Below are 236826 nucleotides of genomic sequence, written 5' to 3'. Positions count from 1 at the left end.
CAGCAAGCCACTCCTGGAGCCCTTTCGGGCTGGCTCCCTTCCAGCCCTGCCTTCCTGCTTCTGCTCTGAAACTCCGTGGTCTCTCTTGGGCTTCAGGCCCTGGGACCTCCTGGCAGCAGTGGGCTACCCCACCCCCCAACCCCACACACACATGGGAAACCACCCTGATGACCAGATATACATATACATATATATATATGTGTGTGTGTATGTATTTACACACACCTGGGAAATACATATATATATATATATATATATATCTGGTGTATATATATTTACACACACCTGGGAAACCACCCTGATGACCAGAGCACACTGTCTTTCTCCTTTGCCTCTGAGCACCTCAGGCTGCTGTGCCTGGCGCTCTTCTTCTGTTCTCCCCTCACAGAACTCACATTCCTCCACAGTCGCAGAGAACATCTTTGAGGAAATAGTCTCCCTGTATGGGACTCTTTTGCTTCTGTCAGTCCTGAACATCAGTGGGTGAGGACAGGGCTGGGCTTGGCCCTCAGAGAGGAGAGGAGCACCTGCCTCCAGGGAGGGTCCCTATCCCAAGAGGCTCTGTCCCTAAGCCTGGATGGGGCTTCTTGGTCTCCACAGGTTCACTCTCCACCAGCTAGCTCTTCTTCCTGACTCCCCTGTATCTGTGCTGGGCACCTCCTCCTGCTGCTCACCAGGCTTGGAGTTTGGGAATCATCTCCAATACTTTTCTCTCCCTGTCCTGCACCTACCTGTTTGTTTGGTCTTAAGGGGTCTCCCTTCCCTTTCCTCCCTACCCCAGTGCCCACAGAGAATATCTAATAGCAAAACATACTTTTCCTCCACTGGACTTCACCTGGCTTGAAGCAGATATGGAATTCCCAGTTCTGCCCACAGCCTCCTCCCTTAGCTCCCATCCCCAGCTGCTCACCCCCAAACACCCCCATCCTCCTGCCACAGTTTTAAAAAGTGTTGCTTGGTTTGGGCCATCGCCTGCTTAGAAACTTAAATGTATTTTTGTGGCTTCTCAAATAGACATTTAGGCCCTTAGTTTGGGAACATTCTAGGCCCTTTGATGCTCTATCCAATTTCTCTTGCTGGCCAGCCTTACCTCCACTCCCTTGCTGTGTGAGTTTCTTGCTTATCCAGCATGGGAGATCACACCGTTTCCCAAACCCAGCTCCCTCTCTCCCAGCTCCAGCCTTCATGCTGGCTGGTCCTTCCCGCCAGAATGCCCTCACTTTGCAGCATTCATTTTTGTGATGGTTGAAGTGCTTTGGTTGGAATGCTTTTCATTCTGGAAGGTTGTCCCCAACGTAGATTGGGGGATAGGTGCTCAGAATTAACCTGCGGCAGAAGGTGGAATCAGTCAGCCCAGGAAAGTGGCACTGAGTTAAGGCTCAGTCATAAGCTGGGGCAGACTCCCAACTTGTGTGGGTTTCTGTTCTATCCTAACCACATGGAACAGAAAACTAGCCAGGATGGTGTTTGAGGCTTCCTAGAGCCTGCAGCCCCAGAGAAGGGCTCCTGGGTTAGAGCTGCTGAACCAAGGGGTGATGAAGGGAGGAAAGTCAATGAGCAGTTCTGGGGCAGCACTTAGGGGTCGGAGGTGAGTGTCTCTGCTTTAGACATGGCTTTAGATCCAGGTGAAAGTCTGTTGTTTCTTGGAACTCTCTGTGTGCTTTTATTTTGCATTAGTTATCTTATTTTTTAGCCTTTTATTTATTTATTGTTTTAGAGTCAGGGTCTCACTCTGTCACCCAGGCTGGAGTGCAGTCGCGCGATCATAACTCATTGTATCTTCAAACTCCTGGGCTCAAGTCCTCCCTCCTTAGCCTCTCAAGTAGCTGGGATTGCAGGTGTGCACCACCATGCCTGGCTAATATAATTTTTTTTTTGAGACAGAGGTCTTGCTATGTTGCCCAGGCTGGTCTCAAACTCTTGGCCTCAAGTGATCCTCATGCCTTGGCCTCCCAAAGTGCTGGGATTATAGGTGTGAGCCTCTGTGCTGGCCACGCATTATTTATCCAAGTTCCTTTGTATATTTTCCCGTTCCAACTGCTGCATCTTCTCCATGAGAAAGGAATTTGGTGGGTGGGGTGGGGCGAAGTGCTGCAACTGTGGCCACAGAGAGCTACAGGGGTGGTAATGACAGAGGAAGCTTGGTGCATGCCCGCAGAGAATGCCACTCTCTTCTGGCAGGGGCTCACCACAAACCCTCAGGCTAGAGCCTCGGGTCTCATTCTGCCCTTTCATTGTGCTCATGTCCACGAGAAGGGCTTTTTTGTGAGTGGCCAGTGCTAGAGAGTGAGCAGATAATGAAACCCAGGTGGTGCCCTTATGAGCTCACAGTCAGGTGGCAGGAGACTCATGAATGCTCAATGTCACTCTGGAGTGACCTGGGCTGTTACAGAAGCGGAGCAAGTCCTGGGACAAGCACAGAAAAAGGGCCTGAGCCTGAAGATGAGGAGGGGCCCAGGAGCAGCTTGTGTAAAGACTAGCAGAGCGGAATGAGTGGGTTTGCTGCACTTGCTTCAAGGTGGAGGTTTTAGCACCTAGCACCGGGAGGGTCATGCTGGTGCCTAACGTGCCATGCTAAGGAGTTTGGACATTTTTTCTGTAGGTCTAGTCATAAAACAATGTTTTTTTTTTCACATCAGCAGAACTCCCCCCCGCCTCCGCCGCCTTAAGCGGGTGCAAACCATATAAAACAGATAGGAAGTGGTGAGTTATGCTGAGGCGCGCTTGGCCACGCTGTGTGTTGGGCCATAGCGCCCCCTGGAGGCTCCAGAGTGTGATGCCGGCACTTGGATCCACTTCCTGTCAAGTACCCTGATGGTAATTAAAATTAAAGGAGGAATACAAAAACTAAAGCGCGCATTAATTATGGCAATTCTCATAGTTCCATGGAGAAATCCAGAATGACAAGGGCCATCCAAGAAGGTGGTCTGGTAGGTATGCGCCAGCTCTGGGCCTTCCTCGCTGTTGATTCCTGAGGCCTCTTCAATTGCTTCAAGAAAACCCCACACCACAAGTATTAGTCTTGCCTTAGGATCCATCCCATCCCACATCTAGGCTGAGTTATTCAATCTTGAATAATAAAACAATAGGAGCCATCGTGGTGGACCCTTTGGCAGGAGAGTCGAGCTCCTATCCCCAGGCTCTGGGATCATTGGTCCTGGTTGTTCACACACCTGCCAATCACAAACAACTTAAAAGACACCCGGTCTCAATGCCCACTGACGAAGAGGAAGGGAACCATTTTCCTAGTGCAGCAAGCGATGCCCACTCCCTGCTATTTTGCAGAGCACGGCTGTCCCCTGCAGTCTCGAACCTAAAACTGCAGCAGCACCCAACACTGTCCCTGATGGCTGCCCCTTAGCTACTCATAGGCAATAGCAACAATTTTGAAAATTTATATATATATATATATATTTACCGGTGGGGCAAGATCAAATTCATTTTCAAATTGCTGGGGAGGGCCAGGCGCGGTGGCTCACGCCTGTAACCCCAGCACTTTGGGAGGCCAAGGCGGGCAGATCATTTGAGGCCAGGAGCTTGAGATCAGGCCGGCCAACATGGCAAAAACCCACCTCTACTGAAAAAAACAAAACGAAACAAAAACAATACAAAGAAAACAAAAATTACCCGGGTGCAGTGGCATGTGCCTCTGGTTCCAGCAACACGGGAGGCAGGGGCTCAGAACTACTATAGAGTACTTGAAATAAATAAGTAAAAGCTCAGCGCAGTTAAATTCCAAGTACATTGGGCGCAAACCTGAGTTCAGGTTACTTGGTTTAAATCAATGTCTCGCCACTGGCATAAATTGAACTTCAGTACTATGGCTACACTGTCTTCATTCTTACTTGACCCAACATCCCGTTGGCAGTAGGCACATTTATTCTAAATCACATTTGAGTTTCTTTTGTTTTTTTTTTTAGATGGAGTCTCACTCCCGTCGCGCAGGCTGGAGTGCAGTGGTGCGATCTAGGCTCACTGCAACCTCTGCCTCCCGGGTTCAAGCAATTCTCCTTCCTCAGCCTCCCAAGTAGCTGGGATTATAGGAGTGTGCCACCACGCCCAGCTAATTTTTGTATTTTTGGTAGAGACGGGGTTTCGCCATGTTGGCCAGGCTGGTCCCGACCTTCTGACCTCAGGCGGTCCACCCACCTTGGCCTCCCAAAGTGCTGGGATTACAGGCATGAGCCACCACGCCTGCCTTGAGTTTCCTAAAATGCTGAACTTAAGTCAGAATCCCATCTCTGCCACTCACCAGATGTGTAAACTTATACTGAGCCTCAGTTTCCCATCAAATGAGAATGATAGCACACAGTTGTGAAGGTGAAATAAAATTAAACACGAGGAAAACAATTTTACAAACTTTTGAACACTATACCTGTGTAAGGTTGCTATTCTGGGCGTTCAGCACCTTGGGTTTTCTTGTGGAAGTAGGAAAGATATATAACTGTCTTTGTTGGAGACATTAAGCAGCTTATTTCATTTTCCAAATGGATACTAGGGACAAATCTTTATACTTAAACTATTACATTAAAAACAAAAAGACAAGAGCATAATATTAAAAAAAAAAAGCATGAGAAGTGCTTGAACCCAGGAGGAAGAGGCTGTTGCAGTGAGCCGATTGTGCCACTGCACTCCAGCCTGGGCAACAGAATGAGACTGTCTCAAAAAACAAAAAAACCCAAATTGCTGGGGAGGTAGGAGGAGGGTGGGGGAGTGGGGGGTCAAGAAGAAAGGAAACTATTATCCTTGAGGTAGAGCAGGGTGGGGTAGGGGTAGGGGGTGAGGGGAATATAGGGGGTAGGCAGGAGGGAGCTATTTTTCCCCTTGTCCCGGGTGAAGTGGGGAGAGGATTTGGCAGAGGCTGATTCTCCATGAGGCTTAATCTTCAGGCTGTCATCTACACCGGCCCCTTCCCAGGACCCCCGAATGTTCCTTGTGACAGGTTCACATGGTTACATATAATTGTGTATTCATAATTTTGTATTCTTCTTAAGGAGTTACTCCTCCAATTGTATAAGCTTCAGGTCTCCCAAAATCTAGATCTTCTGGTGGGACCTGGAGTTGGGTAGGAACGGTTCAGGTAAGAGATAATAAAGATCTAAACTAAAACAAGGTCAGTGGGGAGGGATGCGTTTCTTAATAGAAAAGTGCTATCATTTACTGGCCTGTAGCTCTTGCAGATGAGGATGTTTGATTCTTTTCTTCTTTTCTGTATCCATAGTGCTGTGAATAGTCCTTGGAGGATAAATATTTATGGATGAATACTTGTCTGGGACGTAGAGGTCAGAAACTCATGATTGATTGGCTATGTGGGGTCCCACAGGGTGCCCCAAAGAGATGAGCTCCCAGCTGGGTGCGGTAGCTCATGCCTGTAATCCCAGCACTTTGAGAGGCCAGGGCAGGTGGATCACCTGAGGTCAGCCTGGCCAACATGGTGAAACCCCGTTTCTACTAAAAATACAAAAAATTAGCTGGGCGTGGTGGTACACGCCTGTAGTTCCAGCTACTCAGGAGGCTGAGGCAGGAGAATTGCTTGAACCTGGGAGGTGAAAGTTGCAGTGAGCCCATATTGTGCCACTGCACTACAGCTTGGGCGACAGAGTGAGACTCTGTCTTAAAAAAATAAAAATAAAAAGAGTCCCCCACACCTGTCCCTTGTCACCTATCCCTACTCTGCTGTGTCACCCAGGCCTATTCCTGGTGTTGGGGAGAGAGGTCTTAAGCTCTCTCTTTCCTTAGCCTTCAATGGCTGCTTGGCCTGGGGGAGCGAGGTCCTTGGAATGTGCCATGTGGTGGAAAGAACACCGGACTTGGGGTCTGGAGACCTGAACTCGGTAGGCAAGTTACTGACTTATTCTCAGCTGCAGTTACTTCGTGGATAAGCCTGAGGTGCTGGTGGCCAAGTGGTGCAACCATAAGTGGTTAACAGCTTTCTTTTTTTAAAAAAATTATACTTTAAGTTTTAGGGTACATGTGCACAACGTGCAGGTTTGTTACATATGTATATGTGTGCCATGTTGGTGTGCTGCACCCATTAACTCGTCATTTACATTAGGTATATCTCCTAATGCTATCCCTCCCTCCTCCTTCCACCCCACAACAGGCCCCGGGGTGTGATGTTCCCCTTCCTGTGTCCAAGTGTTCTCATTGTTCAATTCCCACCTGTGAGTGAGAACATGCGGTGTTTGGTTTTTTGTCCTTGTGATAGTTTGCTGAGAATGATGATTTCCAGCTTCATCCATGTCCCTACAAAGGTCATGAAGTCATCATTTTTTATGGCTGCATAGTATTCCATGGTATATTTGTGCCACATTTTCTTAATCCAGTCTATCATTGTTGGACATTTGGGTTGGTTCCAAGTCTTTGCTATTGTGAATAGTGCCGCAATAAACATACGTGTGCATGTGTCTTTATAGCAGCGCGATTTATACCCCTTTGGGTATATACCCAGTAATGGGATGGCTGGGTCAAATGGTATTTCTAGTTCTAGATCCCTGAGGAATCACCACACCGACTTCCACAATGGTTGAACTAGTTTACAGTCCCACCAACAGTGTAAAAGTGTTCCTATTTCTCCACATCCTCTCCAGCACCTGTTGTTTCCTGAATTTTTAATGATGGCCATTCTAACTGGTGTGAGATGGTATCTCACTGCGGTTTTGATTTGCATTTCTCTGATGGCCAGTGATGATGAGCATTTCTTCATGTGTCTTTTGGCTGCATAAATGTCTTCTTTTGAGAAGTATCTATTCATATCCTTTGCCCACTTTTTGATGGGGTTGTTTTTTTCTTGTAAATTTGTTTGAGTTCTTTGTAGATTCTGGATATTAGCCCTTTGTCAGATGAGTAGATTGCAAAAATTTTCTCCCATTCTGTAGGTTGCCTGTTCACTCTGATGGTAGTTTCTTTTGCTGTGCAGAAGCTCTTTAGTTTGATTAGATCCCATTTGTCAATTTTGGCTTTTGTTGCCATTGCTTTTGGTGTTTTAGACATGAAGTCCTTGCCCATGCCTATGTCCTGAATGGTATTGCCTAGGTTTTCTCCTAGGGTTTTTATGGTTTCAGGTCTAACATTTAAGTCTTTAATCCACCTTGAATTAATTTTTGTATAAGGGGTAAGGAAGGGGTCCAGTTTCAGCTTTCTACATATGGCTAGCCAGTTTTCCCAGCACCATTTATTAAATAGGGAATCCTTTCCCCATTTCTTGTTTTTGTCAGGTTTGTCAAAGATCAGATAGTTGTAGATGTGTGGCATTACTTCTGAGGGCTCTGTTCTGTTCCATTGGTACCAATGTTTTGGTACCAAATCAATAAACGTAATCCAGCATATAAACAGAACCAATGACAAAAACCACATGATTATCTCAATAGATGCAGAAAAGGCCTTTGACAAAATTCAACAACTCTTCATGCTAAAAACTCTCAATGAATTAGGTATTGTTGGGACATATCTCAAAATAATAAGAGCTATTTATGACAAACCCACAGCCAATATCATACTGAATGGGCAAAAACTGGAAGCATTCCCTTTGAAAACTGGCACAAGACAGGGATGCCCTCTCTCACCACTCCTATTCAACTTAGTATTGGAAGTTCTGGCCAGGGCAATCAGGCAGGAGAAGGAAATAAAGGGTATTCAACTAGGAAAAGAAGAAGTCAGATTGTCCCTGTTTGCAGATGACATGATTATATATCTAGAAAACCCCATCATCTCAGCCCAAAATCTCCTTAAGCTGATAATCAACTTTAGCAAAGTCTCAGGATACAAAATCAATGTGCAAAAATCACAAGCATTTTTATACACCAATAACAGACAAACAGAGAGCCAAATCATGAGTGAATACCCATTCACAATTGCTTCAAAGAGAATAAAATACCTAGGAATCCAACTTACAAGGGACGTGAAGGACCTCTTCAAGGAGAACTACAAACCACTGCTCAACGAAATAAAAGAGGATACAAACAAATGGAAGAACATTCCATGCTCATGGATAGGAAGAATCAATATCGTGAAAATGGCCATACTGCCCAAGGTAATTTATAGATTCAATGCCATCCCCATCAAGCTACCAATGACTTTCTTCACAGAATTGGAAAAAACTACTTTAAAGTTCATATAGAACCAAAAAAGAGCCCGCATTGCCAAGTCAATCCTAAGCCAAAAGAACAAAGCTGGAGGCATCATGCTACCTGACTTCAAACTATACTACAAGGCTACAGTAACCAAAACAGCATGGTACTGGTAACAGCTTCCTCTTAAAAAATAAACTTGCTTTGTAGCATTTGCTGAATTTGTGGTGACTACACATTCCTACCATGGCTGATTTCAAACTACTAATGTGATATCACTGAACATGTTAGGAGAGACACACAATAGCCTTTTCAGAGCCTGTGCAATCCAACTCCAGCACACTCCTGTGTGGGTCTCAAGGACTAGGGTCTTACTTTATTTGAACAAAATGTTGAATGATGGACTCCCATATTCTGTGCCAAGCTGTATATGGGAAATTCCTCTTCTTCTTCTTTTTTTTTTTCAAATACAGAGTCTCACTCTGTTTGCCAAGACTGGAGTGCAGTGGCTTGATTTTGGCTCACTGCAGCCTGGACCTCTGGGCTCATGCGATCCTCCTGCCCCAGCCTCCTGAGTAGCTTGGACTACAGGGGTGTACCGTCACACCTGGCTAATTTTCTAAAAAATTTTTTTGTAGGCCAGGAGCAGTGGCTCATGCCTGTAATTCCAGCCCTTTGGGAAGCCGAGGCAGGTGGATCACCTGAGGTGAGGAGTTGAAGACCAGCTTGGCCAATATGGTGAAACTCCATCTTTAAAAATACAAAAAATTACCTGGGGTGGTGGTGGGCGCCTGTAATCCCTGCTACTTGGGAGGCTGAGGCAGGAGAATCACTTGAACCCGGGAGGCAGAGGTTGCAGTGAACCAAGATCGCCTAATTGCCCTCCAGCCTAGACAACAAGAGTGAAACTCCATCTCGAAAAAAAAAAAAAGGTTTTTTTGTAGTGACAGGGTCTTGCCAAGTTGCCCAGGTTGGTTTCGAGCTCGTGGGCTCAAATGATCTCCCTGCCCTGGACCCCCAAAGTGCTGAGATTACAGGCATGAGCCACTGCAGCCAGCCCCCCTGTTCTTTTTGCTGGTAGGATCATTTTATGTGGGCAAGATGTATGTGGATGATCACTTTGGCCCAATGTCCATCTTTGTTTTTAGTTAAAAAATTATTTGGCTTTTTAAAATTATGACATAATTGACAGCAAAGTACCCAGATATTACGTGCGCACATTGGTAAATTTTTACACACATATACACCCATATAACCAACCATTCAGATTAAGATACAGGGCATTTTCAACATCCCCCAGTCCTCTCTGGTGCCCACTCCCAGTGAACACTTGCCCCTCAAGAGGTAACCCCCTCCTGATTCCTTGCATCATAAACTAGTTTTTCTCATTCTTGAAGTTCATGTAAATGACATCATGCATTATGTAGTTTTTAAATATCTGGCTTTCACTCATCATTACCTGTCAGATTTATCCATGTTGTTGTGTATAAGGGTATAATTCATTTGTTTTCATTCCTAGGTAGTATTCCTAGCACAGACTTTCAATAGTTTTAACTTTTTTGTTGTTTTTTTTTTGAGACGGAGTCTCTCTCTGTCCCCCAGGCTGGAGTGCAGTGGTGCGAACTCGGCTCACTGCAAGCTCCGCCTTCCGGGTTCACGCCAGTCTCCTGTCTCAGCCTCCTGAGTAACTGGGACTACAGGCACCCGCCACAACGTCCAGCTAATTTTTGTATTTTTAGGAGAGATGGGGTTTCACCATGTTAGCCAGGATGGTCTCGATCTCCTGACCTCGTGATCCACCCGCCTCAGCCTCCCAAAGTGCTGGGATTACAGGCATGAGCCACCGCACCTGGCCAGTTTTAACTTATTAAAACTTTTTTATGCTTCTCATGCCTGCTTTTGTCTCTCAACTCTGAAACTGTGGATCCCACTGGCCACATACTCAGTCCCGTAATGCCCTGTTTTTCCTTGGCCCTGACCTATCCTCCACCACTTTACCTCCAACATCTGCCATGCTCTTCAGAATCCCATCTATAAGGCAGTGGCTTACAGATGCAAGCACTTCTAGAGGCCAAGGCAGGCAAATCGCTTGAGCTCAGGAGTTTTAGACCAGCTTGGCCAACGTGGTGAAACTCTGTTGCTCCAACAAATTAGCTAGGCCTGGTGATACATGCCTACAGTCCCAGCTACTCAGGAGGTTGAGGTCAAAAAAAAAAAAAAAAAAGAATCCCCTCTGCAAAATTAACCAACTTCCTCATATTTTCAACATTTCTTTTAAAGCTTTCTCTCACCACCAGCCTTAACTGAAACCTCAATGACACCTGTTATGGAATGAATGTTTGTCTCCCTTAAATGCATATGTTGAAATCCTAACCCTCTAATTAACTAAATTTGAAGATAAAGATATGAGGAGGCTGGTCGTGGTGGCTCACGCCTATAATCCTAACACTTTGGGAGGCTGAGGCAGGCAGATCACAAGGTCAGGAGATTGAGACCATCCTGGCTAACACAGTGAAACCCTGTCTCTACTATAAATACAAAAAATTAGCTGGGCCTTGTGGCGGGCGCCTGTAGTCCCAGCTACTCAGGAGGCTGAGGCAGGAGAATTGCTTGAACCTGGGAGGCGGAGGTTGCAGTGAGCCAAGATCATGCCACTGCACTCCAGCCTGGTGACAGCGAGACTGTCTCAAAAAAAAAAAAAAAAGGCTGAAATGATAAAGGTCATAAAGGTGGATCCCTATCCAATAGGGCTAGTGCCCTTATGTGAAGAGGAAGGGACACTAAAACTCTCAATCTCCACTATGTGAGGACACAACGAGAAAGTGACCATGTGCAAGCCAGGAAGACAGCCCTCTCCAGGACCCAAATAAACTGGTACCTTGATCTTGGACTTCCCAGCCTCCAGAACTCTGAGAAAATAAATTTCTGTTGTTGAAGCCACTCAGTCTATGGCGTTTTGTTATGGTAACCTGAGCCAACTAAGATAACATCCAAGGATGCCTTTTTGCCTAAGGCATTCTCTAGCAGTTACTGTTTATTCTCTTTCACTTTGCTACATATAAATATCTGGGATTTTATTTTGCCCTCCTTTCAAGTTAAGTTAATTTGTTACTGTTTCATGAATGCTGGCAGAAGACAGGAGATCCCTAGATTAGAGACAAAGCAAAACATATTAACACAGCATAGCAAGTAACAAAAGCATCCTGTTTGCATCAGCTCCCCTTGTTCCCTAAGTTCCACAAGGAAAATGGGAAGGAGCCTTATGGATTCTGTGCATGCAATGGGTTTGTGTCCCACTTGAGGAACATTGAGCCTGGGGAACCCCCTCTTTCATAGACAGCAGTAAGCAAGTCTGCTCTTTGTCCTGGAGAAAGATATTACCTCATTCCTCAAGGTGGCTTACTGCAATGCACGACCCTGAGAAACAGCCCGGGGAAAGGGGGCTCAGGGCCTTATAGTCTTGGCATACTCAGTAAAAATGTGCTGGGACGTTCATGGCCTCTGACAGCTTTCCTCTCCCAATAATTGACCTTACACATTCTTGGCCAAAGTGGAATATTCCCATGAGTATACCATTCCATCTGCCACTCCAATCAATCTGATCACCCTAGACTGGGACCAAATTTGCTCAATTTGTCTCTTACAGAATTTACTACCAATAGAACCTCAAGCAAGATGAGGCCAACCTACAGTACTGGCTTCAACAATGCCACCCGGGGTCTCAGACTCAGTCACCTGTGAATAAGTCTCAAGGGGATCAGTAGGCCTTAGTAGGCCAGGATACAGTCTAAGGCCAAGTCATTACAACCTGCATAAGTGAGTTGTAGACTAATCTACTGGTTCTCAGTGTCATCACCAGTAATTATATGAAGTGATAGATGGGCCAAAAGCAACCCTCATCCCTAATGGAGAGACATCATATGGCCCACATACAAACATACACCGAAAAGATTACATGTTACTTGAATTCAGAATTTGTTGTTGATTCTGATTTGGATTATCATTACACTGGTTTGGTTTAGCCACATGGATGGTGTCACCTAACGGCTGCATCCTCAGACACCATACATGAACCAAAGCCACTTGGGTGACAGGAAAAGTGCCTGTGTTTGTACCAATCAGACTGCAACAAGGTTGTGCTGGACGGTGTGTTTGTGCATGTGTGGGGTAAGGGGAGGTTCCATATTTGGGAGCTGCCATTGATGGCTGGCAAAGGCCACAACTGAATAGTCAGGACTGGCCACCTCCTTATGAATTCCCCTGTTTTCATAGCATGCGGGCAGCATGATAAATCCAGAAAGGGTAAGACCGTCAGCTGCAGCTGCTGCTCAACTCAGATGAATGAGATGATGGTTTTTCTAGGTTTCAATGCTGGATCTAGGGGACAAAGAGCACACTGATCATTCTCCACTCTTTGCACCTGCTGGCATCTAAGGTGTCTTCTCACAGGCTTCCTGGCCATGAAGGCAGCATATCTCATTCCGGTAGCCACAACTTCATCATTTCTCCGATCTTTCCCTACTCATACCCACACCTTTTGTCTGCAAGGGTGAGCGGTAAGTGAGACAAGGACATTTTTACAAAATTTACAGACATCCATTGTATCTCGCACATTGGCCTGTGTGAGCCAGTGTGAGAGAACTTGGCAAGGAATGTACTCAACTAATGTACTCAATTTGGCAAGCAATTGTATTCAATGAGTAGTACACTGATCTGGGATCAGATTAATCTGTCAAGAGAATCCAAGTGGCTAAACCAGAATTAGAAATAAGTTTGAATCCCCTAAGTCCCCTTTTGCCGGGCTGACACCTGGAGGGTGCACCAAGCAGGCTGGTGTGGGGTTGCTGTTGGGTTGGGGGTGGGGGAGGAAAGAAAAAAGAAGCACCATGCTCCCAACTTTTCAGAATAGATCTATATAGCCCTCCACCTGTTTTCATCCTGGTCAGTACCCAGGAAGTGGCTGAAAGATGATCTTTGGAGACAGCTGCATTCAGTGATCACACTGCCTCGCTGAAGTATGTGGCCCAGAAGGAGTTGATGGAGGTAGTCGGAAGCTTTGGAGGAGGCCATTCCAGTACTCAATAATACCAGATACTAGCAGATGGTAGGGAGCCTGGCATGTCCATTGAATACTTTGACTACTGGCCCATTGTTGGGCGGCTTTTGCAATAAAAGGTGCATCACTGTCAGACTGTAGGTGGTCTGAGAATCCAAAAACTTGACATGACTTAGTTTCAGGGGCCAAAATAGCGTGACTGGGGCCACAGACTCTATTCAGACTAGAACGGACAAGAACAGCAACACTGTAACCTGAAAACGTTCTGACAGAGGTGAGGCACCAATGACACAGCCTGGAGAGGGGGTCAGCTATCTGATATATGGACAATCATCCAGGAGCAACTGGGGGCAACACTCTGTGTGCAATGCGGACTCCTTCCCTGCAAGACAAATGGCTCAAATTTTGGGAGGCATCACAGCTCTGGTATGTAGTGTTGTCTTCTGCATCAGAAACACGTAGTTGTTTTGTTGTTGTTGTTGTTTTTTGAGACAGAGTCTCACTGTGCAGTGATGTGATCTCGGCTCATTGCAACTTCTGCCCCCCAGGTTCAAGCAAATCTCCTGCCTCAGCCTCCCAAGTAGGTGGGATTACAGGCGCCTGCCACCACACCTGGCTACTTTTTGTATTTTTAGTAGAGACGGAGTTTCACCATGTTGGCCAGGCTGGTCTCGAACTCCTGACCTCAAGTGATCTGCCCATCTTTGCCTCCCAAAGTACTAGGATTACAGGTGTGAATCACTGCACCTGGCCTGAAACATAGTTTTTGACTTTGTGCTCAGTCCACGATGGTGAATGTGTTGCTATGTCTTGTTCAATGACGGATCTAGGTGGTGATGGTGGTGGTATGGGCAGTGAAGTCTGGATCAGCAGCTTGACTACAGTTTGTCTCATTAGAGAAGGGCCCTTACCATGGGCATCTCTGTGAGTAACTTGGGCGTCTGATTGGCAGCTGAAATTATTTCCACAATATGCAGCTGCAATAGGGAATGTCTTTAATCTTCCAGTCTTGTGGGTAAGATAGCTAGGCCATTGGCAACTACACAAAAGGCAGTAAAAATGTAGAAGGGCTCATCACGGGGAGTATTGGCCGGAACTATCAGCACTCCCTTGAGCTCTATGCATTGAGTGGAGCGGTCATGCTTGCTTTATTATTATTATTATTTATTATTATTTTTTAAAATTTGAGATGGAGTCTCGCTCTGTTACCTAGACTGGAGTGCAATGGCGCGATCTCAGCTCACTGCAAACTCCGCCTCCTGAGTTCAAGCAATTCTCTTGCCCCAGCCTCCCAAGTAGCTGGGATTACAGATGCATGCCACCACGCCCGGCTAATTTTTGTATTTTTAGTAGAGACCAGGTTTCACCATGTTGGCCAGGCTGGTCTCAAACACCTGACATCGTGATCCGCCAGCCTCAGCCTCCCAGAGTGCTGGGATTACAGGCGTGAGCCACTGCACCTGGCCTCCCTCTTGAAAGTCTAAACTGTTTCTCCTGGACCATCTAAGAGGGCTCAGGAACCGCCTTTCCACATGTGGCAGTCTCTGAAAGGGCAAACCTATCTGACACTTATGGGCATTGGCAGTACAAGCCGTTATGAGCATCAATACCAGTAATACATTTGCAGTGAAAGCCACTGAATTGGCCCAAGGGCCCCACATGGAGGGTTAATTAATTTGCCTTCTCCACTGCAAACTTTGCTCAAAGCCTATCAGTTGAACTTGGGGGATTTTTTACCTTATGGGAAAACAAACCAAGGTGTTTAGTGTGTGCACATCAGGAGCTAAAGTGACAACTGCCAGGAGCTCAGGCTAGCTCACAGGGTGCAGCTAGGAGGCTTTTATTTCTCCTTGGCCCCTGGCTTCAGGGTTGGCATTGCTGCTGCTTCCTCTATGTAGCTCCAGTGTCCATCCAGAGAGTTCCCAAGCCCCGAGGCCCCTTTCATTTTGTCCCCAGTCCACACTGCAGTCCTGGGGTAGTGCCTTCAGCCATCTCTGCACCCATCCACGGGACTAGGTAAGATGGTGAATTGGGCACTTGGGCCCAATAGAGATATACAAGTTTTGAGGACTTTGCCTCCGTGAAGTTCCCCAGCATACTCAGCTTTTTCATTAAAACAGCTGAGCCAGACACGGTTGCTCACGCCTGTAATCCCAGCAATTTGGGAGGCCAAGGCAGGTGGATTGCTTGAGCCCAGGAGTTCAAGACCAGCCTGAGCAACATGGCAAAACCCCGGCTCTACAAAAAATACAAAAAATAAGCCAGGTGTGGTGGTGTGCACCTGTGGTTCCAGCTATTAGCGAGGCTGAAGTGGAAGGATCACCCAAGCTCAAGAGGTTGAGGCTGCAATGAGTCATGATCATGCCACTGCACTCCAGCCTGGGTGACAGAGCAAGACCCTATCTCAATAAATAAATTAATAAATTAAATAAAAGCAGCCGAAGGTGGAGTAGAGTGGGAATAGAGGGATTGGGGAACACAAGGGAGACAGCAAGCCTGTGCCAGTGAGCAAGGCTTCCAGTGGCCACCTGTGGGGCTTAGCCAAATACCTCGTAGTGTTTTGGGGTCACCATGAAGCTCTGTTTCAAACATGATGGCTGATACCATGTATTTCAGCTTTGGGGATTCTTTGACTCAGCAGCCACATCCATGTTGCCTTTTGGGTGCGGCTGTGGGGCTTGTTGCCCCCTTGTCATAACATCCCTTCCTCCTCCTGAGCAAGAAACAAAGCACCGTTTGAGTGGCTTGTTTCAACCCTACCTCTCGCTGCTTAACCTCATTAAGGTAGGACAGTGTGAGCTCCTTATCCTATCCACCCTCCCCCTGCCACCCACCATTTGGATGAGAGGATCCACTAACATATGCCAAGGAGTCTTTTCATATCCCCTAATCTGGTCCATAAGGTTCTTATCCTTCCTCTTCCAGAAAGTCATGTTTATCAGCATCCTGTCCTCATTGCCAAAACTGTCAGGGCCTGGCATTAGAATTTTCCCTGCTGATGTGTCAATAATTCACCTCTTACTGTTTCATGCATGCTGGCAAAGATGAGACTCCTGGGTCAGAGACAAAGGACTTTATTATGGCACAGCAAGCAGCCTAGGCAGCATGTTTATATTGACTCCCTTGTCCGCCTGTCCCCTTGTCCTCCAGGAGGGCAATGTGGAGGGCCCTGGTAGATGCTATGGGTTTGTGTGGCATCTAGGGGAACACTGAGCTTGGGTAACCCAACCCTTTCACGGCAGGGAATAAGCAAGCCTGCTCTTTAGGGAGATAGTTCTTCATTCCTCAAGGTTGCTCCCTGCAAACACAAGCAATAATATACTTTAAGAATAAATACAGACTGGACGTGATGGCTCATGCCTGTAATCCTAGCACTTTGGGAGGCTGAGGTGGGTGGATCACTTGAGGTCAGGATTTCAAGACCAGCCTGGCCAACATGGCAAAACCTCGTCTCTACTAAAAATACAAAAATTAGCCAGGTGTGGTGGCGCATGCCTGTAATCCCAGCTACTTGGGAGGCTGAGGCAGGAGAATTGCTTGAATCCGGGAGGCAGAGGTTGCAGTGAGCTGAGATTGTGCCACTGCACTCCAGCCTGGGCGACAGAGTGAGACTCTGTCTCAAAAGAAAAAAAAAAAGCAGAAATGCATAATATGATGTCTCGTAGTAACTGGTATAATTGAGAAAATAAAGCTGGGTCAAGGTGATAGGTATCAGCAGTTTCACTTGGCTTGACCTAATATATATGTGGGAATTTGGTATTTGACAAAGGTAGAATTACTTATTTGGAGGAAAAAATAATGAATGATACTGGGCAATTAGCTTTGGAAAAATCATAAAGTTAGGCCTTTATCATTTATCTTTTGTAAAACTAAACTTCAGATAAACTAATCACTGAAACCACATAAATACACCACACTAGGAGAGCATTAGAAAAAATATTGGAGGATATGCTTATCATCTTGAGGTAGACGAGGTCTTGTGAAACAATTTAGAGCCTAGAAGGAAAGGACCAGCACACTTCTGTTTCACATGGGAGGTAAGCAGAAATGGTGTGTGCAACTTCTGGGAAGTGCCAGTAAAGGTCTGTGGGCCTCTGCTCTTCTATTTCTGTGTCCTTCTTCCTGCCATTGGAATGCTGGAACTGAAATAACCATCTTGGATCTTGAATGATCTTGGGAATGAAGGCCATGGGAGGTGGGCCAGCAAGATCATGAGTCTGTGCCTTGACACCATGCAGGGCCTTCCAGCCCTGGACCATTGATCACTGCATTTTTTTTTTAATTTTTGTAGAGGTAGAGGGTTCATTATGTTGCCCAGATTGGTCTCGACCTCCTGGCTTCCTCTTGCCTCAGCCTCCCAAAGTTCTGAGATTACAAAAATGAGCCACTGCACTCAACCTGCTGAACTTTTATGTGAGCAATAAATAAACTCTCTCGTTTAGGCTTGGTATGTTGTATGTTGTCACTTGCAACTGAATATAATCCTAACTTATACACCTGCCCAGCCCTAGATGAAGGATCATGATTGGTGGAACCCAGTGGTTCTCAACTCTGGTCAGTTTTTAGAGTCATCCACGGAGCTTTTCAAAACAGCAGTGAATAGGCCCCATCCCAGACCGATTATATCAAAACCTCTGGAGGTGAAGCCCAGATAGGTATTTTTTAGAGCTCCCAGATGATTGTAATGTGCAGCTAGGATGTGAAGTATTCGTTTAAGCCAATCAGGGAAATCTATTCCTGTCTTTCCTAGACTTCCTTGCAGTAGGAGCGGTCATGGATTTGGTTCTGGCCTGTGAGTCCTAAGAAATCTTCTGGGAATGTTTTTACATTTCTGATAAGAAGAAGTGGTTGTGGCTGGGACTGTTATTTCTTCTTTTCCATCTCTGAATGCAGAAGTGATGTCCAGAGCAACAGCAGTCATATTGTGACTATGAAGCACCAAGGATGAGGACATCAGACAACACACTAAGGCTGGCAGAGCAGAAGGGAAGACAGCCTGGATCCCTAGGGCATCACCAAGCAGCTAAACCAATCTCAGTAACTCCTTACCTTCAGAGGTGAAGGGGGAAAAAACAACCCATATTTGTTTAATGAGTTTTCTGTTTATTGCAGCAGAACATATTCATAACTGAAACATGCACATGGTACAGGTGCTTTGTGGGCTCTTTGTGACATTCATCATGTGTACAAAGAAAGATGTACAGTAAACTAGTCCAACCCACAGCCCAGGACGGCTTTGAATGCAGCCCAACGCGAATTCGTAAAACTTTTGTAAAATACACCAGCTTTTTTTCCTTTTTTTTTTTTTTTTTTTTTTTTAGCTCATTGACTACCATTAGTGTTAGTGTATTTTATGTGTGGCCCAAGACAATTCTTCTTCCAATGTGGGCCCAGGGAAGCTGAAAGATTGGACACCCTGATATAAAGATATGTACACAGCAATGTTGCTGATAATGGCCCAAACTAGAAACCACGCTATCATCAATTTAAGAAAGGCTCAGGCCAGGCTCGGTGGCTCATGCCTGTAATTCCAGCACTTTGGGAGGCCGAGGCGGGTGGCTCACCTGAGGTCGGGAGTTTGAGACCAGCCTGGCCAACATGGTGAAACCCTGTCTCTACTAAAAATACAAAAAATTATCTGGGCGTGGTGGCGGGCGCCTGTAATCCCAGCTACTCCGGAGGCTGAGGCAAAAGAATCGCTTGAACCCGGGAGGCGGAGCTTGCAGTGAGCTGATTTCGCGCCATTGCACTCCAGCCTGAGTGACAGAGTAAGACTCTGTCTCAAAAAAAAGGCTCAATAAATTTAGTAAATTCATATTACAGAACAAAACAATGAGGCTGCTCATTTTCTAAGACATGGTGTCTTAGATCTCTAAGACATCTGAGATACAGTGTTGAGTGAAGAAAATAAATTATAAAACAGTAAGTATATAGAGTATGAAACCATTTATTCCAATGCACACACTCATACACCAAAAACAATACTATATATTCCGTGTGTGTGTGTGTGTGTGTGTGTGTGTAAGAAAAGGGTTTTAAAGGGGACAACTAGCTGATTCTGAGGTTAGGGCAAAAAGATTGGGGCTGTGGTTGGTATGGTAAGAACCTTCCTATATATATATATAAAATATATATATTATATACATAAAATATATATATCATATATGATATATATGATATATTATATTTTTATTATATATATTTATATAGTATATATATAAAATATAATATATAAAATATATATAGTATATTATATATTATATATTTATAAATAAAATATATATTATATATTATATATAATACGTAATATAAAATATATATTATGTATTACATATAATATAAAATATATATTATATATTATATATAATACGTAATATAAAATATATATTATGTATTATATATAATATAAAATATATATTATGTATCATATATAATACGTAATATAAAATATATATTACGTATTATATATGATACATAATATATAATAGATATTTAAAATATCTATTATATATTAATATATTTAAATATATAATATATTATATATTATTATATATAATATATTATATTAATATATAAAATATATATAAAATATAATCTATTATATAAAATATATATTAATATATAATACATTATATATAAAATATATATTTTAAATATATGTATATTTAAAAGAGGGTTATCTAATTAAAAGTACTAAAGCAAAATTTTATATTAAAACTAACAGAAAAAAAGAAGTGTACCCTTTTAGGAGCTCTTTCTGGTAACTGATATCACCTCTCTCATTCTCTGCCATCTCTCATCCCCTGGTCTCTTGCTTATCAAGAGAAGCCTATGTCACTTGGATCCCAGCTTTCCTGTGCCTCAGCTGAGGCCACTATCCTCGTTGACTCCCATGGTGACATGGATGCCTCATCAATATTGTGGGTTTGAGTCCTCATCTGCAGGGTCCTTGAGATCTCCTTGGCATCCACTCCCATTTCCTATCTGGGACTTCATTATCACCAGCATCTACTCCACCTCCAAAACCACTGGTGGAAGCAGCATCCTCTCTTCCCATCTTACTTGCTCAACGACTCCCACAAGTACTACTTTTTGAGTATTTTGGGGGTCTTTGATTCTTTCCTTACCTGCCTATTGATTAGATCTCTTCTGTCTTCACTTGCCGCCTGATCCCTGTTTGCCAACACTCTCAACTCCCTTGTACCACTCTCTAGCAAAATATCACTTTTGGATGAACTCACTTTTGGTTTGCTCTCGCCGTGAAATCACACAAAATTGCACCACAATAAATTTCACGGTCACCAACCTCAACAGGGTGCTTAGTATTGCTCACAAAACTCTCTGTTTCTCTTGGACCTTGAACTTGCACCAGTCCTACTTACTCACCAGTCCTTACTATAACTCATCTCCTCAAATATGTCTGCCCACCTCACTGTTCGTCAGCACACTATGTTCACTGTCACCTCCACAAGGTAGTGTCTGCCTTGGCCAGATCCTCTTGGCAAGCTGGTGTATCCATTCCCCCAGTTGCTTCAGGTATTTGCCACTAATGGCTCACAGCTTCCTCCTTCTCTGAAGGTTTGGCCCTGGCCTATGCCATGCAGGGGCAAAGCAGGGTTGTTAAGCCTTGTCTCAAATCATGACAACCGTGAATTGTCACTCATGCTCCAGAGCTCCCCAGGAGATGGGGCTGAGGTGGACTCTGGCTGAGGCCACATTTTGCTGAGCTCATTCCCCTCCATCTTCTGCTCATTCACCTTCTGATGTGTTTCTCCTGAGAGCACTCCTTCAACAGGTCAATTGCATAGAATCCCTGTCTTGGGCTCTGCTTCTAGGGCAGTTGATCTGAGACAGTACCTTTGCTTACATTTCCATTTTCCCTGAGTGTAATCACTTCTCCTCTGTAATTCTGTTTATGCTTTCAATCACAGATCAAATTCTTTCTCCCAAGAAGCTTTTTCAGACTTTAATTTTCAAGGAATTGTCATTTGTTATATTACTCTTTTGATTGTTCATGGTTTCAGAAAAAGATCCAGTAGGCCCAATACACCAGAAATTCTGAAACTTTTGTGTGTAGTGGACCTCTTTGGAAGGCTGGTGAAGCCTGTGGAACCTTTCTTAGAAGAGGCTTTTAAGCTGGGTGCAGTGGCTCACACCTGTAATCCCAGCACTTTGGGAGGCCGAGGCGGGCGGATCACGAGGTCAGGAGATCAAGACTATCCTGGCTAACACGGAGAAACCCTGTCTCTACTAAAAATACAAAAAAATTAGCTGGGCGTGGTGGCAGGCGCCTAGTCCCAGCTACTCCGGAGGCTGAGGCAGGAGAATGGTGTGAACCCAGGAGGTGGAGCTTGCACTCAGCCGAGATCACCCACTGCTCTTCAGCCTGGGCAACAGAGCGATTCCGTCTCAAAAACAAAAAGAGACTTTTAAGTATATAAAATAAATAGAATTACAAGGCAAATATGATTAAGACAAGCCTGGGCAACATAGCAAGACCTCATGTCTACAAAATATTTAAAAATTAGCTAGGCATGGTGGCACATGCCTGTAGTCCCAGCTACTTGGGAGGCTGAGGTGGGAGGATCACCTGAGCCCAGGAGTTTGAGGTTACAGTGAGCCGTGATCACACCCTAGCCTGGGGAACAGTCTGAAACCATCTCTCTAAAAAGAGAAAAGGAATAAAAGCTACCTTGTAAAATACTACTGTTTGCTGCTCTATTCATAAATAACACAATCTAGCATTGGGTCAAATAATGTAAAAATAGGGATTAAAGTAAGTGATATTTTAAGATATCTACCACAACTAAAATGTGGCATGAAAATATCTGTACTTTTTATGATTGACAAAGTCAAGAGTACTACAGGTAGCACTGTAATCTGTGACCTGCATTTATAATGAAAGGAAATGCTAAACTTCAGTTAGAGGTTAGTGAGAATAAAGATGTGATTTTTCGTTTTTCCCCATCCAGGTTCACAGTACTGATTCCTATTCATGGACACCTAGGGGGTTCTGTAGACCCCAAGTTAGGACTCCTGTGCTGGAGGATTTGCAGGCCTGGGAAGCAGACATTCAAGTCACTCAGCTTCACACTGAACACTCAAGTATAGGCAGCTTATCCATCATTATGGCCTCTTGTGCTAAGCAGAGGAGACTACAACAGTTAGAAGAGAACAAGATGGTATAACCTCCCTCCCAACCCCCACGAGATTGGTTAAGAAACTTTTCAAAGGTCCTGACAGGATTTCTCCATTATCAGGCAGTATTGGTCAAAGATGCCCTCGTGGGGACTTGAAGGCCAGGAGAGCTTGCTGAGTTCATGGGGAGAACACAGTGGCCTTCAGACAATAATGTTCTCATCTCCTTGGCCTGTGTCCACTGGTAACCTCCATCAGTTCCTTTCACCCTGGTGATGGCCACTTAGTGTTTTATCAGTTAGCAGATATTTTTTGAGTGTTAGGTGGGGAACAAGTCTGTGCAGAATTTAGGGATGGAAATGATGTAGTCACCCTCAAGAAAATTAGATTATTATCAGAGATTGGATTAAGATGGTACATCTCTCTTCTTTCTTATCCTAAATTTCCTAACATAACAGAAAATGCATTTTTTTTTTTTTTTTTTTTTTTTGAGATGGAGTCTTGCTCTTTCGCCCAGGCTGGAGTGCAGTGACGCTATCTCAGCTTACTGCAAGCTCCGCCTCCCGGGTTCACAGCATTCTCCTGCCTCAGCCTCCCGAGTAGCTGGGACTACAGGTGCCCGCCACCATGCCCAGCTAATTTTTTGTATTTTTAGTAGAGACAGCGTTTCACCATGTTAGCCAGGATGGTCTCAACCTCCTGACCTCGTGATCCGCCCACCTTGGCCTCCCAAAGTGCTGGGATTACAGGCGTGAGCTACCGCGCCCGGCCGAAAATGTAGTTTTTAAAAAAGAGTAAATCAATCTGGGTGCAGTGGCTCATGCCTGTAATCCCAGCACTTTGGGAGGCTGAGGTGGACAGATCACCTGAGGTCTGGAGTTCAAGACCAGCCTGGCCAACATGGTGAAACCCTGTCTCTAATAAAAATACAAAAACTAGCCGGGTGTGGTGGCACGTGCCTGTAATCCCAGCTACCAGGGAGGCGGAGGCAGGAAAATCGCTTGAACCCTGGAGGCAGAGGTTGTAAATCTTCCATTTTTTTTCTTAGAAGGAGGAATATTTGGAGAAGAAAAATGATGACGAATATTAATCGTGATGTGGAAGCTGGGACTAGGGAGTCTATGGGAGCAAGATGGTGGTGCTCTCTGGTTTTGGTTGGTTTCATGGGATATATGAATGGAAATAGAGGAGTTGTTGTACTAATATTATATTAGCTATAATAACAGCTCTATATTTACCCAGTACTTTTCATTTGTTCAAAACTCTTACACATTATCTAGTTTAATCTTCTCATCCTACTACTATATAGGAGAATGTCTCACCTAAAGGATTGCAGAGGAGGCACAAAACCTATGCTTGTTCCCCAAGATTAGAACCACTGGGAATGCCTTTGCCTTGCCACCTTTTTGGCTGGTTGAGGTATATACAAAGGAGGGACTTATCACAGAGAACTTAGCTAGTGGTTCTTAAATTTCAGTGTGTATTAACGGGCAGCCTGTTACAGATATATTTTCTGGGCCCCCATCACTGAGATTTGGATTCAGCAAATGAGGTATGACTCACAAGCCTGCATTTTTAACAAGAGCTCTGGTCCATCTGGATAGGTGATCCAAAACCATACTTTCAGAAGAGTGGGTGAGGCAAATCTTCCTGTACCAGTTTGTCTTTAGGTGTGTCAATTGTACACACCTAAAATCGTGACTGGAGGCCGGGCTTGGTGGCTCACGCCTGTAATCCCAGCACTTTGGGAGGCCAAGGCGGGCGGATCACGACGTCAGGAGATTGAGACCACGGTGAAACCCCGTCTCTACTAAAAATACAAAAAAAAAAAAAAAAAAAAAAAATTAGCCGGGGTGTGGTGGCGGGCGCCTGTAGTCCAGCTACTCGGGTGCCAGCTACTCGGGAGGCTGAGGCAGGAGAATTGCTTGAACCCAGGAGGTGGAGGTTGCAGTGAGCCGAGATCGCGCCATTGTACTCCAGCCTGGGTGACACAGCGAGACTCTGTCTCAAAAAAAAAAAAAAAAAAAAAAATCGTGACTGGAATTGTTTTGAGACGGGTCTCGCCCTGTCTCCCAGGGTGGAGTGCAGTGGTGCCATCACGGCTCACTACAGCTTCCACCTCCTGGGCTTAAGTGATCCTCCCACCTCAGCCTCCTAAGTAGCTGGGACTACAGGTGTGTCACCATGCCTGACTAATTTTTAAATTTTTTGTAGAGTCGAGGTCTCCCTATGATGTCCAGGCTCTTTTTATTTTTTATGATTGTTACTTTAAGGATCAGTCTGAAATTCCCTTTAGTCACACTTACACGCTTGAACTCATTTCTGGCACTAGTTATGGGTCTGTCCTGGGGAGCTGAAGTCCGGGACACACTGTTAGGGAAATAACTTGTCAGAGCAAAGAACAAGACCCCGTAAGAAAAAAACTACGAGGCAACGGGTAATACAGAGGTACTGGGCACTCTGGGAGACTGGCGGAGAAACCCGACACACACCTCCCATGGTCCGTACTATGTCACTCGAGAGCCTGACATACAGGTATTCAGTGAGTACTGGTTAAAAGAACAACAAACGCATTGACACAAAAATTTTAACAGCTTCCCAAGGATTTTCTCTCAATCTCTTTTTAAGCTCAGGTCCTCGTCTGATAAACATGACGCTACATTTTTCCCCCTAATGTTATTTTGAAGTTTCGACGCAGATTAAATATGGCGACTGAAAACAAAGCAAGAGACAAAGTGCTTGCGCATCCCATGACCTCCCCACCGGCAAGAAAGAGGAGAAACAGATGTGAGCAAGCAGTTCTGGTTGGCGCAGAGGGAAGTGCCAGGAATTCAATACAGGCCGGAAGTCGGGGTACGGGGCCGCGCCAGCTTCAGGCGTCACTTCCCATGCGACTTCCTTCGGGAAACATGGCGGCACTGAGCGGTGTCCGCTGGCTGACCCGAGTGAGGCCCCGGGACCTGTCGGGCAGGGGCGGGCGAGAGAGCGGAGAGTTTGTCCTAGGGTTTCCTAAACAGGGCGAAGTCACATGTAGTGTTCGGGGTCTGGATGTCTCAAATCTGACCTTATATGCTTGTGTGTCCCTGTTGCAGGCGCTGGTCTCCGCCGGGAACCCTGGGGCATGGAGAGGTCTGAGTACCTCGGCCGCGGCGCACGCTGCATCGCGGAGCCAGGTATGCACGAATCTGGCTGGGGTCTCGCTCACGACCCTGTCCCTTCCTCGCTGCTCCCTCCCCTGGCTTTTCCCCACCCCTCCCGGGTCTCCCCACTTCCCTACTCCCAGGATCCGTGCTCCCGCCCCAGCTCTATCTTTACTTCTGCCCTCTTCCCCCAATTCAGGCCGAGGACGTGAGGGTGGAGGGCTCCTTTCCCGTGACCATGCTTCCGGGAGACGGTGTGGGGCCTGAGCTGATGCACGCCGTCAAGGAGGTGTTCAAGGTGAGTGGCCTCGGGGATCAGACAGTAGAGGACAGTAGTGTGTTGGAAAGGACTTGGCCTTGACTGTGATGTTTTGGGAACCTGTCTCTGAAGGCTGCCGCTGTCCCAGTGGAGTTCCAGGAGCACCACCTGAGTGAGGTGCAGAATATGGCATCTGAGGAGAAGCTGGAGCAGGTGCTGAGTTCCATGAAGGAGAACAAAGTGGCCATCATTGGTATGTGTGCCCTCTTGCCACTTGTCCATGTGCCATTTAAAATCAAATGACCAAATGTTTATTAAGCCCTTCTCCCCACATGGCGTGTAATTATATTAACTCTCCAGGGCAACCACCACTGGTATTTGGACATTTGTTCCCTTCCATTGGGAACCCAGGAGTTGAGAGATCATGTCAGCTTTCTATGCAGAAAAGTTCCAGGGGTTCTGAGTCTGTCCTGAGACTACATCAACTGTCATCAAATCTTATTCATTGCATTTCTGGAATACCACTTTTAGCTGCCCCTTTTCTTTTCTTTTTTTCTTTTGCCTCCCTTCCTTCCTCTTTCTTTCGTCTCGCTCTGTCGCCCAGGCTGGAGTGCAGTGGTGTGATCTCGGCTCACTGCAACCTCCCCCTCCCCGGTTCAAGCAATTCTCCTGCCTCAGCCTCCTGAGTAGCTGGGACTACAGATGTGCACCACCACACCCAGCTAATTTTTGTATTTGTTTTGTTTAAGACAGAGTCTTGCTCTGTCGCCCAGGCTGGAGTGCAATGTTGCCATCTCAGCTCACTGCAACCTCCGCCTCCCGGGTTCAAGCGATTCTCCTGCCTCAGCCTCCTGAGTAGCTGGCTGGTATTACAGGAGTATGCCACCACGCCTGGCTAATTTTTGTATTTTTAGTAGAGATGGGGTTTCACCATGTTGGTCAGGCTGGTCTTGAACTCCTGTCCTTGTGATCTGCCTGCCTTGGCCTCCCGCAGTGCTGGGATTACAAGTGTGAGCCACCATGTCCAGGCTAATTTTTGTATTTTTAGTAGAGACAGGGTTTTACCATGTTGGCCAGGCTGGTCTCGAACTCTTGACCTCAAGTGATCCACCCACCTCTGCCTCCCAAAGTGCTGCAATTATAGGCATGAGCCACCGTGTCTAGCTGCCCCTTTTGTCTTCTGCGCTTTAATCTCCTCATTTGATATTTTTGGCCTCTGGTTCTGCCCCCATAGTTCATCTTCCATATCTCTTTTCTTGGAAAGAACAGCCTGATTTTCCAGGCCCAGCCTTACCATAGGAAAGTCAGTACTTTATAAGTTGGCCCTTAACTTTTCTGCCTTGGTTCCACAACTCTTGTTCTGTGCTTCAATCACACTAGATTGTGTGTTAGATTCCAAATATGTACTACCTGACTTATACTGTTCCCTCTACCCAGAACGTTCTTTCTTTGATGCTACCTGTTAGAGTCCTTCTCACTCATTCACTGTATTAGTTTCCCATAGCTGCCATAACACACTACCATGAACCTGGTGGCTTATCATAACAGAAATGTATTCTCTCACAGTGCTGGAGGCCATAAGTCTGAAATTAAGGTGTCGGCAGGGCCCTGCTCCCTCTGAGGTTTAGGGGAGAATCCTTTCTTGCCTCTTCTGGTGGCTCCTGCTGTTTTTTGACTTGTAGATGCATCACTCCAATATCTGATTGTGGTTTTCTTCCCTCTCTGTCTCGGTATCATTTTTCTCCTGAAATGTTTAGCCCTGGATGGGACGATTTTTTCTCAAGATCCTTAACTTAATTACATCTGCAAAGCCTCTTTTCCCAAATAAGGTCACATATATAGGTTCTGGGGCTCAGGGCATGGACAGTCATCTCGGAGATCATTGTTCAGCCCATTGTGCTCACATAACTTAAGGCGTGGCTGAAGTGCCAGCTCCTCTGTGCTATATCTTGATATTACTGGAGAGGATTTCCTCTTTGTGTTGCTATGCAAGTTTGCCCTGGTATTTATCATGTCTTTGATATTTTCTGTCTTTCCCAGTGTTCTGTTTGCTTCTCAAGGGCAGGAGTTGTATGGTTTTAGTTGTTATCCTTATTGCCTGACATATAATTGATACTCATCAGTAGATGTTGGGTTAAAAAATGTCAAATAAGGGGAAGGCACAGAAACATCTTAAAAAGATCACAGATCTGCTAGCATTGTTTTTCAACTTGTTGTTAAACCCAGGCTCTTTTTTGATAAATAGAAAAAATCTGTTCTCCGTTTTGAAGTTTCAACATAAATATGTTGACTAAAAATAAAGCATTAAGGCTGGGGCGGGCGGGTCACTTGAGGTCAGGAGTTCGAGACCAGCCTGGCCAACATGGTGAGACCCCACCTCTACTAAAAGTACAAAAAATTAGCCAGGTATGGTGTCACATGCCTGTAATCCCAGCTACTGAGGAGGCTGAGGCAGGAGAATTGCTTGAACCTGGGAGGCGGAGGTTGCAGTGAGCCCAGATCGTGCCACTGCACTCCAGCCTGGGTGACAGAGTGAGACCCTGTCTCACACACACACACGCACACACACACAAAATGCAATAGATGAAATGTTTCTGGCTTTAACTACATTATTATCATTTGTCCCTTGCCCCCAGAGACAATTTAAAAGTTACTGATTTGGGAGTGGGAGATGGGAGTCTGGGTTACATTATGTTCCTAACGGGGTTAGACACTGGTCTGGGTTCCCTTGGGCTTGGCCTGTGCCTGACACTCCTTTTCCATTTTGTTTTCACAGGAAAGATTCATACCCCGATGGAGTATAAGGGGGAGCTAGCCTCCTATGATATGCGGCTGAGGTAGGTGGTCTGGGTGGGGCGAATGGTTGAGAGGTGCCAGGGCACCAGGAGCAGAGCTGATGGCCTTGCCCATCCTCAGGCGTAAGTTGGACTTATTTGCCAACGTAGTCCATGTGAAGTCACTTCCTGGGTATATGACTCGGCACAACAATCTAGACCTGGTGATCATTCGAGAGCAGACGGAAGGGGAGTACAGCTCTCTGGAACATGAGGTGAGGCCCCAGAAACTGGGGGAGGGCAAGGATGAAGATGGGAGAGAGGTGGAGCTCCTTGTTTCCCTTCCCAGTGTCACCTAGCTGCTGCTGTCTTCTTACCCAGAGTGCAAGGGGTGTGATTGAATGTTTGAAGATTGTCACACGAGCCAAGTCTCAGCGGATTGCAAAGTTTGCCTTTGACTATGCCACCAAGAAGGGGCGGAGCAAGGTCACTGCTGTCCACAAGGCCAACATCATGTGAGGGACATAGCTTTGTGTAGGATGGGTTCCTGGGAAGGTAGCCCCTGTATTTTGTTGGCTGATTCTGTCCCCTTTGGCCCATGGACAGGAAACTTGGGGATGGGTTGTTCCTGCAGTGCTGTGAGGAAGTTGCTGAACTGTACCCCAAAATCAAATTTGAGACAATGATCATAGACAACTGCTGCATGCAGGTGAGGCCTCCCCACATCTCCACTCATGGGGCGGAGGCGGAGGGTGGGGAGTGGAATTTACCTCATGCCTACATCTCACCCTCTAGCTGGTGCAGAATCCTTACCAGTTTGATGTGCTTGTGATGCCCAATCTCTATGGGAACATTATTGACAATCTGGCTGCTGGCCTGGTTGGGGGAGCTGGTGTGGTCCCTGGTGAGAGCTATAGTGCAGAATACGCAGTCTTTGAGACGGTGAGTGAGGCTGCTTTCTCCCTCGGCCCTTCCTACGTGCCCTTCCTCTGACCTCAAGTCCGCCATTCCTCTCCCATCCCAATATCTCCACTTCCTAAGTGATCTTGGCCTGTTCTTCCCCCACACTGCCCACCATGCCTCTTTTCAGTGACCCTGGCCTGAGCTCCCCCTCCCATAATGTCCTTTTCCAACCTAAGCCTCTGCGTACCCCTCCTGCCTCCTCCCAGTGTCTAGCCTGCCCCTCTCTCCACAGGGTGCCCGGCATCCATTTGCCCAGGCAGTGGGCAGGAATATAGCCAATCCCACGGCCATGCTGCTGTCGGCTTCCAACATGCTGCGGCATCTTAAGTAGGTCATGGGAGGCTGTGGGCAGAGGTTGGGTGTTGTGAGGAGGAGCCAGGTGGGGAAATTAGCGGGAGGTGTCTTGGGGGAATCACAGTTTCTTCCTGTCCATATCCACAGTCTTGAGTATCACTCCAGCATGATTGCAGATGCAGTGAAGAAGGTGATCAAAGTTGGCAAGGTGAGTTGAGAAGAGTAGTGCTGGCTGCAGGATTTAGAGTAGTTCTGGTGTCAGCACTTAGCACTACTCTCTGGGGAACCTGAATGGGGGTCTCCTTTCCCCCCAGGTCCCCAGAACATCTGTTCCCTGACATCCCTGCATCCCTCAGGGCTGTTCTTCACCTCCCTTTTCTTGGCTGTTTCATCCTTTTGATCTCTTTTGCCTCTTAGATCCCATCTGCTGTTCCCTCTTTCCTGCTCCATCCACTGCCCTTTTCATGGGCCATCTGAATGCAGAACTTGCAGCTCTCCTTGGGGGTGGAACAGCAAGGGATACAGGCAGGCTGAAGCATCAGCTTCACCTCCACACCCCATCTCCTTTCCGCTGTGATTCTTTCCTTCCACCTGGTCTTGTCTCTATTTCTTCCAAGGAAGGTAGCCACATCCTGCCTCTGATCTGCATTTCCCATCATCTTTGCCTGCTCAGTAGCCACCTCCTGCCTCTGATCTGCATTTCCCATCTTTGCCTGCTCAGCCTCCTGTCCTGCCCTGGCTGCAGCACAGCTAATAGTGGCTTAAGAGGAGTGGCAGGTCCATGTGCTTCCCATCCTGGCTCCTTCCATTCCTGTGCATTGCCTCTTTTTTCTGGCTGTCACGCATTCTTGGATTCCATTTCCTCAATCACATTGCCCTACCTCCCTTCATGGGCTCTCTTTTCTCCCTCCCCACGGCTGTTGCCGGTGGTGGCTGTAGGTGCGGACTCGAGACATGGGCGGCTACAGCACCACAACCGACTTCATCAAGTCTGTCATCGGTCACCTGCACCCCCATGGGAGCTAGAGCCCTTTATTTCTTCCAACCTTGCAAGGACCACACTCCCCATACCCTTCAGTGCAGTGCACCAGGGAAGAGACCTTGTGCCTTTAGGCAGTGGACCATGGCCACCTTGCTGGGTAGAGCCTAGGTTGTCCTTGGGCCGGCTTCCTTAGGGGACAGACTGTTGGGTGGTGATGGGGATTGTTAGGATGGAGCCCAGGCCACATAGATGATGATGATTCTCCCCCACAGGTTCGAACCTCTGACATGGGTGGCTATGCTACTTGCCATGACTTCACTGAGGCTGTCATTGCTGCCTTGCCCCACCCATAAGCCCTGTCCATACCCATGTAAGGTGTTCAATAAAGAACATGAACCAACTTTTGTGAATTTGTTTTTATTGGGGAACACGGCACAGGGTGGGAAGTGTCACCTTGGGCTATGGTATGCCCCACCTCCCAGAGAATGTCCATTTGCATTCTAATCTTCCTGGGATGCTTTATGGAACTTTTTCTTCTTCTTGGAGCTGCTCTTGCCAGCCGCCTCTTCAGGCCCACTGCTGACCGGCTCCTCTTTGGAGAATTTCCTCTTTTTCTTGGAGCCACTTCTGTGGCCTGCCTCTTCGGGGTCATTAACTGTTTCTTCCTTGGGTGAAGACTTCTTCCTCTTGGGAAGACTGGTGCTGCCAGCGGTCTCTTCAAGATCACTACTCATCAACTCCTCCTTGGAAAAAGACTTCTTTTTCTTGGGTTTGGAGAAAGAGATAGATGGATCTTCCATTCCATTCTCCTGAGGAACCTCCTGGGGCTTTTGCTTTTTCTTCTTTTTGGGTTTTTCACTCATCTCCTAAAGGGAAGGACGGGAACAGGCTGTGAGAACAGTGCTCATTACATCTTCAGCAATTAAGTAGCTAAGGCAGGGGAACCTGTGTGGTTAACATTGCCCAGTTTCTGGGATCGTTTAATTGTGTGGGTATAACTTTAGAAATCCATCCCAAAGGCTGTCCCAAATTAGAAGGAAAACATGTAATGAGAAATTACCTCAGCCCATTAAAAAAAAAAAGCTAAAGAAACACCCACCATGCTGGTCGCAACAGAACCATCATGCCAAGTTCCAGACAGGGCCCTGAAACACTGTTTAAGAAACTGGGTGCTAAATGAAAATCTCAGGGAGAATGATTGTAGCTTAGCACATTGGGGACCTCCCTGCCCCCATCCCCACTGTGAAACACTACCACCTCCGGACACATGTCTGATAATAAGCAGAGCAGGAATTTACACTACCCCAGGTTGAGGACTCCTGGGAGGCAGCCGAGGACAGAACACACATGCCCAGGGAACGGGTGTGAGCTACAATCAGCTCTCTGGGCTCTTGAGCAAGTTCAGCACCTATCTCCTTCCTATAGAATCAAGAGGTAGTTTTAGATGTTTCAGGTCCTTGTTTCAGTCCAAAAGCCTGGACTCAAGACCATAGCTTGATGCAGCACATCCTTTGTTCTGCTGTTGAAAATCCTACAACCTAGGATCTGCCAGGGCCGTGCTGCCTACTGACCTCACACTCCTCTGGAGTACTACTGCTGTTTTCTGAAGATGCGAGGGCAAGTGCAGCCAGCCGTTTCTTTTCCTTCTTTAAGCGTTTCTTCTCCTGTTTCTCCAGCTTCCTAGTAATCTCTGCAGCCGCTTCCTCTGCCTGGTCAAAGAAAAGTGCTAAAGGCCTGAAGACCTCTGGTGCTCTGAGGACTCCTTTCTGGCTTTATTGGATCAGGCTCATTAAATCAGTTTTTTTGCCTCCATTCTACAAGGTCAGGCTCAGACAGTTCATCACCTCCAACAGCTAGCTATGCCACTCCACACCCAGCAAGGCCCAACTGACCTGAACCATTGCTTCCTTCATGACATCCAGATTCTTTCGTGGTATCTCTCCAGTCTCATAGAAGGACAGTCGCTCTTCAACTTGTTCTCGAAGCTTCTCCCCGAATACACTCGTGGGCACCTCTGGATGTGTGTGGGTGACAAAGCCTGTCAGCCCAAAGAGACAAACTACCCCAACCCTGTGTTCCCTCTACCCTCAGCTTCACTCAGACCCAGAGTCTCAACACTCACTAGGTGAACTGCTGTTGACGAAAAATATTGCCATCATTGTGGAAGCTATGGTTGCAAGTCTCCCCACCCATCCACCCAGCCCCTTCTCACACCTGCCAACCCCCTCCCCCATACCAGAGAAGCAATCGATTCGTGAGGCAATACTGCATTTGTTTGCCAGGTATCGGGAGATGCGGCCTTTGTTCTTGGCAGCTGCTCGACCAATGAAGGTGGAGTGGAAAATGAGTCCATATTTTGGAGTGTTACCCCTTGTCTTCAGGGCTCTGAGAGAACATTCAGTGGAGAGTTTAAGATCAGAAATTTCAACCCCATTAGCCAAGGCAGCCCAGCTCCTCCTCTCCTCTCACCCCAAAGTCCTGAGTCAGCCTCAGGCCAGATTGGATTTCTACCTCAGTGCATGCCAACCCATAGCTCCCAGAGGCAGAGGGAAGGCATCCAATGTCGCTGACCTGGAGACTTGGTCCCTTTGCTGGGCCCTGGGAATCACTCAGACACCAGGACTGGCCATCACCCCTATAGCAGAGGCCTGTATAGGTCAGGGAGCCCTGGTCAGCCATCACCGTGATCCCCCAACAAGCTGTGGGCACCAGAAGTGGCACCTGATTGTGGGCAGGTGCCCTCACTGGTACCTGAACAGGGCCTTTTCAGCCCCAAGGATCTGCACTGTGGATGCTGGATACTTGGCCAGGTTGGTGAGGCTGCCAGCATGTGCGATGAGACGTGCACCTACCTGGAGAGAGAGTCAAGGAATCAGTCAGAGAAACGAACTGCTGACCTGCCAGTTGCATGACAGCCCTGCTCCCCACCTCCCCATCAAGCACAACTAGGGAAGACATGGTGGGTCAGGAAATACAGCAGTGCAGGTGCACATGGCAACAGTCCTTATTCTCCCATTTTTGTGTCCCCTGTGACGCACCGCTTCCCCAATTAGGGCTGACAGGCTGGGGGCTACTTGGCTCATCTTGGAGCGCAGGTAAGTGTGTAGGCTCTGGCGGTATTCAGATAAAGACACCACACGACTGGAGAAGCTCTCGATGTTTATCAAGTCAATGGCAGATATGTCCATGCCTAGGAAAAACCAAGTGTGAATGCAAGAGGCCAGATATTTAGAGCCCCATACCTTATGCAGGCTGCCAGGCTCTGCACTGACCCATGGAGGACCGTGAGGCATCCAGAATAGCCTTAGCCTTGGCCCCATCCATTGTCAGCTCCTCCAGCTTCTCCAGCTTTTCCTCATTCAGTTCCCTTCGGTTTCCAATAAACTGGGCAAGACGGCAGTATGTGGCATTGTCGTTGATGATCTTCACCAGCTCCGGAAAGTGATACCCGTACCACTCCCTGCAAAGAGCCACAGTCACTCCCTAGCCCAGCTGCTTCATCAAAAACCATAGAGCTACAGCCTTGCCCTCTCCACACCTACTCTGCCTGGAGGAAATGGGACAAAGATCCAAATCTTCCTCAATTCTATGTTCCCCCATTCACAATACAGACCAGGCACAGGGCCTGAGCTGAGGTGTATATGGGGTAGGTTTACTCTACCTCCTCTTTCTATACAGTCAGTGTAAGAACACAGCCTGTGGTAAGCACCAGGAGGCCTAGACCCAGCCCCAGCCCACATGGTTCTACCAACAGGATGGTCAGTCCTCATCAAGACTCAAAACTAAACTATAGACCAAAGGCTCCAGTATTATGGGGGGCCCCTGCACTTTACCTGACACGCATAGAGAAGGTATTGATGTCCTTATCCAGCTGGTCCAGGAGGCTAATGGACTGGATGATCATATTGTCCACCCGGTTCACATTAAACTTAACTTTGGCACGGGAATAGCTGTGTCCCAGCCCCAGCTGTGCTTTACAAGCTGACAGATCGGTCAGACCCTTCACCAGATTGTGGAAGTGCAGACGAACTCCTAAGAAGAGGGCAGGACAGTTAACAACAAGGGGCTCTGAGCTAGCTCCCGCACCCATGGACACCAGCCAAGCCCGAGGCCTTCCCAGAAGTCACAACAAGCACCCAAGTTTCCAGAACCACCTCCCCCAAAATGTCCAGGATAACAAGAATATAACAGATGATGGTCTCACCTCGCAGGATCTCAGCTATGACGCCTCCAGTCTGGCAGTTGTACCCTAACTCCTCCTGTATTGCAGCACCAATCTTGGGATCCCCAACTCCCAAGAGTACTTTCTTCTTTTTGGACGGCAGGTGGGTCTCCAAGAGCAGGCGGAGGTCCTCATGAACAACCCCTCAGGGGAAAGAACACAGTTCCCACTAACAGGCTGAAGGATGATCAACTCTAACATCCCCTCAGCTGACTACCCTGGCCCCACCGAGCATGCTGGGATGGCATGCCCAGATCCCTCCCCATCAGGCATTGCTCAGAGACATGGAGACATCAGTGACTGCACTCAGGGGATTGACAGATTTGATTCGCAAGTCATCATTGCAAAGCCTGGCCCAGCCATGGGAACAATTGCATTCAGGTCTGATAGCACAAGTGTGCAATAAGTAATAGCTTGTAACACACCCTGGAGTATTTAGAATTTGCCTTCTGGAACCAAACCTTTTTTTCTCAGCCTGTGTTTATCCAACTGCCCTTTCCAATCAAACAGAAAGGAGAGAACCAGACACTTAATTGTGTTTAGGCAAAAACTCAGGCACAAGTAGGTGTTAAGCCAACCCCCTTTAAGAAACCCCCGCTTTGTCGAGCCGGGCACGGTTGCTAGCGCCTGTAATCTCAGCACCTTGGGAGGCTGAGGTGGGCGGATCACGAGGTCAGGAGATCGAGACTAGCCTGGCCAACATGGTGAAACCCCGTCTCTACCAAAAATACAAAATTAGCCGGGCGTGGTGGCTGGCACAGGCCTGTAATCCAAGTTACTCGGGAGGCTGAGGCAGGAGAATCGCCTGAACCAGGGAGGCAGAGGTTGCACTGAGCCCAGATCTTACCACTGCACTCCAGCCTGGGGGACAGACTCCATCTCAAAAAAAAATAAATAAATAAAAATAAAAATAAATAAATAAATAAAAAATAATTTGTCACTACACTGCCCACAAGGAAACGTAACACACATCCCACATCGTCTGCTTTAAACAGTTTGGTCTAGCACAGTTCCCAGACCTTGAGCTCTGTGAAGACAATTATTTCAAATTACACATTGTATGTCTCAAATACTGCCTCACACCTAACAGAATCAGAGCCAGCCAAGGACGGCAAATACTATCACAAGTTGCCCGAGAGGATACCGAAAGGAACCACATCTCTCTGTGATACTTGGCGGTGGCTTGACTTACCTTCAGACACGGCGTTGGCATTTTCCAAGGCAACCTGGGATGAGGCAAAGGGACAAAAGGCCACTAGACGAACGATGTTGTGGAATTTGCCCAGGTTGAGCACGGACTCCTCCACCTGGGGGAGAAAGAGGCTGAATAGTTTCCTTCCCTCCCTCCTGCCTCTACGGCGCAGTAAAGCAGCGGTTCTCAGCCTTAGAAGCTCTTAAAATATGCTGATACCTGGGCCCCACATCCCAGCTTCTGCTTTAATCGTTCGGGGGCGGAGTCACGGAGGCTTATTTCTAATTGCTAGAGCGATTCTACCCATGAGTCAAGGTAAAGACCCCCGGATCTAGAGCTTTCCAGGCCCGCCCCGAACCGCTCGGCCGGCCACGTGGGAGCGCGCGGTGCATGCTGGGACCTGCGCGATGAGGGTCCGCGAGGCCGCCAAAGGAGCCCACGGATCTCACCCACCTGCGGCTGCAGCAGACTGATCTCCTCCACTTCCTTCAGCGCCAGCAGCGCGTAGCCTACCGCGTGCTCAAACAGCACGTGCAACAGCACCTGGAACGGGAGCCGGGGCGCGAGCGTCAACGCAACCTCAGCGTCTGCTGGAACCCGCTCCCAGGGCAGGCGCAGGCCCAGGCCCAGGTTCAGGTTCTGTCTGCGGCCCGAACCCAGGCCGAAACCCCCAACGTCGCGTCGCCCGCGCCCCGCAACCACTCCTCACCATGGCGCCCGCTCCCTGGTTCGGCTCGCAATGCGGCTAGCGCGCTCCGGCGCGCGGAACCAGGCTCCAGAGGCCACGCCCTCGCCCCGCCGACCAATCGGAGACCGGGGACGACACCATCTCCGGCCTTTGGAGGGGCCGCCCGAGGTGGTATCGCCCGGAGCGCGGGCTGGGTGGCGCCGAGCGCGGGCGAGCAGGCCTTTTCTGGCCTCTGCAGCTGCGCGGGCAGGCGGGCGGGCGCGGTTGCCGGGGACGCGCGGCCCCGGTTCGGGCATTGCAGGCGGCGAAACGACTCGGGAAGGCCCTTTCGGGATAATAGTCCGGTTCCTGATGTACTTGTCATATAAGTTGCGGGCAGCAGAGCTAGGTAAAGTCGGGGCGGGAGGTCCGCGTGGGGCGCGGCGTCCATTCGGAGACCGCTGTCTAGCCGGCTTCCCGCTTCGCCCGTGGCCTCGGGCCCCAGACCCTGCGCCCCACGTCCCCGGGACCCATCCGTTCCCGTCCCCTACTCCGGGACGAGCCTCCCCGGCGCCGGGTGGGCCGCGCATCCTTTCCTCCCGCCCGTAACGGGAGCGGTGCCTGGCGCGCGCTGGCGCAGACCCTGCTGGGAACGTGGCTCGCGCAGTTTTCTTCGTACTACTAATTTTATTTATTTATTTTTTTTAAATGACGGTGGCAGGCAGTAACGTGCGAAAGAAAGACGCTCCCACGTCTTCCTAGGCCAGTTTCTTGTTGCTGTGCTGCACGGGACCCAGCTCCTTTTGCTGGGCCACGTGTTGCTCCTCCGCTTGAGCGGCTCTGAATTCTGGGCGCTGGTGATCGCTGAGTGAATCGGAGCTGCTTCCCTGTCCTTGAGGGCGTTTTTTGGGCACTCAGGCGACTCTTTAGAAATGAGTTTTGCTTTAATAATTAATATTAACGTTATAAATCCAAAACCTAGTTATACTTAAGTGGCGTATCCCCTGGTATATTTTAAAGAGTCATTCGAAGGGGATTTTTAAAAATGCTGTATAGCTATAAACTGCATTTATACATTTAATTGTTATTTTGTTAAGCGATTGAGTTACTTGACAAAATCCAAGTACATAGTTAACTCACAAATCTAATATGTCAAACCTAAAAAATATGGTTGGTAAATCTTACTCTTATGATTTCAATATGGCTTACAGATGTGGTTGAATTCTGTTACACATGTCGACTTACGAGTCAGAATCGTTATTCCGTTTAATATTTTAAAATGGAATTGCCAAATTAATCCATACATTAGCATGTTAAATTATTTTAACCGTCATGAATACATCAAATTAGACGGTTCCACAGTGTAATGGAAAATACTAATGCTAAGACTTCAATTTACTTGATTATTTCTGTCCTTAATCCTGAATCTTCCTGGAGTTACAGGTGCTTATCCACTAAACCAGGCGTTTTCAAGCAAGAAGTCAGAATGCATTAATGGACAGCATTTAAAAAAAAATAGGATTGAGTGGGCTATAATCCAGCACTTTAGGAGGCCGAGGCAGGCAGATCACTTAAGATCAGGAGTTCGAGGCCAGCCTGACCAACATGGTGAAACCCCTTCTCTACCAAAAAATAAAAAAATTAGCCGAACGTGGTGGCGCATGCCTGTAATCCCAGCTACTCGGGAGGCTGACGAAGGAGAATCGCTTGAACCCGGGAGGCAGAGGCTGCAGTTAGCCCAGATCGCGCGGCTGCACTCCAGCCTGGGCAACAGAGCAAGGCTCTGTCTCAAAAAAGAAAAAGGATTAAAGCGAATAGAAATAAGAGTGTGTTGCATAGAGTAAGGTGCTGTTCGTTGTAAAACTTCTGTCTCAACTCTACATACATATATAGAAATATATACACAAATATTTTTCATATATACACATATATTTAACTATATAAACACATTTTTTGTGTTAAGTCAGAATATAAAAAACCTGAGGGTCAATCAATGAGCCAAAAGGTAACCAGTCATACTCTGGAAAAATTTGGGTCCTCTGGTTACAAAGGAGCTGTCATGAAGTAGTTTGCTGACTTAAAGAGATGGCTGAAGAAAATTGCTTCTGCTGGTGAGATAACCAATGCTTGTGATCAGTTATGGATGTGGTATGAACACTAAAAGGATTCCTTCAGTTTTCTCATCTCCATCCCTTCAATAAAATATCTCACCCTGATACTTGTAATCTGACTCCAGTGGGATAACACAGGATTCCTGTTATCCTTGACACTTATCGAGTTATCCAGTGGGCATCACTGCAACCTGTGGTGGAGTAGACCATCTTTGCCTTCCGCTTGGACTGTCTGCTGGGTGCACTGCTCCTGTCTAGGCTCAGGTCTTCACCACCAAAGTAGACTTTTTACAAAACCTTTGGTTTCCCCTTCAAGGCCCTTTCTACTGCCAGAATGATCTTTCTAAGGCAGAATATCCAATCAGGTGCTATTTGTGGGTGCTCACAGTGTCGTGAAATATCACCTATGGTAGTTAGTTTCCAAAAATGGCCAAGATAGACGTGTGGGTGAAGCCATCCTGTGTGTCCCAGCCCCTGTCACCATCTGAGTGCAGCCGTGTAAGGCCCCAAACAAGACCAGCAGAACCACCCTCTGCATCTTGTCTACCCTGATTGTGACAAATAGTACATTGTGGTTTTAAGCCACTAAATGTAAGGGTGATTTGTTAAGCAGCAGTAAATTTGAATCAGTCAGCTCACCTGGGTTCAAGCCCCAGCTCTGCCAGTACTTACAATGTGATCTTAATCACTGAATCTTCCTGAGCTTTCATTTCCTTTGCAGAATGAAGGTTGGGGTTTCGTTCATCCCTTTAACAAACATTTATTGAAGATCTCCTGTGGGCCAGCTGTGACAATGGTGTGATACCTGGCATGCAGTGGGAGCTCAAAAAATATTAGTGGTCTTTCATCTTGCTCTTTTGTCCTTTAATCAATAAATAGCACAACAAAATGTTATATCACCTGTTTTCAGTTGAGTCTCAGTTCTCTGCAGTTATCACCTTGCATAGAAGCTACCGAAACCTCATTTTTTCTTTTTTTTGGGACAGGGTCTCCTGTAGCCCAGGCTGGAATGCAGTGGCATGATCTTTGCTCGTTGCAGCCTTGAGTTCCTGGGCTCCAGTGATCATTTTTGCCTCAGCCTCCCAAGTAGCTGGGACTACAGGTGTACACCCCCATGCCCGAACTAATTGTTTTGTAGAGATAGGGTTTCGCCATGTTGCCCAGGCTGATCTCAAACTCCTGGGCTTGAGCTATCTGCCCTCCTCGGCCTCCCCAAATGCTGGGATTATAGGTGTGAGCCACCACGCCTGGCCTGTACGTCTCTTTTTTTTTTTTTTGAAGTGGAGTCTCGCTGTGTCCCCCAGGCTGGAGTGCAGTGGCGCGATCTCAGCTCACTGCAAGCTCTGCCTCCTGGGTTCACATCATTCTGCCTTATCCTCCCAAGTAGCTGGGACTACAGGCACCTGCCACCATGCCCAGCTAATTTTTTTTTTTTTTTTGTATTTTTAGTAGCAGGGTTTCACCATGTTAGCCAGGATTTTCACGATTTCCTGACCTTGTGATCCACCTGCCTTGGCCTCCCAAAGTGCTGGGATTACAGGTATGAGCCACCGCACCCGGCCACATCTCATTTTTTAACACACCCACTTACCCTGATTCATTTCTAATACTTCATCCGTTAACTGACAGAGGTAGACACATAAAACACAGTTTAGCTTCACACAGTAAAACAGTTACATAATTCCGTTTTGCAACTTCCAGTGGCAGTAGATGGACCCTACTGTCACTCTGATTAAATGTTCTTAGAAGCTGGAAAATTCACTCAGTGTGTAAATTTGCCAATTTTTGGTATCTCAGTCTTTTCTGCGATCGTCAGTACAACAGTCTTGTTAAGATAAAGAGTTGTCTTTCTTCTTTGGCTCTTTTCAAAATGGCAAAAGTGGTCCCGATCCATACCCCAAGAGAGTATTCTTGGATCTCGGGCAAGAAAGAATTCAGGGTGAGTCCATAGAGTAAAGAGAAAGCAAGTTTATTAAGAAAGTAAAGGAATAAAAGAATGGCTACTCCATAGACAGAGAGCAGCCCCGAGGGCTGCTGGTTGCCCATATTTATGGTTATTTCTTGATGATATGCTAAACAAGGGGTGGATTATTCATGCCTCCCCTTTTTAGACCACATAGGGTAACTTCCTGATGTTGCCATGGCATTTGTAAACTTTTACGGGGCTGACAGGAACATATCAGTAAGGATGACCAGAGGATTCTCTCATTGCCATCTTGGTGGGTTTGGCCGGTTTTCCTTTACTGCAACCTGTTTTAACAGCAAGGTCTTTATGACCTGTATCTTGTGCTGACCTCCTGTCTCTTCCTGTGACTTAGAATGCCTTAACTGTCTGGGAATGCAGCCCAGTAGGTCTCAGCCTCATTTTACCCAGCCCCTGTTCAACATGGAGTTGCTCTGGTTCAAACGCCTGTGATAATGGGCACATTCTCATAGCCTAGATGCAGGGAAAAGGGGGCGATGTCTCAGGTCTTTGTGATCAGGCTCTAGTGCTGTGTCCTGGGAGCCATTAATCTCTGCTGTAACGTGGCTGCTTTTGGGCTGGCCCCTTAGGCCTGTGACTCTGTCCTCTAAGATATGCTGCTCAGCCAGTTGCTCAAAATATCTGCAGGTCTCTAGTGGTTCCATGCTGTTTGGCATCCGTGGATTCTCTCACTGAGGCATGCATGACCTTTGGGATTACCTGCCTGCCACATAATGGGGACTAGACTCATTACCAGCACGGACTTGATCATAGCTCTTGCCTCACCAATGCTGTGCTGGCCACACTCGACCCAATGTGCTGTACTGACCATCACATTGGGTCGAGTGTGGGACCTCTATTTTTTTTTCTTTTTTCTTTTTTTTTGAGACAGAGTCTCACTCTGTTGCCCAGGCTGGAGTGCGATGGCGCCATCCTGGCTCACTACAACCTCCGCCTCCTGGGTTCAAGTGACTCTCCTGCCTCAGCCCCCTGAGTAGTTGGGATTACAGGCCTCTACCACGGCGACCGACTAATGTTTGTATTTTTAGTAGAGATAGGGTTTTGCTGTATTGGCCAGGTGGGTTTGGCCATATTGGCCGGGCTGGTTTCAAACTCCTGACCTCAGGTGATCCGCCTGCCTTGGCCTCCCACGGTGCTGGGATTACAGGTGTGAGCCACTGTGCCTGGCCGGACCTCTATTTTTTAAATTTTTATGTTATGTTATGTTATGTTATGTTATGTTATGTTATGTTATTTTAGAGTCGCCCAGGCTGGAGTGCAGTGGTGTGATACCGGTTCACTGCAACTTCTGCCTTCTGAGTTCAAGTGATTCTCCTGCCTTAGCCTCCCAAGTAGTTGGAATTATAGGTGTGTGCTACCACCCCCAGCTAATTTTTTTTTTTTTTTTGAGATGAGTTTTCCTCTTGTTGCCCAGGCTGGGGTGCAATGGTGCAATCTTGGCTCACTGCAACCACCGCCTCCCAGGTTCAAGTGATTCTTCTGCCGCAGCCTCCCGAGTAGCTGGGATTACAGGCATACGCCACCACGCCCGGCTAATTTTGTATTTTTAGTAGAGGCGGGATTTCTCCATGTTGGTCAGGCTGGTCTCGAACTGCCAACCTCAAGTGATCCACCTGCCTCGGCCTCCCAAAGTGCTACGATTACAGGTGTGAGCCACTGTGCCCAGGCTAATTTTTGTATTTTTAGTAGAGATGGGGTTTCACCATGTTGACCAGGCTGGTCTTGAACTCCTGACCTCAAGTGATCTACCTGCCGTGGCCTCCCAAAGTGTTGGGATTACAGGCGTGAGCCACTGTGCCCAGTCAAGTGTGGGACCTCTATAGCAGGGGCCAGCAAACTATCAGCCATGGGCTGTGGCTTGTTTGGTAGGGCCAATAGCAAAGACCGATTTTTACATTTTTAAAGGGTTGTTTAAAAAAAAAAAAAAAAAAAGCCAGGCACACTGGCTTACGCCTGTAATCCCAACACTTTGGGAGGGTGAAGTGGGCAGATCACGAGCTCAGGAGCTCGAGACCAGCCTGACCAACATGGTGAAACCCCGTCTCTACTAAAAATACAAAAATCAGCCAGGCGTGGTGGTGCATGCCTGTAATCCCAGCTACTCAGGAGGCTGAGGCAGGAGAATCACTTGAACCCGGGAGGCGGAGGTTGCAGTGAGCTGAGATCACGCCACTGCACTCCAGCCTGGTGACAGAGCGAGACTCTATCTTAAAAAAAAAAAAAAAAAAAAAAAAGACACAGAGACTAACAAAATCCAAAATACTATTGGGTACAAATACAAAGAATTTGACCCTTTACAGAAAAAGATGGCTGGTCTGGGTTCTTGAGGCATGGGGCTTCATCTGTGCCATGGTCAGGGGAGCAGGAAGACAGGAAGAAACAGACATGGTACTTGTAGAAGTGAGAAACCCACTGAAATTAAAAAGAAATGCAAATAACTGATTAGCAAATTAGGCACAGCCGAAGAGAGTTCAGTGAACTGGAAGAGAGAGCCAAATAATTTATCTAGAATGCAACACGGAGAGATTAAGGTCTCACTCTGTCACCCAGGTTGGAGTGCAGTGGAGGCAGGATAGCTCACTACAGCCTCTAACTCCTGGGCTTGGGCAATCCTCCCATGTCAGACTCCCCAAAGTGCTGGGACTGCAGGCGTGAGCCAGGTATCTTTTTAAATGCTGGGGATACAGTAGTAAAAGTTCTGCCAAGTTCCTGCCATTATGGAGTTTATGTTCTGGTGGCTTCAGAAAGTCAAATCAGTATGTAGTGCATCAGGAGTCTATAGTGTAGGGAAGGTTGTACTGTCTCAAAGAAGCCCTCAGTGAAGAGGGGACATTTGAGCAGAGATCTTAAGGGAGCAAGGGAGGAGCTTAAGGCACAAGGGTGGAGAGCTGGGAGAGTGAAGAGAACAATGGTAAAATGGTTGAGTATCTCTAGTCTGAAAATCTGACGTTCGAAATGCTCTAAAATCTGAAACTTTTTTTTTTACACGGAGGCTCACTCTGTTGCCCAGGCTGGAGAGCAGTGGTACCATTTCGGCTCACTGCAACCTCCACCTCCCGGGTTCAAGTGATTCGCCTGTCTCAGCCTCCCGAGTAGCTGGGATTACAGGCTCCCGACACCATGCCTGGCTAATTTTTTTTATTTTTAGTAGAGATGGAGTTTCACCATATTGGTCAGGCTGGTCTCGAACTCCTGACCTCAGGTGATCCACTCGCTTTGGCTTCCCAAAGTGCTGGGATTACAGGTGTGAGCCACCGCACCTGACCCTAAAATCTGAAACTTTTTGAGGGCTGATATGATCCTCAAAGGAAATGTTTATTGGAACTTCTCAGATTTTGGATTTTCTTTATTTTTTTTAATTAATTTCTTTGAAACAGGGTTTCACTCTGTCACCCAGGCTGGAGTGCAGTGGTGCGGTCACAGCTCACTGCAGCCTCGACCTCCTGGGCTCAAGAGATCCTCTCACTTCAGCCTCCTGAGTAGCTGGAACTACAGACGTGCACCACCATGCCTGGCTAATTTTTTCTGTAGAGACAGGGTTTTGCCATGTTGTCCCGGCTGGTCTTGAACTATTGAGCTCAAGTGATTTGCCTGCCTTGGTCTCCCAAAGTGCTGGGATTACAGATGTGAGCCACTGCTCCTGGTTTATGTTTTAAAAATTTCTTATTTTTAATTTTTGTGGGTACATAGTACATGTATATATTTATGGAGTACGTGAGATATTTTGATACCAGCATGCAATTTGTAATAATCATGTCAGGGTAAATGAGGTATCTGTCACCTCAAGCATCTATCCTTTGTGTTACAGACATTCCAGTTATACTCTATTAGTTATTTTAAATTGTTCAATTAAATTATTGTTGACTGTAGTGACCCTGTTGTGCTATCTAGATCTTATTCATCTAACTATATTTTTGGACCAATTAACTATCCCCACTTTCCCCACTGCACTACCCTTCCTAGCCTCTGATAACCATCATTCTACTCTCCATCAGTTCAATTGTTTTAATTTTAGCTCCCACAAATAAGTAAGAACATGTGAAGTTAGTCTTTCTGTGCCTGGCTTATTTCACTTAATGACCTCCAGTTCCATCCTTGTCTTTGCAAACAACAGGATCTTATTTCTTTATTTTTATTTTTTTGAGATAGAGTCTCACTCTGTTGCCCAGGCTGGAGTGCAGTGGTGTGATCTCGGCTTCTTGAAGCCTCCTGGGTTCAAGTGATTCTTCTGCCTCATTCGCCTGGGTAGCTGGGACTACACCACACCTGGCTAATTTTTGTATTTTCAGTAGAGACAGAATTTCACCATATTGGCCAGGCTGGTCTCAAACTCCTGACCTCATGATCCCCCCGCCTTGGCCTCCCAAAGTGCTGGGATTACAGGCGTGAGCCACCACGCCCAGCTAATTTTTGTATTTTTAGTAGAGACAGGGTTTCACCATGTTGGCCAGGCTGGTCTCAAACTCCTGACCTTGTGATCTGCCCGCCTCAGCCTCCCAAAGTGCTGGGATTACAGGTGTGAGCCACTGCTCCCAGCTGATTTTTGTATTTTTAGTAGAGACAGGGTTCACCATGTTGGCCAACCTGGTCTCAAACTCCTGATCTCAGGTGATCTGCCCGCCTCGGCCTCCTAAAGTGATGGGATTACAGGCATGAGCCACCACGCCCGGCCTGTATATCTTATTTTGAGAAATGTCTATTCAGATCTTTTGCCTATTTTTAAATTGGATTATTATGTTTTTTCCTTAAACAGTTGTTTGAGCTCCTTATATGTTCTAGATTTTGGATTTTTGAATTAGGGATGCTCAACCTGGTAAGTATTATGCAAATATTCTAAAATCTGAAAAAGAATTTGAAATCCAAAACACTTCTGTTTGCAAGCATTTTAGATAAGGGATACTCAACCTGTACTAACCCATGACCTCTGACTTCAGAGACTTTGCAATCCTGGGAGACTGAATATAATCAGGTGCTAAGATGCAGTTGTATGCAAGCTGATCGGAAGACAATCTGGCTCAGTGTTGCTGAGGTAGACTTCATGGCAAGAAGGGATTTAGGTATTCATAGAAGGGTGTGTAGGTCATTTAGAGATGGAGGATGGAAAGAGAGTGGAAGAAAAAGCCAGAAACAAGAACCTGCTAGAGGTGTAAAATGCAACCTGGTCAGTAGTTGGACAAAAGACTGAAGGATCTAGAATGTAAGAAATCATGAATGAAAGTCAGGATGAGTGGTTTGGGTCTGATGAGACTCTTGCTTTCCCATTAAGCAGTGTTTGGAGATTAATTTGGAGGTGATGTGCAGGACAAATTGCCCAAAGGACTCCCACTGAGCAAATGTCCTGTGGGGACAGCAGGTCTGAGTGGGAGCTGTGGGTTTCACAGATGTGCTCCAGGTTCCACCTTAAAGCCAGGTGGCAGGTGGGGCCTATTTCTTTTTCTCTGTCCATAAGACTGTTTGCCCATTGGGAAGAACAATATACTATATCATCTGACCTTTTTCATTTAGCCCAGCCTATGGCTAACTATGTCATTTTGGTGTACATTAGCCCAAGGTTTTTACTCTGGCAACATTAATGGGGACCTATGGAAGTGGAATGTGCTATTTAAATTTCAGTGCCAGGCCATGCACAGTGGCTCACGCCTGTAATCCCAACACTTTGGAAGGCCGAGGTGGGTGGATCACTTGAGGTCAGGAGTTCGAGATCAGCCTAGCCAACATGGTGAAACCCCATCTGTACTAAAAATACTAAAATTAGCTGGGCGTGGTGGTGGGCGCCTGTAATCCCAGCTACTCGGGAGGCTGAGGCAGGAGAATCACTTGAACCTGGGAGTCGGAGGCTGCAGTGAGCCGAGATCGCTCCACTGCACTCCAGCCTAGGCGACAGCGAGATTTCATCTCAAAAATAAATAAATAAATAAACAAATAAACAAATTCAGTGCCTTGGGAGAGCTTCGGGAAAGGAAATTGCATGAAACTACCACAAGAGGGCGGCACTTTATACTCCTTTTGTGAGTGAGAAAATTCTCATAAAATTTAAAAGGCTTTCTAGCAATTCCTGGGCTCTTTTCTCAAAAGTGGAAAGAAACCCTACAATATTCTTTGGCAGTGAGTTCATGTATATGCAGCATTTCTTTATAAAGACACAGGAGAATGAAAAGTACCTTGGGAAGGTGGTTTAGCCCAGCATTCCTTGTCTTTTTTGGCAGTGATGACCTGGCAGCTTCTGAAGCTTGGCCGTTGATTAGGATTAAAGAGCACAAGATGCTGTTGTGTTTATCCCCTGAGCCCAAGGATGTTAGATCTTATCCATGCCTGTGATGATATCTGTTATTTATTGAGTACTTAGCATAATGCTTGGCACGTTACAGTTTTACTTCCATCAACTTGTTGAATCTTCACAGACAAATCTGGAGGTTGGTTTTATATGGCCCATTTTCCAGACACGGTTCAGTGAAAGAGTTATCTGTATGCTCTATATACCTCATCTACCCCAACTATGACCTTGGGCCTTCCTTCATGTTTTTCAAACTAATACTATATTGAAAGATAAAGTATCTGGCACAACACTGCAGACAGTTGTCTTTAATAGCAATCCTCACACTCTATAAACAAACCTGCTTAGAATATTTGATGGTACTCACACACCTGGTGATTTTGCCATTGAAAATTATACTTCAGTTTTTATTCCCTAGGAATCAAAAGGGATAAAGTTCCTATTTTAGTTTTGTTTATTTTTGTTTTTGAGACAGGGTCCCTCACTCTGTTACCCAGGCTGTAGTGCAGTGGTGTGGTCTCGCCTCACTGCAACCTCTGCCTCCTGGGCTCAAGTGATCCTTAACACCTCAGCCTTCCGAGTAGTTGGAACTACAGGCATGCACTGGCTACTTTTTGTATTTTTTGTAGAAATGGGGTATCACCATTTTGCCCAGGCTGGTCTCGAACTCCTGGGCTGAAGCGATCCACCTGCCTCAGCTTCCAAAATGCTAGGATTACAGGCATGAGCCACCATGCCTGGCCCCATCCTTAGTTTTAAAGGCACATCTTGGAAACAGCTTATAGGATTTTAAAATCTCCATCAGATAGTCTTTGCCTTCTGTCTAGAAGTTTAGTCCATTTGCATTTATTTGATTCCTGATATATTTTGGTTTATTTCTTTCATCTTATGTGCTTTATATTTTATTTGTTGTGCTATTTTTGTTTATTTGCCTTTTCCTGTTTTGGAGGCACTATCAACCTAATGCCACTTTTTTTGTTTTTTTTTTTTTCTGAGACGGGGTTTTGCTCTTGTTGCCCAGGCTGGAGTGCAATGGCACGATCTTGGCTCACCACAACCTCTGCCTCCTGGGTTCAAGCGATTCTCCTGCCTCAGCCTCTCGAGTAGCTGGGATTACAGGCATGAGCCACCACGCCCAGCTGATTTTTGAATTTTTGGTAGAGACGGGGTTTCGCCATGTTGGACAGGATGGTCTCGACCTCTTGACCTTGTGATCCACCCGTCTTGGCCTTCCAAAGTGCTGGGATTACAGGTGTGAGCCATCGCGCCTGGCCTGAAAGTCTTGAAAAAAAATAAATTAAAATTTTCATTTGAGTTTTTTGGAACATACAGATACAGTTGACCCTTGAACAACATGGGTTTGAACTTCACAGATCCACTTATATGTGATTTTCTTCCATCTCTGCCACCCCTAAGACAGCAAGACCAACCCCTTTTCTTCCTCCTTCTCCTCCTCAGCCTACTCAGCATGAAGATGACAAGGATGAAGACTTAAGATGAGCCACTTTTGCTTAATGAATATTAAATATATTTTCTCCTCTTCATGATCTTCTCAATAACATTTTTTCCTAGCTAGCTTATTCTATTGCAAGAATACAGTATTAATACATGTAACATATAAAATATGTGTTAACTGACTTTATGTTATCAGTAAAACTTCCATTCAACAGCAGGCTATCATTAGTTAATTTCTGGGGAAGTCAAAAGCTATACATGGGTTTTTGACTGCACCGGGGTCAGCACTCTTAGCCCCAGTGTTGTTCAAGGGTCAACTGTAGCATATGAATTTAGAGCCTCTGTGTAAGGGCTGCCTTGTGGCTAGAACTTCTCAATGGAGACTTTTTCTCCTCTACTTTCTGCCAAGGTCAAGAGAGATACATGTCTCTTTCTGCATGGCAGGTTTATTTTTTATTGCCCATTACTGAGCATGAGGAACTTGGTGCTCTAGCTTTGGGTGGGTCTCTGCCCACCCACTCAGAGCACATCTGAGGTGACTTTATGATCTGAGGGTTACCAGCATAGTGAGTGCTATTGGTAACCTGCCCAGATCACCTTACTGGCTGGTTCATCAGCCCCTCCCCCTAGTTTCTGTGAGTGTGCAAATCAGTGGGAGACCAGGTATCCCCTTTGATCTTCTTCACCTAAAGTGTCTTTCTACTTATGTGATTCTGTGTACTATGGAGCTCTTAGGAAATAGAAATGGAAGTTGAGGTTATTAGAAGTGAAAGGATCAGCCTACAAAAATAGCTTCCAACAGATAAAATCCAGCATCTGCTCCATTTCTCTCCAGTTAGGAACGCGCAGCCAAACTAGGGTAATATCAGCAGGACACCAGTTATATTTCTCTGGATAAATGGTTAATTTCCTTCTTTCTTTTTTTCTTTCCTTTTCAGACGGAGTCTCGCTCTGTCACCCAAGCTGGAGTACAGTGGTACAATCTCGGCTCACTGCAACTTCTGCCTCCCGGGTTCAAGCGATTCTCCTGCCTCAACCTCCCAAGTAGCTGGGATTACAGAAGTGCACCACCACACCTGGTTAATTTTTGTATTTTTAGTAGAGATGTGGTTTCACCATGTTGGCCAGGCTGGTCTCAAACTTCTGACCTCAAGTGATCCACCCACCTCAGCCTCCCAAAGTGCTGGGATTACAGGCATGAGCCACCATGCCTGGCCAGAGTTTTCTTGATAGAGGTCTTGTAATTAATTGAATTAGAAAATTTTCTGTTAAAATATGTCCACAAATTCTTTGGTAACCCTCCCTTCAAGAAGCGAAGCCTAATTCCCTTCCCTTCCTGTGTGAGCTAGACTTAGTGACTCAGTTCTAATGAGTAAACGTGGTGGAATTGATAGTGTGACTTCTGAGACTAGGTCATAATAGGCATTGTGGCTTCCTCCTTGCTCTCCCTCTCAGATCACTTGCTCTGGGGGAAACCAGCAGCCATGTTGTGAGGACACTCAAGCAGCTCTATGGAGAGGCCTACATGGAGAGTAACCAAGGTCCCCTATCAATAGCCAGCAAGGAACAAAAGCCTCCTGCCAATAGTCATGTGTGAGCCATGTTGAGAGCAGATCTTTCAGTCCCAGTCAGACCTTCCAATAATTGTAGCCCTAGCTGAGAATTTGACTGAAATATCCGGAACCACATCTGCCTAGTTAAGCCACTCCCAAATTTGTAACCCACAGAACAGAAACTACATACATACAATAATAACTACATACAATAATACATACATACATACATAATAATACATACATACATACAATAATACATACATACAATAATACATACAATACAATAATACATACAATACAATAATACATACAATAATACATACATACAATAATACATAATTGTTTATTGTCTTAGGCTGTTATGTTTTGGGAATAATTTGTTATGCAGCATTAGATGACACATACATTCCGTCACATGAAATTACACTTCATCAGATCAGGATGGTTTGTTTGTGTTTGTGGTGGGTATTTATGTGCATTAGTAACCAGTGGAGGCCTGACAGTAATCACTAGGGGACCAATGGCTCAGGCAGGCAGAGTGTTCCCTGCCTCAGGGCCTGGCATTCTGATGCAGAAGGCCAGGTGTTGGTGTGGTGGCCATCTTTGGGCCTTCTGGTCCTGACTGGTTGGGTTACAGTGCCAGGATCACTGTATTGAGGTTTCAGGTAGGTTAGCTTGGGGAAAGGCATATGACACACAGGCAGTTTTGGATTTGGGGCTTGGACCTGGGTTCCATGGAAATCAGGCATTGCAACATCTTCATTAGCCTTGCCAGGAGAGATTGGTGTGAAATAATTTATCCTGTTTCTCCTGGTCACATGTCCCTATTATTCCATTGCAGTTTGTATATGTGAAGTTTTGGTGCTGGATTGAGAAGGGAAAGGATTTGGGAGGGAAGTTAGAAATTATTTTAATTGTACAGCTTATGAAATTGCTGTAAAAATCTTCATTTCTCTACCAGGGCTTTGCCTGACTTTCTGGGTCTGGGGGATTCTCCTGAGAACCCCTGGGGACTTGGTTGGGTGGTGGCTGTAACAGTTGATGAGGTTAAGGTGGCTGACTCTCTTTAGAACACTCAGAGACATGGGTGAGAGGGTCCCTTCATCCTGAGGCCACACTGCTTACCTGGGTCTGGGAGCACAGAGTGGAGGAAAGGAAGGAGCTGTCTGCAAGATAGCTGGGCTGTTGCAGAGTCCTGGACTGTGACTCCCACCGTACCTAGGCTCTGCCCTTGCCATCAAGGCCTTCTTAATGGTCTGGCCCCCGGCTTCTTCCCCCTAAGAAATATTCTGCATAGAACCATGATATGACACTAAGTGAACATAGAATCCCTAGAGACAATGCTCTGCATTGTACCTTTTGCAAAACTCTTCAAAGAAACCATCTTCAAGGTCTCTTGTACAATAATCATGTTATCAAATTCCTTTTAGAATTTGGTGCATGAAAAAGATTTTTCTGTCCTGGGTAAGGCAGGTTTCCTTCCAAGATAAGAGGCACTGGGCAACTCACTTGCTCCTGTGATTCACTGTTTTCACTCCCTGTTTTGTGCTCCATGGTGTAAGCTTCCCTTGGGCTGGGTACTGGGGTATCACCAGTCTTCCCACCAATCCCCACTCTCCATGACTGGTCTTTGGTCCATTTACCTTTATTTTTATTCACTTTCATTTACTTTCATTCATTTATTTGTAGAGACAAGGGTCTTGCTATGTTGCTCAGGCTCATCTTAAACCCCTGGCCTCCCACTTCAGCCTCTTAAAGTGTTGGGATTACAGGTGTGAGCCACCACTCCTGGCCAGACTTGTTGTTAAGACAGTGTCTCACTCTGTTGCCCAGACTGGAGTGCAGTGACATGATCTTAGCTAACTGCAACCTCTGCCTCCTGGGCTCAAGTGATCCTTCTGCCTCAGCCTCCCAAGTAGCTGGGATTATAGGTGCATACCACCATGCCTGGCCAATTTTTTTGTAGAGGTGGGGTTTCGCCACGTTGCCTAGGCTGGTCTCGAACTCCTGGGCTCAAGCGATCTACCCACCTTGGTCTCCCAAAGTGCTGGGACTACAGGTGTGAGCCACTGTGCCTGGCCTGGACCTTTCATTTAAACCAGCTCACTTCCTCTGGATTGAGAAATGTAGGCCCTTCTGCATCCCCCTCCTGGTTAGGGAAGCTGGCAGAAACCCGTGTCCTAAACTGTGTCCCATGGAAAAAGTCTACAAGGGTGGTCATGGCCCTTCCCCAAACTCCCAAAATCCAGAGGCAAGGTCGGCCACTGTGAGTGTGGGGTTCAGAGCTGTCTGAACCAAGATATTTGGGAGGGCAGTTAGTGCAGAGATGGCTCCAGCTTCCCTAAAGGACAGGTGAAGCCACTGTCTTCCTCCTTTGGTAGCTGACAAGGGCCTGAAGGAATCAAAGTTCACGCATTCCAAGGGAGGAGAGAGAGCATGTATGTAAGAGGAAAGAGGGGAGAGAACCTTGGTTTGGTATGTGTGAAACTGCGGTACTTGAGGATCAGCCCTAGGGTCGAGGCTCCCTGGAGTCCTAGCCGTCAGTGGGGAGGTCTCTGAGCACTCTTCCCAGTGGCTGACCTCCACGGATGAGTCTGAGATGGGGCGTGGCCAGAATCTGGTCTGATTCCAGGGGGCCGAGATATTGGAAGGTGTCCAGAGGCAGGCAGTGTGGTCCTGCTGGCAGAATTGGAGGTCCCAGGGCCCTGCGCCTTCTTTTCCATGGCCTGGCTTTGGCTGGCAGAGGGAGGAGTGGTCTCTGGAAAACGAACCAAGACAAGAAAGAGGAAGTGGGAGATTTTGTACAGGTGGAATTGGAGCTCTCTGGAGCCGCCCTGTGGTGTGTGTAGGTTTTAGTCCTATTTGGTGATGTGAGAGCTGTAGGATTGCACTCAGCTGTCTTGGGGTCACCTTGGCCTGGCTTTTGCATAAACACATCTGTTGGAGAGTATGGTCTTCTGGCTAGAGAACTTGATTTTGAACCTGGCCTTAGGCTAGACTCTCTGATCCCGGGTTTTCTAGAGTACAAAATTGGGACAAGAATAACAGCAGCCTTGCAGGGTGACTGCCGGGGTCAAATGTGATGATGGAAGGGAAGGGGCTCTGGGAATTGTTTGGAATCAGATCTACTTTCCAATCCTTCATTAACTTGTTTCCTTCCCCTCCTCTAACTCCAAGTTAGGGACAATGACTGCTCTTTACTAAACCCAGTCCCTCTTGTTCTGGGACACAGAAATGGGCTCTGGTTCCCTTGTGGATGAGTGTGGCCTGTGCTGGAGTTCCAGGCTTTGATGGGACCACATCCAGGTGTGTCCCCTAAGCTCTTCCCCTTGCACTAGCTTGATGCAGGCAGAGTCCCAAGATGGAAGGAGCCAGGGTCCCCATATCAGCACGTGTGGCTGTCAGGTGAAAACACCCAGTTTGGACTTTGTGTTGAGTGAGAAGTGAACTTTTATGGTGTCTGAGCCACTAGCCATTTTGGGCCTCTTTGTTGCAGCAGCTAGTATCATTTTATTATAGCTAATACTTAATAATAAAAAATGAATAAAATTCCAGTTACTGAGAAATTGGAATGCTTGTACATAAAAAAAGTTCAGGCTGGGTGCAGTGGCTCATGCCTGTAAACCCAGCACTTTGGGAGGCCGTTTGAGGCGGATCACTTGAGGCTGATCATTTGAGGTCAGGAGTTTGAGACCAGCCTGGCCAACATGGTGAAATCCTGTCTCTACTAAAAATACAAAAATTAGCCAGGCATGGTGGCAGGTGCTTGTAATCCCAGCCACTCGGAAGGCTGAGCAGGAGAATCGCTTGAACCTGGGAGGCAGAGGTTGCAGTGATCAGAGATCGCGCCACTGTACTCCAGCCTGGGCGACAGAGTGAGACTCCGTCTCAAAAAAATAAAGTTCAAATTCCTAAACTGTCAGTCATTCCTTATGCATCTCATTCACTTCTTACATCCAAAGCTAAAGTGTCTGCGTGTAGACACTGTTTAATTTTAAAACAGAGACAATCTTTGGAAAATGGGATCATCTCAGAGATGGTCTCTTTCAACTTGACCTTTCCTCACTCCTAATTTGAGGTGGTCTATGATCACTCCCCTTTGAAGCCCCAGGATATTTTCACTTGATCTTAGCCAAAAGGCCAAGGAGCAATAGCCCCAAGATACTTTCTTGGGAACTTTTTATGTGGACTTTTCTCACTCTATTATTCTAGATATTCCAGTGCTTCTCTTTTCAGAGAATATAAACTATAGCATACGTTGCTTAAGGATGCGGATACATTCTGAGAAATGCATCATTAGGTGATTTTGTTGTTGTGTGACCATCATAGAATGTACTTACCCAAACCTAGTGGCATGGCCTCTTATACACATAGGCTATATGGTTTAGCCTATTGCTCCTAGACTATAAACCTGCACAACACTTACTGTACTGAATACTTTCGGCAGTTGGAACATAATGGTAAATATTTGTGTATCTAAACATAGAAAAGGTAGAGTATATGAAAGATGACAAATGGTAAACCTGTCTAGGGCACTGACCATGAATGGAGCTTGCAGGACCGGAAGTTGCTCTGGGTGAGTCAGTGAGTGGGTGATGAGTGAATGTGAAAGCCTAGGACACCACTGCCACTACTGTAGACTTTATAAACACTGTGCACTTAGGTTACACTCAATTTACAAATATTTTTTCTAGGCCAGGCGCGGTGGCTCAGGCCTGTAATCCCAGCACTTTGGGAGGCTGAGGCGGGCGGATCATGAGGTCAGGAGTTCAAGAACAGCCTGGCCAACATAGTGAAACCCTGTCTCTACTAAAAATACAAAAAATTAGCCAGGCATGGTGGTGGGCACCTGTAATCCCAGCTACTTGGGAGGCTGAGGCAGGAGAATCACTTGAACCCTGGAGGTGGAGGCTGCAGTGAGCCGAGATCACGCCACTGCATTCCAGCCTGGGTGACAGAGCGAGACTGTCTCAAAAAAATTTTTTTTTTCTTTCTTCAATAACAAACCTTAGCTTATTGTAACTTTTCTACTTTATCTCTTTTATAATAACAGTTGGCTTAAAACACAAATACACTGACCACCTGTACAAAAATATTTTTTCTTTATATCCTTATTTGATAAGCTTTTTCTGTTTTTAAATTAAGAATTTTTTTCTTTTTACTTTTAAAATTTTTCTTGTTAAAAACTAAGATGCAACACACACATTAGCCTAGGTCTACAAAGGGTTGGGATTATCAATATCACTGTCTTCCACCTCCACATCTTGTCCCACTGGAAGGTCTTCGGGGGCAGTAACACACATGGAGCTGTCATCCCCTATGATAACAACACCTTCTTCTGGGATAGCTCCTGAAGGACCTGCCTGAGGCTGTTTTACAGTTAACTATTTTTTATATAAGTAGAAGGAATCTACTCTAAAATAATAGTAAAAAGTATAGTATAGTAAACATGTAAGCCAGTAACATAATTATTATCATTATCAAGTATTCTGTGCCATATATAATTGTATGTGCTAGCCATTTTTTTTTTTTTTTGAGACGGAGTCTTGCTCTGTTGCCCAGGCTGGAGTGCAGTGGCATGATCTCGGCTCACTGCAAGCTCCGCCTCCCGGGTTCACACCATTCTCCTACCTCAGCCTCCCAAGCAGCTGGGACTACAGGTGCCCGCCACCACACCCAGCTAATTTTTTGTATTTTTAGTAGAGATGGAGTTTCACCATGTCAGCCAGGATGGTCTCGATCTCCTGACCTCGTGATCTGCCCGCCTTGGCCTCCCAAAGTGCTGGGATTGCAGGCATGAGCCACCGCACCCGGCCTAGACTTTTATATAACTGGCAGCTCAGCAGGCTTGTTTACACCAGCTCACAACAAAGACATGAGTAATGTGTTTTGCTACAATGTTGACAGTTATGTCACTTGGCAACAGGAATTTTTCAGCTCCATTATAATCTTATTGGGCCACCGTTGTAGATGCGATCCATGGTTGATCCAAATGTTATTAAGGGGTGCATGACGGCACTACTGCCAGCTGGTATTCATTGGCTCCTTCTCTGTGCCAGGAATTCTGGTAGGCACTTTACATGCATGATTTCATCTCATCTTCACCATCCCATGAGGCAGGTGCTATGATTGACCCCTATATTCACCTGCCCAACTTCATAAGCTAATAATTGTTAGGATCTGATTTCAATCCCAGAACAGTCTGATTTCACGTTGTTTCATAGGCTCTTTACACCTTTCCATGTGGCCTTGTAAAACATAATCATTATGACAAAGAGCTTACCTTCCCTGGTGAGTTGGAGCTGGGTGGCATTTTTGGAGCTGCTTTTAGGTGTCTCCTCTGAATCTCTGGCTATGGCTTTGCCTTTTACAGATTTGTGGCTCTTCTCAACTTCACGGAGCTGCAGGAAATAATGAACTGTTGGTGCTGGCCCAGGAAATGGATGTTTGAGGCTCAGAGGTGTTGACAGTGATTTTTTTTTTTTGAGATGGAGTCTCACTGTGTTGCCCAGGCTGGAGTGCAGTGGTGTGAACTTGGCTCACTGCAATCTCTGCCTCCTGGGTTCAAGTGATTCTCCTGCCCTCAGCCTCTCTAGTAGCTGGGATTACAGGTGTGCACCACCACACCTGGCTAATTTTTGTATTTTTAGTAGAGACAGGGGTTCACCATGTTAGCCCAGCTGGTCTTCAACTCCTGACTTGAGGTGATCCACCGGCCTCGGCCTCACAAAGTGCTGGGATTACAGGTGTGAGCCACCATGCCCGGCCTGTTTTCAGTACTTGGTGACTACCTTAAACTGCCTGTTACTGGTCCTCACAACTGATTGGAGAGGGCAGCCTGAGGCTCTCAGATTCACACAGCAATTGAAGGAACATGTGGCCAGAGGACAGCGATCTTTCCAATCCTCTATTTCAGTGATTTTCTGTACCTGAGCAGAAGCCCAGTGAGATTAACAGAAAAAGGGGCTGGGCACGGTGGCTCATGACTATAATCCCAGCACTTTGGGAGGCCGAGGCAGGCAGATCACGAGGTCAAGATATGGTGACCATCCTGGCTCACATGTACTAAAAATACAAAAATTAGCTGGGTGTGGTGGTGCATGCCTGTAGTCCCAGCTACTTGGGAGGCTGAGGCAGGAGAATCACTTGAACCTGGCAGGTGCAGGTTGCAGTGAGCTGAGATCGTGCCACTGCACTCCAGCCTGGCGACAGAGCGAGACTCCATCTTAAAACAAACAAACAAACAAACAAAAAACCAGAAGAAGGTGTGGATGGGGGGACCAGTAGCAAGACAGATGAGATTCATTCCAGAAGAGGGACAGAGAAAGCAAGGACAGGGCTTAGGGAGGGTTAGGGTCTGAATTTTAGGGTGTGTATGTGTGTGTGTGTGTGTCAGGAGACAGCAGTCAGAAATAGGGTGTCAGCTGGGATGTTGAGAGAGGCTTCCCATGTGTGAAGGGGACTCAGGAGATCTTTTAGACTAAAGAGCACAAGAAATATGTGATTTTGACAACATTTCTTTTAGTATTTAAATATTCACTTTAACCTGTAGGAATTATTTTATTGTGGATACTGGCTTTTTCTGTATGAGCATTGGTTGAACTCACTGAATTTCTCCTGTTCTTTAGCAACCCCTCGAAATTTAAGTCATTATTGTCACAAATCACCAAATAGCCTCAATAATATAAATGCATGCTGTTGAATCTCACAAGGCTACTTCCTATAATACAGATATTTTGGGATTTGGTTTAGAAGAAAGCCATTTAGATAACACAGCTGGGCTCACACAGCAAATTAGCAAAAACCAAAAACATGATCTCTTTTTACCTCCAGGATGAAAAACTCCCAACAGACTCACCGCTTGGATTTTCTTCCTCAGCTGGGCATTAGCTTGGGAAAGGCTTTTGGAAACTGAGTTCAGGTAGTAAATGGCCAAGCTGCAAGAGAAAAGCATGTCTCCTGTGGTCCCATGATCTTGGCAGATGATAGGAGCTGGGCGCCTTTCTTGGGGAATCAAGGCAGGATTCCTGGAATAGTTACTGAGGCTTTGGGTGGGTGACCTATCATCTTCTTTTCTCAATGTGGAGAAGGTCCTGGATGCCCCTGCATCCCCTCTGTTTTATTATGCGTGGGCATAACTACATAGCTCTAGCTCTGAGAGTGCTCAGTAAAGGTTGGCTGGAGGAATCATCCCTCTTCTGGGAAATCTGAGGTGGTCAGAGGGTGGCAGGGTTTACTGACTGCAGAAGAAGCTGGTCATGTTTCCTGGGCACTTGCCCTGTGCCAAGCTCTGTGCCATGTGCACAATCCACCCCCACCCCACCCTATCTCATTGGCTTTGATGAAAATACCATGAAGCAGAGAGTAGACTTTATTTGACCTGGCTCAGAGCCCAATCAGTGTGAACCTTTTCTCTGAGATTGGCAAAAGCAATCAGAGGCAATTGTTGAACATCACGGCTGTGTGAAGTGTTGCGTAACAGTTGGGGCAAACAATAGGCTAACCAAAAAGCTTAAAAGGAGAACTGGAGAATGAAATGTCCAATGGGGGCTTTAAAACACTTTGAAATATTCCTGGGAATCTAGAGAACTGTGTGCATGATGTGTAAGGCTCTGTGCCTGTCCAGGGCTCTTTATATGTCCCAGAAAGACTTGAGAAGGCCTTGAGCTCTCACCTCTGGTAACCTTGAGTCTCTGAACAAGCAGTCAGTGAGAGCTAAGGTAGAGTTGTAAACTGCCTGGTTGAATGTTGAAGGCATACCCCAAAACATACACAGAACCTCTTGGGAAATACTGGGAGTCTTACTGGTTCCAGATATGTAAGAAAAATCTCTGTCCAGTCAGTAGGTGACTACTAAGCTAACTGAGCACAGACTTTAGTGGCCACACACAACAAAGAAAACAGACTTTACATAATTAGTTCAGAAAAGTTATTAAACAAGGATAACAGCAACAATCATAACAACAAACAGCAACAACAACAAAACCATGGAAGGGAGGCGAACTTGATTTCCGTGGCTGCCATATAATACTATTTAAGATACCCAGTTTTCGACAAAAACTAGTAAGACATGGCTGGGTGCAGTGGCTCACACCTGTAATCCCAGCACTTTGGGAGGCTGAGGCGGGTGAATCACAAAGTCAGGAGTTTGTGATCAGCCTGGCCAACATGGTGAAACCCCATCTCTACTAAAAATACAAAAAATTAGCTGGGCGTAGTGACGGGCGCCTGTAATCCCAGCTACTCGGGAGGCTGGGGCAGGAGAATTGCTTGAGCCTGGGAGGCGGACGATGCAGTGAGCCGAGATCTCGTCACTGCATTCCAGCCTGGGCAACAGAGTGAGACTCTGTTAAAAAAAAAAAAAAAAAAAAAAAAAAAAAAAAAAAAAAAAAAAAAAAACCTAGTAAGACATACGAAGAAAGAAGAAAGTCTGGCCCATACACAGGGGGAAAAGTAGTCAATAGAAACCATTTCTGAGGAAACCTTCATGCTGTATGTAAGAGACAAAGACTTTAAATCAGTTATGTTAAATATGATCAAAGAATATGATCAAAGAACTATAGAAAACCATTTCTAAAGGACTGAAAGTATCAAAATGATGTCTCATCAAATAAAGAATATTAGCAAAAAGAAATAAATAAAATAACCAAATAGAAATTCTGGAGTTGAAATCTACAATAACTGAAACAATAAATTTCCTGGAGGTGCTCAACATATCTGAGTTGACAGAAGAAAGAACCAGCCTGGCCAACATAGTGAAACCCATCTCTAAAAATCTCTAAACATAGTGAAACCCATCTCTAAAAATACAAAAATTAGCCAGGTGTGGTGGTGCATGCCTGTAATCCCAGCTACTTGACAGGCTGAGGAAGGAGAATCGCTGGAACCTGGGAAGTGGAGGCTGCAATGAGCCGAGATCACACCACTGCACTCTAGCCTGGGTGACAGAGTGAGACACCATCTTGAAAAAAAAAAAAAAAAAAAAAGGAATCAATGAACTTGAAAATAGGTCAATTGAGATTATCCAGTCTGAGGAACAGAAAGAAAAAAGAATGAGGTAAAATAACACAGCCTATGGGATAACATCAAATGTATCAACACATGCCTAATGGGAATCTGAGGAGGAGAGGAAAGACAGAAAGGGTCAGAAAGAATATTTGAATAAATAATGGCTATTTTTAATCAGATTTCATCCCCAAATATGATGAAAAAATATTAATTTACACAGGAAACTCAACAAATTCCATGCAGGATAAACTCAAAGAGATCTATTCCTAGACATATAGCAAATTGAAAAAAACAGCCATAGTCAAAGAGAGAATCCGGAAAGAGAGAAACAAATAATCATATACAAGAAAGCCTCAGAAAGATTAACAGTCAATTGTTTTTTCATGTAAACCATGGAGGCCAAATGGCAGTGGGATGACATATTTGAAAGATTGAAAGAGAAAGACTATCAACCAAAAATTCTAAATCCAGCAAAACTGTTCTTCAAGAATGAAGGAGAAATTAAGTCATTCCCAGATAAAAACCAAGACAAGTAATCACTAGCAGACCTACTCTGTAAGAAATGCTAGACGGAGCTCATTAGGTTAAAATGAAAGGACACTACACAATAACTTGAAACTACATGAAGAAATAAAAAGGCACTGGTAAAGGTAACTACATGGGTTAATATAAAAGCTAGTATCAACATAGTCTTTGTAGCTCTTTTTTCTCCTGTCTTACTTAGTTGGCATAAAATGTATAAAGATATAATTTGTATGGCAGAAACAACCTGAAGGAGAGAGGAGGGAATGGAGTTGTATAGGGACAAGGTTTTTGTATGCTATTATAATTAAGTTGGTATTAATCCAAAGTAGTTTGTTGTAAGATATTAATTGTAATCTCCAGGGCAATCACTAAGAAAATAACTAAAACAAAATATAGTAAAAGAAATGACAAGGGAACTAAAATGATATACTAAAATATTTAACCCAAAAGAAGGCAGTAATAGAGGAATAAAATAACAAAAATACATAAGACATATAGAAAACAGCAGACATAAATGCTAACTTATTGGTAATTAAATGTAAATGAATCAAACACTCCATATAAAAAGCACAGATTGACAGAATGGATAAACACTATGCTTCCGCTATATGCTGTTCCAAAGAAGCACACTATATTTTATTTCATTTATTTATTTACAGAGAAGTTCTCACTCTGTCACCCAGGCTGGAATGCAGTGGCACAAACATGGTTCACTGCAGCCTCAACCTTTTCGGTTCAAGCAATCCTCCACCTTGGTCACCTCCCAAGTAGCTGGAACTACAGGCACGTGCCACCACACTCAGTTAATTTTTAAAGTTTTTGTAGAGATGGGTCTTGCCATGTTGTCCAGGCTGGTATCAAACTCCTGGGCTCAAGCAATCTTCCTGCCTCAGCCTCCCAAAGTGCTGGTATTACAGGCATGAACCACCACACCCAGCCTAAAAAGGCACACTTCAGATTTTTAAGGTAAAAGTAGATTGAATGTAAAAGGATGGGAAACATATTAAGACAGAAATTGTTAGAGACAAATAGGATTATTTTGTAATTGTAAAAGGGTCATTTCATCAAGAAAATGTAATAAGTAAAAACATATATGCACCTAACAACACAGCCTTAAAACATATGAAGCAAAAACAGAATTTAAGGGAGAGATAATGGACAATCCAATAATAATAGTTGGAAATTCAGTGCTTTACTTTCAGTAATAGAAACAATTAGAAGGTCAACAAGAAAATAGTAGACTTGAACAACTCTAAAAGTTCTATCCAATGCAATCAACTCCTTTTCCTGAGCCTTGAATTTATCAAGGCTCAAGTTCAAGATTTATTGTCTTCTACAATCCTAATCCCTTCTTCTTCTAAATACTTTTTGGACTTGTTATTTGTCATTGTTTTTAAGTCTTACTGATTACGTGTTTTAAATTCAGTCTCAAAGCATATTTGAAAGTGGTACCTTATTGTCTGCATTAGGGATCAGCAAACTTTTTCTGCAGAGGGCCAGGCAATAAATATTTTAGTCTTTCTAGGCAATACATTCCTTATCACAACAAATAAATTCTGTCTTTTTCTGTGAAAGACAGTCATAGATAATAAATAAATGAATGAGCATGAACGTGTTCCACTAAAACTTTAACAAAATCAAGTGTGGTCTGGATTTAGCTTGTGGACTACAGTTTGATGACCCCTGGTCTACACCAAAGGAAAAAGATTCTGGCTTAGATAGCCATTATACAGGCTGTTTACTGCACAAAAGGCACCTGACTAAGGGGGTGACTGTTGGCTGAAATCTATCCGTATTCTGTTTGTCAAATGTGCCCCTTGGCATGGGCCTACCTCTGTCTGAAGGACTGGACACCTTTAAAAAATTTGCACAAGGTACTATATGGGCTAGTGGTGGCCCTAAATTCACCACCACCTTTTGAGGTCACTTTTTTTTTTTTTTTTTTACTTCTGTAAGAAATCAATAATTAGGAAAGTTACTCCACTTTCCTAATTATTGATTTCTTATACCTATGTTACAATGACTTACATTCCCTGGTTGTTTTCATCCTTATTTCATGAATATACTTATCTCAACCCTCCAAAAAAGCAGCACTGTGCTTAACTGAAAACATTAAAAGCACTCCCCAACCTGTAAATGCAGGAAAAATACAAAAATATATTTTAGCACCAAATATTAATTAACTTGTTTTTCCCATGGAAGGTACTAATTAATCCTACAGAGAAAAAAAGAGATCTAAGAATTAAATAAAATATAACATTTTCATTGTTTACAAATGAGAAAATGACCTGGAAGATTCAAGAACTTTGGTTGAGTAAATATGATAAACAATACACTCGTAGGGTGACTGTATTAGCCTGTTTTCTTTTTTTAGAGACGGAGTCTCACTCTGTTGCCCAGGCTGGAGTACAGTGGCCCAATCTCGGCTCACTGCAAGCTCCGCCTCCCAGGTTCACACCATTCTCCTGCCTCAGCCTCCCGAGTAGCTGGGACTACAGGTGCCCACCACCATACCCAGCTAATTTTTTGTATTTTTATTAAAGACGGGGTTTCACCTTGTTAGCCAGGATGGTCTCGATCTCCTGACCTCATGATCTGCCCGCCTCGGCCTCCCAAAGTGCTGGGATTACAGGCGTGAGCCACCGCGCCCTGCCTTATTAGCCTGTTTTCATATTGCTATAAGGAACTACCCAAGACTTGGTAATTTATAAAGGAAAGAGATTTAATTGACTCACAGTTCAGCATGGCTGGGGAGGCCTCAGGAAACTTACAGGTGGAAGGTAAAGGGGAAGCAAGGCAACTTCACAAAGTGGCGGGAAAGGAGAAGTGCCGAGCAAAGTGGGAACAGCCCCTTATAAAACCATCAGATCTTGTGAGAACTCACTCACTATCACAAGAATAGCATGGGGGAAACTGCCTCCATGAACCAAATACCTCCACCTGGTCCCTCCCTTGAAATGTGGGGATTATGGGGATTACAATTCAGGATGAAATGTGGATGGGGACACAAAGTATCAGTAACTGAATATAAAATTTATATATAGAAAATAAATAACATTTACATAGAAAAACAAAACCTAGTTAGAAAGTATGATGAAAGAGCTATCCTAATTTAGTATAAAACAACAAGATGAGGCCGGACACGGTGGCTCACGCCTGTAATCCCAGCACTTTGGGAGGCCAAGGCAGGCAGATCACGAGGTCAGGAGATCGAGACCATCCTGGCTAACATGGTAAAACCCCGTCTCTACTAAAAAATACAAAAACAATTAGCTGGGTGTGGTGGCGGGCACCTGTAGTCCCAGCTACTTGGGAGGCTGAGGCGGGAGAATGGCGTGAACCCAAGAGGCAGAGCTTGCAGTGAGCCGAGATTGCGCCACTCCAGCCTGGGCGACAGAGTGAGACTCCATCTCAAAAAAAAAAAAAAAACAACAAGATGAAATGCAGAGGAATATATTTAATAAGAAATGTGCATGAAATTTATGAAGAAAACTTAAAAATATTGAGAGACATATGAACAAATGATAAGGAATACAGTATTCTTGGATTGGAAAACTTAACAACATAGGCGTGCCAATTCTTTCTGATTTTTTTTTTTTGAGACAGAGTCTCGCTTGCTTGTCCAGGCTGGAGTGCAGTGGCGTGGTCTTGGCTCACTGCATCCTCTTCCTCCTGGGTTCAAGTGATTCTCCTGCCTCAGCCTCTCAAGTAGCTGGGATTACAGGCACACACCACCACAGCTGGCTTATTTTTGTATTTTTAGTAGAGACGGGGTTTCACCATGCTGGCCAGGCTGGTCTCAAACTCAGGTGATCTGCCCGCCTCGGCCTCCAAAAGTGCTGGGATTACAGGTGTGAGCCACCATGCCCGGCCTTCTTTCTGAATTCTAACAAAAATGATCACAGATTTTTTTGTTGTTGTTTTGGTGCTAGGCAACCTGACCCTGTGGAAAATCAAATAAACAAAGAAAGCAAAGACTTCTTTTTCTGGTCTTGACTGAGGGACTTGTATTGGGTCTTGTATCTGGTCTTGACTGACAGACTTATATTTTCAGAGAAAAACAACTGTAAATGCTGAGCAAAATTTACAAAACTGTAGTTTAAGACATGGGAGAGTGACAAAACAGGCAGACTAAAGGGGCTTGATGCTTGAGAGAAGGGAAGCATGTGAGGTGAGCTCCACATTCCTCCAGGGTTTCTCCCTGAGAGTATTTTCCAATTTGTGACCCAGAAGCAGAGTCCAAGCAGAAAGTGGAAATCTTACAATGTGGAGAAGACGCAGGTCAGAGTTAATTACTGCCAGAGTCTTTGGGACTTCAGGGGCAGAATCCCAGAGAAGAACAAATTGCAGATAAATAAGCCAAACTCTGTACAAATTACCCTCAAATGATTGACCAATTCTTCAACTGCTTCAGGAAGCCCGGAAGAAAATGACACCAGGGAGGCTGAAGAGCAGAGCAGAGATTTCACAGTGGCTGTAGCAGTACTACTGGAGAAAGAGAATAAGCAAAGACTGCAGAATTGGGAAAAGAGAGAATGGGTTTCAAGCCCTGCCAAGGTGGATGGTGGTGGAGGCCGAAAGAGTGAGGGTCGTGATCAACTCAGTATACCACTGGAGGCTATATGAGTAAACAGCAAACTGTTCTCATGAATACAGGATGTTGGCAAGCTGACAACTATGTCGGCACCCAGAAGGAATGCTGAGGGCAGTCACGCCCCAGGCACAATGTTTCTTGTGATTAGGCACATCTGAGGCCTGTTAGCAATGATGTGAACCCGTGATCAATCAAGCAGCTGACCAATCGTTACCTCCTACTCCCTGCTCTTTCTACCCAATAAATACGAAGGGCTGTAGAAGCTCAGAGCTGCAGAAGCTCAGGGCTGCCTTTGCTCACTAGAAGTGAGGAGTTTCCTGACCCGTTCTTTAAAACAAATCCTTTTTTCTTTGTCTTCATTTCTGTGTTGGTCCTCGTTCGTTAAGTCTCGTAGTAACTGTCACAGGAGGCAGCTGGTAAACACTGTAGGCTTTCAGTTGAGACCCCTAAAAGACTGATCAGTAGTAAGGATCACATTGTAGGAGAAAGGTCAGTGTCTTGGAAATAGGGCAAAACTGAAATAAATCAGCCCTGAGAAAGCCCAAAGCTAGCAATGGCAAACTATTTTCCAAAGATGGGCACAATACTATGACTCCCATCTTACATGTGCTTCTAGAATCTTGTCATTGCCTTATCAAGAGATGAGTCTATATTTCTTTCTCTTGAACCTGGGTATCCCTTTGTGATTGCTTCAATGGAGTGTGGCAGGAGTAAGTAAAGATGCCATGTATATCCACTGCATTCTCTTGGGATGCTTGCTCCTGAAACTCAGCCACCATACTATGAGGAAGCCCAAGCAGCTTGTGGGAAGGAAGTGAGGCCTCTAGTCCAGTTGAGTTCCCAGCTGACAGCCAGTGCTAGCTGGCCAGTTATGTGAGTGACCATCTTGAAAGTGGACCCTCCAGCCTCCAGCTGAGCTGACCCAGATGTTGTTGAGTAGAGAGGAAAAGAATGATTCCTGCTGAGTCGTACCCAAATTGCAGATTCATTAATAAAATAGTATTTTTCAGTTTTGGGGGTTGTTTCTTATGTAATAATAGATAGCTAAAACATCAAGCCTTGACAGGATTAAGTGATCTCCTAGTATTCCATTTACCTTTCAGGAAAAAAACCCATCCCTTTGGGGAAAGATAACATTATTCATACCCTCTATAATTTTTCATCCACATGTCTGAAATCTAGTAAAAATTACATGCCATGATAAAAGTAGGGCTGATGATAAACGAGGAAAACAAATGACAACAAAAATACACCCAGGTGGTTCAGATATTGGAATATCAGACTGAGATTTTAAAAATAATTATAACCACTATGTTCAAGAACATAGAAAGCTGGAGAATTTCATCAGAGAGTTGGAATTTATAAATAACAGTCGAAAGGAAATACAACCACTTTGGAGAGCAATTCTGTAAGATCTAAAAAGATTGAAGAAACACATGCTGATGACCCACAATTCTGCTTCTAGATGTCTACCTTAGAGCAACTCTCAGAATTGTGCAAGGAGATATATACAAAATGTTGGTTGGAGTGCAGTTTGCAATAGCCAAAAAGTGGAAACAGTCTAACTATTCCTATGCAGAGGAATGGATAAACTGTGGCTTATTCATGAGATGGAACATGGTAGAGCCTTCAAATGTGTGCTCATGTGTCCACATGGATAAATCCAACAAAATGTTGATTGAGGAAAAGCATGTAGTGTGAGTCATTCATGAAAAGGTTTAAAACTCCGGAAACGGTAGCATATACACATGTGATTAAAAAATACAAAATATGCACGGAAATAATTAAATCTAGTCTGAATAATAGTTACCTTTGGGGAGGGAGGAAGAAAGAAGGATTGGGTGGGGCTCGAAGTGCATCTGTAATGTTTTATTTCTATTACGAAGAAAGATAAACCTGAAGTAAATATTGCAAAATGTTAACATCTGTTGAATCTTGTGATAGTGTACATGGTTGTCTGTGCTTATTTGTATGCTGGGAATATTTCATAATTTTTTAAAAAGCATGCCAAAATATGGTTTTTTTAAACAAAGAAAAAATGCTAACATTTTTACTAGCACATTTTTTTAATGGTAGCAATTCCAATCCAAGACTCTGGCTTCCTGCTTTCCTTCCCTAGTTCCTTCCCTGAGCATTTACTGTTTGTCTGTTATGCTCTAGGCATTAGGCTGGCACTGGGGATACAGAGATTTTCAGACTTATTCTCTAGTGGTTGTTGGGGGGGGACAGTGATGAAGGAACCAGCCTGTTCCAGTGCATAAGCTGCTCAATTGGGTAGTGCCGTGGGCCCAGCCAGGATCAGGCTGAATCACCGTTCAGCTTCCTGAGAAGCTCAGAGCCCACAGGTCTTTGATATTTCTAGTGAGCATTTTAGTGGGAGTTGTTGCAGATACTGTCAGGGCTCACCCAAATTTTCAGTGTGCTCCAAAAGACTTGCACTTGCTGGTGCCCTCATCTCTGTTACCAGAAGCTTCCCTTCCATCTTGGACCCCTCACTCACACCCCTTAAAGCCATTTTCCCCATGAATGATGCTGGGAGCTGATCTATAAATGCCTCGGATCCTTTGCCTTAGGGAGGGATGAGTCTGAGGCACACTGCCTCCCAGAATTCTCACAGTGGTAACCATGCATTTTCCTTTCCCTTCCTTGTCTCAAGTCCTCGCCCCCTCCCCAATAAAATACTTGCACTTGAATCCTCATCATGGAGTCTGCTTCTGGGGAGTGCAGACTAAGAAGGCAAGATGAAAAGGACCTGCCAAGGAAATCTCAAATTCAAGGAGAGGTTTCCATGGGGTGGAGCCATGGGTCCTGGCTAACTTACAACATCAGCAGGATGGCTGGGATGATCAGGCCTGGATTGGCGAGGAAAGCAAAGATCTTGCCCAGGAAGGTTGGGAAATCATTTTCAATGGTCTCTTGGAGGACATCGTACATTCTGTTTTTCCCACTGGAAAAAGGAGAGGACACATTATAACATGCTGCCAAGTGCCTGTGGCATTCACAACTGTGTCCATGCCCCCCAACCCAGGTCCAGGGCTGCTGCTTGCCACTGCTTTCCTGGAAGAACCAGAGCTCTGCTGCAAATGAACTGCAAGTAAAAAATTCCCCTTGAGGGGCTGCCATTCTGGCTAGGGTGACAGCTGGGTCGGCACACGGCTCACCAGCTTTCTATCCTAAGTAACTTACAACCTCTTAGCCTTCACTGGTCTTTTGTGTCTGACACCTTCCTCAGCCAGAAAAAAATGGTTTTTCTCATATATTCTAACTGGAGAAATTGTCTGTGTTTGTAGATACCAGACCAATATGGAGCTTCCTTTGGGCCTGGAAACAGTTCTGCTGATGTGCTGGACAACCTGAGTGTCTCTCAGAAATACCTAGAATTAACCTTCAGATTTTAAGTCTAGGAGATATTGGATCACCTAGGACAGGCTCCTGGACAGTTCACAACTGTAATTTTTATTTTCTTCAAATACCTAAGAACCACTATGCAAATTTACTTCTACAAATGCTGGCCCAGAGACTCCTGGATGCTGCTGGCTCTTGGTTGGTAATTTTGGTGTCAAGAAGTGGAATATGGGGTTTGAAACTCCTGGTTTAAATCCTTGCCACCCCATTTATCACTTGTGAGACACGTGGACAATTATTCTCTCTCTTTTTTTTTTTTTTTTTTTTTTTTAAATGGTCTCACTCTGTCACCCAGGCTGGAGTGCAGTGGCTCAATTTCAGCTCACTGCAACCTCCACCCCCGGGTTCAAGCAGTTCTCCAGCCTCAGCCTCTCAAGTAACTGGGATTACAGGTGAACGCCACCACGCCCACCTAATTTTTTGTATTTTTAGTGGAGATGGTGTTTCACCATGTTGGCCAGGCTGCTCTTGAACTTCTGACCTCAAATGATGCGCCCACCTCGGCCTCCCAAAATGCTGGGATTACAGGTGTGAACCACTGTGCCCGGCCTGACAATTATTCTCTTTCTGCTTGTATTCATGTCATGCCCTGGTTCTCCCCACGAAAGCTGTGCTGTCTGATGTGGCTATTAAAAATAAAAATTAAGATGAAGTAAAACTTAAAATTGAGTTTCTTAGTTACACATTTCAAGTGCTCAATAGTCATATGATTAGTAGCTGCTATGTTAGAAATGCAGATGTGTAATGTTTTCATCATTATAGTAAGTTCTATTGGATGTTCAATATCTGCAGAAGTTCAATACTTTTGGGCAAGATATTGAAAATTTCTCTGCCCCAGTTTCCTCATCTGTATGATGTAGTACAATAATACTATAGTATAATATGGTATTTTAAGTATAATAATTGTATTTATCTCAGAAGATTGTTTAGAGGATATAGATGAGAATTGATATAAAACATTGAGTATGGTGCTGTCAAGTTATAAGTGCCCTTCAAAATTTTGCAGCTAAACATTTTCTGTGTAGAGTATAGATGAGGAGTTGACCGACAATGGCTCATGGACAAATTCAGCTTGTTATCTGTTTTCTTTTTCTTTCTTTTCTTTTCTTTTCTCTTTTTTTTTTTGAGACAGAGTCTCTCTCTGTCGCCCAGGCTGGAGTGCAGTGGTGCAATCTCGGCTCACTGCAACTTCTGCCTCTGGGTTTCAAGCAATTCTCCTGTCTCAGCCTCCAGAGTTTACACACAATGCCTGGTGGATTACAGGCAGGCACCACTACGCCCAGCTAATTTTTGTATTTTTAGTAGAGACAGGATTTCGCCATGTTGGCCAGGCTGGTCTCAAACTCCTGACCTCAGGTGATCCACCTGCTGTGGCCTCCCAAAGTACTGGGATTACAGGTGTGAGCCACTGTGCCTAGCCTGTCACCTGTTTTCATATGGTCTGTGAGCTAAGAATCATTTTTACATTTTTAAGTAGTTGAAAGCTAATCAAAACAGGAATACTATTTTGTGACATGTAAAAATTGAAGTATAAAATTAAAATTTTGGTGTCTGTAAATAAAGTTTTATTGGAACACAGCCACGCTCATTCATCTTTTGTGCTGTAATGACAGGGAAGAGCATTTGTGTCAGAGACCATTTGTGGCCATCTCATTGCTTACGACTGTTGCCCAGCACACCACAAATTGCAATGATGCAGTTATAACATGATGGCATTTCAAGTGCCAGGCACATCACTGTATCACAATGTTTAATTTATTATTATTATTATTTTTTATTTCCAGTGCATACCCACCATGTACAAATGAGAAAAGTTAAGTTTACATGTTAAGCTTTTATGTGACAGTTGAATTTAGATTATTTTGTCGTTGAATTAGATGGTGTATCAGATTCCAGTGCCTGCTGTTTGTCATGCTGGTGGCTTAACACAATAAGAATTTAATATCTTACAGTTCTGGAGGTCAGAAGTCTGAAAGGGTTTCACTGGGTTGAAACTAACCTGGGGCAGGCATAGGATAACAGTTATAAACATTCCAATACCAAAAAGGAGAAAATGGAAGGAAGAAAGAATCACCAACCTCAAGCAATTTTGAAATCCAATCAGCCAAGCTCCATTAGGGGTTTTATTTTTTTATTTTTTATTTTTTGAGACAGAGTCTTGCTCTGTTGCCCAGTCTGGAGTGCAGTGGCATGATTTTGGCTCACTGCAACCTCTGCCTCCTGGGTTCAAGTGATTCTCCTGCCTCAGCCTTGCGAGTAGCTGGAATTATAGGCACTTGCCACCACGCCAGGCTAGTTTTTGTATTTTTAGTAGAGATGGGGTTTCTCCATGTTCAAAACCAACAGCATAGAATCTTTAAATTTCTGCCTGCTTCTATGGTCATATCACCTATTTTTCTGTAGTCAAATCTCCTCTGCTTCCTTTTCTTTTTTGTTGTTGTTGTTGAGATGGAGTCTCACCCTTTTGCCCAGTCTGGAGTGTAGTGGCATGATCTTGGCTCACTACAACCTCCACCTCCTGGGTTCAAGCGATTCTCCTGCCTCAGCCTCCCAAGTAGCTGGGATTACAGGCATGCACCACCACACCTGGCTAATTTTTTGTATCTTTAGTAGAGACGGGGTTTCACCATGTTGGCCAGGCTGGTCTCGAACTCCTGACCTCGTGATCTGCCCGCCTCGGCCTCCCAAAATGATGGGATTACAGGCATGAGCCACTGTGCCCAGCCTCCCTCCTTCTTGTAAGAACACTTGTGACTTAGGGCCCACCTGGCTAATCCATGATGATATCCCCATCTCAAGATTCTAGAAACTAGAAAATTAGTTATTTACTCTCAAAAATAAAATGGTGGGACAGGCGTAGGATAAAAGTTGTAAACACTCCATTACCAAAAGGGAGAAAACGGAAGGAAGAAAGGAATTACCAGTTCCAAGCAATTTTGAAATCCAATCAGCCAAGCTCCATTAAATTTTAAAGTCCTGAGAATAATCCTCTGGGCTCCAGACTCTGCCCTACTGTGCCCATAGCTTTGCCCTCTGGGTTCACAGTTCTGCCCATGGAAGAATCCTTCCTTCTTCTTGAAGGATAGCACGTTTCAGCTGAGTAAATTTTATCAGTCTGTTTCCTGCCACAGAATTCTGAGAGGCCAATAGTCTGCCTTTATTTTGTCTTCCTTCTGTTTCTTTCAGTCCAAGTTGGTAATGTTTCTGCTGATATAATACTCTCAAAAACCTTGTGAGTTTTTCATGTATGTCATGAGAATTTACTCTGTTAAACAAGAGAGTCCCACATGATCTTTTCTGGATAATCCTGTTTCTATTCCTGACTTCTGATGTGATGGCTGAGGGGATGCATTAGTCACATGATTAGTCAGAGTCTTCTGTGTGAATGATATTCAGATCTTTTGATCCTTCAGAAACACTAGTAAAAAGTTATCCAGACTCACTCTTGGCTTTCTTTTTACAGCACAGTCTCATGACAGTGAATCTAGTTTTAGCATATTTTGCAATCTAGATAAGGCTGAGAATTTCCAGAATCATCGAATCCTGGTACTTTCTTGTTTATCAGTTACTTACTCAACGTACCTCTTTCCTTGCACATTTTCTGTAAGCAGCATGAAGAAACCAGGCTGTACCTTCAATACTTTGCTTCGGAATCTCTTCAGCTAAATACCCAAGTTCTGTTCTGTTCTTCTCTTCTCTTTTCTTTTCTTTTTCCTTTTTTGAAGCAGAGCCTTGCTATGTTACCCAGGCTGGAGTGCAGTGGTGCAATCATGGCTTATTGCAACTTCCACCTCCTGGGATCAAGCAATCCTCCCACCTCAGCCTCCCAAGTAGCTGGGACTACAGGCACGTACCACCATGCCTGGCTAGCCAAGTTCCTTTCTTATAAGTTCAGCTTTCCATACAACTGTAGGAGATGGTTCTTATCATAGTATAATTGTCCCTGCTGACCTTCTACCTAGTGACAGATGGGAAGCTGAGAAAAGGGATGCTGGCATTTGCACCCAGGGCCCAGCCCTCCAAACCTTGCTTAGGAAGAAGCCAACAGAGGCTTCTTTCATTCGGTTCTCCTTTCAGCCCGGCATCTCAGGCCATCTGCACTTTAGCACATTCCTTCTGTTCTAGACTGATCCCCTTCTTCTGTGTAAACACTGTTTTCCAGATCACACCCTGCTGGAACACTCCTGCTAACATCCCTGGGCTCCAACCATCACAGGCTTTTATCTAGTTAAGTCCTTTATGAACTGAGAAGGACCAGATCAGCATTTCTCAAAGCGTGTTTGTGCAGGACATGAGTAACTTTATTTTACGTGCTAATCTGCCTTGTAACTTCTAACTAACCCTGAGTCTGAGAGTGCCTCCCACATGTCTAGCAGATGTATTACTCTTTATGTAGGAACCCTTGTTCACTATAAGTTTCCTCCAAAACAACCCTTGATGCTGCTGCAGAAATCACAGGCTGTGATGTTCAAAGCCACCTACACATTCCTTCCAGAGCACGCATACTTTCCCCAAGATATAAGCCCTGGGCCTGGGGGATTGAGGTGTGGAGATCTACCTGTCTCACGGCTGCTTGCGACCATGCCTCTGTCTGTAAGTTACCCCTAATAAATCACCCAAAGCTGACAAACTGCATTTGTCTCCTTCCTCCTTTGGATTCTAGGCTCTTTGGGCATTTAGGGGCTGTTTTGCATATACGACCCTTTTATGGAACAGTGTTTCTCGTCATTGGTAGGCAGGGTTGGGACTAGAGTGAGGCGGGTAAGGCCCTGAGTGCACAATTTAAGGAAGTAATGCCCTCAGGGTTGCTCATGTGCAGTGTAGGGCGTCACTGACCTGCCTCACCCTATTTCCAGCCCTGGATGAGTGATCCATGCAGAAAGGGTTCTGTGGTCAATAAAGATGGAGACACTAGCTTACAAGTGTTACCTTATTGCATGATTCTTCAGAGCCTTTAACAAAGGAGTGTGCATTGAGCATTTCTCAGTGAGATAATGGCAGACAGAAGGGGCAGTATGTCCCAAACTGCTTTAACCACAGAACCTCTCTTTATGGAGCTGGCAGAGGGCTTTGTTTTCAGAAGGTCATGCATTTGGAAAGAGAACAGTAGATGCACATTATCTCTTGATCTACCTCCTTACATAACTATTTGTCCTTTTATACAATATCCAGTCTCCTAACCAGCTTGACTTATATCTTGAACCCCCAGGCCAATGCACTAGAGAGTAGAGAGCTCAGTTGAGGTCTGTCAAGAGTCCACTGCAGCTGCTTCACATTTAAATGGCACGTGTAAGTGTATGGTAATTCATCCTCAGAATATCCACCATTACTTATCCTATGGTAAAGTAATCCCAGGTAGTAAGTTATCCATGTGTTAAAAGGGTAGAACTGTGCTGTCGAATATGGTAGCCATTAGCCATGTGTGGTTATTTTAATTGAAATTAAGAACGAAATCCTGTCATTTGCAGCAACATGGATGGAACAGGAAGTCATTATATTAAGTGAAATAAGCCAAGCACAGAAAGACAAATATTGCATTTCCTTACTCACATGTGGGAGCTAAAAAAGTGGATCTCATGGAGGTACAGAGTAGAATGACGTGACCAGAGGTTGGGAAGTATAGAGAGGAGCAGGGATGAAGTATGGTTGTTTAACTGATACAAATATACAGTTAGATAGAGGGAAGAAGTCCCAGTGTTCCATAGCACAGCAGGGAGATGACAGTTAACGATAATTTATTGTATAATTTCAAAGTTCCCAACACAAAGAAAAGATAAATGTTTAGGCCAGGCACGGTGGCTCACGCCTGTAATCCTAACACTTTGGGAGGCAGAGGCAAGTGGATTGTTTGAGGCCAGGAGTTCAAGACCAGCTGGGCAACATGGCAAAACCCCGTCTCTACTAAAAATACAATAATTAATTGGGCATTGTGGTGTGTGCCTGCAGTCCCAGCTACTCGGGAGGCGGAGGCACGAGAATCGCTTGAACCCGGGAGGCAGAGGTTGCAGTAAGCTGAGATGGCACCACTGCACTCCAGCCTGGGTGACAGAGTGAGACTCTGTCTAAAAAAAAATAAAAAATAAATGTTTGATGTGATGGATATCCCAGTTACCCTGATTTGATCATTATACCTTGTATACATGTATCCAAATATCACAGGTACCCCCAAATATGTACAAGTGTCAGTTAAAAATTAATAAATAAATGAGAAAAATACATGAGAAATTAATTTTCTCAGTTCCTCATTTCAAGCACTCAACGGCCACAGGTGGCTGGTGGCTACTGAAACGAACAGCGCAGACACAGAACAACAGAACATTTCCATCCTGGCAGAAAACCCTCTTAAATGGCATCAGTGATTCACCCAAAGTTCCATGGCCTTTTACAGGCTGGCATGAAACCAGAACTGGAATTCTGGGCCAAGGCCCTCTGAGCAGACTGCCTCGGGAGGGGAGGTGCTCCCGTGCAACTGAGACTCTGCACCTGAACGGCCCGCAGTCAAAGGAGGGTGGGAGGCACATGATGGTGTAGGCCACCGGCAGGAGGCTGAGGAAGAGCACCAGCAGCAGGAGGCCCATGTAGAAGTTGTTGGATCGGGAGGCTTTGAACACGCGTTCATGGGGTACGTTGCTGCTCATCACCGCCCAGCACTGGAAGTACATGGAGGTCAGCAGGCGCAGCACATTAATGCCCACCAGGCCTGGAGCATAGAAGGAGCCCATCCTGGAACGGCAGAAACCAAACACCTGGTTGGCTGGACAGCAGGGAAGATGAGGGAAGGGTGATAGAAGGAAATGGGACGGATGGGTTAGGGGCATGAGGCTGAGCTGCTTTCCAGGCAAGTTCCCAGGTAAGGGGCCTCCCATTTAACCAGAATATTGATCATCAAGCCAGAACCATGTAGTCCTCAGGAGAGGGAGGCACTCCAAGCATTCCTGGCTTAAGCTCTGGCCAAGATTTTACCACTGACTCGCTCCCAGGCATCTAGCAAATTTTACGGTCTCCTGCCTGTTTCTCCTCGGTTTCCATAAAACAGCATTGCTGCTCAGAAGAGTATTTGAAGTCCTTCAATTAAGAGAATTGGACAGTCGCTTGCAGTGAGCCCTTGGCACCTTGAAAGTCTTTGGCTGAAGTTATGTACCTCCTTGAACTCCCTTTTCAGAAGAGGGTGTTCCATAGTTCATTTACCTTCCACCTTTTCTTCCTTCTTTTCTCCCTTCTTCCTTCTTTATTTTCCTTTCCTCCTCTTTTCCTCTTCTCTTCTTTACTCCTTCCTTTTCCCTTTTGTTTGTCTTTCTTCCTTCTTCCCTTTTTCTTCCCTTTTCTCCTTCTCTCCTGCCTTCCTTCCTTTTCCTTTTCTCCCCCACCACCCCCTCTCCCTTTCTCTCTACTTCTATGGTAGCACATGAGTGGGCCAGAAACTGTCTTGCTTCTCATCTAGTCCTGCTCTTGATTTTTCATGTGAAAGAGGGGAGTTCAGAGAGGCAAGATGACTTATCCAGCCTCTTCCAACTAGTTAAGTTGCAAAGTCTGGGATTCCAGTTTTTTGACTCCTTGGATGAGGCGATCACCAGATGAAATGGATAACTCACCAGATCATTCCTTGGTTGAAGATCAAACCCAGCACATTTCCACTAATATCAAACTCAGCATATGAAGGCTAGAGAGGGAGGGAGGGAGAGAGAGAAAAACAAAAACAAAAACAAAAACAAGCACGTTTGGTGAATTCAGCCAAACCCTACTACCAACCAACTGGCCAAGCCAAGGCCGTTCCATCCCAAAGAGCCTGCTCTGGTAACTAGAGAAGAACCTTAGATTTAGCGTTCTATTTCTTTAATATGTTTTCAACTTTTAAACAAAAAATTTGACATTCTCAAAGCTGAAACTTTAAAAATGCCTGTTTCAGTAAACAAAAAAGTGAGAGTTTCTATCTTTCAGGACTTGCAGGCTGACAGTGTGTTCTTGGGAAGACCCTTGCCTCTAAGAGAACATTTTATCAACGTTTTAATCAGAAACATACCTTGAAATTATAATCAAGGAGAAATCTAATAAATAATGAAATGCAAATAATTAAATGAGGAGTCAAAAGAAAAGAAAGCTTAAAAACAAACAAAAACCAAATCATCCTTCTAACTCTTCTTTCTCCTTCTCTTCTTCCTCCAATCTGAGAGCACTTCATGGAAAGGAAAGCACCCAGCTTGGTTCATATTTTCAGCCTAACTGATTTTTAGTTTTCGTGACTTGTCCAATATTTGAAAGAACATAAAATCTGTGAGCACTGAGGATATGGAGGTCCTAATGAAGCATGCTAAAGCCCATATCCCAATTTGTTTTCCAGAAATGGAGATAAAGGGAAGGGAAATGAGAACACAAGAAGGAGAGATGAGAAGTTAGGAAACAGACAAAGGAAGGGCCAGCACGCATGGATGGAAGGAGGAAACATGCATACATTAAATCCATGGGGTGAAGTCTTGGATACTTATTTATTGAGACGGAGTCTTGCTCTGTCACCCAGGCTGGAGTGCAGTGGCACAATCTCGGCTCACTGCAATTTCTGCCTCCTGGTTCAAGTGATTCTCCCGCCTCAGCCTCCCAAGTAGCTGGGATTACAGGTGTGCAACACCATGCCCAGCTAATTCTTGTATTTTTAGTAGAGATGGGGTTTCACCATGCTGGCCAGGATGGTCTTGAATTCCTGACCTCAGGTGATCCGCCCACCTCAGCCTCCCAAAGTGCCGGGACTACAATGTGAGCCACCGCACCCGCACCCAAAATTTAAATTTTAATATTTTAAAATGTTAAAAAAAACACATATCTACTGGGTTTCATGTCCTACTTAGACAAATCTTCCTCACTCCAAGATTCAAAGTTTGTGCATGCTTTCCTTTAGAAATTTATATTTTTATTTTTTTGATGTTTAAGACTTGGATGCACCTAAAATTAATCTAGACGAAATGAATGAGGGATATAGTCTCCCACATTTTTATATAATTTATATATATTTTAATGTAATCCTTTCCCCCCAGTGTGTTTGAAAGTCTCCCTTTATCATAAACTAAAGGCCCATATAGATAGTATCTATTTCTGGACTTTCTATTCTGTTCCATTTATATGTTGGTCCATTTTCTAGTACCAGTTTTAGTTATTATAGCTTTATCATATGTTTTAGTATTATGGTAAGTCTAGTTCCTTTTATTCTTCTTTTTATTTTTTGAGACAGGGCCTCACTCTGTTGCCCAGGCTGGAATGCAGTGGTGTGATCAAGGGATCAAGGGATCCTCCTGCCTTAGCCTCCTGAATAGCTGGGATTACAGGCATGCACCACCACACCCAGCTAATTTTTTATTTTTTGTAGAGATGGGGTCTTGCTAAATTGCCCAGGCTGATCTTGAACTCCTGGACTCAAGCAATTCTCCTAATTTGGCCTCCCAAAGTGCTAGGATTACAGGTGTGAGCCACCATACCTGGCCTTCTTCTTTTTAAATATTTTTTCTGGATATTCTCACATGCTTATTTTTCAAATGAACTTTAGTATTATTTGGAAATCGTGGTGATCTTACAAACAAATTTAAGAACAATGACCTCTTAGTAATATTGTGTCTTTCTGTCAAAGATGTCATCCTCTTTGAGCACAAAGTTCTTTCATCTTTGTTCTCAGACAAGATTATGAAGCTTTCCTGGCTGCCGAGGAGCTCAGTAGACTTGTTTAAAACTGAGACTGGTGACTGAAAGAAAAAAAAAATGTGACAGAAACCTCTACTGGGGCCCTTACCTGGGCCAGGCCAGGATGAGGGATACATAGGTCCACATCCTAAGGAGCTTCTCACCAGGAGCTCAGGTAAGAGGTAGGTACCTTACATGCACACCAGTGACTGCAGGCTGGGCCAGTGAGGTGTTGTGGAAGAGACATGTACAGCACAGGTGCCTGAGCCAGAGGTTCTGCCAGAGCAAAGAAGGCCACTACAGAGAGGAAATGACACACATTTACCAGGTAGGTGGGGAAGAGGGCTATAAGGGAATACAAGTCAAAGGAGGTTCCTCAAAGCATCATCCAGAAGACAGGACCAATGGTTATTGTGTTCTTGGTGTGTTCCAGGACTTCCTGAAATATTCGCCTCCACTGTCAGATTTTAGCCCCTATAGTGAGAGTTGAGGCTGCTCAGGTGCAGTTCCCTATCAACCATCAGCTCAGTACTGGAGTGTGTGGTCCACTTTCCCCTAGGCCAAATGTCTCCATTTCCTAGAATAGAAGGTCACATTTTTCATTACATTGGGAAAAAGCAGTTTCCCCTATGAAAGCAAATAGGACCCTTAAAGGAAATACAAATTAAACACTTTACTACTCCACAGAGCAGAGACCATCATTAAGCCTCCAAAGAAATGAAATGCCCAAGAATGCATCTGGCTATAAGTATCAAAGAGGATAGTTGAAATTCCTTTGTGCAGAATATCCATGAAGTGGTGACCTACAAATCCAGCCTCCAAGTCCCAGCACCAGCAGTAGTTCATGAACCGCACAAAACAAGCCCGTAGGAAGTCCCCCAGCAGGATGGTGATGTACGTTACCAGCATGTCGGACACCGTCAGCCTCATGAATTCCTGCAGAGGAACACAGGAAGAGGGGGTGGTTGGAGACCTTGCCCACTTCTCCCACCCTCCCTGAGAGTTTGTTGAGAGTCTAATAAACTCTCTCCCACCCACCTGACTTTGTCTCTGTGACCCTCTGATTCTTTGTGTGTGAAGAGAGGCGACCCCTGGCTCTGGAAAATGCTTAATTTAGGTTCCAGCTCCACATTACCAATTGTATGGCTTTGGAATAATCTCTGAACCTCTTGAAGCTATCAATCTCAAAAGGCTATTGTGAAACTTAGTAATTATGTATGCAAATGCAAATTGCCTGTTAAATTGGCTATGCCCAAGGCATCGTAGTCATCATCACTCGGACCCAAAGGCCTTGCTTCCCCACTTATTCTGAAGTGCCAGCTGCCCCCACTAAGACTAAATGTGACCATCAGTCACTGGAGACAATGCCTAGCTTTTTTCACCTCCTGCTAGTCAGATTTTTCTTTTTCTTTTTCTTTTCTTTTTTTCATATATAGAGAAAATAAAACAGGTTTTGCACAGAGGCACATAGAAGAAGGACGAAAAACTGAAGGACAAAGCTTTCTCTGCATTTGTAGAATAGACATAATTTACTGTTTTTTTGGAAAAATTGAAAATATCTACCAGACACCAATCACAACCTTTGAGACACAAAAGAGATTTGGAGTTCCCAGGGGGCACAGGATCTGCTTTGGTCATTTTATTTCCTCCAAGATGATTATGAAATGTTTGCTGGATGAACAGCTGGTAAGTTTTCAGGGTAATTCCTCAAATGGAAACATCAAGGAGGGAATAACAAAGAACTGAGAACAGGGGTCACCTTTCCAGAGAGCGTAACTACTCACAATGCCCACAGCTGTCTCCCAGCAAGAACCCCGGGGCACATCTGCAGGGTGCAGGGGTGGTCGGGGGACACTCTCATTCCAACCAGAAGAGTTGTAGTAGTTAAACAGAGTCCAGTGAGTGATGTTCTTTATTGTCTCTTCATTAGCAAGCTAGAACAGAAGATGGAGGTGTGGGGTAGGAAGGAGCCAGGGATGGTCCAACTGTTTCCGTAAGAACAATGAAAGCTAGCAATGCCACAACCGTACCATCTAGCTTCTGCTCTCCCCTGGACAGAGTCCTTCTGAAACTCCCTTCTCAGGCTTTCAATATGTACAGGAGAGGCTGTAGTCCTTGGGTCTTTCCCATGAAGTTATCTTCTACGCTAAGTCAGCATTCATCTGTCTGTCTCCATTCATCCACTTGTCTGTTCATCCATCCATCCATCCATCCATCCATCCATCCATCCATCCATCCATCCAAGCATTGAGTCATCCATTCATGCATCTATCCAGTCATTCATTATTCTCTTGAAAATAATTTATTCAGTGCTTCTTCTGTGCATATAAAGTAGTGGCAATACAGGAGTGACCAAGAGAGATGGAGCTTCGCTCAGAAAGATTAGAGTCTAGTAAATGACAGAGATGAACAGGCAATTACAGAACAGACCGATACGAGCTGTGGGACATTCTCTCTGGGAGAAGGAGCATCCACATCACACAATGGGGGCCACAAAAGACTTCCTGGAGGCAGTGACAGCTGGGCCAAAACCTCAAGGAGGATTAGTCAACTAATCAAACATGAGGAGAGGGGGGAAAGAGGGGCAAGAGAGAATTTTGCCCTGTGGCAGAAATGTGAGGCTCAGGAGGGTATAGCAGTCTCCTGGGTAGGAGGGAAGCCACAGATAGGGGGGAGGAGAGGTTAGGGCCAGATTCAGTCACTTCCTTGCTTAGAACAGTTTTCTGTTAGCATCAGGAAAAAGTTCCTACAGCTCAATAACAAGGAGGGAAGGGGTGGAGAAGAGGGGCATCAGCATCATCGGGCCCTCCCTTGCTCTAATTTTTTCACTCTTCTGATCCACTCCACTGTTCAGCCATCATCCAGTTCCCTGTTGACCCAGCTGTTCCCTCTGCCTTTTCCAATGTCTGCTAAGGTCCCCAGGGTGGGATGTGGAGCTCCTCCTGTGCGCTGCCATGCTGCCCTGGGCTTGCTCTTACTGAAGCACATCCCACAGCATGCTGTAATGAAGTCTGTCTCCCGGCCCAGAGTGTGAACACACTTGGGACAGGACTGTGTCTTCCTGTTTGCTCTACCCCAGGGCCTGCCATTGTGGGTGCTCCATAATTGTGTGGTGAGCATTGATGAATGGTTAAGTCATGACATAGCATCTTAGAGGACAATTACTTGGCTGTTAATCATTTATGGCAGCTCTGAAACAGTGTGGAAAAGGCTGAAGATAAAATATTAAGGTATCAAATGACATGTATGTGATGTGAAAAAAGACAAACAGAGAAAAACACAGTAAAAAACTATAGGAAAAGGTTAACAATGGTCATCTTTGGGTCATAGATTCTGAGGAGTTTTTTTTTAAATTTTATTTTTCTGAATTTACATTTATTTAATTAATACGAATTATATATAATGAAATTATTATATTAAAAAAAATACTATGGGCACCAGAAATTGCGGTGGGGTGGAGGGTGTTGTGGTTTTTACCTTGAGGTGGACATCATCCATCAGGGCCAAGAGAAACGTGTAGAGGTTTCCCAGGAAGAGTGCAAAGATGCGTCCCAGCTGCCACTTCAGTCCAGTGCGTGGGTGGTAATTCTCCAGGGCAGCGATGGTTTCAAACAGAGGGGGACAAAACATTCCAAGCAGGGACATCACAATCTCTACCTGAGGAATCAGGAAAGCCTAGGTCGTGTCATCAACATTATACTTGTTTGGCCGCCATCCCTGCACTCCCATGGCCATCCATCTCCACTTCTCTGCTGCCCCCTCCGCTGCCCCTGGAGATGCCCTGGGGTCTATACAGCTTGCTGCATGACCCTGGCAAAGGCATCAACATGCCCCGAGCACTTGGCCTGTGCTTGCATATCATAATTGCTGCGTGACCAGATGCTATAATGGTTGTTGTTACTAGTATTGATGAAAATAGCACTTTCTGGCCAGGTGCAGTGGCTCATGCCTGTAATCCCAGCACTTTGGCAGGCCGAGGCAGGCAGATCATGAGGTCAGGAGATAGCCAGGAGATCCTGGCTAACATGGTGAAACCCTGTCTCTACAAAAAATACAAAAAATTAGCTGGATGTGGTGGCACACACCTGTAATCCCAGCTACTTGGGAGGCTGAGGCAGGAGAATTGCTTGAACCCGGGAGGTGGAGGTTACAGTGAGGCGAGATCGCACCACTGCACTCCAGCCTGGGTGACAGAGCAAGACTCCATCTCAAAAAAACAAAAACAAAAAACAAAAACGAACAAAATCAACTGCTCACCCAGTGGAAAGTAAATCCCTAAACTGTTGACCAAACTGCAAGTTGGTCAACTCTTCTCGGCTGGTCCTGACTCTCCCACTCTCTCTCACACTGACCCTTGGCTTGGTTTCTCATCATCTCCATACCTGTCCATGTAGTTCTTACCTGGAGAGCCATCACTGCCCCATATCTACCACTGCCCTTCATTATATGTGTGTGTAATGTTCAGCCTAATTCGTGCCTTTGCCACAAAATTCCACTGCCTCTTCAGCTCTCGTGGACAATTCCATTTGTAACCTAAAACATCTTATTTGATCACAGTATTCCTGCTTACTGTTGTTTGTGCTTTGGTTTATTCTTGTCGAGCCTGCATCCTAAGGAAACTGCAATCCCCTTAAGGGTAGAATTCATCTTGGGCATCTTTTGAGTCCTTCTCACAGCTTAGTGACCCAGTGAAGGCTTTGTGGAAGCGATGTTTTTCCCTTCTTACTCTATTCCTCAGTTCTCCCATCCTACAGAGGGGCCCCCAAAGTCCCTGTCTTTCCCATATCTTAAACCCATTCGGACCAGGTCAGGAGCTACACTGGGGCCTCTAATCCACTGTTGGGAGTGTCTGAGTTGATGTCCAGCTGCACTGATCCAGAGTGGGTTAGAGGTAAGCTTAGGCAATCAGGAATGAGGCCCCAAAGACAGACTCAGAGCCAGACAGGCACTGCATCCTAATCCTGACTCCATTGCTAATAAGCTGTGTGTCTTAAACTTTCTGGTCCTCAGATATTTATGCGAAAACTAGGACTAAGGATGCCTACACTGCCATAGTGCTATGAGGCATAAATAATGGGCACAGAGGTCTATTGTAGGTCTTCAGTTAATAGTTTTCTCCTTTGTCTTTCCTCCATCTCTCATTTATGAAGCACTTACTATGTGTGAGTCTCTGTGCCAAATTCTAAAGATGCAACAAAGAATAAAAAGTCACACATGCTCTGCCCACAAGAACTTAAAGTAGATATAAATAATTCCGTAATAAGTTAATCATTACAAAGGTAAAAATGCTGCAAAGGGTAAATACTTTAAGTATATAATAGAAATAAGGATATAACATTTAAACTCATACCTGAAATTATTCAAGAGAGAGGAGAGTGTGTGAGAGAAGGCATCTCAGTAGAACAGAGGCCAATGTTGCTGCAGTTTAGTGAAGATGGGAAGAGTAAGAGTGACTAAAGGTACAATTGGGGGCTGGGTGCAGTGGGTCATGCCTGTAATCCCAGCACTTTGGGAGGCTGAGGCAGGTGGATCATCTGGGTTCAGGAGTTTGAGACCAGCCTGGCCAACATGGCAAAGCGTCGTCTCTACTAAAAATACAAAAATTAGCCAGGTGTGGTGGTGCGTGCCTGCAATCCCAGTTACTTGGGAGGCTGAGGTAAGAGAATCACTTGAACCCAGGAGGTGGAGGTTGTAGTGAACTGAAATCGGGCCACAGCACTCCAGCCTGGATGACAGAGCAAGACTTCATCTCTAATAATAATAATAAGTAAAAATAAAGGTACAACTGGGAAGGTAAGTCAGGGAAAGCCATTTAGGACTTTATCCTAAGAGAAAATGATGGTTTTCATGGTGAATGCATCTTCATACTAAAAATAATAACTTGGAGTTCTGGGAAGGTAATGATAGCCACAACACGATTTTTGAATCTCTCTGAATCCCCACGGAAAACTGGACAAAGCAATTAAATAATAAAATAAACATATAGACAACAAAGCTAGGTGTCCTAATGAATCCTTAAATACAAGTGGCTACAATACAATACAAATTACCAACAGCCACAAGTTCTTACCGAGTTCATGTCTGGATGAGAGAAGGTCAAGAGAAACAGTGGGGTATCCAATGAATCTGAGAACAGGAGATGTCAAAATGGCTAATAGGTACTCAATGAAAAGTATAGTGGAACACTCTGAGAACAGCAGCTGACACTGTGAGGAACTCTGCTCAGTCCGATAATAGGTGAGTGCAAGGCCATTCTTGGTTAATCTGGAGATGAGCTAAAACAGCCTGGGCCTCTTGAACTTTTGAAATTGATCAGTCAAGCTCCCTAACAGGACAGGGCACAACATAAAGGAGACTATTCTGAGAACAGAATTTAAATTGAGCAGACAGGGGGAATATAGAGAAAGGAATGGGAAGGTCTAGATAAAAAGTAGAAAAGGGATGAGAGGCAGGAGCTGTCATCCAGCAAGCCACCATATATTTTGAAGACTTCATAAAAACACTGGAAGAGAGAGCTCCGTTAAATTAGGAAAGTTACCCTGAAACATGCCTCACTAAAACTTCAGCAAAACTAACTTTATATAAAAATGAACAGTGGAACAGTTTTTTCTAGGTCAAATCTCATACAAAGTTATTTCAAGGAAAAGAGAACAAGAAGTAGGTTAAACTTTCAGATAATGAAAACGCACCAAAAAGTAAGTTGTATAAAACAGTTAAAAAATTATAATGAGTATTCAAAAACAGAAAACTGAAAGATGTTAAGAAAATACAAGTCACAAAACAATATAAATAACAATTAGAAAAACCCAGAAAAAGGGTGACAGAATATTGCAAAAAAAAAAAAAAAAAGAAATTAAGGGAAAACTATATTAAAATTGAAGAATACCTAAGAGAATCACAATTGAAAAACATAATGATAATGACAAGAAAAAGATAAAAAGGGGGAGAATTTTAAAAATAAAAAATATATGAAGAAAGAAGTTAATAGGATTCAGGAGAAAACAAGATGTATTGAAGAGAGACAAAGAAGATTCAACACAGGTATGATAAGAGGTCCTGAAGAAAACCCAAACAAGGGAATAGAACAAATTTTAAAAAACTATAATTCAATAAATCTTCCCTTAAATGAGAAACAAGATCTGAATCTGCCTAACATTTTAAAAAACTTTGTGGTCTGGTATGGTGGCTCACACTTGTAATCCCAGCACTTTGGGAGGCTGAGGCAGGCAGATCACTTGAGGTCAGGAGTTCGAGACCAGCCTGGCCAACAGGGTGAAACCCTGTCTCTACTAAAAATACAAAAATTAGCCAGGCATGGCGATCCGTGCCTGTAATCCCAGCTACTCAGGAGGGTGAGGCAGGAGAATTGTTTAAACCCAGGAGGTGGAGGTTGCAGTGAGCCAAGATCGTGCCAATGCACTACAGCCTGGGTGACAGAGCGAGACTTCATCTCAAAATAAATAAATAAATAAATACACTGTGTATCTGAGAATATCAAGAATGACCAATACCAAGATGTATTCTTAAGTAAAGTTAATGGACTTTAAAGAAAAAGGAAAATAAATATTGGCATGTAGGTAAAAAGAGCAAGTGTATCATTTTGACTTATTTTCTTGTATACCAGGTAACCTTTGACTTCTTTCTGGTCATTGACCTTTAATAATTATTTATGGAGTTCTTTGAGGCCTAGATATGTACATGCTGAATTAGAGAGGCTCTAAGCTTGGTTCTGCCAGGTACCTGGTACACTACCATCTACAAGGCTTCAAACCAAAGTCAAGGTCTGAGAGCCCCAGGTACAAGTCTGCTCAGTGGAAGGTCTGAGGCCACAGGCTCTGCGGACAGCACCTTTTCCTTCTCTTTTCCACTTCTAGCCTAAACAGCAAGCTGCCTTCTTAGTAGTTACTGGAGGTGGGAGGAGGGTTAGATCAGGTTCACCCATACCTTGAATGCCTTAACTCCTGGGAGAGGGGTGGTGAGATCTATTTAGGGAGATTTTCCCCTCCTCCTAATATGGAAAAGTCCAGGTTTGGAAACTTTGTCTCTTTGGACTTTATGGACTGAATCGTGTCTCCTCCTCCCCCTCCCACAAATTTGTATCTTGAAGCCCTAACTCTCAATGTGATTATTTGGAGACGGGGCCTTTAAGGAGGTAATTAAGGTTAAGTGAGGTCACAAGGGTGGGACCTAATCCAATAAGACTGGTGATCTTATAAGAAGAGGAAAAGATACCAGAGATCTCTCTCTCTCTGTCTCCATGCGCATGCACAGAAGGAAGGTCACAGAAGGACACAGGGAGAAGACAGACACCTGCAATCCTCAGGGGAAAGCAAACCTGCCAACTCCTTGATCTTGGACTTCCAGCCTCCAGAATGGTGAGCAAATACATTTCTGTTGTTGAAGCTACTCAGTCTGTGTTACTTTGTTGTGGCAGCCTATATGTTTTTCCTTCTATACTCTCAACACTTTACTTCCAGGACACTTCTGACACCAAATGTGTCAGACATATTTGACACTTCTGACACCAAATTTTTTCCCATACCAACCAATTTTCTGATACCAGCCAGGTAGCGTACAATTCAATTCAATTAAGACACTAACCAGAGTGAGCACAGACTCCACAGGTGAAGGGCTCAGTCCCACAAGGCTGCCCCCACTTTGGATGCCAATCACAAGTATTAGATCGCCAGGTTACTGGCAACTTCTGTTCGATTTGGCTATAAAGCAGAGATTCTCACAACCCCCTTCTTGGGTTTGGTCATTTGCTACAGTGAGGAAATCATTCAGGAAAACAATTTAATTACTAGATTATCTGTTTATTTCAAAGGATATAACTCAGGAATGGCCAGGTGAAAGAGATGCATAGGGTAAGGTATGGGCAAGGAGCTTGGAGCTTCCAGGCCTGCTGGGCTTGCCACACTCCACGTATTCAGCAACCCATAAGCTCTTCAAACACTGCCCTTCGGGTTTTTATGGAGGCGTCATTATGTAGTCATGATTGATTAAATCACTGGCCATTGGTGATCAGCTCAACTTCAGCCCCTCTCCCCTCCCTGGAGGTGATGGGATACGCTGAAAGTTCCAATTTTCTAATCACTGGCTGGTTCCCCTGGCAGCCAGCCCACATGCAGAGGTTATCCAGGAGCTTCCAGCCACGAGTCATCCTACTGGCTTACGAAAAACACTGATCACTTTAGAGATTCCAAGGGTTTTAGGGGCTGTGTGCCAGAAACTGGGAGCAGACCAATATATAATAAGAAATATATAATAATATCACAGCCCTAGCAAACTCATATATCATAATTTGTGATCCTAATGTCTCAAAATAGAGTCACTCATGTCAAAAAGCATTAAGTCCATAGTGAAGTTGTTCTGCCCTCTCTCAAAGTGATAAGCATGTATATAATGGACTGAGGTGATAAGCGAACACCTGCTGCTGCCTGGTATTTCCTGAAATGAACTGATAGAGAATGAAATGTTGGCTGAGATAAAGAGAACAGACCCATCTGGGAGGATCATAAAAGCAGCCAGGACCTGGCCTTGTTCAAAAAGCCTTCGGAGGCTCTGCCCATGGGAACTCTGGAACCTTCTCCAGATTTTGGCAGCAGCTGCTGGAAGCTCTGCAAGAGAGAAACAGCAATGCCCACATCTGCTGGCCAGTGCCTGAATGACTTCTGGACCCACTCCGCTCATCTGTTGATGTGTTGGTCTCCGGAGCCATCGCTGTGGTTTACCTCCCTTTTATTACTGCCTGTGTGTTGAATATTAGTGGAGTGACTGATGGGGTATGAAGGCCTCAAAATAAATTGGGAATTCAAGAACTGCTAATTGGCTATTGTGAAACTTCCCACCTTAGGACAGAGTTAGCACATCAAGGCTGCAGGAACCTAATTAACACAACACAGGCTAAGACACTGGCGCTAATGGGATGGAACTAGAGCAGAGGAAGAAGTGTTTGAAAAGTCAGCATTTGCCTTCAGAGCATAAGAGACTTGACACTAATACTCCCCTTATATTTCTGGTCACAGGCTTTCACTTAAAATTGGTCTTGGGGGGTCTCTCACTGTGTTTTCAGATTCTCAGTGTTTTCAAGGTATGCTTCTTCTTTAAACGAGCATTTTTAGTGCTTTTAATTAGTTACTTGATCCAAATAACCTAGGCCACCATTAGCAGAAACAACTGGCCCCATTCTTTTATTTTAAACCTTTCTGTGTCCCGATATTTTAGATGAGTTAATTATAAACAGCACATAGCTTTAACAGTTTTTGATCTAATCATTATTGTCTTCAAACTGTAGCATCAAATCCATTTACATCTATTAGAATCACTGATATATGTAGATTTAAATCTGATTTTGTGCTTTATATTTGTCCTTCTTTCAATTCCATATTTCCTTTTTTATATCCTTTCTTGCTTTGTTGGGGGAAGACAGGCTGTCTTCTTTTTTTAAATTGCAGTTTGAATGCAAGATAAACTCTTTCTTATTATTAATTTATTTAGCTCATGATTCTGTGGGGCAGCATTTTTTTTTTAAACTGGGGTTAACTGGGTGGTTCTTTTGTTGGCCTTACCTGCTGATAGCTGATGGCTCCATTCAAATATCTGGTGGTTTACTGGCTATTGGCCAGGGTGGGGAGATAACTGGACCATGTGTCTCATCATTCAGGAGGCTAGCCAGAGATTATTCACATGATGAAGGTCTCAGGGTTCCCAAAAGCAGTGAAAGAGCAAGTCGCAATACACAAACACTTTTTAAATCTCTGCATGTTTCATGGTTGCTATTGTTCCATTGGCTAAACCAAGTCACGTGACCAAGTTAAGGTGGATTCAAAAGATGGGGGACACAGATTCCACCTCTTCATGAATGTTCAAAGGAAAGCAAAGGGATGTGCATACAAGGATAGGAAGAATTTGTAGCCATTTTCACAAACGACCACAGATGTCAAATTCCCAAAAGAGGTTTATGGATTTTGTGTTATCACAATAAAATCTTAATGTGTTTTATTGTGGAGCTTGATGAGAAAACTCACTCTATCAGGTATTAAGACATAGTGTAAATGCGTAGTATATCAGTTTGTTATTTGTGTTGGAATAGACAAATAGGAATAGAAAAGAGAGCCCAGAATCATACCCATGCCTTAATAAACACTTGATTTACGATATATGGCACTGCAGAGCTGTCAGGAAAGGATCACCTCGTTCGTAATTGGTGTTGCACAGGTGGCTATCCAGTTGCTAATCCAGTTTTTCTAGTTGTAAAAGCCAGTTCCCAAAACCTAATAACAGGTGACTTTTTATTCAGGATATTCATGCTATTTGACTGGAAAGGGATGTAATTTCACTTATTAAAACAAGTCTATAATCCAGACTTTCAATAAATCAAATGAATGGCATAGGAACCAGAGATTTCAGTATTTGCCATCAACCTTCACTTCATCAGAGATATTTTTCTTACCTCATTCCTTTCATACCAGCTAACATTCTGCATTTTGGAGAATTGCTGGGATCGCTTAACCACAAAGTAAATGAGGTACCCACTTCCACACAAACAGCAGATGATGAGAAAGTTGGCCAGGACACGAAGAAATCTTGTCAGATGGATATTTTCTTCTTTGTTACTCTCTTGTTCATCCACTATTGATTCCTTAATGTGTGAAAATGAGATGTGCATAAATGTCAGGCCAGAAATGCCAGAACCATGGCTGTTGGGTCCCTGAAAATAGTACTTTCTGTATTTCCAGAAATGAAATAATACAGAGGAGATGATGTAATGCCCTGTGCTCCATGGAGAATTATTTTCTTTAGAAAAATATGTTTGTTGTTATTGCTATTCCAGTACATATAAGAAAAACTTAGATTTCTTGAATAGTCACCACGTGTCAGATGTGGTACTTTCCATGCATTGTCCCTCTTTTTTTCTTTTTTGAGACGGAGTTTTGCTCTTGTTGCTCAGGCTGGGGTGCAATGGCGCAATCTCGGCTCACCACCTCCCGGGTTCAAGTGATTCTCCTGCCTCAGCCTCCTGAGTAGCTGGGATTACAGGCATGCGCCACCATGCCTGGCTAATTTTATATCTTTAGTAGAGATGGGGTTTCTCCATGTTGGTCAGGCTGGTCTCGATCTCCTGACCTCAGGTGATCCGCCTGCCTGAGCCTCCCAAACTGCTGGGATTACAGGCATGAGCCACTGTGCCTGGCTGCATTGTCCCTCTAAATTCTAGCAACAAACCAGTAGAGTAGTTACTGTTATTACCCACATTACAGACCCTAAGGCCCGGAGAGATTTCAGTAACTGACTAGGATTGTGTTAAGTCTATAGGTCAAATAGACTCCAGCTGAATCTTAAAATATTGAGTCTTCTAATCGAGGGTTGGCAAACTCATTAAAGCTAGATAGTATTTTTGGTTTGCTGGTCATATGGTCTCTCTCACAACCACTCAACTATGCCATTGTGGCATGAAAGCAACTATAGACAAGATGTAAATAAGTTGGAATGCCTTTGTTTCGATAAAACTTTATTTGTAAAAGTAGGCAGCAGGCTGGATTTGGCCTGTGGGCCATAGTTTGCCAGCCTCTGTTCTAATCCATCAGCATAACATATCTCTCCATTTACTTAGGGTTTCTTAATTTCTTTCAGCAATATTTTATACTTTTGGTGTAATGGTCTTGTACATTATTTTGGTTAAATTTATATCTAGGAATTTTATGGGTTTTTTGGATACTATTAATAGAATTTAAACTTTTTTTTTCTTTTTTTTTTGAGACAGAGTCTCTCTGCGTCGCCTAGGTTGGAGTGCAATGGCATGATCTCGGCTCACTGCAACCTCCACCTCCTAGGTTCAAGTGATTCTCCTGCCTCAGCCTCCTGAGTAGCTGGGATTACAGGTGCACACCACCACACCCTGATAATTATTTTTTTTTTTTGAGACCGAGTCTTGCTCTATCACCTAGGCTGGAGTGCAGTGGCACAATCTCAGTTCACCGCAAGCTCCGCCTCCCAGGTTCACGCCATTCTCCTGCCTCAGCCTCCCAAGTAGCTGGAACTACAGGCACCCGCCACCATGCCTGGCTAATTTTTTTTGCATTTTTAGTAGAGACAGGGTTTCACCGTGTTAGCCAGGATGGTCTCGATCTCCTGACCTTGTGATCTGCCCACCTCGGCGTCCCAAAGTTCTGGGATTACAGGCGTGAGCCACCGCGCCCAGCCACACCCGGCTAATTTTTGTATCTGTAGTAGAGGCAGGGTTTCCCCATGTTGTCCAGGCTGGTCTCAAACTCCTGACCTCAGGTGACCCACCTGTCTCAGCCTCCCAAAGTGCTGGGATTACAGGCATGAGCCACTGTGCCGGGACTTAAACTTATTTTCTAATTGTTTTTTGTTAGTATATAAAAATTGATTTTTGATTATTAAACTTGTGCCCTAGACACAGAGAGTAATTGGTAGAACCAGGATGAAAAATGAGCTCTCCCAGACCCCAAAGTCTTAATTCACAGAATTTTCACATCTATTCTGTTATACAAGTATATTATGTCCTTTTAATAAAGTCACAAAAGAAGTCATTTTACTTCTCACATGTTCAAAGTGTTTCAAAGACATTGATCTTCTTTGTCCCTCTCTCACAGCCCTGGAGGAAAAGTCAAAGCCCCCAATCACCCCTACCCTGGCTTTGGATGGAAGTGGCCATAAGCCCCCCATTGCTGTAAGAAGGAGAAGGAAAGGAGACAGAGTCAGCTCCCTGCTCCATGCACTGCAAAGCCCACCGGGTTCTAGGGCTGGGAAACCCATGCTGTGAGTTGCTGAGCTCAAGCCCTTTTCCTAGTGAGTGTCCCTGCCATCTGCAGGCATCAGTCAGTGGACAGCAGGAAGGAATTCAAGAGAGGAGAAGGACAAAGAAAAGAGAACCAAGCACAGTTGCAGTGTAAATGTGAGCTTTGCTAGGTCCTGGGGGAAAGAAAGCTTGACTGATCAGACAGGAGAAATATTGAGCCATAAAGAACTTGGAATGGGAGCTGGGTGCAGTGGCTGACACCTGTAATCCCAGTGCTTTGGGAGGCCAAGGAGGGAGGATTGCTTGAGGCCAGGAATTTGAGACCAGCCTGGGCAACATAGTGAGAGACTTCATCTCTACAAAAAGTAGAAAAATTTAACTGGGCATGGCAGTCTAGCCAGAGTGAGACCTTGTCTCCAAAAAAAAAAAAAAAAAAAAAAATTTTAATTAAAGAAAAAACAAAACGAAGAACTTGGAATGGTTTTTACAATCACGGGGGCAAAGTACAATGTACAGTGCTTCAGCATTACAGCTTTGGCCTTCATTCATTTGCTTCCCAGCTGGATGGTTATTTTATATGAGCTATAGTTCTGTAGACCTCCTCAAACCTCTCTTGTAGAGAAATTATTTGTGTGTGGATTGAAAGAAACATAGGGTTGATTTCATTTTTTTTTTTTTTTTTAACATTATCCCATTCATTCATTCATTTTGAGCCAGAGTCTCACTCTGTCACTCAGGCTGGAATGCAGTGGTGCGATCTTGGCTCACTGCAACTTCTGTCTTTTGGATTCAAGAGATTCTCCTGCCTCAGCCTCCCGAGTAGCTGGCATTGGCAGGTGGATCGTTTGAGGTCAGAAGTTCAAGACCAGCCTGGCCAAAATGGTGAAACCCCATCTCTACTAAAAATACTTTTTATTTTTTAAATATGCAAACCCAACCACTCAATTGTACATATGCTTCAGCTGCAACTTAGAACCCTAAAATAGTCCTTTGTTTATTATGTACCCTCAAAAGGGTTTTTCTGCTTTGTTGTACCTTTTTTTTGGACATGTACACACAGGAAATTTTCTGGCTCTTTTATTATCTCATGGAACTGTGTTTTGTTTTGTTTTGTTTTCAGAACGCCCCATGACTGGTTTTATACCAGTCACATAAATAAACAACACCCAGTCTCACTGGAAAATGATGGAAACTTTGTCAGCAGCACTTCACATAAAAAAAATCTCTTGTTTAGAAAATAAATCGTGATTTTAAAGCAGAGACATGGGCTGGGCACGGTGGCTCATGCCTGTAATCCCAGCACTCTGGGAGGCCGAGGCGGGCAGATCACTTGAGGTCAGGAGTTTGAGACCGGCCTGGCCGATGTGGTGAAACCATGTCTCTAGTAAAAATACAAAAAAATTAGCCAGGCATTGTGGTGTGCACCTGTAATCCCAGCTACTCAAGAGGCTGAAGCAGGAGAATCACCTGAACCCAGGAGCCGGAGGTTGCAGTGAGTCGAGATTTTGCCACTACACTCCAGCCTGGGTGACAGAGCGACACTCTGTCTCAATAAATAAATAAATAAATAAATAAATAAATAAATAAATAAAGTAGAGGCAAGGTCTGTGAAGGAACCCTCTCAGTCAGAATCCTACACACGTGCAAAGGTTTGCCCACCTCAGCCCCTATGGGACTGATCTGCACAGACCATATTGCTAGCTTTCTGTCACCAAGCTTTCACTCTGTCTCCCTTTCTCTCTCTTTGTTATTTTCCAACTACCAAGTTCAAATTATTCTTATTATTTTTTTTCATTTCACTAGCTTTCTGGGGAACAGGTGGTGTTTGGTTACATGAATAAGTTCTTCAGTGGTGATTTCTGAGATTTTGGCACAGCCATCAGGGTTGATTTCTTTATTCCCACACCCCCAAATCAGGGTTCTCAACTCTTTCTGAGTATTCTAATCACTTGGGGAGCTTTTGAAAAATCAATGTCAGGACCCTACTCCAGGCCAGTTATATCACAGTCTCTGTTAGTGGATCCCAGGAGATCTTTTAAGCTCCTCGGGTGATTCTAGTATGCAGAAAAGGTTGAGAAATGCTTTCCCCAAATGAATCCTTCCACTTATTCCAGCAGAAAGGTGTTTCATGTAGAAACAGGCAGCACCAGGTCTCAGCATCCAGGATACTTTGTCATATTAAGAAACAGACAGGCTGGGCGTGGTGGCTCATGTCTGTAATCCCAGCACTTTGGGAGGTGCAGGAGGGCAGATCACTTGAGGTCAGAAGTTTAAGACCAGCCTGGCCAACATGGTAAAACCCCATCTCTACTAAAAATAAATAAATAAAAAATTAGCTGGGCATAGTGGCAGGCACCTGTAGTCCCAGCTACTTGGGAGGCTGAGGCAGGAGGATCGCTTGGGCCCAGGAGGCAGAGGTTGTAGCATGCTGAGAGCACACCACTGCACTCTAGCCTGGGCAATGGGAGAGAGACGCTGTCTAAAAAAAAAAAAAAAGAAAGAAAAGAAAAGAAAAGAAACAGACAGTGGGTACCAGCCATGAACATTCTTACTTAAGGGCTTGAAAACTGGGCTCACATTTCTGGGAAGGCTCTTGCCACAAATTATTTGAGGACCTGGGAACTGCCCTGGGGTGACTACCTTGAAGCTGGTGGTGATGGAAGCATATTTGTTGTCAGCTGTCTCTGAATTCCCGATCAGGTAGTCCCAGCTGGTGAACATCTTGAAGCTGAATGTGAAGTTGTCACTCTCCCCTTCACCTGTGCTTCCCTGGGTATTGCTGGCCATCCTGTAGGGTACACAGCACTGTTGTGACGTCTGCCCTCTTTCTGCTGTGTCACCCGCAGGGAACACTGGCCTAGCCAGTCTTGGACACAGGTAACAGATAAACAGGTAGCTGACATTCAGTGACAGAACAAGCCAGGCAGGGACTTGAGCCAAGACAGCTTTGAGGATAGCCAGGGCACCTTTCCCTCCAAATTCAGAGTCCCCTGCAAGCACACGTGGTGTCAATTAGGTAATAAAAAGCCTGCAGGAGACAGGACATGTGACCATGTTTTCTTCCCTACACTCGATTTCCTGTGGCTTGACTCATCTGCAAATGCAGTTTGAGAACTCTATACAGGGAGTCTGTTCTCAAACAGGGACATCCCCTTCCAAGTCATCTATTTTCTTGGATAGAACACACACACACACACATATATGTGTGTGTGTGTGTGTTCTATATATATATATATGTGTATATATATATATAAAATATACAGAAAAAAGATGTATTTTCTGATATAAAACGCAAAACACACTGAGGTGGCTGGTGCTACTTTGTTGTGCTACATTTTTTTTTTTTTGGTAACAGAGTCTCGCTCTGTCGTTCAGGCTGGAGTGCAGTGGCCTGATTTTGGCTCACTGCAGCCTCCACCTCCCGGGTTCAAGCAATTCTCCTATCTCAGCCGCCTCAGTAGCTGGGATTACAAACACCTGCCATGATGCCCGGCTAATTTTTTGTATTTTTGGTAGAGATGGGGTTTTGCCATGTTGGCCAGGCTGGTCGTGAACTTCTGACCTCAGGTGATCTGCCTGCCTCGGCCTCCCAAAGTGCTGGGATTATAGGTGTGAGCCACCACACCCAGCCCGGTACTACTTTTAATTGCAAAACCATCAATTACTTTTGCACCGTCCTAATACAATCAGGTCATATATCCTTTTCTTAAGCAAGTTTGGCTGAAAGCACCTTGGACCTTCCTATTTCATCCTACCTGTCTTCAACCTATGCTCCCTAGGGTTTGACCCTGTGGGAATCACAGAATTCCAAGCAGGGGTGCTATAAGATACTATGAGGGGTTCGTCATCTTCCCTAACATGTTGGCTTTCTGGATTTGCTGTTCCACCGGGCTTAGTTAGCTTTTTTGGTTTGTCACGAAAACTTTCCATATTTCTATGCTTATCTGGGGTGAGAGCAGGGAAAAAGTAACAACATAAGGGCTAAGAATAAAAGCAAGCCTGTCTCCTTGTTCTTTTCCTTTTGCCTGATAGTGCTGTGCAGTCAGAGATCACCCAGTGGTCACTGTCGAGTGCAGGGCAGGGTCTTGGGAACAGCAGCATTTCTGCCTGAGACCATGTGATAGAAAACCAAGCCCTGCGTCCCCATTGCCCTTTCAGGGGCTGTACCCAGACTTCACTCTACCCACTGCTCCACTCCTTTCCTGGAGACACAGCCACCCACACTCTTCTGGGAGAAGTGACCCCTCATGTCTGTGCTGAAGGGAGAGTGGGCCCCGGGGGGATAGGTTTGTGTAGGAGACAGTGCCTTCCACCCGGCAACCCCCAGCCACAGCTGATGGGGTCCCCTGATTCTGAAGAAGGCAATCAATCCATGGGCTGGGCCAAGTTTTCAGAGAATATGAATTAAGAGTTACAGACATATTAAAAGGCCACTTCTGACCACAGAGACAAGTAGAGTTGGGGCCAGAGAGGCCACCAAGGTTAATCGCTGCCACATACATTTATTTAGTACAAGTTTATTTGGTTGTATCTTTCTATATGCCAGCCTTGGTTCTAACACACAAGCTAGAGTTTGGGGGAGCAGAAGAGTTTTTTGGAGGAAACTGAGCTCTGGAGAAAAGCAAAAACAGGCCTGACAAACCTCCAGGCCTACCTTACCAGGTACTATGCTCCCTCTCAAGCCACACTGGCCTTTTGGCAGTTTGGGGAAAACACTAGGCTATTTGCTGCCTCACGGCCTTTGCACGTGCTCTTCTTTTGTCTAAAATGCTGCTCCCCAGAATTTCAGCATGGCTGGCGTTCTCAGCCTCATCCAAAGGGGTTTCAATCCTATTTCCCAGCACATCCCACATGGCCTGGTTCATGTCTTTCATACCACAAATTATAATGTGCATATGCTTTCTGTATTCATTTCCTGTTTTCTCTCTGAATGCCCCACCAGAAGGGAGGTAGGCATAGAGTGGCCAGGGGAGTGAGCTGTGGCTGTGAAGTCAAAGCCTGCGGATGAGATGGTCATACTTACGATCGAATGACAATCATCAGGCTGTAGCCGAACACGCTGACCCCCACCATAAAGTAAGCCATAGGCAGCCGGTACCTCAGCCACCCGATGGTCCTCTGGTTGTTGTAGTAGCCATAGAAGAGTGCAGAGTACTTGATATAGCCCTGGGGGACAGCAAAGCCAAATGCTCTGGGTTGGTAAGCTCGGAGCTGGTGGTCACCAGACATGTCTATTCTACCAGGGATTTCTTTCTCAGAGTCTTAACCGAATCTAAGGGGCCGAAGGAAGAGTTCCAGATGTTCTTGTTCTTCCCTTCACCTCCTCCAGTGGCTCCAAAGCCCCTCCATGTCTCCCCTTCTTTCTCTTCTTCATTCCCTCTATTTCCTCATTACATAGAGTGCATGGAGACATGGGAGGGAGAAGAGAGTGTTGTTAACATTTGGGATAAAATTAGGGATAGGGGGTTGGGCACTGTGGCTCACGCCTGTAATCCCAGCACTTTGGGAGGCTGAAGTGGGCAGATCACTTGAGGCCAGGAGTTCAAGACCAACCTGGCTAATGTAGTGAAACCTCGTCTCTACTAAAAATACGAAAATTTGCCAGGTGTAATAGCAGATGCCTGTAATCTCAGCTACTTGGGAGGCTGAGGCAGGAGAATTGCTTGAACCTGGGAGGTGGAGGTTGCAGTGAGCAGAGATCATGCCCCCACACTCCAGCCTGGGCAACAGAGGGAGACCCTGTCTCAAAAAAAAAAAAAAAAAAAAAAAAGAATCCTTAGTAACAGTATAGTTGGGAACTCCTGTTCCAAATGACTTTCTGAAGGGTCTCCAATCTGACTTTGAGAGTGAAGGATGGCAGTAGCAATGACTTGCTGTGGGCAGCACTACAGCCATGCCTCCCAGCCTTAGCAAGCCCTTGGAGCTGCAGACTAAGCCTCCAGAGGCATGGGGGTATGAAGCTCACAAAGGAGGGAAGAGTGCTGCAGGCAGAGGGCCATAAGCAAAGGCAGAGAGGCAATGACAGTGTGTGATGCACACAGGGACTTCCCCAAAGCTCGGTGGCATTGGGGCACTAAAGCGTGAGGTATTACATGGACATGGGACTGGAGAGGTAGGGAGCAGCCAGGTCATGAACAGTTCCTTTGTAAACACAATTAAGAACACTGGCTTTTATTCCACTGGGAATGAGAATCAATGAAAATTTGAGGTAGGGGAGTGACAGGGTCAGATCTGCATTTTATAAAGATCACTCCAGCAACAAAGGGAATGGAAATTTTAGGAGCCAAGCCAAGGCAGGGAGGAGAGGTAAATGATTCTGACAGTAGTCCCGGTAAAGGGAGGACATTATTCCAAGTGAAGGTAAAAGAGATGGAAAAAAGCATTTTGCCTAATGGTGGGATCCTATTTGATTAAACCACTGGTTTTTCAATAATTAAGTACATTGTTTCACAGTTACACACACAATCTTTAGGCCTTACAGTCACAAGTGGAAGTTCATTGGTACATTGGCAATAGCACCTTGAAATCTCGAAGGATGAAAAACTCCATGGCTTTTTCTTAGTCAGTCCAGATATTCACTGATTTTCTTCCTCCTCAGATATTCATTGATTTCCATTCCCAAATGGAATAAAAGCCAAGGTTCTTAATTGGTGATATGGTTTGGCTCTATGTCCCCAGCCAAATCTCATCTTGAATTGTAATCCCCAGGTGTTGAGGGAGGGACCTGGTGGGAGGTGAATGGATCATGGGGGTGGTTTCCCCCATGCTGTTCTCACGATAGGGAGGGAGTTCTGGTGAGATCTGGTTGTTCTGATAAGTTTCTGGCATTTCCCCTGTGCTCTCTCTCTTCTGCTGCCGTGTAAGAAGTGCCTTGCTTCCCCTTTGCCTTTCATCGTAATTGCAAATTTCTTGAGGCCTCCCCAGCTATGTGGAACTGTAACCAATTAAACCCCTTTATTTATAAATTACATAGTCTCAGGTAGTAGTGTGAACATGAACTAATACCATTGGGTTTACAAAAGATTTAAGAAATATTTAGTAGGTAGGCTCAGATTTAGTGGTTGGTTGGATGGCAGTGGGGGGTGGTTGGTGAGGAAGAGGGAGAAGAGTGGGATGATTTTCAGGCTTCAGACATGGATGATTGGATCAATGGTGATTCCAATAAAGGAGTTGGGAAAAAGAGATGTGGGTTTTGGCTGGATAGGTGTTGCATTTGAAGAGCAAGTAGGATATTCAGTTGAAGATGCCATGTGAAACTTGGGGGAAGCCTGGAGTGGAGATAGATCTGAGGTCTTAATGTGGGAATGAGGAAAAAAACCATACTGTGAGATCACCTTACAGAGACCTGGCAGACAGAGAGGCGCAGTGGCTGCATGGGGGGCCCACATCTGTCAGAGTGTGGCTGGAGAGAGCAGTGCATGAAGGAGACCCGGGAGGACTGGGCAGAGACATGGTTTGCAAGCTCATTTAGCTTAGTGCTGGGATCCTATTTTATTAAAGCAATGGTTTTTCAATAATTAAATGCACTATTTCATACTTATCCATGCAATCTTTAGGCTTTATAATCACAAATGGAAGTTCATTGGCATGTTGACAATAGTACCTCAAAATCCCAAAGGACAGAAAAATCCATGGCCTTTTCTTCCTCAGCCCGAGGCACTGTCTTTCTGGGAATACTCCCATAGGGCATGCCCATCAGTACCTTGTGCAGAAACACAATGACACAAGTATGAGTGGAGGAAATACGAACCCACAGAGACATTCATATACTGGGGTAAATGCTTTCCTTCTCAGAGCGGAATACACCTATTTTCTTCTTTCTTTATGTATTTATTAATTTAATTCATTTTTTATTTTTTGAGATGGAGTTTCACTCTTGTCACCCAGGCTGGAGTGCAATGGCATAGTCTCGGCTCACTGCAACCTCCGCCTCCCAGGTTCAAGTGATTCTCCTGCCTCAGTCTCCCGAGTAGCTGGGATTACAGGAGCGTGCCAACATGCCCGGCTAATTTTTGTATTTTTAGTAGAGACAGGGTTTCACCATGTTGGCCAGGCTGGTCTTGAACCCCTGACCTCAGTTGATCCAACCACTTTGGCCTCCCAAAGTGCCGGGATTACAGGCGTGAACCACTGAGCCCGGCCCTATTTTCTTCTTTAAATAACATTGATCGCTTTCCTGATTTTAAGAGTAACACACACTCATTGTAAAAAATGTGAAAAAGTACAGAAGAGCGTTTCTTTCTTGTCTTTTCTCTCTTTTCTTTCTTTTTTGAGACAGGTTCTCACTTCATCACCTAGGCTGGAGTGCAGTGGCTCCATCTCGGCTCATTGCAACAACCTCTGCCTCCCTGGCTCAAGTGATCCTCCCACCTCAGCCTCCTGAGTAGCGGGAACTACAGGTGTGTACCCCCACGCCCAGCTAATTTTTTGTATTTTTAGTAGAGACAAGGTTTTGCCATGTTGCCATGGCTGGTCTCAAACTCGTGGGCTCAAGTGATCCTACCACCCTGGCCTCCCAAAGTGCTGGGATTACAGGCATGAGCCACCATGCCCAGCCAGAAGAGCATTTTAAAAATTACCTATCAGCGCCAAAACCCAAAGATAATGACTGTTATTTATATATTTTCTTTCAGTTATTTCTGAGTTCTATATATATTTAGTCTAATATTATTTTGTGACCAATTTCCTACATCGTAAGGTATTTCCCCAAATAAAATGACTTCAAAAATATCTAATAAAAATATGTACAAGAAACTTACTTAACAAATCCACTATTGTTGGACATTAAAGTATTTCTAATTCTACACATGTATATAATTCTGTTATTAATACCCTTATACATATGCCCTTATTCATATCCTTAATTGTAAAAAAAATCAGAAATGGATTAGATTTATATATTGATTTAGGAAGGATTGACTTTTTAATGAGATTAAATTTTTCCTTCCAAGAATATATCCTTCCATTTATTGTCTTCTTTTTGTCCAGTAATTCTTTATAGTGTTCCTCATAGAAATATTCTGATTTATTAAATGTATTACTATTTATTTTATAAATTTATTGCATTGTGTCAAAATTTTAAATTCTATTTTTAAGTGGACATTAAATATACAGAAAATCACTGCCATTTGTCTTTAAAATGACTCCAGTCATCTCAATATACTTGTTTATTAGGTTCTAGTAGTTTTTCATACAATCATTGGAGTTTTTGGGGGGTTTACAATCATATCACCTGCAAACCAAAATAACTTTGTATTTTTTTGTACAAAGTGTATAAGATGTTAATTTTCCTGACATTGCATTAGGTGGTAGAAATTAATATTGAAAAGTAGTAGGGATAGGGATATATCATGTTTTTTTTTGATTTTTATAATACAGGCTTTAGTATTTTTCACCATTTAGTATAAAATTACTTTGTTTCTTAATTTATAGGTTCTTCATTTTTAGGTAATTTCCTTTTATTTCTTTTTGTTTCTTTGTTTTAAATTTATTTTCTTATTGGGGAATATGTTATACACAAAATAGTATATGTATAACATATATGTATAGTTGATCATAATAAAAAGGAAACTAACTACTATATATCCACTAGCTAGCTTAAGAAACAGAAAATCTCCAGGCCTTTATAGTACCCTGGATAAGCCCCTCCTGAATTATATCCCTCTTGCATCCCAAGGTGCAACCAAGATATAGTACAATTCCCTTGTTTTTCCTTATATTTTACTCATTTATTGTTTAGTTTTGCCTGTTTAGTTTTGCTTTAGTTTTGCCTGTTAAATGGAATCATGCGTAAGTATTCTCCTATGAATTTTTTTCATACAACATTACACTTTTGAGATTCATTGATATTGACATGTGTAGCTTAGTTCTCTAATTTTCACTGTTACATAATATTGCACTGTATGGACATACTATAATGTATTTACACAGTCTACTCTTCATAGACATTTGGATTGTTTCCAGATTTTACTATTAAAAACAATACTGCCAGCCATGTGCGGTGGCTCACGCCTGTAATCCCAGCACTTTGGGAAGCCAAGATGGGCAGATCACATCAGAAGATCGAGACCATCCTGGCTAACACGGTGAAATCCTGTGTCTACTAAAAATACAAAAAATTAGCCAGGCATGGTGGCGGGCACCTGTAGTCCCAGCTACTTGGGAGGCTGAGGCAGGAGAATGGCGTGAACCTGGGAGGCGGAGCTTGCAGTGAGCCGAGATTGAGCCACTGCACTCCAGTCTGGGACACAGAGGGAAACTCTGTCTCAAAAACAAATTAACAAACAAACAAACATACTGCCAGCAAAAGCAGGGGAAGTTGCTTTGGACAAGCTCTTTCACTGAGAACAACTAGACAAGTGGACAATCATGACTTGTGCTGCCAAGATCCAGGAGATAAAGAAATTCTGAAGAAGTGATTGTGCATTGCTGTTCCCCATGAGTTATTTGCTGATTTCAATCACAGCAGCTAAAGAATAAAGAAAGTATGCAGCAACTTTGGAATAGTCAAAGGGCTGAAGCATGAAATGAAAGTGAAATTTAAGGACAAATAGGTTTGGGAGGTTGAGGTAGGTGGATCACTTGAGCTCAGGAGATCAAGACCAGCCTGGGCAACATGGCAAAACCCCATCTACACACACACACACACACACACACACACACAAGGCAAATAGGAAGATATCTGGAAAAAGCCCAAGCTTTTAGTTGAGGCCTGGGAAGATTTTACTCAGAAAGTAAAATTAAACAAAAATATAGACCGTCTTGCTTAGTTCTCCCACCAGAGGAATAAGTAAATCTCAATAATTGCTCACAAACAATTCCTAGCACTCAGTAAAAAATAACTAGTTATAAGAGAAGACAAGACTTGACTAAAAACTAAAAGAAAAATTAAACAATAAAAACAGATTCACAGGAAGTCTAGATAAGGGAGTTGTCAGTCATGAGCTTTAAAATAAGTTTGATTAATATGCTTAAGGAATTAAGGGACAAGAATCATTTTGGTAGAGAACTGGAAACTATAAAAACAATCAAGTGGAAGTTATAGAACTGAAACATGTGATCATTGAAATTAAAAGCCCAATGGACAGATTTAAGAACATATAGATCAGAAAAGAGAATGGCTAAATTTTAATGCGGGGTTAAAAAAGTCCAGACTTAAATAGATAGAGAAAAAGATGGAAAATACTGAAAAGAGCATAAGGCATACATGGAAATACAAAGACAAGGCTCACTGAGACAAGACACACACACGCGCACACACACACACACACACACAAATGCACATGCAAAGGCACACACATATATGTAGTCCCAGAAGGAGAGAGAAGATGGAATGGCATAGAAACAGTATTTAAAGGGATTATGGCAGAGAATTTTCCCAATGTGACAAAAGACAATTTAAGATTTAGTAAGTGCTACAGATCCAAAGCTGGATATCTACTGCTTTGGATTTCTATTGCTGTGTAACAAATTGCCACAAAGATGGCCTAAAGCAACACCCATTTATTAGCTCACAGTTCTATAGGTCAACAGTCTAGCATGGTGTGGCTGGATTCTCTGCTCAGGGTCTCACCAGACTGAAATCAAAGAGTCAGCAGGGGCTAAGGGTCTCATCTGGGGTCTGGAGTCCTCTTCCAAGCTCACTTATTGTTGGCAGAATTCATTTCCTTGTGCTTGTAGGACTGAGGTCCCTGTTTCCTTGCTGGGTGGCAGATGGTGGCCATGCTCAGCCTCTTGAGGGCTCCCACATTCCCCATTACATGGTTCCCTCCATCTTTAAGCCAGCAGTGGTGTGTTCAATCCTTCTCATGTTTTGAATATCTGTGACTTCTTCTGCAACCAGCCAGAGAAAACTCTTGGCTTTTAAAGAGCTCATGTGATTAAATTAGGCTCAGTCAAATAACTTTGGAGTGATAGTTCATTCCTAGGTTCTGTCCATACTCAAAGGGGAGGGGATTATATAAGACTGAGGGTCATTTAGGGTCATTCTTAGAATTCTGCCTACCCCATATACAAAAAGCAGCAAATCAACAATGACAACAAAAACTTCACTTAGGGAATTGGGGAGATCGGCAAATGTTGGTCAAAGGATACAAAATTTCAGTTAGATAGGAAGTATAAATTCAAGAGATCTATTGTACAACATGGTGACTATAGTTAATAATAATGTATTGTATACTGGAAAATTGCTATGAGAGTAGATTTTAAGTGTTCTCACCAAAAATAAATAATAAGTATAGGTATATGAGGTGATGCATATGTTAATTATCTTGGTTTAACCATTCCACAATATATACACATTCCAAGACAGCATTTTGTACAACATAAATATATGCAATTTATATTTGTCGATTAAAAGAAGTAAATTTTAAAAAATTCACCTAAACCTACCATAGGAAAATTTACACAAATTCTTCAAGAGAATAATAAAAAAAGAAACATTCCCGAATCACTTTATGAGGTCTAATATTGATCCCCAAATATAAGAACATTATAAGAAGGATATTTACAGTCCAGTATCTCAAAAATAGATGCAAAAATTCTAGATAAAATATTCACAAATCAAAATCAGATGATATATGTAAAAAAATACATAATAACCTAGTTGGGTTTATTCCAAGAATGCAATCTGGTTTAACATTTGAAAATAAATCAGTATAATTCACCACATAACAATCTTAAATTTGTATGGACCCAATAACATGTCATTAACATATATAAAACAAAAATAATAATTACAATGAGAAGAAGACAAAGGCAGGAGATTTAATTGATCTCAGCAATTGATCATGCTACTCTAAAATTAGTAAGATTATAGATAACTTGTAGAATACAAGTAATATTTTGAACCATGCAAAAAATATAAAAATTTAGGAAAATTAACCATATTCTAAGCAAATAAAGCAAGTCCCAAGTGATGAAAAAGTATCAGTTTCATACAAAGTATACACTATGATCACTATAAAATTATACTAAAAACCAGTAAAAAATGCCATCAATCTTTCTATATATTAAAGTCTTGAAAATATATTCATAAATAACTTATGGATTACAAGAAAATTAGAAAATACCTAAAAATAAATAATGGCAATGTATATCAAAGTATATGGAATGCAACTAAAATGGTATTGAGAGGAAAATTTATAAATGGGTGTTGTGTTATTGATGTCATTTGAATGTTTGTCCCTTCCAAATCTCATGTTGAAATGTGATTCCCCGTGTTGGAGGTGGGGCCTGGTGGGACATATTAGATCACGAGGGCAGATTCTTCATAAATGGCTTAGCACCATCCCCTTGGTGATAAGTGAGTTCTCACTCAGTTCACGTGAGATATGGTTGTTTAAAAGTCTAGGACCTCTCCCAATCACTCTCTTGCTCCTGCTCTCGCCAAGTGATGTGCTGGTTCCCCTTCACCTTCCATCATGATGTACGTTTCCTGAGGCCCTTAACAGAAGCAGATGCTGGTACTTTGCTTTCTGTACGGCCTGCAGAACCATGAGCCAATTAAACCTCTTTTCTTTATAAATTACCCAGCCTCAGGTATTTCTTCATAGCAACACAAGAACAGCCTACTACAGTTGTAGACTTGCTATGGGCCAATAACTCCCTTGTGCCTCCCATTTTTCTCCTGTTTGAACACAGGCATGTCTATAGCATTTATCTTATGCCTGTCCCACCATTTTATGTTTGTTGTGTTGGTGCCGATAACATCTCTTTAGTCTTACGGTAAAGAGAACTGCACTCAAGGAGTTGTATTTAAAGAGCTACTCCCATGGAGCCTCATCTGCACCTGAACTACTGATTTAGAGAGTGAGAGTTTGGAATCTGAGCTGATGCTGTGCCAGAATGAGATTTTTAGAGGCCTTGAGGAGCGACGAGTGTATTTTGCATGTGGAAGAGATATGAATCACTGAGGACCAGAGGATTCAATGTGGTAGGCAGCCTGTGAGGTTCACATGATCCCTGTTTCTGGTATTTATTATTGTGTACCATAATACCCTCCCACTAAGTGTGGGCTTGATTTAGTGACTCACTACTAAGGAATAAAATATGGCAGAAGTGATGGAATGTCATTTCTGAGATTAGGTTACAAAAAACGGTGGCTTCTATGTGGGAAGCTTCTTTTTGCTCTATTTCCTTCTTGGATTCTCTCATTCTGGCAGAAGAAAGCTGCCACCTTATGAGCATGCCTATGGAAAAACTCATGTAGTAAGAAACTGATGTCTCTGGCCAATAGCCACCGAGTACCTGAACCCTGGGAACAGCCACATAAGTAAGGTTGGAAGCAGATTTTCTGAGGCCTGCCAGAAGCCACGTGAGTAAGCTTGAAATCGTATCTTCTGCGATCTGCCAATAGCCATGTGAGTGAGCTTGGAAGCGCATCTTCTTCAGTTCAGCCTCAAGATAATTGCAGCCTTGGTCAAAACCTAGATTGTAGCCTGTGGGAGACCACAAGCCAGAACCAATTCTGGATTCCTGACCCACGCAAATAATAATAAATAGTTGTTGTGTTCAGCAAAAAAATAGGGAATAACTTGTTATACCCAGCAATAGATAATGAATACAAACCCCAAGAAATTAGAAGGAAAGAAATGAAACATATAAGAGTAGAAATTAGTAATATAAAAATAAAGATATATAAGAAAAAGACCTGAATGTGAATGTTTTATAGTAGAGTTACTCATAATAGTTTCCAAATAGAAACAACTGAAATGTCCATGAGCTGGTGAATGGATAACAAACTATGATATACTCATATGGTGGAATATTACAATCCCATTGTAATTTTCAATTCCATTTCAGCACTAAAGGGACAAATGACTGATAAAACTACATGAATGAATTTCAAAGACATTGTACCAACTGAAAGAGGTTAGACACAAAAAAACTGCATACTACATATTTCTATTTATATGATATTCTGAAAAGGGCAAAACTTTGGGAACAGAAATCAGAAATCAATCATTGGTTGTCAAGGGCTGGGAGCTGGGAGAGGAGATTGCTTGCAATGTAGGTACTAGAGAAATTTAGGGGGTGATGAAAAAGTTCTATATTTCAGTTGTGTGGTGGTTACCTGATCATACATTTGTCAAAAGTCATTGAATTGTATACCTAAAAGGAGTAAATTTTACTTTATGCAAATTGTGCCCCCAAAAGACTGAATTAAAAAAAAAGACATTTCAGAGAGAATCAGCAAAGCCAAAAGTTTTTTCTTGAACAAAATAACTAAAAAAGACAAACCTTTGCTGTAAATGGGACAAAAAAATTATACTGTATTGCAAAAGGGGATACACCTTCAGATACACTGTGATTTTAGAAAATAAGAAATGACTGTATTTAAGTCAATAAATTTTAAAATGTAAGTTGAAATGGAAAGTTCAGGATAGTGAGGGTTATGTAGGTAATAAAATTGGGGAAAATTAATTAGAGGACTTCAGTGTATGTGTAATATTTTATTTTTTAGGCATGGTGATGAGCAAGTAGGCTTATTCATTATATCTTTTCATATGTCTGAAATAATTTAGTAGTTATTTTTAAGGGGAAGTATCATATGAGGTTTACAGACTGAATGCTTGCTATGTAAACCTAGAGCACAGCTTCCTTAAAGACCTTATAATGTACACTAGCAGTTTTCAACCCTAGCTGCATATTAGAATCACCTGGGGAGCTGCATTAGTCATCTACTGCTATATAACAAATTACCCTAAAATGTAGAGGCTTAAAAAAACACACAACTATTATCTCACTGTTTCTGTGACTAGCATTTTGGGTATGGCTTAGCTGGGTCCTTCACTTCTGGGATCTTCCACAAGGCTGCAACCAAAATTTCTGCTTTGGTCTCATTTGAAGATTTGACTGGGGAAGAATCTGCCTTAAAATGTGCTTATGTGAGGCCGGGCATGGTGGCTCATGCCTGTAATCCCGGCTACTCAGGAGGCTGAGGCAGGAGAATTGCTTGAATCTGGGTGGCAGAGGTTGCAGTGAGCTGAGATCATGCCACTGCACTTCAGCCTGGGTGACAGAGAAAGACTCCGTCTCAAAAAAAAAAAAAAAAAAAAAGTGCTTGCGTGGTTGTTGCTGGGTTGCTGGACTAAGGCCTCAGTTCCTTGCTGGCCATTGTCCAAAGGCCACACTCAGTTCCTTGCCAGGTAGGTGTCTCCAATCTGTCAGAGTGCTTCATTAAAGCACCCAAAGCAAGAGGGGAATCAACAGAGAGTTCTGCCAGCAAGATGGAAATCACAATCTTTCACAACCTAACCATTCTATATTCTATTTGTTAAAAGCAAGTCTCTAGGTCTAGCCTATACTCAAAGGGAGGGGTTACATAAGGGCATGAATACCAGCAGAGAAGGATCATTGGAGGTTATCATAGAAGTCTGCTTTCCACAGAAGCTTTTAAAACAGAGATAACAAGACCACACCCTCAGAGAGCCAAATTTATTTGATTGGGGGTGAGCTTAAGATCTGGTGTTTCTTAGAGTCCCCCAGGTGATTTTCACATATAGCCAGAGTTGGAAGAGAAGTATATAAACTTGTCATCCAGTGGGGCCTTGCCAGCCAGCTCCTGCAGCATAACTGAGGGTTCCTCAGGGATCACATCGACATCCTGGGTTGTGCAGGCAATGGCAATTCAAGATAAACAAGGCTCATTCTTACATTCAGAGCTGTTTAATTTCATAAAGTAGTATTGAGAGTTTGTGGCAAAAGGAAAATGAATATAAGGAGAAGTTTCGTTAAAGTTGCGTTCAACGCCAGGCATGGTGGCTCATGCCTGTAATCCCAACACTTTGGGAGGCTGAGGCGAGCAGATGGCTTAAGGTTGGGAGTTTGAGACCAGCCTGGCCAACATGGCGAAACCCCATCTCTACTAAAAATACAAAAAATAGCCGGGCCTGGTGGTGCGTGCCTGTAATCCCAGCTACTTAGGAGGCTGAGGCACGAGAATTGCTTGAACCCGGGAGGTGGAGGCTGCAGTGAGCCAAGACTGTGCCACTGCACTCCTGCCCAGGAGACAGAATGAGGCTCTGTCTCAAAATATATATATATAAAATAATAATTTTTTTAAAAGTCATGTTTGAGCACTTCTACTATTCTTATCCCTGGACCCTCTGGTTCACGATGCTTCATTTTAAAACATCCATGAGTCATGGGGATATCTCTGAACCTTAGCTTATGCTGAAAACCCTTGAGCCCTGAAGTTCTCTGTGTCTTTGACCAACAGGACACTTCCTTCAAATGTGCAATGAATCTGGATGTGTCTGATTCCCATATGGCCAACTTCCCATCATCCTAAATAAGAAAGCATCTTGAGACACCCCACACCCTAATTGCTGTTATCCAACCTGTCATCAAGACTTGTCCGTGCACTTCACTCTGATTCCTCTCTTTTAATCCATTCCCACTGATATTACCCGGATCTAGCACTGACCTACTGCAACAGGCTCCTACCTGGTCTAAGCCTCTTCCCTCTCCCCTATTTCCCTTCTTCCCTTCTTCTTCCCAAGCCAAGGCTCCTCTTTCCAGCAAGGCATCTCTCTCTCTCTCTCTCTCTCTTACTCTCAACCCACTCCAATATGTTTTTCCCAATCACCTGCCAATCAAATCAAAGTGCTCTAGCACGAATGGTTCAGATCTTGGCTGCTTCATTGGAATGCACCAATCACTAAGTTTTTATTGTTTAAAATAAATGTTCCCTCATAAAAATATTTATAAACTTATATAAATTATACCAAATTTAGTGTTGTCTTTAAAAAAGCAACCGAGTGTCCTTAAAATTGCTCAACTTCCCCCAAAACTGCCTTTTATGGACCACTGCATAGCAAAATTTCAGAGATGTCTCGTAGGCTTATGGCATTTAAATGTGCTCTCTTCTCATGGAATAAAAAGCTTCCAAGAAGAAAGCCAAGAGCTTTGTGAAGGTAAATTTCCCCATTGACTACTGAGGAAAACATTTCATATTTACCTGACTATGGAGGAGAGAAATGAGACTTCCTATTAGCTTTTGACAATATTTTCCCCTGGGGAGAACCAGACTTGGTGTAAGAGTGTTTGTGTACGCTTGACAGTGAAGTTTTAAAATGCTAACTTCTGGGTCAGAGAGTGATTTTGGCATAAGAATATATGTAGGGCTCAGTGGACTCAGAACCCTTGATTTCTAGGTGTGTATATGAAAGAGTACAAAGGCTAGTTAATGACATATTTGTAAGCACATGTTTTGGGTAATATAGAAAAGAATTCAACAATTTTATAAATAATGTAACACTCCTTTGCTACCAAAGGCTATTATAATGCATGGTCAACCTCCTCCAATAAATCTGATTTAATTCACATTATGTGAAAGGTTTTTAATGTCCTGAAAGTGGCTGTGCAGAAAAGTTAAAGCATGTAACTGCAGATAGAATTGACTCCAATATGCTCACAGAACCATTTATAACAAAATAGGAGTCAGTAAATCATCAAAGAACCAATTAATACACCTGTGAGGAAGAAAATACTAAATGCAGACATATTGTTCCTCTGAAAGCTGTTGAAGTAGACCCACTTGTGTACCCAGCACCGGCACCAAGTATTTCAGTCAGGACTGTAGCAATTGTAGCAATTGCTGTGCTCAGTGCTTAGTGAGCCACAGGCTCCTTGGAAAAGACCCTAGGCCGTCACCCTGGGGACCTGGGATCCAATTCACAATGAACTTATTCTGTGGCTTTGCACGAACTGCTTATTACCCTTTTTTTGTTTCTCAATTAATCATCTGTAGATAAGAATCTATTTATGTCCATAATAAGATTATATCTGGGGCCAGGTGTGGTAGGTTATGCCTGTAATCCCAACACTTTGGGAGGCTGAGGTGGGAGGGCTACTTGAGCCCAGGAGTTCAAGGCTGCACTGAACCATGATCACATCACTGCCCTCCAACCTGGGCAACAGAGTGAGACCCTGTTTCTAAGAAAAACCTCCTTAAAAGATTATATATGGGAGAATAGTGAGGAGTGATAGTCAAATCCAAGTTTTTTTGGTGATAAATAATGATATAATGTATTCTATCCCTCTCTTTTGTTTGGGGGTAAAAGGAAAAATCTCATTGAAACACTAATTCTCCAATGATCTTAAGGTAAAATGAGAATTAGAAAAACGTAAGATTCACTTATTAATTAAGGAACAAAGTATTTTGGTTCCATTCTTTGTACTTAACTATCTGGGTAATTGATGTGAGTACATTAGGCCGTAGGTTGGTGCAAAAGTAATTGTAGTTTTTGCCATTACTTTTAATTTTATAAATTTACTTTTCATGGCAGTAATTTATAGATTACTTTTAATGGCAAAATCCACAATTGCTTTTGCACCAGCCTAATAGCATTTTAAATAAATGACTGATTCTTTGTAAAACAAGAAGTTTTGGTTGATAATTGACGACAGTGGTCATAAGCCTTAACTCTATCCAAAGATTTAGGAATTTCTTTTCTTACCTCTGGGATTATGACTAGACCAAATATTAAGCCAAAAAGGACGAGGTTAACTCCATACATCCATCGGAGAAAGATGAAATACGATGCCACTGAAGAACCAAAGTGACCTAGAGAGAGAAAAGACGGTGGGTATGAGTGCTGCGGAAGGAAAAAATGGGCACTATTGTGCACTTTATGTGTGTGGTGGATTCAATTTTCACATCAGTCTGTTGAATGACACCTGGATCTCCCTTTCTTTTCCTGGATAAATAACCTGAGGCTCTTTGGGGTTAACTAACTTGCCTAAGTGCCCACAGTCAGAAAGTGAAGAAGCAGAATTTAAATCTTGGTCTGGGATGGGTGCAGTGGCTCACGTCTGTAATCCCGGCACTTTGGGAGGCCAAGGTGGGTGGATCACTTGAGGTCAGGAGTTCGAGACCAGCCTGGCCAACATGGTGAAACCCTGTCTCTACTAAATATACAAAAAAATTAGCCAGGTGTGGTGGCCCAGACCTGTAATCCCAGCTACTCAGGAGCTTGAGGCAGGAGAATCGCTTGAACCTGGGAGGTTAAGGTTGCAGTGAGCTGAGATCACACCACTGCACTCCAGCCTGGGCAACAGAGTGAGACTCTGTCTCAAAAATAAATAAATAAATAAAAACAAATAAATAAATAAATAGAAAATAAATCTTGGCCTGACAAGTTCAAAACCCATTCTTTTTTCCTCATACAACAGAACCAATGAAATAATCTATTCAGAGGGCCAAGGAAACAACCCGAGCTCTTGGGAAGCGCTTTAGGAAACCAATTAAAAAAACAGTGACACCAGCATACTCACTTTCAATGTCCTTGATCTTCATTTCCCAGGGGATACATTGAGTCTTGAAATTATCAAAATCTCTCTTAAATTTGACCCATTTCTGAAATAAAAGAGGTAAAACTCTCAGTTCCTTAACTTGTCAACCTGGAGCACAAAGGGGCATGATGAGGGGCACGAGGAGGCCGACAGGTCAGCATGAGTCAGCATGGGTGAGGCTGCTGTCTTGTAGTCCCCAGCTCCTGCTGTCCTTGAGCCCAGGCTGCCAGAGGCAGGTGTTCAAACCTTTACTTCCCCAACATTAGGCATGGAGTGAGAGGCAAGCGAGGGCCACCCCTTACTGTGCTGATAAAATTTCTGGTTTGGACAGTTTATAGATAAAGTGAGAAATTATCTGTACGATTTCTGGTTTGGAGGGTCCGACTGAGTTAGCAACCTCTGATATGACTTTCTTCAACTTAAAACAAAAATTCAAAGATAAAAGGAACTCTGGCTACTCTCAGACCCACGTCTGGCAGACAGCCAAGTGCCTCTCTCTGATAGGAACTGTCGCAAAATTGCAAGGGTGGTGCAAATGATAAGGAGATCTCAACCCATAGCTGAGCATTCTTCTCCTGGGGAAACAACAGCCTCGTTTTTCTGAAAAGAGTCAGAAAGGCATGTTGCCCCCTCCTGTGGTCTGTTCCCAGCTCAACACCCAGACTATGTACGAAACAGAAACCTGATCAGCCGTCTTTCTATGGCTGGGTGTCGTTTTGTCAACTCTCCAAGGGGCTGCTCTCCACCAACCCCACACTCTGGAAACAAATCCATTTGGAATAAAACAAATACTCATAGAAAGCTGAGGTAGAAATACTCATAGAAAGCGTAAGAGGTGGTAGAGAGAAGATTCTACGATCAGTTCCCATTATTATTATTATTGTTATTTTGAGATGGAGTCTCACTCTGTTGCCCAGGCTGGAGTGCAGTAGCACAATCTCGGTTCACTGCAACCTCCACCTCCTGAGTTCAAGCTATTCTCCTGCCTCAGCCTCCTGAGTAGCTGGGATTACAAGCATGCGCCACCACGCCTGGCTAATTTTTATATGTTTAGTAGAGATGGGGTTTCACCATGTTGGCCAGGCAGGTCTTGAACTCCTGATCTCAAGTGATCTGCCCGCCTCGACCTCCCAAAGTGTTGGGATTACAGGCGTGAGCCACTGCGCGTGGCCCAGTTCCTATTGTTAAAAGGTCTCCTTAGAACTTGTTCATGGAGGACATGAGATTTTCCCCTGTAAAGTCACTAAAGTCTGCACCTGTGAAAAGAAGGGGCAGAAAATAAAGTCAGCAGAAGATGAAAGGGAAAGGTTTCTCTTTTCAGACATGGTCTCACTCTGCTGCCCAGGCCGAGTGCAGGTGGCGCAAACATGGCTCAATGCAGCCTTGACATCCTGAAGTGATCTTCCTGCCTCAGCCTCCTGAGTAGCCACCACATTCGGCTAATTTTTTTATTTTTTGTAGAGACAGGGTCTCACCATGCGGCCCAGGCTGGTCTCAAACTCCTGGGCTCAAGTGATCCTCCTGCCTTCAGCCTCCCAAAGTGTTAGGATTTCAGGTGTGAGCCACCACATCCATCAAAACAGGAAAAATTTTGTGAAGGAATCAGACAGGCTTCCAGACCTGGTTTTCCAGATATACTTTTGACCATCTCCTGATTGAATGATTGTATAAAGAAAGGAACTAGCTGTCAGAAGAGGGAGATGGTCCCAGATGCAAAAGAGAGGAGAAGCCCATCAGCAGACTGGTTGATAACAGTGGCAAAGCTATGGGGGATATGGTGATTGGCAGAACACAGACACTGAGCAGCCCAGTCTCATTGCTTCATCCACCCTCCCTAGCTCTGAGTCTGTGTTCAAAAATGCTCTTTGGGCTGGGCGTGGTGGCTCATGCCTGTAATCCCAGCTTTTTGGGAGGCCGAGGTGGGTGGATCACTTGAGGTCATGAGTTCAAAACCAGCTTGGCTAACATAGTGAAACCCTGTCTCTACTAAAAATAAATACAGGCTAGGGGCAGTGGCCACCATGGTCAAACCCTGTCTCTACTAAAAATACAATACTTAGCTAGGCATGGTGGCAGGCACCTGTAATCCCAGCTATTCAGGAGGCTGAGGCAGGGGAGTCACTTGACCCAGGAGGCGGAGGTTGCAGTGAGCCAAGATTGCGCCACTACACTCCAGCCTGGGCGACAGAGAGAGACTCCATCTCAAAAAAAAACAAGAAAACCCCCCAAACCCAAAAATACTCTTTGACTATTTGGCTTCCTATGTAGGTCTGCCTATAAAGAGAGCATTTGCCTTGAGTATTTTGGATTCTATGGCAGTGACTTTCATTGCAAATTCACAGATAGGAATTGGGATGATGGTTTAGCTTCTCGTATAACTAACTCAGCTATGGAAAATAAAAGGCATGGCTGCTGTGGACTTCAAATTTTCCATCTTGTATCACTTATGTCTTCTTGTAAGTTAATAATCCAGCATCTGGTTTCATGTAGCAGTCTCATAAGCTTTATTAATGTGAGTCCTCTCTTGAGAGATGGATCCCCTGTCAGGGTGCTGATAAGATCAGTATAAAATATATGCTCGCAAGGCTGAGGACAGGCAGGGGTAATGAACATTGCCAAGTGAGGTCCCTGGAGGCACAGCCTGCCAGTTGGTTCCTTGGCAACCACCTGACAGCCCCTCAAGGCTGTGGGTGTCTCGGACTGAAAAGTGAGGCCCCAGAACTGGAGCAGAGGCAGAGAGAGGCCTGGGAGATGCTCTGGCACGGATTCTCTTATCCTTCATTGGTTGACAGATACAGAAAACTGGACTGGGGCATGGGCAGAAGATTCCAAGCCCCATTCTCAGGGCTGCGTGAGGTGGTTGCTGCTGGTCCTAGGATGGGTTGTTAGTTGTCACTCTGTCTTGCCCTCCAGCTATATATAGGAAAAAAGTTTCAAGTCATGGTGGAGCAAGACACAGGCAAGCTACAAGTCCTGTCAATAAAATCAGGATCTGGGTGACTAAAATGAAAACAACCAGTGAGGCCTGGGAAATATTATTGCAGAACAGAGAAAAAGGAACACCATTCTTTGATATTTGTGGAAAACATTTCCTCCAAGATACATATATAAATTCTAGAAAGCAGTTCAGCATTCCTAATGGGATGCAAGAAATATGGCTTCTAAAGTAAAGGATGTCAATTTGAAAAGAATATAGATGAGATATGGAAGGATTACAAGGAAGCTAAGAGCTTACTAATTGAATGAAAAAAACATTAGACAAAATAAAGACTATAATTGACACAGAAGAAAATGGATTCAATGATATTGAGAATAAACCTGATAAATTTCTGAGATTGCAGAGAGCTAAAAAATGTGGAAAAGTAAATATGGAGGATGGGGGTGGGGGGAGGCAATCCTTTTCCTAAGGGGGAAGCTAGAACTATGTGAACAGAAACATGGTTGAATAGAATCATTTATCAAAGATGTATTTGTCTAGAGACCTGCTGTACAACACGATGTTTATACTTAACAACACGGTATCGTGTACTTAATTAGTTAAAAAGGTAAATCTCAATTGTTCTTACTGCAATAAAAAAGCAGTGAATACAAATTAAAGAAAGAATAATAACCTATTTTTTTTACCCAATAGATTAGCACAAAGTTAAAAAGACGGTAACACTCATAACTAGTGAAGATAAGCCATTCTCCGACTTTGTTCCTTTGAGTATGATTTGCTACAGATTGGGGAAAATAGTTTGAAAAATGTGTAGTAAAAGTTAAAATATACACACTTTTGAACGAGCAGTACTGTTTGAGGGATGGTCTTGTTGTGATTTTAAAAATCACATGGATCCAAGATAAATGTATAAAGGTGTTTGTTGAAGCATTGTTTGTCACAGTAAAAATCTAGAAAAAAATATACTTGAACAGCACATTCTTCATTGGAAAAAATAAGATGCGAGTGTGCAGTTGGTAAATGGTAAATAGTCTCTAGACAAAATTAATAAAATGACCCATAGAGAGTTGTCTGGCAAGTATAACTAGAAAAGGAGAAAAAATAATATTAGGAATAAGAAAGATTCAGGCCGGGCATGGTGGCTCACTCCTGTAATCCCAGCACTTTGGGACGCTGAGGCGGGAAGATCACCTGAGGTTAGGAGTTCGAGACCAGCCTGGCCAACCTGGTAAAACACCGTATCTACTTAAAATACAAAAATTAGCTGGGTGTGGTGGCACATGCCCATAATCCCAGCTACTTGGGAGGCTGAGACAGGAAAATCGCTTGAACCTGGGAGGCAGAGGTTGTAGTGAGCCGAGATCATGCCACTGCACTCTAGCCTGGGCGACAGAGAAAAAAAGAAAAAAAAAAAGGAATAAGAAAGATTCAAACCCAACAGATATAAAAAGTAATTACAAAAATTATGGGGCTACCATATGCGACTTTCTGTTAACACATATGAAAATTTTAATTAAATGATCAAGTTTCAGGAAGAATGTGAATTATTGAAATGGTCCCAAGAAAAAGTTAAAACTTGAGTATATCAATAAACTGAATACTTGAAAAAAAATTTCAAGGTATTCTATAAAAATGGCTCTTGATCTCTACTGTTGTAAGGGTATCATCTTTAAAATTAACAAAAAGTGTATTATCATGCTCCCAAAACTGATTTACAGCATAAAGAGGAGGTAATGCTATTCATTTACAATTATAAAGCAAGTGCAGTCCTAATGTTAAAATCTGCCAAGATACTGCACATGCATACACTTGTGTACAAACACACACAAATTCAGATCAATCTTATGAAAATGTATGTAAAAATCATAAATAAAATACTGGAAAATCAAACGCATCTGTGGAGTTAAAAGTAATGTACCATGACTGAGGTTATCCCAGAAATTAAAAAAAAAATAACATAAAGGAAAAGGTGTTTAATAAAACCTAATTATCTATTTCCAATGAAATGGAAGTCTTACTAAACAATAACTAGACAATAATTTTTTATGGTGACAAAGAAAATCTATTTCAAGCCAACAACTCCCATCAGCTTAGTGTGAAAGTCATTAGAGTCATTCTCATTAAAGTGATGTAAAGACAAGGAGAGCTGTGATCACCATTATCAATTGATACTGTTCTAGGATTGCTAGCCCACATTTTAGGATAGGAATGAGATGTCACATTTAGGAGAACCCAACAAAAACATCTTTATGAACATAATCAGATGAAAAAGATTAGAATTAATTAGAGAGAGGCTGGGCACAGTGGCTCACGCCTGTAATCCCAGCACTTTGGGAGGCTGAGGCGGGCGGATCATGAGGTCAGGAGATCAAGACCACCCTGGCTAACACGGTGAAACCCCATCTCTACTAAAACTACAAAAAAATTAGCCGGGCGTGGTGGTGGGCGCCTTAGTCCCAGCTACTCAGGAGGCTGAGGCAGGAGAATGGTGTGAACCCGGGAGGTGGAGCTTGCAGTGAGCTGAGATCCTGCCACTGCACTCCAGCCTGGGTGACAGCGAGACTCCGTCTCAAAAAAAAAAAAAAAAAAAGAAATTAATAAGAGAGTACCATAAGAGAAACAGATATAAAATTAGGACACAAATTTGTAGCTTTCTTACATACTACCAATAGCTAGTTATTAAATAATTGAAAAATGATCGCATTTGCAAAAGCAACTAGGCTACTAAATATGCAGAAATAAAACATGGAAAAGATCTATAGGGAGAAAATGACAAACTTTGCTTAAGGATATAATATAGGCTTGAGAAATGTATGGTATCCTAGATGTGAAGACTAAATATTGTATAGATAAGGAAGTCCCAAATTAAATACAGGATTAAAATAAATTCCAACCAAAATCTCAATATACTATGGTGGAACATGGCAAAGGGATTTTTTTAAATGCATGTAGAAACATAGGCAAGACAGCCAAGACATTATTTTTAAAAAAAACAAAGTTTTATCAGGGTGTGGTGGGGTGCACCTGTAGTCCTAGCTACTCAGGAGGCTGAGGCTGAGGCTGGAGGATCTCTTGAGCCCGGGAGTTCAAGGCTGCAGTGAGCTCTTGAGCCAAAGAGTTCAAGGCTGCCACTAAGGCTGGAGTGGTAACGCTGCACTCCAGCCTTAGTGGCAGAGTGAGATAATGACATCAAATGATTGTTCAGAATAAAAGCCCTGAAACAGGCTCTGTACTAGAATTGAGTGAATGAGAATGGTAGTTTTTCAAATCAGTGGGTAAAGGAAGGATACTTCAGTAAGTCTCACATTGAATATCCAGCATGAAACATTACCCTAACTTAAATCAGATGCCCAGGTTATGATACAACTCAACAAAACAGAGCTGCCCCCATCCCTGTGGGGACATCGTTGTTTATCATCCATGTGACCCTGATCACACCACAGCCCTTCTGGGTCTCCACCAACTCAACCTGTCCTGATTTGGGGTTTGGAAAATAAAATCCCAGTGGTTTTAACATCGTTAGTTCTCTAAGTGTATTCACTGGAGAGAAAACAAGTCTCAAATGTATTGAAGCCCTCATAGTAAGTATGGAGAAACCGGCAGGATGCAATTGGTTTCCATGCCTAGATGGATCAGAATGGTCAGGTGGCCCTCACACCCAGGATTCTGGGGGCAGCTGGACACAAATGGCGAGGTTGGGCAGGTGCCTAAGTTGGTCCCCAGATTCCAAAGCTGAGCAAGCCCTCCCCACAGATTTACCGCCTCCACCTCACACACCTTGGCCATCAGCATCTTGTAGGCATACAGTCGCTTGCCTTTCCCCTTTCCCAAGGCACCTTCATACTTCTCCACAAATTCCTGGGCCTCCCTGCTTAGAAAAAGAAAAAAAAAAATAGCAGGAATTCAGTTAGCACCTAACCAAAGGAAATCTGAACTATGAAGGCTCAAACATACGTGTGAAGGCTTATGTCTTTGTATACCCCTGGTGAAAATATAAATTCCGTGAAGGCAGGACATTCTGTCTGTTTTGTCCACTGAAGTTTCCCAAATGCTGAGAAGAGTGCATCATACATAACAGGCATGGTAGGCAGAACTGTGGCCCCTGTGACCTTCATCTGCTGGTGTTCCACCCATGAATATAATATGTTACATGGCAAAAAGGACTTTGAAGATGTAATTAAGATTACTGATTTTATTTTATTTATTTATTTATTTTTAGAGATAGGGTCTCGCTGTGTTGCTCAGGCTGCTCTTGAACTCCTGAGCTCAAGCAGTCACCTGCCTCGGCCTCCCAAAGTGCTGGGATTACAGGTGTGAACCACCATGCCCGGCCAAGATTATTGATTTTAAAATAAGGAGATTATTCTGGGTCATCTGCATGGCCCCAGTGTAATAAAATCATATGAGCCCTTAAAAACAGAAGAGAAGTTTCTTAAGAAATCTCCAAATTGCTTTCCATGATGGCTGAAATAATTTACATTCCCACCAACAATGTATAAGTGTGTTTTGTTTGTTTGTTTGTTTTTCCGCACCCTCACCAGCATCTGTTATGTTTTGACTTTTTAATAATAGCCATTCTGACTGGTGGAAGATGGTGTGTCATTGTGGTTTTGATTTGCATTTTTCTGATAATTAGTGATGATGAGAATTTTCTCATATGTTTGTTGGAGGCTTGTATGTCTTCTTTTGAGATGAGTTTGTTCTTATTCTTTGTCCACTTTTTAATGGAGTTATTTGTTTTTTGCTTGTTGAATTGTGTAAGTTCTTTACAGATTTTGGATATTAGACTTTTGTCAGATGCATAGTTTGAGAATATTTTCTCCATTCTGTAGGTTGTCTGTTTACTCTGTTGATAGTTTCTTTTGTTGTGCAGCAGCTTTTTAGTTTAATTAGGTCCCATGTGTCAATTTTTGTTTTTGTTGCAGTTGCTTTTGAGGACTTAGTCGTAAATTCTTTCCCAAGGCCAATATCCAGAATGATATTTCCTAGGTTTTCTTCTAGGATTTTAATAATTTTAGGTCTTACATTTAAGTATTTAATCCATCTAGTGCTGATTTTTGTGTATGGTGAGAGGTGGGGGTCCAGTTTCACTGTTCTGCATATGTCTAGCCAGTTACCCCAGCACCATTTATTGAATAGGGAGTCCTTCCCCATTGCTTGTTTTTGTTGATTTTATTGAAGATCAGATGGTTGTACGTGTGCAGCTTTATTTCTGCATTCTCTATTCAGTTCCATTGGTCTATGTGTCTGTTTTTGTACCAGTACTGTGCTGTTTTCATTACTGTAGCCTCATAGTATAGTTTGAAGTTGAGTAATGTGATGCCTCTGGGTTTGTTCTTTTTGTTTAGGATTGCTTTGGCTGTTTGGGCTCATTTTTGGTTCCTATGAATTTTAGAATCTTTTTTTCTATTTCTATGAAAATGACATTGGTAGTTTGGTAGAAATAGCATTGAATCTGTAGATTGCTTTCAGTAGTATGGGCATTTTAATGATATTGATTCTTCCAATCCATGAGCATGGAATTTTTTTTTGGTATTACCTATGATTTCTTTAGTCATTGTATTGTAGTTCTCCTTGTAGAGATCTTTCACCTCTTTGGTTAGATGAATTCCAAGGTATTTTATTTTATTTTATTTTATTTTTGTGGCTATTGTAAATGGGATTGTATTATTGATTTGGTTCTCTGCTTGAATGTTACTAGATCAAGAAATGCTCTTGATTTTTGTATATTGTACATTGATTTTTGTACATTTGTACATTGATTTTGTGTCTTGAAACTTTGCTGAAGTCGTTTATCAATTCCAGGAGCCTTTTGGCAGAGTCTTCAGGGTTTTCTAGGTAGAGAATCATATAATCAGCAAAAAGAGATACTTTGACTTCTTTTCCTACTTTTATTTCCTTATTTCCTGCCTTTCATTTTTTTCCTCTTGCCTGATTGCTCTGATTAAGACTTCTAGTACTATGTTGAATAGGAGAAGTGAGAATGGGCATTCTTGTCTTGTTCCAGTTCTTAAGGGAAATTCTTCCAGTTTTTGCCCATTCAGTATGGATTTCACTATGAGTTTCTCATAGATAACTTTTATTATTTTGAGGTATGTTCCTTCAATGCCTGGTTTGTTGGAGGCTTTTATCATGAAGGGATATTAGATTTTATCAAATGTGAAGCAGGAAAGTTCTTGACCCTCTGTGTCTGGGGCCCCTCTGGAGGGGCTACATAAAAAGCATAAGAAGGAAATGAATTCAGCCAACAATCAGTGAGCTCAGAAGAGAACCTTAGCCCTGGATGAGAACTGCAGCCCTACTGACACTATAATTCTGGTGTGATGAGACCTTGAACAGAGAATCCAGCCATGCCATGCTGGACTTCTGACCTACAGAACTGTGAGCTAATTAACGAGTGGTATTTTAAATTCTTAACCTGTGGTAACTTGTTGCAATAGCAATATAAAATTAATACAGATGTTCCTTGATGTACAACGGGTTATGTTCCAATAAACTTATTGTAAGTTGAAAACATCATAAGTTGAAAATGTACTTAATACCCCAAAAAGGCCATTAAGTAAAAAATTGTAAGTTGAACCATCATAAGCCCATATGCTCCTCAACCTATGATGCAGTATATCCAATAAACCCACTGTAAAGTTGAAAAATTATAAGTTGAACCATTGTAAGTCAGGCATCATTAGATAGGTATTTGTGGAACGCATGGATGTTGAATGAGTGAGTGAATGAACTCCTGTTAAAGTTGGATGAGAAACAAATGAATCAATTTGTCTATTAAATATTCTGCAGTGGTTGCTGGACCGGTGAGGACAGCCTTTGAGAACAGATTGTTAAATCTTCAGGAACTTGGCCAACCAGTTGTTAAACTGTTAGTAGCTTTGAGTTGGCCATGGTGGGAGTATTTAGACCATGGAAATCAGCAAATACTATGACCAGGGCTCCTCCTCCTGTCCCACACCTCAGAGAGCTAGTTTATCAGCAACCACTATATAAGCCCAATCATGTGAGTGAAGAATGAAGTCTATCTTAGGGCAGATGGAAGACGGTGTTGTGGAGCTGTGTGTCTGGCTGCTATTGCTACAGTCACCACTGCTCCTACAAAATACCTACCCCACTGTTCCTGCTGCCTCCAAGTTACAAGTGTGGACAGTTGATACGTGTGAAGTTGCATTCTAACCTTGAGGCTGGCTTTATTGGGATGTCTCAGTGTCTCAATGCTAGTGAGGCTGCCTGTCCGACTCTTAACCCCAGGGTCAAGAACTGGGCCGTATGTCCTCCTCAATGGGATCTTCTCCCTGTTTCCTCTCTTGGCAGGAGATGTCCTGCTAGTGACTTATCAGTGACCACCAATACCACTGCAACAACAAAGAATGGTTTCACAATATTATATTTTTGTCTTCTTCCTGTATTTTACAAGTGGGCAAATACTCAAAAGCACTTGGAATTCTATGAGCTTAAATGTGCCAGGTTTTAAGATTTAGCAGCTTCAGATAACAATTCTCAAAAGTAGGGGCAGCTCTTGTGCCTGAGCCACTGAGCCCAGCAGCAAATGCTTCTCTTCTCTCTGTTCAGACTCTATGTCCAGACATCCAGCAAACCCCCAAGAGAACAGGGGACCCTACCAAAGGCTAGTTGCAAACTATGAAGACCAGTCACTGTGAAGAGTCCATCTTGTTTAGGAATTTCAATGGGCACAGCAAACTTTTTTTGAACTCTGTGAAGATATATAAATAATAACAACTAACATTTTTACAGTAAATTTCTCTTAACAAGTTATCTGCAATCTAAGATAACATGTTCTTCCTTATGAGAGACAGCATTTGGCTTATGGGAACACTGGCTCCTGCCCTTTACCTCCCAGTTGTTGTAAATTCTACATCTGTAAGGTGCTGTCGCCCCCTTTTTGTTAGCAGAATCCTTTTCAAATGGGAACCCTGCAAGCTCACCTCTACTTTTCTTCAAACCAAATGGTGGGTAGTAAATGAAGTGAAAAGGCAGAAGAAGAGGGATCCTTTGCTCTAGGGGAAGCTTCTAGGGAGCCTGGATCTCAAGGTGACTTTGGCCAGGTTTGTTAACTCCTTAGGCTCCCCCAACACTCAAAAGGAAAGGAAGTTACTGAAGAAAGGGCTTTTTTTTTTTTTTTTTTTTTGAGACGGAGTCTCGCTCTCTTGCCCAGGCTGGAGTGCAGTGGTGTGATCTCAGCTCACTGCAACCTCCACCTCCTGGGTTCAAGCAATCATCTGCCTCAGCCTCCTGAGTAGCTGAGATTCCAGGCATCTGCTACCACGCCTAGCTAATTTTTGTATTTTTAGTAGAGACAGGGTTTCACCATCTTGGCCAGGCTGGTCTTGAACTTCTGACTTCATGATCCACCCACCTCGGCCTCCCAAAGTGCTGGGATTAAAGGCGTGAGCCACCATGCCTGGCCAAGAGAAGGAAGTTATCGCCACACCACAGAAATCACATCAGAATCCCCTCACATTTGCCTCTAGGGAGAACCTCATTGTAGTGAAAGTGACCCAAATCACAGTTTGAAAAACACGTCATGGTGGCCAGTGATGACCGCTGGAAGGGAAAGAGGTATATGGTGTGACTTTTAGTACCAGAGAGACCCAGGTGGGATACTGTGCCTCTTAGAATGGGAATTTTCATCTAAAAATGGGGATAATGTTCTGAGAATTGAAAGTGTGTACAAATGCATACAGTGTATGCACAGCTATTTCACTTATCAGGCAGCCACCCTTTCTCCTTTTGAGGAAACAGTGGCTCCTAGATTAGGCAGGTAGTAAGGTTCTTTTTGAGCCCAGGAGGCTAAAGTGAGGAATCCTCTGCTCTGCCAGGTGCCTGGCCTAGGGGCTTGGCAATGTGGCCTTCCACAATGGGTACACTTTGAAGTTGATCCAAGGCATCTATCAGAAATGGCATCTCCAAAAACTTCTCCCTGCAGAAGGAGATCAGATTCAAAATCACACATAATTTTGAGACGCAGAGGTAAAAACAGACATGGGGTGGCCTGCATTTGATGACATCCTTACAGAACTATGCTGCCCCATGCGGAATGTTAGGAGAATGTATCAGCCTGGTTGAAACCTGGAAGACACCTGGTTGAAGGTGCGGAACACAGGTGGCCAAAAGGAGGTGGCCAGAGGTTGGAGGTGGCCAGAGGCTGGAGGTGGTCTTCTTTTGTCCTGAAGCAATTGCCATTTTTAGTTGTGGAGACAAGGACCAAATAGATGCTGAGTTCAATGTAAGTGGAAATTCTCTCCCTGCCTCTGAGGGGCAGAGTTCCTGGGGCTGGCAGGATAGGAAGAAGCTAAGGCCTGAGAAGCAAAGGAGACCTATGCCTCTCTCACTGGAGTGGGTCTCCCCAGCAAATAGTGGGTCTCCTACCCCTGGGCCTCCCTCCTGTCTCTTCCTAGCTTCTTCCCTTCCCCAAGGCTTCTTATCCTGGACTCAGGTTTAAGGCTGTCCAGCTTCTGGGTCTCCACCCAAGCTGGTGCCTCTGCCTAGAAGATCTGTGCTTTCTGCCACCTCTCCTTGCTAATTCCTACACACCTTGTAAGACTTGGGCCAAGTGCCTCCTCAAGGGCCAATGGCAAGTCCCCATTGCCCCTCCCCACAAGCAGGCTGATTGATTTACTGCCCCTCTCATCCCGAGGCACTGTCCCCTCTCTTGACTGGATGCTCTCGTTTTCAGAGCTGTGTCTTCTTCATCATTTACTATTAATTCATTTTTATATATAGCCAGTCTTTGGGTATGTTTGTTGTACAGCGTTTTAGTAGTTAGTCTAGGTGTTATACTTATTTATTATGTTATCATATATTCTACTTAGCTTTCAAAGTCTACTGGTGCTGATACTTTACTAGTTAGAGTGAAGTGTAGAAACCTTGCTTCTCCTTATATCCTCTTACCCTCCCCATTGATAATGTAATTGTCTTAAACATTTCCTCTACATTTATTGAGAACTACTTTATATGATGTTATAATTTTTGCTTAACTGTCAAATATATTTTTAAAAACTCAAGGGGACATGTTCCAATATTTTTTTCTACCGTGTTCTTCCTTCCTCATGTTCCAAAATTCCCCCTTTTTAAAAAAAATCATATTCTTTCTTTCTGTTTAGAGAACTTCTTGTTGTCATTCTTATAAGGTAAGTCTGGTGACAAATTCTCTTAGTTTTCCTTCATCTGAGAATGTCTTGATTTCTCCTGTATTCTTAAAAGATATTTTCACTGTAAATATAGAATTCTGGGCTGACAATTCATTTAGCACTTAAAAATTGTTATGCCACTTTATTCTGTCCTTCATGGTTTCTGATGAGAAATTTCTTGTCATTATAATAGTGTTTTTTTCCCTGTAGGTAATGTTTTGTTTTTGTCTGACTGCCTGCAAGTTTTTAGAAGTTTGACTATGATGTGTCTTAGAATGAATTTCTTTGCTTTGGGTTTATCCTGTTTGGGATTTGTTTTGCTTCTTGAATCTGTAAGTTTTGCCAAATCTGAGACAGTTTTAGCCATAATTTCTTTGAATACTTTTTCAGTCTCACCCTTTTTCTCCTCTTTTTCTGGAATTCCAACGATACCAATGTTAGGTCTTTTATTATAGTCCCACACATCCTTGAAGCTCTGTGCATTTTTTTCCAGGCTATTTTCTCTCTATTGTTTAGACTGGGTAATTTCTCTTGTTCTGTCTCCAAGTTCACTGAGTTTTTACTCTGTTCTCTTCATTCTGTTGTTGAGCCCACTCAGAGTTTTAAAAATTTCAGTTATCGTATTTTTTTACTTCTAAAATTTCCAGTTGTTCCTCTTTATAGCTTCTATTTTTTTCTGAGACTTTCTGTTTTTTTCATTTGTTTCATGTGTTCACAATTGCTCATTGAAGCATTTTTATGACGCTTGCTTTAAAACCTTTGTCGGGCAAGGTGTGGTTCATGTCTGTGATCCCAGTGTCTTGGGAGGCTGAGGTGGGAGGATTGCTTGAGCCCAAGAGCTCGAGGCCAGCCTGAGCAATATAGTGAGACCCTGTCTCTACAAAAATAAAAATAAAAATAAATAAAATAAAACCTTTGTCAGGCAATTCTAACATCTCTGTCATCTTGGTGTTAACACCTGTTGATCATCTTTTGTCATTTAGTTTGAAGTCTTCCTGGTTCTTGGTATGGAGAGTGATTTTTAATTGAAACCTGGACTTTTGGATATTATAAGACCCTAGATATTATTTAAATCTTATGTTTTACTGGGCCTCCTCTGGCATTGCTGTGGTAGTTGAAGGTGATGTTGCCTGGTTACTTCCAGGTGGGGGTGAAAGTCCAGGTTTTTCATTTGGCCTCCTTTGACACCTGAGGCTGAGGAGAAGCTCCTTGTTACTGCTGAGCAGGGATGGGGTTCAGGCTTCTCACCAGACCTCCACTCAAGCCTGGTTACTTCCAGGTCGTGGTGAGAGTCTAGACTCCCCACATGGTCCTCACCGAAACCATGGGGAAAAGGAGGGATCATTACTACCCACTGGGGATGAAAATCCCTGCTTCCCACTCAGCCTTCTCTGACACACACTGGTTAGGGGTATCGGGGCACCTTGCTTTGGCCTGGCAAAGGTGGATATCCAGCTTTCCCCACTTGCCTTTGCTGCCAGGGTTGGGAATGGGGGCTGTTGTTTTCTCTGTGGTATTTGGCTGGAGAACAGTTTTTGTCCAAAAGTTTCCTGTCTTGCCAGTCTGTTTCTTTCCTGATCCTTTGGCTAGAAATAGCAGGTTTTTCTTGGGGCATTTTTTTGGCTGCATCCATTGGAGTTTTGGGGTTGCCAGCTTTTCCAATAGCCAATCTGGGATATAGAAGGTAAAAAAGAAAATCCAAAGAACTCCGTGCCCTGGTCATCCCTTTGGTCCCGAGGTTCTTAGCCAGTTTGCCTTCTTCTTTCTATCTTTTCAAACCTTATATTTGCTTTAAATATAACATTCAGGGTTTTCATTGTACTTAGTGGGAAGAACATGGAAAAGCGTCTCTACCCCATCTACCTAGAAGCAGAAGTCCTCTAATCACTCTGAAGAAAGCAAGCAGTTTGGGTAGTTTTCTAAGACATCAGGCTTCGGACAAAGCTGAGAGACAGACCTGATTAATTCTATGATTAAAGCAAATATCCCTGATTCATGGGCACTAGAAGCTGTTATGCCAACTTCACATCCTACCGTGTATCATTATTGATGATGTCCACATGCTTCTCTGATTCATCTTTGTTCCCCAACCTCATCTCTCAGGGCTCAGCATAGTGTCAGGCATAAAAGATGTTCGAGCTTTAATAATAACAGTAATTGCTATTTATTAATTGCATATTATATGCTGGGCACTTAATAAAAATATTTTGAAATTGTTTGAACAACCCTGTGAGGCAGATGTTATTATTCCCATTTTACAAGTGAGAATTATTAGGCTCAGAGAGGTTAAGGGAAGGAAGTGATCCTGAGAGGGATTGGGTAGCCAACCAAAGCCTCCAGATGTGGCAGAGGTGTGAATTCAGGTTTGCCCCAACTCACTGCTGTTGATTTTTATGTCCAGCCAGCCTTTTGTTTTCATATTTTTTTTTGGAGACAGAGTCTCACTTTGTCACCAAGGCTGGAGTGCAGTGGCATGATCTCGGCTCACTGCAACCTCCACTTCCTGGTTCAAAAAATTGTCCTGCCTCAGCCACCAAGCAGCTGGGATTACAGGCACACACCACCACGCCTGGCTAACTTTTGTATTTTTAGTAGAGATGAGGTTCCACCATGTTGGCCAGGCTGGTCTTGAACTCTCAACCTCAAGTGATCTGCCTGCCTCAGCCTCCCAAAGTGCTGGGATTACAGGTGTGAGCCACCACATCAAGCACTAGCAAGCTTTTTAGATAGTCTACAGTAACCATGCTCAGGTCAGCCAGTGCCTGACTGGGCCAGAGAATGGGCCCCCCACACTACTATTTCTAAAAGAGAGGATGTGGTATGGGGATGCCGTCTGCAGCTGGAGACTTTATTTTCAAAATAAGAAATCATACTGGAAGCAAAAGGGGTGCATTCTCGAATGTCTGGTAATTCTGGAGAGACGATTACAAATTAAGAGAGCAGGCTCTGTAATCCCAGCACTTTGGGAGGCCGAGGCAGGAGTATCACTTGAGCCCAGGAGTTCGAGACCAGTCCCGGCAACATAGCGAGACCTTGTCTCTAAAAAAAAAAACCCAAAACAAACAAAAAAACATTGCAGGCTCTGGAGCCAGAATTCCTGAGTCGAAATCCTGGCTGGGCCACTTAACTTGCTGTATGGTCTTAGGCAAATTACTCAATTGCTCTGTGCCTCAGTCTTCTCATCAGTAAAATGGTGACAATAATGGTAGTACCTACATCAGAGGGTGATAGTGAGGATTAAATGAATTGTTATACATACCACACTCAGAACAGTGCCTGGCACAAAGGGCATGCCCAGCAAAGACTGGCTGTATATAAAAAGGAATTAATAGTAAATGATGAAAAATACACAGCTCTGAAAACAAGAACATCCAGTCAAGAGAGGGGACAGTGCCTTGGGATGAGAGGGGCAGTAAATCAATCAGCCTGCTTGTGGGGAGGGGCAATGGGGACCTCCCTGCAGAGGAGGCACTTGGCCAAGGTGTGTAGGAATTAGCAAGGAGAGGTGGCAGAAAGCACAGATCTTCTAGGCAGAGGCACCAGCTTGGGTGGAGACTAGAAGCTGGAGAGCCTTAAACCTGAGTTCAGGATAAGGAGCCTTGGGGAAGGGAAGAAGCTAGGAAGAGAGAGGAGTGAGGCCCAGAGGGAGGAGACCCACTATTTGCTGGGGAGACCCACTCCAGTGAGAGAGGCATGGGTCTCCTTTGCTTCTCAGGCCTTAGCTTCTTCCTATCCTGCCAGCCCCAGGAACTCTGCTCCTCAGAGGCAGGGAGGAGATGTCAGATTTCTCCTCTGGCAGCTGAGGAGCCCTCAGGGATTGTCATGGTCCCTGAGACTTCCAGCCAGCTGGAGATCTCATTTCCTTAGGCATCAAGGCTGCACTTTTTCCACTGTTAATAAAAGATGTGTTCTGGTGACACCTGAGTGGGAGTGAGGTTCTATTAGAGTGACAGATGGCTGTTCTGCCCTGCTGGCAGGAGAAGGAGCCCGGCTTGGAGGGAGCAGGGAGAAAGGATTCAAAAAGAGGAGGCTGAGGGCCCCGCGCGGTGGCTTATGCCTGTAATCTCAGCACTTTGGGAGGCCAAGGCGGGCGGATCGTGAGGTCAAGAGATTGAGACCATCCTGGCTAACACAGTGAAACCCCGTCTGTACTAAAAATACAAAAAATTAGCTGGCCATGGTGGTGGGTGCCTGTAGCCCTAGCTACTTGGTAGGCTGAGGCAGGAGAATTGCTTGAACCTGGGAGGCAGAGGTTGCAATGAGCGGAGGTTGCAGTGAGCCGAGATTGCGCCACTGCACTCCATCCTGGGTGACAGAGCGAGACTCCATCTCAAAAAATAAAGAGGAGGTTGAGAAGGAAGACAGCCCAGAGCTGAGCCTAGCTTCCACACTGTTGCCACCCACCACATGGGACTATTTAAATTTTTAAAATTAATTTGTTATTTTATTATTTAATTGACAAATGGGCCAGGTGTGGTGGCACATGCCTATAATCACAATACTTGGGGAAGCTGAGGTGGGAGGCTCGCTTGAGTCCAGGAGTTCGAGATCAGCCTGGGCAACATAGCGAGACCCTGTCTCCACAAAAAATTTAAAAATCAGCCAGGTATGATGGCATATGCCTGTAGTCCCAGTTACTGGAAAGGTTGTGGCAGGAGGATCACTTGAGCCCAGGAATTCAAGGCCACAGTGAGCTAACATGGCAGACTGGACTCCAGCATGGGTGACAGAGCAAGACTCTGTCTCTTAAAAAGAAATTGTATATATTTATGGTGTACATGATGTTTTGATATATGTATACATTATGCAAGCTAATTAACACATGCATTACCTCCCATACTTATTTCTTGTATGTGGTGAATAGAAATTTGCTTGTAATCTATTAGCAATTTTCAGGTATCCAATACATTGTTATTAATTATAGTCATTATGCTATACATAAATTTAAGTTTAAATAAAAGCTAAAACAAAAAAATCAGTTTTCAGTTACACTAATGTGTTTTAAGCCTCAGTAACCACATGTGGTAGTGGCTGTGTGTTACACAGTGCAGATTTAGGCTGATTTCCATCATTGCAGAAAGCTCTGGTGCTCAGCAGCACTGGCCTAAAGCATAGGCCTGGAGGCACTACCAGGAGGTGTTTCTTCTTGCAGCCATATAAGAGATGACATAATTAATTTGCAGGGCCTTGGAGTAAGCTCTGTTTTCCTTGTCAGGGTCTGCCCAGTGTTGGTGTAGCTAGATCTTTACTGTGCCTCTTGGGGTAAATAGTGCCAAAACACGGCTGCCAAAGTGCTCTGCTTAATAAAGGGTGAGGAGTTTGACTTGAGCAATGAGGAAGTTCAGGTATGAGAGGAGCCAGGGAGCATGGGCTTCCTATAGAGGAAACAGGGGGAGTGTCACCCCCAACGCTGTGGCAAAAAAACAGAGGGACCTTGGGGCAAATGGTCATGTTGGATAGAAACTTTTTAGCAGAAACTCAAAAAGTATGTAATATGACTACTGCTCTTATTTCTTTTCTTTTCTATCTTTTTTTTTTTTTTTTTGAGACAATCTCCCTCTGTTGCCCAGGCTGGAGTTCAGTGGCATGATCTCGGCTCACTACAACCTCTGTCTCCTGGGTTCAAGCGATTCTCCTGCCTCAGCCTCCCAAGTAACTGGGACTACAGGTGCCCGCGACCACGCCCGGCTAATTTTTGTCTTTTTAATAGAGATGGGGTTTCACCATGTTGTCCAGGCTGGTCTCAAACTCCTGACCTAAAGTGATCCACTTGCCTTGGCCTCCCAAAGTGCTGGGATTACAGGTTGGAGTCTACTGTTATTTTAAAACTGCAGCAAAGACCCCAGAATCATCAAATGCTCCGTGCATCAGCCTTTTGCATGGAAACCAAAGAAGTGGCTGAGCAGAAAACAGGAGTCGAGTAGCATGAGCAGGAGGCCTGTTGCCATTCACAGAGTGATATTCATGTTGCATGGGGGCCAGCTTGGCCTTGTGCCAGGCAATGGGGATGTGACAGTGGCTCAGACAGACCCTCTCCCGCTCACTATGCAAATCACGCAAGCGAGAGTGTGTACACATGGAGAGACACTAGGTGCTCCAGAAACATGAGAGAGAGCTGCTCTTGAGGAGGAGGGGGTCTAGAAAGCTTCCAGGAGAAGGCATGTCTCTGTTGGGCTGTGAGGGAGGCACAGAAGCCACGAGATGAGGTGCGGCATGGGATAAAGGGGGCAGCCAGGCAGGGGAAGGCATGGGTGCGGGTTGGGAGTCCTCTGAGTCTTCTGTGGCTCCCCCTCCAGGCCCTGTGGTGCTGGCGAACAGCAGGGCTGCCTTGGCTCTCAGGGGGCTCCCTGAGTGCTGTGCTCCTCGCTGGAGCATCCCCCTTCACAACAAGCCCCTTTGGGGAAATGTGGAGGGAGGGGCTCCCATTCCCATCAGAAGGAGCTGTGGACACCGGAAGGCCCTGGCTGGCCCGCAGCCTGCTCACCTGAGCTCTGTCAGCTTCTTCGCCATGGGCCAGGGCTTGCTCCGCATGGTGGCAATGAGCTTCCTTTTTTCTTCCACCTGCTCCAGGATCCGGGCCAGTTCCTCCTCAGACAGGGACTCCCCACCAGAGGCACTGGAGGCCAAGGAGGATGATCTGGAGGCAGAGCCAGGGCAGAGGCAGAGGGGAGTTGGAAAGGAGGTGGTGTCCTCAGGTGCTGTGGAATGAGGAGGAGCCCACAGGCAAGATGGCACTCCTGCCCCCTGCTCAGAAGCCATCAGTGACTCCCATTGCCTGGCAGCAGAGGCCAAAATTCTATCCTGTAGCCCAGTGCCCTGGAGGGCTGCCTCCCCATCCTCCATTTCTCTGAGTCCTCCCACAAACCACACGCCAGCTCAGTGCTCCCCAACAGAAATATGACACAAGCCACTTACTGTAATGCAAATTTTTCTAGTAGCCACCTTGAAGTGGTAAAAAGCAATGGATTAAAGCAATTTTAATAATACAGTTTATTTAATCAAATATATTAAAAACTGGAATTTAACCTGTAATCAATACAAAATTATTAGAGATATTTCAGTCCTTTAAAAAATACTGTCTTCAAAGGTCGGTATTCATTTTGTACTCATACTGCAAGGCTATTCAGATGTTAAACTTTCATCAGATATGCTTAATTTGTATTTATATTTCATAAGTTTATAGGTGAAAAAAGTAGATTTGCCCAAATTGTTTTAGTCATACTTAAAAGATTGCCAATAACTGAATCAAGTAGCAAAATATGATTTTCCTTTGATATTTGTATCTGCATTGACAACAGTAGTTAGTCTTTTTGTAGAAGAACTGTTTTGGCTTCAAAGTCAAATCAAATCAGTTTCAAAACTACATCTGTCCAAATTAAGTAAATTCACCAACTCTTATGTCAAATCAGTGGTATTAACTTTGAGTTACAATTAAATGAGAAATTCAGTTGCTCAGTCACACTGGCCACATTTCAAGTGCTCAGCAGCCACATGCAGCTAGTGACTGTCATATTGGACAGCAGGGCTGGGGAGAATTTCCAGCTGGGGACCTCCCCATCTCCCAGATAATACTATGTGCTCAATTGTCACAAAATCTAAGTGTCTGTGTGTGCTCCTTACAGCCTCCAGCCTATTCTGACTCCTTTAGTGATAAAAAATAGTGACTCTCAGCTGAGTGAGATAGCGCCCAATCGGGTAGGTAAAGGAAAGGACTAAGGAAGGGTTATGGCTGGGCAGCCTGAGTGTGTTTTATAAACAGCAGTATCAGGGTGTGGGCTTGGGTTACTGCAGGTTTTAGAGGCAGGTTTGCAGCAGCCTCAGGGTGTTTTGCTTCTAATTAACTCCTGGGGAGCAAAGGAGAAGTTTTAGGATGCCCTTGAAGGTTGAAAAGCCTAGAACACAGAGATATTTTTTTTTTTTTGCCATACTTCATGCACACCCAATCGATGATATCTCCCTTTCAGTCTCTGCGTAGGGTGTTCCCACAGTTTGGGGTGTTGGACATTCAGTCATTGCTTATTTAGATTCCACCTGTTATTCAAAGCCTCATTGGGATGTTCACCTTCTCCATGGAGGAACCCTGATGGCCCACCACCCCAGGAATTCAGCACTCCATCAAGTCCCGTCTTGCATGCATATTGCTTTCTGCCTTGTCTTAGGATTACCAATGCCTATGTGTTATCTCCTCCGCCACACTGTCAGTATCTAGGCAAAAGGAACCTAATGTTTTCATCTTTCTAATGCCCTGGCATGGCCCTCAGCTGAAAATGACATAAATGAGTCTGTGGCCCACTGGGATGGTACAGGCTCCCTCTAAAGTTCAGGGCACCCAGGGCCCATCAACGGTGCATTCACGTTATTTTTAAATGGCCAAGGGCACGATGCACCCTTTACCTCTTTAGTTCATGTCTGGGAGCAACCAGACAGTAGACAAAGGCTCTAACCAAGCCAGGATGGTTGGCATGGTGACAGGAAAAAATCAGTGGCCTTGTTTAAGAGCCTCTCTGTAAAGGTGGAGAGGAAGATGGAGCACCCAACTGGGGCTGTGGGCAAAAAGGATTTGCTACAAACCACCGGGAAAGAACATCAACTCTTCACCATAATCCTAATATTCCCAACTGTTGCAAAAGCCTTCCTATCCTATCACAAGGAATTCTTAAAACAATCTGAGCAACGAATAAGGCATTTATTATCCTCAATGATTGAAAAAGGGAGGCAAAGAGAGAGACACCTATTAAAATTGATAACAAAAACATGAACCCCAAATCTTCACTTTCTGATGCCATAAGCTGGCCCTGTCCACTAACCCAAACGTACTAGTTGGTGCTAATGGTAATGGAACAAAAGAGGCAAAACAAATAAAACCTCTAAGCTCCAGAATTTCAGAGCCGGTAGCATCCTTGAAGGTCTCCTAGACCAGTGCCACATTTCCGGAATAGGAAACTGGCCCAGATCCGGAATCCGGAAAGAGGTGTGCTTAAGCCCTCAGATGGTTCCTGAATCCAATTTTGTTCATGTCTCTCAGCTCCTCCTCTTCAAGAGCTGGAGTGAGTCACCAGCTGAAATTCAGCTTGTCCCACCCTGCTTCCCTGTCACCTCACCACCCGCGCTCCGCTTCACCAGTGTGCCATGAGACGCTGGAGTGGAGAGCCCGTGGCCACTCCACCTGCGAGGACCCGCGATCTTCATCCCGGTTCTGGGATAAAGAACCCACCGCAGAGTGGGGCAGTGGTGAGGGCTGGGAGACACGGAAGCCAGAGCAAGGGCACGGGCTGCCTCTCACCAGGGAGGGGGACATCAGTCCTTCATGGGGGAAGGAGAAGGGCCGCGAAGGAGCGGGAGCACGCAGAGCGAACGCCCAGAATCAGAGCCACAACACACCTGGGTTTCTTCTGCCGCTTCGACTTCTCCTCCTTCCTCGGAATCTCCTTTTCCTTCTTTGGGGCTGCTGTCTGCTCCTTGAAGGAAGCCCTCTCGTCCGGCTTTCTCCTCCCCTCGCAGGTCCTCTCTGCCTTGCCCCGCTCCTGTTCCCCCAGCTCTTCTCTGTGTCTCCTGCGCCCTGTTTGCTTCCTCCGGGGAGATCCCGGGCTTGGGCTGCCCCCGGCGCGCTCCTTCTGGCTTCGCTGAGCTCCGCGCCTGCCTGGGGTCCCCTCGGCTTTGAGAGCCCGCTTGCTTGAGGATCTCCTTCCCAGCCTATCACCTGCAGGGGCAGGCAAATGGACAGTTCTGGTTCCAACGGCCTCAGGCCCAGGAAAATGTCCCTGGTCGTGAGAAATCAAACGTCCGAGATGATTCCGAGAGCTTGTGAGCTCTGCGGGGCTCAGAACAGGACACCCCAAAATATGGCACCTTGGCATACTGAGTATTTTATGCGGAAGGAAACTAAGAAAACTGCAGAAGCAGGGAGGTCACTCTCTGGCCTTCTCCCTCCCGTCTCCCTTGAAGACCTCCTGTGACAGGTGTCCTGCCCTATACCCAAGGAAAGGAAAGGCACACAGAGAGGCCAAGAGGAATCTGAACAAACAGGCCTTGCTACTTCCCCCTGGTTGATTACCATGACATCATACCCTTTTGTCCTCCAATCATACTTCTGCACAACTGTCCATAAAAATACAGTTTTCCGTGTGTATTTGGGTCTTCGTTTCTGAAGGCTCTTGTGTTCCCTGAAACTTACATTAAATCAAATTGGATGCTTTTATCTTGTTAATCTGTCTTGTGTTATTGGGGTCTCATCCACAAACCTTGCAATGGCTAAGGAAAGAAATCTCTTCTCCCTCTAGGTCCAAAGGCCACCTATTCTGAAAGCTTCTGGTCTGGGTGAGAATGACTGCCTTGGTGGGGGCACACTTTCATCAGTTTTACCTCCAGGAGCCCTATCAAATTTTCACTGTGAGGTCAAGAGTTGGAGACCAGACTGGCCAACATGGTAAAACCCCATCTCTACTAAAAATACAAAAATTAGCTGGGCATCGTGGTGTGTGCCTATAATCCCAGCTACTTGGGTGGCTGAGGCAAGAGAATTGCTTGAACCCAGGAGGTGGAGGATGTAGTGAGCTGAGATCATGCCACTGCACTCCAGCCTGGGTGACAGAGCCAGACTCTGTCTTTAAAAAAAAAAAAAAAAATTAGCTTCATGTGGTGGTGCATGCCTGTGGGGGTTAAAGGAAAATTCCCTGATGCTTCCAGCAGGAAAAACAACCATTTTGAAATATGTCCAGAGCATTCTGATCTTAACAAAGGTCTGCTCTTGGGGGAAACTATTTTTGCCAGAGTAAGCCTGGCTAACTGGAGTTTGACTAGAGCATAACTGACCTGGGGAAAGGAAAGTACCCACCTCTAGTCCTTTCAAGCTTTCCTGTCTCACCTGAGGTGGGGAAGGAAGCTGAGAAGCATTTGTGAAGGTCACAGCCCAGGGGCACAGGCTCACTAAAAGACTGAGATATAGTTATAGAACTATAGAACATTTTTCCTCCCCCCTACACCTTACCACCACATCAATAGGACCCCTGTATAATGTCAGGGGATTATAACAGAAAGAACTGCAAGGCTCAGATTCTATTTAAGAAGGAGTTTTGAGGGAATCCCTAAATGAATAGAGAAAACAGTAGCAAGGGCTTTAGGGGAGATTGAATCATCTGACACCTACAACTACAGCAAACAGTAAACATAGCCTAGCTCCTATCCTGTTAAACATAACACTTCACATTAATGGCATATTCACTGAAGTTCCTTTTTTCTAGCACATCATCCTCAGTTTCAACAAAAAAATTACAAGGCATACTAGAAGGCAAAAGACATAATTTGAAGAGACAGAGCAAGTACCAGAACCAGACTCAGCTATGACAGAGATTTTGGAGTGATTAGACTGGAAATTTAAAATAACTGATTAGGCCAGGTGCAGTGGCTCACGCCTGTAATCCTCGCACTTTGGGAGGCTGAGGCGGGTGGATCATCTGAGGTCAGGAGTTGGAGACCAGCCTGGCCAACATGGTGAAACCCCATCTGTACTAAAAAATACAAAAATTAGCTGGGCGTGGTGGTGCACGTCTGTAATTCCAGCTACTTGGGAGGCTAAGGCAAGAGAATCGCTTGAACCTGGGAGGTGGAGGTTGCAGTGAGCTGAGATCGTGCCATTGCACTCCAGCCTAGGCAACAAGAGCAAGACTCCATCTGAAAAAAATAAAATAAAATAAAATAAAAATAACTGATTAATATGTTAACAGATCTAATGGAAAAAATGGACAACATGCAAGAACAGATGAGTAATGTAATCAAAGAGATTGAAACTCTAAGAAACAATAAAAAAGAAATGGTAAAAACCAAAAACACTGTAATAGAAGTAAAGAACATCTTCGATGGGCTCATTAGTAGGCTGGTCACAGTCAAGGAAAGAGTCAGTGGGCAGAGGATATGTCAATAGAAACTTCCCAAACTGAAAGCAAAAAGAAAAGAAATTTCAGAGATGGAACAAAATATCCCCAAACTTTGGGACAATTTCAAAAGGAGTAACATATGTGTAACGGGAATGCCAGAAGGCAAAGAGAGAAAGGAACAGAAGAAATATTTGAATTAATAATTGCTAAGAATTTTCTAATATTAATGACAAACACCAAACCACGCATCGAGAAAGCCCAGAGAACATCGAGCAGGATAAATGCCAAAAATTTCCACCTAGGCACATCGTGTTCACACTGCAGAAAACCAAAGACAAAGATAAAATCTTGAAAAGAGCTGGAGGAAAAAACTCACCTTACCTATTGGTATAAAGATAAGAATTACACTAGATTTCTCTCCAGAAACTGTGCAAGTAGGAGAGTAGAGTGATATATTTAAAGTGCTGAAGGAAAAAAAAAGGACAGAATTCTGTATCCATCAAAATTATCCTTCAAAAGTGAGGAAGATAGACTTTCTCAGACAAACAAAAACGGAGATAATTTGTTGTCAGTAGACCTGCCTTGCAAAAAAAGTTTTATTTTATTTTCATTTAGAAACAGGGACTCTGTTGCCTAGGCTGGAGTGCAGTGGCGCCATCATAGCTCACTATAACCTTGCACTGCTGGGCTCAAGTGATCCTCCTGCCTCAGCCTCTCAGCTAATTAAAAAACAATGTTTTTTTAGAGATGGAGTATCACTATCTTGCCCAGGCTGATCTCAAACTCCTGGCCTCGAGATTCTCCTTGAGGGAGGCTGAGGCGGGTGGATCATGAAGTCAGGAGTTTGAGACCAGCCTGGCCAACATGGTGAAACCCCATCTCTATTAAAAATACAAAAATTAGCCAGGCGTGATGACACGTGCCTGTAATCCTGGCTACTGGGAAGGCTGAGGCAGGAGAATCGCTTGAACCCAGGAGGTGGAGGTTGCAGTGAGACGAGATCGCACCACTGCACTCCAGGCTGGGTGACAGACCAAGGCTCCGTCTCAAAAAATAATAATAAAAAAGTAAAGAATAAAATCCTTCTTTTTAAATTCCTAACTGACCTAAAAGATAAGGGTTTGTTTAGGATAATAATAGCAACAGTATGTTGGATAATCATAGCTTATGGATAAGCTAAATGAATTACAGCAATGTCAAAGAGATGGGAGGGAGATATTGGGAATACCCTTTTATAAAGTACCTGCACTACCCATGAAGAGGTATAGTGTTATTTAAAAGTGGACTTGAATTAGTTAGAAATGCAAATTCTAGAACAAACCTTTCTTAAAAAGTAAAAAGGAAGCAAAATTAATATGCTAACAAAGTAGATAAACTAGAATCATATTAAATGCTCAATCAAAACCGCAAAAGGCAGAAAAAGAGTGGAAGATAAAAATAGGAACAAAGAACAAAGACATCAAAGAGAAACCAGCAAAAAATATGGTAAACATTAACCCAGCTATATCAATAATCATTTTATGTGTAAATAATCTCAGTACACCAACTAAAGAAAGAGATTGTCAGAGAATGGATCAAAAACCAAGACCCAAGTGTATGTTGTCTATAAGAATCCTACTTTAAATATAAACACACTTACAGATTAAAAGTAAAGGGCAGAGAAAGATAACCGTGTTAACCCTGATTATTAAAAAAAAAAAAGCTGGAGTAATTGTATTAATTTCAGACAAAGCAGATTTCAGAGCAAGTAAAATTATCAGTGATAAAGAAGAAGCCACCAAGAGAAGGCATGGTGGCTCATGCCTGTAATCCCAGCACTTTGGGAGGCAGAGGCAGACAGATGGCTTGAACCAGGAGTTTAAGACCAAAAAATAAAAAATAAAAAGAAGGTGCATTACAAAAGGGTCAATTCTCCAAGAAGATATAACAATACTTAAAGTGTATGCACCTAACAACAGAATGCCAAAATACATGAGGCAAAAACATAATAGAACTGCAAGGAGAAAGGCCGGGCTTGGTGGCTCACGCCTGTAATCCCAGCACTTTGAGAGGCTGAGGTGGGTGATCACCTGAGATCAGGTGTTCGAGACCAGCGTGGCCAACATGGTGAAACCCCATCTCTACTAAAAATACAAAAATTAGCTGGGCATTGTGGCGCATGCCTGTAATCTCAGCTACTTTGGAGGCTGAGGCAGGAGAATGGCTTGAACCAGGGAGGAGGAGGTTGCAGTGAGGAGAGATGGCACCATTGCACTCCAGCCTGGGCGACAGAGTGAGACTCTATCTCAAAACAAAAAAAAAACCTGCAAGGAGAAATAGACCAATTCACTACTATAGTTGGAGACTTTAATATTCCTCTATCAACCATTGGCAGAACCAGCAGGCAGAAAATAGTAAGGACATAGTTGAACTGAATAGCACTATTAATCAATTGGATTAAATTAATATGTATAGAACATATCATCCAACAACAACAGATTCTTCTCAAGCTCATATGGAACGTTCACCAAAATAGACCATATCCTGGAGCATAAAACACACCTTAACAAATTTAAGACACTAGATATCATACAATATACTCTCTCAGATCACAATGGAATTAGACTAGAAATCTATAACAGAAGGATAGCTGGAAAAGACCAAAATATTTGGAGATAAAACAGCACACTTCTAAATAACACACAGGTCAAAGAAGCCTCAAGAGAATGAAAAAAATATTTTGGACTACATTTAAATGAAAATACAACTGATCAAAATTTATGGGATGCAGCAAAAGCAGTGCTTAGAAAGAAACTCATAGCACTGAATGCATGTATTAGAAAAGAAGAAAGATCTAAAATCAATAAGCCAAGCTTCTACTGTAGGAAACGAAAAAAGAACAAATTAAATCCAAAGTAAGCAGAAGAAAAGAAATAATAAAAATTAGAGCAGAAATCAATGAAATTGAACACAAGAAAACGATGGAGAGAAGCATGAAATCATAGAGCAGTTCTTTGAAAAGACTGATAATGTTGATGACCCTCTAGCCAGGCTAACCAAGAACAAAGGTGAGAAAACATACATTATTTATCAATTTATTTTTGAGACAGGGTCTTGCTCCATTGCCCAGGCTGGAGACATAAATTATTAATATCAGAAATAAAAGAGGGATCGTCACCATTTATCTCAAGGACATTAAAAAGATAATAAAGGAGGCTGGGCACGGTGGCTCATACTGTAATCCCAGCAGTTTGGGAGGCTGAGGCAGATGGATCACCTGAGGTCAGGAGTTCGAGACCAGCCTGGCCACATGGTGAAACCCCGTCTCCACTAAAAATACAAAAAAATTAGCTGGGTATGGTGGCAGGTGCCTGTAATCCCAGCTACTCGGGAGGCTGAGCCAGGAGAATCACTTGAACCCAGGAGGCAGAGGTTGCAGTGAGCTGAGATGGTGCCATTGTACTCCAGCCTGGGCAACAAGAGCAAAGCTCTGTCTCAAAAAACAAAACAAAACAAAAAGGATAATAAAGGAGTATTGCAGACAACTTGATGCCTATAAATTTGCTGGCCCAGATGAACTCGACAAATTCCTGGAAAAACACAATCTACCAAAACTCACACAAAGCGAAATAGGTAATCTGAATAGGCCTATATTTATTAAATAAATTGTCTCGGCAATGAATAACCTTTTAAACAGAAAACACCAGGCCTGGATGATTTCACTGGTAATTTTATCAAATGTTTAAAGAAGAAATAATACAATTTCTTTAGCATTTCTTCCAGAAAATAGAAGCAGACAGAACACTTCCTAACTCATTTTATGACACCAGCATTACTCTTGTGCAAAAAACAGACAAAAACATCACACGAAACAGACCTGTATCTCTTATAAACATAGATACAAAAATCCTTAATAAAATAGAAAATTGAATTCAAGAACATATAAAAAGAGTTGTATACCAAGGCTGAATGGGATTTAATCCAGCTATGCAAGACTGGCTCAACATTAGAACATCAATTGATGTAATCCATCATATCAACAGCTAATGAAAAGCAATCACAGGGTCATATCAATAGACGCAGAGAAAACATTAAAAAATTACAACACCCATTCATGATAAAAAGAGTTCTCAGCAAACTAGAAATAGAGGGGATAGTTCCTCAACCTGATGAAGAATTGCTGCAAAACCCCTACAACTAACATCATACTCAGTGGTGAGAAACTAGATGCTTTCCCCTCAAGACTGAGAACAAGACGAAGATGTCTCCTGTCACCTATTCAGCACTGTGTTGGAAGTCCTAGATAATGCAGTAAGACAATAAAAGGATATTAACAGTAGACTAAATGGGAACAAAGAAATAAAACTGTCTTTGTTCATAGATAGTATAATTGTCTATGTAGAAAATCTCAAAGAATTGAAAAAAACAAAACAAAAGAAACCACAAGAACCTCCTAGAACCAATAAGCCATTTTGTAACAAGGATGCAGGATGCAAGGTTAATATGTAAAAGTCAATAGCTCCTATATGCCAGCAATGAACAATTGAAATTTAAAATTAAAATCACAACACCATTTATATTAGAACTAAAAAGTGAAATACTTGGCAGGGCACAGTGGCTCATGCCTGTAATCCCAGCACTTTGGGAGGCCAAGGCAGGTGGATCAGTTGAGGTCTGGAGTTCCAGACCAGCCTGGCCAACATGGTGAAACCCCGTCTCTACTAAAAATATAAAAATTATATGGGCGTGGTGGCACGAGTCTGTATTTCCAGCTATGTCAGAGGCTGAAGTGGGAAGATCCCTTGAACTCGTGAGGCGGACATTGCAGTGAGCCGAGATTGTGCCACTGCACTCCAGCATGGGTGACAGAACTCTGTCTCAAAAACAAACAAACAAATAAATGAAACTTATGTATAAATCTAACAACATATGTGTAAGAGCTATATGAAGAAGACTACAAAATTCTGATGAAAGAACTCAAAGAACTCAAAGACTTAAATAAATGAATGTTCCTTGGAACGAACATGGAACATTCAACATTATTAAAATGTCAATTCTTCCCAGCTTTCTCTATAGACTTAATGCGATCTCAATCAAAATCCCAGCAAATTATTCTGTGGATATTGATAAACTGATTCTAAAGTGTTTGTTCGTTTGTTTGTTTAGAGACAGGGTCTCATTCTGTTGCTCAGGCTGGAGTGCAATGGCACGAATATAGCTCACTGCAGCCTCGAACTCCTGGTCTCAAGCAATCCTCCCACCTCAGCCTCCCAAGTAGCGGGGGCTACAGGCACACACTAACCATGCCCAGCTAATTTTATAATTTTTTTTTTGTAGAGTCTCTGTATTGCCTGAGTTGTTCTCAGAGCCCTGGGATCAAACAATCCTCCCAGTTTGGCTTCCCAAAGTGCTGGGATTATAGGCGTGAGCTACTGCACCCGGCCCTGATTCTAAAGTTTATATGGAAAAGCAAAAGACCCAGAATATCCAGCACAATCCACATCAAGACTATAAAGCTCTACTTCATACACATCAACACTATAAAGGTACAGTAATCAAGACAGTGTGATACTGGTGAAAGAGAATTAGATCAATGGGACAGAATAGAGAGCTCAGAAATAGACCCACACAAATATAGCCAACCTTTGACAATGGAGAAAGGATAGTTTTTTCAACAAATTGTACTGTAACAACTGGGAACCCATAGGCCAAAACCAAAAATCTAGATACAGACCTTATGCCTTTCACAAAAATTAACTCCAAATGGATCATAAACCTAAATGTAAAACACAAAGCTCTAAAACTGTAAAAGATAACAAAGGAGAAAATTGAAATGACCTTCGATTTAGCAATGACTTTTAAAATACCACACCATAAATGAAAACAAAAATAAAAACAAAGAATACAATACTGAAAGCACGATCCATTAAAGAAAAAAAATTGATGTTTTACTTCATCAAAACTAAAAACTTCTGCTCTGCAAAAGACACTGTGAAGAGAATTTTTAAAAAAAGCCACAAACTAGGAGAAAATATTTGCAAAACATGTATCTGACAAAGGACTTGTATCCAAAATACACACATTAAAACTCAGGAATAAGAAAACAAACAATTAAAAAATGGAGAAAAGATCTGAGCAGACATCTCACCAAAGAAAGTATACAGATGGTAAATAGGCATATGAAAAGATGCTCAACATGGTATGTCATTAGGGAACTGTGAATTAAAACGCCAATGAAATACTATTACATGCTTATTGGCAACACAAAATGCTATAAAAAATGTAGAACAACAAGAACTCTCATTTATTGCTAGTGAGGATGCAAAATGGTACAGCTACTTTGGAAAACAGTATGGCAGTTTCTTACAAAACTAAACATAGATTGACCATAAAATCCAGCATTTGCACTCCTAGGTGTTAACCCAAATGAGCTGAAAATTTATGTCCCAGAATAAAAGCCTGCACGCAAATATTTACAGCCACCTTATTCATAATTATCAAAACTTGGAAGCACCTAAGATGGCCTTCAATAGGTGAATGCATAAAAAAACTGTGGTAATAAATACAATGGAATATTACTCAGTGATGAAATGAACTTTCAAGCGATGAAAAGACATGAGGGAAACTTAGATGCATATTTCTAAGTGAAAGAAGGCAATATGAGAAGGTTATATGCTGTATGATTGTAACTATACAGCATTCTGGAGAAAGAGAACACTCTAGAGACAGCGGAAAAAATGATCAGTGGTTGCTGAGGGTTCAGTAGGAGGGAGAGAGGGTTGAATAGGTGGGCCACAGGACATTTTGGGGGCATATTATTCCGTGTCATACTGTGATGATGGATACATGATATATTATGCATCTGTCAAAACCTATGGAATGTATAAAGAGTGAACTCTAGTGTAAAATATGCACTTTAGTTAATAATGTATCCGTATTGGCCCATCAATTGTAACAAATGCAGCACACCCAATGGGACATGCTAGGAGAAACATTGGGTGAGGGGAGGAAAGAAGGTCGTACTTGGAAACTCTATGTAATTTTTTTAATTTTAATTTTTATTTTTTTGAGACAGGGTCTTGTTCTGTCACCCAGGCTGGAGTGCAGTGGCACAATCTCAGCACACTACAGCCTCTGCCTCCCACACTCAGGTGATCCTCCTGCCTCAGCCTCCCGAGTAGCTGGAACTATAGGCATGCGCCACTGCATGGAGCTAATTTTTTTTTTTTTTTGAGACAGAGTCTGGCTCTGTTGCCCAGGCTGGAGTGCAGTGGTGTGATCTTGGCTCACTGCATCCTCTGCCTCCAGGGTTCAAGTGATTCTCTTGCCTCAGCCACCTGAGTAGCTGGGATTATAGGTGCGCACCACCATGCCCAACTAATTTTTGTATTTTTAGTAGAGATGGGGTTTTACCATGTTGGCCAGGCTGGTCTCCAACTCCTGACCTCAGGTGACCCGCCCACCTCGTCCTCCCAAAGTGCTGGAATTACAGGTGTGAGCCACCGCACGTGGCCAAAACTCTATGTAATTTCTGCAAAATTTTTCTCTAATCCTAAAACTGCTCTAAAAAATGAAGTCTATTTTTTAAAAATGAAATGATTGCTGAATGAGATGCTCTGAGGAAACTCTCAAAGAGAAGTTTTTCTGAAGATAAAGGAGTTGCAAACTGCAGAAGGATAGGAAAAATATTTTTCCTATTTGGCTGGAGTGCAGTGGCATGCTCTCAGCTCACTGCAACATCTGCCCCCCGAATTAAAGGGATTCTTCTGCCTCAGCCTCTCGAGTAGCTGGGATTACAGGAGTGCGCCACCATGCCTGGCTAATTTTTGTATTTTCAGTACAGACAGGGTTTCACTGTGTTGGCCAGGCTGGTCTCAAACTCCTGACCTCAAGTGATCCACCTGTCTTGGCCTCCCAAAGTGCTGGGATTACAGACGTGAGCAACCATGCCCGGCTGGAAAAATATTTTTTTAAAAAGTCAAAAAATCATCGACAACAATGACAACAAAATAAAAGAGCTCATTTAATTGGCTGAATTAAGATATTAAGTGCTTAGGCCGGGCACCATGGCTCATGCCTATAATCCCAGCACTTTGGGAGGCCGAGGAGGGAGAATAATTTGAACCTAGGAATTCAGGACCATCCTGGGCAACATAGCGAGATCCTGGCTGTACAAAAAAACTAAAAATTTAGCCAGGATAGTGGTAAGTGCCAACAGTACTAGCTACTTAGGAGGCTGAGATAGCGGGATTACCCAAGTGATCTGTGATGGCACCAGTGCACTCCAGCCCAGGTAACAGAGTAAGACCCTGTTTCTAAACAAACACAAAACCAAAAAACCAAAAAACACAAATAACTTTTAAAAATTCCAGAAATTAGGTAAAAATTTGGCAAATGAACTAATTTATTGTGTTTAATTTCATAAAAACAGCTATGCCTTCTTTGGTTTTTCAACATTAAGTGAAAGACTAGCTTACATTTTTATTCTACTTGAGTATGTTGTTTCCAGACTTATATAGGTTCCTTGATCAAATATATTAGCATTACTTCTATTTGATGCTGAAGGTTATGAAATACCTAAATTTGTGCTTAACTAAAATGATTCATTACTCTGAACATTTTTGTGAACAGTAATTATATTTTGTAGTATGCCAGCTTGGAAATTAATTTCCAAGATTTTTAGGTATTATAAAGCCTTGAACTGGTATTGAGTTTATGGATATTGATTAGATGCCTAACTAATGTCTTTCTTTCTTTTTTTTTTTTTTCAGATGGAGTTTCGCTCTTGTTTCCCAGGCTGAAGTGCAATGGTGCTATCTTGGCTCACTGCAATCTCCACCTCCTGGGTTCAAGCAATTCTCCTGCCTCAGCCTCCCGAGTAGCTGGGATTACAGGCATGCTCCACCACACTCAGCTAATTTTCTATTTTTAGTAGAGACGGGGTTTCTCCATGTTGGTCAGCCTCGTCTTGAACCCCCGACCTCAGGTGATCCACCTGCCTTGGCCTCCCAAAGTGCTGGGATTACAGGCATGAGCCACCACACCTGGCCACTAATTTCTAAGTAAGAAAGGATTCTGAAACATTGATTACTAAACATGATTTTAAGTTTATTTACTTTTGCTTCTTTTTTTAAAATATGCCACAGAGAAGTTATATGTTTGGGCCTGTTAACACACATGTTCATATCTGCCCTTTTGAGAAGTTGTATACAAGATGTGTGTGTTTGTCGAAAGTTGTGTTGTGTACATTCAGGAGCTCTGCTAGTCTAAAATGCTGATGTGTGACAGTTGACAATTATCCATCCTCCCAGTTTGTTCTGTGAAACAGAAGATCCTTTGGTTAAAAGCTATAATTAAATGATACTCTATTATGATCAATCTTGATAGAGAGGTACAACTTTGCATGCAAAGTAATAAAACGTGTTTTTGTTAAGAAAAAAAGAATAGTTTTGTCCTAAAGTAAAATGCCTAGTTGTTCCAGAATAGTAAAGAGAACTGTGAAGGACAAAACCTGAATGGAAATAGAAAATAGCAGGTTTGCAGAAAAGAAATTTTATTTAAGATAATAAAGGTTCTTCACTTATGAAAGAGTTAAGGTTCTTAGTGGGTGATCACCTTACCTTCTAAGCTTGTTTTTAAATATTTTAAATGTTTTATTGCCACTTTCAAATGAGTAGCCAAATGTTATTCCTGTGTTCAACTCTCCAGACAATTTTGTTTGTTTCTAAGATTGACTCTCAAATGAAGTTAAATACTTTTCAGAATACCTTTTTACCTAAGACTACCTTTGAGATTTCCCAGAGGGCCCCTAGAAGGCCACAGAGACTTGTTCTTTCACTTTATTTAAAATACAGGTGCCAGAAACAATTAGGATTATTTGATAAATTGTTGTTAGGGTTTCGGGGGAAGCTAGTCAAATCGGAAGAGATGTTTAGCCTTCTCTAGGTTAACTTGTGTAGATAAAATGCTCAAACATTTCAGCAATTATATGTTCTATATCCAGAGATTTGTTAATTCCTCCATTGTCTATGGTCTGTTTCCTTTTGTTAGAGTCCTGGTGGGGCTCTGCCTGATGTTAGGCAACAGTAGAATTATCAGTCATAATTCAGTTATCATTTAAAATGTTCATTTGGACACAATGTTTCCTCTTTAATTTGAATCTAGCCTCCTTCAGGCCAGTGCTTTTCTATTGGAGATGCACATCAGACGTATCTATGGACTTTTATTAAAATACAGATGTTTAGGACCTATTCCATACTTACTTACCGAATCTTTTTACTTGATATTCTTCATATAGTCTTGATATATTTTTCTTATATGTTTGATATTTTCTTGGTATGTCACGTACATTATGTTTTTAGATAATTATATGTTATACTTCAAGATTTTTTCCCTGTAAAAATTATGGTTATCCATCTTTATAAATTAGATATAGTGTACATTATCTATTAAAACGTGCTTAATCATTATAGACATTTTGACCAAAGCTTTTAGAATGCCTTCATTGTTTGTTTTGCATGCTATGGAAGCATCCAAATTTTCCTGTCAGTTTCATTGTTATGAAATGTTTCACTTTTGAAAGTTTTCAGTAATAAGTTACCCTCAACCAGTTTAAGTCTGTGTCACCTACAGATAATATTTGTTTTGCCCCCAATGCTTCCTTAAACCCTCCAGAGTTTTTGTCTTCAACAAAGAACTATTTTAGAACCCCAGTTGGAAGGACTCTATTAGGTAACGACTAGCATGCTGGTGAAACTCTTAAAGAGTTGATCATGTCCTTCAACTCAAGAGACATAAACCATCCTGAAATTACTAGAAAACCATTCCTACTGGTGACCTCAAGCTAAAGATTCTTAGGAGACCTCCCAAAGCAGACAGCATCAGATGTGGACAGCTTATGCCCGAGATCTACAGCTTATGCCCAAGTCTGCAGATAGCTACTCTATAATCGATATTCCTCTGTTTCCTATTCTTTTACCTACCTCCTATCCTCTCCCTGACTTAAGGCTACTTTAGTTATGTAACTTGTAAGACTTCTATTTTTAATATTTCTGTTTACATCCTTAATCACTCCTTGGTATGAGTTTAGTACCCAGCTACAATTAACCCATGAACTGTCTAGAGTGCATATTTTTCTTCAGGAGCCACCCAGTTTCATTTGGTTCCAGTTCCTTTTAAGAAATCAGTTGGTTTCCTGGGTAACTGGACTCAACCATTGGATGACTTTTTAGATGGCAACTCCACAATAGGTCAGGTGGGGAGAAATCCAAAACCTTCATCATGCCCTAGAAGGGCCCTGCCTCCATGAAACACTACTTGGGGACCTTTTGTGAGAGCTAGTCTTTGTGATCAGACTTTCACTAGCAGAATTATAAGCGGATTGGGGAACAAGTGGTATATTCTTGGAGACTGTCTACTTTCAAAGATCTTACAAGTAAGACATTAGTTTTATTTTTTCCTCTCTTTTCTTTTCTTTCTTTCTTTCTTTCTTTCTTTCTTTCTTTCTTTCTTTCTTTCTTTCTTTCTCTTTCCTTTCCTCTTCTTCTTCTTCTTCTTCTTCTTCTTCTTCTTCTTCTTCTTCTTCTTCTTCTTCTTCTTCTTCTTCTTCTTCTTTCTTCTTCTTCTTCTTCTTCCTTCTTCTTCATCTTCTTCTTCCTCATCTTTTTCTTCCTCATCTTCTTCTCCTTTCTTCTTCCTTCTTCTTTCTTCTTCTTCTTTTGTTTGCTTTAGATCTACTTAGTGATCTCAAAACTACACAATTAACTGCTTGACACCAAACTATTCATGATGAATGGTACCAACAGTTTACAGCATTATTTGACAATCCCATAGGAGTATTCTGGCCAAAACCGGATGACTGAATGGCCCCCAGTGACAGATACTGGATAAGGAACAGAAGCCTCCTGACTATTACTCACAAACTAGACAGGAACTTGTTACCTTTGTAAACTAATACCTACTCTCAGAATTGTCTGTGATATCATCTATTAATTTGTTCTCTAGGAAAATGAGATCAGTAGACAGTTTCATTGAAGAAGGAGAAAAACTGGGCCCTGGTTTGAGAACTGAAATGCTAACTACCCTAGGGGTATTCTAGATTTCTTTCTTCTCCCCTCAAGACACGTCTTTTCATACTTTATGTATGTATGCATGCCTTTATGTATGCATTTATTTATTTATTTTTGAGACAGAATCTTGCTCTACCACCCAGAGTGAAGTGTAGTGGAGCCATCATAACTCATTGTAGCCTCAAACTCCTGAGCTCAAGTGATCCTCCCATATCAGCCTCCTGTGTAGTTACAAGAGATCTGAATAGTAGGGTAAATGTAGCATGCTGTGGTTGAGAGAATAGCAGATGATTTAGACAATGCCAGTAAGGCCATAAAACTCATTTGTCAAGAGGTTTATGAGATTGGGTGGGTGGTGGCCCAGAACAGAGCTGCCTTAGATAGGATATCGATCTCCCAAGGCGGGGAATGTGTGCTGTTTTAGTGGAAGAATGCTGTACTTACATTCCTGCAGACCTCTCTGAAATCTTTGATATTACTGAAAATATCTAGGAAGTAAACAAAGAAATCAGAAATTGAGTAATTTGATGAGTAACCTCATATTTGGTTACATGGTTTCCAGATTCGGGATGAGATCTACTTTCTTGTTTAGTTGGGGCACTCTTAGATCCTGGCTGAGAAGTAGATTATACAAACTCTGATGACAATCCGTCTCTTAGTATTTGTCTGTGTGCCAGCATTCAGATGTGGGATCTCCAGAGTTTTAAATGCTGCTGCACTGCTGCCATCATTCAAATCATCCAGCAAGGGTTATCCATTAAAAAGAACTGGAAAACCTGGCTGGGTGCATTGGCTCATGCCTGTAATCCCAGCACTTTGGGAAGCCAAGGCAGGCAGATCACTTGAGGTCAGGAGTTCGAGACCAGCCTAGCCAACATGGTGAAACCCCATCTCTACTAAAAATACAAAAAAAAAAAAAAAAAATCAGCTGGACATGGTGGTGAGCGCCTGTAGTCCCAGCTACTTGGGAGACTGAGGCATGAGAATTGCTTGAACCCAGAAGGTGGAGGTTGCAGTGAGTGAGCCGAGATCATGCCATGCACTTCAGCCTGGGTGACAGAGCGAGATTCTGTCTCAAAAAAAAAAAAAAAAAAAATCTGACATGCAGGTTGAAACAGCTGCCACCAGAAACTGGATGTGAAACAACTGTTAACAGACAATTGACATGAAATGATGACCCCTCAAATACTGGTGAATATCTAGACTAACATATGATGGCTTTTCCTTCAGCTTGGACTGAAGAATGACCGCAAGGAGAAATTGAGAACTTAAACCATCTTCCCTCATACTGAGTCTGGACACAGAGAGCCCAGCTATACCTTAGTGTCTGTATTAAGATGACTTTGTGCTATGCCTCTGCTTTATGAGCATGTCTTTATTATTCTAGGCATCTCCTACCCAGGCAAATGTTGATTGTTCATTACAGGATTTTCCCAAAGACCTGTCAATTCTTCAGTTTGGGCTCTAAGACTCTTTGAATGCCTCACCTCAAAATCCTGGCCGTGCTGTTTATTGTGGACTGTTATGTTGTGATTCTTACCCAGTCTCATTCCAGCTCTCACTTTGAAAGACCTGCCTTCAGTCAAATTTCCAATTCTTAATAAGTTCTGGCCTTACCTTCCCCTCTGTAAGATATTGCCAAAGCTTTGCCTGCTATAAGCAATAAATCAGCTTTGTCTTATCAACAGGTTGTGGGGTGTTAGGGAGCCAGCTTTGGACAATAACTTAGATAAATGTATTTTGTTTTTATTTTATTTTATTTTTGAGACAGAGTCTCACTGTCACCCAGGCTGGAGTGCAGTGGTGAGATCTCGGCTCACTGCAGCCTCTACCTCCCAGGTTCAAGCAGTTCTCCTGCCTCAGCCTCCTGAGTAGCTGGGATTACAGGTGTGTGCCACCATGCCTGGCTAATTTTTGTATTTTTAGTAGAGACAGTGTTTCACCATGTTGGCCAGGCTGGTCTCAAACTCCTGACCTCAAGTGATTCGCCTGCCTTGGCCTCCCGAAGTGCTGGGATTACAGGTGTGTGCCACCACACCTGGCCTTGTATTTTTTTTTTTTTTAAAGAAAAACACAAAACACTAATACTAAGTATATTACTAAATATAATATACTAAGTATAAAATACTAAAAATACAAAAATTAGCCAGGTGTGGTAGTGCTCGCCTGTAGTCCCAGCTACTCGGGAGGCTGAGATAGGAGAGTTGCTTGAACCCGGGAGGCAGAGGTTGCAGTAAGCTAAGATGTGCCACTGACTCTAGCCTGGGCGACAGAGCGAGACTCTGTCAAAAAAAAAAAAAAAAAAAAAAAAAAAGAAGAAGAAATAAATGGTGGACTGAAGAGAAAAGACTGTAAAAATACAGAAAGGGAAATGGAGTGATAAATTATAGTTGGGATGGTTAAAAATGCTTCACAAAGAACTGATGTTTATGGAGGAGACTAGAAGATACCATTCCAAAATATGCCACTTCAGCATACAGATTATTTCAAGCTGAAGGCAATTAGATATATGTGGCTCCCCTCCCCTTTTGGACTAAAAGCAGGCTGTATATTTCCTTTTGGAAGGGGTCTCCCTTTCCTATACTTGGAAGGTAACTACTCCAGAGACAACTCTTAGCACCTAAGAAGACTCTTACCTGCTTAACAAACCTTACTGATTAACACTTATTTACCACACATTTCCTAGTTACCTTCCATAATTTATCCAGAAGCCCCAAAACGCTTTTCCTTTGTCAAGCCTCTTCTCCACACTCTATCGCCCTTTAAGATGATATATACCTCTAAGATGGTATATAAGCCCCAAATTCTAACCACCTCTTTGAGCCATCTTCTTTGTGAACTCTCATTTGTACATATGTAATTCAATCTTTTTTCCCCCTCTTCTTGATCTGTCTTTTGTCAGTTTGATTCACACAGCCTGTAGTCACTGAACCTCGGAAGGTAGAGGAAAAAATTCTCCTCTCCAACACCTACTCTGAATCTTTTTTTTTCTAATAAGAAAAATTGTTAATCAAACATGAGACTAATGGAAAGAACTTACATATCAATATGGGGGAGGACACAAAGACTGTTAAGCAAAACTTATGAACAGGTAAGTTACTAATGGGGAAATGCAACTAGGAAACGGGAAAATGCAGTTTTACTAGTTAGCAAAGGAAATTTAAAATAAGTCAATTATGACATTTCAAGTCTTGTTTATAGTATTAGGTTTTTAAAATTTTCCGTCCAGTACTAATGAGACTTGTTAAAATGTGTATTTATTACTGGTAGCAATATAAATTGTAATGCAGCTCTTTATGCAGTTTGGCAATATGTAACAAGAGCTTTAAAATACTTTCTTTTTTCTTTTCTTTTCTTTTTTTTGGTTTTGAGACAGAGTCTTGCTCTATCGCCCAGGCTGGAGGGCAGTGGTGCGATCTTGGCTCACTGCAATCTCAACCTCCCGGATTCAAGAGATTCTTGTGCCTCAGCCTCCCGAGTAGCTGGGATTACAGGTGTGCACCACCACACCAGGCTAATTATTGTATTTTTAGCAGAGAAGGGGTTTTGCCATGTTGGCCAGGCTGGTCTCAAACTCCTGACCTTAAGTGATCTGCCCGCCTCAGCCTCCCAAAATGCTGGGATTACAGGCGTAAGCCACCACGCCCAGGCTAAAAATTCTATCTATTAATTCCACCTGTAGGAGTCAACCCAAGCCCAAGAATCTTCAACACAACATTATTTCTATTATAAAAATGAGAAATAACCTAAATATTCCGTAATAGAATAATGCTTAATTAACCTGTGATTTATATACTATGTGGAATATTTTACAGCTCAATTAAAAATAATTACCATGAAGTCTTTAATACATACTTAGGGGCTACTCTGAATCTTGAAGTATGAATAGGAGTTTGCCAAGAGAAGTGGGTAGAGAAATGGAGGGGGTGATTGTGGTAGCAAGTTAGGAGGATTCCAGGCAGAGGAAACAGGGGATTGAGGGGCCCCAGCAGGAATGCCAGGGAGTCTGGGGCATAGGTGACCAACGCAAAGCTGCGTCCTGGATGTGTTCTGGTGTGGGAGGCAGGAGGAGAGGGGTACACGCCCACAGGGAGCTGGGTTGAAATCTGGAGGGTACGGGTGTGATAATGGAGCATGTTTGCTGGGGCAAGGTCTGCATCAAAGGGTCACACTAGCAATGTGGAAGAAGGTGATGTGGGGAGGGTGACACTGCTCGCAGCTGCTACAGGAAAGGTCTTGTGAGCATATTGGCTGTGATTGCTTCATTTATTTTAAAGGCAAAAAGAGGCATCAAACATGGGTCTGAAGCCATCATTAATAATCTCCATGTCTTTTTTTTTTTTTTTTTTTTTTTTTGTGAGAGTCCCTCTCTGCCACCCAGGCTGGAGTGCAATGGCGCCATCTAGGATCACTGCAACCTCCGCCTCCCAGGTTCAAGCGATTCTCTCACCTCTGCCTCCCGAGTAGCTAGGACTACAGGCATGCACCACCAAGCCTGGCTAATTTTTGTATTTTTAGTAGAGACAGAGTTTCACCATGTTGACCAGGCTAGTCTTGAACTCCTGACCTCAAGTGATCTGCCAACCTCAGCCTCCCAAAGTGCTGGTATTACAGTCATGAGCCACTGGGCCCGGCCATCTCCATGTCTTTGAGACTCGGTTTTAAATGCTGAGGTTACTGCCAGGACTGATGAGATAACTGGCATAGGTGCATTGAAAAGTCTTGTGGCCGGGTGCGGAGGCTCACACCTGTAATCCCAGCACTTTGGGAGGCTGAGGTGGGTGGATCATGAGGTAGGAGTTTGAGACCAGCCTGGCCAAGGTGGTGAAACCCCATCTCTACTAAAAATACAAAAATTAGCTGGGCGTGGTTGTGTGCGCCTGTAATCCCAGCTACTTGGGAGGCTGAGGCAGGAGAATCACTTGAACTCGGGAGGCGGAGGTTGCAGTGAGCTGAGATCACATCAGTGCACTCCAGCCTGGGCAATAGAGCAAGATTCCATCTCAAAAAAAAAAAAAAAAAAAGAAAAGAAAAGAAAAAAGAAAAGTCTTGTGTGCTATTTGCGGGAGTGAGCTAAGAGAACCTGTCCTGTATTTATCATAGAGTAGGTTTCCTTAGCCCACTCTGGCCCCAACCTCTTTCTTCTTTTCACTCCCTATGGAAAAATAGTCTTTGATAAGACAACGTAAAGAAACACTATTTTTGCATAATTTATCCAAGGTAGGAAGCTAGTCAGTGTTAGCCAGTGAGGAATGATTTGTCTTACAAATGCTCCTCCGCAGTGCTCTGGAAGGCAGTAGCCCCTGTTGGAAAAGGGACGGAGCAAAACAAATATTATCACAGCCATGACCCCAAGAGAGCTCTAGGACTGAGTCCAGTGCTCAGAAAGGGTAGAGAAGTAAAGATCAAGGCAAAGGATCACGGAGAAGGGTTCCCTGGGCTCCCATAAAGATCAGCTCTATGTTGCTTGAAAGGACTGAATAGGAACGTCATTGTTTGCATCCTCTTCTGAGCTCTCTCTGTGTCCTCAGTCAGCTAATACAATGGTTTTCATTGTGGTAATGAACTGTACCAAGCATACTTCCCAGCACTGTAGATATAATTTGGTGTTACAATTTTTTTTTCTGAACTGTAATTCCTGCTGTAATTTAGTTCTCCAACTGAACGAAATTCACATGGAATGTGGAAAACAAGCCAGAATTTGCTCTTCAATCTTCCCCATACCTCTTCTACACAGAAAATAAGCTGGTTTTTTCTCTTTCATAATCAGTTTTCAACAGACTCCACATAATGCATAATTTAGGAGCTGGAAAGGCAGCTGTCTTGCTAGGAAGGCCTCCAAGCCTAGCACACGCTCTCCTAAACGTAACAGGCCTCCTCCTATGTAGCACCTGACTCGGTCAGAGAATTCACAGTGCAAAACACAGGCCGAGGAGAGGCTGCGGCAGCCCTGCAGTCCCGTGATCTCAACAGTTCAGTGCGTTTACCAAATGATACAGGAGGAGGGAGAGTTCTCATCCTTCTTTTCTTTTCTTTTTTTTTTTTGAGACGGAGTCTAGCTCAGTCGTCCAGGCTGGAGTGCAGTGGCACGATCTCGGCTCACTGCAAGCTCCGCCTCCCAGGTTCACGCCATTCTCCTGCCTCAGCCTCTCTGAGTAACTGGGACTACAGGTGCCCACCACCACGCCTGGCTAATTTTTTTTTTTTGTATTTTTTTTAGTAGAGACAGGGTTTCACCGTGGTCTCGATCTCCTGACCTCGTGATCCGCCTGCCTCGGCCTCCCAAAGTGCTGGGATTACAAGCGTGAGCCACTGCGCCCGGCCTCATCGTTCTTTTCAACGAACACAGTAACAAACTGTAGCTATTCTGAGAAAAGAACATTGTATTCTTAACCTTTTATTCCCTCCTGGTAGAGTATAAAGAGAAGGATGAGGATATCAGTTCCCGTCGCAGGTGATTCCAGAGAAGATTTAAAATGGAAACCTTCATGGGGCTGGGTTTCAGTTAATTTAATATATTCCCAATGTTTAACTTTACTGCACCCCTTCACCACTTAGATCTGTGAAGTGAAAATTCTGACCAATTTCCTGTGTTCTATGGGAAAGGGAAAACGGCAGAGGCGACGTGGAATATTTCAGTAGGAAAGGGTTTGTGTTGTAGGCAAAATGGTCTTCCATTTCAGTCCTACTCAAGGACTACTGCTCACAGGGGAGTCCCTCACAGCACAGCCCTGCAGCGGAGGTAGAGGGAGGCCAGGCTGGCTGCGGCAGGGACGGCATCTGGATGGCAAAGAGAGGAGTGGAGTGTGGAAAACCAGCCCGAGCATCCTACAGGCAGTGGTCACCACAGGAGCACCGTGGCCCGACACCTGGGAGGAAGGTTTCTCGTCTGGCCACCCTGGGGCATAGAACTTTCTCACATTTGCTCCTACATCTTTGGATTGAGATAAAGAGTGGATGAGGCAGGCAGGTGGGGTAGGACAGTGGCTGAGGCAAGTTCCGGGATGGGGGCCAGGAAGGGCTGTTGAGATGCCATAGCTGCATCCCCTGCCAGCCTCTGCCCATCGCCTCTGTGCCTCCTGCTCCTGGGTCTCTCCCCTTGTAACACAGCTGCCTCACTGAGGCTCAGGCTCCCGACAACCAGGCAGCAGAGGGTCACAGGAGTGGAAAGGGCAGATGAAGTGGCTCCTGGGGCCAGCCCCCAACTGATGGCGTGCCAGAGTGGGGCCAGGACACGGCCCTCCCTCCCAGAATGGGGGAGGAAAGAGATCTCTTCCAAACCCCCAGAACCCCATCGCTCCCCAAGATTCTGGTTTTTTTTTTTTTTTTTTTTTTTTTTTTTTTTCTGAACGGATCTCGCTCGCCGCCAGGCTGGAGTGCAGTGGCGCAATCTCGGCTCACTGCAGCTCCGCCTCCCGGGTTCACGCCATCTCCTGCCTCAGCCTCTCCGAGTAGCTGGACTACAGGCGCCCGCCACCACGCCCGCTAATTTTTGTATTTTAGTAGAGACGGGTTTCACTGTGGTCTCGATCTCCTGACCTCGTGATTCGCCCGCCTCGGCCTCCCAAAGTGCTGGGATTACAAGCGTGAGCCACCCTCAAGATTCTGGTTTCTTGCCTACTAGTGTGGGGTGCAGGACCCAGCCCTGCCTGGGATGTGAAGGGGGAGAAAACAGCATCACATCCATAATATTTTGTGACATGAAGATGCCCAGCCTGTGAGTGTGGCTTCTGCCCCTCTTCTCTGAACCCTCAGTCTCAACCAATGGTTTTCTCTCCTGCCTATGGCTTCCTTGGCCTCTCCCACTTCTCCTGGAGCAAGTTGGCTCCCTCACTGGCTCACGGGAGAGCTGTAATCACATTCCCAATGGGAAGGTGATGGAGCACCCATTATGCCTACTACGTTTTGGAGGTTAAGAGTGTTCCCCCTGGAGTACAGGGGCCTGGATGTGGGTCTGGCCACACCACCCACCAGAAGCCTGCACCAAGCTCCCCTGCCCTCTGTCTGGTGAATGTTCACTGCTTCCCAAGGCTCAGCTCAGAGTGTAACTAACCCTGGGAGTCTCCCCTGACACCGAGGGCCGAGCAGCACCTTGTCTGAGTGGTACTCTCCCCCCTCCCACGTTAAACACCTTGCCTCCCAGGAAGGCTCCATGCAGGGTGTTGAATGAGAGGGAAGGAGATGAAGGAGAATGTTGGATGGGTGGCTGGACTGTTGGGCTACGCAGAGGGTACCCAGGCACTGCAGGCTCCCCAGAGACCCACCACCCCACCTCACCTGTGTGTGGAGAGCCGCTCCTCACCCGTCCTTTCACTCCGCCTCGTGCTGTAAGAGACAGGATTGCTGACAAATGGCTGACCTCTGGTGAGTCCCCCTCCCTGCAGGTCCCCGGTCACTGTGGGACCCCTCAGCTGGTTTGTGGCTGCCTCAAACTGGGACCCAGCTCCAGTGATTTTACTCAGCAAATCATAGAGTGCTTTGCCTGTGACATTTCTCTGATACTGTCAGAGAAATGACATGACCTCATGGTCAGAACATCCCCCACCCCCTGCCCTGGACAGAGACAGAGACAGATAGAAATCTCCCGAGGGGCTTGCTCAGAACAGGCAACCCTAACCAAGACAATAGGAGGCTGAGAGGTCCCGGCAGGCTCTGAGGAACATGCAGCGGCCGGGACAGTCTCCAGTGCTGGCCTGAACACAGGCGCTGTGCACAGGTTGTCTTGAATCCTTCCAGTAGCCCTACAAGGAGGTGATGACTACCCCTATCTCATGCATGAGGACCGGAGAGGTTGAATAACCAGCCGAGGTCGCTCAGCGCACAGGGGACAGGCCCTGGACTCAAACCCAGCTCCTCCCTATGTCTCTTAAGACCACATGTGCTTCCCCCATGCCCTGCTGCTGCCCAGGAACCCTGTGGGCGGGCCCCGCAGGATCAGGACGTGGACTCACCTTCCTCTTTCAGGCCCTTTACCTGGTGGCTCATGGTCAGCAGCACTGCCGGGGTCCCGCACAGGCTCACGCAGCGAGCTCCCGTATGCACACCTTCAGCCTGGGCTGCTTTCCTGCCCTCATGGTGGCTGGCCTCCCTTCCTAGACCTGACAGCAGCCAGGGCTTCTTGGTTTGAGGTGGGTGAAGTTTGGGGGAGAGAGACGGGTGAAGGAAGGCGGCGAGTTCCCAGCCCATCAATCCGGCCAAACACTCCTCTTCTCAGGTTTCCCTGCAAAGAGGCAGCGTGGCCTCACGTTTCAGGCATCACTTATACATGAGGGACCCTGGAGGGGCCAGGAGCTGCAGGCTTATCTCCCGGCAATGATGCCACTGGCACTCTAGCCAGAGGAGGTGTAAGGAGCATCCCAGGCCCTCTCCCACCATCTTGAGTCCCTGATTGGGACAAAGCACCAGGGGAATTCTAGGATGTTTGTTTAAGTTATTGCTTGGGCTTCTGTTTAAAATGCAGATTCTGGCATGTGGTGGGTCACACCTGTAATCTCAGCACTTAGGGAGGCAGAGGCAGGAGGATTGCTTGAGCCCAAGAGCTCAAGACCAGCCTGAGCAACATAGGGGGACCCCATCTCCACAAAAAGAAAAATAATAATAATAAATTTTTTAAAATAAAGTGCATATTCCCAGGAGTGGCACTGGGCATTGGAATCAGTTAGTCTGTGCTAGGCCCGGGGAGCCTGCACTGTGGATCCTGCTGCAGGAGTCCTGAGCCCACACGGTTGAATGTTCCCACTCAGCCCCCGCCCCTCCCTCAGCAGCTTTTCCTCCCTGGCTTCAGGGAGGCACAGATTTGGCTGCTTTGAAAACCATCACCAAAGTGTCAGAGGGACCCTCTGGAAGGCAGTCATAAGGTCTCAGAGTGTGGAGTTCTTAACCTGGAGTCCCTGGAACCCCCAGAGTTGTAGATGGGATTCTGTGAGTTTGTGAATAGTGATGGGGAAAACCTTCACTTTTCCTAGCTTTAACTGAGATTTAACATTTCCCTCAATCATGAATGTAAGCAAAGACATGTGATTTTTGTCTCAGCAAAAGTCACAGATATTTTATTCCCCAATTAAACCACTGGGGATGTCTCAAAATATCTTACATGTTATCACAACTTCAAAATTATGATAGCTAGAGACCTGCCATGAAATCTTGTTATTTAATTAGGAAGCCTATATTGTCATTATATGAGAGATATTTAAAGTGATTTTGATGCCTATTTCAGGATCATTGGTCTCTTTTGTAATCCTAGTGTTTTATTTTATGGATTTAAAGTCTATGTTCTGAAAAGGGGTCTGTGGCTGGGCGTGGTGGCTCAAGCCTGTAATCCCAGAATTTTGGGAGGCCAAGGCAGGTGGATCACCTAGGGTTGGGAGTTCGAGACGAGTCTGGCCAACATGGTGAAACCCCATCTCTACTAAAAATGCAAAAATTAGCCGGGCGTGGTGGGATGTGTCTGTAATCCCAGCTACTCAGGAGGCTGAGGCAGGAGAATTGCTTGACTCAGGAGGCTGAGACAGGAGAATTGCTTGACCCAGGAGGTGGAGGCTGCAGTGAGCTGAGATTGCACCATTGCACTCCAGCCTGGGTGACAGAGTGAGACTCTGTCTCAAAAATATAAATAAATAAATAAATAAATAAATAAATAAATAAATAAATATGAAAAGGGGTCTATGGACCTTACCAGGATTGCCAAAGGATTTTATATATAACGGAATCAAGAGCTTGCCCCAGGGCAAGTCTCCCATGGGTGTCAAGGACAGACCTAGCCTCTGATCATGCCCATGTACTTCCTCAGGGGTCAGGACTACTGGGGTGCCTGTCCTCATGCAACCTTGGTGAGGGAAGGGGCAAAGGAACTACCTCTAAAATGCACGTGCAACAGTTCATCTCAAGCTTTTAAGCTTTTCTCTTTGTCCCTCACCTTGGTCTCTGACCCAACTGGTTCCTGCAGGGCCTCCCCAGTCCTGGGGGCATGAGGGCAGAGAGAGGATCTCAGTTGCATTCTCTGACATCCATACTGCAGGACTGCAGCAGCGAATCCCTCTCCCCACCAGGGCCATCCCAGTGCAGGACTCCCATCCATGTGAGAAGCAGCATGGGCAGCTGTGCAGCCACAGGACAGCCCGGCCCAGAGGACTGGTGAGTAACGTTTCTGCTGGGGGTGCCCCAAGCCCTCTCCCCTGATGAGTGAGGACCCCCAGCAGCCCTTTGCCCTGCTCTTGTTGTTCTCTGTTGCCAGAGGAGAAAGGCTTTCTACAACACCTTCATCTCTGGAGAGAAATTCCCTCCAGATAGGACTATCAAATTCCCTTGTACCTGACTGTCCGCGCTGTCGATAACTCCACTTTTCTCCTTCTGCCAGATAAAAATGAGCACCCACTGGGGTCAGAGCCAGTTCTTGGCTCTGGCGATTCATCAGCAAATGAAACAGAGACCCCTGTCCTCAGGGGCTGATGTGTTTTTGCTGTCTGGTGTCTGGGTTTAGCCCTTGGTGTCTGAAGGAGTGATCTAGGAATTGGCAGATTTCTTCTCTCTCACAACAAACCCTGCTTTCCACAATTATTTCTATGGAATTCAAAAATCCAAGTTTGGAAGTCAGATGCTGAGCGCAGAGTATTTTGCTTTTTTCTTTGCACGCCACTTAGATCAATTCCAATGCTTCCTGAGACAAATGCACATTCAGGCAAGAGGGAGCAGGTCTCATATCAGAGAGTGTGAGAAAGAAAACAACGGTGATATCTTAAAACTATTATCCTTGTGGCATGTGTGTTGCGCACTGCTCTGTGCTAGGTCCTGCCCGGGGCACTCTTGCCCCAACCTCTCTATTTCTCACAACAGCCTGGTGAGACAGTGTTGTCACTCCCACGTGTCAGATGGAGAAAATGAAAAAATGCAGAGCCCTTCTGTCTCCTGGGCAGGTCTGTGACAAGAGATCAAGAGTCTGGGTCTGGAAGTTGGGATATGTGGCTTTGACTTGGGCTGACCTTAAATCCCCAAGTGCCTTCTTGTGAAGGTCACTTCTGGGCTGTGGTTTCCTTGTTGTTCAGGGTTAGACTCTGGTGGATACTGCCGGTGATCTGCCCAGATTCCCTCTCAGGGCAAGTGCACCCATCCCCCAGGGCTAAGGCACATAGCGGACCCCTTCTATGGATGAGAATTGCCCTTGGCCGAGCAGGGGCTGCTGAACCCTGAGGTAATCCCATCACCATCCCCGGGTTAGCCTACAGCCACGGATGGATGAACAAGGAGATATGACAGCCTGGCCTTTGTCAAAAATGGGAACAACTTGTTGATGTTATTCGCATCCCAGAGCTTCCTGTGAGATGAGCCAGAAGCTGGACTCCAGTGGGGTCTTTGCTCATCCCCTTCCCCTGCCCTGTCCTGCTTCTTGCCTCCTCTCCCGAGAGCACCCTCCATCCCCGCCTGCCCCATCTCAGGCTCTGCTGTTAGGGAACCAGGCCTAATGTTGCCTTTTCTAGAAAGGCAGCTGCTCGTCCTCCTGCATAGGCTGGGGCGGGAACTGAGGGAGCTAGGCTGGTGGGGATGAAGGGCATGGGGAGGTGGGAGCGGGGATGCTGATGCTCACTCAGACCAAGGGGGAGACAAGGCCCAAGAGGAGGGTGGGACAGGCCTGAGTACCCCTTGGCTGGCTCATCTGCTTGGACATAGAATCCAAGGTGTATCTCTGAACCAAATGCAAGGATTCTATAACATTTCTGTCCTTCTAGCCTCCAATGACTATTAGGATTCTACTGCCTTTTCCCCAGTCTTCACTCACCCACCCCCGAGGGTTAATATTAAAAGCCGCAGAGCAGCCTACATAATTTGCAGGGCCCAGTGGAAAATGAAAATGTGGGGTCCCTTGTCCCAAAAGCAAGAAAAACAAACAGTTAAAGATACTAAAATATAAAGCCTTTCTCTTTCTGCTATTTAATGTCATTCTGAGAAAACTCAAAATTTTAAATTATTTGCATGCATCCCACTGTTCATCTGTATATTAAGCAATACCAGGTTTCAGTGCAAGTATAAGAGTACTTGACTTCTATGTGGAATCACTGAAATAACGCAATTTGTATTTTGTAGCTTGTACATGTGCAGGATTTCAGGCTTATCAGGACTGTAGAAATGCTGCACAAAGCTAATTCAACGGTTTTACTTCATGTCTTGATATGTGCATATTCTACCAATGTTTCCTGCCTTTGGCTTACTGATGAGTGAAAAAGAACTGGGGAAAAAAAAAGGAATTATGGGTTGCTCTATCTTTTCCTTTTCTTCTGGGTCATTATTGTCAGCCTACGTGGTTGGCTAATCCAGGGAAGTAACTTGAATGAAAAAAAATAGGATAGAGTCCCTAAATTGTCATGCTTCTTAGAACACCACTGCCTTCTTTTAGTGTTTGAAGCAAGTTCTAGATTAAATGGGAAGTGTAGCCCCTCTGGGCTGGAAGCATTCCTACATATTTAACCACAGATATTACACCCCTGCCTTGTATGGCTTTGAGTCTTGCTAAACTCCCATGCATCGTGGGCCCACTGGAATTATGTGCTCATGGGGCATCATATATGGGATATGCAAATAGGGCGGCATATGTTCCTATCTCCTCTGCTCATGTACACACCCCATTGTCCCATCAGACTTCCCCTCCTCCCCCTTCTCCTTCTCTCCTCCTCCTCCTCCTTCTTCCTTCTTCCTTCTTCCTTCTTCTTTCTTCTTCTTCATAGGCTCAGGCTAGAATGCAATGGCATGAACATGGTTCACAGCCGCCTCAACATCCTGGACTCAAATGATCCTCCTGCTTCAGCCTCCCAAGTAGCTGGGGCCACAAACAAGCACGACTATGCCCAGCTAATTTTTTTTTTGTTGTTGTTTTTTTGAAACAGAGTTTTGCTCTGTCACCCAGACTGGAGTGCAGTGGCGTGATCCTGGCTCACTGCAACCTCTGCCTCCCAGGTTCAAGTGATTCTCTTGCCTCAGCCTCCTAAGTAGCTAGGATTACAGGCGTGTGCCACCATGCCTGGCTAATTTTGTATTTTTAATAGAGATGGGGTTTCACCATGTTGATCAGGCTGATCTCAAACTCCTGACCTCAAGTGATCCATCCACCTTGGTCTCCCAAAGTGATGGGATTACAGGTGTGAGCCACAAAGCCCAGCCTTAATTTTTAGTTTTTTAAAATTATTTTTTATTTTTGAGATAGAGTCTCACTTTGTCACCCAGGCTGGAATTCAGTGGCATGATCTCAGCTCATTGCAACCTCTGCCTCCTGGGTTCAAGCAATTCTCCTGCCTCAGCCTCCCAGGTAGCTGGGATTACAGGCATGTGCCACCATGCCTGGCTAATTTTTGTATTTTTAGTAGAGATGGGGTTTCACCATGTTGGCCAGGCTAGTCTCAAACTCCTGGCCTCTAATGATCTGCCCACCTCAGCCTCCCAAAGTGATGTGATTACAGGCGTGAGCCACCACACCTGGCCCAATTAAATTTTTTTTTTTTTTTTTAGAGATGGGTCTCACCATGTTGCCCAGGCTGATCGTGAACTCTTTAGCTTGTGCAGTACTCCTGCCTCAGCCTCCCAAAGTGCTGGGATGACAGGCGTGAACCACCATGTCAAGCCCAAAAGAGAAAATTCTTAAGAATTTCACTATAGGCTGGGTGCGGTGTCTCACGCCTGTCATCCCAGCACTTTGGGAGGCCGAGGCGGGTGGATCACTAGAGGTCAAGAGTTCGAGACCAGCCTGGCCAAGATGGTGAAACCCCATCTCTACTAAAAATACAAAAATTAGCTGGGTGGATGTGCCTGTAATCCTAGCTACTTGGGAAGCTGAGGCAGGAGAATCCCTTGAACCTGGGAGGTGGAGGTTGCAGTAAGCCAAGATCATGCCATTGCACTCCAGCCTGGGCGACAGAGCAAGACTCCATCTCAAAAAAAAAAAAAAAAAAGAATTTCACTGTGGTGTCAGCACAGTATTAGACCAAGTACAAGGCGCTTCTGAGTGTGGAGCCATGAGCAGCCACACACAGGCTGCACTCTCAGGAAGCCTGCCCTTCAAGACAGTCACAGCTGAGAGTTACCTGTCACTGCCTTTCTGCCAGGCACTTGCCAATCCCTTTAAATGACTTATTGAATCATCACAACAACCGTTTGAGGCAGATTGTCTTATCTTTCTTTACAGATGAAAAAATGGAGGCTTAGATGTGATGTGTCCCAGCAGTCCTTGGAGACAGGATTCAGCCCTGTTGACTGTTCTTACTCCAGAGCCCAGGCTTTTATTCCCTACACTCTTCTGACCTCTTGGGAAAAACCTGAACCATACCATATCCTCCTTTCCAAAGGTCCCTGTGTTTGCCTCCTACCTGGGCACTGGGCTGCTGGCCCTGCCCTTCAGTTTCTCTCTTGCATGGCAGCCAAGGCAGCCCCCAGAGCAGAGTTCTGACTTCATCTCCCCTCTACTTAAAACCCTTCACTGGGACTCCATGGCCTAGGGGTAAAACCCAGGCTCTCTAATGTGCCATCCAAGGCCCTGGAGAGCTCCAACGCCCTCCAGCTCCCTCTGCCTCTCTCTTTTAGTGCAGCTATTCCTACCCGCTGATGTGACTTGCTCTCATTCGAGGTACTAGAACTTCTGTTTGTCTTTGCTCCCACTATCCCCTCCGCCTGAGGCACAACTATGAAGACTGCTGACTTCAGGACATGTGGCAGACCCCTGGGCACACTGCCCAGCATTTTACAGTATGACTTGCAATGATGTTTCCTAGCAGAGCTATAACCCTAACAAACTGCCAGGTGGGGTCTGGTGTCTGAGCAGAGCATTCCAGCCTCCGGGAGGATTCCCTCTCTGCTCTGCCCTTGGGTTTTGCCTCATCAAGATTTGCCTTTTCTTCATGGTGGTCTTGACATGTCTGTAACTGGAAACCTCTTGATTTCACACATTTGCAACTTTTAAGGGAAAAGTGGCACAAAAACGTGTTTTTAACTTTTTGTGAAATATTCCTTTTCTTTTTCTTCATTCTTCTTAACACAATACTTTAGCTAATACTATTTGAGTAACATTTATTGGACATTCAACTCAAACATTATTCTGAAAAGTAATAATATCAGAGTGTTGTGCCCTAATGTTATCAGGATAGTGAACGGCCCTGTTGCTAGAACTGAGGAGGGTGAACTCTGTACTAATTCTCTTTCATGGATATGGCTTGCTCAGAGAAAATAAAACTCCAGGACCCAGTACGACAACAACAAAAATAACATGTGCAATCTCCATCAAAAGTCACAGGGCATTCAATTCCAGGGGTGCTTTTGTCCCCGAAGCCTTTATTTGGGGAAGCTTCTTGGGCCATCTTGTTAATTTATCTCTCCAATTAGAAGTATACACATATATAGATATAAAATTAGCTGTGGGTATCTGCTTACAAAACATCCAGTGTTGCTCACAGAATGTTGTAAACCGGCACAATGGAGAGGATCCAGTTACGCCAGCTAACACCCTAGCTGGATAACGTGAGCTGGCGCTATCTCAAGGATGCTGCCCTCCACCTACGAACCCACACCAATGAGCTCGGTGCTGGGGTAGTTTGTGGCACAGGGTGGGAGAGAGGCCATAGGGATCTGGATCGTAGCAGTGTGTCCCTGAAAGCTTTGGGTTGTGTAATATGAACAGTGCTTCTAAGTTTGTTTGGTCAGAGTCTTGGTTCCTTGACCTTTCTTGATGAGCACTGAAGGTGGGGCAGAAGGGTCCTGTTTTCAAGAAACTGCTGAGGTTGTCTCTGCCATCTCAGACTCTTAGGCAGGAAGTTGGACCCATCCAGGTATCTGGGACCTGAGGGTGCCCCCCATTACTCCAAGGGCAGGGGGGATTACTGCGAGATATAAGCCAGACAGACTGAGAGGCACTACACAACCCACAAGGAGAACTGCAGCCAGCTGGTGACTATGGGTCATAGTTTTTTTATTCATCTGCTTCTCCCCCACCACCCAGGAGGCAGAGTCAGGGAAAGAAAGTAGGGAGCCTAGATTCAGGGGCTCTGTTACTTCTGCCCATACGGGATAAGGACAACTGGAATGCTCCTCAAAGCAAAAGTGTTAAACAAATAAAGTCAACCCCCATTTTTAGGTGTCAGCTGAAATCAGATGGGTGACAAGCCCCTCTTCACCCCACACTACCACAAGCAAGTCATTGAAGCTTTCTCTGCCTCTGTTTTTTCATCTGCTGGGTGGAGGTAATTCTGCTACAACTCCTGCAAGAGCCCTTTGGGGACTGAGTGAGATAATATGACCATAACCAGAACACCCCAAAGCCCTGAAGAGTTAGGAGAGCGCTCTGTGGGATTCCTGCTCACATCACCTTACTCCCAGCCTCAGTGCCTAGGCCTGCAGTGCGTCTGGGCCCCACTTTTGCCAGGGCACGAATGAGCCTGCCCCTTTCTTCTGCTCCACAATGCACCTGGTGCAAAGTTCCTTACTTCACTGCCTCATGAAGGTATGGCCACATGGTGGTAGAGATGTGGCCCTCGCCTTGTCAGCTGCTCCACCTCCAGCCTCTTCTGTATTCTCTCTATCGTATTGGGCTCTAGGGCTTCCTCTCTATTCCACAGAGCAGCACTAAGCCAGGCTATGATGTGCGATCGCTCATCACCAACCCTTTGGAGATAACCTGGTGTTGTAGCAGAGCCCAGGGCAGCAAAGTCCCCAGCAGAGACAACTTAATTGCTTTAAGTTTCTCAGCCACTTTTGCCATAGGAAATACCTCCGGAACCCCTCTCCTTGGATGTTTGAATTCTACCTACTGTTTGTTTCTAGAGCTCACTCACCCTAGCAAGATTCAGCTCATCTGATATCCTAGAACGTCAGTGTATTCATGCATACAGTTTGGAGTGGAGAAGACCTCAAGTGAGCCGGAGAGTCCCCCTTTTTTAAGATTGCTTGAGAACCAGCAGTCCTGTGGTTGGACCACTGCTCAGTGAGCTTTGACCTTGGCAAAGGGAGTGGGAATGGATGCAGGGAGACTTCACCTTTGAGATGCATGTGTCAGGGACAACATTGGTCTCCCTGTCACTTGAGCAAACTCTTTTAAGTCATCACTCTTCTGATCTTTGTCTTACTATTTGGGGGCACTTGGCTATCTGCTCATATTTCATTGTGAGATGCTGAAAAGCTATGTGGAAGCATTCTGCATGTGGGCAGGTCTTGCTGATGGGTGGGCCTCACTTTAGGACAGTGTTTCTCAATCTCAGCATTAGTGACATTTTGGACCAGTTAATTCTTCACTGTGTGAGAGCTGTCTTTTGAGTTGTAAGATGTTCAGCAGCATCCTTGGCCTCTGTGTGATAGATACCTGTAACACCCACCTGCCGCCAGGTGAGACAACCCACAGCAGCTCCAGGCACTGTTAAACATACCAGGAGAAGGTGGGGCAGGGGTGGGGGGTGTCCCTCAAATTTGAGACCCACTGCTATAGGGTGATGAGGCAGGGATAAGAGATTCCCACTCCCAGTGTTTATGGGCCTTTTCTTCTGGGCAGGACAGAATTCCCAGAGAAAAATCTTCCCATTTTCCCAGAGAACACACCTTGGCTGCCAGTGTTTGGGGAGCTGAGGAAGAGAAGGTGGCTCAGAGTCCCACTCTTCAGGAGGCAAATTTTCACCCAGTTCTCTTGTTTTCATATGGTTTCTCATCTTGCCCTTGGCTGTATCTAAGACCCCTCAGCCCAGTGCTTTCCACCTTGCCAGCATCTTAAAGAGCCAACGTTGAATCTGCAGAAGTGGGAAAACCTGAGGTCTAACTAGTCTTTTTTTAAGAATAGCTTCATGGAGGTATAATGACCATACTACAAAATTTACCCTTTTAAAGTGAACAATTCTGTGTTTTTTAGTATATTCAATTCACACATCTGTCTCTGGTTTTCACAGGTGACTGTTCCATTAAGTTTTTCTAATTTGGTGCTGACTGTGATTATAGCTTACATTTTCCTTTTTGGTAATGTCAGAGGCATTTGAACCAGAGCAACTGGTTGAATAGGGGCTGGGTAAAATAAGGCTGAAACCTACTGGGTTTTATTTCCAGGAGGTTAGGCATTCTAAGTCACAGGATGAGATAGGAGGTAGGCACAAGGTACTAGCCCAGAGCGGTGGCTCACACCTGTAATGTCAGCACTTTGGGAGGCCGAGGTGGGTGGATCACCTGAGGTCAGGAGTTCGAGACGAGCCTAGCCAACATGGTGAAACCGCGTCTCTACTGAAAATACAAAAATTAACCAGGTGTGGAGGTACGCGCCTATAGTCCCACCTTCTTGGGAGGCTGAGGCATGAGAATCGCTTGAACCCGGGAGGCGGAGGTTGCAGTGAGCCAAGATCGTGCCACTGTGCTCCAGCCTGGGTGACAGCTCCGTCTCAAAAAAAAAAAAAAAAAAAAAAAAGAAAAAAGAAAAAAAGAAAAGAACGAACAAACAAAAAGACCAAACACCTTGCTGATAAAACAGCATGCCATAAAGAAGCCTGCCCAAAATCAAGACGGCCAGGAAAGTGACCTCTGGTCGGCCTCACAGCTCATTATATGCTAATTATAATATTTTAGCATGCTAAAAGTGTCTTTTTTTTTTTTTTTTTTTTTTTTTTTAGCACCATGACAGTTTACAAATGCCATGGTAATGTCCAGAAGTTACCCTATATGGTCTAAAAGTGGGGAAGAACCTTCAGTTCCGGGAACTGCCCACCCCTTTCCCGGAAAATTCCTGAATAATCCACCCCGTGTTTGGCATATAGTCAAGAAGTAACTATAACCAGCTGAGCAGCCCACGCTGCTGCTCTGCCTATGGAGTAGCCATTCTTTATTCCTTTGCTTTCTTAATAAACTTGCTTTCACTTTACTCTATGGAATCGCCCAGAATTTTTGCCCAAGGTCCAAGAACTCTCTCTTGGGGTCTGGATTGGGACCCATTTCAGGTAACAGTAACACCTTTCTGGTTAATGTTCTCAGCCACATGTGCGCAAGTCCCTCTAAGGCCAGAAGCAGGGAGAATGGCTCGGGGTTTGGGGCTTCATCGCCCCTACGGTCCCCGAACCCTTTCCCCCGACCCCCCTCCCCGGAGGCCTCGGGGCTGTGCAGAGGGACAGAGGCTCCGGATGCCAGATGCTCTCCATCCTCACCTCCCTATGGAAGCTTGGAAAAGTCAGGTCTCTGAGGCCACTGAAGCTAAAAATGGGGACTTCGCTTTTGGGCGGCAAGCGGGCAGTCAGCCTACGCGGGGTGGCGGGTGGGGAGGGAACGAGGACTCGGCGTCTGGCAGCCTGGGTCGGCACTACGGCGACAAATCGGGACTCCTTCCCCTAAGCGCAAGGTGGGGGTTCAGCCTCTGGTAGGGCGGGTGGGGATTCGGCCGCCGGCGGCGTAGACGTCTTGGAGCGGAAGGCCGGGTAAGACCTAGGATCAAAAATGCTGAATTCCTTTTCTGGGGTGAAAACTGCGGGATCCGCCTCTGGAGGAAACAGCGGGGCTGAGCCCCTCGGGGAGAGGCAGGGACTAAGCCTCAAGAGCGGGAAGCCGGGAAGCGGGGATTCCATTCGACTCCGGAGAGGGGGACTCCGCTTTCGAATGGAGAGCCGGAACCTTGGCCTCTGGGCCCAGCGGAAGATCGGGAGCCAGCGGGCGCGGTGGCTCACGCCTGTGATCCCAACACTTTGGGAGGGGCAGTTCGAGACCAGCCTGGGAGACAGAGCGAGACTCTCGCTCAAAATAAAAATAATAAGAGGGAAGGGCCAAGGAAGGGAGGGCGGGCCTGTTGCAGCGCCGGGGCTGGGGTCCGGGCTTCGGGTCGTCCCTGCACCTGGCTTCCTTCCTGAAAGGCCTCCAGACCCTCTGCGAAGGCCCCTTGGGCTACCCCGGCGGGGCCCGCAGCTCTCGCCCGCGCTGAACCTGAGGAATTGGGCCCGGAAGCTCGCGCGTGTTGGTCCTGGCGGTTCGGCCGGGCGCCCCCTGTTGGCCAAGTTGGGACTTGGCATTGCGGCAAAACCTGCGATTCGCCACAGGGGCAGGCAGTGGGGGGACAGCCTGGAACCAGAACGCGAAACCCAGCCTGACGGTAGGAAGTGGAGACCTAGTGGGCATTAGCAGGTATGTGTGAAAGCAACCTCAAAATCACACGCTCTCTGCCAGGGTAAGCATTTGTTGTGAGTTAGAGCGACTTGAGATGAATTTAAGCAGTATAATTTATCTCTCTCTGAGACAGGGTCTCCCTTTGTCCTCCAGGCTGGAGTGCAGTGGTATGATCATGCCTCACTGCAGCCTCGACCTCCCCAGCTCAAGCAGATCCTAAGCCTCCCAAGTAGCTAGGAGCACAGGTGTGTGCTACCATGCTCAGCCAATTTTATTTTGTAGAGAAACAGGGTCTTACTATGTTGCCCAGTCTGGTCTCGAACTCCTGGGCTCAAGGGATCCTCCTGCCTAGGCCTCCCAAAGTGCTGGGATTATGGGAGTGGGCCACCCCGGCTATTCTAAGCAGTATTTTAAAAGAGGCTCAGAATCACACTTCGATTTTTTTTTTTTTTTTTTTTGAGACGGGGCCTCTGTCACCCAGGCTGGAGTGCAGTGGCATGATCTCAGCTCACTGCAACTGTTACCAGAAAGGTGTCCCATCCAGACTCCAAGAGAGGATTCTTGGATCGTGTGTAAGAAAGAAAGAATTCCTAGCTGGGCGTGGTGGCAGGTGCCTGTAATCCCAGCTACTGGGGAGGCTGAGGCAGGAGAATCACGTGAACCCAGGACGCAGAGGTTGCAGTGAGCCGAGATCGCACCATTGCATCCTAGCCCGGGCCACAGTGCGAGATTCTGTCTAAAAAGGAAAAAAAAAAAAAAAAGTACACATAGCTATGGAGTGGGGTTTAGCTGGAAAAGGTGACCTTGCAACTTCAAGTCAACTTCTGGCTCCTCAAACAGTAGGTTGTCAGTAAGGCAGGGAAGTTGTTTTCCCATTTCCCACTGAGAAGATTGTGAATATTTCCATATGGATTTTCTTTTATTAATGTTACTCTGATTCTTTGTTTTAAAATAAAAATTCTGAATGTAAAAAAAAAAAAAAGGAAAGAATTCCCTGCGAGTCCATAAAGTGAAGGTAAGTTTACTTAAAAAAAAAGAAAAAGGAATAAAAGAACGGCCACTCCATAGGCATAGCAGTGGCATGGGCTGCTGGACTGACTATACTTATAGTTATTTCTTGATTATATGCTAAATAAGGTGTGGATTATTGATGAGTTTTCTGGAAAAGGGGTGGGCAATTCTCGGAACTGAGGGTTCCTCCGCTTTTTAGACCATATAGGGTAACTTCCTGACATTGCCATGGCATCTGTAAACTGTCATGGCGCTGGTGGGAGCATCTTTTGGCATGCTAATGAATTATAATTAGTGTATCATGAGCAGTGAGGACAACTAGAGTTAATTTTCATCACCATTTTGGTTTTGGCCAGCTTCTTTACCACATCCTGTTTTATCAGCAAGGTCTTTGTGACCTGTATCTTGTGCTGACCTCCAATCTCATCCTATGACTTAAAATGCCTGACCTCCTGGGAATGCAGCCTAGTAGGTCTCAGCCTTATTTTACCCAGCCCCATTCAAGATGGAGTTGCTCTGGATCAAATGCCGCTGCCACAACCTCTGCCTCCCAGGCTCAAGCGATCCGCCCACCTCAGCCTCCCAAGTAGCTGGGTCTACAGGCACAAGCTACTACACCTGGCTAATTTTTTTTGTGTCTTTTGTAGAGACAGGGTTTTGCCATGTTGCCCAGGCTGGTCTTGAGTTCCTGAGTTCAAGCTATCCACTTGCCTCGGCCTCCCAAAGTATTGGGATTACAGGCGTGAGCCACCATGCCTGAGCTCACACTTTGATCTTAAAAGTAACTTCTTCTTATGAGTTGGAGTAAATATAAATGTAATCAAGCAGCTTATGTTAAAATTGACACTGAGCTAGATTGACTTATTGTGAACTACAGCACGTTAGCTCAGAAAGACAGACGAACAAACTGGCTCAGAAAGACTCATCTCCAACTAAGTATCTTTTTGTAAGTTTGAACAAATGAAGTAGGTTAAATACAAACAGTGTTGCATCACGTCTAAGGTTAACTCCAAAGTACCTTATTATTTTGAAACAAAAGTGTATGTTTACAAACAAGTACAGTGTTTGCAAACAAGCTAAGAATCAGACATTCCCCTCTAGGGAAACTTCTAATGGTGAGAAAGTAAATAAAATGAGTTAGAACCAATTTAGATAAATCTAATCAGTATTAAGGAATATGTCCTTAACCTAACTTGTTATGTGGAATTAGACTCAATGTAGTCAATACTAAGCATTTTAGGTGAAATCAAGCTCAAAATTACTCATTCATTTTACACCACACTTTTATTGCTCCTTAGAGATAATTCATATGTAACAGTTGATATTAAAACAAGTGCAGACTCAAGCATTCTCAAAAGGACCTTCTTAGAGTAACTTAGAGTATATCTAAGAGTTTATGTTAAATCAAGCTCAAAATAACATTCATTTTAAACAAACCTTACATGCTTCTTAAGTGCTTTGTAACTTTACATGTGCAAACAAGCTGAGAGACGCATTCGTTTCAAAGTGTCCTGCTTACCTCACTCACTAGGGGGAGCTCCTCCAGTTTGCAATAAAGGCCGCTTTTGTGAAATTGATTTTGACCGACACCACCCACGTCTATGTCCCAGCTTTTCCCTCCAGAAGCTGAGTCCAGATTTTCAGCTTCAGAGGCTAAGACCCCATCTCCCATTTCAGAAGCTAAATCCCCACTCCCCACACAGAAGCTAAATTCCCATTTCCCATACCAGAGACTAAGACCCTACTTCTCCATCCAAAGGCTAAGTTTCCACCATATACCCACTGGCTAGGTCCACACTTCCCTCTCCAGAGGCTGAGCCCCAATTCTGACTGCAGGAGTCATCTCTTGCCTCAGAGACTGCATCCCACTACCCGCACCTGAGTCTAGGTCTCTGCTTCTAGAGCTGGAAGCTGAGTCCCCAGAGGTCTCCCAACAGGCAAGGGCCCTACTTCTCCCTCCAGAGGGTGCATCTGGATTTGGGCTCCACAGGCTATCTCTACCTCTCTCCCTAAAGGCTACTTCTGTCTCCAGAATATAAAAAGTCCACTGTATTCTTCCCAACGCTGAGTCCCCATCTGACTCCAGAGAAGAAGCCCCCACTGTTCACCCCAGAGGTGAAGTTTTCACTTTCTGCCCCAGAGTCTATGCCTGCCCTGATTTTGACTCCAGTGGCTAAGTTCCCAATGCTCGTACCATAAGCAAGGTTTCCACCATCTGCCCAGGGGGTAAGTCCACTCTTCTTCCAGAGGCTGGGTCTGGATTTCAATGCCAGAGGTTAAGTACCTATCTTTTGCCCCAGGGATTACATGTTCATTTCCCTCAGCAGAGGCTACATTCTTGCTTCTCCCTCCAGACGCTATGTCCTCACCACCTGTCCCAAAGGCTAAGTCTACACTTATCCCTTCTAGAAGATGAGTTTTGGTTTCAGTTCTACAGACTAAATCCATGCCACTCATTAGAGACTTCCCACTCCAGAAGCTTCCTCCCTGCATCTCCCCCAAGAAGCTAAGTCCCCTCCCCTTGCCCTGGGGCTGTGTCCCCACCTCTGCCTCCAGAAGTGAAGTCCCCATTTTTTGCTTCAGAGTCCAGTGCCAACCTGTGCTGCCGGCAACTGTCACCAGTATTCTCTTCCAGAGGCTGAATATCTGCCACTTGCCCATGGTGTGAGTCACCACTTTTCGGCGTAGAAGACGGGTCCCTATGTTCACAAGTGCTTTACAGGGGGTGCCTGCCCAAGTTTCTGGGACCAGAGCTGACCAATGATCTTCCCAGACCTATTTCCCACTGATTCTCCTCTTTAAGATGAGTTAGAGCATATCTAGTAAAATAAAATAAAATAAGCAGTATATTAATGAACAAGCTCAGAATCAGACATTGTTCTGAAAAGTGATTGTAGCCTCTTAGGAATAATTAAAATGTAGCATATGTAGCACATATTTTAATTTAAAAAAATATTTCTTTTTAATAGAGACGGGGCCTTGCCATGTTGTCCAGGCTGGTCTCTAACCTCTGGGCTCAAGAGATCCTCCCACCTTGGCCTCCCAAAGTGCTGGGATTACAGGTGTGAGGTACCACGCCTGGCTAGTAGCACATAACTTAGGTGATATAAATGAAGTCAAGTTCAAAATCACTCATCTATTATAAATGAAATTTATACATTTAATAAATGATATGTAAACTTCGTAGTATATACAAGCTAGCTCATAAAATGCATGTAGAATACAAACATAGAATCTTACAGTGCATTAAATTAAGGTGAATCTAAGCAGTATTAGTGAAACCTAGCTCAGAAGCAGTCATTATCCTCCAAAGTACTCTATTATGTTGAGTTAGTAGAAATATAGATTAAACTATGTACAACCAAGCAGTAAACAAGCTAAGAACCAGACTTTCCCCCCTTAATAAGTGTGAAGTGGTCAGACAGGGCAGATAAAAATAACTTAGAGGCAAATTACATGAATCTAAGCAGTATTCGAGAAAATAATCTTACAATCACATGTTCTCTAAATTTCCTTATTTTGTTTTGTGACTTACAACAAATTAGGATGAACCTAGGCAATTTAAATCAGAGTCATCTCCCTATGGTGAATTCAATTAAATATATGCGAAACTAAACAGAACAGTTGAAAACAGGCAGGAAATCACACTTCCAACTAAGGTTCAGGTCCAGGTTCAGGAACATCTCAAATGAAATGTCCACTGTGTGTTAGAGCATATTTAGATGAAACCAAGCTGTTTATGTCAAACGAGTTCAGAATCTATCATTTTTCCTGAATGAGTCAGGGTTCTCCAGAGAAACAGAACCAATAGAATGTGTATGTATATGCGTATACACACACATGCACACACACATATGGAGATTTAGTATAAGGAATTGCTTCACACAATTATGGAGGCTGGCAGGCTGGAGCCCCAGGGGAGCCAATGGTGCAGTTCCAGTCTAAAGGCAGTCTCTTGTTCAAGGAGGCTGGTCTTTTTGTTCTATTCAGTGAGGTGATGTGAATCTGAAGGCGAAGTCCCGAGTCAGTGTGAGTGTGAAGGTCAGGCTCATGGTTAGGACCAGAGTGAGTGTGAGAGTGAGCTGGAGGTACAGGGTCAGAGGGAGAGTCAGTGTCACAGTCAGGATTAGGGTGTCAGTGTCAGAATTATTATGAGAGCGTAGTAAAGGAGTTTGCGGCAGGGTGTGGGTAGTGAGTTGGTATGTAATGTGGGGCAGGTCACGGGGTATTTGAGGGAGTAAGTAGAGAATGAGTATGCGTCAGAAAGTAGTGAATAGGTGGATTAGTCCATTTTCACACTACTATAAAGAACTACCTGAGACTGGGTAATTTAAAAAGGAAAGAGGTTTAGTTGACTCACAGTTGCATGTGGCTGGGTAGGCCTCAGGAAACTTACAATCATGGTGGAAGGTGAAGGGGAAGCAAGGCATGTCTTACATGATGGCAGGAAAGAGAGAGGGGGGCAGGGAACTGCCAAACACTTTTAAACCATCAGATCTTGTGAGAACTCATTATCATGATGACAGCATGGATGAAACCACCCCCATGAGCCAATCGCCTTCCGCCAGGTCCCTCCCCTGACATGTGGGGATTACAATTCGAGATGAGATTCGGGTAGGAACACAGAGCCAAACCATATCAGTGGGTGTGGGCTGCAAGGGTAGCACTGAGTGGTTTATAGGTGAGAGGTAGGTGGTGTGTGGGTGATCGTCAAGGCATAGGTATTGAGTGGATGTGAAGCAAGTGGTGTAGGGAAGTGGACACGGGGTTAAGGGCATGTGGTGTGTTGGAAGGTAGTGTCTGTAAGGGAGGGTTGTAGGTTGTGAGTGAGTGTGGAACCGGAGGGGTAGCTATTTAGAAATCAGAAGTTAGAGTTTGGCACTTTTGAGTACTTTTGTATATTAAGGAGTACTTTGGAGTACAAAAGATTATTTGACAACAGTTAGTGATTTTATGTTGGCTGCAGAATTCTAGATTCTACTTAATTTGCTCTAACTGGCAATAAGAAGGATCTTTTAAGAGCAATGTGACAATGAGCTCATTTACACGAATACTGCTTTTGACTCATTATAATTCTCCCAAATAGAAATAAATCTTTGAGGCTGGGCGTGGTGGCTCACGCCTGTAATTCTAACACTTTGGGAGGCCAAGGTGGGCAAAATGTCTGAGTTCAGGAGTTCAAGACAAGCCTGGTCAACATGGCGAAACTACGTCTCTACTAAAAAAATACAAAAAGGTAGCCAGACGTGGTGGCACGCGCCTGTAATCCCAGCTACTCGGGAAGCTGAGGCAGGGGAATCGCTTGAGCCTGGGAGGCAGAGGTTACAGTGAGCCGAGATCAAGCCATTGCACTCCAGCCTGGGTAACAGAGTGAGACTCCGTCTCAAAAAAAAAAAAAAAAAAGGAAAAAAAAGAAATAAATCTTTGAGTACTTTTAAAATTTTATTAAGGACGATATGTGATTTTGAGATGTCTTTCACATGTAATGTTTCCATTTGTCTTAGCTCTAAGTACTGTTTTGATGACGGTGTGTTTCTCACCTTTTATTACTATTATCAGATAAAACTTACTTTCATGTCAATTTATTCTAATAAGCAATAAAAAATTGAGGCCAAGGGCAGTGGCTCGCTCCTTTAATCCCAGCACTTTGGGAGGCTGAGGTGAGAGGATCACTTGAGGCCAGGAATTCAAGAACAGCCTGGGTGTAGAGGGGGACCCCATCTCTACAAAAAAAAAAATTAATAACTAGCCAGGCATGGTGGTGTGTTCCTGTAGTCCCAGCTACTTGGAAGGCTGAGATGGGAGGACTGCTTGAGCCCAGGAGGTTGAGGCTGCAGTGAGCCATGATCATGCCACTGCACTCTAGCCTGGGTGACAGAGTGCAGAGTGAGACCCTATCTCACAAAAGAAAAAAAAAAGACCAGAGGGAATTCTTCAGCAGGCTGCCCCTTTGGACTGGAACTGCACCATCGGCTCTCCTGGTATATGTATATGTGTGTATACATATACATCATGTGTATATATATATATATACATCGGCTGAATATGTGTATATATGTGTGCGTATATTTGTATATATACCTGTGTGTGTGTATACATATACAAATACATAAACACATACAGATTCTGTTGGTTCTATTTCTCTGGAGCATTCAGTCTCATTCAGGAAGAATGATAGATTCTGAGCTGGTTTGACATAAACAGCTTGGTTTCATTTAAATATGCTCTAATGCACAATGAAACATTTCATTTGAAATATTCCCAAACCTGGACTTGAACCTTACTTGGAAGCATGGTTTGCTGTCTGTTTTCAACCTGTTTTCAACTATTCTGCTTAGTTTCATACACATTTGATTGAATTCACCATAGTAAGTTACCTTAGATATGAATGTATGATTCTGACTTAAATTGACTAGGTTCATCCCAATTTGTTGTAAGTCACAAAAAGTAATGACCGTGACACTGACACTAATCATGAAGGACATCCTCAATGTCAACTCACTCTCATCTTCTCCTTGACCCTAAACCTCACGCCCACCTTTACCCTAACACTCTCTGGCCTTGAGCCTGACCTTTATCCTCAACCTGACCCTCAATGTAATCATAACCCTTATCCTGACCCTTGCCTTAAACCTGACCTAAGCCACATACACTGGACCTGAATTGCACTTGACTCTCACTTTCTCAATCTCCCTTTCATCCTCAGCTAGACCTCACTCTCCCTCACTCTCACCTTCACCCTGACCCTCAGCTTCGTCTTGACACTTGCCCTTGACTCTAAACCAGACCCTCATCATCACTGTTGCCCTGACCCTACCCTGCTCACTCATCCTCACTCTGAGTTTATTCCTCAAATGGACTCTTACCTTGACACTGACCTTGATCTCACTCTCACACCCACGCTCACACTCACTGTGCACTTGCTCTCACTCTGACTTTAATCCTCACTGGGACCTACTCTGATCCTAAATCAAACACTAACCCTCACCCTCAGCCTGACATTAACAGTGACTCTGACCCTCACAGCATCACTCTGGCCCCACCTTTACCCTAAATCACAATCCCCTCCCTTTTTTGAGACAGGGTCTCGCTACATTGCCCAGGCTGGCCTCTAATTTTTGGACTAAAGCAATCCTCAGCCTCCTGAGTAGTTGGGATTACAGGCATATACCAGGACATTTGGCTTCTAAATCATATCCTTAACGTCTCTGTGACCCTGACTCTCATCCTCACCTTGATTCTAGCCTGAACCAAACACTCAGCCTACTCTCTCCCAGACCCCAACCTTGATCATCACCCTAATTCTCAACCTCGCCCTCACCCTAGCCCCCATTCTCACTTCATCACCTCAATCTGACCATCACTCTCACTTTCAATCTGGCCCTGACATTGACCCTCACATTCACCCCTTTCTGAATCTGACCTTGACCCTCATTCTCACTCTGAGTCTGACTCCCCCTCCTCCTTTCACAGCCACTGACCCTGACACTCACCCTTACTCCAATCCTCCTGATGATGCAGATATGGATCATCGCCCTGACTGGGTGATGCTCACTCTGGTACCATCACCTAAGCCTGTCTCTCACCCTCATATTGAACCTCGAAGTCTAAGGTTGAAGTTCATGCCCAAGATCAAAGTCAAGGGTAAAGGTTAAGCAAAGAACCTCAACCATACATTTCTGTTAACTATTGCTTATTTCTTGTTCATATAACAGTGAGAACTATTGACAAGTAGAAATAACAAGATAACCCAGACTAACTAGGTAACTAGACATAATTAGAATAACTAGAGTATGTGAAGCTCCAGGACATACATGTGTCTCAAGTTATCACTAGTTATCTAGTTAGCAGTAGTAGTTCAAAAAAGAAGTTAGAGTTGGAGTACTTTTGAATGCTTTTGGAATATTTTTTGGAATATTTTTTAAGATTCTTTGGACAACAATTCTGAGCTGATTTCACAAATCCTGCTGAGTCATTGTAATTCTTCCATATAACAATACATATTTTCAATGCTTTTGACTACATTTGTAAATTTATTAAGAACAATATGGGATTCTTAATGTGGTAATATATTGAGGCTAAAAAAGAAAAAAAAATATGGGATTCAGAACTTGTTTTCACAAATATCATAAATAGGTCTGACAAATAATAAGTAAGATGAAGGTGTGTTTCTCACCTGGTTTGTTTAAAGTTTACATTAATATCGATGTATTCTAATCAGCAATAAATTGAGTAGAATGTCTGAACTTGTGTTTACTAATACTGCAGTATTAGTCTTTTTTTTCCTTTCTTTTTCTGATTTGGCTGCGTCTTCTTCTTCTTCTTCCTCTTCTTCTTCTTCTTCTTCTTCTTCTTCTTCTTCTTCTTCTTCTTCTTCTTCTTCTTCTTCTTCTTCTTCTTCTTCTTCTTCTTCTTCTTCTTCTTCTTCTTTCTTCCTCTTCCTCTTCCCCTTCTCCTTCCCTTCTCCTTCTCCTTCTTCTTCTTCTCCTCCTCCTCCTTCTCCTCCTCCTCCCCCTCCCCCTCCTTCCTTTTTCCTCCTTCCTCCTCCTCCTTTCTTCTTCCTCTTCCTCCTCTTCCTCTTCTTCTTCTTCTTCTTCCTTCTTCCTTCTTCTCCTTCCTTCCTTCTTCTTCTTCTTTCTTCTTTTTTTTTTTGGATACAATGTCTTGCTCTGTCACCCAGGCTGGAGTGCAGTGCAGTGCAGTGGCGCAATCTCAGCTCACTTGGCTCACTGCAACCTCCGCCTCCTGGGTTCAAGCAATTCTCGTGCCTCAGCCTCTTGAGTAGCTGGGACTACAGGTGCATGCCACCAAATTTGGCTAATTTTTTGTACTAATATTCTTAGTAGAGATGGGGTTTCGCCATATTAGCCAGGCTGGTCTTTAACTCCTGGCTTCAAGTGATCTGCCTGCCTTGGCCTCCCAAAGTGCTGGAACTACAGACGTGAGTCACCATGCCTGGCCTGCTTTGGCTTCTAATTCATTAAACACACAGTATTAGTCTTAAAAAAATACATTAAAAAGATACAATATATATAATATCAAGCTTTAAATTAGACTGCTTATTTTTACAAATACTGATCGGATTCATCTTACTTTGATTTGACTAGCAACAAGAAGGTTCTTTGAGAACATGTATGGTTATGGGCTCATTTACACAAATACTGCTTTGATTCACTATAATTGCTTATAACTCCCAATAAGAGAAATTCTAAGATCTTTGAAGTTTTGAGCATCTTAAGTATTTTTGAATCCTTTTGAAGATTCTTTTGAGAACACAGGCGATTCATGCTCATTTTCATAAATGCTCCCTAGCTACATTTAATTTGGTCTTACTTGCAGAAGAAAAGTGCAGTTGAGGCAAGTGTGTGTTCCTTGGCTTTTAGCTCATATAAAGGTGATATATATCTTAATTCATTCTAACAGAAGAAATTTCACATTTAATCATTTTAAGTTACACAGAGGCATTTAGTACATTCACAATATTGCCCAACAATCACCATTATCTAATTCCAGAACGTTTTCATTTTTTGTTGTTCTTTTTCTATTTATTTTCTCATTTTAAAATTTCTTTTCCCTTTTATGTGATTCTCCAATTAAGACATCCCGTTATGGCAATTCCAGAACATTTTCATCACCCCAAAAGGGAATCCTGTGCCCATTAAGTGGTCATTTTGCATTTCACCTTCCCACTAGACCCTACTACTAATCTACTTTGTCTCCATGGATCTGCCTATTCTGGACATATAAATTCATTTAAGTGGAATGATACAGTATATGGTCTTTTGTGTCTGGTTTCTTTCACACAGCATAATGTTTTCAAGGTTCATCCATGTTATACCATGTATCAGTACTTTCATGGCTGAATACTATTTGATTGTATGGATTTATCATATTTTGCTTATCCATTCACCAACTGATGAACATTCGGATTGTTTCCACCTTTCAGCTATTCTGAATAGTGCTGATGTAAACATTCTATACAAGTTTTTGTTTGAACACCTGTTTTCAATTCTTTGGGGTATATAGCTTGGAGTGGAAATGCTGGGTCAAATGCTAATTCTATGTTTAATTTATTGAGGAACCACCAAATGGATTTCCCCAACAGACAGAACACTTTACATTCTTATCAGCAATGTACAGTATAAGGGTTCTAATTTCTCCACATCTTTGCCAACAGTTGTTATTTTCCATTAAAAAAGTATTTTTATTATGGCCATTCTAGTGGGTGTGAAATGGTATTTTATTATGGTTTTAGTTTGTGTTTCTCTAATGATTAGTGACAATAAGCATTTTTTTGGTGTGTTCTTGCTGGCTGTTTTCTATGCAGTTATTTCTTTGAAATGTTTATTTGAGTCCTTTGCTTATTTTAAAATTGGGTTGTTAGTCTTTTTGTTATTGAGTCATAGACATCTTAATATATTCTGGACACTGGGCCATTATTAGATATATGATTTGCAAATATTTTCTCTCATTCTTGTGGGTTGCCTTGTCACTCTTCCAGAAGTGTCCTCTGGTGCACAAAGTTTTAAATTTTGATAAATTCCAATTTCTTTTTTGAGACAGGGTCTCACTCTGTCATCCAGGCTGGAGTGCAGTGGTACAATCATGGCTCACTGCAGCCTGGAACTCCCAGGCTCAAGCTATCCTCCCATCTCAGCCTCCCAAGTAGCTGGGACTACAGGTGCCTGCCACCATGCCCAGCTATTTTTGGGGGGATTTTTTTTTTTTTGATAGAGAAGTGGCCTATGTTGCCCAGTCTGGTCTTGACCTCCTGAGCTCAAATGATCCTCCTGCCTTGGCCTCCCAAAGTGCTGGGATTACAGGGGTGAGCCACTGTGACTGGCCCAATTTATTTTTCCATTTGTTGCTTCTGCTTTTGGTGTCACATCTAAGAAACAATTTTTCAGATGCAAGGTAATGAAAATTAACCCTTATGCTTTCTTCTAAGAGTTTTAGCTTTTATATTTAGATCTTTATTGTCTTTGAGTTAATTTTTGTATACAGTGGGAGGTAGAGGTCCAACTTCATTCTTTTACTTGTGGTTATCCAGTGTTCCAGCACGATTTATTGAAAAGGCTATTCTTTCCCCATTAAATGGTCTTGGCATCCTCGTTGAAAAGCAATTGACCATTTCTCTATAGTTTCATTTCTGGACTTTCAGTCCTATCCATTGGTCTATGTCTACCTTTATGGCAGTACCACACTGTTTTAATTACTGAAGCTTTGTATTAAGTTTTAAAATTAAGAAGAGTGAGTCCTCCAACCTTGTTCTTTTTCAAAATTGTTTTGGCTATTCTGGGTCCCTTAAAATTCCATATGAACTTTAGGAACAACTTTTCCATTTCTGCAAAAAGGCCATTGGAATTTTGACAAGGATAGCACTGAATCTGTAGATTGCTTTGAGGAGTAATGCAATTTTAACAATATTAAGGCTTCCAACCCATGAACACAGTATGTAGTTTCATTTATTTGGAGCTTATACAGTTTCTTTCAGCAATGATTTGTAATTTTCGGTGTACAAATCTTGTGCCTTCCTAGTTAAAGTTATTCCTAAATATGTTATTCTTTTTGATGCTATTGCAAATGGAACTATTTTCTTATTTTCAAATCGTTTGCTAGTTATAGAAATGTAGGGTTTACTATATACAAGATTACATCATCAGTGAATAGAGATAGTTTTACTTCTTCCTTTCCCATTTGGATGGCTTTTCTTTTTCTTGTCTAATTGCTATAAATAGACCTTCCAGTAGAATGTTGAATAGAAGTGGCAAAAGTAGGCATCCTTGTCTTGTCACTGACCTTAGGGGAAAAGTTTTCAGTTTTCACCATTGAGTATGATGTTAGCTGTGGGTCTGCCAAAATTGCATCCCATGCTGTGAATGTAGGCTTCAAGACTGCTGAAGAGCCAGGGAGGAAAGCAGGGTGAGGGGCAAGTAAAACATTGCAAAATTTTCCTAATTTTCTTTTTTATGAATAGACTTCATTTTTAGAGGAATTTTATGTCCACAGCAAAATTAAACAGAAGGGACAGAGATTTCCCATTGATGTCACATCTGTCCTTGTATTTTTAACTCAACTGTTCCATAGATTTTATTCGCGCGATGAATAACAGTCACATGGAGCACAGAGGGATGCTGAGGGAGGGCTCCAGGTCAAGGGCTGGATTTGAAACTGTCCCAATTGTCCCACAGAATTGATGTTTATGGTTTCTTTGAATAAACAGAAATTGGTCCTTCCAGGGCAGGTGCGGTGGCTCATGCCTGTAATCCCAGCACTTTGGGAAGCTGAGGTGGAAGAATCACCTGAGCCTAGGAATTTAAGATCAGCCTGGGCAACACAGTGAAACCCCATCTCTACAAAAAATAAAAAAAAAATTTCCAGGTGTGGTGGCATGTGCCTGTAGTCCCAACTACTTGGGGCACGTGAACCCAGGAGGTTGAGGCTACGTGAGCGGTGATCATGCCACCACACTCTAGCCTGGGTGACAGAGCAAGACCCTGTAAAAAAAAAAAAAAAGAAAAGAAAAGAAAAAGAAAAGGAAAAGGAAAGAAAAGAAATGGACTCCCCCAGTCTTAAAACTTGAGAAGGTCACATTTGTCCTGAGTTCCTTTCTCAGGAACACCAACCATCAGGCCTCCCAGATAGTATCAAGGAGCTGCAACTTAACAAATCATTGCATATGGACAATGAGAACCCACACTCCTCATCAGTCATGATTGCCTAACCAATCACCTCTTTCCTGTTCCAACTTACCTCTCCCTAATTTCTGTTTTCCCACACATAGTTACATTTCTTCCCTGCTATACAAATCCCTGATTTTGGTCAATCAGGGAGATGGATGTGAGACTGATTTCCCATCTTCTTGGCTGCAGCACTCAATTAAAGCCTTCTTCCCTTGCAATACTCGTTGTCTCAGTGATTGGCTTTCTGACTGGCAACCAGCAGGACCTAGACCCAACCCCTGGTGTTTCAGTAAGAGATTCTGCCCAGTACTAACATGGCAGCCTCCAAGACAAGAGAAGGGAATTGGTCCTTTCTGTGAAAGGCAGGGCAGAATATCAAGAAATGTTTGTCTGTCTCCTGGCTCACAATGGCCTTGGGGCCATGTTCTCTATCTCCTGAGTACTGGAGAACAGAGAAGTCTCAGAAGGCTGATATTGGGAAGGTGAAAAGAAATAAGAGGATGGAAGGAGGTGTTGGAGAAAATAAAAACAAAATCTCAAAAACCCAGAAAATCCCCTTCACAAACATAGAAAAGAACAGTTTTATTACCAAATAATATTGAACTGGACTGGGAAGCACATCATAGACAATCTGCTAATCAGATGCCAGACAGAAAGAGATCTTACTTTTTATCTAGTTGGGCAGATACAATCTATTACAAACATGTCCTCAAAATTAATGGTAATTTGCCCCCTTGTAAGAGGATTTGACATTGTTTGCTGTACAATTTTTCATAATTCATTCTAAATTCACTTGGTAATTGGAGTAGCCATCTACACTAGTTAATTGCCTTTATCAAAAAGAAAAAATACAACTTTTATCTATGACAAGCGGGCGGTTACCAGTTTGGAGCTAGGCACCTAAGCTAAACTCCCAAGGTGACAGGGAGATAAGGGCACTATCTTCTTCATTGTTTACATTTCAAAGAGATGGCTCATCAGGCCTTTGGGGGAAACATTCCTATTTTGTAAAGCTAGCAGGTGCTTATTCAGCCTTTCGAAAGTATCAGCTACATATCAAAGGAGCACTTATACATAGATTTCTCATGGAAATACTCCAAGGGCGTGAGGTCAGGTTTATTTCCCCTTCGGTAACAAGTAAAATTTAATTCAATTTGTATTTGCCATTAAGATTTAAACGCTCCTCCTATGAGCTGAAGGTCTGATCCGCAAACCCCTAACTGCCGTGTTACAGAAGGTACCAGCGTAGCACTATGTAAGTGCTCACGTAAGGTAGTTCGCGTGCTATGGAGCCTCAGCCCAGGGAATTCAGCCAGTCCGGTGCAGGACACTCTGTAGTCAACGCACGCCTGACAGCCAGCGGACTGCTCCCGCTAGATTCGCCAATCAGAAATGACTTCCCTCGTTGACCCCCCAACTTCCGGAAACGCCTGCGGAAGCTGCCGCAGAGGCTTGTGGGGAGTGTAGTTTTTTTTTTTTTTTTTGCAGAACGGGCCGAGGGGACAGAGACTTCACTCGGTAGCCAGAACCTGTTTTCAGCATGAGTATTTTAAGCAGAGACGGAGAGGCTGTCACTGCAGTAGCCGCTGTCCTGGAAAAGTAACCATTGCACGGCCCAGAAGCGGCTCTGTGGCGGCCAATGGGAGCCGAAGCCTGCGAGGATGTTGGGAACTGTAGTTCTGGCGTCGGTCGGCGGCCGAGGTCCTGGGCCCACTGGCTCTGGTGAGCGCGGCCTCCGGGGCTCCTTGGCCCCAGGATGCTCTCTCTCGTGGGGAAAGGAGGGTCGGGAAAGGCCGGGCGTAGGTTAGGTCGCGGGGTAGAGTGTGGCCGATGGGGAGTGCGGGTTGGAGATACTTGGTTTTCGGAGGAAGGGGCTGGGCTCGCGGTGCTGATTGGGGCGGGGCGATGGGGTGAGGCCCTGCTTGCCCGGAGCTCCGTGGACCTTTTTTCCCCCCGGGGGGACGAGAGTGACCTAGAACTCTAATGTCTGTCTTGAACCAGGCGGGATTATTCTGGGTCAACCAGTTTTCGAATAGGGAGGGCGGCCCCACTCGTGCGTCCTGGGGTTTATTTGGGCTGTGGGGATGAGTTCTGCCAGGGCCAAATGGACCAACATCCCCGCGGCTGGGGTGGCGACGTGGCTAGGTCCGCACATCCCTGGGTGGTTTTTGGCTGGGGAGCGTTTTGAGTCCTGCATCACCGAGTTTTTCTGTTTTTTTGGGTGGGGCTGGATATGTCCCAAGTGGTGACCGGGGTGGTTAGGGGGAGGCCATCTCAGGCCTTGATGCCTGATGGGCCTTGGTTTATTAGGGGCTAGGGGGGTGGAAGTGGAGGTGCGCTTGACGTGGTCAAAATATCCTGAGAGGGTCTGGGCGAGTGTCTTGGGTCAGGAGACCCTGGGGTTTTTAGGGAGGTGAGGGAGGTTTTGTCCTCTGATAATGGTGGGCTGTATCACTCTGACATGCATCTAGGCAGCTTTTTTGAATGGGGGCAGGCCTTTTCTCTGGGACCTGTTGTCTCAAGGTGTGTCATGTGGGCGGTGCCCCCTGTGCTTTGTGGCAAAGATCCTGGGTTTGGTCGTCATCTGGGTGGCCCATCTGGCTGACTCCTTTCCTGGACTGCTTTTCCCTCACATGTTAGTGTGTCCGGAATTGGTGGGTTCTTGGTCTCACTGACTTCAAGAATGAAGCCGCGGACCCTCGCGGTGAGTGTTACAGTTCTAAAGGCGGCGTGTCTGGAGTTTGTTCCTTCTGATGTTCGGAATTGGAGTTTGTTCCTTCTGGTGGGTTCGTGGTCTTGCTGGCTCAGGAGTGAAGCTGCAGACCTTCGCAGTGAGTGTTACCGCTCTTAAGGTGGCACGTCTGGAGTTGTTCGTTCCTCCCGGTGGGCTCGTGGTCTCGCTGGCTTCAGGAGTGAAGCTGCAGACCTTTGCAGTGAGTGTTAGAGCTGGTAAAAGCAGTGTGGACCCAAAGAGTGAGCAGTAGCAAGATTTATTGCAAAGAGCAAAAGGACAAAGCTTCCATGGTGTAGAAGGGGACCCGAGCGGGTTGCCGCTGCTGGCTCGGGCAGCCTGCTTTTATTCTCTTATCTGGCCCCACCCACGTCCTGCTGATTGGTAGAGCCGAGTGGTCTGTTTTGACAGGGCGCTGATTGGTGTGTTTACCATCCCTGAGCTAGACATAAAAGTCCTCCACGTCCCCATCAGATCAGTTAGACACAGAGTATCGACACAAAGGTTCTCCAAGGCCCCACCAGAGAAGCCAGACACAGAGTGTGGATTGGTGCACTCACAAACCCTGAGCTAGACACAGGGTGCTGATTGGTGTGTTTACAAACCTTGAGCTAGATACAGAGTGCACATTGGTGTATTTACAATCCTTGAGCTAGACATAAAGGTTCTCCAAGGCCCCACCAGAGCAGCTAGATACAGAGTGTCAATTGGTGCATTCACAGACCCTGAGCTAGACACAGGGTGCTGATTGGTGTATTTACAATCCCTGAGCTAGATGTAAAGGTTCTCCACATCTCCACCAGACTCAGGAGCCCAGCTGGCTTCACCCAGTGGATCCTGCACCGGGGCTGCAGGTGGAGCTGCCTGCCAGTCCCGTGCAGTGCGCTCGCACTCCTCAGCCCTTGGGTGGTTGATGGGACTGGGCGCCGTGGAGCAGGGGGTGGCGCTCGTCGGGGAGGCTTGGGCCGCACAGGAGCCCATGGAGGGGATGGGAGGCTCAGGCATGGCGGGCTACAGGTCCCGAGCCCTGCCCCGTGGGAAGGCAACTAAGGCCTGCTGAGAAATCGAGCGCAGCACCGGTGGGCTGGCACTGCTGGGGGACCCAGTACACCCTCCGCAGCCGCTGGTCTGGGTACTAAGCCCCTCATTGCCCACGGCCGGCAGGCTGCTCTGAGGGGGTGGGGGGGGGGCCCGCCAAGCCCACGCCCACCCAGAACTGCAGCTGGCCCGCAAGTGCCACACGCAGCCCCAGTTCTCGCTTGCACCTCTCCCTCCACACTTCCCTGCAAGCTGACGGAGTAGGCTCTGGCCTTGGCCAGCCCAGAAAGGGGCTCCCACAGTGCAGCGGTGGGCTGAAGGGCTCCTCAAGTGCTGCCAAAGTGGGAGCCCAGGCAGAGGAGGCACCGAGAGCAAGCGAAGGCTGTGAGGACTGCCAGCATGCTGTCACCTCTCATTAGGGCCAAACATCTGGTTTGGGGCTGTGAAGGGTTAGGTATGGTGGGGAACTCTGACGGCTTCTAGTCAACAATCCAAATCACTTCTGGCATATGGTGAGTTCTGGATATCAGGCGTTTAATTTTATTTTTCATTTTTTCATAGGGACAAATTTTAAACCTGCCCAGTAGAGCCATTCAGTGAACTGCCACGGACTTGTCACCAGATTCCACATTTGTTAACTCATGACCAATTTTGTTTCATCTACATCCCCTCAACCCTGTGTGTGGATACACTTTGAGAATTGTCAGACCCCACAGGGATTGGTCACTGCTGACATCATTACTGGCCCAACTGGCTAAGGGTGTGGCGCTCCACAGCTAGACTTCAAATCTAGGCACTTTCTAGCATTGTCAATTTGAGGAAGGTATATAACTCATGGAGCTTTGGGGAGGTAAAACTTGTATGGTGTCTGGAATTGTCTCTGGTATACAGTAAGAGTTTAGTAAGTGTTAATTATTACTAATAGTATTACAACTTGAGGCCCATAGGCATTAAAGGGATAAATATGTAATAGCAGCTTGACAGGGCAGACTGTATTCGGATGTCCCTACGTGGCTCTGTCCCCTAGAAGCTGTTTACATTATTCTCTTCTCTGACAGATCGGAGGCTTTCTTGTTAAAGGAAAAGGAGGTCTGCTCTTTTTTTTTTTTTGAGACACAGTTTCACTCTTGTTGCCCAGGCTGGAGTGCAGTGGCACGATCTCGGCTCACCGCCACCTCCGCCTCCCGGGTTCAAGCGATTCTCCTGCCTCGGCCTCCCGAGTAGCTCGGATTACAGGCGTGCACCACTATGCCCGGCTAATTTTGTATTTTTAGTAGACACGGGGTTTCTCCATGTTGGTCAGGCTGGTCTCAAACTCCTGACCTCAGGTGATCCGCCTGCCCCAGGCCTCCCAAAGTGCTGGGATTACAGGCATGAGCCACCGCTCCCGGCCGGCCCACTCATTTTATTTTTTAATTTTTAATTTTTTATTTTTTTATCATACTTTAAGTTTTAGGGTACATGTGCACAACGTGCAGTTTAGTTACGTATGTGTACATGTGCCATATAGGTGTGCTGCACCCAGTAACTCATCATTTAACATTAGGTATATCTCCAAATGCTATCCCTCTCCCCTCCCCCCACCCCACAACAGGCCCCAGTGTGTGATGTTCCTCTTCCTGTGTCCCTGTGTTCTCATTGTTCAATTCCCACCTATGAGTGAGAACATGCGGTGTTTGGTTTTTTGTCCTTGTGATAGTTTGCTGAGAATGATGGTTTCCAGCTTCATCCACATCCCTACAAAGGACATGAACTCATCATTTTTTATGGCTGCATAGTATTCCATGGTATACATGTGCCACATTTTCTTAATCCAGTCTATCATTGTTGGACATTTGGGTTGGTTCCAAGTCTTTGCTATTGTGAATAGTGCTGCAATAAACATACGTGTGCATGTGTCTTTATAGCAGCATGATTTATAATCCTTTGGGTATATACCCAGTAATGGGATTGCTGGGTCAAATGGTATTTCTAGTTCTAGATCCCTGAGGAATCGCCACACTGACTTCCACAATGGTTGAACTAGTTTACTGTTCCACCAACAGTGTAAAAGTGTTCCTATTTCTCCACATCCTCTCCAGCACCTGTTGTTTCCTGACTTTTTAATGTTCGCCATTCTAACTGGTGTGAGATGGTATCTCACTGTGGTTTTGGTTTGCATTTCTCTGATGGCCAGTGATGATGAGCATTTTTTTGTGTGTCTTTTGGCTGCATAAATGTCTTCTTTTGAGAAATGTCTGTTCATATCCTTTGCCCACTTTTTGATGGGGTTGCTTGTTTTTTTCTTGTAAATTTGTTGGAGTTCATTGTAGATTATGGATATTAGCCCTTTGTCAGATGAGTAGATTGCAAAAATTTTCTCCCATTCTGTAGGTTGCCTGTTCACTCTGATGGTAGTTTCTTTTGCTGTGCAGAAGCTCTTTAGTTTGATTAGATCCCATTTGTCAATTTTGGCTTTTGTTGCCATTGCTTTTGGTGTTTTAGACATGAAGTCCTTGCCCATGCCTGTGTCCTGAGTGGTATTGCCTAGGTTTTCTTCTAGAGTTATTATGGTTTTAGGTCTAACATTTAAGTCTTTAATCCATCTTGAATTAATTTTTGTATAAGATGTAAGGAAGGGATCCAGTTTCAGCTTTCTACATATGGCTAGCCAGTTTTCCCAGCACCATTTATTAAATAGGGAATCCTTTCCCCATTTCTTGTTTTTGTCAGGTTTGTCAAAGATCAGATGGTTGTAGATATGCGGCATTACTTCTGAGGGCTCTGTTCGGTTCCATTGGTCTATATCTCTGTTTTAGTACCAGTACCATGCTGTTTTGGTTACTGTCGCCTTGTAGTATAGTTTGAAGTCAGGTTGCGTGATGCCTCCAGCTTTGTTCTTTTGGCTTAGGATTGACTTGGCGATGCGGCCTGTTTTTTGGTTCCATATGAACTTTAAAGTAGTTTTTTCCAATTCAGTGAAGAAAGTCATTGGTAGCTTGATCGGGATGGCATTGAATCTATAAATTACCTTGGGCAGTATGGCCATTTTCACGATATTGATTCTTCCTACCATGAGCATGGAATGTTCTTCCATTTGTTTGTATCCTCTTTTATTTCATTGAGCAGTGGTTTGTAGTTCTCCTTGAAGAGGTCCTTCACATCCCTTGTAAGTTGGATTCCTAGGTATTTTATTCTCTTTGAAGCAATTGTGAATGGGAGTTCACTCATGATTTGGCTCTCTGTTTGTCTGTTATTGGTGTATAAGAATGCTTGTGATTTTTGCACATTGATTTTGTATCCTGAGACTTTGCTTAAGTTGCCTATCAGCTTAACGAGATTTTGGGCTGAGACGATGGGGTTTTCTAGATAGACAATCATGTCATCTGCAAACAAGGACAATTTGACTTCCTCTTTTCCTAATTGAATACCCTTTATTTCCTTCTCCTGCCTGATTGCCCTGGCCAGAACTTCCAACACTATGTTGAATAGGAGTGGTGAAAGAGGGCATCCCTGTCTTGTGCCCATTTTCAAAGGGAATGCTTCCAGTTTTTGCCCATTCAGTATGATATTGGCTGTGGGTTTGTCATAGATAGCTCTTATTATTTTGAGATACATCCCATCAATACCTAATTTATTGAGCGTTTTTAGCATGAAGCATTGTTGAATTTTTGTCAAAGGCCTTTTCTGAATCTATTGAGATAATCATATGATTTTTGTCATTGGTTCTGTTTATATGCTGGATTATGTTTATTGATTTGTGTATGTTGAACCAGCCTTGCATCCCAGGGATGAAGCCCACTTGATCATGGTGGGTAAGCTTTTTGATGTGCTGCTGGATTTGGTTTGCCAGTATTTTATTGAGGATTTTTGCATCGATGTTCATCAGGGATATTGGTCTACAATTTTTTTTTGTTGTTGTGTCTCTGCCAGGCTTTGGTATCAGGATGATGCTGGCCTCATAAAATGAGTTAGGGAGGATTCCCTCTTTTTCTGTTGCTTGGAATAGTTTCAGAAGGAATGGTACCAGCTCCTCCTTGTATCCCTGGTAGAATTCGGCTGTGAATCCATCTGGTCCTGGACTTTTTTTGGTTGGTAAGCTATTAATTATTGCCTCAATTTCAGAGCCTGTTATTGGTCTATTCAGAGATTCAACTTCTTCCTGGTTTAGTCTTGGGAGGGTGTATGTGTCCAGGAATTTATGCATTTCTTCTAGATTTTCTAGTTTATTTGCATAGAGGTGTTTATAGTATTCTCTGATGGTAGTTTGTATTTCTGTGGGATTGGTGGTGATATCCCCTTTATCATTTTTTATTGCATCTATTTGATTCTTCTCTCTTTTCTTCTTTATTAGTCTTGCTAGTGGTCTATCAATTTTGTTGATATTTTCAAAAAACCAGCTCCTGGATTCACTGATTTTTTGAAGGGTTTTTTGTGTATCTATTTCCTTCAGTTCTGCTCTGATCTTAGTTATTTCTTGCCTTCTGCTAGCTTTTGAATGTGTTTGCTCTTGCTTCTCTAGTTCTTTTAATTGTGATGTTAGGGTGTCAATTTTAGATCTCTCCTGCTTTCTCTTGTGGGCATTTAGTGCTATAAATTTCCCTCTACACACTGCTTTGAATGTGTCCCAGAGATTCTGTTATGTTGTGTCTTTGTTCTCATTGGTTTCAAAGAACATCTTTATTTCTGCCTTCATTTTGTTATGTACCCAGTAGTCATTCAGGAGCAGGTTGTTCAGTTTCCATGTAGTTGAGTGGTTTTGAGTGTGTTTCTTAATCCTGAGTTCTAGTTTGATTGCACTGTGGTCTGAGACACAGTTTGTTATAATTTCTGTTCTTTTACATTTGCTGAGGAGTGCTTTACTTCCAACTATGTGGTCAATTTTGGAATAAGTGTGGTGTGGTGCTGAGAAGAATGTATATTCTGTTGATTTGGGGTGGAGAGTTCTGTAGATGTCTATTAGGTCCGCTTGGTGCAGAGCTGAGTTCAATTCCTGGATATCCTTGTTAACTTTGTCTCGTTGATCTGTCTAATATTGACAGTGGGGTGTTAAAGTCTCCCATTATTATTGTGTGGGAGTCTAAGTCTCTTTCTAGGTCTCTAAGGACTTGCTTTATGAATCTGGATGCTCCTGTGTTGGGCGCATATATATTTAGGATAGTTAGCTCTTCTTGTTGAATTGATCCCTTTACCATTGTGTAATGGCCTTCTTTGTCTCTTTTGATCTTTGTTGGTTTAAAGTCTGTTTTATCAGAGACTAGGATTGCAACACCTGCCTTTTTTTGTTTTCCATTTGCTTGGTAGATCTTCCTCTATCCCTTTATTTTGAGTCTATGTATGTCTCTGCACGTGAGATGGGTTTCCTGAATACAGCACACTGATGGGTCTTGACTCTTTATCCAGTTTGCCAGTCTGTGTCTTTTAATTGGAGCATTTAGCCCATTTACATTTAACGTTAATATTGTTATGTGTGAATTTGATCCTGTCATTATGATGTTAGCTGGTTATTTTGCTCATTAGTTGATGCAGTTTCTTCCTAGCCTCAATGGTCTTTACAATTTGGCATGTTTTTGAGGTGGCTGGTACCGGTTGTTCCTTTCCATGTTTAGTGCTTCCTTCAGGAGCTCTTTTAGGGCAGGCCTGGTGGTGACAAAATCTCTCAGCATTTGCTTGTCTGTAAAGTATTTTATTTCTCCTTCACTTATGAAGCTTAGTTTGGCTGGATATGAAATTCTGGGTTGAAAATTCTTTTCTTTAAGAATGTTGAATATTGGCCCCCACTCTCTTCTGGCTTGTAGAGTTTCTGCCGAGAGTTCAGCTGTTAGTCTGATGGGCTTCCCTTTGTGGGTAACCCAACCTTTCTCTCTGGCTGCCCTTAACATTTTTTCCTTCATTTCAACTTTGGTGAATCTGACAATTATGTGTCTTGGAGTTGCTCTTCTCGAGGAGTATCTTTGTGGCGTTTTCTGTATTTCCTTAATCTGAATGTTGGCCTGCCTTGCTAGATTGGGGAAGTTTGCCTGGATAATATCCTGCAGAGTGTTTTCCAACTTGGTTCCATTCTCCCTGTCACTTTCAGATACACCAATCAGACGTAGATTTGGTCTTTTCACATAGTCCCATATTTCTTGGAGGCTTTGTTCGTTTCTTTTTATTCTTTTTTCTCTAAACTTCTCTTTTCGCTTCATTTCATTCATTTGATCTTCTATCACTGATACCCTTTCTTCCAGTTGATCCAATTGGCTACTGAGGCTTGTGCATTCGTCACGTAGTTCTCGTGCCTTGGTTTTCAGCTCCATCAGGTCCTTTAAGGACTTCTCTGCATTGGTTATTCTAGTTAGGCATTCGTCTAATTTTTTTTCAAGGTTTTTAACTTCTTTGCCATGGGTTCGAACTTCCTCCTTTAGCTCAGAGTAGTTTGATTGTCTGAAGCCTTCTTCTCTCAACTCGTCAAAGTCATTCTCCATCCAGCTTTGTTCCGTTGCTGGTGAGGAGCTGCGTTCCTTTGGAGGAGGAGAGGCACTCTGATTTTTAGAGTTTCCAGTTTTTCTGCTCTGTTTTTTCCCCATCTTTGTGGTTTTATCTACATTTGGTCTTTGATGATGGTGACGTACAGATGGGGTTTTGGTGTGGATGTCCTTTCTGTTTGTTGGTTTTCCTTCTAACAGTCAGGACCCTCAGCTGCAGGTCTGTTGGAGTTTGCTGGAGGTCCACTCCACAACCTGTTTGCCTGGATATCAGCAGCGGAGGCTGCAGAACAGCGGATATTGGTGAACAGCAAATGTTGCTGCCTGATTGTTCCTCTGGAAGTTTTGTCTCAGAGGAGTACCCGGCCGTGTGAGATGTCAGTCTGCCCCTACTGGGGGGTGCCTCCCAGTTAGGCTACTCAGAGGTCAGGGACCCACTTGAGGAGGCAGTCTGTCCGTTCTCAGATCTCCAGCTGCGTGCTGGGAGAACCACTATTCTCTTCAAAGGTGTCAGACAAGGACATTTAAGTCTGCAGAGGATTCTGCTGCCTTTTGTTTGGCAATGCCCTGCCCCTAGAGGTGGGGTCTACAGAGGCAGGCAGGCAGGCCTCCTTGAGCTGTGGTGGGCTCCACCCAGTTCGAGCTTCCCGGCGGCTTTGTTTACCTACTCAAGCCTCAGCAATGGTGGGTGCCCCTCCCCCAGCCTCGCTGCTGCCTTGCAGTTTGATCTCAGACTGCTGTGCTAGCAATGAGCAAGGCTCCGTGGGCGCAGGACCCTCTGAGCCAGGCGCGGGATATAATCTCCTGGTGTGCCATTTTCTAAGACTGTTGGAAAAGCGCAGTATTAGGGTGGGAGTGACCTGATTTTCCAGGTGCCATCTGTCACCCCTTTCTTTGACTAGGAAAGGGAATTCCCTGACTCCTTGCACTTCCTGGGTGAGGCAATGCCTCGCCCTGCTTTGGCTAATGCTCGGTGCGCTGCACCCACTGTCCTGCACCCACTTTCTGACACTCCCCAGTGAGATAAACCTGGTACCTCAGTTGGAAATGCAGAAATCACCTGTCTTCTGCATCGCTCAAGCTGGGAGCTGTAGACTGGAGCTGTTCCTATTCGGCTATCTTGGCTCGTCGCATTTGAAACTTGGGGATTTCTAGCCTCCATATCTGGGTGCTAGGAGACAATCCTGAAGCTCACACTGCCTGTTTCATCCTCAGGTCCACCTTCTCCAATCCCTGCCTGCTGGGAGAGGACGATCTCTTGAGAAAGGAAAGATTTCTGTGCTCCTGAGAACCTCCTCTCAGGTAGGTACCACTTACCTTTCACATTCCTATAGTGTCTTTTCTGCTCAAAACCATGGCTGTAGTTCCTTTGCCCGTCTGACATCTTGTACCCTGAAGTGTCCCAGTTGAGGCTCAAGGCCTTGCTTGTTTTTCAACAATACTAGGGTGATTTTAAGGGCAAGGATCTCCACAGGGAATATTACCCCAGACTGGTACTCTCATTCAGGTTACCACCGTCCTTTCCCCAGCCATATTTCATCCTGGCTGCTGGATTCCCAGGGATTTGTCAGCTACTGTGAAATAAAAAATGATGGTAATAACCATTTATTGGGCTGTTGTTCTGTGCCAGGCAACTAGGTTTATAGTCTCCACAATATTTTAAACTCTCAACAATTTGTAAGTTAGGAATCAAAACTCTCAATTGATAGAAGAAGAAGTGGCATGTTAAGAGGTTAAGAAATTTACTTGTGTAATATGACCGGGTTGGGTAGAATTAGGATATAGAGCTTCTTCAGTTGTCAACATTCTATAATCCCTGTTTCACTGAGTCCCCCACCCCCTCATTTTCTTGTTTTTGCTGCTGGAGTATTTGGAAGGAAATCCCAGACATCACATAATTTTACCTATAAATACTATCATATGCATTTCCAGCAGAGAAGGACTATTTGTTAAAAATGTAACCATAATATTACCACATTCAACAAAATTGACGGTAATTCCTTAATGTCTTAATTCTAGATTGTTTTAAAAACTGCCCATTTCTTCTAAAAAAGTGCTATTGCTTAGTTCAAACTGTACACACTTCACAATTCGGGTAAGAACTATAAGAGGGAGAAGTATCTGGAATTCAGCAAGGCCAATTCTCCCGCTCCCTTTTCTCTTTACCTGTTGCTAATTTCTGTTAATGACTGTGTCTTCCATCCCTGGTCACCAGTGGGAGCTCTGAGTCTTTCTTGCCACCTTGTTCTTCCTGAAATTCTCATCCTTCTAATTAGTGATGGAGTCCTCTCAATTCTACCTTGGAATACCCCTTTATTATTTTCCCCTCATCTCATTGTTGTGCTACCAAAATTTTCATCTCTTCTCCACATTCTAGTTCACCTTCCACCCTGCCTTTTAAGTTGCTCCTCTGAAGGAAAAATAAGGATCATGCCACTCACCTACTCAAGAGGGCCATTTCTTATTACCTACCTCCAACTCTGTCCAAACTCAATAATTAGAGTGTGAGGCCACGTGCGGTGGCTCACGCCTGTAATCCCGGCACTTTGGGAGGCTGAAGGGATGGATCACTTGAACTCAGCCTGGGCAACATGACAAAACCCCGTCTCTACTAAAAATAGAAAAATTAGCCGGGCATGGTGGTGCACACCTGTGGTCCCAGCTACTCAGGAGGCTGAGATGGGAGGATGGCTTGAGCCTGGAAAGTGGAGGTTATAGTAAGCTGAGATCGCACCACTGCGCTCCAGCCTGGGTGTGGGCTCTGGAGGAGGATTGCCTAGATTCAAAGCCTGTCTTCACCGCACATTAGCTGTGTAACCTTGGAGACATTATTTCACTCTCTGAGCCTTCTACTCCTCATCTGTATAATGGAGAAAATAATAGTGCCCATCTCAGGGAGTTGTGAGGAAGAAATGTGGTAATTCCTATAAGGCCTGGCAGATAATTCCTATAAGGTAGTGCCTGGCACATAGTATATGCTTACTAAATATGGACTGGGATTGTTAATATTGATATCTGATTAATATCAGAATTATCTCTCAGCTCACCTTTTTAGTCTTGTCCCTACCACTTACTCCCTTTGTTGTAGTGCCCTTGTAGCTGTGTGGGAATAGATTCCATTCTGTGCTGTTTTATTCCTCTGTGGTTTTCTACTTGGCAGTTGAACTCCTATTGATTTAGTCACACATTTACTCCATTGCAAAGCATGCCTTGATTTTCTGAGGGAAAGTTGTCCTCAGCCTCTTCTTTAGCACCAAAGCACTTTTTATTTTTTTGGAGACGGAGTTTTGCTCTTGTTGCGCAGGCTGGAGTACAGTGGCACCATCTCAGCTCACCACAACCTCCGTCTCCTGGGTTCAAGTGATTCTCCTTTCTCAGCCTCCCAAGTAGCTGGGATTACAGGCATGTGCCACCATGCCCGGCTAATTTTGTATTTTTAGAGGAGACGGGGCTTCTCCATGTTGGTCAGGCTGGTCTTGAACTGCTGACCTCAGATGATCCACCCGCCTCAGCCTCCCAAAGTGCTGGGATTACAGGCGTGAGCCACCATGCCTGGCCTAAAGCATTTTATATATGAGTACTTTCTCTCACTGGACCATGAAGTGGCTCTTTAAGGATCAGGGACCTCTTGCTCATTTTGGGTCACTGACACAGTGCCTAACAACTAGCAGGACTAAATAAATCTTTGTGAGCATTTGAGCAGCCCTGCTTCTTGGCTGTGGAGAAGCCATACGGAGGAGCCATATGAAGGAGCCGGGGCAGGCGGGTACAGGGGGGTTCAGATTGAGAAGTAGGTTGGGCCATTATTAAGAAAGGCCAGGATACCAAGTTAGTGAGTTGGACTCACTCTGTGGCCATCAGGGAACCACTTGAAGGTTTTGAGCTACTTTTTAGTGTGATCTCTCCCTTCGGCTATTACCCCATTTCTCTGCTTTCCTTTATTGCAAAACTCCCCAAAAGAATGGTCTATACTTGTTGCCTCCAGTTCTATTTTTCCATTCTGTTTTAAATCCTTTTGTAGCCCACCCTCCAGAAACTGTTCTTGTCAAGGTCACCAGCAGCCACTACTGTGCTAAACACAAGAGTGAATTTCCAGTCTTTATTTTACTCTGTCTTCTTGGCAGCAATTCCTGTGGTCGATCTCTTCTTCCTCCTTGACACACCTTGTCACTTGGCTCCAGTACTCTATGTACCTCTCCTTTTCTTCCCTCCCTCACAGGCTACTTCTCTGTCTTCCTTGACAGTTCTTTTTTTCCCTGGCCTCCTAACTGTGGAGTCCTCCAGAGCTTAGTCCTTGACGATTCCTCCATCTTCCTCCTCTGCCTTGGTGATCTCCTCCACTCTGAGGACTTTAAATCCATCTATATGACTCTAGCGTAGACCTCTTCCTTCCCCTCCAGTGTTGGATGACTAATTGCCTACTTGCAATCTCCACTTGGATCTGTATTTAGCATCTCAAACCTAGTCTCAAACATCAAACTTTGTTCTTCTCCCCCAAAATTTGCTCCAGTTATAGCTTTCCTCACACCTGTTGATGGTAAATCTTTTTTTTTTTTAAGACAGAGTTTTGCTCTTGTTGCCCAGGCTGGAGTGCAGTGGTGCGATCTCGGCTCACCGCAACCTCTGTCTCCCAGGTTCAGGGGATTCTTCTGCTTCAGCCTCCTGAGTAGCTGGGATTACAGGCATGCGCCACCATGCCCAGCTAATTTTGTATTTTTAGTAGAGATGGGGTTTCTCCACATTGGTCAGGCTGGTCTCGAACTCCCAACCTCAGGTGATCCATCCACCTCGGCCTCCCAAAGTGCTGGGATTAAAGGCATGAGCCACTGTGCCTGGCTGATGGTAAGTCTTATCAGGCTTCCAACTGCTCCAGGCAAAAATATTAGAATTGTCTTTGATTTTTTTTTTTTCATCTCACAACTCACACACAATAAGGAAATTCAGGATGTGATTGCTATTCACCACCTCCACTGTGTCCACTTTCGTCCAAACCACCATTATCTCCCACCTGAATTATTTCAACAGCCTTTACAGGATTTCCTTGCTTCTCTCCTTGTTCCCTGTCCCCTTTGTCTGTTCCTAGTCTACCAGCCAGAGACATCTTTTAAAATGTAAATCCAAGCTTGTCATTCCTCTGCTCCAAATCCTCCAATGGCTTCTCATTTCCCTCCACATCAAAACCAGCATGCTCAAGGCTGCACATGACCTGTGCCCTGGTACCGCTGTCATTGACTGCTCTTAACTGCCACCACTGTGTTTCACTTTACACCGTCCTGCCACAATGAACTTGTTATTTCTGAAATAGCAGGGCTCACTCCTGCCCTAGGACCTTCAATTGGCTGGTTTCTTTCCTTATAGTTCTGCTGACACAGTTGTCTACATGAATCACTCCCTCACGTTGTTCAAATCAAGTAATCACCCTTAAAAGGCTTTCCTTAAGTACTCGATTTAAAATTGCAACTCCTCCAGTCTCTGCCACTGGATCCTTCTGGTGCCCTCAGTACTTATCACCATCTGACATCTTGTGTCTTTTCTGAGGTATATATATTTTTTGTCCATCTCCTTGCCCCTACCCCACTAAAATGGCGGCTACACGAATGCTGGTATTTTTTCTGTTGCATTTGCAGCAGTGTCCCAAATGTTGGAAATCTGCACTTAGTAGCCAGGCATGGTGGCTCACTCCTGTAATCCCAGTGCTTTGGGAGGCCGAGGCAGGCAGATCACAAGGTCAGGAGTTCGAGACCAGCCTGGCCAACATGGTGATACCCCATCTCTACTAAAAATTCAATTAGCCGGATGTGGTGGCAGGTGCCTGTAATCCCAGGTACTTGGGAGGCTGAGGCAGAAGAATCACTTGAACCTGGGAGGCAGAGGTTGCAGTGAGCCAAGATCGCACCACTGCACTCCAGCCTGGGCAACAGAGTGAGACTCTGTCTCAAAAAAAAAAAAGAAAAAAAAGTCTGCACTTAGTACAGATCTTGCTTTATAAATGTTAGCTACAGATACTAGTGTTACTAGGAGAAAGGCTTTGCCAGCTTCAGCTACGTTGTACTGCAGGTACTATAGGTTGGCTTTAGCTTTGTACCATGACTTTTTACAGTAGAATCACAGTCCCTTTGGGGACATGCTGTTCTCAGAACAAGAGAAGTGGTGGAATTATGCAATGCTTAGAAATGGCATCGTCGCTTTCACTCACATTCATTTTTCCAAGGCAAGTTACAAGGTCAAGCCTGATGTTTGGGACAGGGAAGTACCATCCTTTTATGGGCAACAAATAATTGGGAACGATGATCAAATCTACCAGAAAGGCCTCTTTTATCCTAATCACTAGAATTAGGTTAGCAAAAAGACTGAGAAGCATTTCATCTTACAAGAAGCTTCACAGTTTAGTAAAGACAGTCATGTAAATAGAGAAATTGTAATATGGTATGATGTCCAGGTTGGACAGAAGAGGGAGTGGTCATCTGTACCTATGGTGTTGAGGGATGAATTACAAGAGCTGCTCAAAGACCCCAGCTAGTCTCAGAAGGGTACTAGGCAACAATAGGCCTGTAGTCATTTGGGCTGAAATCCTGGACAGCGTCTGAGGAGCTTCTGAAGGTGGCATAGCTCCTAATACCACTTGCCTTCTTTGGGACCACATCAGTGTAGGACTTTGACTTGGGCCCATCAGGATACACAAATGCACATCTGTGGTAAGGTCATGTGGTAGAAACATGCATAGCAATGGAAGCTAGGAGGTTATCTCTTCAGAGTAATTGTGAGAGCTCTCCCTTAACTAAGAAGGACTGAGTTTTGATCTCCTAAACTCCTCACAATACAGGGACATAGGGATTTTTTTTTTTTCTTGAGACAGGGTCTTACTCCTGCCGTCCAGGCTAGAGTGCAATGGCACGATCTCAGCTCACTGCAGCCTCGACTTCCCGAGCTCAGGTGATCCTCCCACCTCAGCCTGCTGAGTAGCTGAGACTACAGGCACACACCACCATGCCCAGCTAATTTTTGTATTTTTCGTAGAGATGGCATTTCGTTATGTTGCCCAGACTGGTCTTGAGCCCCTGAGCTTAAGCGATAGCTTGCCTTGGCCTCCCAAAGTACTGAGATTACAGGTGTGAGCCACTGTGCCCATCCAAGACATAAGGAACTGAATATAGATGGAACCTTGGGTTGGGGCAGGGGAATCAGTAGCTGAGTTCTGCATGCCCCGATTGGTCTACAGGAAACAGAGGCTCTCCACAGGCATTATGTTATATTCTGTCTTCTCTCTGACTCAGGCTTCAGGTAGTAGCAGAGACTGATCCAAAACATAGAGTTTGTATCTGAGGTGCAGAGGCAGAAGAAGTAAAGTTTGAGAGCTAAGGGAGAGTGGCAGAACACAAGCAGGAGGGCCGAGAAGTGAAGGTAGAGTGAATGAAGGTAGAAAATCCAGGGAACCCGTGTAGATGGAGACTCCGTGTTTGTTGAATGAGGAGGATGTGAGAGGACAGGATCCCTGTTGAAGAGGCATAGGCCTAGGGCCCACAGTAAAAGCCCCAGCAATAGCAAATTGCTTCTTCATCCCACAGGTCCTGGCTGCATGGAAACAAGATGGGCTTCTTACAATTAAGGTTGGAAGAAGTCACCACAGGCAGCAGAACTCCATCTTGAGATGAAATAACATCTACCTGGACCTCTGGCAGAATTTCAAGGCACACACTGGGCTGACTCTGGGGCCATGATGGTGCCTTATCCTTTAGCACTGGGAGATCAATACTGGGAAGAGATTTTGCTTTCAAAGAATGGGGAAAATGTAGAGACCATGAAGAAATTGACCCAAAATCATAAAGCGAAAGGTGAGAATTGTTGAGGGGCCGGAGAGGTGAAGAGGGAGCCAAGGCCTGAAAATGCTTCAGAGGTCACCTCTGAGTAAAGTGACTATTTCCTTCATCGTAAGGCTCAGAAGAGCTGCTCAGGGAGCGACATGGTCAGGGCGGGGGGAGGTTCTGGTTTCTCATAGCTTCTTTTTCTTTCCCTAGGCTTGCCTTCTAATGATACTGACTGGTCCCAGAAAAAGGAGACAAAAGCCCAAATAGTGGTGAGTCGGGGTTACATTTTTGTTTTTTCCTGAAGTGCTGGCTCATTTCCCAGAGAATAGACATACATTCTCTTTCTTGGGAAGGGAAAAGGCAGTCAACATCTGGGTAGATGAGTGAAGCATTAGGCTTTCTTGAAAAAAGTTGTTAAAGCACATAGCAAAGACAGGGATTTTACAGATCCCATTTAGTAACCTGAGCTCTTAAAAAATGCTCATTCCAGACCCCATCTGTTCACTCCCATTTTTCTCTGTAATCCAAGTTTTCTTCCATTCTCTCCTCTAAATCTTTACCACTCCCTACTGCCCAGCACAAGCCCTAAGTCCATGACGCTTTTGTTCCTTCTGCAGCCCATTCTCTGCTGTTTCATCTCTGAATTCCTTCATTATGAATCCTCAAGGTCACTGTCTTAAACACAGCCTGAGGTTTACAAATTAATTCACAAATCATTTCTCCGGTGAAACCATATATGTCAAGGGCCTAGAATGTGTTCTGTGCTTGGTTACGCTCCTCACAGGTTTTAACAGAAAGCCAGGCAGACAGTAGTGCTCAGAAGAACTTCATATGGAGAACCATATATTCTGACAAATTACATCAACTTGCATATCCAGGCTCTCCAGGTCACCAGCTGTGCTCCACACACAGGGAAGATTGATGGTGGCTTGCTATACATTAATTTACTGGTTGTTTGTAGGTACCAGTTACATTCAGGGATGTGACTGTGATCTTCACAGAAGCAGAATGGAAGAGACTGAGTCCAGAGCAGAGGAATCTATACAAAGAAGTGATGCTGGAGAATTACAGGAATATTCTCTCATTGGGTGAGGCTGTGTTCTTTCCTTTCCTTCATTAATTCAGTAGAGATTTATTGATCACCTAATATGTACCACAAAAAAATGTTCTAGATACTCACAACACGTTAGTAAACAAAATCGTAATCCCTGCCTCCATGGGGCTTACTTTCTAGTGTAAGGAGACAGACAACAAACAAAAAGCCTAATATACAGGGATATTATAATACGGTATGTTAAAAGGTGATAAGTGCAACATAGTAAAAAATAATGAAATAAGGCAGGATAAAGGGGTATTGGGTGTGATAGGGTGGCTGGCTGAATTTTAAAACTGGGTATTTGAAATCAGTGAAGAAGTAATATTTGTCTAAAGACATAATGTGGTGAGGAGGTTAGAACTGTAGGTATCTAGGGTAAGAGCATTTCAGGTGAAGGGAATTATTGACACGAAGACCTTAATGAAGGGATGTACCTGCCCAGTATATGAAGCTGCAAGGAGGCAAGTGAGGCTGGGGGCATGGTTTGCAAGGGGGAGAGTAGGGAAAGATGCAGCTCTGTGACATAAGTTAAAATTAAGAGTCAAGTTTATTGTGGTTTGGGGGTTTCATAAACCATATTTTTTTCTTTTTCATTTGTTTACAAACCTAAACGAGGTCAGGAGATCGAGACCATCCTGGCCAACATAGTGAAATCCCATCTCTACTAAAAATACAAAAATTAGCTGAGCATGGTGGCGTGTAATCTCAGCTACTTGTGAAGCTGAGGCAGGAGAATCGCTTGAACCAGGGAGTCAGAGGTTGCAGTGAGTCGAGATTGTGTCATTGCACTCCAGTCTGGTGACAGAGTGAAACTCAGTCTGAAAAAATTAAAAAAAATAAAAAAATAAAAAAAAAATTATTTAAATCTGGGTTGATAAATGTTATCAATTGCAACATAACTCTATATCAGGGGTTGGCCAACTTTTTCTGTAACGGGCCAAACAGTAACTGTTTTTGCAGGTGATAAGGCCGCTGTAACAACCCTTGACTTGCCATTGGGTTGCAGCCATAAACAATATGTGAACGGATGAGCATGGATATGTTCCAAAAAAACTTTCTTTATAGACACTGAAATTTTAATTTAATATAATGTTTATGTATCATGAAATATTACTACTCTTTTTACTTTTTTCTAGCCATTCAAAAATGTAAATACCATTCTTAGCTTGTAGGTGATACAAAAACAGAGGACTGGATTTAGCTTGTGGGCAGTCATTTTCCACTCCTTGTTCTAGATCAGTGCTATCTAGTAGAAATGTAATGTGAGCCACATAGGTAATTTTAAATTTCCTAGTAACCACATTTTTACAAGTATAACTACAGGTGAAATCAACTTTAAGAATATATGTATTATTTAATCCAATATATTACAATATCATTTTAACATGAAATTAACATAAAAACTTATTAATTAGGTATTTTACTTATTTTTTTGTACTGTCTTCAAAACCTGGTTATATTTTACACTTAGAGCACATCTTAGTTCAGATTAGCCATGTTTCAAGTGCTCAATAAACACATGGCCAGTGGCTGCTATACTGGATAGTACTGTTCTAGATATTCCTATATTTCTAGATAAAACATGTAGAGAAGCATCACATTTTTGGAGACACAAACCAGTTTCAGGGAGGAGTTTCTTCGGGATTTTGCTCCAAATGGCATGGCTGTTTCCCTGATATGATTTAATCAGATTTACCTTATTCCATTTTCATCTTCTTTGATGTGTTTTGATCTGATTCCCTCTGGTTTGAACTAGCTCCCATCTGACCTGGCTCCATCTAAATCAGTGTAGATTCATCCATTTTGGACTGGTTCTGTGTGGGCCGTGTTTTTCCTTTTTAAAAAAATGATTTATAAGTTTTGTAAATGGTTTTGTGTGTTTTGATTTGGCCTTAGCTAGTTAGTCCAACTAAGTTTTGTTTTTATTTTTCTCTGGTCATACTGTTTTCTCTCCCACTGTTAATACATATAACTGATTCAGAGGAAAATGTTAAAAATGACCTGGTTCATAGCCAAGTGTGGTGGTGGGCACCTATAATCCCAGCTACTCTGGAGGCTGAGGCAGGAGATTCACTTGAACCCAGGAGGCGGAGGTTGCAGTGAGCTGAGATCATGCCATTGCACTCCAGCCTGGGGAACAAGAGCAAAACTCCATCTCAAACAAAACAAAACAAAACAAAACACCCCATAAAACAGCAAACAAACAAACAAATGACCTAGTTCAAATGAATCTTGATATTGAAAACCTGGATCCCAGTTGCATTTCTTGAAATTGTTTCCTTTGTCTTGCTTGATACCATAATGTTCCGCAGTCTCCAGCCTCTTACGTCTCTCTTTTGGGCTATTCTCTTCCTTCTTTTTCTTTTCTTTGGACTGCAGGGTCCACAGGAGTTAGTGTCACATACTTCTTTTCCGTGTTTATATTCACACCTTTTAACAATTTGTGAACTTTAACGATTTTCCCCATCACACATTATAACAAACCCATTATCTATCGCTGTCTGACCTGTGCTTCATCCACATATTTCTCCTTGCCTGCAACCACAAGTTTATTCTCAAAGTTATAAAAACTTGAGAGCATACTAATTTTCCTCCTAAACCAGTCTCTGTCTCTTTCTTTCCTCTTTCTCCTTTCCCCTTTTTTCACTTTTTCCCCTTTCCCCTTTCCTTTTCTTTCCTTATTTTATTTCTGTTTTTTCAGTCAGGGTTTTGCCACGTTGCCCAGGCTAGTCTTGAACTCCTGGGCTTAAGCAATCCACCCACCCTGGCCTCCCAGAGTGCTGGGATTACGGGTGTGGGCCATGGTGCCTGGCCCGAGTCTCTTTTTCTCTCTTTCTTCACATATTCATGTTAATGTCTTTTCTTCAAGGGCATTGTTAGAAATAAATGGGCCAATTCTTCCTGAAATAATCTTTAAAGCCTTCACAGGGGAGATAATTTAATAAGCTTAGGCCAGATAATACTGTGATAAACAACCCCATACTTTAGTGGCTTATAATAGCAAATGTTCATTTCTCACTTACATTTCCTCCTGGTTACTTCAGGTGTGGTTCAACTCTCTTGGTTCTGGGATCCAAGCAAAAGGAGCAGTTTCTATCTGGATCATGGGGTTCTCAAGGTATAGGGAAAAAAGCAATGATGGGACCACATCGTGACTCTTAAAACTTGTTTGAAAGTGCACTAACTTCCTGCTAACCCTCATTGGCCAAAGCAAATCCCACAGCTAAGTCTGAAGTCATTGTGGTGGGAAAGATAATCCTTCTTCAGAGATGGGCTCAGTTGGGGAGGAACAGCAGATATTGTGACCAAAATACAGTTTGCTGCAAGAGGGTAGCTTAGGTTGAATCTTGGTAAGTGTTCATAGCGCTGATAGGTCAAGGAGGAACACGAATTATCTAGACTTAATAGTTATTAACACATTGCCCGCTTGCATTATCATTCACTTCTCCCTTTTGGGCCAAATTATTTCAAAGTTAATTCTAAATATCACGACACCCTTAAATATACCACATTTCTTTAAAAAGTGAAAATGGATTCTTACATAACCACAATACCATTACTACATTCAACAAAGTTAATGGTATCATTTAATACCAAATCTGTGTTAAAATTTATTTGATTAAAAAAATGTACATATATTTTGAGACAGGGTCTCACATCTGTCATCCAGGCTGGAGTGCAGTGGCATGATCATAGCTCACTGCAGCCTTGACTTCCTGGGCTCAGGTGATTCTCCCACCTCAACCTTCTAGTAGCTGGGACTACAGGTGCATGCCACCATGCCAGCTAATTGTTTGTATTTTTAGTAGAGACAGGGTTTTGCCATGTTGCCCAGGCTGGTCTTGAGCTCCTGGTCTAAAGTGATTCACCTGCGTGGGTGTCCCGAAGTGCTGGGATTACAGGTGTAAGCCACAATGCCCGGCCTCAAAAACTATTTTTATAGATTAAAATCAGGTTGTCAGTTATCCCTAAAGTAATTCATAAAGTTAACATATCCCAATAAAAAAGTGAAATTCTTTTGTGAAATTCACATGGAAAAATAAAGGTGGAAAAATAGCCAAGAATACACTGAAAAATAAAAGCCATAACAGGGTACTATCCTTATCAGACACTAAAATATGCTACAGAACCTTTAGAATTAAAATGTGTCCTTTGAATTGAAGCTGCAAGGAGAAAATAAAGAAAGAAAACATTGTGGTGCTGGCCCATGACTAGACAAATAGACCAGTGGAATCAGGGAGCAAGTCAAGAAGTCAACCCAAGTACTTATGGACCTTTGGTATGTGATGAAGGTGGCATCTCAAATCCCTGGAGTAAATGTGGACATTTTAATAAATGGTGTTAGGCAACTAGATATCCATTTGGAAAAACATAACATTGGACCATATACCACACACCATACACAAGAAAAATCCCAAATGACTAGAGATCTAAATGTAGAAAATTAAACCGTAAACATACTAGGATAGAATGGGGCTAAATATTCTATCACCTGGACATAGGAAAAGGTTTTCTAAATTTGACTAAAAATCCAGATGCCTAGAGGAGAAGAGTGATAAGTTTGACACTGTAAGCAAAGTCAAAAGAAAGGACTAATTTCCAGGAAATATTTGCCACATACAGTATTATCACATATAAAGGGTTATTTTCCATAACATAGAATGAATCTTAAAATTCAAAGAGAAGAACCCTAAAACCAGACAGGAAGAAAATAGGCAAAATACCTAAATAGACAATTCACAAAATAAAATATAACATTGTCCCTTAAATGTTTGAAAAGGTGTTCAACTTCACTTCTAATTACATAAATGCAAATTAAAACTACACACCATTCTTAACATACCACTGGCAGCATTTCAAAAGGTTGACAGAACACTTGGCAAAGCTGAGGGAAATAGGCAACATTATACACTGCAGATGGCAATGCAGAAATGCTGCAGCCATTATGGAGGGAAATTTGGCAATATGTAACAAAACTATATATGCATGTGCTTTGACCTGGCAATCCTACCTATAGGAATTTACCCTGAAGATTCATATCCAAAGATATTACACTTGTACAAGGTTATTCATTATAGCATTGTTTCTATATAAAAGGTTAGAGTAACCGAATTGCCCTTATGTAGTAAACTGGTTGAAGAAGTTATGATATATCCTTCCAAAATGGGGAAGAGCTCCTCTGAACTGTTAGGGAGTAAATTCTAGGATATATTAAGTGAAAAGAGCCAAGTGCAAAGAGTATTTTTAAAAGTGAGAAATTATGAGCATATGCATATCTGTTTCTTCTTTTTTTTTCCCCCACAAAGTAATACAGGGTTAATAAACCAGAAACTAATGAGATTGGTTAGCTGTGAGGTTATATGTGGAATTTGGCTGGAAGGCTATGGAAAGGAGAGGCATGTCCTTTCTGAATAGTTTTGCACTTTTGGAGCGTATTAGTGTTTAAATACTCAAAGGAATTAAATCAACAAAGAGAGGGAAAATTCCTAAAACTGAATACAAAGAGAAACAAATTTACCTAACTATGTTCCAAAATAATAACACGACCACAGGTAACAGGGGAAAACAACCCAGTTAACAGAGAGCTTTGACCATACTCCATAGTAAAATGAGGGTTGGCAAACTAGGGCCTACAGGCCAAATCTGTCTCACTGCCTGTTTTTGTAAATAAAGTTTTTTTGGAACAATGAATTATTTATGGCTGCTTTTCTTATACAATGGCAGAGTTAAGCAGTCGTGATAGAGACCATGTCACCTACAAAGCCTAAAATATTTACTCTGGTTCTTTACAGAAAAAATTGGCCAACTCCTTCTCTATTGACAAAGAAGAAGTGGGTGAACTATACGGACTATATTTTGTATATTTGTGTTTTGTAAGGATGTGGGTCCACAATTCTGAAACTATATTCCTTGCATTTTTTTTTTTTAAGACAGAGTTTCGCTCTTGTTGCCCAGGCTAGAGTGCAATGGTGCAATCTCGGCTCACCACAACCTTTGCCTCCTGGGTTCAAGTGATTCTCCTGCCTCAGCCTCTCGAGTAGCTGGGATTACAGGCATGTGCCATCATGCCTGGCTAATTTTGTATTTTTAGTAGAGATGGGGTTTCTCCACATTGCTCAGGCTGGTCTGGAACTCCCGACCTCAGGTGATCCACCTGCCTCGGCCTCCCAAAGTACTGGCATGAGCCACTGCACCTGGCCTTATTCCTTGCATTTTAAGATTAAGCAAATGAGTAAATATATCGATGATGCAAGACAGATCTCTCAACTATATAGTTCTTTAGAAATATATACTGAATTATTATATAGCAAAGGGTCATGATAGAAAACAGAGTTCCTCAAAATGGCCTCAGTAAATCTAAATTATCTTTAGTGGAATGATGACACTTTCCTAGTAAGGCATAGGGATTAGAATCATAATGAGTATACACGGGGTCCCTTTAACAGGGTGTTAAGTGTAAGGAGCTTTTGGTTCCAGTGTTTAACACAAAATAGACACAAATGAGATTTCTTCTCCTACTGAAATACTTCTCAGTGATGTAGGGTGTTACATCACTGCCATATATATTCAGACTGCAGTCTGAATGACTTGGTATGCTTCTAGATAAGCCAAAAAGATGGCAGCGAATCACAGTCAAAATATCAAGACAAAAAGTTCATGTCACAAAATACCAGAATGACCACAAGTCTTACAAGAGATGACTGGACAGAAATAGAAACAAATAATGAGTTACTTTGAGAACCCAAGTAAACCAAATAAACTCAAGGAGTGCTCAGTGACAGCAAGCAGAGCCTGATGGCTACTGAGAGTCTCACCCATGGCAAGGCTGCCAGACAAGCAGCTTTGAGCACATACGGCTCAGTCTACACACAGCTGTGCTCCTCTGGCAGTCCAGCAGTTCCAGCACTGGTCAGTGCCTTGTCAAAGCAACCAAAGGGAAAACACATTGTCAAAAACTAAAAGACCACAAAAGGTCAAAAAATCAAATGGCACAAATCATTTACTTAATAGGAAAGGAGACACAGCCGTGAAGAAATTCACTGTATAGTTTGGCAAGGGGGAAAAATAAAAGGTTTTAACTGATGGTTATGCTAATTAAGGTTTGAAAACTAGCATTCCGGATAGGATAGGATGAGTTTTTAAGGACAGATACAGTTGATTATAAAGATTCCAGGGTTCATTAGTTAGGCAGAAGTCTTCAATTAGGCCCCGTAGGGTCTGGGGCCAAGTATGTGGTCATTTGTCAGCATCAATTGGATAGATCATGTTGTGATGAAATGCAACATCTAGTTTTGATATTTTGTAGGCAGGTGCTGCTGTAAATGAAGTTTTTCTTTTTACTGATTTATGAAAAGTGGAAAGAAAGGCAGATTTTGTTGTTTTGGCTTGGTGCCAGAATCCTAAAATCATGGACCATGTCTTTCTTGTTCATTACTGAATTCATAATACTTAGTAGAGAACCTAGTACTTTGACATTTTCTAATAAGTCTTTGTTTACAGGTGGGCAGCCTGAAATTTATATTTGTTTTATATACAATAATTTCTTTAACCAGTATTCTATACACTTTCTCCTACATTCAGAAGCCCTCCAGAATTAGGGACTTTTTATGTCTTATCAGACCCTTTTTTGTATAATAAGAAAAGTCATGAAGGAGATATCCACATGTGTCATAGAGACCACTATCTCCAAGCAGAACAAAGAGTTGTGGACAGTATATACCAATGTGAATGTCTATGGCTTAGGAGAAGGCTAACTATAATTGAAGCTGTTTACAGAGCAGAATACTTACTTGAGAGGTTCCTGGTTTCTCAAGATATTTTTGGTGTGGATTTTCTGGATTGCTATAGAAAATGTGATGGAATGTAAAGAAATCATTGTTCAGAAGCAAATTGTATTGTACTTATATTATCGATTACAGGCATGGCAGTAAAACATTCTCTGTCCTAAGACAAGGCAGAACAACTCAGCAGCCCTACTTATGGCTACTCTAACTGAAAACTTTCATTCTTCAGCAGAACCAGAGCCAGAAATCTACACTTGTTCCTCCTGCCTTCTGGCCTTCTCCTGTCAGCAGTTCCTCAGTCAACATGTACTTCAGATCTTCCTGGGCTTATGTGCAGAAAATCACTTCCATCCAGGGAATTCTAGCCCAGGGCATTGGAAACAGCAGGGGCAGCAGTATTCCCATCCAAGCTGTTGGTATGAAAATGCAGAAGGTCAGGAGAGAGCAGGTGGCTCCAAACCCTGGTCTGCAAGGACAGAGGAGAGAGAAACCTCAAGGGCATTCCCCAGCCCACTCCAAAGACAGTCAGCAAGTCCTAGAAAAGGCAACATGGTGGTAGAAATAGAGCCCAGCTCAGCCCAAAGACCAAACCCTGTGCAGCTAGACAAAGGCTTGAAGGAATTAGAAACCTTGAGATTTGGAGCAATCAACTGTAGAGAGTGTGAACCGGACCATAACCTGGAATCAAACTTTATTACAAACCCAAGGATCCTCTTAGGGAAGAAGCCCTACATTTGCAGTGATTGTGGGCGAAGCTTTAAAGATAGATCAACCCTCATCAGACACCATCGTACACACTCGATGGAGAAGCCTTATGTGTGCAGTGAGTGCGGGCGAGGTTTTAGCCAGAAGTCCAACCTCAGCAGACACCAGAGAACACATTCAGAAGAGAAGCCTTATTTGTGCAGGGAGTGTGGGCAAAGCTTTAGAAACAAGTCCATCCTCAATAGACATCAGTGGACTCACTCAGAGGAGAAGCCCTATGTTTGCAGTGAGTGTGGGCGAGGCTTTAGCGAGAAGTCATCCTTCATCAGACACCAGAGGACACACTCCGGTGAGAAACCCTATGTGTGCCTGGAGTGTGGACGAGGCTTTTGTGATAAGTCAACCCTCAGAAAACACCAGAGGATACACTCAGGGGAGAAGCCTTATGTTTGCAGGGAGTGTGGGCGAGGCTTTAGCCAGAACTCAGATCTCATCAAACACCAGAGGACACACTTGGATGAGAAGCCTTATGTTTGCAGGGAGTGTGGGCGAGGCTTTTGCGACAAGTCAACCCTCATCATACACGAGCGGACGCACTCTGGAGAGAAGCCTTATGTGTGTGGTGAGTGTGGCCGAGGCTTTAGTCGGAAATCACTCCTCCTTGTCCACCAGAGGACACACTCAGGGGAGAAGCATTATGTCTGCAGGGAGTGTAGGCGAGGTTTTAGCCAGAAGTCAAATCTCATCAGACACCAGAGGACACACTCAAATGAGAAGCCTTATATTTGCAGGGAATGTGGGCGAGGCTTTTGTGACAAGTCATCCCTCATTGTACATGAGAGGACACACTCAGGAGAGAAGCCTTACGTGTGCAGTGAGTGTGGCCGAGGCTTTAGCCGGAAATCACTCCTCCTTGTCCACAAGAGGACACACTCAGGGGAGAAGCATTATGTTTGTAGGGAGTGTGGGCGAGGCTTTAGTCATAAGTCAAATCTCATCAGACACCAGAGGACACACTGATGGGAGAAACCTGTGTATGCAGGGGTCATGAACAAGACCTGAGTGACCAGTCAAGCCTCATGTTACCCCAGAGAGACACACGGGGAGGAGACCCTGTGTATGCAGATTGTGAGTGAAGTTCCAGAGATGTGTCAACCGTTATCAGGCATGGGAGGGACACGTTCAGGAGAGGAGCCTTATGAGTATAGAGTATGGGCAACCGTAGCCATCAGTCAGCCTTCAGCATGCACAAAAGAACACACTTAGGAGAGAAGTTTATGTGTAGGGACTGTGGGAAGGCTTTAGCAATAATCAACATTTACCAAACATCCAATGATAGCCTCATGGGAAAGCACCCTTGTCTGGGGAGTGTTGGTGAGCATCAGTAAAAGAATGGACAGTCAGGCACAAAGTGGCCCTCAGGAAGGAGGTCTTTGTTTGCAGGATGTATGGGCAAAGCTTTTGTGATCACATACCACAGGGAGAATCTGCATGTGGGGACACTGTGGACTTCTGCCCAGATGACCTTTTCAGGGCTTAACACCCCAGCTGCTTGAGAGAACAGTGTTGCTGCTGGCAGAGATGCATTCCAGAGATGCACTCCACTCTGGAACTTGCTCTCAGCCACAGGGAGCTGCACACACCACAGGGGCGATGCACCTTTGCAGGGGTAGCTTCTGGCCCCAACCCTTGACTCAACGGGGACAACTCCAGAAGGTCATTCCAGGTCCAGAGATCCCCATCGAACTGAAGGACCACTGGGTTGCAGACACATTGCAGGTCAGTCTCTTCCTCTGTCCAGTCCTGCCCTGACTCCCCAATGAATCCTCAGTTTTCCATCTCATTGTCTCTCCAGATAATTGATTCTAAGACATGTTAGGTATATAAGGAGTATAGATAAGGCTTCAGCCGTGAGTCATCCCTCAGTAAGCCCCAGAGTATATAGAATAGAAATTCTGCATGTGTGGGGAGAATGGACAAGGACTTAGGAAAAAGTCCTCATCAAAGAACAGCTTTTTTGGGACAAGCTTTACATGGGTGGGGAGAGAAAATGTGAAACACATTAGCAATAAGTTAAACCTCATCTTGTACTAAAGGAGGACACACTCAAGGAGAAGACCTCTGTGGGCAGGGCTTGTGGGTGGAGCTTCATCCTGATGTCACTCCTCAACTGACTTAGGAGGACAGTCTTGCTACCCCAAGTCACTACCTCACTCGCCTCTGAGGGGTTTACAGGAAATATTTTGACTCCCCCATGTACTCTGTATGTGAGCGAAGATGGCAGTAACTGTTAAATAAGCATTCTTTTCTACTTCTTGGAATCAGATGAAATAAAAAAGTAGGCTTTATTTAAGTAATCAAAAAATGATCAACTCGTTTTATTTTCATATACCAGTTCTTTCCCGTGTTTTCTTATCCGTTTGTTTTAGTTCAAAATTTCTTCAATAAGTTCAGGCTGTGTGGCTTGGCCACTCATCTGACTGAAAAGGTGCAAGGAATTCAAATTCACAGTCAGGGTTTCCTGCATGAATTCAACCCTTGAGAATCAATCTAATAGATTTTTTGGAGAATCTGATCCTTTTCATGTGGAGGAGTGATTAGGTTCTAGAGACAGGCCAGTTGCAGGGAGGGGATTTTCAGGACTGGGCTGTCTCTTCTCCAGACTGATCACTTTCTTCACCTTCTGTGAAAGCTTCCTTCCCTAGGTATTCTCTCTCTCTCTTTGTGTCTTTCTCTTTCTCTCCCCACCTCGCCCTCTCTCTTTTTCTTTCTTTCTGCAGGTGTCTTTGCTGAATATTTCTCTACTCCACTGAAGTTTTGCAGTCCTTAATGATCTGCTCATGTCCTCCAGTTCCAGGGACCCTTTAACCACATCCCCTCTGCAGCCTTCCAGATTGCAGAGGCAGGTCCTTTAACCATGCCCAAACTGTTCTGTAGTCATGAGTCATTGCCTTGGGCCTCTTAGCTACTCCCCATGTCAGATCAACAATAATAGATGTAAAGACCCCTAAACATAGCTCTGATACCATGTCCCCTTGGCCCTCCAATTCTAGGGCCCAGTCCTGCTAATGATACCCACACATCATCCCTCTAATAACTGGTCTGAGACAACCTAGCCATACTCCGTCCATTGTTTTTCAGGACAAGGATCTGCCCTTTAGCCACACCCTTTTAAAATCTTCCTCCCTCAGAGCCCAAGTTGCCCAGACTTTTGAATAAACTCCACATGCCCTGGCTCTGATTCTCTGTCTTGGGCCAATAACTATTCACTGGAGAGGGCCTTCCTAGGCTCCAGCAAATTTGTTTGCCCAATTAGAGTTTGCAAGATCCATAAAATGCTTATCAGGCTTGGAAAATCAGAAGAAGCATGAAGTGTTTTGGACACCTCATTCAAGGAGAGGATGAAAAAAGAAAGAGTTACTGGCTCCAAGGCCTCTCCCCACTTGCCTCCCCCAGGCATGAAGTTAGCTGTCTTAATCTGTTTTCTGCTGTTATAACAGAATGTCACAGACTGAGTGATTTATAATGTACAAAAATTTATTTGGCTCATGGTTCTAGAGGATGGGAAGTCCAAGAGCATGGTGCCAGCATCTGGTGGGGGCCTTTATGCTGCATCATCCCATGGTGAAGACAGTAGAGCAAGTGAATATGTGAGACAGAAAAAGGGGGCTGGAATTACCCTTTTTATCAGGAACCCACTCCAGTATAACTAATCCACTCCTGTGATATTGGCATTAATCTGTTCGTGAGGGCTCAGCCCTCATAACCTAATCATCTGTTAAAGGTCCCACCCATAAATCTCATCATAATGGCAATTGAATTTCAACATGAATTTTGGAGGAGACATTCACACCATAGCATCAATTATCCAGTGGCTCCTCAGAGTCAGGTCTGATGAGGGAAAAGGATGTGCATGTCTGGGAGTGTGGGCCACCACCCTTTGCCAGAACTACCCCTATAACCCCAACTTCTGATCAGAATTGGAGGCCACTGAGGGAAAAGTATATGCAGGTATATAATCTCTAGGGTTTTGAAGAGGGAAGGGGTAGTCCCTCCCCATTCCAGACAATCCCAATATTCCTCCTACCATTGGGAAAGAAAAAAAGCAAACAAGAAAACCAGCTCTTTTGAAAAAAGGAGTGGAAAGAAAAAAAATGATGCAAAATTATTGTTTTTTACTGAAATCCCCCATAACCTGTAGCGACCTCAGACATGGCCCAGAGAAAGGACTGCCCACCCTAGCCCAGCACAGGGAGAGGGGCAAAGATGTCATCTTTCCAGCCCTGGAAGGGGCTTCCCCAGGCTATGCTCACTCCCCTCCTTTGTTTCTAGGAAGGGTCACTAACAGGACCTTTCCACTCCATCCCAGAAGGAAACGGAATTGAAATGTACTGGAGTTTCTCTCAGAAGAAAGAGAGGTGCAAATTCTCCACTCCAGGACTATGGCTTTGGTGCCTAAGAAGGAGGAGTTCAGTTTTTGTGTATGAGCTTATTTCCAACATGAGATTGGTGTTCAAATGCCTGCAGCATCCAAACAAGTCCTATTAATGAGGGGACCAGATTGGATGGGGTGGGGGGTACTTTAGAGAACTGGGGGACTAAAACTAAAGTCTAATTGCTACCTGCATCCTTCCTGGCCTTACCATCTAAGCCTCACTCCAAGAAATCTTGAGCTCCACCTCTTTTTGGCCTTTTAATTTAGCTATCTAAATGTCCTACCCATTTCTTCAAACCATGATCTTGAGTTCAGAACCCACCATCATTCTGCCTCACTTTTAGTTTTAGAATTTCTTTTTATATTGATTTTTGCTGAGTTTTCTGAAAAATTGGTAGTGGACTGCCAGGCATGGTAGCTCATATGTGTAATCCCAGCATTTTGGGAGGCCATTGTGGGAGGATCACTTGAGCCCAGGACTTTGAGACCAGCCTGGGCAAAATAGTCAGACCTTGTCTCTTTGGGGAAAAAAAAAATCAATTTTAATTTGGAAACATTTGACCTAGTAATCGCAATGAGCAGAAACAACGAAATCCGACCAAAAAACTTGCAGAAATATGACTACCTAGAGTAGTCATAAGGTGGTACCTTGTGTGATGAGTCCCCAGAAAGGATTTGGGTTTAAGGGACTTTCAAGATGGCAGGCAATCTGACAGCACCTGGTTGTGAAATTAGGTAAAGTGATTCAGATTAAAGGTGAAATAATTTATACATGCGAGCTCTAACCTAATTTCAAAATATCTGTGCATATATTTCTCATATATCCAAAGTAAGTTGGCCGGGCGCGGTGGCTTACACCTGGTGCTGGGCTCAAATCCAAAACTCCCAAAGTGCTAGGTAGGTGGATCACCTGAGGTCAGGCATTCGAGACCAGCCTGGCCAACATGGTGGAACCCTGTCTCTACTAAAAATACAAAAATTAGCCAGGTGTGGAGGCACATGCCTGTAATCCCAGCTACTTGGGAGGCTGAGGCAGGAGAATTGCTTGAACCTGGGAGACGGAGGTTGCAGTGAGCCAAGATCACGCCATTGCACTGCAGCCTGGGCGACAGAGCGAGACTCCATTTCAAACAAAAACAAAGTAAGCACATATAATTTTTTAAATCATTTTTTCTGAAAGGGAGCAAGTGGTAGAGGATTCTTGACAGACATGAGATTCTCTCATTGCATAATCTTTTTCCATGAGTAAATACCATGTTATAGCTTTTTTATTTTCTCTAATATGCATGAAATGTGTAAAGGATAAAATCTACCTTCTTGTGGAAAGATTATTTTTATCTAGCCCCATATCTTATTCATTAATTTTAACCTAGAAATCATTTTGGAGAATAGCCAAACTCAGCTGCTCTTTGATTAAAGAGAAATTTGGGACTGGTTGAAGCACGACATTCTAGAATCCTAAAAAAAAAATAATGAAACAAGATTCCTAGAGTTCTATCTAACTAGTGCTCTTGAAGGGTAAAAGCATTCCTTCTGTGAGTTATGGGGCAGTAGTTGATGACTAGAAAAATCTTACAAAGCCAGGTTACACATGAGGATAGGTGACGCTCTTATCTGCTGATGCAGACCCCAAGACCGAGTCCAGCTTCCCTAGCTCGGCCCGCTCTCAGGCAGAGCAGTTGCTCAGCAGCGCCCTTACTGCTGCCAGCCATCAGTTCTTAGCTTTTCCCTGCTTTCCAATTCCTTTGGGAACTAGAAAGCGATTTTTTTGGCTGGGAGAAAGAGAGCTGAGTTTTGTGAATTTTAATGCTACTTAAAATCGTTTTTGTCTTAGCTTCCTCTCTTCTGTGTCTGTTCTAGTAACCTGTAACCTAGGTTAAAGAAGAAGGGCCTATACCCTCTCCTAAGTCACGGCCACTAAAAGTGGCTTATTTGTCTTTTTTTTTTTTTTTTTTTTTTAATAGAGACAAGGTTTTACTATGTTACCCAGGTGGTCTTGAACTCCTGGGCTCAAGCAGTTCTCCCACCTTGGCCTTCTAAAGTGTTAGGATTACAGGCATGAGCCACTGCATCTGGTCACCTGTCTTGAGAGAAAGGCTCAACCTGTAAAAATCTTAGGGTAAATAAATTGTGCAGTATTGGAGGTACACTTGACATAGCTAGTAAGAATATGAAAACATTTCCAATCAGATTTTCTGCTGAATATATTGGCAAAGGAATTTCATATGGGGCTGGAGATCTAGAAGAGATATTGCAGAGAATCCGAGAGGAAACTTAAGAGAATGAAAGGAAGTGTGATAAACAGCACTGAGACCAGTAAAAATTTGGGAAGTCAGAAGTATTGCAGTTGTCCAGGCAAAATTTATAACAAGCTATGGCAATAGCACAGTGGACTGAAAGAGAAGATAGACTTCATAGGGTTTGTCTCCAAAGCACTTGGTGATTGCCTGAATGTAGAAGACAGGGAAGAATGTAAAAGAGGACTCTCACAAACACAGCTTTCGAACTGTAGACACATTTGCAAAAGAGAAAAAGTTCTTGCCATTCCAAGAATCCAAGCAGAAAGTCAACACCCCTCTTATCTGTGTTTACCATAAGAATAGTTTCTTCTCTAGAGGGTAAGTCAAACTGGGTATCCTCTTTTTCCCATCTGCGTCCAGGATTGTGCCTCTCTATGTGGTAGAGTACGTCTGTGTGTGTATGTGGAATTGTGCCAATTATCAATTCATTGTTTGAGCTTCAAATTCTCCTTTTGTTGCCTGGTCTGTGAAAATGGACCTAGGCCCTTTATGTGTTTCCTTTGCCAGCTGGCATAAGGTTTATCAGTAGAGGGCACCAGAGCAACACTGCAGAGGGAAGGGCCCTCTTTCTTGGGTCAGGTGGCTCTTTGACCAGGTCCCTGGAGAGTACCTGTTTTTTTCTTTTCTTTTCTTTTCTTTTTTAAGATAGAGTTTCGCTCTTGTTGCTCAGGCTGGAGTGCAATGGCGTGATCTCGGCTCACTGCAACCTCTGCGAGAGTACCCATTTTTACTCCACTCCATGGCCACTGAAGTTTTCTCCCATGCTAAATGCCTGCAGGACACAGCTTTTTCTACCAATTGGCCACCACAGGAGTACGTTTTCTCCAGCTCTCCACTCAGGCACTGGTGGCTCAGTTGGGAGCCTAAACAGCACAGGCCTGTGCCCCAGCCCAGGCCACTGCTATACCCTCTCTGCAGCCCCACTGGTACAAATGCTGGGGGCCCCATGGGACTGGCTGTCTAGCAAGCAGACCACCTGACCTCCTTCTTTGCAGAGGCTCGAGCTTCCCCAGCCCACACTGACCTTCTCCTCAGCTCTAGTGCATGCACACCAGGGCCCCGGTAGCCACTGTTGGCTGTCCCAGCCCAAGCTATGCACAGAAGTGTACTAGGTTCTTGCAGCTCTCCAGCCTCCATTTCCAGCAGTGCCCACAGCAGTGCCTTGGCCGCTTCCGCTCATCCACCCATTAACCTTGGCTCCTGTTGTTTCCTTAGGCCTTCCCCACACAGACACCGTGTGATCCAGGCCTTGTGTCAACATCAACACCCCAGCTCTCTCTCTATTGCCAATTCCCTCTGTGTACTATTTGCCAGCTTTGGCTTGCTTGTGCCCCAGAGGGTTATTTCTGCTTGCCTAGTGACTGCAGACCAACTCTGGCCTGCACAACTTCCCCCCTCAAACTTTTCTGCTATCCAGTAGGCTGCAACTACAACTCCAAGAAGGACTGAACCCTAGCCTTGGGGAGGGAACCCTCCTTCCAAGTTTATCCTTGGGTAATCCCCCTCAGCTGTAGGATTTTCTTTTCGTATTTATATTTATCTTTGCAAAATAATTTTTTTTTTTTTGGGATGGAGTCTTGCTTTGTTGCCCAGGCTGGAGTACAATGGCGCGATCTCAGCTCACTGCAACCTCCACCTCCCTGGTTCAAGCATTTCTCCCTGCCTCAGTCTCCTGAGTAGCTGGGATTATAGGCACCCGCCACCACACCTGGCTAATTTTTGTATTTTTAGAGATGAGGTTTCACCATGTTGCCAGGCTGGTCTCGAACTCCTGACCTCAGGTGATCTGCCTGCCTCAGCCTCCCAAAGTGCTGGGATGAAAAGCATGAGCCACCATCCCAGGCAAAATAATTCTTTAATTTAAATTACTGTATGGTTTCTGTCTCCCTGTCAAACACAGATTGATACAAGTGTGAACGTATATGTGTGTGTTTTTAAAATGAGGGAAAAGACATGAATTTTGACTGCATATATTTAGTGAGTGCAGACATAAGCCAAAGAAATAATGCAAGTCAAAACTATTAATTATGAATACTCAGCTGGGGCTGTGACCCTGAATCTAGACACAGAAATATAATCGTCTACATCAGAGGTTGGCAAACTACAGCCTAAATGCCAATCCTTGCTGATCACATGTTTTTGTGTGGCCTTGAGCTAAGAATGGTCTTTACATTTTAAGTGGTTGCAAAGAACTTAAAGGATAATAATATTTTGTGACATCTATTTGTATCTATAAATAAAATTTTATTGGAACCCAGCCACACTCATTTGCTAGGTATTGAGTATAGCTGCTTCCATGCTACATGGTAAAGCTGAGTAATTGCAACAGAGACCAAATGGCTTGCCAACCCTAAAATGCTCTCTGGCCCTTAACAAAAAATTTATTGGAAACTAACCAGTCTTATACATATTTTAAAAAAATTTGCCCACCCCTGATGTAGACTGAAACTTGGGACCATTTTATCAAGTAAAGACCAAATGAATTGCCTGTTTAATCCCTGGCTCTGAATTCATGACCCCTTTTCCCTTATTTGTAGATTGGCAAACTAATTGAGTTGCAAGGCATCTAGAATAGCCAAAACAACCCTGAAAAAGAAAAAGGAGGAGGATTCACACTTTCTGACTTCAAAACTTACTATAAAGCAAATGGTAATCAGGATAGTATAGTACTGGCATAAGGACAGCCGTATAGATCGAAGGAATAGAATTGGAAGTCCAGAAATAAAACCATGTGTCAATGGTCAAATGATTTTCCACTAGGGTGCCAAGATTATTCAGTGGGGGAAAGAAGAGTCTTTTTAACACATGATGCTGAGACAACTGTATATCTACTTAGAAAAGAATACAGTTTGACCCTACCTTATACCATATGTAAAATATGAACTAAAAATGTATCAAAAATCTAAACGTAAGAGCTAAAACTATAAAACTGTTAGAAGAAAACAAAGGGGTAAACTTCATAATCTTAGATTTGGCAAAAAAGATTTTTCTTATTGCACCAAAAACATGAGCAACAACAAGATAAATTAGACTTCATCCAAATTAAAAACTTTTGTACAGGATATTATCAAGAAAGTGAAAAGGCCAGGCATGGTGGCTCATGCCTGTAATCCCAGCAGTTTGGGAGGCTGAAGTGGGTGGATTGCTTGAACCCAGCTTGGGCAACGTGGTGAAACCCTGTCTCTACAGAAAAAATACAAAAATTAGCCACCATGATGGCAAGCATCTGTAGTCCCAGCTACTCGGAAGGCTGAGGTGGGAGAATTGCTTGAGCATTGGAGGTCAGGCTGCAGTGAGCTGTGATTGCACCACTGCACTCCAGCCTGGGTGATGCGGTGAGACTCTGTCTCAAAAAAAAAAAAAAAAGACAACTCATAGAATGGGAGAAAACCTGTATAAATCATATATCTGACAAGGAACTCGTATCTGTAATGTAGAAAGAATTCCTACAACTCAATAATAAAAGTCAAATGCCCCAATTAAAAAATGAGCAAAGGATCTGAATGGGCATTTCTCCAAGGATGATATATAAATGGCCAACAAGCACATGAAAAGATGTTCAACATCATTAGCCATGAGGGAAATGCAAATCAAAACCATGATGAAATTGATAGCACTTCACATTAAGATGGCTTGAATCAAAAAGTCAGATAATAACAAATATGGGTGAAAATATGGAGAAATCAGAACCCTCATACGCCACTTGTGGGAATGTATAACGGTGAAGCCACTTTGGATAACAGTCTGGCAGTTCCTGAAATGATTAATTAGAATTATCATATGACTCAGAAATTCCACTCCTAGCTGGATACCAAAGAGGAATGAAAGCATGTCCACATGAAAACTTGTACACGAATGTTTACAGCAGCATTATTTGTAATAGCCAAAAGGTGGAAACAATCCAAATGTTCATCATTTGATGAACTGATAAAATATGGTAGTCCCCTCCTTATCTGAGGAGGTTATGTTCCAAGACCCCAGTGGATTCGTGGAACAGCAGATACTACCAAACCCTATATATACTATTTTCTCCTATGCATACATAGCTATGATAAAGTTTAATTTATAAATTAGGTACAGTAAGAGATTAACAACAATACTAATAGAACAGTTATAAAAATATACTGTAATAAAAGTTATATGAATGTGGTCTCAAAATATCTTGCACTGTACTCACGTATTTTTATACTGCAGTTGATTGTGGGTAAATGAAACCACAGAAAGTGAAAGATGGATATGGGGGGACTACTGTACATCCATACAATGGAATATTATTTGGCCATAAAAAGGAATGGAGTATTGATACATGTCATGACATGGATGAGCCTTAAAAACATTGTGCTAAGTGAAAGAAGGTAGTCACAAAAGACCACATATTATTATATTATTCCCTTTATATACATTTTCTAGAATGTCCTTCATAATATTCATCCTTCTGATAGATCTGAGTATAGGTTCAGGTCTCTGCTCACATACCACTCCCCAGAGAAGTTTCCCCTGACCACCTAGCCAAAATTGTACCCCATCCCTCTCAGTCCTCTGCCTTTATTTATTTTTTTCATATCACTCTAATGTTACATTGCATACTTATTTATTTGGTTTACTATGTCTTTCTCAGTAGGATGTAAAGTTCCATGAGGGAAAGGACTCTATCCCAATAACAGTACATGGCCTTAGTAGATGCTAAATAAAAATTATTTTAAATGCATGCATGAATGATGTGTTAGGCAGCTGGGTAAGGTGGGGGCAAATGAACAGCTGAGGAGCCAGACGGACCTATATTCCCACTCTGACTCCACCACTTTGGGCAACATAATGCATTTCTATGAGGCTTCACCTCTTCATCCACAGGTGACAGAAACGGGACAACAGAACATACCTTTTAGAGATGGTGTGAAGACGACAAAGCACCAAGGTGGAAGCTTTCCTTGCTGGGTTTGAGGAACAGCAAGGAGATTAGTGTGACTGGAGAATGATGAATGAGGAAAATGTTGAAGGAGACGAGTGAGGTTGGAGAGGAGTGCAGAGCTAGATTTTATTCCATGTGTGCTGGGAAGTTTTTGGTAAGTGGAGACCAGGGCATGACATCATCTGATATCCTAGTACGTTTAGAAGGATCCCTCTGGCTGCTGTGAGAATAAGAAAGGAAGCAAAGAGACAAGTTACAGGCTTGTTCAATGATCCAAGACAGAGATGATGGTGGCTATGACTAGAGTGGAAGCAATGGAGTGGGTGACAACAGTCATATTCAAGATAATTTGAAGGTGGGGGGCCACAGGATTTGCTGATGAATTTGATTATTCGATGGCAGAGAAAAAGACTGAAATATGCTTCAAATTTGTCATTTTCTTCTTTTTTAATCCAAGAAACTTCGGGGATGGGGTACACTGGTGAAGTGGTTTTAGAAAGAGTGAATAGAATCAAGAATTCAGTTTTCAGCATGTTAAATTTGGTATACCTATTAGACATTCACATCATGGTGGCAGCTGGATATAAAGGGCCAAGAGTTAAATGAGGAGACCAAAGTTAGAGGAACAAACTTGAAAGCCTTGGGTGTATATGTTGTATTTAAAAGTCATAGGAAAGGCCCAGTGTGATGGTTCACGCCTGTAATTCCAGCACTTTGGGAGGCCAAGGTGGGTGGATCAGGAGTTCGAGACCAGCCTGGCCAACATGGCAAAACCCCGTCGCTACTAAAAATACAAAAATTAGCTGAGTGTGGTGGCACAGGCCTGTATTCCCAGCTACTCGGGAGGCTGAGGCAGGAGAATCGCTTGAACCAGGGAGGCAGAGGTTGCAGTGAGCCGAGATTGTGCCACTGCACTCCAGCCTTGGTGACAGACTGAGACTCTGTCTCAAAAGAAAAAAAAAAGTCACAGAAAAAAAATAAATGTCATACGACTGGATGCGATTATCAACAAATATGGCTAGAGCCCTTATTTTGTGCTAAAGTGTTCTAGGCACTACAGCAATGAGTAATACACAAAGAGAAAAATTCACACCCTTATGGATCTTACATTCTAATGGGGAGGGGATAATAAAATAACTAACAAAAATATACAGCGTGTTAGATAGCAATACAGGAGAGATGAGGATGAGGTGGGTGGGAAGGTTATAGGATGGCTAGGGAAATCCTCACTGCGAAAGTGTTATTTAAGCTCAAGTCTTGAAAGAGGTGAGGGCAGCAGCCTTTTGGTATACGTTGGGGACTAGCATTCCAGGCAGAGGCAAAAGCAAATGCAGAGGGGCTGAAAAGGAGCACGTCCAGCCAGTGGAGGGAAGAGCAAGAATAGTGGCTGTAAAGGAGAGAGCCGGGGAGGGTGATGGGAAATGAGGACCGAGAGAGTAATGGGAAAGGTAGGGTGAAGAGAGAGATGAGTGTGACACAGAGCAGCCCTGAGTACGGATTTAAGCTAGGACGGTGTCCAAACAGGAACTGCAGGCTTTCCTTACTTCAAAGCGGGACGTTAACGCCCAGTCCCCAGGCCCCGCCTCTGCTGCTCCGGGGCCGGAACTCTAGGGCTACTGAGCTGGACCGGAAGTAGATTTTTACCCGACCGCATTTTACTTGCTGCTGCACTTCCGGTAGCGGCGGCGGGAAATCGGCTGCGGGAGAGAGGCTAGGCCTCTGAGGAGGCGAATCCGGCTGGGATCAGCGCCATCAGAACCGCCACCATGGTAAGGAGGGCACAGGTTGGCGGCGCGGGAGCTTCCGAGTCTGTTGTGGAGTGGGAACCGCGACGGATTGGGGAGGAAGCCGTGGGTTGGAGCCACTTATGGCGGTGAAGGCCTGGGTCGAGGCCGCTCGGTCTGGGCGGGAAAGACCAGGACCTTGGCCGTTCGGCTAGGCATGGGGTCGAGGAAAAGGTTGGAACCGGGGACGGAGGCCGAGGTCGCTCGGCAGGGGCGAGGGTAGAACCGCAGCTCTCGACACCGCTGTAGCCTTAATTCCTGGGACCCAGTAGGCACTAAGTTAACTTTTGCCGAATAAATATATGTCCCGGGCTTCGGAGCAGGCACTGGAGCCGCAGGGGGACCCGGTAAAAGGCTCAGACTTGTGGAAGTTTATGAGTCTGAGAAAGAGTTGGCGGAAGTGGGTGGAAGGGGCTTGTGGACCACGCTAGAGTCTTGCTAGGTCTGCTGGATGGAGAGGAGGGCGGAGGAGGGTGATAGAGAATGTTTGGAGGAAGAGTGCCACTCAGTTGTTCATTATATGTCTGTGTTTGCCTGTGCCTGACTAATCAGGCGCTGGGGCACCTCTCTGAAATATGTTTGCTTCCTTCACAGAGATAGTTGGGGACACATAATCTAATTCATTGTGGTCATTCAGTAAAAGTAACGGCAGCGGGGCGGGGTAAGAATGTTTTCTCAAATAGATGGTTCCTGAGCAGATTCCTAAAAGATTAGAAAGAATGTTCCCGGCGAAAATGGGGGGAATATTACAGACCCGGAGAACTGAAGGAACAAAGGCTGAAGGGTAACAAGATTTAAAAAGTTACTGGATTTTTCTGTGTTTGTTGACTGAGAAAAAGTTGCTGGAGGAGAAAGGAAGAAAGTAGGGAAGACGGGAAGAATTGGCAGGAGGCTAGTTACTAAAGGCCTTGCATGTTATTCTACCTCAGTGGTGGTGAGGCATGTCATTGAAGGATTTAATTTAATTTATTTTTATTTTTTTGAGACGGAGTTTTGCTTTTGTTGCCCAGGCTGGAGTGCAGTGGCTCGATCAGGGTTCACTGCAACCTCCGCCTCCCGGGTTCAAGCGATTCTCCTGCCTCAGCCTCCCAAGTAGCTGGGATTATAGGCACCCGCCACCACGCTTGGCTAATTTTTTGTACTTTTAGTAGAGACGGGGTTTCACCATGTTGGCCAGGCTGGTCTCGAACTCCTGACCTTAGTTAATCCATCCACCTTGGCCTCCCAAAGTGCTGGGATTACAGCCGTGAGCCACCACGGCCTGCCCACTGAAGGATTTTAACCAGCAAAATGACATAAGCTTAGTGGTGTTTAGAAAGATTGCTCTAGCTCTGGCATGTATATTCAATGGGACTGGAAGCAGGGAAACCTGGTAGGATATTGTTGGGATAATTGGTTACAATAGGCCCTGGATTCATTTTGTCTAGGTTCCAACACAGCTTCTCAATGTGAAACTGGGCAAGTTACTTAACGTCTCCCGGCTTCATGACCTCATCTGTAAAACAGGGATAATAATGGTCCCAATTTTGGGGATTAAATGAGATGTACTGTGCTTATCACAGTGCCAGATACACAGTGAGCACCCAGTAAACATTAGTTCAGCTGGACCAGTGAATGTTGCCCTAAAGGTTCAGATCCCTTGTGGTTAGAAGCTGGTTAAAATGGTCATTGAATGGAAACTGAACCACCTAACCTGAGGGTGGCTCTCAGTATCTTTGTGTGGAGTCAAGTTTTGTTTTTGTTTTTTGAGATGGAGTCTTTCCCTGTCACCCAGGCTGGAGTGCAGTGGCATGATCTCAGCTCACTGCAACCTCCACCTCCCAGGTTCAAGCGATTCTCCCACCTCAGTCTCCTGAGTAGCTGGGATTACGGGTGCCTGCCACCACGTGTGGCTAACTTTTGTAATTTTAGTAGAGACAGGGCTTTGCCATGTTAGCCAGGCTGGTCTTGAACTCCTGACCTCAGGTGTTCTGCCCACCTTGGCCTCCCAAAATGCTGGGATTACAGGAGTGAGCCACTGAGCCCGGCCATGAAGTCAAGGTTTTGATCTGCGTATTTGCAGGTTCAGAACTTTGTTGGCTGAGCTCACAGAGATGAACAGAGGTCCATAGAAGGCATTTGGTGGGTTAGGACTTGGGTATAGCAGTCAGACTGATGGGAGGATGATATACAGATCAAATGCCAGGTGATTTGTTTATAGAGAGAAATACAACTGCTTAGGGTACCTGACAGTTCACAAAGTGATACCTATATAGTCACTTCTTTATTTTAGCACATTGGAACCCAGGTTATAAAAGCAGAAATGTTTGTTGGATTAAAGACGATTATATGTCCAAACTGGTTAGCACCCTAACCACCAGAAGTTTCCCTCTGCCAAATATAGTCTTGGAGGCACACTAACAAATTCTTGATGTGTGGATTTCATTTTTCACCTTGAAGCTGATCTCCTTCCTGATAACAAGCTTCTTGTTGATTATATTTTTAGTTTCATCCCTATTCTAGCTCTTCCTTTACTCAAGTCTTTTTAATGAGTTTGAATGTTCCATAGCACTTGAGTCACATACCTATAATCTGCACAGTGGTAGATGGCTCTAGTATGTATGGATTGGATTATTTTGGGGACACCCTATACTCTCATCCCTGCAACTGACATGACATAGAGAAAGGCAATTATAATATGAGAAAGACCGATTTTAAGGGAAGAGAGAATAGCAGATTACTGGGTAGAGGTCAGGGCTAAAACAGGGTGGCATGGGAGAATTCCTAGGAAAGGGCTGTGAGTGGAAGATTGAGCTAAGAATCTGTTGAGAAAGTTGGACACATGGACAAGAAGGCCATGGGAAGTTTTAGGGAGGGCCAGAGGTGCTTGGGTCCAAAAGAGCAGAGTCTCATCCCTGTCCATTTCTCCTTGCAGACGGTGGGCAAGAGCAGCAAGATGCTGCAGCATATTGACTACAGGATGAGGTGCATCCTGCAGGACGGCCGGATCTTCATTGGCACCTTCAAGGCTTTTGACAAGCACATGAATTTGATCCTCTGTGACTGTGATGAGTTCAGAAAGATCAAGTGAGGAGTGGACTGTGGGGGGCGGAGACTGGAGGATGGGAATGGATTGAGTGGGTGGGCCAAGCAATAGACGTGGTGATGTAGCTAGTTGGTTCTTCTCTGTTTATTCTCCAGTTTTAGAGGGCAGACTTAAATGGGGACATTGAACACTAAGAAATCTTTTTCAGTCCAGCAAACCTTGCTCTCTAGGTCTAGCAAAGTACAAGTTGTGAAGGGCTGCTAGGCTTTTTGTTTCTCTGACTTTGTGTACCCCTGGGTACTGGGGTAAAGGGCTCTCATGTTCTCCCCACAGGTGTGTGAGGGGGGAGAGCTTGAGTTTCTGGCCTCATTGCCTATTTGTAAAGCTGTAGCCTAAAGGGCTCTCCCAATGCAGCCTGGTCTGAAACTGCTTTAAGAAGCCTCTGACCCTCTTCAGGGTAAGTGCTCAGCTCCCCATGTGGGTTTGGGGCCAGTGATTTTTGTTGGCATTTATACAAACAATTGGAGATATTTTCTACTTTGCTACAATTCCATAAGTTATTGGCTAACTCCCTTGCCTTGAGTCTCACAGATCTTAAGCTTTTGGCCCATTAAAAGATATGATCTATCTTCCCATCATGTTTTACATTCAAAGCTACTTGAGGCACAGAAAGATGATGTGACTTCCGTGGTCATCAGCTCTTTTGTCATATGCAGTGTCCATATTATTCTGTTACTCACTTTGAATTCCCTTTTCTGTGACCCAAGGTCAAGAAGTATAGTTTAAAAATATGGTAGGGATACCTGGGTGCCAGGTACATATTAGAGAGGGGCCAGCAGATGAGCGTGGAGCTACTCCAAAGTTCCCTCCTGATAATAAAAAATGTTTATTGGAAAATACAAAGAAGTCTATGAGTAGAAACTAAAATACCCAGAAGGGTTTTTTTCTAATTATGAAAGGACAATACATGGTTATTATTTTAAAAAATAAGAAAATGTGAGCCGAAAAAGGGAAAAACTGTCCATCCACAGACAACCAATTAATATACTGTAAAATATCAAAGCAAAATCTTTTGAGTTCTTTTTTTAAATCAGGCTATTTTTTCCCCTTTATTTTTAGGATCTAGCTTTAGCTTTTTTCCCCACTTTCCTATCCTGTTGCAGTTATTTTTCCTACTTCACATTTATATTTTGTTCATCTGTTTCTGGTTGTTGCTTTTTGGGGGTTTCTGTTTTTGTGCTTTTGAGGAACAGATATGAAATTTCAATTTCTGTGTATGTGAAATTTCTCTTAACCTTTTCCTTCTATGGCTTCTCCTATTTCTGATGTAAGATGAGGGGCAGAATTATAGGCCTGTGAGGTTGAATTGATATTAGAAGGACACTGCACGTAAGTGAGGTGGGTGGGAGTCATTTGACTGGAATTGTTTAGGTAGCCTCCTGATGTTGGCAAGACCTTAAGCTGAAGGGAGGGAATAGGGTCCTAAGAAAGAATACTTGGCTGAGGGAAGGGCCTTCACAGTTGCTGTGGAATAGCATTTGGGCCCGGCCTGGGCTTTGTTGACCTTGTCCTATCTCTTGGTCAGTGTGTCCTCTTGGCGTGGTAGGAAACAGGTAGATAGCCACCTAAGAGGTTATGTGTTCAGCCTGCAGAGACTATCCAGGCGGGCTATCTTGGGAAAGTTTGTGTACTGTTTGTTAGGAGATGCAGTATAAGCAAATCTTGGAGGCCACCAGGCAGGTGAACTTTATCCACCTCTAACACTTTTTTTTTGTTCCTTCTAAACCTCTCTTTAGGCCAAAGAACTCCAAACAAGCAGAAAGGGAAGAGAAGCGAGTCCTCGGTCTGGTGCTGCTTCGAGGGGAGAATCTGGTTTCAATGACAGTAGAGGGACCTCCTCCCAAAGACGTAAGTCAGAGCAGGAAGCCTTGTGGAGGAGGGGAGGCCCTACCGTGAGCCAGGCTCTGTGTTAGATTCTGTTTCATTGCAGTTCTCACAGGCATCCTCTGGATTTTGCCCCCTTTTTCAGATAATAAATGAAATCTTAAAGAGGTTACCCTGCAAGAAAGAAGTGGAAAAAGGGAACTAGAATTTGGGTATCTCTGACTTTAAAGCTCTACCTGTTTCTCAGTTGATGTACATAGTGAGTCAGTGGAGGGAGCACCTGAAGCCATCTGGGTCAGTTCTTAATGTGATGACAAAGCCTAGGTGGACCTTAAAAAGTTGTAACTCCAAAACAATAGGATATGTGTGTATTTTGTTTTGTACAGTTATAGTTCATAGTTACTGAGAATCTGCCTTGCGCCAACCACTTCAGTATTTTATTTGATCCTTTAGATCTCTTTATTCTCATCTTATAAATAGAATAAACCAGGGCTTAGTAACTTGCCCAAGGTGCCACAGCTACTAAGTGGTGAAACTGACATTTGATCTCAGACAATCTTGATTCTGTAAACACCAAGCTACACATAGAAATAGAGCAGGCTTTAGAGACCTAGTCAAATTTGTTTTCCCTTTCCCTTTTTCATTTGAAGGGTTTTTTTTTTTTTTTTTTTTTAAAGATTTTTAGACGGAGTCTCGCTCTGTTGCCAGGCTGGAGTGCAGTGGCACGATTTTGGCTCACTGCAACCTCCGCCTCCCGGGTTCAAGCGATTCTCCTGCCTCAGCCTCCCGAGTAGCTGGGATTATAGGTGTGAGCCACCACACCCAGCTAATCTTTGTATTTTTAGTAGAGACAGGGTTTCACCATGTTAGTCAGGATGGTCTCGATCTCTTGACCTTGTGACCTGCCTACCTTGGCCTCCCAAAATGCTGGGATTAAAGGCGTGAGCCACCACGCCCTGCCAAGACATTATTTTAATCAAAAGAGAATAATCCTTTTAACTTTTTAAAAATCCACGTATATTATCTGGATTTTTTTGTACTTAACACATAGTAGGCATATATTATGTTCTGTGTTTTCACTTAATGTTAACATTTTTCTAGTTGCTCTACACTTTTAAAGTCAAGTTAATGACTGCAAGATTTTCTCAAGTGAGTACAGAGTAGTTTATCCTAGTCATTTTCTTTTTTGGAGATTTTTACGTTTCTGCCTTTTCCAGTTAAAAATGTCTGCAAGGGATGTTAGCATATCTTGGTTCAAAGTCCATGTACATATTCAAATCTCTTAGTACCTACTTCCAGTAGAATTGGCTGGTCTAACATAACCCCATCGTAAACCTTTGTGATCACAACCCTTGTACCATAACCATGTCATTTGCAGATAAGGCAACTCAGCCTGGGGTTGTGGGATTATTTGCCCATTGTCACCTAGCGGATTAGAATCAGCTGGGAATGGATCTCATGTCCCTTTAATGCCTTGCCTGCTGAACCTTGAGTGGAACCCTGGCCCTTTGCTCTTGGTTTAACTTTCACAGGAGTGCATATAGGTGGTTGAGTTGTGGCATGTTTCTCTAGACTTACTCTTAAGTTCTGCCCTGCTTCAGGGATAACTCATAGTCTTGGATGGAGGAAGAATGGTGTTGGCACACATGGAGAGGTAGTATTTATAAGCTATTTCGATGCCCTCTAAATCTGAGGGACTCTCTTGGCAATGATATTCCAAAGTATACTTCTGATCTTTAGGCCACTGGGCATCAGAGCGTATTTGTTTATTTTTCAGACTGGTATTGCTCGAGTTCCACTTGCTGGAGCTGCCGGGGGCCCAGGGATCGGCAGGGCTGCTGGCAGAGGAATCCCAGCTGGGGTTCCCATGCCCCAGGCTCCTGCAGGACTTGCTGGGCCAGTCCGTGGGGTTGGCGGGCCATCCCAACAGGTGAGGAGTTGGGGAAAGGGTACCACCTCCTGGTGGCTAAAATAAAGGATAAAGGGGAGGGCCCATAGTTTCAAAAGGGTCCAGAGTGACCAACCTATGATTGTCAGACTATCAGTGTTTCACTGCGGTTTATACATGGCCCTAGAATCAAGTGAAAAGGATAATTTGCCATTGTAAATTATGTTGATGCTATTAAACAGATGTACGAATTAGCCAACTGTATTTAAGGAAAATATTTCCATGACAGCATTTGAAATCATGAGTCATATTTGAAAATGCAGTTGCCTTCTCTCACTTGGATTGGACATCCTTGCATTCAGGTCTAGAAGATGGGAGTTGGGCATATCAGGCTTGATCTTTCCCGACGTGGTTTTGGATAGGAAGTCTGATGCTGAGAGTTATAGCATTAAGGGATTTGGTGTCTGCTATTTCTCGCTGTCCTTCCCCAAGTTGGGGAGGAGAGTGGGAAGCTGCATTGTACTGTACTCTTCTAACTCTTTCTTCTTATGTCCTCTTAGGTTATGACCCCACAAGGTAGAGGTACTGTTGCAGCCGCTGCAGCTGCTGCCACAGCCAGTATTGCCGGGGCCCCGACCCAGTACCCACCTGGCCGTGGAGGTCCTCCCCCACCTATGGGCCGAGGAGCACCCCCTCCAGGTGAGGAGCCCATAGGGAGACCAGTGCTAATTGACAGAAGATGCCTTAGCTGGATTAATGATGAGATACAGCCTTGACTGAAACTGATGATGAGTTTGTGTAATTAAGCAGGATTACTCTGAGATCCAGCGTGGCTGACTGATGAGACTAGGTGGACAAGAGCCATTGGGAGCCCTAGGTGTTAGGCTCAAATGTCAGTTTTCTGGGAGCTGCTGAGAGGGTGGAAGGGTCCATCTATCTCAGAACTTGGTGGAAAGCTTTGTAGATTTTTTGCTACCTTTTCAAGATAGACACTTGAGCTATATTCTTGGGGCTTTTCTCTTGCAGGCATGATGGGCCCACCTCCTGGTATGAGGCCTCCTATGGGTCCCCCAATGGGGATCCCCCCTGGAAGAGGGACTCCAATGGGCATGCCCCCTCCGGGAATGCGGCCTCCTCCCCCTGGGATGCGAGGTAAGTGCCTGCAGTGGTGACTTTGGCGTCTTTCCCTAGAGCCTAGTGGGATAGGAAATGGAAGGAAGATGGCATTTAGACCATATCCCATGGGCTTTCAAGCCTTAAATCTAGGGAAATCCAGAAAGCAAAGAGAAGAGGGAACATTTCTTAAATTGGGCTTACCTCCCCTCTTAGAACAGTTAGAGCAGCCCTGCACCCAGGGTGTTTCTCAGTATCTAAGGCAGCGGCCTCAGGACACTGAAATAATGCATTCTGAGGATCCTTAACAAAAGTTATGAGATTGTCTTATGCTCTTTGGTTTGACAGTGCCTAGTAATTAAGAGGGGCTCTGGGCTTTGCTATACTATTATGGATTTCTCTTTAACTTCAGTTGGAGAAATTCTGAGATCAGTCCCCACATGGATGAGAAAATAGGCCCCCAGAGAGTTTGGACTCCAAGCCCAGTGTTCTTTCCCCATAAGATAACCCATGGGCAAACTTGGTGACCCCTGTTTCTCTAGTCTGGGTTATTCCTCTATGGGTTTTTATAGGCATAGGAACCCAGTCAGCCTCAGAGTAGTCCCTAGTTAACACATATGCCATGTATACCCCTCTCCTCACTCGAGTACTGCAGGGCGTGGGAGGCCGGGGCAGGGTTGGGGATTCAAGTTGCAGATCAGGCACTGACTAAACTTCTTACTCTTACTTCAGGCCTTCTTTGACCCTTGGCCACAGAGTATGGAAGTAGCTCCGCAGAGGCGTGGGCTCGATTCCTCAGGGCCACGTTACCACAGACCTGTTTGTTTCTTATGCTGTTGTTCGTGGAGTCTCATGGGATTGTCTGGTTTCCCTTACAGGGCCCCCTCCCCCGGGAATGCGCCCACCAAGGCCCTAGACTCATCTTGGCCCTCCTCAGCTCCCTGCCTGTTTCCTGTAAGGCTGTACATAGTCCTTTTATTTCCTTGTGGCCTATAAAACTAGTTTATAATAAACTTAAGAGAACATTGTAATTGCACCTATGTATCTTTATTTTTAGAAAAATATTTGATGTATTGGGTGCTTAATAGAGTCAAGAAGGGTTGCCTTGGAAAAAATGAACCCTGATCTTCGCTTCTTCCCTATAAAATATTTTACTACCCATTTGCATCTGTACTCCCTCATACACTTAAGTTAATTACAAAATTCAACGTTTTCACTTATCAAATTCAAAGATCAGTTTTGTTGAAATCAATACCCATAATATCCTCTTGGGAAGGCACTTATCTAGATAGCTCCTCCATGAAGCAAATGCTAAAAATGAAAATTCTGCTGGGAGAGGAACAATTTTGGCATAACTTTCTGCCAGGGTCACACACATAACATATAACCTAACGTAACTTTTGAGTTGTGGTATCTTCATGATTTCATCCACCCAAAGCCTGTGTTCACTGAGCAGCACTCTAGTACTTAGTGCATCAAGCTCTAAGGGTACAAAAATAAGGTGAACACTGTTTTAAAGTTACTGTGTAGGGGGAAAATAATCGTAAATGCAATCAGCGGCACTTAACACATTAATGGAAGAAAAAAAAAAAGCCATAGGATCTTCTCAACAGATGCAGAAAAAACATATGAGACGATTTCAACATCCTTTGATGATAAATACACCCAGCAAATTAGGAATAGGGATTTTTTTTTTTTTTTTAAAGAGATGGCAGGGTCTCACTCTGTTGCCCAGGCTGGTCTCAAAACTTCTGGCCTCAAGGTATCCTGCCTCTGCCTGGGATTGCAGGCATGAGTCACTGCACCCAGCTCAGAAGGCAATTTTTGAACAAGATTAAGGGATTTATGAAACACAGCTAACATAATAGTGAAAGGCTGAATGCTTTACCCTTATGATTAGGAACAAGACAAGGGTTCCCACTTTGGCCACTTTGAGCGTTGTACTGGAAGTTCTAGCCAGAACGATTAGGCAATTGGAAAGGAATTCCCCAATTAGGGAATTGGAAAGGAAGAGGTAAAACTATCTCTGCAGAAGATATCCTGTATATAGAAAACCCCATCCACAAGATAGCTACTAGAGCTAATGAATGAATTCGGCAACGTTTTAGGGTACAAGATCACATAAAAACTATTCCATACACCACCAACAAACAGTCTGAAAAGGAAATGGAAAAGAATTCCAGTTAGGATAGCAACCAAAAGAATACCTAAGAATCAAAGCAAGCAATACCAGAATACCCAGGAATCATCAAACCAAGGTGAAAACTACAAATCCTGAAAGAAAACTAAGTAGATGAGGAAAGGCAACATGTTCATGGATCCAGACTTACTATTATAGTAGCAAATAATAGTCTCCAAACATCCAGTGTAATCCCTATGATAATTGCAGGGGTCATTGCAGAAATGGAGAAGCTAATCCTCATATATATGAAGCTACAAAAGGCCCCAAATAGCCAAAACAATCTTGATCACATTAGAAGTCTCACAAAACTTATAAAATTGTAATCAAAACTGCATCTGGCATAAAGATAGACAATGGATAGATGAGAGTACAGAAAGAAACCCTTACATAAATGGTCAACTGATTTTCTGCAGTGGTACCAAAACCATCTATTGGGAAAAGAATAGTCTTTTAAGATGGTGCTGGGACAACTGGATAACCACATATAAAAGAATGAAGTTGGAACTCTACCTCATATACCTTCATTTATCACTCATTAACTCAAAATTACCTGGTCAACAATCTATAAGAGCTAGATCTATTAGAAGAAAATGAGTAAGTCCTCGTCACCTTGGATTTGGCAATGGATTATTGGATTGGACATTGAAAACAAGCAAGAGAAGAAAAAATACATAAATGGGACTTCATCAAAATTAAAAACTTGTACACCCAAGAATGGTGAAGAATGAAAAAACAACTTACAGGGGGGAGAATATTTTTGCAAACGATGTGATAGTCTGATACCTATAGTTTGCTATTTGAACTATAAAAAGAATTCTTAATCAAAAAGATAACCCTTTTCAAAAAAGGAATTGAACAGATATTTCCCCAAAGAAGATAGACAAATGGCCAAAAAGCACATGAAAACTGGTTCAACATCATTGGTTATTAAAGAAATGCAAATCAAAACTACAATGAGATGCTGGTTCATACCCACGAGGATGGCTCATTTATAACTCTTGGTGAGGATGTGGGGAAACAGGAACCCTCATGCATTGCTGGTGAGAATGTAAAATGGTGTAGCCCCTATGGAAAACAGTGGCAGTTCCTGAAAGCTAAACAATTACCATATGGCAATTCCACTCCTAGGTATATTTATCTGTGGTAATAATATGAAATATATTTAGCCTTTTTTCCTGGTTCCTATCACAGCACCTAAAAAACACTTGGAATTTCCTGTGTGATGAGACAATACGTGAGTTCATGGCTTAGAGTGCGACCCATAGCTAGCCTCAGGATGGGGCCAGTCACCAGAAAGACCAAGTGATGAGAGGATTGGAACTTTCACTGCCACCCACCAGCCTCCTGGAGTAGAGGTGGCTGGAGATAAAGCTGTATAAAAACTCGTCAACAATGAGATTTGAGGAGCTCTTCCCAAAAGCTAAACTGCCCTTATAAAACTAGCGAAAGGCCCTCAAGTTAGGGGGATGAGAGGGGCCTGAATTCTATCAAGATGTAGGCCTGTGAGTTCAGAAGCA

The 236826-nt window shown here is 44.0% G+C and overlaps 5 protein-coding genes and 5 non-coding genes across 22 annotated transcripts; 3 read left to right on the top strand and 7 right to left on the bottom strand.

The window, feature by feature from the left end:
• The first annotated feature begins 25126 nt into the window (after positions 1–25126).
• Positions 25127–31076, top strand: IDH3B (isocitrate dehydrogenase (NAD(+)) 3 non-catalytic subunit beta). Of its 3 annotated transcripts, none has more exons than XR_004033076.1 (13): positions 25127–25208; positions 25356–25436; positions 25603–25701; positions 25795–25915; positions 28439–28499; positions 28579–28711; positions 28818–28951; positions 29043–29145; positions 29232–29378; positions 29632–29726; positions 29841–29901; positions 30633–30832; positions 30948–31076. XR_004033076.1 is itself a non-coding variant. In XM_004090135.3 (12 exons), exons 1-12 carry the CDS (start codon positions 25152–25154, stop codon positions 30717–30719), a joined length of 1179 nt encoding a protein of 392 aa, XP_004090183.1. In that variant the 5' UTR covers positions 25127–25151; the 3' UTR covers positions 30720–31075. The 3 variants fall into 3 exon arrangements, 1 of the variants encoding a protein (XP_004090183.1); XR_004033077.1 differs by lacking the exon at positions 30948–31076 and adding an exon at positions 30111–30314 and having other exon boundaries at positions 30633–30717; XM_004090135.3 differs by having other exon boundaries at positions 30633–31075.
• NOP56 (NOP56 ribonucleoprotein) lies at positions 31077–36930 on the bottom strand. Of its 2 annotated transcripts, none has more exons than XM_003273423.4 (12): positions 36799–36930; positions 36543–36632; positions 36090–36204; positions 34880–35041; positions 34509–34707; positions 33948–34135; positions 33714–33865; positions 33427–33527; positions 32912–33060; positions 32568–32689; positions 32247–32384; positions 31077–31541 (listed from the first exon to the last, which is right to left on the bottom strand). In XM_003273423.4, the coding sequence occupies exons 1-12, from the start codon at positions 36799–36801 to the stop codon at positions 31176–31178; spliced, it is 1785 nt and encodes a 594-aa protein (XP_003273471.1). In that variant the 5' UTR covers positions 36802–36930; the 3' UTR covers positions 31077–31175. The 2 variants fall into 2 exon arrangements, with proteins under 2 accessions (XP_003273471.1, XP_030682449.1); XM_030826589.1 differs by having other exon boundaries at positions 31077–32094; positions 36799–36889.
• LOC115838126 lies at positions 32453–32524 on the bottom strand. The gene has a single exon (XR_004033169.1). It is a non-coding gene; the product is annotated as a small nucleolar RNA SNORD57 (small nucleolar RNA).
• On the bottom strand, positions 32769–32839 carry LOC115838127. The gene has a single exon (XR_004033170.1). It is a non-coding gene; the product is annotated as a small nucleolar RNA SNORD56 (small nucleolar RNA).
• Positions 33279–33364, bottom strand: LOC115838141. The gene has a single exon (XR_004033184.1). It is a non-coding gene; the product is annotated as a small nucleolar RNA SNORD86 (small nucleolar RNA).
• LOC115838131 lies at positions 34262–34393 on the bottom strand. The gene has a single exon (XR_004033174.1). It is a non-coding gene; the product is annotated as a small nucleolar RNA SNORA51 (small nucleolar RNA).
• Positions 35170–35244, bottom strand: LOC115838142. The gene has a single exon (XR_004033185.1). It is a non-coding gene; the product is annotated as a small nucleolar RNA SNORD110 (small nucleolar RNA).
• Positions 36931–52242: 15312 nt separating the features above from the next.
• TMC2 (transmembrane channel like 2) lies at positions 52243–158403 on the bottom strand. Its single transcript, XM_003273425.3, has 20 exons — positions 158361–158403; positions 157687–157734; positions 134871–135189; positions 131974–132126; positions 119113–119203; positions 112380–112461; positions 111563–111669; positions 99703–99801; positions 97123–97265; positions 94740–94887; positions 89787–89975; positions 81809–81988; positions 80116–80265; positions 79139–79267; positions 76261–76328; positions 75152–75391; positions 68085–68210; positions 57995–58073; positions 56420–56537; positions 52243–52894 (listed from the first exon to the last, which is right to left on the bottom strand). Exons 1-20 carry the CDS (start codon positions 158392–158394, stop codon positions 52677–52679), a joined length of 2721 nt encoding a protein of 906 aa, XP_003273473.2. The 5' UTR covers positions 158395–158403; the 3' UTR covers positions 52243–52676.
• Positions 158404–185659: 27256 nt separating this feature from the next.
• Positions 185660–228210, top strand: ZNF343 (zinc finger protein 343). 7 transcript variants are annotated; one of them, XR_004033101.1, is made up of 8 exons: positions 185660–185906; positions 195615–195701; positions 201965–202231; positions 202415–202473; positions 203166–203292; positions 211317–213568; positions 223376–223587; positions 228132–228210. XR_004033101.1 is itself a non-coding variant. In XM_003273426.2 (6 exons), the coding sequence occupies exons 3-6, from the start codon at positions 202114–202116 to the stop codon at positions 212807–212809; spliced, it is 1800 nt and encodes a 599-aa protein (XP_003273474.1). In that variant the 5' UTR covers positions 185660–185906; positions 195615–195701; positions 201965–202113; the 3' UTR covers positions 212810–214154. The 7 variants fall into 7 exon arrangements, 3 of the variants coding, with proteins under 3 accessions (XP_003273474.1, XP_012367298.1, XP_030682593.1); XR_004033098.1 differs by having other exon boundaries at positions 211314–213568; XR_004033100.1 differs by having other exon boundaries at positions 185686–185987; positions 211314–213568.
• On the top strand, positions 213351–234163 carry SNRPB (small nuclear ribonucleoprotein polypeptides B and B1). 4 transcript variants are annotated; one of them, XM_012511845.2, is made up of 7 exons: positions 213351–213568; positions 228132–228283; positions 230039–230150; positions 231904–232056; positions 232575–232713; positions 233041–233166; positions 234006–234163. In XM_012511845.2, the coding sequence occupies exons 1-7, from the start codon at positions 213371–213373 to the stop codon at positions 234041–234043; spliced, it is 918 nt and encodes a 305-aa protein (XP_012367299.2). In that variant the 5' UTR covers positions 213351–213370; the 3' UTR covers positions 234044–234163. The 4 variants fall into 4 exon arrangements, with proteins under 4 accessions (XP_012367299.2, XP_012367301.2, XP_003273477.1 ...); XM_012511847.2 differs by having other exon boundaries at positions 233860–234154; XM_003273429.4 differs by lacking the exon at positions 213351–213568 and adding an exon at positions 224636–225202.
• The last annotated feature ends 2663 nt before the right edge of the window (positions 234164–236826 follow it).

This window comes from Nomascus leucogenys, chromosome 13 (genome assembly GCF_006542625.1).
Source record: "Nomascus leucogenys isolate Asia chromosome 13, Asia_NLE_v1, whole genome shotgun sequence".
NCBI lineage: Eukaryota > Metazoa > Chordata > Mammalia > Primates > Hylobatidae > Nomascus > Nomascus leucogenys.
The sequence above is the reverse complement of the archived record's forward strand: the minus strand, read 5'-3'. Positions and strand labels throughout refer to the sequence as shown.

Coding starts and splice junctions, on each gene's coding strand:
- TMC2 (XM_003273425.3), bottom strand. CDS start 158,394: ATGAGCCACCAGGTAAAGGGCCTGAAAGAGGAAG. Junction 119,204..131,973: donor AAGAAGCTGACAGAGCTCAG/GTGAGCAGGCTG, acceptor TTTTCTAAGCAG/GGAGGCCCAGGAATTTGTGG. Junction 81,989..89,786: donor GCTGGTATGAAAGGAATGAG/GTAAGAAAAATA, acceptor CTGATTCCTCAG/GTAGAGATTGTGATGTCCCT.
- ZNF343 (XM_003273426.2), top strand. CDS start 202,114: ATGATGGTGCCTTATCCTTTAGCACTGGGAGATCAATACTGGGAAGAG. Junction 202,474..203,165: donor AGACAAAAGCCCAAATAGTG/GTGAGTCGGGGT, acceptor GGTTGTTTGTAG/GTACCAGTTACATTCAGGGA. Junction 203,293..211,313: donor CAGGAATATTCTCTCATTGG/GTGAGGCTGTGT, acceptor TTCATTCTTCAG/CAGAACCAGAGCCAGAAATC.
- IDH3B (XM_004090135.3), top strand. CDS start 25,152: ATGCGACTTCCTTCGGGAAACATGGCGGCACTGAGCGGTGTCCGCTGG. Junction 25,916..28,438: donor GAACAAAGTGGCCATCATTG/GTATGTGTGCCC, acceptor TTGTTTTCACAG/GAAAGATTCATACCCCGATG. Junction 28,500..28,578: donor TCCTATGATATGCGGCTGAG/GTAGGTGGTCTG, acceptor GCCCATCCTCAG/GCGTAAGTTGGACTTATTTG.
- NOP56 (XM_003273423.4), bottom strand. Junction 33,866..33,947: donor TGCCTCACGGTCCTCCATGG/GTCAGTGCAGAG, acceptor GGTTTTTCCTAG/GCATGGACATATCTGCCATT. Junction 33,528..33,713: donor CAGCCCTAATTGGGGAAGCG/GTGCGTCACAGG, acceptor CTCTCTCTCCAG/GTAGGTGCACGTCTCATCGC.
- SNRPB (XM_012511845.2), top strand. CDS start 213,371: ATGCATTCCAGAGATGCACTCCACTCTGGAACTTGCTCTCAGCCACAG. Junction 213,569..228,131: donor GGGTTGCAGACACATTGCAG/GTCAGTCTCTTC, acceptor TTCTCCTTGCAG/ACGGTGGGCAAGAGCAGCAA. Junction 232,057..232,574: donor TTGGCGGGCCATCCCAACAG/GTGAGGAGTTGG, acceptor ATGTCCTCTTAG/GTTATGACCCCACAAGGTAG.